The 268518-nt window shown below is 56.7% G+C and overlaps 76 protein-coding genes across 82 annotated transcripts in view; 35 read left to right on the plus strand and 41 right to left on the minus strand.

Annotated features, from left to right (window-relative positions):
- IUM83_09787 (Voltage-gated Ion Channel (VIC) Superfamily) overlaps positions 1–1036 on the minus strand; it is a gene marked incomplete at both ends in the record, with an annotated part of 33398 nt that extends 32362 nt beyond the window's left edge. Inside the window, 3 exons of the mRNA XM_067934254.1 lie at positions 1–204; positions 302–403; positions 537–1036. The exon at positions 1–204 is cut by the window's left edge and continues 951 nt beyond it. Coding sequence (XP_067799400.1) covers positions 1–204; positions 302–403; positions 537–1036 — 806 coding nt within the window. The remainder of the gene's footprint in view (positions 205–301; positions 404–536) is intronic.
- A 359-nt stretch (positions 1037–1395) lies between these two features.
- IUM83_09788 (uncharacterized protein) lies at positions 1396–9606 on the minus strand (the record flags this gene model as incomplete). Its single annotated transcript, XM_067934255.1, has 2 exons — positions 1396–2160; positions 9577–9606. The coding sequence occupies 2 exons, from the start codon at positions 9604–9606 to the stop codon at positions 1396–1398; spliced, it is 795 nt and encodes a 264-aa protein (XP_067799365.1).
- A 12655-nt stretch (positions 9607–22261) lies between these two features.
- IUM83_09789 (Demethylmenaquinone methyltransferase) lies at positions 22262–23445 on the plus strand (the record flags this gene model as incomplete). Its single annotated transcript, XM_067934256.1, has 2 exons — positions 22262–23294; positions 23372–23445. The coding sequence occupies 2 exons, from the start codon at positions 22262–22264 to the stop codon at positions 23443–23445; spliced, it is 1107 nt and encodes a 368-aa protein (XP_067799366.1).
- Positions 23446–23614: 169 nt separating this feature from the next.
- On the plus strand, positions 23615–24133 carry IUM83_09790 (RNA binding protein; the record flags this gene model as incomplete). Its single annotated transcript, XM_067934257.1, has 1 exon — positions 23615–24133. The coding sequence occupies one exon, from the start codon at positions 23615–23617 to the stop codon at positions 24131–24133; it is 519 nt and encodes a 172-aa protein (XP_067799249.1).
- A 79-nt stretch (positions 24134–24212) lies between these two features.
- Positions 24213–28648, minus strand: IUM83_09791 (Sodium channel protein type 4 subunit alpha B; the record flags this gene model as incomplete). The annotated part of the gene is made up of 6 exons (XM_067934258.1): positions 24213–24470; positions 24549–24631; positions 24707–27398; positions 27478–27618; positions 27682–27759; positions 27827–28648. The coding sequence occupies 6 exons, from the start codon at positions 28646–28648 to the stop codon at positions 24213–24215; spliced, it is 4074 nt and encodes a 1357-aa protein (XP_067799378.1).
- Positions 28649–30743: 2095 nt separating this feature from the next.
- IUM83_09792 (mechanosensitive ion channel protein) lies at positions 30744–32693 on the plus strand (the record flags this gene model as incomplete). The annotated part of the gene is made up of 1 exon (XM_067934259.1): positions 30744–32693. The coding sequence occupies one exon, from the start codon at positions 30744–30746 to the stop codon at positions 32691–32693; it is 1950 nt and encodes a 649-aa protein (XP_067799380.1).
- A 206-nt stretch (positions 32694–32899) lies between these two features.
- IUM83_09793 (Huntingtin-interacting protein K) lies at positions 32900–33295 on the minus strand (the record flags this gene model as incomplete). Its single annotated transcript, XM_067934260.1, has 1 exon — positions 32900–33295. The coding sequence occupies one exon, from the start codon at positions 33293–33295 to the stop codon at positions 32900–32902; it is 396 nt and encodes a 131-aa protein (XP_067799379.1).
- A 356-nt stretch (positions 33296–33651) lies between these two features.
- IUM83_09794 (Nucleoside diphosphate kinase B) lies at positions 33652–34332 on the plus strand (the record flags this gene model as incomplete). Its single annotated transcript, XM_067934261.1, has 1 exon — positions 33652–34332. One exon carries the CDS (start codon positions 33652–33654, stop codon positions 34330–34332), a length of 681 nt encoding a protein of 226 aa, XP_067799377.1.
- Positions 34333–34806: 474 nt separating this feature from the next.
- IUM83_09795 (putative tubulin-tyrosine ligase family) lies at positions 34807–36463 on the plus strand (the record flags this gene model as incomplete). Its single annotated transcript, XM_067934262.1, has 4 exons — positions 34807–35924; positions 36012–36117; positions 36192–36339; positions 36399–36463. The coding sequence occupies 4 exons, from the start codon at positions 34807–34809 to the stop codon at positions 36461–36463; spliced, it is 1437 nt and encodes a 478-aa protein (XP_067799376.1).
- Positions 36464–36570: 107 nt separating this feature from the next.
- IUM83_09796 (tubulin-tyrosine ligase family) lies at positions 36571–37974 on the minus strand (the record flags this gene model as incomplete). The annotated part of the gene is made up of 1 exon (XM_067934263.1): positions 36571–37974. One exon carries the CDS (start codon positions 37972–37974, stop codon positions 36571–36573), a length of 1404 nt encoding a protein of 467 aa, XP_067799248.1.
- A 220-nt stretch (positions 37975–38194) lies between these two features.
- On the minus strand, positions 38195–39460 carry IUM83_09797 (Myb-like DNA-binding protein; the record flags this gene model as incomplete). The annotated part of the gene is made up of 3 exons (XM_067934264.1): positions 38195–38617; positions 38692–38737; positions 38892–39460. 3 exons carry the CDS (start codon positions 39458–39460, stop codon positions 38195–38197), a joined length of 1038 nt encoding a protein of 345 aa, XP_067799247.1.
- Positions 39461–39664: 204 nt separating this feature from the next.
- Positions 39665–41864, plus strand: IUM83_09798 (uncharacterized protein; the record flags this gene model as incomplete). Its single annotated transcript, XM_067934265.1, has 3 exons — positions 39665–39714; positions 39821–40025; positions 40119–41864. The coding sequence occupies 3 exons, from the start codon at positions 39665–39667 to the stop codon at positions 41862–41864; spliced, it is 2001 nt and encodes a 666-aa protein (XP_067799251.1).
- Positions 41865–42041: 177 nt separating this feature from the next.
- On the plus strand, positions 42042–43552 carry IUM83_09799 (chloride channel family; the record flags this gene model as incomplete). Its single annotated transcript, XM_067934266.1, has 3 exons — positions 42042–42498; positions 42572–42599; positions 42670–43552. The coding sequence occupies 3 exons, from the start codon at positions 42042–42044 to the stop codon at positions 43550–43552; spliced, it is 1368 nt and encodes a 455-aa protein (XP_067799250.1).
- A 436-nt stretch (positions 43553–43988) lies between these two features.
- IUM83_09800 (Chloride Channel (ClC) Family) lies at positions 43989–46671 on the minus strand (the record flags this gene model as incomplete). The annotated part of the gene is made up of 8 exons (XM_067934267.1): positions 43989–44153; positions 44250–44291; positions 44363–44512; positions 44585–44650; positions 45268–45591; positions 45663–46326; positions 46401–46584; positions 46647–46671. 8 exons carry the CDS (start codon positions 46669–46671, stop codon positions 43989–43991), a joined length of 1620 nt encoding a protein of 539 aa, XP_067799391.1.
- A 563-nt stretch (positions 46672–47234) lies between these two features.
- IUM83_09801 (Leucine-rich repeat, ribonuclease inhibitor subtype) lies at positions 47235–48462 on the minus strand (the record flags this gene model as incomplete). The annotated part of the gene is made up of 2 exons (XM_067934268.1): positions 47235–48270; positions 48341–48462. 2 exons carry the CDS (start codon positions 48460–48462, stop codon positions 47235–47237), a joined length of 1158 nt encoding a protein of 385 aa, XP_067799388.1.
- A 1653-nt stretch (positions 48463–50115) lies between these two features.
- IUM83_09802 (putative myblike DNAbinding protein) lies at positions 50116–51532 on the plus strand (the record flags this gene model as incomplete). The annotated part of the gene is made up of 2 exons (XM_067934269.1): positions 50116–50256; positions 50324–51532. The coding sequence occupies 2 exons, from the start codon at positions 50116–50118 to the stop codon at positions 51530–51532; spliced, it is 1350 nt and encodes a 449-aa protein (XP_067799403.1).
- A 4101-nt stretch (positions 51533–55633) lies between these two features.
- Positions 55634–56893, minus strand: IUM83_09803 (PDZ domain; the record flags this gene model as incomplete). The annotated part of the gene is made up of 2 exons (XM_067934270.1): positions 55634–56774; positions 56871–56893. 2 exons carry the CDS (start codon positions 56891–56893, stop codon positions 55634–55636), a joined length of 1164 nt encoding a protein of 387 aa, XP_067799361.1.
- A 1360-nt stretch (positions 56894–58253) lies between these two features.
- On the minus strand, positions 58254–58490 carry IUM83_09804 (uncharacterized protein; the record flags this gene model as incomplete). Its single annotated transcript, XM_067934271.1, has 1 exon — positions 58254–58490. The coding sequence occupies one exon, from the start codon at positions 58488–58490 to the stop codon at positions 58254–58256; it is 237 nt and encodes a 78-aa protein (XP_067799402.1).
- A 224-nt stretch (positions 58491–58714) lies between these two features.
- On the plus strand, positions 58715–59245 carry IUM83_09805 (uncharacterized protein; the record flags this gene model as incomplete). The annotated part of the gene is made up of 1 exon (XM_067934272.1): positions 58715–59245. One exon carries the CDS (start codon positions 58715–58717, stop codon positions 59243–59245), a length of 531 nt encoding a protein of 176 aa, XP_067799359.1.
- Positions 59246–59529: 284 nt separating this feature from the next.
- On the minus strand, positions 59530–60712 carry IUM83_09806 (Protein phosphatase 2C; the record flags this gene model as incomplete). 2 transcript variants are annotated; one of them, XM_067934273.1, is made up of 4 exons in its annotated part: positions 59530–59563; positions 59634–60142; positions 60212–60314; positions 60387–60712. In XM_067934273.1, 4 exons carry the CDS (start codon positions 60710–60712, stop codon positions 59530–59532), a joined length of 972 nt encoding a protein of 323 aa, XP_067799382.1. The 2 variants fall into 2 exon arrangements, with proteins under 2 accessions (XP_067799382.1, XP_067799381.1); XM_067934274.1 differs by lacking the exon at positions 59530–59563 and having other exon boundaries at positions 59630–60133.
- A 413-nt stretch (positions 60713–61125) lies between these two features.
- IUM83_09807 (uncharacterized protein) lies at positions 61126–61615 on the minus strand (the record flags this gene model as incomplete). Its single annotated transcript, XM_067934275.1, has 2 exons — positions 61126–61482; positions 61550–61615. 2 exons carry the CDS (start codon positions 61613–61615, stop codon positions 61126–61128), a joined length of 423 nt encoding a protein of 140 aa, XP_067799360.1.
- An 823-nt stretch (positions 61616–62438) lies between these two features.
- On the minus strand, positions 62439–63497 carry IUM83_09808 (Tubulin-tyrosine ligase family; the record flags this gene model as incomplete). Of its 2 annotated transcripts, none has more annotated exons than XM_067934277.1 (1): positions 62439–63497. In XM_067934277.1, one exon carries the CDS (start codon positions 63495–63497, stop codon positions 62439–62441), a length of 1059 nt encoding a protein of 352 aa, XP_067799363.1. The 2 variants fall into 2 exon arrangements, with proteins under 2 accessions (XP_067799363.1, XP_067799364.1); XM_067934276.1 differs by having other exon boundaries at positions 62439–62834.
- A 185-nt stretch (positions 63498–63682) lies between these two features.
- On the minus strand, positions 63683–64735 carry IUM83_09809 (Purine nucleoside phosphorylase I, inosine and guanosine-specific; the record flags this gene model as incomplete). The annotated part of the gene is made up of 1 exon (XM_067934278.1): positions 63683–64735. One exon carries the CDS (start codon positions 64733–64735, stop codon positions 63683–63685), a length of 1053 nt encoding a protein of 350 aa, XP_067799362.1.
- A 953-nt stretch (positions 64736–65688) lies between these two features.
- Positions 65689–69588, plus strand: IUM83_09810 (Mitochondrial Carrier (MC) Family; the record flags this gene model as incomplete). 3 transcript variants are annotated; one of them, XM_067934279.1, is made up of 1 exon in its annotated part: positions 65689–69588. In XM_067934279.1, the coding sequence occupies one exon, from the start codon at positions 65689–65691 to the stop codon at positions 69586–69588; it is 3900 nt and encodes a 1299-aa protein (XP_067799257.1). The 3 variants fall into 3 exon arrangements, with proteins under 3 accessions (XP_067799257.1, XP_067799258.1, XP_067799256.1); XM_067934280.1 differs by having other exon boundaries at positions 65947–69588; XM_067934281.1 differs by having other exon boundaries at positions 69127–69588.
- Positions 69589–69725: 137 nt separating this feature from the next.
- IUM83_09811 (uncharacterized protein) lies at positions 69726–70280 on the minus strand (the record flags this gene model as incomplete). The annotated part of the gene is made up of 2 exons (XM_067934282.1): positions 69726–69777; positions 69847–70280. 2 exons carry the CDS (start codon positions 70278–70280, stop codon positions 69726–69728), a joined length of 486 nt encoding a protein of 161 aa, XP_067799259.1.
- Positions 70281–70433: 153 nt separating this feature from the next.
- IUM83_09812 (Spindle associated) lies at positions 70434–70679 on the minus strand (the record flags this gene model as incomplete). The annotated part of the gene is made up of 1 exon (XM_067934283.1): positions 70434–70679. The coding sequence occupies one exon, from the start codon at positions 70677–70679 to the stop codon at positions 70434–70436; it is 246 nt and encodes an 81-aa protein (XP_067799254.1).
- Positions 70680–70971: 292 nt separating this feature from the next.
- Positions 70972–74670, minus strand: IUM83_09813 (Spindle associated; the record flags this gene model as incomplete). Its single annotated transcript, XM_067934284.1, has 1 exon — positions 70972–74670. One exon carries the CDS (start codon positions 74668–74670, stop codon positions 70972–70974), a length of 3699 nt encoding a protein of 1232 aa, XP_067799255.1.
- Positions 74671–75801: 1131 nt separating this feature from the next.
- On the plus strand, positions 75802–76378 carry IUM83_09814 (long-chain-fatty-acid-CoA ligase; the record flags this gene model as incomplete). Its single annotated transcript, XM_067934285.1, has 4 exons — positions 75802–75913; positions 75988–76035; positions 76119–76157; positions 76230–76378. 4 exons carry the CDS (start codon positions 75802–75804, stop codon positions 76376–76378), a joined length of 348 nt encoding a protein of 115 aa, XP_067799284.1.
- Positions 76379–76676: 298 nt separating this feature from the next.
- On the minus strand, positions 76677–78766 carry IUM83_09815 (Long-chain-fatty-acid-CoA ligase; the record flags this gene model as incomplete). Its single annotated transcript, XM_067934286.1, has 3 exons — positions 76677–78450; positions 78525–78673; positions 78749–78766. The coding sequence occupies 3 exons, from the start codon at positions 78764–78766 to the stop codon at positions 76677–76679; spliced, it is 1941 nt and encodes a 646-aa protein (XP_067799262.1).
- A 1994-nt stretch (positions 78767–80760) lies between these two features.
- On the plus strand, positions 80761–82036 carry IUM83_09816 (UDP-N-acetylglucosamine/UDP-glucose/GDP-mannose transporter-like; the record flags this gene model as incomplete). Its single annotated transcript, XM_067934287.1, has 4 exons — positions 80761–81134; positions 81224–81290; positions 81364–81397; positions 81510–82036. The coding sequence occupies 4 exons, from the start codon at positions 80761–80763 to the stop codon at positions 82034–82036; spliced, it is 1002 nt and encodes a 333-aa protein (XP_067799260.1).
- A 96-nt stretch (positions 82037–82132) lies between these two features.
- IUM83_09817 (P-loop containing nucleoside triphosphate hydrolase) lies at positions 82133–84424 on the minus strand (the record flags this gene model as incomplete). The annotated part of the gene is made up of 3 exons (XM_067934288.1): positions 82133–82209; positions 82276–83140; positions 83255–84424. 3 exons carry the CDS (start codon positions 84422–84424, stop codon positions 82133–82135), a joined length of 2112 nt encoding a protein of 703 aa, XP_067799261.1.
- A 910-nt stretch (positions 84425–85334) lies between these two features.
- IUM83_09818 (Membrane trafficking and cell signaling protein HRS) lies at positions 85335–87605 on the plus strand (the record flags this gene model as incomplete). The annotated part of the gene is made up of 1 exon (XM_067934289.1): positions 85335–87605. The coding sequence occupies one exon, from the start codon at positions 85335–85337 to the stop codon at positions 87603–87605; it is 2271 nt and encodes a 756-aa protein (XP_067799252.1).
- A 1456-nt stretch (positions 87606–89061) lies between these two features.
- Positions 89062–89670, minus strand: IUM83_09819 (uncharacterized protein; the record flags this gene model as incomplete). Its single annotated transcript, XM_067934290.1, has 1 exon — positions 89062–89670. The coding sequence occupies one exon, from the start codon at positions 89668–89670 to the stop codon at positions 89062–89064; it is 609 nt and encodes a 202-aa protein (XP_067799253.1).
- On the plus strand, positions 89604–90683 carry IUM83_09820 (sugar phosphate isomerase/epimerase; the record flags this gene model as incomplete). Its single annotated transcript, XM_067934291.1, has 2 exons — positions 89604–89640; positions 89716–90683. The coding sequence occupies 2 exons, from the start codon at positions 89604–89606 to the stop codon at positions 90681–90683; spliced, it is 1005 nt and encodes a 334-aa protein (XP_067799353.1).
- A 1954-nt stretch (positions 90684–92637) lies between these two features.
- On the minus strand, positions 92638–94267 carry IUM83_09821 (Vacuolar sorting protein/ubiquitin receptor VPS23; the record flags this gene model as incomplete). Its single annotated transcript, XM_067934292.1, has 7 exons — positions 92638–92652; positions 92717–92761; positions 92938–93043; positions 93118–93283; positions 93389–93991; positions 94059–94137; positions 94208–94267. 7 exons carry the CDS (start codon positions 94265–94267, stop codon positions 92638–92640), a joined length of 1074 nt encoding a protein of 357 aa, XP_067799352.1.
- A 154-nt stretch (positions 94268–94421) lies between these two features.
- On the minus strand, positions 94422–97184 carry IUM83_09822 (Vacuolar sorting protein/ubiquitin receptor VPS23; the record flags this gene model as incomplete). 2 transcript variants are annotated; one of them, XM_067934294.1, is made up of 1 exon in its annotated part: positions 94422–97184. In XM_067934294.1, the coding sequence occupies one exon, from the start codon at positions 97182–97184 to the stop codon at positions 94422–94424; it is 2763 nt and encodes a 920-aa protein (XP_067799305.1). The 2 variants fall into 2 exon arrangements, with proteins under 2 accessions (XP_067799305.1, XP_067799306.1); XM_067934293.1 differs by having other exon boundaries at positions 94422–94826.
- Positions 97185–97615: 431 nt separating this feature from the next.
- Positions 97616–100519, minus strand: IUM83_09823 (Chloride Channel (ClC) Family; the record flags this gene model as incomplete). The annotated part of the gene is made up of 1 exon (XM_067934295.1): positions 97616–100519. One exon carries the CDS (start codon positions 100517–100519, stop codon positions 97616–97618), a length of 2904 nt encoding a protein of 967 aa, XP_067799351.1.
- Positions 100520–104362: 3843 nt separating this feature from the next.
- IUM83_09824 (Complement control module protein) lies at positions 104363–105184 on the plus strand (the record flags this gene model as incomplete). Its single annotated transcript, XM_067934296.1, has 1 exon — positions 104363–105184. One exon carries the CDS (start codon positions 104363–104365, stop codon positions 105182–105184), a length of 822 nt encoding a protein of 273 aa, XP_067799307.1.
- Positions 105185–105654: 470 nt separating this feature from the next.
- IUM83_09825 (Lysophospholipid acyltransferase) lies at positions 105655–106658 on the plus strand (the record flags this gene model as incomplete). Its single annotated transcript, XM_067934297.1, has 3 exons — positions 105655–106086; positions 106214–106274; positions 106414–106658. 3 exons carry the CDS (start codon positions 105655–105657, stop codon positions 106656–106658), a joined length of 738 nt encoding a protein of 245 aa, XP_067799354.1.
- A 2337-nt stretch (positions 106659–108995) lies between these two features.
- IUM83_09826 (Lysophospholipid acyltransferase) lies at positions 108996–111841 on the minus strand (the record flags this gene model as incomplete). Its single annotated transcript, XM_067934298.1, has 5 exons — positions 108996–109655; positions 111192–111257; positions 111334–111439; positions 111505–111695; positions 111776–111841. 5 exons carry the CDS (start codon positions 111839–111841, stop codon positions 108996–108998), a joined length of 1089 nt encoding a protein of 362 aa, XP_067799407.1.
- Positions 111842–112859: 1018 nt separating this feature from the next.
- On the plus strand, positions 112860–114292 carry IUM83_09827 (chloride channel family; the record flags this gene model as incomplete). The annotated part of the gene is made up of 3 exons (XM_067934299.1): positions 112860–113286; positions 113363–113390; positions 113455–114292. The coding sequence occupies 3 exons, from the start codon at positions 112860–112862 to the stop codon at positions 114290–114292; spliced, it is 1293 nt and encodes a 430-aa protein (XP_067799406.1).
- Positions 114293–114634: 342 nt separating this feature from the next.
- Positions 114635–115372, minus strand: IUM83_09828 (uncharacterized protein; the record flags this gene model as incomplete). The annotated part of the gene is made up of 1 exon (XM_067934300.1): positions 114635–115372. One exon carries the CDS (start codon positions 115370–115372, stop codon positions 114635–114637), a length of 738 nt encoding a protein of 245 aa, XP_067799308.1.
- A 2733-nt stretch (positions 115373–118105) lies between these two features.
- On the plus strand, positions 118106–120318 carry IUM83_09829 (serine/threonine protein kinase; the record flags this gene model as incomplete). The annotated part of the gene is made up of 7 exons (XM_067934301.1): positions 118106–118741; positions 118823–118917; positions 118991–119144; positions 119222–119452; positions 119528–119650; positions 119722–119802; positions 119872–120318. 7 exons carry the CDS (start codon positions 118106–118108, stop codon positions 120316–120318), a joined length of 1767 nt encoding a protein of 588 aa, XP_067799355.1.
- A 308-nt stretch (positions 120319–120626) lies between these two features.
- On the minus strand, positions 120627–121753 carry IUM83_09830 (pseudouridine synthase; the record flags this gene model as incomplete). The annotated part of the gene is made up of 3 exons (XM_067934302.1): positions 120627–120638; positions 120710–120893; positions 120972–121753. The coding sequence occupies 3 exons, from the start codon at positions 121751–121753 to the stop codon at positions 120627–120629; spliced, it is 978 nt and encodes a 325-aa protein (XP_067799347.1).
- Positions 121754–123866: 2113 nt separating this feature from the next.
- On the plus strand, positions 123867–124526 carry IUM83_09831 (Serine/threonine-protein phosphatase 6 regulatory ankyrin repeat subunit C; the record flags this gene model as incomplete). The annotated part of the gene is made up of 1 exon (XM_067934303.1): positions 123867–124526. One exon carries the CDS (start codon positions 123867–123869, stop codon positions 124524–124526), a length of 660 nt encoding a protein of 219 aa, XP_067799238.1.
- Positions 124527–125134: 608 nt separating this feature from the next.
- IUM83_09832 (uncharacterized protein) lies at positions 125135–126857 on the minus strand (the record flags this gene model as incomplete). The annotated part of the gene is made up of 3 exons (XM_067934304.1): positions 125135–125218; positions 125298–125409; positions 126223–126857. 3 exons carry the CDS (start codon positions 126855–126857, stop codon positions 125135–125137), a joined length of 831 nt encoding a protein of 276 aa, XP_067799348.1.
- Positions 126858–128643: 1786 nt separating this feature from the next.
- IUM83_09833 (Serine/threonine-protein phosphatase 6 regulatory ankyrin repeat subunit C) lies at positions 128644–129303 on the minus strand (the record flags this gene model as incomplete). Its single annotated transcript, XM_067934305.1, has 1 exon — positions 128644–129303. One exon carries the CDS (start codon positions 129301–129303, stop codon positions 128644–128646), a length of 660 nt encoding a protein of 219 aa, XP_067799239.1.
- A 2327-nt stretch (positions 129304–131630) lies between these two features.
- IUM83_09834 (uncharacterized protein) lies at positions 131631–132660 on the minus strand (the record flags this gene model as incomplete). Its single annotated transcript, XM_067934306.1, has 2 exons — positions 131631–132499; positions 132570–132660. 2 exons carry the CDS (start codon positions 132658–132660, stop codon positions 131631–131633), a joined length of 960 nt encoding a protein of 319 aa, XP_067799240.1.
- Positions 132661–133168: 508 nt separating this feature from the next.
- On the plus strand, positions 133169–133939 carry IUM83_09835 (uncharacterized protein; the record flags this gene model as incomplete). The annotated part of the gene is made up of 2 exons (XM_067934307.1): positions 133169–133408; positions 133493–133939. The coding sequence occupies 2 exons, from the start codon at positions 133169–133171 to the stop codon at positions 133937–133939; spliced, it is 687 nt and encodes a 228-aa protein (XP_067799349.1).
- A 95-nt stretch (positions 133940–134034) lies between these two features.
- IUM83_09836 (Phosphatidylethanolamine binding protein) lies at positions 134035–134859 on the minus strand (the record flags this gene model as incomplete). The annotated part of the gene is made up of 2 exons (XM_067934308.1): positions 134035–134427; positions 134503–134859. The coding sequence occupies 2 exons, from the start codon at positions 134857–134859 to the stop codon at positions 134035–134037; spliced, it is 750 nt and encodes a 249-aa protein (XP_067799241.1).
- A 70-nt stretch (positions 134860–134929) lies between these two features.
- IUM83_09837 (MOTHER of FT and TF 1 protein) lies at positions 134930–136264 on the minus strand (the record flags this gene model as incomplete). The annotated part of the gene is made up of 1 exon (XM_067934309.1): positions 134930–136264. The coding sequence occupies one exon, from the start codon at positions 136262–136264 to the stop codon at positions 134930–134932; it is 1335 nt and encodes a 444-aa protein (XP_067799350.1).
- A 1060-nt stretch (positions 136265–137324) lies between these two features.
- IUM83_09838 (Molecular chaperone (DnaJ superfamily)) lies at positions 137325–139013 on the plus strand (the record flags this gene model as incomplete). Its single annotated transcript, XM_067934310.1, has 3 exons — positions 137325–138710; positions 138788–138848; positions 138922–139013. 3 exons carry the CDS (start codon positions 137325–137327, stop codon positions 139011–139013), a joined length of 1539 nt encoding a protein of 512 aa, XP_067799242.1.
- Positions 139014–139160: 147 nt separating this feature from the next.
- IUM83_09839 (ADP-sugar pyrophosphatase) lies at positions 139161–139979 on the plus strand (the record flags this gene model as incomplete). Its single annotated transcript, XM_067934311.1, has 1 exon — positions 139161–139979. The coding sequence occupies one exon, from the start codon at positions 139161–139163 to the stop codon at positions 139977–139979; it is 819 nt and encodes a 272-aa protein (XP_067799243.1).
- Positions 139980–140068: 89 nt separating this feature from the next.
- On the minus strand, positions 140069–140786 carry IUM83_09840 (chaperone protein; the record flags this gene model as incomplete). The annotated part of the gene is made up of 3 exons (XM_067934312.1): positions 140069–140571; positions 140630–140673; positions 140746–140786. The coding sequence occupies 3 exons, from the start codon at positions 140784–140786 to the stop codon at positions 140069–140071; spliced, it is 588 nt and encodes a 195-aa protein (XP_067799246.1).
- Positions 140787–141031: 245 nt separating this feature from the next.
- On the minus strand, positions 141032–143263 carry IUM83_09841 (translation elongation factor G; the record flags this gene model as incomplete). Of its 2 annotated transcripts, none has more annotated exons than XM_067934314.1 (1): positions 141032–143263. In XM_067934314.1, one exon carries the CDS (start codon positions 143261–143263, stop codon positions 141032–141034), a length of 2232 nt encoding a protein of 743 aa, XP_067799245.1. The 2 variants fall into 2 exon arrangements, with proteins under 2 accessions (XP_067799245.1, XP_067799244.1); XM_067934313.1 differs by having other exon boundaries at positions 141032–143014.
- Positions 143264–143673: 410 nt separating this feature from the next.
- Positions 143674–144021, plus strand: IUM83_09842 (uncharacterized protein; the record flags this gene model as incomplete). Its single annotated transcript, XM_067934315.1, has 1 exon — positions 143674–144021. The coding sequence occupies one exon, from the start codon at positions 143674–143676 to the stop codon at positions 144019–144021; it is 348 nt and encodes a 115-aa protein (XP_067799383.1).
- Positions 144022–144294: 273 nt separating this feature from the next.
- IUM83_09843 (Mitochondrial Carrier (MC) Family) lies at positions 144295–145397 on the plus strand (the record flags this gene model as incomplete). The annotated part of the gene is made up of 2 exons (XM_067934316.1): positions 144295–144370; positions 144457–145397. The coding sequence occupies 2 exons, from the start codon at positions 144295–144297 to the stop codon at positions 145395–145397; spliced, it is 1017 nt and encodes a 338-aa protein (XP_067799386.1).
- A 356-nt stretch (positions 145398–145753) lies between these two features.
- On the minus strand, positions 145754–147038 carry IUM83_09844 (Pyruvate kinase; the record flags this gene model as incomplete). Its single annotated transcript, XM_067934317.1, has 3 exons — positions 145754–145903; positions 145976–146698; positions 146802–147038. 3 exons carry the CDS (start codon positions 147036–147038, stop codon positions 145754–145756), a joined length of 1110 nt encoding a protein of 369 aa, XP_067799237.1.
- Positions 147039–148207: 1169 nt separating this feature from the next.
- Positions 148208–149009, plus strand: IUM83_09845 (uncharacterized protein; the record flags this gene model as incomplete). Its single annotated transcript, XM_067934318.1, has 2 exons — positions 148208–148265; positions 148348–149009. The coding sequence occupies 2 exons, from the start codon at positions 148208–148210 to the stop codon at positions 149007–149009; spliced, it is 720 nt and encodes a 239-aa protein (XP_067799387.1).
- Positions 149010–149451: 442 nt separating this feature from the next.
- Positions 149452–150135, plus strand: IUM83_09846 (Histone mRNA stem-loop binding protein; the record flags this gene model as incomplete). The annotated part of the gene is made up of 1 exon (XM_067934319.1): positions 149452–150135. One exon carries the CDS (start codon positions 149452–149454, stop codon positions 150133–150135), a length of 684 nt encoding a protein of 227 aa, XP_067799389.1.
- Positions 150136–150264: 129 nt separating this feature from the next.
- Positions 150265–150775, minus strand: IUM83_09847 (CST complex subunit TEN1; the record flags this gene model as incomplete). Its single annotated transcript, XM_067934320.1, has 3 exons — positions 150265–150384; positions 150454–150607; positions 150681–150775. 3 exons carry the CDS (start codon positions 150773–150775, stop codon positions 150265–150267), a joined length of 369 nt encoding a protein of 122 aa, XP_067799384.1.
- Positions 150776–150932: 157 nt separating this feature from the next.
- On the plus strand, positions 150933–151479 carry IUM83_09848 (Coiled-coil domain-containing protein 86; the record flags this gene model as incomplete). Its single annotated transcript, XM_067934321.1, has 2 exons — positions 150933–151268; positions 151366–151479. The coding sequence occupies 2 exons, from the start codon at positions 150933–150935 to the stop codon at positions 151477–151479; spliced, it is 450 nt and encodes a 149-aa protein (XP_067799385.1).
- Positions 151480–154087: 2608 nt separating this feature from the next.
- IUM83_09849 (uncharacterized protein) lies at positions 154088–155332 on the minus strand (the record flags this gene model as incomplete). The annotated part of the gene is made up of 1 exon (XM_067934322.1): positions 154088–155332. One exon carries the CDS (start codon positions 155330–155332, stop codon positions 154088–154090), a length of 1245 nt encoding a protein of 414 aa, XP_067799390.1.
- Positions 155333–155729: 397 nt separating this feature from the next.
- On the plus strand, positions 155730–156416 carry IUM83_09850 (ankyrin repeat domain-containing protein; the record flags this gene model as incomplete). The annotated part of the gene is made up of 1 exon (XM_067934323.1): positions 155730–156416. The coding sequence occupies one exon, from the start codon at positions 155730–155732 to the stop codon at positions 156414–156416; it is 687 nt and encodes a 228-aa protein (XP_067799276.1).
- A 183-nt stretch (positions 156417–156599) lies between these two features.
- IUM83_09851 (Armadillo repeat protein VAC8) lies at positions 156600–157869 on the plus strand (the record flags this gene model as incomplete). Its single annotated transcript, XM_067934324.1, has 7 exons — positions 156600–156666; positions 156735–156854; positions 156926–157048; positions 157144–157266; positions 157352–157474; positions 157547–157669; positions 157736–157869. The coding sequence occupies 7 exons, from the start codon at positions 156600–156602 to the stop codon at positions 157867–157869; spliced, it is 813 nt and encodes a 270-aa protein (XP_067799269.1).
- A 247-nt stretch (positions 157870–158116) lies between these two features.
- IUM83_09852 (hook domain-containing protein) lies at positions 158117–159008 on the minus strand (the record flags this gene model as incomplete). The annotated part of the gene is made up of 3 exons (XM_067934325.1): positions 158117–158242; positions 158314–158607; positions 158697–159008. 3 exons carry the CDS (start codon positions 159006–159008, stop codon positions 158117–158119), a joined length of 732 nt encoding a protein of 243 aa, XP_067799268.1.
- Positions 159009–159217: 209 nt separating this feature from the next.
- On the minus strand, positions 159218–160957 carry IUM83_09853 (Hook domain-containing protein; the record flags this gene model as incomplete). Its single annotated transcript, XM_067934326.1, has 4 exons — positions 159218–159225; positions 159293–160533; positions 160643–160740; positions 160922–160957. The coding sequence occupies 4 exons, from the start codon at positions 160955–160957 to the stop codon at positions 159218–159220; spliced, it is 1383 nt and encodes a 460-aa protein (XP_067799274.1).
- A 246-nt stretch (positions 160958–161203) lies between these two features.
- IUM83_09854 (putative extended synaptotagmin) lies at positions 161204–163891 on the plus strand (the record flags this gene model as incomplete). Its single annotated transcript, XM_067934327.1, has 8 exons — positions 161204–161487; positions 161600–161708; positions 162777–162869; positions 162949–163013; positions 163081–163111; positions 163189–163535; positions 163633–163704; positions 163780–163891. The coding sequence occupies 8 exons, from the start codon at positions 161204–161206 to the stop codon at positions 163889–163891; spliced, it is 1113 nt and encodes a 370-aa protein (XP_067799404.1).
- A 152-nt stretch (positions 163892–164043) lies between these two features.
- Positions 164044–165090, plus strand: IUM83_09855 (iron-sulfur cluster scaffold protein nfu-like protein; the record flags this gene model as incomplete). The annotated part of the gene is made up of 4 exons (XM_067934328.1): positions 164044–164301; positions 164369–164503; positions 164593–164676; positions 164749–165090. The coding sequence occupies 4 exons, from the start codon at positions 164044–164046 to the stop codon at positions 165088–165090; spliced, it is 819 nt and encodes a 272-aa protein (XP_067799273.1).
- A 638-nt stretch (positions 165091–165728) lies between these two features.
- IUM83_09856 (putative myb-like DNA-binding protein) lies at positions 165729–168326 on the plus strand (the record flags this gene model as incomplete). The annotated part of the gene is made up of 4 exons (XM_067934329.1): positions 165729–165754; positions 165828–166069; positions 166141–166317; positions 167173–168326. The coding sequence occupies 4 exons, from the start codon at positions 165729–165731 to the stop codon at positions 168324–168326; spliced, it is 1599 nt and encodes a 532-aa protein (XP_067799401.1).
- A 193-nt stretch (positions 168327–168519) lies between these two features.
- IUM83_09857 (Rab9 effector protein) lies at positions 168520–170646 on the minus strand (the record flags this gene model as incomplete). Its single annotated transcript, XM_067934330.1, has 6 exons — positions 168520–169139; positions 169215–169258; positions 169352–169688; positions 169785–170342; positions 170425–170535; positions 170625–170646. The coding sequence occupies 6 exons, from the start codon at positions 170644–170646 to the stop codon at positions 168520–168522; spliced, it is 1692 nt and encodes a 563-aa protein (XP_067799275.1).
- Positions 170647–170753: 107 nt separating this feature from the next.
- On the plus strand, positions 170754–171556 carry IUM83_09858 (WW domain binding protein WBP-2, contains GRAM domain; the record flags this gene model as incomplete). The annotated part of the gene is made up of 4 exons (XM_067934331.1): positions 170754–170863; positions 170941–171110; positions 171190–171272; positions 171344–171556. The coding sequence occupies 4 exons, from the start codon at positions 170754–170756 to the stop codon at positions 171554–171556; spliced, it is 576 nt and encodes a 191-aa protein (XP_067799271.1).
- Positions 171557–202804: 31248 nt separating this feature from the next.
- IUM83_09859 (ABC Superfamily) lies at positions 202805–203491 on the minus strand (the record flags this gene model as incomplete). The annotated part of the gene is made up of 1 exon (XM_067934332.1): positions 202805–203491. One exon carries the CDS (start codon positions 203489–203491, stop codon positions 202805–202807), a length of 687 nt encoding a protein of 228 aa, XP_067799272.1.
- A 39266-nt stretch (positions 203492–242757) lies between these two features.
- Positions 242758–243552, plus strand: IUM83_09860 (uncharacterized protein; the record flags this gene model as incomplete). Its single annotated transcript, XM_067934333.1, has 1 exon — positions 242758–243552. One exon carries the CDS (start codon positions 242758–242760, stop codon positions 243550–243552), a length of 795 nt encoding a protein of 264 aa, XP_067799375.1.
- Positions 243553–244284: 732 nt separating this feature from the next.
- IUM83_09861 (uncharacterized protein) lies at positions 244285–244530 on the plus strand (the record flags this gene model as incomplete). Its single annotated transcript, XM_067934334.1, has 1 exon — positions 244285–244530. The coding sequence occupies one exon, from the start codon at positions 244285–244287 to the stop codon at positions 244528–244530; it is 246 nt and encodes an 81-aa protein (XP_067799337.1).
- An 8681-nt stretch (positions 244531–253211) lies between these two features.
- On the minus strand, positions 253212–254316 carry IUM83_09862 (uncharacterized protein; the record flags this gene model as incomplete). Its single annotated transcript, XM_067934335.1, has 3 exons — positions 253212–253416; positions 253492–254144; positions 254203–254316. 3 exons carry the CDS (start codon positions 254314–254316, stop codon positions 253212–253214), a joined length of 972 nt encoding a protein of 323 aa, XP_067799395.1.
- Between the last annotated feature and the right edge of the window lie 14202 nt (positions 254317–268518).

The raw sequence follows: 268518 nt of genomic DNA on the forward strand, positions 1-268518 counted from the left end.
TGAGAGGTCGCCTTCTCGCGGCGGCGGCGCTGCTGGACACTGACCTGGCGCTCTTGCTTCCGCTCGACGTCTTGTCTTTGGACGTCGTCACGTTCCCGGTGTTGCCGTCGGAGCCGCTCGGCTTCCGCCGAGAGGTCGCCTTCCTCGCGGCGGCGGCGCTGCTGGACACTGACTTGGCGCTCTTGCTTCCGCTCGACGTCTTGTCTTTCGACGTTGTCACGTTCCCGGTGTTGCCGTCGAGTCGCTCGGCTTCCGCTGAGAGGTCGCCTTCCTCGCGGCGGCGGCGCTGCTGGACACTGACCTGGCGCTCTTGCTTCCGCTCGACGTCTTGTCTTTGGACGTCGTCACGTTCCCGGTGTTGCCGTCGGAGTCGCTCTCGGCGGCGGCGCTGCTGGACACCGACCTGGCGCTCTTGCTTCCGCTCGACGTCTTGTCTTTGGACGTCGTCACGTTCTCAGTGTTGCCGTCGGAGTCGCTCGGCGGCTTCCCGCTGAGAGGTCGCCTTCCTCGCGGCGGCGGCGCTGCTGGACACTGACCTGGCGCTCTTGCTTCCGCTCGACGTCTTGTCTTTGGACGTCGTCACGTTCCCCGTGTTGCCGTCAGGTCGCTCTCCGGCCGCCGCCTGAGAGGTCGCCTTCCTCGCGGCGGCGCTGCTGGACACTGACCTGGCGCTCTTGCTTCCGCTCGACGTCTTGTCTTTGGACGTCGTCACGTTCCCGGTGTTGCCGTCGGAGTCGCTCTCGGCTTCCCGCTGAGAGGTCGCCTTCCTCGCGGCGGCGGCGCTGCTGGACACTGACCTGGCGCTCTTGCTTCCGCTCGACGTCTTGTCTTTGGACGTCGTCACGTTCCCGGTGTTGCCGTCGGAGTCGCTCTCGGCGTCCCGCTGAGAGGTCGCCTTCCTCGCGGCGGCGGCGCTGCTGGACACCGACCTGGCGCTCTTGCTTCCGCTCGACGTCTTGTCTTTCGACGTCGTCCACGTTCCCCGGTGTTGCCGTCGAGGTCGCTCTCGGCTTCCCCGCTGAGAGGTCGCCTTCATCGCGGCGGCGGCGCTGCTGGACACTGACCTGGCGCTCTTGCTTCCCGCTCGACGTCTTGTCTTTGGACGTCGTCACGTTCCCGGTGTTGCCGTCGGAGTCGCTCTCGGCGTCCCGCTGAGAGGTCGCCTTCCTCGCGGCGGCGGCGCTGCTGGACACCGACCTGGCGCTCTTGCTTCCGCTCGACGTCTTGTCTTTGGACGTCGTCACGTTCCCGGTGTTGCCGTCGGAGTCGCTCTCGGCGTCCCGCTGAGAGGTCGCCTTCTTCGCGGCGGCGCTGCTGGACACCTGGCGCTCTTGTTTCCGCCGACCTGGCGCTCGGTGTTGCCGCTTCACGCTCGACGTCTTGTCTTCGACGTCGTCACGTTCCCGGTGTTGCCGTCGGAGTCGCTCTCGGCGTCCGCTGAGAGGTCGCCTTCCTCGCGGCGGCGGCGCTGCTGGACACCGACCTGGCGCTCTTGCTTCCGCTCGACGTCTTGTCTTTCGACGTCGTCACGTTCCCGGTGTTGCCGTCGGAGTCGCTCTCGGCTTCCCGCTGAGAGGTCGCCTTCCTCGCGGCGGCGGCGCTGTTGGACACCGACCTGGCGCTCTTGCTTCCGCTCGACGTCTTGTCTTTGGACGTCGTCACGTTCCCGGTGTTGCCGTCGGAGTCGCTCTCGGCCGCCGCCTGAGTCGTCTTCGCCTTCCTCGCGGCGGCGCTGCTGGACACCGACCTGGCGCTCTTGCTTCCGCTCGACGTCTTGTCTTTGGACGTCGTCACGTTCCCGGTGTTGCCGTCGGAGTCGCTCTCGGCGTCCCGCTGAGAGGTCGCCTTCTTCGCGGCGGCGCTGCTGGACACCGACCTGGCGCTCTTGCTTCCGCTCGACGTCTTGTCTTTGGACGTCGTCACGTTCCCGGTGTTGCCGTCGGAGTCGCTCTCGGCGTCCCGCTGAGAGGTCGCCTTCCTCGCGGCGGCGGCGCTGCTGGACACCGACCTGGCGCTCTTGCTTCCGCTCGACGTCTTGTCTTTGGACGTCGTCACGTTCCCGGTGTTGCCGTCGGAGTCGCTCTCGGCGTCCCGCTGAGAGGTCGCCGTCCTCGTGGCGGCGGCGCTGCTGGACACCGACCTGGCGCTCTTGCTTCCGCTCTACGTCTTGTCTTTGGACGTCATCACGTTCCCGGTGTTGCCGTCGGAGTCGCTCCCGGCCGCCGCCTGAGACGTCGCCTTCCTCGCGGCGGCGGCGCTGCTGGACACCGACCTGGCGTTCTCGCTTCTGCTCGACGTCTTGTCAGGTAGCCGTCGTGGCGATGCTAGACATCGCCGCGGACCAACAAAAAACGCGAACATCCAGTAGGTGCGGGGCGCCCTACTGGTAATGCAGTCGCGCGTGCCGACATCGGGCACGCGACACTGAGGACTGCAGCCCCCCAGTGAGACTAGCTTTCGCTGCAAGAAGCAAGATGACAGGCCGAACCTAGTCATCTTGAAGGTTTACTCGAAGAGAGCGAGTGACTCTCTTCGAGCATTGGTAGATTCAGGCGCGTCGAACAACTTTGTTCGACTACGGAGCCTGCCGAGTCTTGACTTCGAGGAGGTAAATGTACCTCGAAGTCTTCTGGAGGTACGACTGGCGACAGGTGCCATCGTAAAAACCGAGAAGCGCGTCGTGAACGTGCGCTTCTCGTACAAACAACGAGTGTTTGTCGAACACTTTATCGTCCTGGACCTGGACGATAAGTTCGACGTGGTAATGGGCATGCCGTGGCTTGCACGGCATGATCCGGTGATAGACTGGAAGAAGCGCACGCTCGTGTGCTTCGGACGCGACAGCGGAACAGAGAGCAATGGCCCTGTTACCGCAGCGCACGCACCAGCAGGTGCGCGCGGCTCACTAGTCGAGACAGCGCTAAATGCTGCTGTCCCGGAGTGCCCAAGAAGTGCGCGAGGGCGCGCACAAGTGAGACCAACGTCGGCAATGCTGCCGACGTCAGAAGAAAAAGATGTACTGGTTCCAGGAGCCAACACTCACATTCAGGCGTGCAAGGGACAGTCCCTGACCCGAAGAGGTCAGGTCGACGACGACGCGTCGGCTCCGGGAGCCGACGCACCCTCGGTGATGAGGGGCTCCGCCAATGAATGGCGTCGAGGTGACGAAGGCGTGTCAACTCCGGGAGTTGACGCTGCAAACAGTGCGGACGGTTGCAAACGTACCGCACTGACGCAATTTGCATGCTGTCGTGCAGCCGGGCTGCATGACGAAGCGCCATGCGATCAAGCCGGGCTTGATATCGTGCGCCCGCAGACAGGGTCTGCCGGCGAAGGGACATATTACCGTGCAGCCGGGCTGCACGAAGGAACATGCGGTCAAGCCGGGCTTGATACCGCGCGCCCGCGGACAGGGTCCGCCGGCGAACAACTGTCCACGGTCGGGCCTGGACCAGAAGAACAACTGTGCGGAGCCGGGCTCCGCACAACAAAGAACGGCGCAAGCGGAAAACGCTGCGCAAGTCTCGGTCCGGGACCGAGACGCAACAAAACAGTCTGCTGGGCAGACTGCGGCGGTGACGCCGAATGTCAAGACGCTAAGCGTCTTGACGCGCACCGATACTGGATTCCAGTATCGTGAGATGGAACTCGCTAGTCCTCCGACGATGGCGTCGGAGTTGACTTCGCTTCCAGCCATGAGCTGGAAGCGCTTCACGCGCGACTTGCACGATGGACGCATCGAGCAAGTGTGCGTTCTTTCGGACAGCGAAAGAACGGAGAGCGAGAGCGAAGAGCTGAGCAGCTCTTCATGGGAAGTACCACTGAGAGTGAAGACACTCTCAGTGCGAAGACGAAGCGAGAGCGCTTCGAGGAACAAGGTTGGGACTCGCTGAAGTCGAGTCCCTATTACGAGTATTGAGGAAGTACAAAGACGTACTCCCGGAAGAAATTCCTGCGGAGCTTCCGCAGGATAAGGGCATTCAGCACGAGATTGATCTCGTGCCGGGCACAAAGTACTGTGTCACGCGGCAGTGGCCACTGCCGCGAGAACAAGTAAAAGCAATCGACGACTTCTTTGAAAGTCGTCGCAAAGCAGAGACAAGTGCGGGAATCAAAGTCCCCGCACAGTGCTCCGACGTTCTGTGTCAAAAGCCACAGGGCGGATGGCGCATCGTTCATGCCTACAACAAGCTGAACGATGCGACGGTACCGGCGCGAACGCCGATACCGCGAAAAGATGTCATCATCGATTCGATGGCCGGGAGCACCGTTTACAGTGCTCTCGACATGCGAGACGGATTTTATCAAATCCTAATGTGTGAGAGCGATATCCCTCTCACGGCAGTGAGCACGCCAAGCGGCATGCTCTGGGAATGGCTAGTAATGCCACAGGGGCTGAAGAACGCCCCTGCGACTTTCAACAGGTGCGTGACGCACTTGTTGCGCTCGGTGCGCGACTTCGCACCGAGCTACTTCGATGATGTGTTCATCCACAGCCGGGCTGTGGACGGGAAGACCGACGTAGAGATGCACAGGGTGCATCTCCGGAGATACTTGAGCTTATGCGAAAGCATAAGCTCTACGCGAACCTGAAGAAGTGTATCTTCGGGGCGAGCGAGATACCCGTCCTCGGGTGTCTCGTAGGGAAAAAGGGTGTTCGCCCTGACCCGGAAAAGGTCAGAGTGATCAATGAATGGCCAACGCCTTCAAGTGTCAAGGAACTGAGGCGGTTCCTTGGCCCATGCATACTTGTGCAAGTACGTGGAGGACTATGCGGGCAAGATCCGCCCGCTGTCACAGCTTCCCAAGAAGGAAGCTGTGTGGAATTGAAACCCGATTGCCAAAGGCATTCGATGCAGTCAAGCGGGGCTTGACTGAGGCGCCGATCTTGGCAGTGGCTGACCAAGATCGCCCATTTCACGTAGTGTGTGACGCATCCGATTTCGCGATCGGATGCGCGTTGATGCAGCACGATCACGAGGGCCGTGATCGTGTCGTCTACTACCAATCGCGTCAGCTGAAGCCAGCTGAGCGCAACTATCCGGTGCATGACAAGGAACTCCTTGCCATGAAGTATGCACTCGCAAAGTTCCGAGTGTATTTGCTTGGGAGTAGACCATTTGTGGTCTACACCGATCATGCATCACTGCGCACCGCAGTGAAGTCGCCACACATATCACAAAGAATGGCGAGATGGCTCTCATTCTTTGCGGAGTATAACTTCCGGGTCGAATACAAACCCGGAAGATTGAATGTAGTGGCCGACGCGTTATCACGTCGGCCGGACTACGCAGAAGCTGCTGACGTCAATGCCATTGACGTCATGCGATCAAGCAAACCCACATCGTCTCTGTTGGACGATTTGAAGGCCGCGTACGCGCACGACGCGGACGCGAAGCTCTTGCTGGCCTATGGCGCAGCGCCTTCTGACAGGTCCCGTCAGAAGCTGCTCAAGCACCTCCGTGCGCGTGCACACCGATATCGGGTGCACGACGGACTGCTTCTTTATAATCCAGTCGACGACAACGCGGATCGCGTTGTCGTGCCAAATGATCATGACCTGCGACTCAGGATCATGTACGAGTATCATGATGCCCCGACTGCGGGACATCTCGGACGTGAGAAAACATACGCCCTTCTCACGCGCGACTTCTACTGGCACCACCAGTATAAGTGGGTGCGCAAGTACATCCGTGCTTGCGTGGTATGCCAACGCGTAAAGCCTGCGCCATTCGCGCAGGCTCCACTGCGATCACTACCGACTCCGTCGGAGTGCTGGAAGTCCATGTCTTTGGAGTTCATCTTTGGTCTTCCCCCGGACAGCGGAGGAATACCGGTGTTGTGGTCTTCGTCGACCGCTTCAGCAAGATGGTACATCTTGCTGCGGTGCTAACAGAGGTGACTGCGAAGCAGACGGCCCGTCTGTCCGTCGACATGGTGTTCAAACACCATGGTATTCCGACCGACATCGTGTCGGACAGAGACCCGCGCTTCACAGCGCACCTGTGGCAAGAAGTGTTTACACTTCTTGGGAGCCAGCTTTCCATATCGACTGCGGATCATCCGCAGACGGACGGTCAAACCGAGCGCGTGAATCGCGTGCTCGTCGATATGTTGAAGAGCTACGCTCACTCATTCCAATACTAGAGCGAGTGCTTATCGATGGCAGAGTTTGCCATCAACAACTCAGTGCATGCCTCGACCGGGCATACACCGTTCTACGTGAATGCCATGCGGCATCCACGCCTACCGAGTTTACTCGGGTGATAGCTCCCACTTTAAGTGGGGAGAATCTACGACTGCAATACAGCAGCCGCAGAAACCGCTGACACTTGCACGGTGTCAGCTGCAACAATGGACAAACCACATGAGTCTGCGCAGGGCGCGAACTCCCCTAACTAACAAGGCCGACGACCACGGGTCTGCGCAGGGCGCAGACTCCGCAAAGAACCACGCAGAGGCCGGGCCTCTAGCGGAGAGCGAGCTGAATGACTTCAGCTCGGATGCAATAAACTTCATCACCAAAAGACAAGCCGTGATTCGGTTTGTCCAAGCCTAATAGCAGCTTCTGTTGATCAACAGAAGCTGAACGCAAACAATGCGGGCAGAGGCAACACAAATGAATTTAAAGTTGGTTCATTAGTTTTGTTAGCTACGCAAAACGTGCCTAAACAAGCGGTTTCGGACTTCGGAGCAAGCAAGCTTGCTCCACGCTTCATCGGGCCGTTCACTGTGTTGGCACGGCACGGCAACGCTTATACGCTAGACATACCGTCTAGCATGCGCCTCCATCCGACCTTTTACGTCGGACGGCTGAAGCCATACCTGCAGCACGAGTCATCTAGCTCGGCTGACCCGAAGCCTCGGCAGGAGCCGAGGAAGAAGCGGAAGCCTTGGCCTCGGCAACGAGCAGCCTCTCCTCCAGCGCGCGGACGCGCTGGAGCAACCCCTTCATCTGGGTCCCCAACTCGACCTGGATATTCGAGGCGGTCTGCGAGACCGCCGCGACTTGGGCCTTCTGGTTCGCCAGCTCCTGTTTCAGGGCGGCGAACTCAGCGCCTGCAAACGCTCCACAAAAGGCGGTCACCCGGTCGTGGAGAGGCGCATACTGATCAGCCGGGGCTGATCATACCCGGGCGTGTTCCCACCCCGCCACCGCCGATCCGTGACGCCCGCGGCTCAACCCGCTGGATTGTTGAGCGGATTGTTGACCATAGTATCCCGAAAACGAACCCTCAAGGGGCTCGTTTTCGTATTCGTGGAGAGGGTTTCCTCCCCATCGAGATACATGGGAGCCGCGGAACGTCTTGCTGGAGGACGTTCCGGAAATGGTGAGGGCGTACGAGGAGCAGTACGCGCTGGCACAGCGGAAGTAACACGAGCGCTGCGATCATCGCTAGCGCCCGAACCCTCACGTGCTAAGAATTTAGCACAGAGCTCTTTGAGACTCTCGGGCGCACGGAACGACTTGTACCCGTTCAGGTCGCGGTCGCTCAAGCGGACCGCGCCTGGGAAGCACTTCGTGCACTGAAAGCCCTCGGGCACAACACATGGCTCATCAGCCTCCTCCGCAGCAACGTGGAGTTGCTCCAACTTTCCACGCTTCGAGTACGTCTCGAAGCGATCACGCGCTTGCTTAATCCGATCACGATAAGCACTCGGCTTCGTGTTGAAGTTCTCAACAAAGGCGTTCCAACTTTGACAAGGTGCCTGCCATTCGGGCACTTTGCTGCGAGAAGAGGTCTTCTTGCTTTGAAACCATCGGAGCTCATGAAAAAGTCCGATGTAGTAATCGCGCCTTTGATGCGTTTCCGCATCAAAGTGCAGCTCGGCAGCCACGGTGTCATCTTTGATGGCGCTGCATACGTACAGCGGCACCTCATTCGGAGGTACCGAGTTCCCATACCGGTCCGCGATCTCGGATGCGGACGGCATCCATTGATCGCGCGCTGCAGGTGCAGCGCGCGGAGAGCCTTGAGCTTTGACATCACGCGCTGCAGCTGCAGCGCGCGGAGTACTGAGAGCCCCAGCAAAAGCGAGTGGGGTATCGCTCTCAGTACGCGAACGCTTCGAACTCGAAGCGTCCGATTCGTCCCCTTCACGTGGGCGAATGTTCTTGGCATGAGGGTCGAGCGATTCGCTCGACACTGAGTCTTTGCGCTTAGAGGGCGAGTCCTCTTCGCCCTCCATATCTTCATCGTCGTCGTCGAAGTCGACGACGTCGCCTTCTGACGCTCGAAGTAGTCGTCGATGGAGAGATGACTCCCCACCGACTTCGAGGTCTTCTTCTGTGGCGTGCTCATCGTTGAATGAGCGCGGATTTCTTCTCCAAACGCGGAGAATTGACGAATGGTCAATTCCGAAGGTTGACGTGCGGAGACCCCGCGCGTCTAACCTTAAGGGGGGGATGGTGTAACGGGGTTACACGCACAAGCGGCTGCAAGCCACTTGTGAATTTAACAGATAGGTTATCTGTTAAAAGTTTTAGATACTTCCTCACCTTGGTGTAAGACACACCAGTGGATACATTGAAGTGGGCCACCACAATGAGTGGTCCACACCTGCTCAAAGATCCTATTGGTAGAAAGCAGCATCTTTCTATCAATTAGAGACATGCATATTAGCGGGGCCCTGACAGCCAGCCGCTGCCAACCCCTTTCATAGATGATAAACAGTTTTTAGCAGATTTTAGAGGAAGATCAATTTACAAACAATACAGTTCTCATTTTACCTAATCTAAGTCACTTGGAGTCTTATCTGATTTAACTTATATTTGTGTATTCAAATATAATTAACTCAAGTACTTACTAAGTACTGACGCTTCCTCATACACGTAGCGCAACGTGTAAGCAAAAGTAGTGAGTCAAGTTAGACCCACAACAACAGCCGATGACTTTGAACCGTCTCTGAGTTGGTGGTGCGGCAGGGGGTGAGGTGGAGCAGACGATCTCGTGGTGATGAGAGCACCAAGTTGGCGCTCCAGCTGAGCTTGGTAAAGCCCATAACAAGGTCATTATTTCTCTAAAACCTCTTGACCGATCCGGGCCGCAGCTTGTAATCACGACGCCATAGTCACGCTGCGAAATTTTTACAGCTTAGAATTGATCCAAAAAAACGAGGATGACACACGCAGCGGTGGCCGGACGCGACAGAATAGATAGCTGCTCGGTGAATGTTGGACCCGCACGAATGAATGCGCACACATTGTCGTTGTAAAACCCTTCAGAAAACTGTAGTAAAAGCTGGAAGGCAGATGCGATGACCGTGATATTTGTTGCGGGAGCTGCCGGCTGCAGCGCATTGGTTTGCCTAAATTCACTGCATTCGCTGGTGACGTTTGTTCAGGTTCCTGGATGAACCGCCGGGTGTGCATCAGTGATAGGCCGCGACGTCCTAAACTGAAGTCGTAAGCTAGTCAGACAACCGCGGGAGAGGCCAAAAACTTGGTTCGAGAGCCTAGTTGAACAGATTCGATACCAGCTTGTGCGTTCTTACCTATCAGAGATGGATGCGCGAGCGCGGTGTGAACAAACCGCTCCGTCGAAGATGGTCGAAACGACGAGGCTTGTGCCTCACCAGTTGCTGCGAGCACAGGAACGTCAGCATCGCCAGGTAGTAGAAGATCTGGGTTCGCTATATCATCCGCTCGAGTGCGTTTTCTGAGCGGGCAATGCTAGGAACTGACTGCGTTGATGTCGACCTGATCACTTGCTGGACCCTCCGTCTTCTCTTCATCGTCTGAGTCACTGTACGCGAAATTCACATCGTTAGAACGCGATAAATCCGTAGTAGGTTCAACCTGTAGTGTTATGGTAGATGGGGTAACCGGATCGACGAAGACATCAATCGATCTACCAGACCGGTTATTAAGTTCGCAGTTCACAATGTGTTGGCGTCGGACAGACACACTTGAGAGTGTGTAAGGGCGGATAAGAGAAATGCGCTCGATCGGGTCGAACGGAACGCTGAGCATCGTTGACACGACGCTAGCAGGAAGGCCAGGTCTATCTAGTAGCTCGTGAGCGTTGTGCACCATCGTGTTGACAGTAGCCCCAGTCTTGATCGCGTAATTGATCCGGCCTGCGCCGATTATCGTTGACGTACTTAACAGTCTAATTCGAAGTGCTTGCTTCTCGAAGAGGACGTGCAGGCCGGTATTGCCGCTCCGCATACTATAGCCCGTCACTAGGCCTTACGCCCACTGGTCGCTGCTTTCACCAGTCGATTGAACAAAGACAATTGGATGACCTACGTACGATCCCGGCCACAACTCAGCTTCCTCAGCTTCCACGAATCGATGGTGGAGTATCGCTTTTTCACATCGAATGTAGTGGGTCTAACTTGACTCACTACTTTAGCTTACACGTTGCGCAACGTGTATGAGGAAGCGTAAGTACTTAGTAATTACTTAGGTTAATTATATTTGAATACACAAATATAAGTTAAGTAAGAAAGGATTCCAAGTGACTTAGATTAGGTAAAATGAGAACTGTATTGTTTGTAAATTGATCTTCCTCTAAAATCTGCTAAAGACTGTTTATCATCTATGAAAGGGTTGGCAGCGGCTGGCTGTCAGAGCCCCGCTAATATGCATGTCTCTGATTGGTAGAAAGATGCTGCTTTCTACCAATAGGATCTTTTTGGGTATGTGTGGACCACTCACTGTGGTGGTCCACTTCAATGTATCCACTGGTGTGTCTTACACCAAGGTGAGGAAGTATCTAAAACTTTTAACAGATAACCTATCTGTTAAATTCACAAGTGGCTTGCAGCCGCTTGTGCGTGTAACCCCGTTACACCATCCCCCCCTTAAGGTTAGACGCGCGGGGTCTCCGCACGTCAACCTTCGGAATTGACCATTCGTCAATTCTCCGCGTTTGGAGAAGAAATCCGCGCTCATTCAACGATGAGCACGCCACAGAAGAAGACCTCGAAGTCGGTGGGGAGTCATCTCTCCATCGACGACTACTTCGAGCGTCAGAAGGCGACGTCGTCGACTTCGACGACGACGATGAAGATATGGAGGGCGAAGAGGACTCGCCCTCTAAGCGCAAAGACTCAGTGTCGAGCGAATCGCTCGACCCTCATGCCAAGAACATTCGCCCACGTGAAGGGGACGAATCGGACGCTTCGAGTTCGAAGCGTTCGCGTACTGAAAGTGATACCCCACTTGCTTCCGCTGGGGCTCTCAGTACTCCGCGCGCTGCACCTGCAGCGCGCGATCAATGGATGCCGTCCGCATCCGAGATCGCGGACCGGTATGGGAACTCGGTACCTCCGAATGAGGTGCCGCTGTACGTATGCAGCGCCATCAAAGATGACGCTGTGGCTGCCGAGCTGCACTTTGATGCGGAAACGCATCAAAGGCGCGATTATTACATCGGACTCTTCCATGAGCTCCGATGGTTTCAAAGCAAGAAGACCTCTTCTCGCAGCAAAGTGCCCGAATGGCAGGCACCTTGTCAAAGTTGGAACGCCTTTGTTGAGAACTTCAACACGAAGCCGAGTGCTTATCGTGATCGGATTAAGCAAGCGCGTGATCGCTTCGAGACGTACTCGAAGCGTGGAAAGTTGGAGCAACTCCACGTTGCTGCGGAGGAGGCTGATGAGCCATGTGTTGTGCCCGAGGGCTTTCAGTGCACGAAGTGCTTCCCAGGCGCGGTCCGCTTGAGCGACCGCGACCTGAACGGGTACAAGTCGTTCCGTGTGCCCGAGAGTCTCAAAGAGCTCTGTGCTAAATTCTTAGCACGTGAGGGTTCGGGCGCTAGCGATGATCGCAGCGCTCGTGTTACTTCCGCTGTGCCAGCGCGTACTGCTCCTCGTACGCCCTCACCATTTCCGGAACGTCCTCCAGCAAGACGTTCCGCGGCTCCCATGTATCTCGATGGGGAGGAAACCCTCTCCAACGAATACGAAAACGAGCCCCTTGAGGGTTCGTTTTCGGGATACTATGGTCAACAATCCGCTCAACAATCCAGCGGGTTGAGCCGCGGGCGTCACGGATCGGCGGTGGCGGGGGTGGGAACACGCCCCGGGTATGATCAGCCCCGGGCTGATCAGTATGCGCCTCTCCACGACCGGGTGACCGCCGTGGAGCGTTTGCAGGGCGCTGAGTTCGCCGCCCTGAAACAGGAGCTGGCGAACCAGAAGGCCCAAGTCGCGGCGGTCTCGCAGACCGCCTCGAATATCCAGGTCGAGTTGGGGACCCAGATGAAGGGGTTGCTCCAGCGCGTCCGCGCGCGGGAGGAGAGGCTGCTCGTTGCCGAGGCCAAGTCCTCCGCTTCTTCCTCGGCTCCTGCGGAGGCTTCGGGTCAGCCGAGCTAGATGACTCGTGCTGCAGGTATGGCTTCAGCCGTCCGACGTAAAAGGTCGGATGGAGGCGCATGCTAGACGGTATGTCTAGCGTATAAGCGTTGCCATGCCGTGCCAACACAGTGAACGGCCCGATGAAGCGTGGAGCAAGCTTGCTTGCTCCGAAGTCCGAAACCGCTTGTTTAGGCACGTTTTGCGTAGCTAACAAAACTAATGAACCAACTTTAAATTCATTTGTGTTGCCTCTGCCCGCATTGTCTGCGTTCAGCTTCTGTTGATCAACAGAAGCTGCTATTGTGGCTTGGACAAACCGAATCACGGCTTGTCTTTTGGTGATGAAGTTTATTGCATCCGAGCTGAAGTCATTCAGCTCGCTCTCCGCTAGAGGCCCGGCCTCTGCGTGGTTCTTTGCGGAGTCTGCGCCCTGCGCAGACCCGTGGTCGTCGGCCTTGTTGTTGGGGGAGTCTGCGCCCTGCGCAGACTCATGTGGTTTGTCCATTGTTGCAGCTGACACTGTGCAAGTGTCAGCGGTTTTCTGCGGCTGCTGTATTGCAGTCGTAGATTCTCCCCCACTTAAAGTGGGAGCTATCACTCCGAGTAAACTCGGTAGGCGTGGATGCCGCATGGCATTCACGTAGAACGGTGTATGCCCGGTCGAGGCATGCACTGAGTTGTTGATGGCAAACTCTGCCATCGATAAGCACTCGCTCTAGTATTGGAATGAGTGAGCGTAGCTCTTCAACATATCGACGAGCACGCGATTCACGCGCTCGGTTTGACCGTCCGTCTGCGGATGATCCGCAGTCGATATGGAAAGCTGGCTCCCAAGAAGTGTAAACACTTCTTGCCACAGGTGCGCTGTGAAGCGCGGGTCTCTGTCCGACACGATGTCGGTCGGAATACCATGGTGTTTGAACACCATGTCGACGGACAGACGGGCCGTCTGCTTCGCAGTCACCTCTGCCAGCACCGCAGCAAGATGTACCATCTTGCTGAAGCGGTCGACGAAGACCACAACACCGGTATTCCCTCCGCTGTCCGGGGGAAGACCAAAGATGAACTCCAAAGACATGGACTTCCAGCACTCCGACGGAGTCGGTAGTGATCGCAGTGGAGCCTGCGCGAATGGTGCAGGCTTTACGCGTTGGCATACCTCGCAAGCACGGATGTACTTGCGCACCCACTTATACTGGTGGTGCCAGTAGAAGTCGCGCGTGAGAAGGGCGTATGTTTTCTCACGTCCGAGATGTCCCGCAGTCGGGGCATCATGATACTCGTACATGATCCTGAGTCGCAGGTCATGATCATTTGGCACGACAACGCGATCCGCGTTGTCGTCGACTGGATTATAAAGAAGCAGTCCGTCGTGCACCCAATATCGGTGTGCACGCGCACGAAGGTGCTTGAGCAGCTTCTGACGGGACCTGTCAGAAGGCGCTGTGCCATAGGCCAGCAAGAGCTTCGCGTCCGCGTCGTGCGCGTACGCGGCCTTCAAATCGTCCAACAGAGACGATGTGGGTTTGCTTGATCGCATGACGTCAATGGCATTGACGTCAGCAGCTTCTGCGTAGTCCGGCCGACGTGATAACGCGTCGGCCACTACATTCAATCTTCCGGGTTTGTATTCGACCCGGAAGTTATACTCCGCAAAGAATGAGAGCCATCTCGCCATTCTTTGTGATATGTGTGGCGACTTCACTGCGGTGCGCAGTGATGCATGATCGGTGTAGACCACAAATGGTCTACTCCCAAGCAAATACACTCGGAACTTTGCGAGTGCATACTTCATGGCAAGGAGTTCCTTGTCATGCACCGGATAGTTGCGCTCAGCTGGCTTCAGCTGACGCGATTGGTAGTAGACGACACGATCACGGCCCTCGTGATCGTGCTGCATCAACGCGCATCCGATCGCGAAATCGGATGCGTCACACACTACGTGAAATGGGCGATCTTGGTCAGCCACTGCCAAGATCGGCGCCTCAGTCAAGCCCCGCTTGACTGCATCGAATGCCTTTTGGCAATCGGGTTTCCAATTCCACACAGCTTCCTTCTTGGGAAGCTGTGACAGCGGGCGGATCTTGCCCGCATAGTCCTCCACGTACTTGCACAAGTACGTGGCCAAGCCAAGGAACTGCCTCAGTTCCTTGACACTTGAAGGCGTTGGCCATTCATTGATCACTCTGACCTTTTCCGGGTCAGGGCGAACACCCTTTTTCCCTACGAGACACCCGAGGACGGGTATCTCGCTCGCCCCGAAGATACACTTCTTCAGGTTCGCGTAGAGCTTATGCTTTCGCATAAGCTCAAGTAACTTCCGGAGATGCACCCTGTGCATCTCTACGTCGGTCTTCCCGTCCACAGCCCGGCTGTGGATGAACACATCATCGAAGTAGCTCGGTGCGAAGTCGCGCACCGAGCGCAACAAGTGCGTCACGCACCTGTTGAAAGTCGCAGGGGCGTTCTTAAGCCCCTGTGGCATTACTAGCCATTCCCAGAGCATGCCGCTTGGCGTGCTCACTGCCGTGAGAGGGATATCGCTCTCACACATTAGGATTTGATAAAATCCGTCTCGCATGTCGAGAGCACTGTAAACGGTGCTCCCGGCCATCGAATCGATGATGACATCTTTTCGCGGTATCGGCGTCTGCGCCGGTACCGTCGCATCGTTCAGCTTGTTGTAGGCATGAACGATGCGCCATCCGCCCTGTGGCTTTTTGACACAGAACGTCGGAGCACTGTGCGGGGACTTTGATTCCCGCACTTGTCCTGCTTTGCGACGACTTTCAAAGAAGTCGTCGATTGCTTTTACTTGTTCTCGCGGCAGTGGCCACTGCCGCGTGACACAGTACTTTGTGCCCGGCACGAGATCAATCTCGTGCTGAAAGCCCTTATCCTGCGGAAGCTCCGCAGGAATCTCTTCCAGGAGTACGTCTTTGTACTTCCTCAATAATTCGTAATAGGGACTCGACTTCAGCGAGTCCCAACCTTGTTCCTCGAAGCGCTCTCGCTTCGTCTTCGCACTGAGAGTGTCTTCACTCTCAGTGGTGCTTCCCATGAAGAGCTGCCTCAGCTCTTCGCTCTCGCTCTCCGTTCTTTCGCTGTCCGAAAGAACGCACACTTGCTCGATGCGTCCATCGTGCAAGTCGCGCGTGAAGCGCTTCCAGCCATGAGCTGGAAGCGAAGTCAACTCCGACGCCATCGTCGGAGGACTAGCGAGTTCCATCTCACGATACTGGAATCCAGTATCGGTGCGCGTCAAGACGCTTAGCGTCTTGACATTCGGCGTCACCGCCGCAGTCTGCCCAGCAGACTGCTCTTGTTGCGTCTCGGTCCCGGACATAGACTTGCGTAGCGTTTTCCGCTTGCGCCGTCTTCTTGTTGTGCGGAGCTCGGCTCCGCACAGTTGTTCTTCTGGTCCAGGCCCGGCCGTGGACAGTTGTTCGCCGGCAGACCCTGTCTGCGGGCGCACGATATCAAGCCCGGCTTGATCGCATGGCGCTTCGTCATGCAGCCCGGCTGCACGACAGCATGCAAATTGCGTCAGTGCGGTACGTTTGCAACCGTCCGCACTGTTTGCAGCGTCAACTCCCGGAGTTGACACGCCTTCGTCACCTCGACGCCATTCATTGGCGGATCCCCTCATGACCGAGGGTGCGTCGGCTCCCGGAGCCGACGCGTCGTCGTCGACCTGACCGCTTCGGGTCAGGGACTGTCCCTTACACGCTTGAACGTGGGTGTTGGTTCCCGGAACCAACACATCTTTTTCTTCCGACGTCGGCAGCATTGCCGACGTGGGTCTCGCTTGTGTGCGCCCTCGCGCACTTCTTGGGCACTCCGGGACAGCAGCATTAAGCGCTGTCTCGACTGGTGAGCCGCGGTAACAGGGCCATCGCTCTCTGTTCCGCTGTCGCGTCCGAAGCACACGAGCGTGCGCTTCTTCCAGTCTATCACCGGATCATGCCGTGCAAGCCACGGCATGCCCATTACCACGTCGAACTTATCGTCCAGGTCCAGGACGATAAAGTGTTCGACAAACACTCGTTGTTTGTACGAGAAGCGCACGTTCACGACGCGCTTCTCGGTTTTTACGATGGCACCTGTCGCCAGTCGTACCTCCAGAAGACTTCGAGGTACATTTACCTCCTCGAAGTCAAGACTTGGCAGGCTCCGTAGTCGAACAAAGTTGTTCGACGCGCCTGAATCTACCAATGCTCGACGAGAGTCACTCGCTCTCTTCGAGTAAACCTTCAAGATGACTAGGTTCGGCTTGTCATCTTGCTTCTTGCAGCGAAAGCTAGTCTCACTGGGGGGCTGCAGTCCTCAGTGTCGCGTGCCCGATGTCGGCACGCGCGACTGCATTACCAGTAGGGCGCCCCGCGCCTACTGGATGTTCGCGTTTTTTGTTGGTCCGCGGCGATGCCTAGCATCACCACGACGGCTACCTCTAGGGGGCATGGGAGCTGTGCACTCCCGTGCAAAGTGACCGATCCTTCCGCAACGGAAGCATCGCACGTTACCTCCCTGCTGCTGGTAACCAGCAGTTGTTGCGTTCGAGAGGTCCATTGGTTCCGGACCTCCCGTCCTCGCTACCGGGCGCGGTTGCGGCCTCGGTACGTTTATATGGAGTTTAGCCTGCCGCAGGCTAAACTCTTCTTGCATGGCAAGAGTGATTGCAGCTTCGAGAGTACTCGGGTACTCTCGGAAGAGATAGGTCTTCACGGGCCCATCTCTAAGTCCTTTCATGAATGTGACGACCTTGGTCGCCTCGTCAATCGGGTTAGTCACGATATTTGATACCAAATATCGTGCGCGCTGCGCGTAAGCATGGACGTCATGCTTACCCTGCTGAAGGTCGAGGAACTCCGCCCTCGACCGGAACTCGTTTTGCGGGGGCTCAAACGCTTGTTTGAGCTCCTCTTTGAACACTTCGTACGTGCTGAAGCACGTAGGATCGGAGAGTCGGCGTCCATACGCCCAACTCCTTGCGCGTCCGCCAAGACATGACATGGCGAACGCAACCTTCGACAGCGGGTCGACGATGCGACGAGCCGCTATGGCTGTGTCGAGCTCGACAAGCCACCGGAGGAGAGGCTCGCCCTCTCTTCCCACGTAATTGCTTACGCTCAATTTCAATGATTGAGCACGCGGTGTCGTCCCTGACGACGCCGTCACTGAGGAAGCAGCATCACGCTGCTCCTTCATGATGAAGCCCAGAGCAACACCATGTTGCTCCGTCGGCGATAGCGTACGCAGCATCGTGGCTATCACCGCTTCTCCAATGACTGTTGACAGTCGTTGGAGGGCCTCCCACTCTGGGTCAGACAGGTGGGGGCAGTCTGCGCGTGCAACATGCGTTGCAGGCGTGTTGGAGCTCTCCATGGGCACCTCCGTGCTCATGTGGTTCTCGGCTCCGCGTTCGTACACCGCGTACGAACGTCAAGCAGTCGGTCGTTGGACGGACTACTAAGTGCTACCAGGTGTAGTGGGTCTAACTTGACTCACTACTTTAGCTTACACGTTGCGCAACGTGTATGAGGAAGCGTAAGTACTTAGTAATTACTTAGGTTAATTATATTTGAATACACAAATATAAGTTAAGTAAGAAAGGATTCCAAGTGACTTAGATTAGGTAAAATGAGAACTGTATTGTTTGTAAATTGATCTTCCTCTAAAATCTGCTAAAGACTGTTTATCATCTATGAAAGGGTTGGCAGCGGCTGGCTGTCAGAGCCCCGCTAATATGCATGTCTCTGATTGGTAGAAAGATGCTGCTTTCTACCAATAGGATCTTTTTGGGTATGTGTGGACCACTCACTGTGGTGGTCCACTTCAATGTATCCATCGGTGTGTCTTACACCAATGTGAGGAAGTATCCAAAACTTTTAACAGATAACCTATCTGTTAAATTCACAAGTGGCTTGTAGCCACTTGTACGTGTAACCCCGTTACATCGAAGACAGGACCCGATTCATCAGAATCCGGGCCTGTTCACCGGACAGTTGTCGAGGACCCTTGAACGTTAACCACTTCCAAATACGTGAAACCTTCGAGTGTCGGGATCTGTGTTGGGCCAACGAACGCGATCGCTCCGATGGTTACGGGTGAGTTGGGCATCGCGATGCTGGCGCTGTTGCTTGTCGGTTGTGTTGCTGAAGCGTGGAATTCTCGAAAGTGAGCTTCTCCAGTACACGAGCCCACTAGCAGCAGCTCGTCCTGCCTATCTGAGCGCTAAGAATACAAGTAGTTACAAAACGCCTTGCTGTGTATCCGGAACCGGAACATCCTCCGGAAGTTCACCATATATCATAATATTCGAACTTCACTTTATCTCGGAGTGTTGGTCTGCAGATAGCGGATCGCAGCGGCCGTGTTCGCCACTCCAGTTAGCGCGTAGAGGAACCCGGTGCACGAGTCCGGTTGGCGAATTACTAACTCAACAAAGGAAAATAGGAATCACGCCCCATCGACGCGTTTCCTCAAGTGTTTTTTTCGTGCTTCTTTTGCAAGCGCTTCCATCGTGCCGCTTTGCGTCTGCACAAGTAGCTCGGAATCGAATGAAAGCTCGCACTTTTCGGGTAGTGCACACACATGATCAGGCGGACCAAGCTATCCCCACGCCCCGTTCGTGTTAGCATGCCGTGCAATGATATTGCATGAAGCATGACTTTTCAACGAAGAGCACTCTCCCTTTAAAAAAAGCATAACTTAACAAAGAGAGGTTCTCTTTTGTAAAACAAAATCTTAACAAAGAGCCTCTATTTAGCGAGGATTCGAACGGTAAGCCGCGCTTGCGGTGCCGTGTAACATGGTCATCCAGACGCTGAAACCCGTACTCTAATCGCAAACTCGTGTTTTGCGACGCTATCGGATATGCAAATTGCGTTGGTATGCGAGTGAAACACGAAGTATGCGCATACTTCGTGTTTCCTGTCTGCAAGAATGTATACCCAGTCTTGCAAACAGGCGGACTCAAGAACGTGCCATAGATCCTTCTGCATCCTGAAGAAACTGGTTTGCTTACGTCCGCCAATATACCGTACCTCACAAATGAAATGGTTTGGCGACATCATGGATTGCATTTTTCTTAACGTTAAGAGGTGCTCTCATCCTGCAAATATGATTTCTTCCTGTTAAGATTCAGCTACATAATTTCAAATGTAAATGTGCAGATACCCTCCTTACTCGAACGATTTAGCCGTTTATACGGTGTAGCAGAACACACAAATACCGTCAGATGTGGATCTCCAGCACAAACCACAACAATCGCCGAGTTAGGTCGGCGCTTGTTGGCCTGCGCAGGGGTTGTCCCCTCGCGGTTCGGCCCAACCGGGACAGCGGGTGTCTCGCCTCTCGCCGACACCTGCCAACCAAGGTCCACTCTTCCGGAGATCCGCCGAGCTAGCGGACTCCGTTCACAAACTCCTGTGCCCTCCATCAAAGGATGGACGGCGGCGCGCGAGCGCTTTTACTGGCCGCCGGGGCAGAAGCAACCCAACTTGAAGAGTAACAGCACCCGGGCTGTCCGGCGTACCGGCGTACCGGCTCGCTGAGTTAGCGAGACTTTTCCTTCGCACTTGGCGAGTATCCAACGCCCATCCCGGTCCGACCTAATCTCTTGGCGCTGCCAGTCGAGTAACCTACAAGCTGTGCCTCTCGGGTACCGACGGCAGGCATAATCCGACCCCGTGCAGGGACTTACCGGAAAGTGTACGCTTGTTTTGGACTAGAGAATTCTGCTCTGTTTGTTTTTAAGTATTCCGGGTGCCCTGAAAGGGCGCCACCACTATTCCTAAGGTCCTATACAAATATCGAGTGAAATGGAGTGGTTTCGGATCTCGGCCGACCCTTCACCCTCTCAGCGACGCTTCGATCTCGGCGGAGCTGGATAAGCTGTCCGGATAACTCGACAGACTCGGCGGAGCTAGTATCCGGATGGTACATTGTACCCCTTGGCTACCCTTGCCTTATCCGGACGGTACATGGTACCGTTAGCCGAGTTCGGCGACTGAAACCCGTCTTGGTCTCGGCTGAGCTCCCTCCTGGACTCAGCTGTGGGCTTCGCGCGCGTCTTCTGACCGCCGCTAGTTAGCCTTTGGTTCTTGGTGGTCTCTCTCGGCCTCGTAGCTGAGTTGGCGGGTCCCCTGGTTTATTTTGGTCCGATGAACTCGGCTGGGTGGTACCCTGTACCGTCCATCCGAGTAGTACCGTCAATTCCACATTGTAGGCGACGTTGGTACGCTGTACCACTTCGATCTTGGGTGTTCCCACGAAACTTGCCGTTTCCTACACCACATTTGATTCTAGAGAAAAGACCTGTATGCTACGCTTTTGTCGTGTTGGAACACGCGCTAATTTATATAAGGCACACTTTCCCCACCAAGTCACCGAAGACTCAATTGGCTTGTTAGGGTTAGAACCAGAAGGACCAGGAACTTTCCCTTGCACCGGGTTGGTGTTTCCTCTGTGTACCGGACTTCCGCTAGTCGACCGACGGAAGACTCAGCGTCACTAGCCACGAGCATAGGCTAGCACGCTCTCACACACAAAATATACCTCGCAGGCCCTCAGAAGGAAGGGTCCCGGCCTGTTACGGCGTGATACGAGGGTGCCGGAGCTATACTCCGGCGGGAAGAAAATAAATGGTGTGCGCTCTCGCTCCTCCAGTTCCTGGCGACGACTCGTCGCTACCAATACACCGGCCACTACTCTCTTGGCCCTGCCAGGGATGAACACACGCTACACTAGTAGATGTGCCCACCGACAGTCATAATCCTACCTACCAGGTTTACCTTTGAGCTGCAGCTTGACGACTCTTCGGCCCATTCTCTGCGACGTGACGGCGCTACCGACGACTCAAACGGCCGCTGAAACGCCACCGGCGACTGGGGACAGGCGCCGACGACTCATAAGTTCGGATCTTGAAAGTAGGTTCGCATCGTACTTAATGGGATGCAATCGCCCGTACTTGACTTGGGACCGTCGACGAGTCATCGTCACCGACCATTTTAAGCCAATCAGCGACCGGGGCGTTTGGTCCAATGACTGGCGATGGGTTGTGACTTGCCAGTTGGCGCCGGCGCCTCGAGTCTTCTTCGCCCCTTGTCTCGGCATTGGGTTTTGGCTTCGGCTTCATTTCCCGATACCACACTTTCTTGTAGTTGGCTCAGCTGTTCTTGGAAGAGTTCATTGCTTGCTGACGAGGATCTTGTCTGAGTTTATTAGACCACTTTGAGAATGTTGCGTAGTGAACACCAAACACGCAACAGGTGACTTCTGCGTCCATATTCCCAAGCAAAGGGTGAAAGTAGTAGAAAATAGCAGCTGAGTGCTCCTTCCAGGCGAAAGCATGGTGATATTTGGCGGTAGCACGAGGTGGTCGAGATGGCTTTCCATAGTCGACATTTATCGTCGCGAGAACAACATCAATAACATCCTTGACATCGCCCACAGCCGGTAAAGCTTTTTCCGATTGATCCTGGCTTCTGCTGCTTTGAAATCAATGTTATATAGCGATTTCCGCGATAGCTCTGGAAATTCTTGGCGTCAACTCTGATCATTTAAAGTGTTCTTCTTGGCGCGTGCTTCTTGCACCCATGATCCAGCTCGCGTTCGAGCCATCTTGCAACAGGAACTTCCTTCATCGTGACCTCGAAATGAGGAAGTAAGCTTGTAGTGGCGTACAAAACCTATTGTTAGACTGGTTTCAAACCGCTTTCTTGGAGTTAAGAAATAGCATTTTTTTCAGAAAGAATTGGGCCGATTTGGCGAAATGGCAATTTAGTTGTTAAGCATTTCATTAAATGATGTGAGGTACGGTATAAGTTTGTGCGCAGTGCATAAAGTTAGCGTAAGCTTGCGTAAAGTTTCTGAAAAACAATATTTGGTTTTGCTGACGCGTCAGAAAAAATCGCGTCACGCCCGTAAAATACCGCGGCCTTCCTGAATAAGCATGGGGCGGAAGCCGAGCAACGTGTACGACTACTACATCCGGCTGGAGCCCGAGAACGGCAAGGGCCTGGTGCGCTACCAGTGCAAGAAGTGCGACAAGCAGTATGCCAGCAACGCCACGCGTCTCGCCGAGCACCTGCGCATGGTGTGCGTGCCGGGCTTCGTGAACAACCAGGCCAAGCACCCGCGCAAGAAGTCCCGCCCCGCGTCCGTCAACATGCCCGTGCGCCCGCCGCAGACCAGCGCGCACAGCGACCCGGACGAGGACGAGGACGAGACGGAGGACGCCGACGACTCGATGGCCGCGACGGTGGCGTCCCTGGCCGTGCCGTACGCTGCGGAGCCGGCGCAGGCTCTGGCGCTCAAGCGCGCGGACCAGCAGCTGCTGCGGAACATGTTGGAGGCAGAGAACGACCCACCCCAGGACATGACCGAGGTGCTGCTGCGCCTGGCCAAGCTGTCCACGTGCGTTATCGCCGACGCCATGACGGAGCTCAAGATCCACGGTCACTTGGTGGACGTGAACCTGGTGCGAGGCTACGACGCCCCGTTGGCCATGAACATCTGCGGCCCTGCGCTCACGGTCAAGATGATGCCGACCACGGGCGCCGCGGTTGCCGGTAGCTCGTACGACTACATGGACACGGCGGAAATGGGCCAGGTGGTGGTGATCAGTGCCCCCGCCGGCAGCACCAAGGCGGTGTTCGGCGGCCTGCTGGCGACGGCGTCCAAGACGAGGAACGTGGCGGGAGTCGTCACGGACGGCCGCGTTCGGGACGTGCAGGAGCTGTGCACGATGAACTTCCCGGCCTTCGCGACGGGGACGTCGGTGCACGGTAACGCGGGGTCGTCAACGATCGCCGAGGTGAACACCCCCATCCTGGTTGCGGGCTGCGTCGTGCGCCACAACGACGTCATCCGCGGCGACATAAACGGCGTGGTCGTGATCCCGGCTGAGCGCGCGGAGGAGGTCGCTGCCCGCGCGGAGATGGTCGAGGAGCAGGACAACAAGATCGTCGAAGCTCTGCACGAAGGTGAACCTCTGCAACGCTGTTTACACCGCTTCGGCTCAACGAGAGATGTGTAACCCCGCCATTCACCCGTGTTGCAGCTAAGCCAGTCACGACAACTTCATCATCGCTGACCTCCGTCAGCTCTCCTGCTTCCTCGGAAGTATTTAACTAGCCGAAGCAACAAAGACAGCATTCCTTACGCCTTGCGTTCACTTCAAGCATCCAAAAGTGGCTACATGTACATGTCATTTGTTATGTATCCATCGCCACTAAACCTCGGATTCGCACTTAGTGCGAGGAGGTCCATTAAGCCATCTTCGCAGACATCGACCAAGGCAGCAATGGCGGACGAGGTGGACTATGAGAGCGACACGGCCATGGCCGTGGAGGAGGAGGAGGACAAGCCGCAGCAGGCCAGGCGCGACGACAGCAAGCGCGTGGTGAAAGGCCGCGGCTCCGGCTCGGCGGCCATGGACGCGGCGCGCTACCCGGCGGAGAGCGGCGTGTTCGAGAAGCTCAAGCCTTCGTCGGCCTCGTCCAGGGACCACGCGGCCGCGCTTCGCTCCGTGGAGGGCTGGATCCTGTTCGTGACGGGCGTGCACGAGGAGGCGCAGGAGGAGGACGTGATGGACGCCTTCGGGGAGGACGCGCAGGTCAAGGACCTGCACCTGAACCTGGACCGGCGCTCGGGCTTCGTCAAGGGCTACGCGCTCGTGGAGTTCGAGCACTTCGAGGACGCCAAGGCGGCCATGGAGCGCCTGGACGGCCAGGAGATCCTGGGCAGCACCATCCACGTGGACTGGGCCTTCCGGAAGGAGGCGGCCGACCGGCGCGGCGGGCGCAGAGCCAATCGGCGGTAGACTAGACGGCAATGGCGGAGGAGACGAACGACCGAACGACCGAGCAATGCTGTATTGTGCTGTGGCATCCTATTCTAGCCTAGCCTATGGTGAACACACGCGCGTCGCGCTGCTTCTTGGGGCGGCCGCTGGGTTTCTTGATCTTGTTCTTGTACTCCTCCATGTACTCCTTCTCGAGCTGCCGCTTGATGCGCAGCCAAGCGGCCACTTGGCGCTGGATGCGGCGGGCGCCGAAGTACTGGTGCGCCATGAACTCAATGCGTCGCTTGGCGCCGGGTACGCCGGAGTTGCCTGGGTCTTGGTCTGGCGGCATGTCGGAGATGGTGCCGGCGTTGAGCTGCGTCGAGTGAAAGAAAGAGGATGAGTCAGTAACGAGATGCAGGTTTGTTTTGCCTTTTCTTTATGGGGAACGTACTTTGACCATCTCGCGTGTCATCGCGAGCAGTACGTCCCGGAAATGGACGTACTCCTCTTCGTACAACGGGAGCTGGAGTTGACCTGCAGCGTGACAAGGACACAGTTAGTATGTCAAAGCTAATTAACTGTACAGTGTTCACAGCAAACAAAACTTACACATGTACTTGAAGAAGTGGGCCATGTGGAAGGGCAAACCAAATTTGCCCAGAGGTGGCTTGAGCAGGTTCACTAGCAGGAGCATCTTGTCCACCTTGACGAACCCAGTCGCTTTGGGATCGATGTCAGCCCACTTGGTCTGAAACTCTTCAAGAAGCTCCGGTTCGAACAGTGGCTCCTCATCCTCATGAGAGAGCGAGAAACCCTCCAAAATCACGGCGATAGTGAGATTGAGCATGACATAAGTGACCAACAACGTAAACGAGCAGAAGAACGCAAAGGCAATGGGGTTTCCACAGCCATTCAATGGTGTGCACCCGTCGAAATCGTTGAACCCGCACATGGATGGATCGTAGGGAGGATCGTTGACGCAACCTGGCGTATTTGATGCCAAGTCGTGCATACAACTATTCCAAGCTTCCCCGGTTGCAGCGCGCAGCAGAAAGAGGAAGCCCCTGCCAAAGTCCTGGAAGTTGGCGTGGCTGTCGATGTTATCCGACAAAGCGACCTTAGCGAAGATCTGCACCCCCATCGTCGAATAGATGAAGAGCATCAGGAACAGGATGGACGTAATGTTGCTGAGTCCGGGAAGAGCGATGTACAAAGTCAGCAGAATTTGCCGGATGCTTTTGGATGCTTTGACGAGGCGAAGGATTCGCGTGACGCGGAATACGCGCACCAGCATTGCGAGCGACCGGACTGACGCCCCGGTAAAAAGTTCAATAACAACGCTGAGAAGAGTGCCGAGCACGACAAAGAAGTCGAACTGGTTCCACTGGTCTTCGAAGTACTCCCAACCAAACGCTGTTAGCTTCATCACTGCCTCCATCGTGAATATAACAGCAAATACTTCGTTCACAACGTTGGTAATAGAGGCTTGTAAAGTTGACTCGCCGAAGAACTGAGTAGCCATCAGAAATGTGTTGACGATGATACAAATCATGATGAACCATTCGAACCGCTGCGTTTTGACGAGGTCGAACAGATAATGTCGCCAGATTTGCCTTGGGGGCTTCAGAATACGCACGGGGCCAACCCGAGACGCTGCTTTTTGAGCCTCTATCCACTTCTTCTGCTCGGGCGTGAGCATAAAATCACCTCCCAGTGCGGCTTTCATGCGGTTGAAGTTGTCGATAATAACACCGACCACCAGGTTCACAACCAAAAAGCTGCCCACCATCATGAAAAGCACGAAGAAAAGTGCCCACACCATATTATTGTCACGGATCGGTTGCATGCCGATGCCGTTTGAGTCAATCGCCGCCATCATAACGTCTGCCCAGCCTTCCGTGGTGGAAATCTCAAAAAACGTAAGCATAGCGGTGCCGACGTTGTTGAAATTCTCTGGTAAGACCGGTCCCCAGTCGGCCCCCCAGCACAAACAGACATACTCAGATGTCAAGTTGGAGCTTGTAGTGTATGGGAATGTGGCTTCGCACTCCGTACCGTCGAACCAACCGCGTTGGAGATCTGACGATGCAGTGTACGTTGTAGGTGCCACGAGAAAAGCTACTTGGTCATCGAATAACGCGCCAAATACGTCCCCGCTGCATTCATTGAACGTGCCTTTCAGGTAGTTCACTGCCACAATACTGAAGATGAGGAAAATCATCATGCAGACAAAAAGCACGTTGACAACTTGTGGAATGGCCTCAAATAATGCGTTCACCACCAATTTCAGACCAGGACGCCGACTGATCATGCGCAATGGACGAAATGTTCTCAAGCCTCTCAACGATCGGAGAGACTTCAGATTTTTCCCTTGCCCAGACGATTCGGCCACGAGCATGATTAAAGACGAAATCACGATGACACCATCGATGATGTTCCAGCTGTTGCGCAGATACGATCCTTTGTGTAAGATAAGGCCCATTGCGACAATTTTGATCACCATTTCAATCGCGAACACAATAGCAAGCGATTTGTCCAATCCTTTCAGGAATGTAGCGAGGCCCGATGTGGGGTCGGCGAGTGGGTTGTCCACGGCCAGAGCGATGGACGAGACAACGATAAGACCAAATACGGTAGAGTCGAAGTACGGATGTCCAGATAGATAGCAGGCCAAACGGCGAATCTTGGAATTCTGGGCAAATAGGAACAGTGATCTCTCCGAGCTAACAGGTTGTTCTGGTTCTGATGGATTCGCGTCATCCGCCCCCTCTACTGTTTCGGCCGATGGCTGAACTCCAGTACTCATTATTGCAGACACAACACTCGCCCGCGAGCTGGCAATTATGCTATTTCGTGCAGCTTCCAACAGGTTGCGCAATGACCTTCTTCTGATGTTACCTTGCTTGACAGTCGTTTTCGTCAAAGCAAGACCTGGCGGTTCGACGTAGACTGTTTTGGCCAGAGGCACACTTGGTGTGAGTTCGTCTGCGAATTTCTCCATATTTACCACTCGGACATCTTCCTCTTCTCCCTCCTCGTCCATTTCAAGTATAGACTGTCGACGAGAACCCATCGTAAAAGTTGTTGATACCATCAAGAAACTTCCTCTCGTGGCCATTGCCCGTTCGTTCTCTGACGTGATGGGAACCACTTTCATACTCATGTTCATGACAGACATCTTCTGGGCAAGCTTTTTGGTGTCTTCTTGTTTCTCCTGGGCTTGTTCCTCGTCATTGTCTCCGAAGTTGTCGAGCAACAGAGCCAAGAAGAGGTTCATGAGTACGAAGTCTCCTAGAATCACCTGGGTAACATGCAATCAGCTTCATCGTAAGGATATAAAGTTTAATGTACTATGCCTAATCACAAACACATTTACTTACCAGAGATATGAAGTAGACGCAAGAAAACATGCCGTTTCCAAGAATGGCGTAGTACATGATGTTATTCCAGTTCTCACCCGTAATGATCTGGAAAACAGTGACAGCAGCCCATAATAGGGTATCGAAGTTGTTGCGCGGGACCTATTAATCCAGAAGGTATGTAAGTTATCAGTTTTGCATAGCTTCAAAGTACATATTGCTTACTGTTCCGTTCCAGAATCCTTCCAGCGTAAATGGCGTTGGGTACCCTTCATCGTCGAAGCGCATGGTGTTGCCGAAAAACTGAGGTCGCAAGAAATCACTGTTAGCTATGAGCGTCCTAATATCAGGCAGCGGTTTCCATTATTACCTGTACGCCCACCAACGCGTAGATGTAGATAAAAAGGAATAGTAGCACACCAAAGTTGGTGATACTAGCGACAGCTCGTCCAATCATCTCGAGCAACTCACGCAATGATTTCCAATCTCGCGCAAGTTTAAACACGCGGAAAAGCCGAAATGACCGTAATGCGGAAACTGCACCTTTCTTGGGAGGGTTGCTCGACATAAACGACGGAGGTGATGCTATAGTCTCAAGAATCCCCATGAACACGATGAATGCATCGAAGAGATTAAACTTGTCGCGCGAGTATTGACGTAACCCAAGACCAAACATTTTCATCACCATCTCCACCACGAAGACGCATGAAAGAGCGAAATTAACGATTTCGAGGTCTTCGTCCATAGTCGTGGGCATTGGGTAGTGATCAAGCGCTAAAACCACGGTGTTTGCCATAATAACAGCCATAATAAACCCAGCAAATAGTTTGTGCGACACAACAGCATTAAGCCAGTGTTCACGAGCCTGCTTCTCCGCGTTTTCTCTTTCCAGCTTTGCTCTTGTCTCCTCCTCTCGCTTCTGTGCAGCAGTTTTTCCAGGTTTCTGGTCAAGATTGAACTCTTCTGAGATGACTGCCAGAGTCAAGTTCATCACGAAAAATGACGCGAAGATAATGAGAACTACGAAGAAAATTGCCCCGATAATCGGTTGAGATGAATCCATCACCATGTACATGATGCCCGTCCAACCTTCTTGAGTAATTGACTGGAAAATGGTGAAAAATGCTCGCCCGATGTTGTCAAATGTCGTGAGTCCCCAGTCTAGGCTAGGAAGATACAATGCGTAATCCATTGCTTTGTGGTGGTTAAACCGGGGATTGCCAAATGTATCGTAGTCAGAACCACAGGTCATTCCGTCGTTGCATTCATGGTTTCCAGGTTGCCCTATGCCCGCGCATAGCAATTCGTCGTCTGTGTCAACTGGCCAAAAGCAGTCTTGAGTGGTATTCCAAGGGGAGGATTCTTTCGTGTACTCAGCATCACTATTATCGTCGTAATCGAGCAAAGGGCCGTCGATGCATTGATATGCTGATAGATTTACCTTGGCCAACTCGATATAGTCATCAGAAACTGGCCAGATGGTCTCATTTGCGTCATCGAGTGGCAGCTTGATCGGAAGTGGTGTCACTCGGCATCGGCGATTCATGGTTCCACCAAAAAGTTGAATACCCAGAATCCCGAAAATAAAGAACACGAAAATCTGAAGAATTACAACATTTCCGAGCGCGGGTAAAGCCTTCAATAGTGCCGCGATAAGACGTCTCATTCCAGGGATGACTGAGAGTGACCGCAGCGGTCTAAGAACTCGAATTGTTCGGATGGCTGACACGTTCGGCATTCCTGGTAGGGATGCAACGAGACTAGGCAAACAATAAAGTGTAAGCACAAACATATTTCGCCCAGCAAAAGCTATCGTAAGCACCCGTACCTGGAAACAACCACGAAAAAGTCGAGGATATTCCACGCATCTTGTTCATATGAGCCTTTGCCCTGGAGCCCCATCGCGATGATTTTAAGCACGCACTCCGTCGTGAAGATGATTGTAAACGGCAGCTCGGATACCTCGACGACATGGTTCTGTAGTGAGTATGCGTCAACAAGGACTCCATCCTGGTACTTTATGCCTGAACTTGCAGGATTTAATGAGCTGTCCACCACCGAAAAGTCCGACAATCCAAGTATTACTGAGTTCGCAATAATGACCACAATAATGAAGCGGTCGAAGTACTTGTGGGTTACCACGCGAGCACACCACTGACGCATCCAGTTGTCCCGCGGCAAGAACCGACAGACAACATAGTCCGCTCCAAATCTCTGAACAATCGTGCAATCAGTTAGTGCAAGTGCAACTCACCCTTGGCTAGCTTAGACTAGATACTTACTTTTGGTGGTTCGACGACTCCACGTCGCCTCTTTATATCTGTAGCATGTTGTGTCGTGCCATTCATCGGCTGTTGTGTTGGTGGCGGGGCTCCTGCTTCTGGTGGAGGAGTCATGGTCGTGCGGGGGATGTCGGGAATCAACGCAAACGCATCCTTTTCCAAGGAGCCACCAGAAGCTGTCGGCGCGACCGCAAACCCACGCTTAATTCTGCCTGATAGATGTCTTAGCACGTGCGGGATGGACGAACTCTCGATGGTCCCGGGCGTTGAACTGCTGCACGAAATGCGTTCACGCGGGACGTGGTCAATGATTTGGCACAACTAGGCTGAACAAGCAGTTACATGTTGCCGCAGGCCTCTCGAGCGAGCAAGCCAGGAATAGGCTTGCGGTCGATCCAAACGTGGACAGGTTCAGTGACTAAATGTGGCCCCAATTCACTTCGAGGCGTCCGTTAGCTTAGTAACTCGCGAATGACTCCAAATTAATTCTGTGGTCCAAGAACTTAAGGCGAGTCCCTCACCGCAAAGTTGCAGCAGTGAAGATTGAGCGAAGCAATTTCCACTACGGCTGTGGCGTACAGTGAACTGCCGTGGTGTCATGTTTATGCAATCTACTACACGATACCATGGCCCATTACATGTATCTCGTTTTGTAGCTACAAATCGTAGATTTGCCGTTGTAGGAGCATACTCCGTTATCCGCTCACTCAGCCCACTTTTCCACAATTCCTGTCTCGTGGTAAATCCCGAGGTCGTAAACAGGATTTGCCAGAGTACTCCAGTGTGTGCGCCAAATCATGTTGGTAAAGTTTTGTCTGGAAGCTATCGACAAGGTTTAACTCAACCTTTAAGCGAGTGCTCTGCGCCCGATAATTATGGTTATCCTGGAACAAGTCGAAAATAGAGTGCATGAGGGAAAACATCTATCAATACGACCGCAACCACTGCGTGCGTGTCACCGAGTTTCCAGCAAGGCGCCTTCATGCCGTGTGGTGATTCTGGAGCATGGGAGGTGTTTGCTGTACCCAAGGCAAGAGATGCGTGGAGGTCCGGAGGGTATTCGAGGGAAGTTTGTTTCTCCAGCTCATCGGCGCAGACAGCACTCAGACGATTATTCAGCACGCACAAGTGCGTAAAGTTGAGGCGGAACCAAGCCGCCGCACGCCAATTCCAGCTCTGACCAAACAGCTTGCTGTGATTTTTGACGGGTCTGTGAGCCTCTTCGACGCGAACGGCAGGAACACTCTCAACATTCGTGCGTTTATGCCTCTTGGACGTAGTAGTGCTCGGATAGTGGTGCCTCATACTCCTGACATCGCGTACTCGCTGGACCCGAAATTCGAAGGCGAGGTGATACTCACCTCAGAAATATTTCTCTTTTGGAAGTCTGAGAAGGAAATCGTGTGTCGATACGTGATTGAAGGTGCAGGAGATGAGGTTGTGCTGCAGTCGACCATGTGCGCTCGCGTTGAGTTGCAAAATCATTCGCAATATTTGCTTCTTCCCCCGCATTCTCTGCCCGATCCTACGGAACGTCAAAAGGACTCATCGCTCAACGCACTCACCAATGCTGATTTCATCGGACTTCTTGGTATCATCCCCTTCTTCGCGAATTTGCCAAATGACAAGCTCTCCATGCTGACCGAAATGTCAACTATCCGCGTGTATCCAAGCAACAGTGTCATTTTCCGCGAAGACGAGGGCATCAGCACTCAAATGTTCGTGACTCTCGCTGGATCAGTTGAAGTGACGAGCTCTAGAGCAACTGCCCCCTTGGCAAAACTGGAGGCAGGTTCCTTCTTCGGAGAAATGTCGCTTCTCATTAACATTCCGCGCGCAGCAACCGTCAAGGCGCTTGAGAGCTGTATGCTGATGAGCATCGAAAAGAAAGCATTCCACACCTTGCTGGATCAATGTCCCGATGTGAGAATAAGCGTCAGCAAGCTTCTCAAAGAGAGGTTATTGTTGAAAGCGATTGTGAGTGGAGTGTTGCCCTTCTTCGAGTCCATACCTAGCGAACGGATGATACGCTTTAGCCACACGCTTGACATTGAAGACCAGGTTCACAAAAATGATGTTGTACTGCGTCAACAAGACGAGCACGACACACACGAGCCAAAGTTCGTCTTCTTGGTGTATGGCGCGCTTGAAATCACGGCCAAGCATCGAAAACCTAGCAAGTTTGGGCAGGACAACACCGTCTTCCTCACACCAGGGTGTTATCTGGGCCCGTTCACGTTTGAGCGGCTGAACTTGCGTAAGGGGAAAGTGCTTGCTCGGTCGGCTGCAGTGCTGATGACCTGCCCTTTTCACAAGGTTTTGGACCTTTTCGAGGAATACCCTGCTGCAGGGGCAGCAGCAAACATAGCCTGGTTCGGCGAGCGATGTGACTTTGCCAGCGTGTTGCGGCACGGCGTCATGACCCAACGATTCCAAGCGTTTCTCGAGGCGGAGCATAGCGACGAGAACTTTTTGTTCTTCTTGGACATTGAGAAGTTCCGCGTCACGGAGGATGGTGTAGAGCGGCGGGAGCTGTCCAAGCATATTCGAACACAATACATCCAGCCAGACGCCCCCAAAGAAGTCAATCTCCCCTCCGGGATTCGAGACGGTCTCCTGGAGAAAATGGACAAACTGGCACCAACAGACGTCGTTGAGGCCGCGTTCTTCGACGAAGCCTGCGACGAGATCATGCGGCTCATGGTGAAAGACAGCTTCCCGCGGTTCAAGAAGAGTATGCACTTCCAGAACATCGTGGACACTCTGGACCCTCACACGAACCGCAAAGGCTCTCGGCTTGTGGCCGCATGTCACCACTTCCGCGACTCGCTGCAGGTGCTGCGCCCCGGTCACGTCGACATGAAGCACATGCAGCTCGAGCGCATGATGAGTACGATCCAGAAATCCCACGCGCGGAGAAAGATCTCCTCGGGTCTGGCCATCTCTCAACAGTAGTCATCGGATCGTTCGTTGTGCGTGGGGTGGGTGTGACGACAGCAGCAGCAAGTGTAAAATAGTACAACCAGCATCAGCAATATACAAAAATCCCTAGCAACAACAAAAAACGGCGTACAGTCTATTAACCCTCCAGCAACCCCAGAAGCAGCAGCAACAGCTATAGGTAGCTGTAGCTGTACCACTGCTGCAGAGAAAGCAGCCGCTTAGGCGGCGATGAGCGTCTGCAGGCACTTGACGACGTCGCCGCCGGCCTCGCGCAGCTTGCGGTCCGCCTGCTGCGAGGACAACTCCATCTCGCTGGCCACGAGGGCCACGTCGTCCTTGCTGACCTTGACGGCCGCCAGCTTCTTCTCCAGCAGGCGCTCGGCCTCCTTGTCCGCCTCCTCCTGCTTGAGCAGCGCCTGGAAGGCCTGCTTCATCTTGTTCTCGTCCATGGCCTTCTCCTCCTCGCGGTCCGTGAGCTTGTCCATGGCGCTGCTCTCGTCCTGCTTGCTCTTCGCCTGCTGCGGCTCCTCCTCGTCGTCCGAGCCGCCCGCCTGGGCCTGGGCCTCCGCCTCGGCCTCCTGCGCCGCCTGCTGCTTCTTGTCCTCCGCGCTCATCTTTTCGGTCACTGAAGGACCAGCCGATCTCCGCGGTGGATACCGGTATACCGACCACCGAGTCTGAGAGGCTTTCGCCCTATTTTAATCAACCGGTTTTCTACCGGTGAATTAACAGTACGCAGTGTCACAGGTGCAGCTCCATACAAACGCGATCATACGACTCGTCGCGACGGTTTCAGCATCAGGTCTGCCAGGCTTTCCGACGGGCGTGATGCAACGACGGGACGACAAGATCCTGCTTGACGGACGCGATCCAACGGCCGAGGATTTGCGACCACAGACTCGAGCTCGGCTCACTCGCGCTTCCGCTTCCCCCGCCGCACGTTCCTCCCCGCCTCCTCCTAGCCCAGACCATGTTCTCCCGCGTGTCCCGCCGCGTCGCCTCCGCCGCCAAGCGCAGCGCCAGCCGCACCTTCGCCACGCAGGCGCGCGCCGCCTCGGCCGTCAAGACGCCCGCCGCTCTGGCCGTGGCCGCTGCCGCCGGCGTGACGGCCTTCGCGCTGGCCGCCGCCCCCGTGGCCGAGAACAAGCCCGCCGCCAAGGCCGCGACGCCCCTGGCCGGCGTGCCCGGCACGTCCAAGGAGCGCACGTTCATCGCCATCAAGCCCGACGGCGTGCAGCGCGGCCTCATCAGCGAGGTGATCGCCCGCTTCGAGAAGAAGGGCTACAAGCTCGTGGCGCTCAAGCTCATGACGGCCACCGAGGAGCGCGCCAAGGCCCACTACGCCGACCTGTCGGAGCGCCCCTTCTTCCCGGGCCTCGTCAAGTACTTCACCTCGGGCCCCATCGTGTGCATGGTGTGGGAGGGCACGGACGTGATCCTCACGGGCCGCAAGATCCTGGGCGCCACCAACCCCAACCAGGCGGCCCCCGGCACCCTGCGCGGCGACAACTGCATCTCCACGGGCCGCAACCTTGTGCACGGCTCGGACGGCCCCGACTCGGCCAAGCACGAGATCACCATGTGGTTCAAGCCCGAGGAGGTCAGCAACTACGAGCGCGCCCTCGACTCGTGGATCGTCTCGGACAACTAGGCGAAGTCTTCGGAGCCGAGTTACTGGCGGAATGCAGACTCATGCAGCGATCCTGTAGCTTACCGTCTTGATCAAACAATAAAAATGATGCCGAACAGCAATTTTCAAGTCTGTCTTGTTCTTGGCATGAAAAAGCTCTCAATTCAAGGTTATTACATGTACGCGCTACTGTAGTATTATAGTAGTTGTCCCAAAGCACGCTTCTGTAGTATTAATAGCAACGAGCTAATTGCCCTCAAGAAAATAATCATTTTGAGTGAAGTGTTGGCCGTTTGGAGCTGAAACCAGCAGGTGAAGCGGTAAGGCGAAAGTGCTAAAGTGATTGACTTGAATACCAGAAAATATTAAAAGACTTTCTTTTTATGCCAAAATAAAATATGAACAGTTAGTACTATTTCGAGAAAAAAATATTTCTCACCAAAATATATTGCTTTGAATATTTATTTTTCGGGATTTTGATTGCGCCCCTTTGTCATGGCGCAGCTCTTCGCCGCGGACGACAAGTTCCCGGACGTGGTTGCGGCGCTGCAGGCGCGAGGGTGGAGGCGCCTGCCGTTCGTGGGCTGTCCCAAGTTCGACCTCAAGTGGACCAACTACGCCAAGATCGCGTGGCGCCGCGTGACGCCGGCGCAGGTCGTCAACCACCTGCAGCATTCCGTCCTCTTCTCGCAGAAGGACCATTTCGCAGACCTACTGTACGCCCACGCATCTGGACAGCGAGACACAGGAGGACAGTCTCAAGTGGACAACTGTTTTCCGCGCACGTTCGACGGCAGCCGACCACGAGACCGAATTCTATTGCGACGCTGGTTCGTCTACAGCCAGGCGGTCGCTGAGCTCAAGCAGAGCCTCTGCATTGGCTCTACGGCTCAATGTGGGGCTGCATTGAGGCTGGCCAAGGCAGTTCTTAGTAAGGATTCGTTCTTTGAGAGGTGGAGGGAGGACGAGGTTGGTTTTGAGGTTTTGGAGTGGTTGGAGGGGTCGAGAGGGGAGGAAGTCTCGGCCGAGTGCTGTAGCCAGGAGGTCAAAGAGGTTTTGAGCGAGTTGGAGCGGCGAGACCCGCAGTTTAATGCTGTGGGAATTGGCAGGGGCGATGTGTGGATCTGCAAGCCGTCGAACCTGTCGCAAGGACGAGGGATTACGATGTGTAGCTCGCTAGAGGAGCTGGAGGAGATTCTGTCGGAAGATGAACAAAGAGAGCAGGAGAAGTCAGAGGCTAGGCTGGAAAGGAAGGCGGTTAACAAGTGGGTTGTGCAGAAGTACATCGAACGACCGCTCCTGCTGCAGAATGGCCGCAAGTTTGATATTCGCCAGTGGGTGCTGGTGACTGAGCTCGAGCCGAAGCCGATTGCGTTTTGGTTCTACAAAAGCTACTTACGCTTTTGTGCCCGGAGGTTTCAACTGTCACGGCTGCAGGATCGGTTTACTCACCTAAGTAATTACTCCGTTCAGCAGCACTTTGTACCAATTGAAACATCAGACGGGATCGAAGCGGGCCGAGACAAAGATGCTGCGGATGGTAACGCGCAGGAAGAGAAGATGGACATGTTTGAGCCCATGTGGTCGTCGGAACAGTTTCGGGACATTCTCAGGTGGGCGTTGCCCTTTATTGAATTGTCTTAAACTGCTGCACTCGACTTGGCACTTATTCCTCGTGGTACTCATGAATGCTATCGTAGGCAAAATCACGGAAGAGATCTGTGGATGGAGATAATTCTGCCCCAAATGCAGAGCACTGCTCGGCTTGCGCTGGGTGCCATACTGCCAAAGTTGAAAGCTGTCGGTGTAAGTTGTTGCGTTTGCAGGCAAATTGAAATCTTCCTCTTTTGACAAGGTTGCTGGTTTTGTGGCAAATTCAGAGAGGCTTCGAATGGCTTGGCTTCGACTTTCTAGTGGACGAAAACAACCATGTGTGGTTGCTTGAGGTGAATGTCAGTCCTGATGTCAGCCACAGCACCAACATCACAGCGGAGTTAGCATCCAAGGCTACGGTTGACGCGCTAAACGGTGTGTTATGAGTTTGTCGATCAATATTTACTGTGCAATCCGACTTACTGTTTTTGCAGTGGTGTTGGACCCGGAAGCCTCGCGAACTTCTGACAACGGGTGGTTGCCATTCGAACTCAACTAAGTTTGACAGCAGACATTTACAATCCTAGATGCACTTCATTATTGAGGCATTGGTTCGAATGGTAACCTAGCTAAGACTTCGCCAAACACAAGCTGAGGACATGTTGCTCACCGCCATTGAGCACTTGATGCTCGCTTGGCATTTTTTCCATCGGTTCTCAGTCGATTAGCCTCAAGCTGAGCAGTCTCATTGAGCAGCCACATGAAACCCGTGGTAGAGCTAAGTGTAGGAGGCGGGAGTACCGCTCGGCGCTGGTCAGGTCCAGCATCGGCTGCGATGGCCAGCTCTAAAACGTCCCGGAGTAGTCGACTCTTCATGTTGCGATCCTCTCGTGTAGTGGTCGAGAGTGATGGAGATGCATTCACTTCCACTAGCCATGGCTTGAGGTTCTCATCCACGATGATGTCGTAGCCATAGCACTCGAAGCAGTGCGGGTCGTTGATAATGACGTTCTGGACGGCTCTCAACGCGTGAAGCATGACTGCATGGATATCTCGAAGTAGTTTGTCTCCAGTACCACGACCACGCGTAGCTTCCACGTAGAGACACAGATTGGCCACGCTCCATTTGCCTCCATGGTTGCTGTTGTAGTCTTCATTGTTCTTCTGGACAGCAACATTAGTGAGGTGCATGAAGGGGTTGTCCATGTCGTCCGCCGCTGCAGAGTATTTCACGTTGCAGAATCGCGCGAAGCCTTCACGGTACACTAGCGCTTGCATGGGGCGATACGACAGCACCAGCACGTACATCCGCAAATCGAATTTCTTGCCACCGACGAGCAGAGGGTTCTCAATGTAGCGAGACACGACGTATCCTTCTTTGATTGGCATGTTGGTCCACCGTTGGTTGGCCCATTTCTTGGTTTGAGAGAGTTTGTTGATGATGAAAATGCCTTTGCCCTGCGCCTTGGAACAAGGTTTCATGATCCACATGACGTTCGGATTCCGTCGGAATTCCTCAACAAACAGCGAGTAGTCGGCTGGTAGAGTGTAAGTCGTCGGCAAAAAGTCTAACGCTTCAGCGGACCATACAGGTGGAGATGCCCCGGAAGCTGGTTCCGACATCGTATTTGCGTTACCATTCGAATTCGCGTTGGAACTCGTTGTTGTTGAGTTCGACGAGCTAGTCGCCACCGATAGCATCTCCTTCTTGTAGCGCTTGATATTCTTGACCATCAGATCTTTGCGAGTGAGTTCGTAGTGGTTGGGGAAATGGTTCACGTACTGACCATCCACTAGCCGCACACAGTTCTCTGGGTTGAACATGTTCTTGATCGTGGTCTTGTTGGCCCAGTAGACATTCCAGTCATCACCTTCGGTCTTCGTCCAGCCTCGACGCTCAAAATTCCACACCACGACGTTTTTTTCGGAGTCCACTCGCCATCGGAACTTGCCTGCTGATCCAGCACTGCTGCTCCCACCACTTAAGAAGGGTGCAACTGAGGAAGATGCGGCTGAGCCACCAGACACAGCCGAAGCTGTGTAAGACGAAGTCAAAGCCCTAGTAGTCATCGTAGAGTCTCTTCGAGAATGCAAACCCAAGACTTCGTTTTAGCGCCAAAGCTGAGCGTCCGTTCATGTGCAACGGCTGCAACGCGAATCCATGCCGCAATCCACACGGTTCAGACGTCACAATATCGGCAAAGAATTCATTCGCAAGTGCTATATACTGCTATATACTTCACATGAATTGAACACATCGTGGGTTTTCAGTTTTCGCGCTCAGATATGATCAGATATCCTCCATTGGGAGCTCGGCGGCACTCGTCTCGGACGATGCTGGTGAGCATGACAGTGAGGCAGCAAGTCCCGACTTGTCGTCCATCGATGCAAGTTCAGACGTATCAGACATGGAATCAGGCGAACGACTCTTGTTGCTACCGCTGCTGCGTAGCTGACGTCCGCGACGCCTCATGGTCGAGTAGTAGCGGTTCTTGACAGCATTGTCCGTCCGTCCAGGGAGTAAGCGCGCGATGTCAGCCCAGTGGTTCCCGATACGATCGCGCGTCTTGAAGATGAGCTCGTCCTCCTCCTCCGTCCAGGCCTCCTTGTTCACTGTCGGACTCAAGTGGTTCACCCACCGCTCTCGACACTGCTTGCCGCAACGACCCGGGAGAAGCCGTGCAATAGCCGACCAGTCATTCGCTCCTGTGGTCTGCACAGCCAGCTCGAGCGCACCATCTTCATCAGCACTCCAAGGGCGCTTGCTCAGTTTACTGTTCGGCGTACCTGGACCTGAGACCTTGGCGCGCTTGCATTGCGGCGACATGGACTCCTTCACCAGGAGCGCCGGATCGTGGGCAGGTGAGATCAGTGCCGCCGCCGTCACTTGTACGTGTCGAGCAACGGCATCTTCATCTTCAGCTGGACGTTTCATAGCAGTGGCTCTGTGTCCTGGCACGGCAGACGTCGGGCTCACCCCCACATACCCCCGAGCAGCGATCCTCGGCGATACACCGCGGTAGGCCATCTCCATCCCAGCCATCGGGGACATCTGCATCATGGGCATCGACATGGCCGTCGGGATCTGCATCTGCAGCTCGACGATGTTCATGAGCCGGAGGAGGTCTTGCTGCAGGGACAGCACGCTCGTCTTCATGTACTCTCGCTCGACCTCCCTCTCCTGCTCTCGCTCCGTCAGTTGCTGGGTCAGAAGCTCCTGCGCCGCCAACCGATCTCGCAGCTGCTGCACTTCACTTCCCGCCTCCCCGTTCTGCACCGCAACATCACCAGCAGCGCTCTCCGTGTGCCGCCCGTACTTGTGCACCAGCTCCTGCATCTTCTTGACCAGAATCGCGATGGACGACGAGGGCGACGTCGCGCTCAGCTCGTTGTTTTGCAGCACGGGCGCCTCCACGTCCACCGAGAGGGCTGTAGAGCCCCCAGGCTCCTTCATCTCCACTGCAGGAGGCTCTGAGACCCCTTTCTGAGTATTTCCGAGCTGCTCCAGGGGCTCGCACTCCGGCTGCGCTGCGCTCGGCTGCGCTTGCGTCTCCATTGTGTGGTCGCGGCACGCGATCGAGGCTTGGGCCTGCGCTGTTGGGGCCGTAACTTGCACGCGTCCGGCGTAACTGGAACTGGCGAGACGTTACAGCGCCGCTGTGCTCGCGAAGCGTCGCGAGGCAAGATACTATTTGTTTCTGGAGGTCGCCTTATTAGGTTCCGCAGGCAGGCTGCTTCCAAATCATTCCTTCTCGGAGACATGGCCGACGCCGACGCCTTCATCTTCGCGGCGCTGCAGCAGAGCGGCTGGTGCGTTTGTCGGTGGACGGAGATGCTGCTGATGCTGTTCTGTGTCCTGCGCGTGAGGTCATGCTAAAATTATTATTTTTCACGGTGCTTCATCGGAGAAATTCAGGCTGGAAGCGTCCGCGGAGGCCTCGTCCTGGACGGTGGCCGAGCTCTCGTCGGACGCGCTCATCGTCGTCGTGCTCAAGTTCCTGACGAGATTGCAGGATGCGGGCGACGGCGCGGCCTTCACTCTCCCGACCGCAGACGCCCGGGCCCCCGTGGGCGTAGCAGCGAGGCACCGCGTGGGGTCCAAGCTCGCCAATATCCTCAAGGTCTGCGCCACTTTATATTTTACCTCTGATACATGATGCATCTTACTGTTATTTTACGCCAATGTTATTTTTTGTCTTTGTATCTCGTTTTAGGAATTGGGCTATGCTGGCGACTGCGGGTACAACCACTTCCTGTACCCGAGCGAGAAGGAGACGAGGAACATTTTGTCGTGGCTGGTGGGGAAGCTGCCGGGGTCGAAGTTGGAGGAGAATGATGAACTTGACAGCAAAAGTGAGGTTTTGGTGACTGGAGGTGATGCTGCTGGGAGGCAGGACGCCGTCTTGGGGAATGAGCAACTGGGGAATATTTTCTCGAGTTGGAAGCGTGAGAAGACGCTGCATGTGCTGCCAAACCAAGATATTAAGGGGCTGAAGGGATTCCAGCGACTACCACTGCAAACTTCACCGCTTGAGTTGCCGTGGACTAGACCCGGAAAATCGACCCGCAAACTATTCGACAATTTTCCTGGGGATTCCGTCAAGTCGGCGTCACTTTTGGAGGCTCTAGCCGTGGCAAAACGCGGAGCTACCGTATTGCTTCGGGAAGAGGAAGTTGAGGAGGAAGTTGAGGCGGAGGGCGTACAACTGGGGCGGAACCAAGTTGGGGCGGCGTTGAAGAATGCTGAAAGTGGTGGAGAAAGCGGGTTCCTCGCTCCGCAGGAAGCTGAGAAGGAGGATGATCAGTTCGCTGCAATCCAACCTCAGTCGTTCTTGGCGACTGCACTTCCGGATGTCCCACTCGCGTTGAAATTGTCGGATGCGGACTCTCTTAAGTCTGGAGTGGCGGTTGAACAGAATTTATCAATGGAATCGGTTGGGTCGAGCAGCACAGATGCAAGTAAAGCTGAAGGGAGGAGCGTTGAACAGTACGAACAACGCGGGGAGCAATCACTCGAGGAGGTCCAAAAGCAGGTAGACGACACGGAGCGTCGTATTGCTGCCATGCGAAAGGTGCTGGATCGTGAACGCGGCGAGCTACAACAGGTCGAACAGCATGTCGTTAAAACACAAGCCACTGGACAGGAAATGCAGAAGCAAGTGGCAAGACAAAAACAACTTGTCGCCATGCTTCCTCAGGCTCAAGCGAACATTGCAAAGCTGGAGGCAATTTGCCAGACGAATGAGGACAAAATGGCGGAACTAACGCAGCAAATGCAGATCGCTCGTGAGCCGCTTCTGAAGGAGCACGGCGAGTTGGAAGGGCAGAAATCGAGTCGGAAAGCTCGGTGCCGACAACTAATCCGCGAAATTAAGGCCTTCCGAACGGAGATGCAAGAAATCACTGGCATCATTCACTCGAAAATGGAGAGCGTTCGAGCGCTAGAAAAAATTCAAGAACGGCAAATGGCCAAGCTCGGCAAGAAGAAAGACTCCGGTGGTGGTCTGATGACGCGCAACATGTACACCTCGCGCATCATGGATATCATCAAGCAAGTCCACAAGCAGAAACAAGATATCGTCAAGATCTTGGACGACATCAAGGGGCTTCAAAAGCAACTGAATGCGGCTTCAGAGAAATTGAAGCGGACTGAAGCTGTAGCGGAGGAAAAGCTCTACACCGCCGCAAGTAAGAGCAAAAGCTCCAGCAGTACGAGAGCTGACGCGTACGTTGAGTGCTATCGCAAGTTCGCGCAAGTGCGGGAGTTGTTCGAGGAGCTCATTTTGGTTGTCGGGGACGTCGGAAAGAAGGAGAACGCGGCGCGCGACCTGCAGAACTGGATCTCGCAGATCGAAGCACGGGACAGCAGCAGCCATTTGGATAAAGTGCTTGCCGACCTTGAAAGCGTTCGCCTCGAAAATGGCACACTCCAGCACGAGTTGCGCACCCGTGCCGCGTAGGACCCACATCGTGGGTTTAAGTAATGAGATTTCATGTTACCTTGTTAGTATTTTACTGCATCTGTTAGCCGAGTGCGGCCGTTTCCCGCCAAGGACAGTTGGAAACGAACAATATTTTCAAGCGTGCCAAAGCGTCATAGGGTCGCCGCGGTTGGCAAGCCACCTTACTGAGCGACTATGGGGTCGGAGAGGAAGCTGGAGAGGAAGTTGCGTCGGAAGGAGGAGAAGAAGGGTCTTGTCGATGGCACTGATATCTCCAGCAAGGTCGAAGTCGCACCCGGTGAGCTGGAAGACTCGACTGTCCCCGTTGATGGAACTGTTGTGCCCGATGAGCCCATGGAGTCGAGCGATCCGGGAAAACCACAACGCGTAATGCCGATAGGGGAGTTACCATCTCGACAGAAGCCTAAGACCACCAAGGCTCCGCGCAAGAAGAAGAAACGACCCGAGGAGGAGCTGGAGGCTGAGCCAGTTGAATTCCGTGTCAACGGCATTCTTGTGGACCGTGATGTCATAGGAGGCGCCAAAAAGAACTGGATGGGGGTCTACATGGTCCTCTTCCGAACTAGCACGCCGATGGGCCAGCGGGTAGCGTTTATACTGATCGCTCTTGTAACTATCAGTGTCACGGTTGGTAAGTAATTCTCGCTGTGAAGGGTGTTGGTAACGAATCCTAATGGTCAGTATGTATTGTGTCCTGAATGCAGCTGTCATGGATAGTGTCAAGGAAATTCGGTACGCAAGCTCTTATTGTGCTGCAATCTAGGCTTCTTCTAACTTGTTTACCTGTGTTCTCACACTCAAGAGACCAAATCGGAGATTATCTGTTAGCGATAGAGGTTGGATTCACGGTCCTGTTCACGATTGAATATGGACTTCGAGTCGCATGTCTTCGCAAACCGAGCAAATTCATCTTCAGCTTGCTAGGCTTCGTGGACATGTGCGCTCTTGTGCCTTCGTACGTGGGTTACATCTTTCCGGAAGCTCGTCCACTGCTTCACTTAGCAGTACTGCGAATTTTCCGTGTGATGCGCGTGTTTCGCCTGATGCGTCTAGCTCGCTTCGTGGACGCTAGCGCTGCATTGACCGAGAACATCGAGACTAATCGGCGAAACATTGCGGTCTTCTTGGTTGCATTGTTCACGATCATCTTGGTTATTGGATCGGCCATGTATCTAATCGAAGGCGACCGCCAGTTTGGAAACATTCCGGTGAGTCTGTACTGGACAGTGGTGACTATCACGACAGTGGGCTACGGAGATATCTCACCCCAAACCATCGTGGGGAGGATTCTAGCCACCATTGTAATGTTTGTTGGTTACGGAATCATCGCCAGCCCGACGCTGCTAAGCGCACCACCGTCCGCACCAGCCACGTCGGAGATACTTGATTGCCCGAAGTGCACGAAGGTGCTTGAGTGCACACGGTGCTTCCAAAAATTCCACCAGGAAAGCGCGAATTTTTGCTGCATGTGCGCTGAACCACTTCGAAAGGCGGAGGTCAAAGCCGTGAAGGCGAGTGGTGAAGAGCGCAAGCGTACGCCAAGGTCACGCGCATCAATAACCGCTGAAAATGGGTTCCCGAAAACACCCGAGAATCCTTCAGAAGTCGAGCTGAAGTCTGCAGGACCTGGTTGCTCGCCTCACGAAGAGATGAAATCCGCGGAGCCAACAACCATCATCTGCTAACAGATTGCTACGAATATTTCTTAACCAAGAAATAACTTTGCTACCGATTATTGAACAGACATTCTGTTAGAATTTGTGAGGTCCACATGGATATGTACAAAACTTGTTGAGACCGCGTCAAACAAAAAGATACTTGCGAACCTAAGTACGAATCGCGATTTAACCGAAGAACTGTGTCTTGTGCTTATTTTAAGCTGTTAGAGTTGTTTCGCTTTCTACGAGTGTTTTTAAATTTTTGATTACCGGTTATGCACGAATTTTGATTGGTCAGCTTTTTAAAGATAATCACGTTTAAAAACGTGATTATCTCAAATGGTGGTTAAGTATCTTTTTGATTGACGCTCACATGAAGTCGGCGAACATGAGGTTGGACAAAAGCAAAATGCATTCGTATGGAGCTACTGAAGTTCCTGATCAGCGCGAACCTTCGATATGGTTATGGAGCTAGCATGACTGGATCTTCTTCGGTGCGGAGCATGGTGAGAGAAGAGTCGAGGTTGATCACGCCTAGTAGCTTGCTGAGCCTTACTACGTAAACCTTCGTCCACGAGCTCATAGCCGCAATTTTGTGCACGCGATAGAGGTTCACGTCCTCGCTGACCTGTTTACATGCCAAAGTGATCCTGTTAGTCGCGAAGAAATTTGCCCACTACTTTTGGGCGAAACGTACCTGAGGCGGATAGCTTTCCACAGGCACCGACGTAAACGCATAGTCATGGAACGGAGGTCCCAACTCCAGCTGTACGATACCGTCAAACAAAATCATCAGTTTAAAGGGAGCAGCAGCTTACGTCGTGAAGAAGGTCTTACAGGGCTTGAAAGAGATGTCGCATCTTTTGGTTGAAAATCAACGAGCGAATAGTCCTCGACCATGGCACTTTTCTTCTTGTCAATGTCGAGAATCTTCGATACCAAGTGCTGGACCCTTAGCGACACATTCGGATCCTTTGCATCGGGCATCTGTAGCAGCAACGTTTGTTAGCATCATATTGTTCGCAGCTCTGACAAAAATGCCAGTGATTTGATTCTTGCCTGCTTTCGATGAGCAGCAATGAATCGTGCAACGGCAATTTCAAGATCGTAGCGTCGAACACACCCCTGTAACAGCATAGAAGCTGTGTGAGCCCTATCGATTCGTCCTTGAAGTCAACCATGTTCATACTAACGATCAATAGCTGGGTTTCAGCGCCGTCGCAGATAGGGAAATATTCCTCCTTCTTGTGGGTATCCTACAAGGGAGATCACAACTGTAAGAATCCCATATATCTCCTAGTGAACTATCGTTTAATGACACTTGCCAGAGCCTGGATGGCTTCCTCGTATGTCGTTTCCTTCGTGAAGAAGACAGACACAGGACTCATGTAATCCAGAGCGTATTTCTGACTGAGGACATGCTCGTTCAAATCATAGCAAACAGCGTGAAGACCCGCCCATCCAGCCAAGACGTCGTAGATCGAAGGTGAGATAGCACCACAAACGAAATACGATACGGTACACGCCGTCATAACGGGGACCATGTGACTCAATTGAGATGTGAGCTCGAAGAAGATCACTGCCGTCGATACTGTTTGCGTAGCTGAGGCAGCAAAACAAGCAGCCCCCACAACAGCATAAGTGGCTGGAGATTGTGTCGGGTTCCAGTATCGCATCAATGTTTCTCCATATAGCCGGCCGACAGCTGCACCAATTGTGAACAGAGGTCCAAAAACACCCACCGACATCGGCGCACCACACGGCAGGAGCGATGTCATGAATTTGAGCAAAGTGTAGACAAAGAGCGTGACTTGCGGATACTCCGAAATCTGCGTCCACTGAGGGAAGCTCAAGTTCTGGTCACGGAACACCTCGTTCACGATCGATCGATCTGAGAGGCGCATAATACCGAGAGGATACGTCAAGATGGCAGTAGCCAAGCAAATGGATACCACGTGAACTGTGCGGCGCTTTAGCGAAGGTCCATTGAGTCCAAGCTTGGCGAAAAGCTTCATTTGCGTCCACCGGAGCACCACAGCTAGCCTGCAAAAAATTCCAGCACCAATCTAAAGAGACACACTTGTTAGAAAACAGCTCCTGGCCATAATTTTCTGTTAACGAGGACTTTGGCACATACCCCAGTGACGACTCCAAGCAGTACGAACGCGAAAATCTCGTAGTCCATGTCGAAACCGGCAAACGTGGTCCGCTCGAAGAGGACGTCGCGTTTGAGAAACGTGATCACATTGAACACCAAAATGCAAATGGATGAACAAATAATGCCTTCCCACAAGCACTTGATCTCGTAGTACTTGGCTGTGACTTCAATACTGAACAGCAGTCCGCCTAGGGGTGCACCGAAATTTGCTGTAGTACCGCAGGCCACAGCTGCACGAATAAAGTTGTAGTTCTCCTGCCCAAAGTTGACCCGCCGAAACAGCGCCAGCTTGCCCATGAGATAGCCGATCATAGCCATCAGGTGGGTGAACGGCCCCGCACGTCCAACAGATAAACCGGACCCGGACGCGATCACTGTACTGAGTGACTTGGCAACAAGTGTGCGGAACGACAGCATATCGCCCGGGTTCTGGTACACGCCCGCAAAGAGCGCCCGCATGACGGGAATCCCAGAACCATCGGAAGCGGGGGAGATAAAATGTCCGCAGCAGGTCGCAAGCATGGACAGAGTGGTGCACCAGCACAACCAGCACATGAAACCAGCGAACGAGTCCGTCCCCACAGACTCGATGATGACCCGACGGAATCTGAAGAGCGTTCGGACCCAGTTGTCGACCAGCAGTCTTCACTCACCCGAACAACACAATCCACAACATCGTTAGGCGGAATATCCGATGGGTCCTGTGGACGAACGTACCCGTAGGCAGCAGCCACGGACCCCAGCAGAACCAGAAACAGCCAGGTGATAGGCGAATTCGGGAGCTGCTTGCACAGTCGAAGCGAGCGAACGCAGAGCTGGCGCATCGTCAGCTCTACGAGGGGCCGTTCGCCTCGCAGCAACTTGTCGTAGTGCTCGGGCGAGTTCGCTCGGTACCACACATCTAATGGCACAAACGTTAGCGTACACGAAGCGCGCTACGGATGAGGTCGCACTGACTCGTACCATAGTTGCCACGCGTGCTCGACATTCGTCCCTTGGCTCTCGACGACACCTCGGTGCCGATGCGAGTGCAAAACGATGGATCTAGATGCCAACTACGCTCTCCAGGAGCGAGGATCACTGACGAATTGAACGGTCGCCAGCATTTCGCCTCTTGGTGCCCGTCGTCCGTTTCAACGGGATGCCTCCATCGATATACATAGTACAGATCCCTCCTCTTTTTTCTTAACGCGTAGAAAGTGTAGAAGGTGAGCTCTTGCACGTTGTCAGGTGGCCATATCGACAAACTTTTGACACGACGAACTATCTCGCCTTGCACAACCCATTGTGAGGATATCGATTTTGGCGCTCAACGCAACTCCCGTCGTAAGATGCTTCACCCTACTGCTCTTGTAAAAGAAAAGTGGTTGCTCTATTTTCCTTATATACTACGCAGTATCTCCGAGTTATCCACTTTAATCCATAAGTTCTTATAACACGCCAAGGCATGGTAATTCTTGACATTTGAACCGAGTCCATTCAATCTAACATGCATCACCACTCTCACACCTGTACAATACACCACAAATCTAGCATATACATGCCGTGCGCCTACTGGAACGACTCGGCTGCGACACCAACAGTCAAGAGGTTGTTCATGACGTTGACAACAAGAGCGGAGCCGCGACTACCGAACTGGGTCACGAGTTCCTGCAACTGCACGTGACCTCGTTCACCGATGAAGTTCTGCGACAGATCCAGCAGAGCTAGCCTGGAATTACCAGCCATTGTGTCCCGAGGAAGAGCAATAGCATCATAGAGATCCATCACACCGTCGTCCGAGATGCAGTTGCCCACAAGTGAAAGAGTATGTAGCCGCGGGAAGTTGCTACAGGGGCCCGCCAACACGTTTGCCACTTGACTCGTCACATGATCCTTCAGTCCTTCCGAATAGCAGAAGTTCAGACTAAACACCTCTAACTTGGACAGATTGGCGTTGTTTAAAGCGCTCAGCACGCTGCGAACCAGCACGTTGCGCGAGACCAGTGTCTTCTCGTCTTGAAAATTGAACTGTTGCGCTTGCATCCTCCCCGTCAGTGCGAACTTCTCCAGATTGGGGAAACGTGCGAAGAACGACGCTCGGACAGTAGGTGCCAGCCTCGACAACGCGACTGTCGACACCTCAATGGACGTCACGAGCGCCGGAAGTTGCGAGGCAGCTTGCGTGCAAGTAGCCGCGCATTGCAGCACATCCGGGGCTGCCAGGAAGGAGCAAACATGCTGCAACAAGTCGCGATTGCCGTCGAAAAACAACGGGCTCGTGGTGGGGACCACCGCCACCTCGACGGACTCGCAGCGAGCGCGCTTGCCAGCGACAGATTCGTCGACCGCACTGCACTTGCGCTTGCGCGACGCCGCGACTTGGAAAATCTGCGCCTGCTCCATGGCAAACGCCGACTCTTCCATCACCGCCAAATTGTTCAGGTGCAGCTTCACCACCAGCGAGTGGAGTCGCCGACTGAGCGTCTGCGGGTTGCGGTACTCCCACGCCGAGAAGGCCTGGCTGTACAGCGCGAGCTCCGCGCGCCGACCGATGTACGAGATCTTGGCGTCCACTTTGCCGTACTTGGCCTTGAGCAGCATTAGTCTGTAGACGGCAATAACAACACGGTCAGCACCCTGTCTTTTGGTAGTCGCGATGCAGCTGCCAGGCTTACATGTGCAGGAGCACGGAGCGTCTGGCACTGACGTCGATGGAGGCGTGCCAGCTCCTCTTGGCGGAGGGGCGCACCGAGGACCAAGTTGAAGTGGCGGCGGACGCGAGGGTGCTGGCGCTCATAGTGTGGCGGTGGGTAGTGCGTTGGTGTAAGTACTGACGCCGGTGGCACGAGCGCAGTAAGTAAGGAGAGGACTCCGTCGGGCGCGTGGCTCGGACCGGAGTGAAGTGGAAATGACAGCAGCGGAGCCCGAGCGAGCTGCGCGTGAGTCAACGACGGGACGCGAGTTGACCAGCGCCATTTGACGCAGCGCTCTCCCACCAGCAGGTGCGCCGCCCAGAAAGCCTGGAAAGAGAGCGGATAAGCTGATCCCACGCGCTCACACGTCACAGATTTCAAATATCGAGATCCTATTGTACAGCATAGCATGATATATTGTAGATCTTGCGATAACAGCTAGTCAAGGCGAGTATGACAGTATATCATATCAAACGATATCGTAAAGGAAAGGCCCGTAAACATACATTTGTAAGTAAATACTATTTAAGGTTACAGCCAAACATTCAGTTTTTGGAGGATCATTACTATCTATCAGTTTTTGTCATTTATAGGAACCCATGCAAACCAGCTGGTCGGGTGTCATGTGGTTCAGGCGAAAAAGCGGACCCCGTCGATGTCGTTTGCTGCTTATCGGTGGGGCAATTTCACCCACGCAGCAAGCAAGAAAGAGGACTGCCAGGTTCCGCGTGGGTGAATTTGGTCACGCTGCCGACCGTTAGGCTACGGGTGGAAGGTATCACGTCCCTAGCACTTGAGAGCATCAAGTGGGTACAGCGCGCCACGTGCGCGCAAGGAGCGCTGATCATCCAGCTGAAGGATGCGGTGTTGAAGTTTACTCCTCCAAAAGCAATCTTTGGGTGGCAGGGATCATCTTCCGAACCCTCTACAGCATAGGCTCCGAACGAGGTGTAGAGCTCAACCAATGTCGACCATAGCGTTGATCGCTTCTGCCCCACGTACTCACCCGATACACGCCTTTCTTATCCCCAACATAAAGCCTTCGACAGCGACAGCTTACGGCTGGCGTGAAGATGAAGCGTAGGTCGTTGGTTTGGATAGCCGACTTGAAGCGCCTGCCGTTCGCTTGCTAAAAGCGTATAGGGGATGCTAAATAACGAACCTTCCTCGTCAAGTACTAGTAGTTGCCACAAACAGGGATGAAGCAAACGCTAACACCATGGGTTCGGCCAAGCCTTTGCTGTTGATCCTCGCGCGCAAAGTCACCGTGTGGGAGTGTTTTGGTGAGTTTATGGTACGCTCTAGGTCGCAGCTGGAAGCGATTATTTTATCCTTCGGTTGTAGTCTGGGCAAGTTGAAGTGACCCGCTTTAACGAGCAAAGCGAGTGCGAAACAGAGGTAGGAGGAAGTCACGCCAACCACCAGCCGGATGGCGTGCAAGTCAGCGCCAATTTCCTCCAGGTTTAGCCGACGTCAGCAGCCAACCGCTCGGCTATTCTCACGGCAGACGTTCTTGTGATCTTTCAACACGCAGTCGCCACTCGCACCGTCGGATGCAGCCAGCTCCACGGCCAAAACCCAGGCGCTCGGCCACCAACGCCAGCGCGAGCGAATTCAACCCATCATACCGCCCTTTTTAAAGGGCTTTAAAAAACGGGGAACGTCTGCCTTTGCCCCAATTTGAGTGCCTTTGCCCCAATTTGCGCGCTTTTGGCAAAGAAACGTCCTTTGATGTACCGTACACCACATAATTGAAAATGGCTGCGGTCGATGGGGGCGATGCAGATGGAGACGCGCACGCGTACCTGGGGCCGCTGGAGGCTGTGGACCACCGCCAGCTCTCCCTCCACCCGGACGGCCAAGTCCTGACGCTCCCGCTCGTGTACCTGCCCGACATCGTACGCTCCAGCCGCCGTCTCTAGCTCACTGAGAGGCACCCCACCCCACTGACAGTTGGCGCTTCAGGTTCTGTTCCCAGGCGACGACCTGCCGCTGCGCGTGCTCTCGGACGCGACGGCCGGCGGCATCCGCGAGCTGCTGGAGACGGAGGGCGCGCTGCTGGCCGTGCTGCCCCCGCACCAGACGGGGCCCCACTATGGCTCGACGGTGCGCGTCGAGAGGTTCAGCGTGGAGGACCACAGCGCGCGCATGACTGGCGCGGCCAGGCAGCGCTTCCGCCTGAGGCAGAGGCTGCGCGCAGAGCCGAGCGCCGCGATACTGTGGGGGGAGGTGGAGATCCTGCCGCAGGACAGAGCGCAGCCGATTCCGCTCGACAGTTTGTGCTGGCATCGCGAGGACCAGCAGGACCAGCAGGAGCAGGTGGAGCAAAACAGGAAGCGGAGCCTCCGCAGGCTGCGCGGGAGGCAGTTCCCGGCCTACTGGGGGCGCGGCACCTACGCGTTGTACGACGCCCGTGTCTTGGTGCAGAAGATCCAGAACATGCTGTTGTCCAATATCCACGGGGACTGGTTCCGCAAGCCGCAAGTGGAAGGATTAAGTGGGGACGGAGGGGGTGAAGAAGAGGGCGAGAAGGCGCCGTTGGTGCATTATTTGGCGCTGCCTAGCGACAGGCAGGACCCGAATTTGTTTGCGTACTGGGTAGCTGGGAACCTGCCGTTGGACTGGAGTCAGCGCCTGGAGTTGTTGAGTCTGAACTCCACTGTGCGGATACTGCGGCGGGAGATCGAGCTGCTTGAACAGGTCGAGGAGGACATCTTCTGCTCCATGTGCGGCTCTTTAATTGCAAACACGCGCGAGATTTTCAGCATGACGGCGCGTGGGGCGGCTGGTGGCACCTTTGTCAACCCCGGAGGCCATGTCTTCCAAGTGCTGACTCTGCGTGAGGTCGACCGTGCTCACGTGTTTGTACATATGGATCGGAGTACGCAGGACACGTGGTTTGCAGGTTACGCCTGGAGTATCACGCATTGCAACTCGTGCTACCAGCACCTGGGGTGGCGCTTCGACCGCGTGGATTCGACACGGTCGCCGGGCACGTTTTACGGATTCAGACGGGCGGCGCTTACTCGCTCCCGAGAGTCTCGCCGACTTGATCCTAGATCTCTGAGCCTAGACGGGTACGACACCGATAACTATGGGGAGTCTGTGGCATCGAGTGAGGGAAGCCCTAGCTCTGACGGAGAAGCAATGCCACTTCTGCATAATGCCGAGTGACAAGGGTCTACGCTTGCACTATATTTTCTAGGTATGCTGCATATCGTAGCAACACAGCTTCGTAGCTTTGAGCAAGCCACATATAAAAGTTTTTGCGGTGGAAGCCCGGGCAGGAGCCAAAGGAGAGAAGTGGAGACGTCACTGTTGTTGGTCGTATGCCTCCTTAGGTAAACGGAGCATCAAAATCGACGCCTGCAACAACAAACGAAAGTGTTAGTTGATCTATCAGCTGGACTAGGAATGTATCATGGAGGGAGTGTGTGTGTGGGGGGGTACCGTAATGTTTAAACCGGAGATGCAAAATATAAAAGTTCCACACGGTGAGGTGCCCTTGGATAGTGGAAAACTGTGCTTCTAGCACAAATGCTAGTTGATACAGAGGAGAAAACCCAAATTTCCGCTTTAATGCAATGACCAGACCAATGAATGCTACAAACTCGACAACTGCGAAAACCAGGTTACTTGCTACTGTCTGCTTCAGCTTCTGCTCCGTCAGTGCTTAGGTATGTGGATAACTGGTAGATGAAAGAGTGCCGATAGGTACATAGAATAAAGGACTGGTAGCATGAACTCGATATACTCAGCTAAAAGCACATATTCGGAGTGAAACAGTGTTTGCAGCGCGTCATACACAGCTTCTTCGTCAGGATTAGAATTCAGCGCCTTACAATTGTTGAAGATGAAGGTGCAAAGCTAGCGTTTGACTGTTGCTGATTCTGTGGTAATGTATCCAGATCAATCGTTTTGGTTCGCAGCAGTGATAATTGGCTTAGATGACATTCGTTGTGAAGTTTGCTTCCCGTTTCCATTATTGCGCTTGGCGGATTCAGTGTAGATGCTACGGCAATCCGGTTTCCTGTGTTTTTCGTCTCCCCAACATTCGATACCCTGACGCTTGACTTAGATGCCAGGTTAATAACGGTAGCGGGGCTAGGTTGGCGGGAAGACACTCGCGCTTTCCGCAAGTTTTCTACAAAGTCTCTACTTTCGCGAGATAATTGAAACGGGAAGGGCGAAATCGCTCGAATCCGCTGGGATGATATCGACTCTTGATAATGAATTGTTGAATAAATCGAGGAATGTAGATCTCGCAAATATTCGGTAGGCGGCTTATCGAACACTCTGCTCTCGCGTATGCCTGCTTGACCTACGGTCTGATGGTGAAAAATGTCACGGAGAGCCAACACGCCGTGAAAGCTGTCGGACGCAATGAATGTCAAAGCCGTGGTCGTCGACGTTGCCATTTGCATGCAAATAGCAACGTAAAACACGTTGGAGACGTCCACCGAGAAGACTACAATGAGGCCAACGTATTCGTGTAGACTCTTGGCTGAGCTTGCGATGATCTGTTTGGTGGTAAACTTGATCATGGCATCACAAAGACGAAAAGGGTCTGGCTGATTCCTGACAGGTGTATGAAAATGGCGTTGAAAATCGGATACGCTACAGCCACAAGTCCCTGAGCGAGCACAATAAATAAGTAGCAGAGTGAATAATTGTTTTTGTAGGACTGGTGACTTCTTTATTTCAGAAATACCAATAGAGAGAGTGGTATTTGTCGAGAAAATCGTGATGTACGGCCCGACCATAATCACCCATCCAAACGGAATGGGAAATTTTAATAGCGCTGCAACGGCAATGGGCACGACTGTATAAGCGAAACCCGAGCTCAAGCAGACGCAGAATGCCGCACCATTCGAGATGGTGTTCTTTACAACAATTCCGTTCACTTGGAAGACCAGTCCGATTGAGACAGTGGACATCGTTAAAAACAATCGAACCCAGAGCGTGTAGTTAGCCTGCCAGCCCTCTGACGGCGAACGCAACGGGATTCAGTCAATGACCAGAGCCACTGCCGTCGCAGGAATCGGTGTAAAAAAACACAGCAAATGCGCGCAAGAATGAGGTTCGCTGGATATACTCCTCCAGAGCGAGCACTCGTTCCACGGAGTAGTGACTCCGGTGGCCACTCTGGCAACGATTCCATAGCGCAGTAGCCTTGTACCATAGTGACGAAAGCGTGAAAGCTCGCATGGTTGCGCAAGCCTTCGATCTGCTGGTAAAGGTGCAGAATGAACTCGAGTCTTCATCCTGCTCAAGAGTGGCGAGTTTGTGTCGCCGATACAGTGCCTCCAGGAGTTCTGAGTTCGAAATTCGCAGTTCGTAAGAATTCGCAGTTCGTAAATAAGAACTGTGCCTGCTTCTCCTGGCGAGTTTGTCATCAAACGACGTTCAGCTACACTCGCACTACATTAGGCAACATTAGCGCTACGGCACACAAGTTGCACCCCGTAGTCGTGTTTGTCATTGTGCAACTTACTGCGAAAGCAGTAAAAGAAACGTGGACAAGTTGCAAGGCAAACAACGCTAAACAAGGAAGCAAGTTGCAAAGGCAATTAGTGCTCGGCAAGAAGGGAGCAAGTACAATCACCCGCGATAACCTGCCTAAGGAGGGTTAGCGCCACTACTCAGCGTGTCGATGGCGTGCAGACCGTGCCTAGATCCGGAGAGCGTTGAGCAAGTTGGCTGTGTGTGCGTGGCAGCCACCACAGTCTTGATCGCAAAACTACGGTTGAGCTTACCTCATGGACTTACTCAAGGCCCTCTCCGTGAGCGAACTTGCTCAAATCCGCGGACCGCGTAATTTTCAGCAAATATCTCGCAATTTACTTAAACGGTGGAGCGCACAAACTAAAGTTATCACAATACAGAAGTATATGGTAAAAAAAAAATAGAATTTCGTTTTACTCACGACTGGTGGAGAAGCTACATTCTTGCCCAATCAACTTCCAAAATACAAAAATCATCGAACTGAGAATCAAGCGGGGCCCTAAAGTCCGCGAACCAACTCAACACATTGGGGTTCACGAGCGATTCAATTGAATTCGTAGCAACGGTGCCTCCTTCAAGGATACAGACCATCGCAACCTCTTCAGCGAAGAAAACTCAAACAAGCGAGGTCAACCTACCGCCAAATCCGCGCTTGTACTGCACTCTCACTTCCTTTGGTTACAGGGCCCAAGCACGACTGCGCAACTAAAACAAAGACGACTTGGTTTGTGATCACGAAGGTCTACAGGAAAGTATCTTGGGAGGTCTTCCGAACGGTATTGCATTTTTCATGTTCCCATTCTAGCAGGTAGCAGCAGTAGTGACGAGGCGAAGCGGAATTTTAGCTGTGCTTTGTGTAGTCACCGTAACTCATGCACAGCACGAGCATTGCTTTGCTCCATTGAGCAAAATCCTGCTAACAACGACACCGCTGCACGATTACCAATTTTCTGTCAAATTATTGCTATCGTTGTAGCACTTTCGTGAGCGTGGAGTCTTCCTCCTGCTCAAATACTTCGAACTTCGAAGTATATCTATACAGTGATTTTTAAGAAATGTAGGCGTAGCACAGCTCGTCTCGCTTTTTGTATTAGTTTTCTTGTTGCCCTGCTTGTTGGAGCTCTCACTTGCGTATATCCTAGAGAAGCAGTCCGGTGCAAATTGGTGTTTGGGTTTAATACTATAGTACATGTAGTACAGTGTCCAGGCATCTGCAGCACTCGGGTGCACTGATCGCACGGATTTATTATCACTAGCAGAACTGTAACAGTTATGTTGATGCTTTTTTGCTGTAAGTAGGCTACGACTACTCCTTCAAGCTCGCTTGGCTGCATCACTGAATGCTATCGGCCGACCTTCAGTAAAAACCGAAAAATACGATGGTTACAAATCAGAAAAGAATTGGCGTGCTTGGAAACTGTTCGGCGTCTTTGAGGCTGCTCGACTGCTGATCCATAGACAGCAAGCGAAGTAATCGCTTTACTTTGGCGCCGACAATTTGAGACTAGTGTAGCGTTATTACCCAGGACTTTTTGCCCAATAGCTGTGGCAAGCACTAGCTGCAGTTTTGGTATCGGAACAAGTCAACCAGCCTTTTGCGTATTTGCATTGCCATCCGGGCGTTATTGAATTGAAAGCAATCTTGCTAACTCGACGGCATTGCTATCTCTTTCTGTCGATAGTAGTAGAACACGCTCGCCAATACAAAGCGCATAATCCTGCTTGCTTTGTTGGCCGCCACGCTGATGCTGAAGCTTCTTTACCAGTATTTCACCACGGACCGCGAGCCTTGCGTCGCTCCATCAACTGACGAGTCGACATTCGGCCAAAGCGCACAACCACAGGACGCGGTGCTTCCCGTAATCGATACAGCACGCGCGAGAGCCCAAGACCGCTCACCTCCTGCCCGTTCACCGCAAGAATAACCACGCCGCTCTGAATTTCAGGATACCGCTTCGCCTCGGACCCTTCGAAGCACTCTTTGACAATCGCAAACTGCTTGGTCTCGTCCGCGCCGAGCTTCATACCAATAGCCTGTTGCTTGAATACAATATCGAACACATTCTCCATCCCGTCCAGCGCATTCTGCGGACGCGGGATCGACGGCGACGGGACCGTGGGTACCTGTTGCACAGGACTCGACGGCGCTGGGATCCGCTGGGGTCCAGCGCCGTACTCGTTGGTGAGCGAGGAGCGCGTTGGGTACGCCGGCGCGTCCTCCACGCTGCTGTCCGAGCCCGAGTCCGAGAAACCGCTCGGGTCGTGCTCTGGAGGATACACCGGTGATGTCGCTCGTCTCGCTGCAGTGTTGTGGTTCTCTCTGGACGACGGCACGTACATGCTGCTAGCCGTGGGTCCGCGCGCGCCATTGACCCGCGCGGACGGCGCAGTGTACCGCCCATTGACCGGAGCGCTTGCTGGCTGCGGGTGGGACCGGTGGTCCTGGTCGTAGTTGCCCATGACGTAGGTGTGCAGCAGTGAGAGGAAGGTATCCTGGTCCTGCTTGTGCTTGCGCTGCGCCGCGGAAACGGGCGTGCGCTTGCCGATGAGCGTGAAGGCGTAGAGCTGCTGGAAGAAGAGCCCGTTGGACGAGTCGATCTTGTCGCCCGAGAGCTGCAGCCCGCCTGGGTACGAGCGCAGCCACGGGAACATGGCGCTGCTGTAGGACGTGTCGGGCGTCTGCAGCAGCGTGCGCGCGTCCACCACGTCCATGGGCGAGACGCTGCTGCCGATGGACGCGTCCAGGTCGATCACCTGGCGGCTCGTGCGGTTGAAGAGCACCTCCAGCTCGTCCTCGGGCGGTGTGTGCTTCTGGCCCGAGCGCTGGATGGTCTTGGCCTGCATCAGCAGCCACTTGGCGGGCTGCCGCGGGTCGCACGGGATGTCGTACGTCTGCGTGCGCACGAACAGTCTGGCGGCAGACAGCAACGCGTCAGTATCATCGTGTAGTAGCGCTTCCCTTCGAGCGACCGGACGCGAGGGGTGCGCGGGCGTCAGGCGCGCCTACCTGACGGTCAAACTCTCGCCCATGGTGTCCCTGTGCGTCGCGCTGCTGCTTCGGTCGGGCCTGCACTACGGCTCGGAATGGCAAGTGGGAGCAGCGACGCCCCGCGCGGATATAAGAGTGATTTTCGGAATGACTGCGTGTTTGTATGCGAGGGCGGAGAGAAAATCCAATTAGACATGCGCTTCGACAGGTCTGATTTGTTGGCGGCTGTATGGAGAGGCCCGCCACGAGCCCGAATTTTAGGAATGCAATATGCGCCTGGAGAGGGTCTGTGTCGCGGTGGCCGTTTCGTCCTGGCCTGAGAGACACTTTGGCGCCTCTGCTGGTGGAGCCCGCTACGCCGGGCGGCAAAACGGACGCCCCGCTAGTGGTTCACCTGAGCAGCTTGCATTGCAATGGCGACTGTCCTTGTCCGTTTGCGCGGGAGAGGTGGTGGCTGTAAGTAACCAGGAGGCACAAACGATTGTTTTGCTGTGCTCGACAAGGACGGGAATCGACTCCAACAGTAAGCCAAGTATCCAAGTTGGTGGTAATTTCAGATGCAGTTATCTTCTCGCTTTGAGATAAAGACCCAAGCTCGATGTGTGCGCATAAGTCTCTGTAGACCGGAGTAGACTCTCTGCCGACTACATCGCGCTGTGGTTTCGGTGCATCGCTCCATCAGTGTTTGCAACGGCCAGCTCGGAGCGCTAATGACGTGTGACGCACTGACTGAACCAAGCATGTCCTCCTCATGGACGGCCGCATGCCAACCTTGTCTCTTTGTGCTTTAGTCTGAATGCGTAAGATATCTCCGGTATGTCCTTGCTTGCTTGGTTCAGGTGCGGAGCACTTCAACTTGTGATCTTTCGCGTTTTGAAGTGGCCAATCAGAGCGAGCCATTTTTCGGTGTGAGCATGTGCCGCGAAGCGAAGAAGTGGTTGGTAGTGCCCGCTACGTGAAGGACCATGTAAGAGAGAGATACGAGAGAAACCACACAACTACAGTAGTGTGTACGATAATGCAATACTGATGAAAGGCAACTCATGTGATCTTTAAAAAAGACGCTGCCAGCCGCCTCAGACACTTGACTAACGATATCGGTCGGCATCACGTTCCCGTGTGGGAGTTGGAACGTAGTTTGCGAGGTAGCGCGCAAAATTAGGAGACCCTCGGTTTGGCGTGCTCGTCGGAGTACCACGTCAGTGGGATGCACGTAGCTGGGGACTGCTGGGTGCCATACCAATTTCACACTGTTTAGGGGTGGCTCGATAACAATCTTCAGCTTGTCCGTTCGAAGCTTGAACACATACAGATCTGCGACGGGCAGCACGTTGGCAGTGCCACCCGTGTGAACATCGTGTCGAATTCATGGGGGCAGCCAAGATCGCTCCGACGAATGCGTCAACTTTCTTCCTGCAGAAGATAATCGGGGCTTCCTCGCGAACTCCCTCCAGAGCTAGGATGGCACTCGAACAGGTGCATCTTGTTCTGTCGCAGTACGTCCTTTAGGGGCACTTCGTCATCACTCCCTACTAATCCAGCTACATCAATGGTCGGCTGCTTCATCTTGCTCGTGCGCTTCTTCTTGCCGCAGCCGTCCTTCTTCGCGTTCCCGCCCTCGATCTGGAGGCGGGACATGGTATCCTTGCAGCGTTCGAGCAACGGTGCCAAGGAATGAGTGCGAGAAAGTACCGTTTGATTGAAGCGACAATTGCCCTGGTTCGAACTTGAGACCTTTCGCTTTTCGAACTGCCCAATCAGAGCGAGCTGTAGTTAGCGCATAAGAACGCAGATATAAATGGCAACTTGCACGTTCCTGGGCGGAAGGCTTCATTTCTCCTCGCTGCCAATCTATCATCAGCATGTTGGGAGGCGGCGGCTCGAACATCCTACGCGGAGGTAAGCGGTCGTACGAATGCAAGACCCTCGTGGGTAATTTCGTCGAGGAGGAGTATCGCCCTGGAGCCGTGAAGGATACGCGGGATGGCGGTGCCAACTATACCAGCAACACGCGCGTTCAGATGCACCAAGGCGCGCGTGTCAAGATGCAGGAGTTTGGTGCGGGACTTCGCGACCTTAATGAGACGTCCAAGTTCAACTACCACGAACTCGTAGGTGCTGACAAAACGAGAGGTCCGTCGACGTGGCAGTCGATGTCGCAGTCGGTGTACAACAACTCGAGCCAGCCGACGGAATTTGCGGCCCCACGCGAATTAAAAGGACGGACGATGCGCGGTGAGGAGCTTCAGAGACATCGCGAACGCTGGACAAACGAGGGCGAAGCCCTCGTAAAGGTGCGCTACGTTACTGACAGCTCGGCGAACATGGACCCCGTGGTGAAGCCCCAGTTCCACAAAGAGCTATGCAAGCCTTCGCCTCCAACGTTCAAGTAAAGAACAGATTCTGTTAGGGTAACACGTCACAAAGGCTACAACACCACTGTTTTGGTGCTTCAACTTGAAGACTAATCTATTGGCATTTTTTCTTTGGTTTGGCATGCTCGGTTCATGAACGTGGTCGTCTCTTCTAAATGGAGTGAGACAATGAGAGGCGCGGCGTTCACTTGAGCTTGTCAGCGGATATGTGTATATCATGTTCGCTCGTGGTCGTTTGCATCAACACTTATCCACAACTTGCTATCTTCTCGTTCTATCACCGAGTTCACTAAGTAGTCAAATTAGGCGTCTTTTGCTGAGCACTCGTTCGTTTCCCTGGATACACATACCCACAAACAGGTTTGAATTACGCTTCATAAGCAAACCCACCAAATGCCGCACTTACTCTCTCAAATCAATGACCATGACGCAGATGTTGTCCATGCTTCCGCGCGCGTAGGCTTCTTCCATGATACGCTGTGCTGCGGTTTGAGGGTCTTCGTACTTGAGCACCAGTTGTGCAGCGTCATCGTTAGAAACCGTGTCCCACACTCCGTCGCTAGCTAGAACGACGTAACGATCCGTTTCCGTTCGCGTGAACTTCTTCACCTCAGGTTCTGCCACAACGAAGGGCTTGAGCATGCGGTCGCCAATAGCGCGCGACACTGCCAGAATGCCCTCGACGCGCCACACACCCCAGAACACCACCGATCCTCCGAGCTCTTGGATTCGACGACGTTCATCCGGCCGGTTCGGTTTGTGGTCCGACGTCAGCACCGACACCTTGCCACTGCGATGCACCAGCACGGCTCGAGAGTCGCCCGTATGTGCCACAAAGATCTCGTCGCCCTGCGTCAGCACTACAACAGCCGTCGTTCCATCCTCGGAGTTCTTGCGGTTCGCAATCTGCAAATACTGTGACATCAACAAAACAGTGCACTCAGTCCACCGCCACAAGAGTAAAATAAAACATTTGCAATCAACCTCTTGGTCGGTGCGCAGGAACCCGTTCTTCAGCGCTTCCACCGGCTCCTTGTTGATCGTCGGCTCTTTGATGACATTCTGGCACATGGCCTGCACGCAGTAACTGCAGCCCAACACCGACATTAGCATCAGCACCAGAGATACTCAACCACTGTAGCACAATTGAGATCCTCACTTTGCAGCGCCGTCGCCTCCGTGGCCGTCGAAGATGCCGTAGAAGCTCTGCTTGGGGTCGCCGTTCAGGTCCGCCATCGCCGTGTGGCGGTCCTCCATGTACGGCCGCCGCCCCTGCATCTGCGAAACGCCGTAGCGGTAGTGCACGTGCGGGTTCACGGGCGGGCACATCTGCACTTCGTAGGGCGCCAGGCCGGCGCGCCAGGACGCGGCCACGTAGCGCAGTAGCAGCACAAGCAGCAGCAGCACCAGCGCTTGGCTCAGGAAGCTGCCGCGCAGCGTCTGCGCCATGGACTGCAGACTCGCGAGGTCCAGCGATGCCGCCATGGGGCTCAGGGAGGGCTGAGAGGGCTGACGACGAGGATCGACGCGAGAGCGATCGGCGCCGGCGATGGCTGTTGGGGATGTGACTGAGGCCGCTGCTGTGTGCGTTAGTAACTCGGGGTATTGGCCAATGGCGGAATTTACAGCCGGATTTTAACCAGTACTGAGCCGGCACGACGTAATAGGTCCACCCACGGACGTAGTACCGTGTCTGTCGGGATTAAGCGCCAAACGAGCTCACCGGATTCGGCGACATGACCGCCGCGTCGTGGAGGCATGAAGCAAAACGAGGATCGATCATGCGCTTGGATTCTCTCGGTGGCGGACGCTCTATTGACTGGACGTGAAAAAAAATGCAGCGGACTGCGCTGCGACGACTCGGATGGAGCGCTCTTGAGCTCAGCTGCTGTAGCTCCTCAGCCGAGCACCCGGTCGCCGTAGGTGAGCACGAGCGCGTGCTCCTGGTCCACGAACAGCGAGCCGACGGTGAGCTTGGGCAGCAGCGTTTGCGCGCGGTCATTTAGTAGGAAGGACGAGAGGCGACCCGAGTCCGTGTCCACGGAGCACAGGATGGCCGGGTGGGCCATGCGCAGGAAGAACCGCTGCGCGTAGATGCTGTAGCCCGAGGCTGAGGCGAAGAGCCCCACGGTGGTGGGCGGGAAGAAGCTCAACACGCCGTGAAACTCGCGCACGTAGTGGACGCCCACCGGCTTGCTTTCGTTCTTGCACTGCGTCACCACCTCCACCTCCAGGTCCGGTAGAGTCCACGAGCCCTGAAGGCAGCAGCAGCATTAGACTAGGATCAGGCAAGGTCTAAGCTGATGCAGTTGCACATCACACCTGGTGGTCGATGCCGCCGTCTCGCGACTGCTGCGTCGCCTGCAGCTCACAGTTGAGCGACTGCATGAGCGTAACAACCTGCGCCTCAAACGCGAGTCCCTTCTCGCGGTTGCTGCTGGGCGTGGGGGATACGTCAAATATACTTGAGAGGCTCCTCTGCAACAGCACACTATGTCTGGATGGCTGAAGTGTCCGTGCCGGTGGGGTCTTCGCCATGAAACAGCACCGCCGCCATACTCGCGCAGCCATTGGCGATAATGAAAATGACCTCGGTCGAGTGACAGGAATAATGACGTGTCGGAGTTTGTCAGCTGGATCTGCGGTTGTAGTTGCTGCGTAACGTGAGCTGGTGTGTACCATTCAGCAAGTGTGCTTGGCTGAAGTACATGTACAATATAAGCAGGCACATGAATGCATCGAGATGGAAGCTAAAGCGACTCATGTGAACCACCGCAGGAAAATACGAGTCGTCTACCAAAAAACACGATTTGACTATGAATGACGTCCAGCCTGAGAACACTCTGCGTCGGCTTCGTCTCCATGCACCTTACTACGCTTGGCCTGCATCGTTGGTACCAGATTCTTCATCATAGTCGCTGCAGGCATCACCAGACTCACTGTCGCTAGTATTTTTGGAACCAAAATACAACAAAATACACCGCAGTACAATTCTTTTGTTACTTCGTAGGGTTTGCTTCCCTGGTGACAAGCGAATACAGCATACCTTAGATTGTCGCGCCGAGCGACGAGGTCATCCAGTTGTGTATTCAGTAAGAGTTCGAGGCGCTTGACCAGTAGGAATGCCGACACGTTCTTGGTTTGATCTTGCTGCCTGATGGGTTAAACCTTGCCTGGTTAGCTGCGGCAGGGTGGAGCAACTCCACAGTACTTACTGGTTGATGCCGGCGCTTGCAGCCACGGCCTGCCCCCGGAAATTCTCTTGATCCAGATCCGTCGTAGTTGTTGACGAAGCTGTCGTTGTCGTCACGACTTGTTCTAGCTCCATCACGGGAGCAGCTTCGCTGTTCAGTTGTGCCGTATATTCAGCGATTTGTAGACCGTCACCGTCCAGGTCTTTCTCCATGTCGAACTCTCCGTTCCCTATATCTTGAAGCTTGCTGCTCAATCGAGTGTAATCTTGCTTGAGGCTTGAAAGTTCACCACGAAGATGACAGTTCTCCGCCTCAAGGCTTTGCCGGTGCTTCTCTAGCAGTTGGAATCGCTGGTCCGCCGATCGCTGGCAAGACGTGATTGCATGCTCAAGCTTCTGGTTGTCCGTGTGCATGACCTTGACTTGAGTTTGCAAGACGGTTAACATCTCCTCGCGCACACTTGACATTGCCTTGAGCCGGTCCAATTCTTCGTCAGCCTTGCCTTTCACCATCTCCAACTGATGGACAGCCTCCTGCTCACTCTGCATCTTACCGACCAGATCACACTTGGCCTCCTTCAGCTCATGTAGCTCGGCGCTCAGCATCTCTGCGGTCTCCTTCAGCCACACCCTCTCCTCCTCCAGATCACAGATCAGGCGCGAACTCTGCTGCTGCGCCTCAGTAGCACTCTGCAGCTCGACCCGCAGCTGCTTCACGACCTCATCGTCAGTGTCCTTGCCGCCGTCGTCACCCTCACGAAGAACGTGGCAAAGCATTTCGTCCGCTTCCGCGTCGCGCTGAGCCTGCTCCACCCGTGCCTCCAGCTTTTGAAACGCTTGCACCTGCTGCATGAGGATCTCGATCGTCTGCGCCGCTTGCTCCATGTCGACGTCCTGCTCCCGCAGCAGTCGATCTCGATCTGCCAGCTCACTGCGCAACTGGGCCACTTGACTCTCGTCGAGCGGATGTTGCACCTGCTCGTCCAGCCGCGAGAGGTTGGCTTGGAAGCGCCTGTGCAGGGACGACATGCTGCTGTCGTGCGGTGTGCTGCTGCCTTCTTGATGCGGCGTCTCCATGGCGATGAACCGCTTGTGCTGCTGAGTGCGGAATGAAGAATGCGGAATCCGACTTCAAGTTGAAGTGACAATCACTCTGACTTCAGCGACTCAGTCTCCGATCGTATGTATGCTAGTCAGCGAGATTCGCGGCTCTTATTTCGTTTATTAGGCGACGCTTAGCCGAGCTATAACTTAGAAGGCTCCTACGGATCGTGCTGTTTACCTACAGCCACGATCAGGTCCCGCACGTACGTCTCGATGTCGTGCTGCGTGGCCTGCACAGCCTCGAGCACTTCGTCGTGGGAGGCCGCCTCGCGCTCTTCCCCGGGGAAGAGCGCCTTGTTGGTGATGAGCGACAGGCCGAGCACCTTCAGTCCGCAGTGCGCGGCCACGACCACCTCGGGCACTGTGCTCATGCCCACAGCATCTCCGCCCACCAGTCGGAGGAAGCGGCACTCGGTCGGCGTCTCGTACGTGGGGCCGGAGACGAAGCAGTACACGCCCTTCCGGAGCTTGGGCGCGAGGCCGAGCCTCTCCGCCACACTCACGGCCAGGTCCTGCAGCTTCTTGTCGTAGCAGTTGGAGAGCGGCGTGAACCGCGCGCCGAAGCGGGTGTCGTTCGGCCCGATGAGCGGGTGCTGGCCCGACAGCCCGGGCATGTTCAGGTGGTCGTTGAGGATCATGACGTCGCCCACGTTGAAGTCCGGGTTCAGGCCGCCCGCGGCGTTGGTCACGAGCAGGTACTTGATGCCCAGGAGGTACATGACGCGGATCGGCAGCGCCGTCTCGCGCATGGCGTAGCCCTCATAGCAGTGGAAGCGGCCGCGCATGCACACGACACGGAGGCCCTCCAGGTCGCCGAACACGAGCTCTCCGGCGTGGCCCTCGACGGTCGAGCGAGGGAACTGCGGGATGTCCTCGTACTTGATGGTCTCCGTGTTGCTCAGGCAGTTGCTGAGCCCGCCGAGGCCGGAGCCGCACACGACGCCGATGAGCGGCCGGCTCGACACGCGCTGCTGCAGGTACTCGTAGATGACGTCGATGCGCTCCTTGGGGACTGTCTCGTCGGCCATTTGACCCGTCGACACGCGGCGCGCGTGGTGCGCAGACTTGTCGCCCGTGCGGGCGAGCGTGGCCACAGAGCTGACGGTGGGGTGTCCAGCGCGCGGACTCATGCCGTCCGCGCTGTGACTCTGGCGCTGGCGAGTCACGTGCGCCGGCAACGGTGACGCGGTCTGGGGGAGGTCGTTCATCATGGTTGCTTGCGTGCGGCTGGCGCTGGGAGAAGGAGGCGCTGTGGCTCCAGGCGGCGGATTGAGAAGTGGCTCTACCAGAAGAAGCTGCAGCGGGTGATGTCAGCAGCAACTACAAGGTGCGCGTCACCCGGTTGTAAAACGAAAGACCTATCCCGCACTCGCATTCAGGGACCATTTTCCGTGGTCCAGCACTGCAGGAGAACAAGTTTCGAGTTGCAGTGTTGACCTACGGTTGCTTCCCACGTCTGTTGTCGCATCATTACGCTCTCGAGGCATTGCTTCGTTGGTCTCCATGGCGAAGTTTACAATACTACACCGGAGGCTGTTGACTCCTTCCGTTGAGCTCATTTCGGCTTCGGCTTCTCGAGTGAAGCTCGGGAGAAGAGGCGGCAGCTCAAACAGCTTGTCCGAAGCAAGACATGGTGCGTTACTGAGATGCGTGGGCGCCAGAGGGAACCCCGAGCTGGCAAGCGACGATGGCCGCACATGATCATCCGATCTGGCGCATCGATGCGCTTGGCGCCAAAATTCAAATTACGCGGCCGATCATCCTCGACGATTTTCAACTTTTCCTTGTCCACAGCTTTGCCTACTGCACACCGCAGCGGTGTCACCGCTCTAGCAGCGATGAAGAAGAACGCAGCACTCCGATTCAACAGTAAACGTACGCCAATACCGTGGGCCGCGCTGCGACGTGAGTTTCCGTCTGCGTCCTGTGCCACGATTACCAGCTCACCAAACGTATCCATGGCGCCAGCATCGAACGAATGAATCTGAGGGCCATCTCGGCGTATGCAGCGTGGTTTAACTACATGTACCCTTGCTTCTCGTCGGAGTCGAATGCAAATGTAGCCATCTTCCATCAAGACGCCCCGTCTCTGCGCTTCTTCTCGCCACCTGCCCATCTGCCACAGACTGTGTGAATAGTGAAGGAGCTCCTCGAGTCGACACCCATGGCGTCGCCCGCGGCGTCTTCCGCCTCCTCCGCCGCCGCCTCTGAGGAGGAGCGGCGCGTGCGCCAGCTGCTGCGCGACCTGCGCGTGGACTCGGGCGACGTGCTGCTGTTCGACCGCAAGTGCGCGAGCATGGGGCTCTACGGCGGCGCCATCTGCGTGTGCGCCAAGTTCTTCGGCCAGACGCAGTGGGACCACAACGGCGTGGTGGTGCGCGCGCCGTCGCTGGCGCCCGACGCGCAGAGCCCCGAGGACGAGCTGTTCCTGCTGGAGGCGGCGCTCACGGGCGTCAAGCTGCGGCCGCTCGTGGCGCGCGTGCTGCTCAGCCGCGGCCACGAGGTCGCCGTGCGCAAGCTGCAGGTGGAGCGCTCGCCGGAGCTGCAGACCAAGGCGCTGCAGTTCGCGCTCGGCAGCCTCAACGCGCCCTACGAGGACAATCCGGCGCGGTTCTTCAACGCCGGCGTGTCGGTGCCCACGCGCATCGCGCGCGAGCGGATCTTCGCGGCGCTCGTGGCCACCAAGAAGGAGCTGGCCAGGCTGGACGCGGAGCTGGCGCACCGCGACAAGATGCCGGCGTTCGAGCGCAAGGCGCTGCTGCAGGAGCGCGAGGCGGTCAACGAACGGTACCACGCCCTGGGCGCGGAGCTCAGGGGCAGGGAGCGCTCCGTGTTCGAGAACGCCGTGGTGGACGGCGACGAGGTCAAGACGACCAAGATGTTCTGCTCGCAGCTGGTGGCCGGCATGTACCAGCACTTGGGGCTGCTGCTGCCCTACCCGTCGGCGAATTCCTATCTGCCCAAGCACTTCAGTGCGCGCGATGGTGGGGACTTTCTGAAGCTACAGCAAGGAGCGAGCTTCCTGCCCGAGATTTCGCTGCGTCAGGAGCTGGAGAAGGAGACGGATAAGTATGCGACGCGCGTGCAGGAGGCCAAGGAGAGGGGCCCACGCGCCGGTAGCGAGACGGCTGCCATCGTGCACTGCTTACGTCGCCACCAGCTTTTCCACACGATGAGTGAACCGGAGCTTTTGGCCACAGCGTCGCAATTTCGGCGACGGGTGCTGGGCAAGGGCGAGGTGGTGTTCTATCAGGGAGCGCCGGGTGACTGCTTCTACATTATCGAGCGCGGAGATTGTGACGTATTCGTCGATTATGACCATTTATTGAAGACGCAGACAGCGCTGCATGCAGCAGATTCCGACAATGCTCCAAACCCGGAGCTGCATAAGCGCATGTTATTAAGAAAGCGCAAGACCATTGCCCTGCCTGAGTTCAAGTCGTCGTCGAGCCTTGTTGGCAAGAACGAGCGCGTTCACGTGGCTACAAACGGCCCTGGTAACGCCTTCGGAGAATCTGCGCTGATCTACGACACCCCTCGCCGTGCTACAATTCAAGCTAGCACCTCTAACCCGGGCGAAGACGACGAAGCCGTCGTATTGTGGCAACTCGATAAGCCTACGTTCCGAAAGATTTTGGCATGTCATCCAGGTAGCCAGCAATCCTTAGAAGAGCGGCGATTTTTGCTGGATGCACTGGAGGATCACCCGCTATTCGCTGAGCTGGATGATCGCGCTAAGGCGTTAGCTGTACGCAAGTGTTTCCCTCTCAGTGTGCGGGCAGGTACGACTATCCTTCGACAAGGTGATCCGGGAGACTACTTTTATATGGTGGAGAGTGGTCGATGTGAGGTATCACGTCGCAAACCCAAGGCGACAAAACCTTTTGTAGATCGGGTCATTGGACCTGGTGCTAGTTTTGGAGAGGCAGCGTTGCTGTACAACAGTCGCCGCGGTGCCTCGGTGAATGCGCTTGAGAACGCCAAGATTTGGTGCATGGATCGCGCAAGCTTTCTCACAATCACACGTAGCGGATCGACAGCGCTGCACAAACTATTCCGAAAAGTGGGCACCACAGTCGTGTCGGGCTCCAATGAGAGTTTTGCTACGGAACGCGACTTGCGCCGTATGCTCACAGACCCGCAGCAGATGCAGTTGGTGAGGCATAGTGCGAACGAAGACGAAGACGTGGATGAGGGAATCGGGCAATTGGCACCACACCCTGCACCATTGCCATCGCCTCAGGCCTACGATCGCGCGGTGCAACTTGCTCTATCGCTTTTACTCAACGATTCTTCAGGTCTCGTAAACTTTTCGCAGTTTGCACACTTCCACATCGCGCTGGGTGCCTCCAACATCGACCAACTCCTTCCGGAGGCTGCATTCCGTGTGCTAAAATCGGTGACAGACGCATATGACGGCGGTAACACCCGTATTCCGACCCCATCAGCCTCGCTGTTTGATCAGGATGACGCTGACCAGGCTGCGATCAAACTGAACGACCTTCCTCGTGCAATTCGTCAGTGGGTTTCCACAAGCGAAGCTGCAGGAGCCGCTGTTGATAATGCAGAAACACCAGTTCAGGTGACGCCCGGACGCTTAGCGTTTTATGAGCGCTTGTTTGATTTGCCTGTGCACCAGCTCGGCGATCAGTATGTCACCCACGATGATCTTGTCCGTGGAATTGCAGCGTTCGAAGTGGAGGGCGCTCGATCTGGGAGCGAGCAAGATGATGATCATCCTCAATCTGAAGACGTAATAGCAGCTAAACAGGAATTCAGAGCATTTCTGGTGGCTCTAAAGGCCGACATTGACTCGCTGCGTACGATCTGGAGAGCAGCCGAGCTGCAGGCACACGGAGGTGATCGCGCCGATATGGAGAATGACCAGAGAAGGCTAACTTTTGACGCCAATCTCAAGTCCGGCTGGATCTCGGCCTTGCGGCAGAACCCTACGGGTGGTGATTGGGAGTACTTGCAACCGGAAATGGAAGATAGCAGTCGAAACAGCAAGGCTTTCAACCAAATCAGCGCGACACTCCGAAGACAGCAACTAATGGCGCAAGTGACATCGTTTGCTGCTGCCATTTCGGCTGGTGCTCTTGCACGCACTGTGTGCGCACCATTGGAGAGATTGAAAATGTTGATGCAGCTCTCTACTCCGAAGCCGACAGCATCTGCGGCAGCTACAGCTACGAAGCTCTTATCTGGCTCGGCCCCGTACACATCATTGACAAGAGGCTTCTGGAACATGGTGAATCTCAGCGGTCCGCGCAGCTTGTTCAGTGGAAATCTCGCACACTGCATCTGGGTGGTGCCGTCAGTGCCGACCAAGTTTGTCCTGTGTCACTTCTATCAAGAGCAGCTTGCGCGTATGCTCCCCGAGTCTTCATCGCCTTTTGGTGTGCTTGGTGTGGGCAGTCCGCGGGTGTCCGCCAGTATGGCCAATCTTGCGGTCGGTGGTCTTGCCGGCCTCACGCTCAACTGTCTGTTCTACCCGCTGGATGTTGTCCGTGGACGTCTGACTGTGCAGCAATACTATAACGCGAACCGCCCTTCGACTGGCATTCTGGACTGCGCACGGTCGATTCGTGATAAGGAAGGTTTGCGTGGTTTCTACCGAGGCTTTGTGCCTGCCAGCCTTGGTGTCTTCACGTACATCGGCTGCAACTTCGCCCTCTACGAGTCGTTGCGGCCGGTATTCGTGCTCTACGACACGGAGGACACAAGCAACCAGCTTGGCCACCCAAGCGTGCCGGGTCAGATCCTGTGCGCCACCACAGCCTCGATGGGTTCGCAGTTCATTTCGTACCCGTTCGACGTCATTCGGCGGCGCGTGCAGCTGCAAGGCGCGAAGTGGCATCCAGAGCTCGCGTTCCCGACCTACGAAAGCGCGTGGGACTGCGTGCGGTCGTCTATACAGGAGGATGGAGGCGGTGTGCGAGGCTTGCGCTCACTGTACCGGGGGCTGTTTGTGAACGCTGTCAAGGCGCTACCTTCTACCGTCATCTCATTCCTCAGCTACGAAAAACTGCGCGAAATGAAGCACAACGCGGACGACGCATAGTTGCTGTCTAGAGAAGCTGTTGATTTTGTTAGATCCTACAACTTGAATGCAAAAGGGTTGCAACGATCAATATTTTGCCAGCGGACGTACAGCGGAGTACCGAAGCTGATAGTTTCGTGGCACGCCCATGCCTTCAGTTAATCCTCGACTCTGAAGGAAGACGCTTTCAATCTCTCCCTGCTCAACTCACTGGAAATCACCGCAAAAACCTGTTAGTCCTTTCCAAGACCTTGGAAGCTGTTTAAGCACCAATCTCACCTTCGCAAAGCAGCGATCTCCTCTCTCAAGAACTCGTTTTGCTTCAAAAGTTGAGTCTGGTCGTTCGTCCAGTCGCTTTCCAGCCTTGCGTAGTCTCCCTGGTAGCTGGCATGTAGTCGCTTTTCTTGCTCCCCAAGATGCTTGGCCTCTTCGCTGAGCCTTTTGAGTCTGGAGATGTACTCGTTGCCCTGCTGCCGCTTTTGCTGATGAGCTTCCTCCAAAAGCTCCCGCGATCGCGCCAACATCTCGTCCTTAGAGTTGTTCATGTCCCTCAAATGCCCCACCTCGTTTAAAGCCTTTACGCCCTCCCTCTTCACGTACTCGAGCGTTTGCTGGTAGATCTGCTTCCACTGCTCCGAGTTGCACACGTCTCGCTGGTGGAAGTACCGAGACTTCTGCAACTCAAACTGCAGCGCATCTACTTCCGCTTCCAACTCGCAGACTCTGCGTTGAGCTGCTCGAACAGCTTTCTGCTCCACAGCTTCGACATGATCTTGCCCACCTTGTGGTAGATTTGTCTGGGCCACTCGAAGCTGCTGTGTCAACATGTCAACGGCTTGGTTGCCTCGCATCATCGCAGCGTGTTTCTAGGTCAGTTGATGATCGCGCTCGTCCAGCGCTTTGCGCAACCGGATGACCTCGGCCTCCAGCTCTTCACTGGCGAATGTCATCACGCCGCCCCCGAGACGCAGTAACTTGTCCTCCAGATAACTGACACGCATCTTCAGGTTGAAGTTCTCGTGCTGTAGCCCTGCAAACTTGGACTCTTGCTCGCGCAGAGTCCTGGGGATGACTCGGGTAGAGTTGTCGCTGCTGTCCTGCTGGGAGTTCATGGCGGAAGGCTAGAGCTGTAGTGGTATGGTGGCGGACTTTCTAGTTGTGAGTGATGATTTAACTTCAACATACTGACCATCAATCTTACGATCATTGGAAGTGAATTGAGCAAAGCGACGTTGTGTGAGTGTGTGTGTGTGTGGGGGGGGGGGGTTCGCTTGTTGATTAATATGGTTGACTACTGAGTACATTTCTTCTTCGTCGAGCGCCACTCGCGAACATCACTATAATATACGGCTACCCGGGTTGGCCTCGGAGCAGCACGACTCTAGCAGGCTATTCAGACGTTTCTTAGTCGCGGGCATTCCGAATATCCCTCTCCAAATCTTGCACCTTCATGCCCACGCGACCAAGCGAGGACAATGAACTGCGGTACAACGCGTTTACGCTGCGCTGAGCTGATGTTGAAGCTTTTGAATTGCGACGCGGCGCATCAAAGCCATTCTGAACATGGGACTTGACCGGGCTTTCGAACTGAGGCTGGCTTGCACTTCGAGACCGAGGTGAGCCGTTGCGCTCATCAAAGAACTCGGCATCAAGAGGAGACCACTTTGTAGGCGCGTCTTCTCGCCGCTTCACCGAGGCGTTGTTGTCCACAGCGATGACACGCTCCTTCTCGAGACGCTTCTTCTCGTCACGCTCTTTCTGGAGCACACCAGCAATGTTGCTGACCACTTCACTCATCGCCTCTGATACGCGCACTGCTTCGGCAAGAAGACGAGAGCATTTCCGCTCAACATCCTCCACCCAGCGCGGTTGGTCATTTTTGCGATCAAATCCACGAGAAGCGGATTTCCAAGCATCACCGTAACGCCGCTGCAGTTCTTGAGACTGGGCCATGAACTCACCCCAGCGCTCCGATACTAGGTGCATCCGCCCAATGTACTCATCCAGCTGTAGAATAGCCGCTTCGTAGCTCTCCATCCAGCCAGCAGCATTCACTACGGGGCCCCGAACGATTGGGCTGTCTTCCCAGCGCTTGTACGTCTCGGTTATCATGTACTGGGTCTGTTCCAGCTGCTCCAGCAACGTTTGCTTCACCTCGCCGAACTCTACGCGTCGCTGCAGCTGCTGGGTGTGCTTCAGCACCGCCGATTTGTACTTCTCAATGTCCTTGTCGCGGCCAGCGATTGCGTCCTTGTACATTTCAATAGCCTTCAATAGTTCCTTATTCTCCCGGACCGCTTGCATGTACTGCTTCCTAGCGTGTTCGGCAGATCGTCGGCGCTCTTGCACCTCTTCGTACAACAGGCGATTGCTTTCCTTGAGACCGTGGTAATCTTGCTGCGATGTCTCACGTGAGCCCTTTCGATCCCTCTTCATAACCTGAAGTTCATTAGTCACCCGAGAGAGAGCCTCTTCCGCGTCTGTTGCCTTGGCTTGGAAGAAGTTAATTTCCTCTTCAAGGACCTGGAGCTCTCGCTGGGTCTCCTCACGAGAACCCTTTTGGTCTCTCTTCAGAGTCTGAAGTTCGCTTGTTACTCGGGAAAGCGCCTCCTCTGCATCTGCTGCCTTGGTTCGGAAGAAAATAATTTCTTCTTCGAGTGCCTGGTAGTCTCGCTGTGGTGCTTCACGCGAACCCTTTTGATCCCTCTTCAGCGCCTGAAGTTCACCTCTTGTCCGAGATAGAGCCTCCTTCGCATCCGCGGCCTTGGCTTGGAAATATTTGACTTCCTCCACAAGTGCCTGGTAGTCGCGCTGTGATGACCCGTGCGAGGCCTTTTGGTCTCTCTTCAATGTATGAAGTTCGCTTGTAGCCAGAGAAAGAGCTGACTCTGCGTCTGCTGCCTTGGTTTGGAAGTAATTAATCTCCTCTTCTAGTGTCCGCCGCTCATTCTCTTTTTCCAAGCGCAGCTCCTCATATCGGACAGACCACGTCTTCTCCAAAGACTGTTTTGTGTCCTTCGTGTGAAGAGAAGAGCGTTGGAGGACTTCCAGTTTGCCTTGGCTTGAGCGCAATTGAGTGGATAGCCGGTCAAGTTTGGTGGTCATCAGGGATGTTTCCTGTTTCCAGCGCGTCTGAATAGCTGCCGCCTCTTCTTTAAACTCATTCTTTAAAGTAGAGATAGCCTCCCTAGCGAGGCCCGTCACTGTCTGGTTTCGACCGTCGCTATAAGCACGGCTCCGACCGACCAAAATCGAACGAAGCTCCATTTCCACAGCCTCGAGCTCCCTTTGCGCTGAAGTTCTTTCAGTTTTGAGTGAAGATGCTGCTCGCTCCACCTCGTTCGCGCGTTGACGCTCCTCATCCAGCTGTCGTAACAACGCACTCTTTTCCATAGCAAACTGGTTTTGCCATTCCATTTGCTGCTGTCGAGCTGCCGTACTCGTCGACGTGTTGGTTGACACCACCTCTGCTAATTGTCGCTCAAGTTCCTGCAGACGAGTTGCCCGGCGAGCTAGTTCGTCTTCACAACCAGCAAGTTGCTTCTGGTACTCCTGCACTTGAGCCGATTGCCTATCCAGCTCTTCCTCATACGCCGATAAATGCTGTCGCTGCTCTTGCGCATTCGCCGCCTCATTCGAAAACCTCTCCTCGCTGTCCTGGAACTTCCGCTCCATTGCCTCCAAATCAAACTGGAATCCCGACAGCTCGGCTCGAAGGCGCCGGTTATCCTCTTCCATAGCCTGGCGGTCTTTCTCCAAGGCCAGCAATCGTTCGTTCGACGTCTGCTGGCAGCGGGATTCGGCCAAATCGCACTGTTCCTTCATCCTGCGAGCCTCGGTCTCAGCGTGCTCCAGCCGACTCTCCACCGTTTTCAGCGTCAACTCATGCTCATGTTCGAGCTTCCGCCGCTGGTGCAGCTCCGACTCGAGCTGGTGGATCGTATCCATTGCAGCTTCGCGGTCGGCCTTGTAGCTGTCCAGCGACTTGGTCTGTTCTTCACAAGCGGCTGTCAGCTTGACGTTCTGCAGCCGCAGCCTCTCCGTCTCAGCAGCGAACTGCTGTCTCTCCTTGGTCATGCGCTCGATCTCGGCCTGCAGCCTGGCGCGCTCCTGCTTGATGCTCTCGTTCTCCATGGCCAGGCGCTCCTTGTCGAAGTGCGTCTTCTCGCGGTCCGTGAGCAGGCGCGTGTGCTCCGCGCGGTAGTTGTCGCTCTCGCGCTGCAGCTGCTCCATCTGGTGCTGGACCTGCTCCTCCATGCGCTTGAGCTTGGCCTGGTAGCGCGCGTCCTGCGTCTGTTTCTCCTGCCTCACGGTCTCCGCCTGCAGCTGCAGCGCCGCGAGCTGCTCCTCGCGCTGCTTGCTCAGCGCCTTCCAGTGCTCGGCCTCGGCCAGCGCCTTGACGTTGGCCATCTCGACCTGCTGCATGTTCTGCTGCTCTCTCTGGCTGCGGAGCTCGGCGTCCCGCTGGTCTCTGGCGCGCGCGTCCTGCGCGTCCTGCAGCTGCGTCGTGAGCGTGTTCGCGGCCTCGCGCTGGCGCTGCAGCTCCTGCTCCAGCTCCTGCAGCCGCCGCTGGCTCTGCTGCTCGCTGCCGACGGCGGCCTCGAGCTCCAGGCGCCAGCGCTCGGCCGTCTCGGCGTCCACGCCGCCGCGCTCCTCCAGGTGCTGGTGCAGCTGCGCCTCGGCCTCGCGCTGCGCCTCCTCCCTCGCGCGCGCGGCCGCCGCCTGCGCCTCGTGCAGCTGCGCGTGCAGCATGTCGATGGCCTCGGTGGCGCGGATCATGCTAAAGTTGCGCTGGCGCAGCTCGTGCTCGCGCTCCTCCAGCGTCAGGCGCAGCTGCGCCAGCTCGCTCTCCAGGTCCTCGCTGCAGAAGTCCGTGCCCTGCTTCATGCGCAGCAGCCGCTCCTCCAGGAAGTTGATGCGCAGCGCCTGGTTGAAATTGTCCATGCGCAGGCGCTCGCGCTCCGCCTCCTGCTCGCGCAGCAGCGTCGAGTTGTCGCGCGAGGGCGTGGGCGTCGCCTGCAGCGTCCCGACGCCGACGCCGACGCCGACGCCGCCGCTGTCGCCGCCCGCTCCGCGGTCGCGGTCGCGCTGCGGGGTCTGCATGCCGGGGAGAGAGCGACGATCTCCGCTAATACTGAAGTCTGCCTCTTGACGATTTCTGCTATTTGCAGCTCTGTGGGTTTCGCGCGCGATTTTGTATGGCCGTTTGTATGGGACACTCGGTTGGGGTGGACCACAGCGGCTGGGGTGGACCACAGACGGCGCGGGCAGGACATGGCATCAAGATCTGTGGCGCCGCAACCTATCATTCATTGGTCTATTCAAACGCCTAGCTGGTCTATTACGTTGCTGGTGCGTTCGTGAGAGGCTAGTTTGGCAGCGTCATCGCCTTCTGAGTGCAGACCTCTAATGAGGAAGGCCCCTAGTTCAGCAGTGATAGTGTCCGTCGTGACGATCGTTTGCACCCGTGAGTTCATTTCCATATCGGATTACAGACCCGATTCTTCCGGATATGCCACTCCTCAGGTTGATATCCGCCCGCATGCTTCATCGTCGTCGTCCTCGTGTATTTGAAAGAGCACTGAGGCCTTCAAAATGGTCCATTGCCAAATAAGCAACACCACAAATCAAACGGATTTTGACCAAGCACCACCATATGAGGTAGCTTTGGGGTCTCCACGTTCCTTTAGAGAAGCTACACTTCAATACGGTCCTAGACACAAGCCGGGTGCACTAGGTCACTGCGCCAGACCTCGAGTGTGCGCCACCAGAACTGCATGGAGCGCGACCAGGACTTGTAGACTGCGGCGGTCTTCGTGCATTTGCATCAACTCCACCTTCATCTCGGCGATGTCGGTGTGGAGCAACTCACCCGCGCGGCTGTTGTGCCGGCGTTGCTCGTCGTCGTCTGGATGGTTGGTCGTGTCCTCGTTGTGGAACTGCAAGCCTCGGTTGATGCACCTTGGCGGTCAGCTGCTCCAAGTGCAGCAGCATGAGCTCCGAGAGCGCAGTGCTCAGGAGCGAGCTGGTCGTCAGCAAGTCCAGCAGAAGCCTTTGCGCGGAGTGGGTCGGCGGCTGCATCGCTGGCGAATGACGCTGGCCGTGGTTGCAGGCTGCAGAAGAGCGCAAGTTGAAGTGACAATCACTCTGGTTTTCATTGTCACTGAAACGGGGTTGCGTCACTCCGATGGGGAAGTGGGCCTTTCACTGAGAAGCTCACGCGAAGAAGCCAAGATGATCCTGAACCTGAGCGCCCTGCAGCTGCTGCTGCTGCCGCCCACGCTGCTGCTGGTGTCGGGGATAGCGCTCTTCAACTTCCAGAACGTCTTCCGCTTCCTCACCATGAGTGCGACGGCCGCGTATCCTCTGCGTGTCATCTGGGCTGAGTCAGCCTAACGTCTGGTGTCCTCGCATCCGCAGACCTCAAGAGCTACATGACGATCCCCGCCGTGCAGACGCTCAAGCCCTGTGCGTTTACGACTATAGGGTCTGCTTACTTCCGTCGCTACTGGTGTGCTGACGGCTTGTTGTGCTGCTGACCCGCTCTGCAGACGCCGACAAGCTCCGCTACGCTCTGGAACAAGTGCTTGGTACGATAAGGAGGTCGTTTCTTGGGCGTGTAGGAGGGCTGACGGTTGTGCTGCTTTGTGCGCTACTTGCAGGCAAGGCGTCGTCGTTCAAGTTCAATGTGTCGCACGTGCTCATGATGGCGGTGGTGATCATGCTGGTCGCCATCTACGAGGCCATCCAGAGGAACAACGAGCTGCAGGAGCAGCAGCTCAGGCTGCGTCAGAAGAGCAAGCGCGCGTAGATCCTCCCAAGAGGAAACAACGTAGCGCTGTGTAACAAGACGAGCACGAAAGTTTTGAAACTTACTACTCCCTTTTACTTAGCTGTGAGCACAAGCGAGCTACCTAGAAAATGAAATCCACATGCAGCTAAGGAGGCGCGCGTGTGCGCCGTCGGTCGATTCACCAGTCCTCGCGCAGAAACTTAAACTCGCGCTGATACTGACGCAACGCAGTGCCCTCGAAGACATTAATACGCTCTTGCTCGCCGACGTATCGCTCCGGAAGTGGCCATACTCTATGGCACGAATATGACAGTACTTACGCGTACATGCCCTCGATAACCGACTCGTACTTCTCGTACACAACCTTGCGCTTCAGCTTGAGCGTAGGCGTCAACTCGTTGCCGTTGATGGAGAAGTCGTGGTCCAGCACGGTGTACTTGCCAATGTTCTGCGCACGCGACGTGGCGCGGCCGTTGGCGCGCTTCAGACCTTCGTCCAGGTACGCCTTCACCTTCTCGTCAGCGCGGGCCTCCGACACCGTCGTGGCCGAGCTGCCGATCTCCTTCATGATGCTAAGCGCCTTCTCGTCGAGGGCATCCGTGGGGTGGCCCTCCTTGTCAACCTTCACGCGCAGCGTGAAGAGCGCCGACAGGAACTTGCGGCGGTCGCCAATGGCCACAACGTTCGACAGCAGAGGGAGCTCCTCCTTGATAGTGTCCTCAATAATGACAGGCGGGACGTTCTCGCCACCAGCAGTGATAATCAGCTCCTTGATACGGCCCGTGATCGTCATGAAACCATCCTCATCGATCTTACCGCAGTCACCCGAGTGAAGCCAGCCGTCCTCGTCAATCGTATCCTTGGTTTGCTGCTCGCCCTTCAGATAGCCCATCATAATGTTACGGCCGCCGAAGATAAGCTCCTCCGTGCCGGGCATCACATTGGTCTCCGAGCCGTCAATAGTACGGCCGCACGTGCTGATCTTCCAGTTGCCCTGCATACTGCACGTCTGCGGGCCACACGCCTCACTCTGGCCGAAGAACTCGTACACAGGCAAGTCCAGCGAACCGAAGTACTCCACAACCTCGCGACTGATGGGGGCAGCACCGCTGAAACTGGCAATGCACTGGTCCAGGCCAAGCGCCTCCTTCACGCGCATGAGCACAACCGCGTTGGCGACACCGAAACCGCACGGAGCACCTCCGGAGTTGCCGTACTGCGCAAGCTCCGTCTTCTGCGCGGCCTTGTCCTTCGCCCAGGTCGCAATGCGCTTCTTGATGCCGGTGGTCTGGGCCGAGATGGACCACATCTTCTCGGCAATCTTCTCCCACACACGGGGCACGCCGAAGAAGAACGTAGGGCGCGTCTCCTTCAGGGTCACACCGAGCGAGCCCTTGAGAGCGTCCGGCTGAGCGAAGTAGATCTGCAGGCCGCCGCAAATGGGCAGCCAGATGTCAATCAGCTGCGCGGCAACGTGCGACATCGGCAGGTAGCTGACGAGACGGTCACCGTTGTGCATCTGGTGGTTGAAGTTGCGCTTGATCATGCCGATGACGCTCATGATGGTCCACACCACGTTGTCGTGCGAGATCATGACGGCCTTCGGGTCGCCAGTCGTGCCGGACGTGTAGATGAGCGTGCAGCAGTTGCCGGGCTTCTGCGAGTCCATGATCTCCTTGAGCGTTTCGTCCTTGACGTCCTTGCCGAGCTGCATGAAGTCTTCGAACGAGTACACGGGCACAGTGCTCTGGATGCCCTCCGGGACCACGTCATTCCAGACCACGAGGGCCTTGAGCTTTGGGAGGTTCTTCTCAATGGCCAGGAACTTCTCCAGCTGCTTCATGCCGTCGCAGACGACGACGCCCGAGTCCGAGTGCTTGGCGATGAACTCGCAGGCCTTGGGGTTGTTGGTCGTGTAGATACCCGCGGCCACGCCACCGGCGAAGATGGCGCCGACGTCGGCGATGGCCCACTCGGGAGAGTTGAAGCCGATGATGCTCACGCCCTGGTAGCGCTCGAGGCCGACGTGCAGCAGCGACTTGGCGAACTGGCAGCATTTGTCGTAGTACGTCTGGAACGAGTACGACGTCCTGCAGGGGAGCGATCCAGAACGTGTTAAACAGCTGCGGACTCCTCGCCCCTTCCCCCATCGACCGCTACGTACCACTCGCCGTCCTGCTTGAAGTGCAGCGCGTTGGCCGAGCCGTACTTAGCCAGCGTGTTGTGGAAGGCCTGCGGGGCCGTGATGGCGGGGCGCGCGCCGGCGCCGGACTCCGTCACGCGGATCTTCACCTCCTCGTCGATCTTCCACGTCTGCACACACGAGTCTCGTCAGTCAGTCGCTCGCTCGCTCGAGCGAGGGCGTGGGGCGGCGTCGCCGCAGCGTACCGTGTAGTTGGTGGCCATGGTGGCTGCTGTGTTGGTCCAGGGCGAGGGCGCTTTCTCTTCTGCGGGGGCTTCTGCGTTCGCTGTCGCAAATTCCGCACTGGCGTCGGTCGACGAGAGCCGCCGTCTGGGCGGCAGCCATACTGAAACCGAGAGAGCGCTCGATCAGGCCCCCCTCTCTTGAAGTTTGTATGGGGTGCAACTTCTGGGGAAACCCCAAGTCGCTTTTGCGCCAATCAGCGGCGCCGCGCGTGCGTGGCCGGGCGTTTCGGTCTCCGATCCGAGCGGCGCAAAGCCCCGCGGGGCGCTCATGCTCGCTCGCCGCATCGACATGAAGCAATGGCCCCAGCACCCAGCTTAGTAAGCTGCTTACGGCACAGACTAAGCCATGATCATGGCGGCAGCGAATTTCCAGTCGCTTCCGCCAGCGGCAGCCTGCTGCAGACATCCATCTAAAGGGAGAAAATTATGACCGTCGTCAACCGCGCGCCCAAGCGTGCTTGTCACCCGCCGGACTGGAGCCCGGCGAGAGTGGGAGATCCAGCGACCTGCCCTCGGAGGGAGCCGAAGTGCCTGGCTTGTGCAACACAAGTTGTGTTGAAGGCCCCGGCGTGGCCGGGCCAACGTCCGGTTCAAGGCGCGACAGCAGTGGCACGCCACGAACGGCGGGCCGTGCTGGCTGGGCGCGCCGGCGTCGAGACTCGCAGCCGCTACGTTGGCCATGCTGGCAGGCAGCTCGATGGTGTTAAACCGCGCAGCAACGCCGAAGCGCGGCGAATGCTGACCGCCAGTGACGACAATGACAACCAGCTGGCGGCGACAACATTCGCCGTGCTTACGCTCCCTGTTGTAAATTATACCCCGCTATTTAAGCACGGTTCTTCAAGAGACTTCCGATACAATTTGTATTCGGCGAAACCTGTGATAGAGCCTTTAATTGCACTGATTGCGCGCCCTGGCCGACGCATCCCCCTTCACTTCAACTTGGTTGGACCCTCATATCCAGCGCCCCCGCTTTGCAGTTGTGGCTCTGCAGACGAACAGCGCCGTCAAGGTAGCGCTGAGCGGGTCATTTGAGCTTCACCGCGCGGACGAAGAATTCCTCGGCAGACCTGCTCCGCCTTGATTCGGCGGTGTTTGTTGGCGCAACGGGCTGACATGCATCCACGGCGCAGCCCGGCGTGATTTCAGTCGTGGGCCGTTCGTGTCCATGGCACTTCGAGCGACGAGACCGCCACAAAGACCGCCGGCGAGGGAAACTTGAGTCAGCTCAGCTTGACCGTTTTGACTGCCGGAGTCATCACAGTCGGTGTTTGGTGCGCTTCAAGGAGTTGCCGTTGTCCACTGACATGTCAGTCGCAGGGTACTGCCGCGGGACCGCATAGTATTCCGCTGGCCGCCGAGCATTGCTTTGCATCTCGTGCATTGATCATTCGGTCTCTCCCTGGCGCTTGCTTCTGTCGCGCTCGGCATCGTCAGTATCAGCCGAGCAAAGCAGTCGAACCTACGCACGAGGAGAGAGAATCTATAGCGTAATAACAGTGCAAGCATGGTGGCAAATAGGTCGTGCGCCTGATTGGCGGGACAGTGTTACCCTGAGCAGCCTGGCGAGGTTCAGAGGAAGGCGTGGTGTGTCCAAGTAGGTTCCTGCGCTGTTTGTTTTTTTTGCGTTGCCAGAGGGGTATTTTTGGTCCATGCAGGCTTCGGACAAGGGTCACATGTATGCGCGTAGCATGCTTACAAGTAGCATCCCGACGAAGCTGGTCACGAAGGCGGACATTACTCATTACATGCACTAGAGATTCGCGAGGCGCTTTACGATGGGAAGCACGATGGGTCCATTTCGATGGAGCTTTCGCTGGCTCATCGAATCTGCGTGCTCGCTGATTGGTCGCCAATTTAAACTACAGTACAACGTTATTTCTGTCACTCAAATCGCGGCAAGTTGTGTCCGCGACACGATCGCCGCACTTGAAAGTGTCCCACCAGTCGACCAAACATAGACACGCCTGACAATGGAGAAGGCGTCTCGGAGCAGCGTGGCGGCGCTGCTGGCGGCGCTGTGGCCGTGCGCCTTCTACTTCCTGTGCTCGCTGACCATGAACCTGCTGACGAAGACGCTGGTGACGACGTTCCAGTGGCGGTCCGTGTACACGCTGGGCGCCGTCCAGAGCGTCTTCACGCTCGCGAGTCTCGCGCTGCTGTCGACGGCGCAGCGCGTCTACGCGCTCGTGGCGGGGGCCAAGCAGCAGCCCAGCGTCGGCAGGTCCGTCGAGACCAAGCACAGGGGTGGAGTCTACATGCTGCGCGTGCTGCTGCCGCTGATGGCGCTGCACCTGAGCAACATGCTGCTGGGCTTCGCGAGTCTGCGGGTGGTCAACTTGCCCATGTGCGTCGCCGAGTGTATTGTAGACGGGCTCTAGCGCTCGCTGCATGACTGTTTGGGGGCTAACGTTGTGCTCTGTCCTGCTGGTGCAGGTACCTGGTTTTGCGTCGGTTGACAACCATCACGGTCATGCTGATCGAGTGGCTTGTGCTGCGCAAGGTGCGCTGATGTCCAGCAGCTCGGTTGCTTTATTGGGCCAAGCTAACGGGCGTGGTGGTCGTTGTCATTTTAGGCCATTTCCGGGTCGATCAAGGTGGCGATTCTCGGTACGATGTGGAGTGATGTCATCCCGGCGTATTTTATGCGTGCAGACACGCATGCGTGACGACAATAGCTAGCTAACTCGTGGACGCCGTTGCATTCATGTACGCTCTGTAGTGAGCTCTGCGGGCAGCTTGATTGCAGGCAGCACGGATGTAATGTCCGATGTGCGTGGTGGATACACGCTAGTGTTGCTGCAGAACTTGTGCACTGCGATGTCGCTTGCGTTCTCCAAGGAGAGTACGTTGACTCCGAGCCAGCTCGTGATCATCAACAGTACAGCTGGCGCGGTGTGCTGTTCTGTGCTCGGGTTCATTTTTGAACGCGACGAAGTGATGGCATTCCCCTACTTGAGTGACTCGAGGTTCATCTTGGGGATGGTAGTCATGTGCAGCATGTGCGTGTTGTACCAATTCTCGGTGCAGCTCTGTACGCTACGCACTTCTGCGCTCACAACATCAGTGACGGGCAACATCAAGGACCTGTTCGCCACGATCGGTGGCTATCTGCTGTTCCCAGATGCACCGAGCTACGCTGCCAACTTCGTCGGAGTCGCGCTATCCTTCATTGGCGCGTACTCGTTTTCGTACATTCGCTACCGCGCCATGGTGGGGCCATTGCCATCACACCAGAAGCAGCCGTAACCGTGCAGTTCAAGCCGCACAGATAGATGATATTGATGATGATAGAACTTCGGCAATTTTGGTTTATCTCATAAGTTTGTATCAATAAATCATCGTTCATTCCATAGAGCTCTGCGAGCTGACCTCGAAGTGACTGTCGGTGTCCGCGAAGCTGTGTTCCAAGGGTGATACACCTGTATAATATTGAGTTAGTACACGATAGAGTACACGTAGATCCACCATTTTGCTAAAGTACTTACCTCCATCACGAGGAGACGACGTCTGCGATACATGGTCCATATCTTCATTTGCATCCGCCATTGACACGCTGTCGAAGTCAAAGTCCAAGCTGCTGGAGCTATCCTGCAGTTGCTCCGAAGGCAAAGACTGCACCCTTCGAGCAACCGCCTTTGTCCGCCTTCCGATAGGTGGTAGTTGGTGAGTCACGGGAAGCACTTGCTGCTGCTGAAGCTGTTGCTGCGTTCGATGCATTTGCAGCTGAGCTTCTCCCTCAACACGTTGGCTTTCTACAAATGCCTTGAACTGCCGCGAGGCGCTTGGAGGCGGAGTTCGGCTTGTACCCATCTGAGCAGCAAGACTTTTCGGTGCGTCTGCGGGCTGATCTCCAGCCATCCACGACTTGCGGCGCTCCTCAAAGTTCCAAGTAGGTCGCTTTCCCTTCTCAACAGCCACCGCAAACCCCGGCATATTCTCCATTACATCCGAAAAAGTCACTTCAGGGCTGGGCGGTGGAACATGCGACTCCCAATCTGTGTAGTCTGTCAAAGGTTGGCTAGCACGCCAGACTGCAGCTTGGCGAATTGCCTGCGAAAGCGAGCGCATTAGCGTAGCATTGTCACTTGTGCCAGCCGCGTGCTCCTCAATCTCGTCCAAAAACATTCGTCTCTGAGCAGCCACACGAGTTGGTGTCGCTTGTCCCTGAGGAAGCATTGGTGATGCTTGACCTGCAGTGGACGAATGGTCCCGCGTGTTTGTGCCGCTGAGCAGACTTCCCACGACCGTGGTCTGCTCATCGTCGTCATCTTCGTCAGCATTCCTTTCATCATCTGCTTCTCGACCAGTATCGTCATCGTATTCTTCTTCACTACTGGACGAGTCCTCCCCCTGGTGAGGATCCGGCACCCCAAAGGTATCCATAGTCTGCTCTGCAAGTAGCCGGCGTAGCAATAGTCGTTTAGCCACCTTTTGCTTGAGCAGAGGGCGCATTGCTTTCCGCACGCCTTTACTTGACCAGGCCTTCTTGATGGAATTCTCGTGCTCACGCGAGAGCATTACAAACTTGCCGATTTTTTCGTCCACGAGCTTCTCTCCGCGGTCCAACTTTCGCAGAACACGCACCAATGTGCTCTGGATTGTGGCGATACTGCGATCCACGTTGGTGTTATCAATCTTCGGAATGAGACACCGATCCGCATGCTTACAGAGGTGACGCTGGATGATGCGGATATTGTCGAAGTGCTTGATGTACTTGTTCTCCTGCGGGTCAATAGTCATGTGGCGTGCGCGCACCGCGAACCTTTCGCGGTGTTTGTTCTCGTTGCTGATGTAAATCACAAACGGCACGCACGTCGGGTGCTTCTTCACCAGGGTGAGCAGGTCGTCCGTATTCAGATGCACGCCCTCCACCACAAGCGACTGCTTGCGCTCCTCGAACATCGTTAGCACGCGATCCAGCTTCTCCAGCACGAGATCCGACTGCATCTTGTACCCTTTCAGCACCATCTTCTTGTGCAGCCTCGCAGCCGACATGTCTTCTCGGTCTCCCTGGATCGCCGCCACCATCTTGGGCGACAGGGCGTCTCCGGCCTGGTACGTGGACACGAACGCGCACGGGTTCTCCTCCTTGGACGTGAAGGACCTCAGCACGTGGCGCACCGAGTCCGTGGGCAGCACGGTCGTGAGCCGCAGCCTGGCCGCCAGCAGCGACGCCAGCGTGGACTTGCCCGTGCCCGACGTGCCTCCGAGCAGCACGGCGAAGGACTGGTTCCTCTGCGTGATCTCCTTGGCCACCTCGAAGTCCAGCAGGTGGTGCGGCTTGACGTAGTCTAGCCTTGCCAGCGACGAGTAGATGCACTGGTGCAGCAGATGCCAGGGCAGCGCCACCGGCAGCTTCTTCTGTTCCAACTGCTGCTGCTGCTTCTCGCACTCCTCGTCGCTGTTGTTGCCGAACGAGGCCCCGACGCTGCCGTTGCTGTCGCTGGCCACGTGCTTGGCGAACACGGCGAAGACCTCCTGCGTGACGGTGACGGCGTCCTTGGGCCTGCAGCCCATGAGCATCAGCGTCTCCTGCAGGCGGTAGCGCGTGAAGCTCTCGCGCAGGCCCTGGCGCCGCACGTGCAGCAGCTCCATGGGGTCGGAGCCGTCGGCCTCCGTCTCCACGGCGTCCATAGCGACGGGCGACGGTGACGGGTGCACGGGCGCGTACTGGGCTGCGGGGACGGGGGCGTGGCCGGCCACCGTGGTGGTGCTGGGGTGCGTCGAGTCGTTTCCTGGAATGGAAATGGTTAAACACGTGACCCTGGGGGTCCCGCCTAAGTGCGAGAGCCTGAGCAATCCTTTCCACGGGAGCTGCGACGACAGATTCGACGCCGCGCAGAGAAAGGAGCTGCGGTGACCGCCAGTCCGCCCAAGCGATCGCGGCGGGGCTTGCAGCAATGCCTCGCCGTCAGTGGTGGCGCAATTGATGCGCGCAGCTGAGCCTGTAGCGACGCGGAGGGGCGTAGATGATACTGTATCACTTCGGCTTTGATCTCCGATGGACCCCCCACTTTTGTCAATGACTGCCAACTGCCGCCGCCGGCTCCCGGGCCGACGAGCACCGCCATGCCTCGACGCGCACGCTCTGTACGGACATGTACTTACATGTACGGCGGAGCGCGTGCGAGCAGCATCTCACTCCGAGGACACAGATCCGGAGCAGCGCCCGTGCTTACTACGCGTTCCGCACCTGTAGGTACAGAACAGTACTATTTTTCGGTAGTACTCTCCGAACGTACTATCTCACGTTCGATAGTAATCTCCTACATCTGCGTGAGAATGCAAAGCCTTCATGAATCATCAACAGCCGGCCGTTCTTCCTAATCGCAGTACTATAGTACTTTTCCCCGACGCAGACTACTATCCTTTAAGTACTATTTTGGCGGCCCACTTCAGCCCCCTTCCTCCATAGTAAGCGCTGCCTCGTGGCGTCGTCCGCACGTGAGTCGTCGAGGCCTCCGCCCCGCTACCCGCCGCTCCAGACACAGGATCTCCGCCGCCAGCACCGAGCGACCGAGTGACCGACCGACCGCACGCCGCCATGGCCAGCAAGCGCCTGGACGCCGTCAAGCTGGCCAAGTCGTCGCGCTGGGAGGAGCTGCGGCGCCTCGTGGACGCCGAGCCGGCCACGGCGCAGCAGCTGGACTCGTACGGCATGCTGCCGCTGCACTGGGCCTGCACGGAGCCGCAGTCCATCGGCGAGGGCGTGCTGCTGGCGCTGCTCAAGGCCTTCCCGCAGGGCGCGCGCTCGCCCAACACGGCCGAGATGCTGCCGCTGCAGATCGCCATCAAGGCGCAGGCGCGCATCGAGTGGCTGCAGGCGCTGCTGGCCTCGTACCCGGACGCCGTGCTCAAGAAGGCGCCCTCGGGCGAGAACGCCGTGCAGCTCGCGCGCAAGGCCGGCCTGCCCAGCCGCAGCGTCAAGCTGCTCGAGGAGATGTACCACCACGTGTGCGCCAAGGAGGGGCTGCCCGACCAGCTGGCCATCGAGGAGCAGGAGGCCGCCAGGCTGCAGCACGAGACCCAGCAGCAGCAAGAAGACGAGGGCCAGCTCCGGCCCTCCGAGAGGTTCCAGGCCATCGCCGGAGACCTCCCCGTGCCGCAGCGCGTCAGCGCCGTGCAGTATGGCAATCGCCAGCGCCGGCTCAGCAGCACGGCCTCGCTCAAGATGCGATCTTTCTCGGACAACGACTTCTACACGCAGCAGGTGAGCGTGACGCTGGGGGGCAACGCCCCGCCCGGACCCAGCCCCTGGTCCCCGCGCAAAACCACCGAGAGCATCAGACCGCAGTCCCTCGCGCAGAGACCGTCGACCACCAACCGCAACACGGTGTCGCTGCCGCCGCGCTGGATGAACGCGCCCAGCTGCAGCATCTGCGCGCAGAAGTTCGGCACCTTCAAGAAGCGCCACCACTGCCGGAATTGCGGCCAGTCCATCTGCCGAGACCACTCCGCGCGCGAGCGGATGAAGCTGCCCCACTACGGACTCAGCGACCGTCACCGCGTCTGCGTCGTGTGCCACGACATGCTGCGCAATGCGAGTCGCCAGGCGCGGCAGCAGCAGGTCACGATGCAGCCTACACAGCGCGTGGCCCCGCAGACGCGACTGAGCCAAGCTAGGGGTGGTGACGCACGTCGCTCGGATGAGGCGCAGCGTTCGCCACCGAACATGCTCGAGCGTCACGTGTCGGCGCCTGCTCGCGCCTCAAACTCCAGCGCCGGGCCGTACAGAGTTGGGAACGATGCCGCAATTAACGAGCAGGTTGCGAATCTGCAGAAGCAGGTCTCGCAGCTTATGGAGGAAAAGCAGCAAGCTGAAATGCAGCTACGCGTGCAGGCCGAGATGCTCAACGATCCTGACCGACTCACGAACGTTTCCCGCAGCAGCAATACAAGTGGAGGCAGCGCAGGCGGCATGCCGGCGTCCCGGGACCGCCAAAACTCTATACCCATGCAAATGCGCGCAGGTTCCACAACTGCAACCCCACCGAGCAACCCAGGCCCGGTTCCGAACCCCGGCATTGCGATGTATCGCTCTACGGGTCAACTGCTGAGCAGGACGCAGAGCGCGGGTAACTTCCGACCCACACGCGAGGTTGATATCGATAGCCCCAACTTTGGCAATGATCAGCTGCTGCTGCAGCAACCTCAGCAGCAGCCATCGCGATCCAACTCGACGGCGGTAAATCCTGCACTGCAACGGACTACACGCCTGCAAGATGCATTAAACACAATCGCTGCTGTCGAGTCCACTTACGACGATATCGAAGGATCGGACTCCGAATCCGACATTGAGGGCCGTGAGACGGATATTGGAGATCTCCACGATGCTGAGGCAGATGCTCTTGACGACGTTGCGCGGGAGTACCTGGTCGACGAAGAAGAAGAGGATGAGGATGATGACGACGATGAAGAAGCGGTCGTGGAGGCAGCCAAGGCTGCGAATGCAAACGTAGTAGACGAAATTGAAGATGTGAGTGGAGACGAAGTGGGCGGGGACACGTTGCCAGAAGTGGACGTGTTGGTGAACTTGGGCCATGTTATGATGGAGAAGGGTAGTGTGAGTGCGGCGGTGCAGGCTTTCACGCGTGCCGTGGAGATTCGACCGGATGACCCCGCCCTTCATTCGCTGCTTGGCCGTGCCTACTACGCCGACGAGAACCTGGACGCCGCTGTAGCCTCAATCGCGCGGTCTCTGGAGTTGGAGCCGTCGGCCACGAACTCCACCCTGTTGGGCAAGATCCTCTTTGAGAAGGGCGACCACGAGAAGGCCATTGCGGCCTACCAGCGATCCCTAGACATGCAGAAGTAATGACCGCGAAGTGATGAGTAGGTTTTAGGTAGATGTGTTGGTGTATGCTCGCAGCCGGGAGCACAACCAAACGCAGTAACAGATTCAGACCGATAGATGATGCCGTAGAGCAGTTGTGAGTGCTTCTTTCTAGTCATCGCGGTGAAGTGTGAGTAAAGAACGCTATCCGTGTTCATGTTCACGTTGCAACAAACTAAAAAGTAGAATCATAGCTCTTCACAGAGCAGCTAAGTCGATTTTGTTGCTCGGCACTCCGTAGTTTTGCAGTTTGATTCCTGTACTGGGCCTCCATCGCTCTCGCCTGGTACTGCGCGACCTTCGCCTTGAGCTTGAGAAGTCCAAGCCGCTTCTTCAGGGTCTGGGGGCTTTCGAATTCCTCGACTCGAATACCTGAAGTTTGCGCGGCGGGTGTTGAAGACACGATAGCAACCCCGGTGATCGGAGCTCTGTCACCTACATTCACCGTCGTGCGGCTTGGTTGACTTGGTAGCCCCTGCCACCGCTGCTTCGCTGGTTTCGGTTTGCCACAGATCACTTTGTGACAGTACTTGCATGCTGCGGTGAGGTCAGCCTTGAGGTTTCTTCGAGGCAGAATCTCTTTGAAATGCGCCCATACTGCACCCTTCGCCCAGGGCGTGAAGCTCTCGTCCAGACTGCCATTTCGTGTTGCTGGATAGATGAACTTGACCCCGCCGTTTGGTTAATTGTCTTCTTAAGCTTAGGACGGGGAGCTAAACCCTCAACACTACGTCGTTCCCATGCCAGCCCTGGTCGATCATAGCGACGGTAGGTTGGCGTCGATCTCGCTATCCGAGACCCCGAGGCTTTGCAGCTTGATGCGAGCAGCGAAGCTTTCTGTGACGAACCGAGCCTCCACTGCCTTTGCCTGGGACTCGGTGACCTTGGCCTTGAGTCGCAGGAGCTCGAGCTGCTGCAACTGGGCTGCACTGTAAGCCCTCGGCGTGTAAGGCAAAGGCACCAGCTCTAGGTCTTCCGACGCCAGCTCGGTATGGTCTGACCATATCTAGAGAAGCCTCCGGAGATGCTGGGGATGAGTGGCGTCACGCTCGACAATAGCGTGACGATGGCCAAGACCGCCGAGTCTTCTTACCACTGCTGCGCTACGGAGGACGGCGCGGCCGGGTACTTCCGCAGGTGCGGGATCATGAAGCTCTTGGGACCCTTTCGCCGCAGTAATTGCACTTGGCCGTCGGGTGCGACTTGGAGTTCGCCCGCGGTTCGATCTCCTCGGAGCACGCCCACACGGGCCTGGCATCGTCAATCGATTTACTGCCGCGAGTGAGGAACTCCGGGTCAATCGGAATATAGCCTGGGGACCCTGGCTTCAAGGTGCGGAGGTCATCAAGGACATTCGCTGCGTGTGATTTCAATTAGTGGCGGCGTTGCACCTGCGGACGTAGGATGGAGACGTTGGTTGTTAGATGCTTCCCTAGAGTTACAGAGAGGGCAGACATGAATCGATGTCGCTCTCGGACACCCCGCGCGTCTGCAGCTTGACGCGAGCAGCGAAAGTCTCGGCGGCGAAGTGGGCCTCCATCGCTTTGGCCTTGTACGCCTGTGCTCTGGCCTGGTACTTGGCAACCCTCGCGCGGAGCCTCAGCATCTTGAGGCGCTGCAGCTGCAGCGTCTGCGAGCTGTCTGTAGTGAGCTCCCGCTCCGTCTCAATTGCCTCAGGCTCGGACTCGGACAGCTCCGACTCCGTATCCGATGCTTCGCTCGACGCCAGACTACCTGACGTCGCAGCCTTGCGTGGTGGCTTGCTTGGCGCCTCGGTTGCTGCACCGTTGATGTTTGCCTTCACCTTCTTGCTCGGCGCCTCGCCTGCAGTTGTCGACTGCGAGCTGCCATTCGTTTGCTTGGGCTTCTTGTTGGTTGACGCTGCCTTCTCGGTCGCTTGACGAGCCTTACGTTTGCCGCCGCTGTTCTTGACGCACCATTGGCACATGCTATAGCTGTCGTCCATGCAGCACGCGTGCACTGCACTGCCGCACTCCGGGCACGTCTCCGTGGTCAGGTACGGCATTCCGCAGGGGCAGTCGCTCATCGTGGGACCTTAGTCAATTGAGAAGTGGTGCACGTTCCCACACAGACGGAAGGATCCGATCCTCGACCATGGCTCTGCGGGGTCTCCGCTGTTTCCGGTCGCTGTGGGGCTCGCCGAGTGCCTTGAAGCTCGCGAGCGCCAGCACTGCAGGGTCGGCGTCTGGGTCGTACGCGTCACAATTGCTGGCACATATCCGACGTCAAGGGTTCGACGGCATTGAGGCGAGTCTCGGGGATCTGGAAGCTCTGGGCGGGGCGGACGCGGTGCTGCCACTGCTGGCGGAGAACGACCTGGAACTTATCGTGGGGGTCTACTCGGGCTGGGTGGACTACGAGTCGCAGAACCTGCACCAGCAGTTTGAGGGGGTGGAGAGCCACGTCAAGCGCTTTCGAGAGCAGCTCGAGGCGGTCGCCAGCTTCAGCCAACGCCCCGTTCGCATCAACGCCCACTCCGGCAGTGATCACTGGTGCCCCAATGAGAAGAGGGAGTTCCTCAGTCGCGCGCACGACATCGAGCGGCAGGTCCGAGTCGACGGCATTCTGGCGCACGAGACCCATCGTGGGCGCATGTTCTACTCGCCGTGGGCGACGCTGGCTCTGCTCGAGGAGTTCCCGAGCTTGAAGCTCACGTTGGACTTCAGCCACTGGTGCGTGGTGACGGAACGACTGCTGGACGCGCCGGAGGACAACGAGTGGCTCCTGAAGAAGGTCGCGCCGCGAGTTCGCCACGTTCACGGGCGGGTGGGGACGGAGCAAGCAGCGCAGTTGCAGTATCCCCACGACGACGAGCTATCGCGTAATGAAGTGGAGCGATTCCAGCGACTGTGGAACGCGATCTGGCTGCAGCAGAAGGCTGACGGGGAAAGCTCCACGTTCACACCGGAGTACGGACCCATTCCGTACGCCCCGCGCCACCACGAGGATCAGCAATTCGAGGCGTACAACGTGGATGAACTCTGCACACAGCAGGCCAACGCCCAGCGAAGCAAGTTCGATCGCGTAGTGCGGCGCTAGAGCGACCGCGTCGACGCTCCAACTTGTTGGTCTGCTCGGCTTTACACGTCTTGATAACTAACCAAATGCATTGCTGCCCTTCACCACTTCAACCAGATCTGATTGGCTCGAGACGTTGAAGTGGGATGCGACCTCATTGCCTTGTTGCCCAGCACCTTATCCGTCCTGGAAACGCACAGAACGTAACATTTGGACATGCACCTGCTTCATTTCTTGGTGACGATCACCAGGCTGACATCAGCCCTCGCGTGTCTTCCTGTTTTCCAGAACTCACCAATTTTACCTTCCTCGACTTCGCACCAGTATTAATAGCGCCGCGTTTGAAAACTTCATCCCAAGACCAACTTGGCACCGCCTTTAACTTCTACTAGCGCAAACGCGCAGGCAAATCGGTCAATAGGCTTCGGTGGGACAAAGCTTCGCGCGAGAGTACAGCGATCGACGGCGATGGGCGGTGCCGTGTCAATCGGCAAGAGCGAATCCAACTCCACCAAATTTGTCGCTGCTGGCGTAGTTCCTACTGCTGGTGGTGCTGGAAAGAAATCGACCCCACATGGAGGAATGGGGTCCAAACGAAAGCTGACGATGCGGCACACGGTTCGCTTGGACACGGAGACAGCCCAGAAGATACAGGCGATTGTGTTGGACATGTCACGCACGGGCAGGGTGGAGCTCACATCCATGGTAGAGCGCGAAGGTTCCGGAATAACAACAGGTACACTGACCCAGCACGGCTTGCTCCCCTTAAAACACGTCCCGGAAATTGTGTTCTCGATGCCTCACCTCACCGAGCTCAATTTGGGGTGCAACGATATCTCGCAGCTACCCAAAGAAATCGACGCACTGGTGGCGCTGCAGATACTTGTCTTGTCGAAGAACAAACTCACAGAGCTGCCCGAGAACTTGACAAAGCTGACCAAGCTTCGCGTTCTGGAGGTCGCGAGCAACCAACTTACGGCGCTACCGGACGCTGTAGGCAATATGGAGTCGCTCGAGGTGATATTTGCAAACCGCAACCAGCTCGCGAAGCTTCCTGAAAGTATCGGTCGCTGCCAGAATTTGCGGATTCTCAACGTTTACAACAATGCGCTTACCGAGATTGGAAATCCTGTGAGCTTGTTGAGGGAATTAGTGGAGCTCAATGCAAGTAACAACCAGCTCATCAAACTGCCCAACGAATTGCTATTCTGGAAGAACTTACGGCGATTGCTGCTGCAAGTAAATCGGCTTCAGACTCTGCCAGCGCTGGATGCATTGAGTAACCTTGAAGTGCTGCAGTTGCAGCAGAACGAGCTGAGATTGTTGCCTAGTATGAAGAATCTCGTTCACCTGGTAAAACTCGACGCCAACAGCAACAACATCATCTCACTCCCAGTGGACGGTATATCGCACATGACGGCACTAGTTCATCTCAATTTCCGTCGCAACCAGCTCAAAGAAATCCCAACGCAGCTTGCCCGTTGCTTGGAACTGGAGATCCTGGACCTGGGTTTCAATCCGATCTCGTCGCCGATACCCCGAAGTTTTGCTGAGCTCAGCAGGTTGCGAACACTACTGCTAGATGGTTGTGAAATTGGATTACTGCCCATCGAGCTCATTGGTCTCTGCAGTGTGATTCGCGTGCACTTGGGCTCTTGTTTAAGAATGGATGACCCCGAAACCTGCGAAGTTGTGCTGGCACTTCGAGATAGCTGTGCACGAAGAGGAGGCTGGCTCAAAACCGGCGATTGGAATCCCGAGCGCCGGACCGAGAGCATATCTTCAGACTTCTGGGAGCTTTATGATGAATTAGAAGGACGGGTACCGGACGAACCTGCACTCAAGAGTAGATTTATGGCCGGTAAAGGCGCTGCCGAAAACGTTGGTGGTCGCACCTCGTTCACAAAATGTTAATAGGATCAAAAATACCAAAACCTCGCGGGTCTGCAAACCACCGCGGTGAATCGGCGTTGTTTCACATCGAGTTTCTCTGTTTACACGAAGTACGCTGTTAGAGCGCAATGGGCGATAACATTGAATAGACAGACACTCACGGCGACCAACCAACCGCTGCATTCAAATTTCGTGCGCAGTTGAAGCTATCATCGTTAGTTTCGTTCGCAATTTTTGATCTTGATGGGTTCTACGACTACGTGTTGCCGGTCTAGCTTCGTGGGCTACTATTGTACGAGGACGCCGCGAGCTCTTGCTGTTTGGCGTGTATTTTTTGCACGAGCGCCAGGCACATGAACTGCTTCCTCGAGAGTTTTCGTACCTCCTTCAGGAAAACAGCCAGTTCGATCTCGTCGTTGCTCAAGGCGCGGTCCATGTAGTAGAGCGCGTCCTCGATCGAATAATGCTCTGCCAAGGTCTTGATCATCCTGCATCGAATAAACGAAAATTAGACAACTCGAGCTTCGAGCGCTTCGAAACTAAAACCAAATGCACAACGTACTGCTTCGACAGGGCGTCGACTTCGACCAGAATCGTATCTGGATCGACTGTATCTTTTCCTTCGTTCTCCTCCAGCCACGCTGACACTTCCTTGTCCTGTGTTTCAACAACACCCTGTGCTCGGCTGACGTCGTCACGCAAGAAGCGCAGCGACTGCAGCCCGCGCTCTACATTTTCCCGTGACTGTGTGAGTTGTACTTCATGCTCAAACTGCAGGTCGATATCGTCCCGCACTCGCTTGAAGGTTTTCTCCAGCTGCATCTGGATCTTGCCTGTAATATCCGCCTTCAGCGCCGCAGCGCGTTCCTCAGGTCTCAACTCGCCGGACACCCGTCCAGACGCGGCCGACACCGACGACGCTGCTCCCACCGACTGCTGGCTGCTGCCGAACAGCGACTCCGCTTCGCGCGGCCCTCCAGACGCCGACAAGTCCTGGGCCCTCGTGAACTGCGACGAGTAGTAGGGCGACGGCTGTGGCGGGTGCGACTGCGCGTAGGACCCCTGCTGGAAGTAGTTGCCGGTGCCGCTGCTGCCGTTGGCTCTGGCCGGCGCTGGCCTGGAGTTGGCCGGCCGGCGGAACACCGGCGGCATGTTGCCGAAGATGGAGCACATGTGGGCCACCAGCTCCAGCAGCGTGAAGTCGGGCCGCCAGTCCGACGTGTAGGGGATCTTGACGTAGCCGTCGCTCGTCACGTGCGGGTGGCCCGGCTTGACCATCATGTCGGCCGTGGGGCGCACGAAGCACACGGGCGGGGCCAGCGGGTACGTCTCCACGACCCAGAACTCCACGGGGATGTTGTACTGGTTGCTGCGGTAGAAGATGGGGATGGTGCCCTCCAGGTTGAGCAGCGTGCTGGTGGTGCCGTCGTTGTGCGCTGTAGTTTGGCATAGAACCCCGTTAATATAAGCTGGGTTTAAAAAAACTGCGGGGGGAGAACCCACCGAAGGTGCCGCAATTGGGCTGCAGCGACGGGATCTGGCCCAGGAGGTTGTACACGTCGCCGCGCACGCGAGAACTTTGCTGGGAGGGAGGACAGAAAGAGAATCAGTGAGGCGCAGGCCCAGAGAGAACGGAAGAAGAACGCGCCTACCGGGTAGCACTGCAGCGACGACAGGATCTGGTCCAGGTTGCTCACGTTGTTGGCGTACATCGCTGCCGGGGGCGGGGCAGCGCCGGTCGCGCCTCTATTATGGAGCTGCTGGGCTTCTGCTTCGGGCTCCCCCTACTAACTGGATTTTCACCCCATCGGGCTTTTTCGCCAAAGAACCCATTTCGGTAGTGGCTTTTTCGCTTTTATTTCGTACTTAACGCGAATTTAGGGTGGTTGAAGTGAAGGTGGAGGCTTGCAAGATGGCTACACCTCCTGACGTGAAGAGGTGTCGGCGATTGCGCTGCCGCGTCTTGCTCTCGATGGTCTCGAGCGCCTTGCGCCGCAGGAACGGCGTGTCTCGAGGGCTGCCGACCACGATCTCGGCGTCTTGCACTTGTTCCTCGCTCTCCAGCAGCCGGTTGGACCGTGGGGCTGGCCGCGTCTTGTTGGTCTCGGCGTGGAATTCCACGGCGGCGTAGAACCGCACGAGCTCGTGGAAGAGCGCAACGCGTAATGCGCTGGAGACGTAGTAGCTCCCAGGCGGGAGATTGGGCAGACAACGTCGCAGCTCCGCCACAAGTGGCTCCGAGATGGGGGTCCCCACCACTAGCTGCAACATGACGACCAGGAACTGCTGCTGTTGTTGATGCTGCTGCTTGGGTGGTTGAAGCTTGCTGCGTGACGGGAAGCAGGGTGAGCCAGGCAGTACGTAGCCGTCCAAGGACTCGGGTGCGACGTGCGGCTCTGCTGGGGCAACCTCCACTCTTCGCTCTCGGACGGGCAGGAAGTCGGTTTGGCACCAGGCGTCTAGAGTCTCCACATCGTCGCGCGGCTTATCCTCTCGGATGGCCGAGTGGATGGTCATTGCAGCTGCTACTGCTCTCGTACGTGTATCGGGAGGTGGCAGGACTTTCGCCAATTGGTCGTGGATGGCTTCAATCTGCGTTCGGCCGCGTCCGTTGCGCTTGGCGGACGTCGACATGGCCAGGATGGCTGCACGGAGAAGCGTCTTGAGCGGCATGGCTGGGTTGTACGGCTGCGTCATGTCCTCTTCATAGTCCTGAGGCTCCATGGCTGGACCCGTGTGCTGACGCAGGGCATTGTACAGCAGTTTCAAAGACTCTTTGGCTCGCTTCAAGCGCTCGCTACGGCGTGACAGCTCCGCGTGGAATTTCGTCTGGATCAACCGCAGCAATCCTTCAACCTCCATGCGGTGACGCTCACGCTCGATCGCCTGGCGTCGTCCATACTGTTCAAGTACCAGTCGCTTGTACTCTTGTAATCCCTCGACGTATTGTTGCTTGAGATAATCAACTTCATGGGCGTACGTATCGCGCAGCGCGTCAAGCTCCGAGCGAGGGACCATATCTCCATTCGACGTAAGGGCAGTCGCATCAACAGGACTCGGCTGGATTTCACTCAGCGGCGATCGCTCTGGGTCTTCGAAGTGAGCAATGCTTTCGTCCAGGGTCGCATCGCTTTCCACCGGTGAGAGCGACGGGAAAACCGTTGCTACTACACGTTGCAGCACCCGATTAAGCTCTCGTTCGTCTCGCTCTACTTCATCGATTTCGGCATCGTTATCACTGTCCTCTGCTTCGCTATCGCTGCTCGACAGATCATCATCCTCTTCATTGATTCTTGTGGGGGTCAATGGCGCAGTGGAGGCTGGACGAGAATTTGGCTTGACCACGATCCCACCTCTCTTCCGCTTGCGAGCGTTCACTCGGGGCGTGTTCTCACGCAGCCTTAACGCGAACGTCGACACGGGAGCACTCGACGCCTCCGACTCCTTAGTGGCTTCGTCTTTGGACGGTTTGCGCTTGCGTAGTTCCCCGAAGCGAGCTTGAAGGTCTCGAATGCGCTGCATGAGTTCGGCGTTATCTGTTTCCAGTTGCTCCTTGATCCTTTCGACGGCAAGTAGAGCACCTTCTAGTTCACGGACCTTGTCTTCCATCTCCTGTATGCCCTTGGAATTGCCATCTGCGCTCAGCTTGCTCTTGCGTTTTTCCTCATGAGCTTTGGCCTTCGCTCTCCTGGCTTCGGCTTCAGCTTCTGCGAGGGCAGCAGCTTGGGCCGCCGCTTCAGCTCGACTACGAGCAGCTTCACTCTCCTTGAAGCGCTCCATTTCCTGAATTTTCGTTTGCAACACGAAGGTGTGCTTGATGATCTCCTCGCTCTGGGCACGGACCTTGGCCTCGAGTTCCTGGACTTTTGCCTCCGCTGCGGCTGCTGTCTTCGCACTCGTCTGAAATTTGTCACGCCATGATGCCGTAAGGGTATTAGCTGCTTCTGCGGCTTTCTCGTTATGTTCTTGAGTAATACGCAGCTCTTCTGCCTGCGCTCGAAGCTGTCTCTGAACCTTTGCCAGTTCTTGTGCTTGCTGTTCAGTCGCCATGCGCGACTCTTGTTGCGCTCGCAAGGCTTCTTGCAGCTGAGATGCCATCAACTCCTTCTCACGATGAAGAGCATCTATTGTACTCCTTAACTGACGCTCTCGGATGGCATGTGACGGAGGCTGGTCGTCTCCATCGTCATCGCTGTCTTCAAGCGTCGATCCATTTGCTGCCACAGAGTGCAAAGCTTGTTGGATGTTTGAGAGTCGCTGATGCCGTCGTACAGCCTGCTCCGCCGCCTCAGTAAACGCGTCCCCCACTTTCTGCGCTTCGGCCCCGATTGCTGCACTCACCTCTGGGTCGTCACCAAACTCAGCGATAATGGTACGCTCGGTGTGGGTACTCGTGCGAGCCAAAGCGCGATGCGTTGCCAGCAGGACGTCACCTACACGCCACCGAGCTGGAGTTCGCACTGCCTTATCTCCGAAAGTGTCATCTTCCTGCTCTTTGAGCTCCTCCTGCTCCGCAGCAGCTACAGCGTCATCATAACGGCGCACCAACTCCTCCACTCTCGACTGAATTTCTGCAATCTGTGGGTTAGGAATCCCTGGGAGCGCCGTTGGCGTCACCGCAGCCAGCATCGAAGCACTCGGGTACGATGAACTGTCAAGAAACCCTCGACGTGTCCCCACGGGAGGGGCATTGGCAGGAACACTGGTCGGCAGGCGCACAACGACATGCCTTCTTGGTGATGTGTACCGACCAGGTCCTTGCCCTGGAGGTGGGGGTCCAGCACTACTTCGACTAGGCATCTTGGCACTAGGACGCTGCTGGTAAATCAAACACGGACATTCAAAGGCAAGAACACGTGAACATATTTTTAGGCAAAGGCAAAGCAGAGTGAGTATGCACAAAGTCACATGATCATTGCCGAGCGGAATTTAGTGTGGTCTGTGGTCTTGGGGTCCTCCGTAAACTTGCCTTGCTGGACGAGTCTGGTCTAAGTTGTCCTTCAGGTGTGGAGAACCACCGATAGTAGCGCCCGACTAGGCTACTACCGCCGGCCACGGCTTTAAGAGTTGTCGCTGATGCTGATCAGCTTCTTCTCGACGTCCTCGAAGCGCTCCGACCCAGATCGGTCCCGGTGGAAGTAGCCCTGAATGCGCTGCTTCTCCGTCTCGCTCAGAGACTCAAGACAGAACTTCAGGTGGGCCGGAGTCAGGTCCTTCCGTGTGATCACACCACGCACCTCGTTACGTCGGTTTAATACAATGAGGTGACGCAGTCCCAGCGAGCGGAACAGACGGAAAGTACGTGGCACTGGAGTCTGCTCCTGCACAGTGTGGGGCGTCGGGTTCATGTATGGTGTGAGGTCCATCCATAGGTCCCGTTCCTCGTCGTCCAGCTGAATGTCATTGATGGACGGGTATCGCGGGTAGCTACCCTCCATGTCCCGGTAAGACAACGCGTACTGGTCATTGTACAGCAGAGTCGTATCGCTCGCAGGAGTCCGCACGAACGGCTCAGGTTTCTCAATGAAGAAATCCTTGCGCTGCAGCAGTACAGCCAGATGGTGCCGGTTGATGATACCTGCAAAGCGAGGAGACTTGCGCTTTGCACCCAGGTTTGGTCGGTGACCTCCACCTGCAGCATCCTGACTGCGCGGCACGATCACAGGGAACCCTCCGTGATTGCAGTTCTTGAGCACATCGTAGATTTCGCCAACTTTGGCAATCTGCGGCACGCACCTCGGCGGCGAGCTCATAATGTTGAGTGCGCGCAGGAACCGGGCGTAGTATGGCGGATCAAACTCGAGGAACGGAAGGTGGTTCAGGTGGATGTGAATGTCGTACAGACCCTCGTTGAAACTGTTGCCAACCCAACGCGCTGCCATCAACGACACCATAATGGGAAGACCCCACTCAATCACTCCTGTGCACTCGAGGATGATGACCGTCAGCGAAATCGTCATACGGGCCATGCCACCAAGCATACAAGCCGAGCCGATCAGAGCAAACATGCCGTCTTGAGCGCCGACGGGGAAGCCCAGGTAGTGCACAATCATGACACAGATACGGCCGTATGCAGCACCAGCCAGCAGACTGGGGACGAAAAGGCCTGAAGGCACGGCAATACCATAGGTCCAACACGCGAAGATGTAAAACACGACGAAGAACATGCACAGCGAGAATGGCGTAAAGCTGGCGTCACCCGTGAAGTGCAGCAACTGCTTCATACTTGTGGCGTAGTTCACAGTGAAAAGCGAGGCTAAGTCGTTAAACTGACCCTCCGGGCAGTAGAACCGCGATAGCGAGTCGCTGTAGTCGCCCGCCAGGTCGCGGCACTGGCCGAAGTAGTAAGACAGCCAAAACGACGCCGTGGCCATGCTAAACGCAATCAGCAGCGCCTCACCGAAACGCAGGAAGCGGTGAGTCACGTAGAGCTTGCGGAACTTGGTTAGCACCGTGTTGGCGCCGTTGAATCCAGCACCAAACAAACCGCCCACCATACCCATGAGGATGAAAATGGGCACATCCAGCACCTCGTAGGCCTTGCTTCCGACGAACTGGCCAAACGTGAAGGTTCCTGTCTGAGTGCCCAGGGTCCCGCCAATGTACACATGTCCCACGTCAGGCGTCGGACCACTTGACTCGCTCTCCTCCATGAAGGACATGAAGAAGTTAAGCACGAAAGCAGACACCATGGCACAGAAGAACGTGCGCCACGTGAGGTTCTGATGCCAGAACGAAGCGCCCTCCTCCAATGCGAACAAAACGCCACCGATGGGTGCGCCGAAAGCAGCCGCCACACCAGCAGCAGCACCGCACGAGATGAAATCGCGCTTCTCCTTGTCGTTGCGGAAACCCTTGAACTTGGTCCAGCTCGTGTCCAGTCCGAAGCTCGATGACTTGCCCTGCGACAGACCAGCACCGATGACGGAGCCACTGTGGATCATAGGTCCTTCCTTGCCGACCGGCAGTCCTCCGGACACACTGAAGAGGATGCCAAAGGCCTTGCAGAACAGCGTTTTCAGTCGGACCACGCGGTGGATCTTGATACCGTTGAGCGTGGCCTTGATCTCCGAGATTCCCGACCCGCCCGCAACGGGGCAGAGAATGGCAACGCAGTAGCTCGCAACGGCTACGAAGCCCACGCTGATCATCGAGTAGGCGAGGTATCCCGTGCCGAAGCTGCGCGTGCCGTCCATCTCTGCCGCGACCAGCGACTCCATCGTGGCGGTGCGGAAGGTGGACAGCAGGGACGTCCAGAACTCGACGAAGCACGCGACCAGCGCCGTGCCCAGCCCCACGCCGAAGGTCATGACCCAGCGCGCGATGTTGAGCGAGCGTACGGCGCTCTCCGTCTGCTCCTGGTCGTGCTGCATGTTGACGCGGCTCTCGAAGAAGTCGTAGCTGAAGGACTCTCGGTGCTGCGCCTTGGCGCGCTTCTCCTTGTCCTTCTCCTTCATCTGCTGCTTGCGGGAGGCGGCCGAGAAGGGGTTGCGGCCGCGGCCCTTGAGCCAGTCCAGCAGCGTGGTGCCGTTGCGCTGGCGCAGCGCCTCCTCTATCTCGAAGCGCGAGAAGCGTGCGCCCGAGTACAGGTCGCTCGGGAACGAGTGCGTGCGCTGCACGCCGTACGAGCTCGCGTAGGGGTCGCGCTGGTCCACGGCGCCGAACTGCGAGGGCTGCGGCTGCGGCGCGGCGTTGCGCGCGTTGGGCTTCCAGCTGGGCGAGCGCGCCTCCAGCACGAAGCGCGGCATGGGCGAGCGCAGGATGGAGGACGGCGAGCGCAGCGCCGAGGCCGTACGCGCCAGCGCCGGGAAGTGCGGCTCTGCCACGGCCACGTCCTGGCCAGAGGACAGCGTGTCGCTCTCGTTGTCGTCGTCGACGTCCAGCGCCGAGATGGACACGCGCACGGCGGAGGGCGACGGCGCCAGCAGCGCGTCCGTCTCCGAGGGCTCGCGGGGGGACGCCATCGAAGCGGCGTGGAGGTCTTGCGCGCGGGCGAGCGAATCGAGGAGTGGCTGGAAGCGGCGGCCACGCACGAGATAAGAGGAGCATCTGAGTTCGGCTGGAAGGAAAGCCAAAGGTCGCGGGAGCCAATATCTGAGACGGGAGGGGACGGGGAAAGCTGATGCCCGCTGTCGATTTGCGGCCGCCTGCGTGGCTTGGCTTTTTATCAAGGATTGGACTCACGCTTGACAGATTCGATGCTTCCTGCGTTATTTAATGTTGTGTTGAAGTGTAGCTATATTCAGTATTGCAGGATAGCCACAGCGTCACCCGTTCCCGGTTTTGTTGCGTGAAAAAAGCACGAAAAATGGTATTCTGCCTTCAAAGTATACTTTTTTGCGAGAAACAGGGCTGAGCCAGCCACCACAGTTCGAACGGGCCAATGGCCTCGAGCGCGGACCGACAGGTGGGTCTGTGACAACCTGCGCGGCGCTGGTCAGCAGCTCGTCACTTGCTTGGTCTAGCGCGGCTTTCCATTCCGAGGCGGTATTTTGCAGGAGGCAAGCAGAGACTACCTGGCGGGGCGCTCGCTGGACTCGACGTAGCTCCTCCTCTCGGCCCATAAAGCCGCACCAATGGCAGAGAAGCCAGCAGTGCAGGCGAAGCCACCGCCTTCGATCATTGCGGCGAAGCAGGTTGCTAGCTGCTAGCAGCGCGCGGCGATCCTCTGCCGTTCAACGCACCTACAGTAGCAGGCGGATACAACCGAAGTCAATATCTCGATGGTCGCAAAGGCTGGGTCACGGTTGGCTCGGGCATTTTGCGGCCACCTCACCAATTTACACTAATATTTCTGGTACATGTAGTGGACCGAGGAAGTGCGATATGTGTAGTAAGAACTTATACGGAAGGAAGAACTCACCCTTCGTTGAGTTCTTGCCGGGCGAGGAGAAAGAAGACTTTGCGGGTTGAAGCAAGGTGTTCATGTGGACCGAGACGAGAACCCAGCGATGCCGCCGTGTGCGCGGGTCATTGGCGCAGGAGCTTCCTTTTGCGACTTCTAATGCCAGACGCCGCTACAGTACAAGTCTGGTCGTCGATAATGCCGCATTATTAATGCAGGCGGTACATGTATCGTACATGTAGCGACCGACGACCTGACCGAGTGGTGGCGATTTGCTTCATCATTTTGATGGAGCGCGCGGTTGTTAGCAGACCAAGCAGTGGAAACGTTTTGTTGGTGTTTGAAGCACCGCCACTGAGACGTTACTGTGGTGACAAGTTAACATCACTGCATCGACAACACGGCGGCTAGCCCACAGCACTACTGCTTGCTTGCTCGTTCGCTGTGCTGGTTCGGGCACCGCTGGCAAACGCGCGGCCTGCACGAGTCCGACGTGCTACGTCGGAAAAGTCTCGCTGATCGTAAGGTCGCGTACCGTAAATTGAAGGGGAACTGCCTGCATCCACCCACTCGAGTGGCAGCACCAAGCAAGCACCAGAGTAGACGTACAGTGTACGCGTTGCACGACAACTCACGCGTGTGTGCGCTGGTCTGACGATAGCGGAAGTGACGATAGTCATGCCCCCGGCGCCTACCCTTCAGACAGTCGGCTTTGCCCGCAATCACCGCGCCGTCGAGCGGCGCCACGACCTGCCATTTGAAGCGTATAAGATGCCGCGGCGCATTCTTGGCAGCCTCAACGCAGCTCGGTGCGGACGATAACCACATGGCGGGGCAGGGGACACTAGCAATTAACGTTACGCTGCAGGCATGCCAGCGCAGCCACTGGAATTGGGGCTGACGCGAGGGTCCTCGACCCTGTCGTGCCCCCAGCCAGGAAACGCTCTAGCCGGCGCTGCTGTAACGCAGCGACGAATTGCTGGCGCCGAGGACGCCTGGTTTCAGCAGTTAGCTGGAGGCCGACGAACGGCGCAAGTCGCGTTTACGGCCATGGCGCGCCGCGGCAGCTCGCTCGGCTCGATCTGGTCGTGCCGGCTCTAGTGGCGGGGGACCCAACTTGGGTCCAGGCGCCAAGCGCTTGCACCCCAGCAGCTTCAACATCAGAGGTGCGGTTGCCGCGCTCGGGCCCCGATGGCGCGCTCGCGCGAGTCGCCTGCCGGCCAGCGCACGGCATCCTGCCCGCAGGCGGTGGCGCAATAAAGCCATAGCATTACAGCGTCTTCGTGTTGCACGTGGCGCGCCGCCGGCTGGCGCCACCACGCCCCATTCGTCCGCGGACTCCACCGCACCACCAGATCTCTCCGGCGCCAGCGCTGACGCACGCCCGCAGATGGACAGTCGGCGCGATGGCTCTGCTCGCCGACAATGGACCTGGCAGCGCCTCGGGGTGCATTGCTCGCCGTTCGCCATCAAGGCGCCGGCAAAGTTGGGGGGGGGGGGGGGATGGCGAGCGCCCTAGCCCTCGGTCGAAGTACGTCAGGCCCGCGCTTCAACCTGCGAGAGCCGATGGCGGCGCCCCGCGAGAGCTAATAAGATCGGGTCCGATGCGGTTGCACCTGTACGAGACCGTGCACCGGCCCGCAGTTGCCGCTCCCGGCGTCGGCGGCGGCCACCGTCGCCTCGGCGAGCTGCAATGCTATCGAGGCGCAGCTGATGGGGGTAAGCTGCGGTGGCGGCAACGGACCTTGAAGATGCGCGCGCGACTCTATGGCGGCGAAGCGCGCGGCGGAAAAAAGCATGCCTTGCATGCACGTCACCTTTCGTGTCACGAATCGTGACTCCGTCCCGCCCAGGTGGTGGGCGACCGACGGTGGCGCTGGGAGCAGCAGCCTTTGCAGAGCGGAGAGGTAGATCCCGGTGGTCAGGCTCCTCCCCGGCAGCCATGCTCGCCGCCGAGCCGCCCGTTGCCGCCGAGCGCGGTGGCGCACGTGGCGGCGGAAATTTGCTCCCTTGCTTGCGATGGCGCCCGAGCACTCTCTGGCCCGCTGCGCCGGGGGCTGGATATCACATCTGAGGCTTCGTTTACAGTGTGCGGCGGTTGCGGCGAGTTGAGCTCGGTATCCTCAATCGGGCCGCCAGAAGGGGCCGCGTTTCACCAATCTCCCCCGGGCGGGCAAATCGCGCTCGTGCCGATAGCCGGCGGCGCACGTACGCTGCACGCAGATGATACGACTGGCGTGGGCCGCGACGACAGCGCGCCGCACTAGCGGCGAGATCGAGATCGGCACGACAGCGCCGCGAAGGCGGCTTCGGCTCGCCGTTGGCGGGCCTCGCTCACCTCTGCAAGCAGGCAAGTTGCCTTTTGGGCAGATGAGCCGCCGAGCCGTTTTTTGGCGCGCGCAGCGGACACCGCCGTCCGCGCGGGCGCCGAGGGCGGGCGGCACGGGCGGCTCGGCATGTCGGTCGACAGGCCGACGGAGCCCCCGAGACGGCCGCGGCCTGCAACTTGGCGCCGCTGCGTGTCGAGCTCGCCGCCGCGCGGGTATCGCGGTGCGCAGGATCCAATATCAGCTTAGGCGGGCAGGCCCGGCTGGCGCGCGCTCGGCCCGCGGGATGGAAACGCGGCCCGCGTGGCGAGCCGGGCCGGGCGCCTTTCTTTGAACGGGCGGCAGTCATTTTTGGAACCTTGACCTTCCCCTGCAATGGCGCCACTGCGGGCGCGGGCTCGGCGCCTGGCGTCAAAGTCCATTTCGCGATTGGGGCTTGGCCGGCTCGGAGCAGTGCCGGAGCAGCGGGGGCACTCAGGTTTGGACGGACAGCCGCGCAGGCAGGAGGCGCAGCAGAGGAACTCGCAGGGGGAGTCTCTCGTGACACCCTCCCGCCGCCCACGCACAGGCCGCAGCAGAGCAGAGCAGCAGTAGCAGAAGCAGAGACGACGGAGGCTGCACCGCGTCGCGCGTCGATGACCCTCAAGTGCTGGAACGCCGCGCCGCCCCGCAAGGTGCCGGCCATCGACACCAGCGCCGGCGTCGAGTCGCTTCTGGCCGGCAACCAGGCCGGCCGCCCGCGCGCCGCCCCCAAGTCGGCGCGGTGCCGCTCGCAGTCGAGCAACTGGGACAAGGACGCCGCGGACGCCGCCGGCGACAGCGAGGACGACCACTTCGACGTGACGGCCGCCACCATCCCGGCGCCGTCGCACCAGATCCACGCCATGCCGGCGCTCTGGGTGAGCGGCCGGAGGCGGCACAGCCGCAGTCGCAGCCGGCGACGCACCGTCAGCGAGAACTACAACCACGGCCTCGGCGGCGTCAGCAGCAACGGCGCCAGCGCCGGCTACAGCAACAACAGCACGCCCACAGGCTCGTCGTCGTCGTCGCTGTCGGCGACGCTGCCGTCCCCGCTCTCCAGCGGCGACGAGCAGCTCCGGCAGGCGGCGGCAGCTGCCGCGGCGGGTGGCAACCTCAACCAGCGACTACGCATCACAACCCCCGACGGCCCGCGGTTCGCCGGCTGGGTACGAGGCCAAGCGGCCGAGGTGCAGTGGGAGGCGCTGGACCCGAGCGTGCAGTGCGTGCGGATCGACGTGTGCAACGTGGCGTGGACCGTGCCGACCACCATCGCACACCGCGTGGCCAACGACGGCACCTTCCGCTGGCGCCGGGTGTATTGGGGCATGCCGATCGCCGAGGGCTACTATGTGAATATTTACGACGTGACGGAGCAGAAGGACCCGGCGGACTTGCTGTTGCTGGCGCAGAGTGAGCGCTTCGCCGTCATCAAGTGAGCGCAGTGACTGACAGGCAGCAACATCAGCGTAGCGACCCGGTTTCTCTTCGACGTGGATGTGGATGGCGTGTGTGTGCGCGCGGCCTGGCCAGCCGAGGACGGCGGGGCCTCCGTGGCGGCGCGCACACGCTCGGCCCAGCGACCACGCGCTGCGGCTCGTAAGGCCCGCGGAGAGGTATTTAATGAACCCAATGGCAATGGAAGTCAAGACTATAGTCGTGTTCGCGCAGCGTGCGTGCGTGCGTTAAGCTATCCACTACAACACCCCGCTCTGGCGCGTCAACCCAAGTAGCCGGCGACTAGGATAGGGACATATATCTGTGTGAGGCGAGAGCTCCATAGGCGTATAGAGAAACACGAGACCACCTCCTGCAGCTCCGCTCAGTCCCCCCACGTCCACGTGCGCACAGCTTCAAGGTGCCTCGTGCATCTGTGCCCGCCCAATAGGTGCCCTTTCAGTATTAGATCATGCGCAGCGACGCCGAGGCCATCCCGCAGCCGCAGCCGCTGCTGCTGGACGTGGAGCTCGTACGCGCCGTGCGCCGCGCGCTGGGGCGGGCGCCGCGCCCCGCCGACTACGTGGAGGCGCTGCAGGCGTTCGCGGAGCCGCTGGCCGCCATCCCGCTGCCCGTGCGGTGCGACGTGGACACGGCGCAGGCCTTCCGCGACGCCACGCGCGAGGAGATCGTGCTCAACGGCGTGCGCTTCGTGGGCGACCACCGCACCGAGGCCTTCGTGGCCGCCGTCAAGCGCATCGTGGGCGTGCACGTGGGCGGCGACGAGCACCCGGAGCTCGCGCTGCTGGTGGCCGACCGCGTCATGCGCGGCTGCAGCCGCACGCTCAGCGGCGCCGACTCGTTCTTCGCCGTGCACGAGCTCTTGGCGTCGCCCGAGCTGCTGGTGAGTCAAGCCCCCATCGGGCCGATTGGAGTTCCAGCGTCGTCGCTTATCTCTGCCGTTGTGCCTCGTGTTCCTTGTTGGCGTGCCCGCGCCGCGCTGGCGCTCTATGCTGCGCCTGCACTGCAAGATCAAGCCGCGCGCGGGCGGCTCCGTTCCGCTGGACGTGACGCTGGGACGGGATTGCACAGGTACCTCGCGCGCTGGCCCGGCGATGCGGGGCCGCCGCCTTGCCGTCACTTGCTCGCGGACCTTCTCCGGCGCACTTCAATGCCGAGAAGCAGACGGGCTCGGGACTCGTCTGACCCGCAATGTGCATGTGCTGTGCAGACCACCGCTTCAAGTGCCGCATCAAGTCCGTCAACCTCTTCGGGCTCTACGCGAACGAGGACATCGAGCTGCTGCTGCGCAGCGCCCGCCGCGAGCTGGACGCGCCGCTCGTGGCCGTCGACACTATCGTCGTCGAGCACATCGACATCTCGGCCGACAAGAGCAGCCGCCGGCTCACGATCCGCTCCCCGGACGCGAGCAAGGCGCCGACCAAGCTGGACCTCGAGGTTCGAGAACTCTTCTAGGTCCACGCGGCCGAGGACGCTGTGACTCATGTGAGACGCCGAGGAGCCTCTTAACGCCGCTGGTCCAGTGCTTCAGCGGGACTATGCGGTTGTTGTCATTTTCCGGCGTGTCCGACATCCCCGGGGTGTCCAGTGCCGCTGCGTATAACAGCCTACAGCTCATCCAACTCAAAGAAAATGATGCACGCCATAACCGGATTTGTCTGCAGCGTTGGCTGCACACAACATGCTCGGACTGAATCTTCAGCTGCGCGGCCGAAGCGCTCACGGCGTGCAGCGCTGGCTCGTTGCTTTCAAATTCGGGTTTGTTCGCTGCCAAGAGTCAAAGCTGCCTGCAGCACGACACCTTCGGTATGCAAGTGTTTAGTTTTCGACTATGATAGATCGCAATTCCTTCAAGGTGCGCTGCAGTCGATAGAGCCCGTGGGTCTATCGTTCGGATCAAGTGCAACGCATTGCAAACCTAGTTGGACGACGGCTGCTGTGGCCGGTGTTGTGTTTACTGTCGAGAGCTGCACTTGGATCGCCCCGCTTGCTAACATCGCCAACAGCGTTGGATTTGCAACCGGCATCTTTGACCCCGACCTCCGTGCATTGGAGTATGTATGGCGGCTCGTGTGTGTTTAATTCCGCCAACATCACGCCGAACGAGTACACGTTTGCCTTGTCATTGTAGTGCCCACCCGCCGTGGCCTCCGACGCCACCCAGAGCAGCGTTCTGATTCCTGCTGTCATGGTGTGGTCAACTCGCTCACGTGACACACCAACGTCCGTCAGCTTCGTCTCGCTGTGGTCTTCATTCAGCAGCACGTTCCAGAATTTGAGGTCGCGATGAGTAATGGACGGCGGCAACGAGTGCAGATATGCCAGAGCAAAGCTAACCTGTTAGGCGATATCAAGCTTAGAACGATCGAGCCTCGCCGGGTGTCCATTTGCTTCGTAGGCGTTGATGCTTTCCAAGTTCATGGCTGGTGAAGATTTGCACCGAAGTCATTCAGCGAATCCCAGGCTACACCCACGAATCTCACGATGCTGTGGTGCTTGAAGGATGCTATGATTTTGACCTCATCGAGAAAAATATTCACTTGGTCGACATCCTGCCTGGTGACTTCTAGCAGCATTTTGATCGCGACTGGTTCGTTTATAAGTTCCCCGGTAGACATCCCCGAATCCGCCGCTGCTGATACGTGGCCCCATGATAATTTGTTCGCGGGGCACTCGCGAGAATTCGATCACCGGGTCTTCCATCATTTTTATCTTCAATACCGGCAGCTCCAGCATCGCACGGCATAGTGTTGCCGCCGTTTTCGGTGTGCTTCTCCAATGGTTGGTATCGAGTGGCACTCGACTGATCGAAACTTGGTTTTCTTCGTTGGCGAAGTATGCTCGCAACGCAAGCAATACTACAACAAGAAGCACAACGGATCCAGCTATCATGCCCGCGATAACCCCGGTGCTGAGTGTTGACGCGGAGTTTTGCCCGGCCGTCAAAGAATCACTGGTGGTTCAAGTGAAGTTTGGAGCACTCCTATCATTGTTTGACGAGCTCGTAGTCGACGACAAACTGCTTGACCCCGCGGTCGAGTCACTGGACCCTGCGGATAAGCTTCCAGTTGGACATATTCACGATAGTAGCACGAGCCCCTGTAGGGCAAGGCAAGACACGCGCGCTCGGTCAAATTGCTCGTTGAAATCAAGACGGTGGATACATAATGGTTCAGCTTGGCACAAGTGCTGTTCTCGTATCTCGTGTAGGTGGCGTTGCCTCCTCCTCCAAACCCGGCGCTTGTGCCATCAGGAAGGCAATCATCATTCGCCAGGGCAATGGTGCTCCGAAGTAGATGTCACTCTAGCAAATGGCATCGTTAAAGGCGTCGGCTACGAGATAGGTTCCTCTGAGAGCGCGGACATCCAGAAATTTTCTCAAGTCGAGTTCACAAGACGTCATACTTGACACGGTGTCGTAGGTAGCTGTCTGCTCGCTCGACGTATATGCGTATGTTGTCGTTTGACTAGTGCAGGTTGTGTCCGGTTTGGCATCAATTTAGAATGGGGGTACCGGGCCGGTAGTACCGGCACATTTGTTATCCGTGAAGTAGGTTGTCGTCCGGAAGCCGCCCGCATTGGACCAGTAGTTACTCATCTCCTGGCATCCCTCGAGTCTGCAAGAATGAGCAATGGCGACCTCCAGGAGTCGTACTCACTGAAGCGAGCAACCAAAGTTTACATGGGTGCAAGTCATTTATTTGGATGGCGACCGGAGTTCTGCTGCCTCATGGCCAGTATGGGGTGCTTCGTCACAGAGCTCGCTACTCTTTTTCTCTGGTGACGACACTACTACGTTGCAAATTGTCCCAGTCGAGCGTCCACGAGTTGGACGAGAAAGTGTCTCTGCGTATTGGTGAGGGAGAAGCGCTTGGCAAAATTGTCAACGACCTCGCGCGGATCATCGTCCATGTTCAAGTAGAGCTGGCGTGTTTCCGATGGCGATAAATGAACGTCGAGGCACAAGTCCGCTTCGGTGTCTTCGATTCGTCCATGGATTTTCCGTTGTGGTGGATGCACTGTCGCCGGGATTTCTCGATCGTAGGTCGCTGGACGCAAGTCTTTCATCACGTGGTCGCGGGGTCGGTGCACTGGTTTAGTCCGCAGCTTCTTGAGATCAGTACTCAAAGCGGCCCGGATCTCCGTAGCAAATTGGAATGGATACACGACGATCCGTCCGTCCTTAGCTCTCTTGAAATGAGCCGGCAGCAGCTTTCGCTCTTTTATTTGCTCGTCTAGCGCTTTCATCTCCGTGGCGTTACGCATCGCACCGATTTTCTTGTGAAAATCTACGGGTAGTGCATTGCCTGCCAGTGCAACATGGAGATTTTCAAGTCGCTCCTCGATTGTCAGTCCGTTCACGTAGCTCGGGTGCACCTTGGACTCACGCTTCTCAAGCTCTTCTCGGTGTTGTTTGGCTTCCAAGTATTTCTCCAGCACATTGTTCTGACGCTGGAATGCATCGCTGTAAAGTCGTTCAAAAGTTGACACGGTGGCCGACGGAATACGAACCTCCTTTGGGGGTGAAGACTGACGATGTGATCGCAAAACTGTTGCCTCGGATGGCCCAGGGTTGATATGCGGGTGAAAGGTGCAACCGTCGAGCTCCTGTTTCGCCTTTGCCTCACGCATTTGGTCCAACTTCTCTTGTAACAAATGTTCTCGTTCGCTTAGGAAGTCGGTCTCGGGTACACCATTGCCTCGAATGGGCTTCCCATGCAGGGTGTAGCGGATTCGTTGCCGTCGACATGAGTTCCGTTTCTTTCCGGACGATTGGGCTCCGACCTCGACATCGTTTGGCTTGCGATCATCACTCGGTTCCGATCTGAGTTGCGTGTGCTTCCTCGTGTAGTAATTAGCACGGTACACCCGAAGCAACGTTTGTTCGTCTCGGCCCTGAAGAACTTTGTGTTCACTAGCTCGCCCACCAATAATGACTGAAAAGAGCACTCGCTCTAAAACCTTCTTTGCCAGCTTCGGGCCAGGGGATCCAGTATGATCACGTGTGAAGACTGCCCAGGAGTGCCATAGCAAGGTGATCTCGTGGCCTTGGCCACCACCAGCACTGCCATCCCAAGGAGTGTTCAAGTCCGGCACGAATCCGAAATACAAGAGTGCACATGAAAACTGGATAAAAGTCACGAAGGGTGAATCAAGTGTTTCTTCCACCTCGTGATCCAAGCCGTCAGCATTTGCAGTACGTCTGGAATCCATGCAGAGCTGCGAGAGTTCCTGTCGAATCCGTGTCTTCATTACTCGCACCGATCGACTGCTTATCTTGGGTCGATTTCGCTGGAATTCGAGGTCGTGTAGATCTTCCTGCAGCCGTTCCTGCTCTCGCTTTCTTTGCTCAATACCACGTTGGTAAAGTGATTCGCAGGCCCTCGAGGCTATAGCGGTTGCCTCTCGTTTTTGCTGTTCATACCGCTGACGTCGCTTCTTTGATCGCGAATCGTAGTCTTCGATACTGGTACGATGTTTTGCTAACCTGCTGATTCGTTCCTCCAGTGACTCGGCCCACATTCCGTTTTTGAGTAGAATACGCTGGGATCCCTTGTCGATCAGAGTGGCAGCCAACACACTCGCAGCTTCTTCTCGGTCTTGCTGCTCTCGCTCCCATTCATGCTGAAGTTTTTGGGATCTACGTTTAGAGATATCCTCCTGCATTCGCGCTGTGAAGTTCTCTTTTTGCTGTCTGGGACCCCCCTTTCGGTTATAAGAACTCTTCTTGTTGATATTTGGTCGAAACGTGAGCTCTTTGTCTTCCGGGTTGTACGCTTTACAGCGCACCCGGAGCTTTGCGGGCAGGTATTGACGGATTTGCACTCGGGGTTTCTTCGTCCCGGATGGGTGCCCAGGCTGTTTTGGCTTGGGCTCACATCGCCGCACAGGCATTTTTTCCGGGTGAAACGTGGCCCATCCTTCCAATGGTGACCCTTTCTTGTTATTGAGTTGGGTTGGCACAGAGGATACTGTAGTGTCTATTACAAGGCCTTCCGGTTCCTCAGTCACTAGCTTGGGCGCCGATGCAGGAGAACTAGTTTGCTCGCGCATCTAAAATGATTGGTAGGCAAGTCACATCGGTAAAAATGCTCCTCAGTTCCAACTGAGTGGTTCTCAACTCACTCACCTTCGACAGCAAAGACAGCATATCGATTGTCTTCGCCCACTTTATCTTGAGACTGTGTGGTAGTGCACCAATCTTGTCGTCGACTGCAACAAGAACGAGCTCCAGCCTGTATAGAGCCCCCATCAATTAAATCGAGAAATTTGCTTCGAACTGTATGATAAAAAAACGCACCTTTCTTCTTGGGTTGATGCGAACGACTTGACAAGATCGTGGCTGCTGAGGCGCTCTTCTAGAAAACAAGTAGCTTCAACTAACATATTCAATGGAAAACTTGATTTGGCATTTTGGCCTTGACAATCATAATCAGGTAGGCAAAGTCTGCTGCTGGTTTCGCTTACAAGCGACGAGAAGTCTAGTTGTGTCTGGCGGTATACGAGTTAGAACTGGCGTCATAACACTAGGATTATCCTAGTAGGGTATGGCCGACAGGGTGAACACCTACCTCAATGGCTTTCATGTACACTAGCTGCAGCATCTTCAGAGCTTCAGAGGGAATATTATTGGCCATGGCTTTTACCGCAATCTTGCGCGACAAGCAAGCATCGCCATCGTTGATCAGCGCTTCATTTTGGTTGTGCTGTTTCGAGTCAAAGTTTTCTTGCCGACAGCTATCAGGTTTCGTAGGAGGCGACAGTGTCGAATGTGCGATCGTCGTTTCGCAAAAGCTTACAAAATCAGCATCTGCATTGACAGCACTGGAAGATTCCGATCTGTTCCCTAGCTGTTCGTGCTCTTCCAGTGCCATCAAAGCCCATTCGACTTCGCACTCCTTGATACGTGAGCTCGTTTCTTTAGCCGCTGAATTATTGGTTGGTTCTGCTTTTGCCTCGGGGAATAGCTCTGCCAGCAGATCCTCGTCAGCGGAGCTTATCACTGACATTTCCTCTACAGAATTGCCTTTGATGCACTCTTCACTTCTCAGCAGCTCTGTCAGTCTGGATGAGTCATTAGTTGCAGGTGAAAACGCTACGGTATCCGCTCGACAACATTGCGACTTCTTATTTGACTCCGCACCACCCATGAGCTGCAACACGCTTGCACACTCGCCGTCAGTAAAGCTCCAGTCTACATCATCGTCCGCGTCTGACGCATCCGAGTCAAAGTCCTGGAAGACATCGCCCTCGTCGCCCATGGAAGTCTCACTATGAGTTTCGCACTTCTTCTTGTGCGAATTTAGACCGCATCGAGGAAGCCTTTTGCCGTTTCAAATGGAGGCATTTATTTTTCGCCATGGGAGCACACCTTCGTTATCCATACATGCTGTATCACAGACCAGCAATTCAGTGCAAACTCTCGGGTCAAACACACGGGCAAAATTGCTGGGATGGGATAGTCCCTATCCAAAAAGGAAACTCTGCGTTTGCCACCTCTCCCTCACTTCCAAGTTGAAGTTGGCCTCTCTCACACGATCTGATTGGTCAGGTGAGCATTGCGGTTAGTGGTCCACACTAGAATCCGGAGTCCTTTTCGCCCAATGGGCAAGTGGCTTCGTCCTCGCATTGGCACAACGCGCAAGACGTGGCGTGATGCTGTCGCACCTGAAGGAGCGCAAGGCCGAGAAGCAGAGCTATGGCCACGTGGACAGCGCCGTGGACATGAGTCCCGGGGGCTTCGTCGACGCGCGCAGTGTGGCCAAGAGCATGGAGGCGGGAACGGGCGGCGCCAAGCAGCCGGCGCAGCAGCAGCAGTCGAACGCCTCGGCCTACGACGACGAGGAGGACGAGGACGACGCCAACGCCGACACGGACGCGGCCAGGGACAAGCTGGAGGCGGAGAACTTGGCGCACGACGCGCGCTTCCGCGTGAACGGCATCGTGGTGGACCACGAGGTGAAGGGCGGCGCGCGCAAGGGCTGGGAGGGCGTGTACGAGATCATGTTCAAGAGCTCCACGCCCACGGGCCAGCGCGTGGCGCTCGTGCTGCTGGTGATGGTGTCCATGAGCGTCGTGGTCGGTGAGTTGCTGCTGCAAGTGGAGAGAGGGAGGGTCGGGGCGGTGCTGACGCAGTTGGGCGTGTTGTTCCGTTGCAGCTGTGCTGGACAGCGTGGACGACATCCGGTACGTGGTCACTGCATTGGAGGCGGTGTGGTTGATAGGAGATTCACAGTGCTGTGCTGTGCAGAGAGGACATCGGCGACTACTTGCTGGCGCTGGAGGCGTTCTTCACGGTCGTGTTCTCCGTGGAATACTTCTTGCGGCTGGTGTCACTGCGCAACCCCAGCAGGTTCGCCCTGAGCTTGATGGGCTTCGTGGATGTATGCGCGCTGGTACCGTCGTACTTGGGCTTCATCCTGCCGGACGCGAGACCGCTGCTGCATTTGGCTGTGTTGCGAATTTTCCGAGTGATGCGCGTGTTCCGGTTGCTGCGACTCGCTCGGTTCGTGGATGCAGGCGCGGCGTTGAGTGACAACATCCAGTCGAACAAGCGGCGCATCGCGGTGTTCCTGGTGGCGCTCTTCACGATGATTCTCGTAATTGGATGCGCCATGTACCTCATCGAGGGTGACCGCCATGACTTCTCCAACATCCCTATCAGCCTGTACTGGACGGTGGTGACCATGACGACTGTTGGATACGGAGATATCTCGCCGCAGACTATTGTGGGTCGCATGCTGGCCACCGTTGTGATGTTCGTGGGTTATGGCATCATCGCCTGCCCGCTGGTGCTGAACCAGGCGGGATCGCAGGACATTCTGACCGAAGTCATTGAATGCCCACGCTGCTTCCGGCGGCTACACCAAGAGGACGCCAACTTTTGCCGTGTATGCGGCACTGCACTACGTCAGCCTCGTGCGAAGAATATTAAGGCGCGTCGCGACCGGCGACTGCGCCTCGCGAAGTTGCGACTTCCGATCCCTGAGGACGGTCTGCCGCTGTCGACGACGTCCACCACTAGATCCACCGCTCGTCTGCTCTCCGAAGAACTAGATTCGACACGGACAAGTCGCTCGAGCATGTGACAGATTGACGCTTTGGCATTTTGAAGTTGTGCTTCAGCCACGCGTCTGGGTGGCAGTGATCAACATGTAGGATAACCACGCGCTCATCGGGCGTAGGAGCGCACAATAGACAGGCAATGTATGCGTTTTCCGTCAACACGAAGTGTCTGCGTCTTGTCGTAGACTGTTTCAACCGCACCAGGTTCGCCTCCGTGCATCGAAATGACAGCAGGCCAACTTCATAAGAAAAAAGATGAATTGTAATTAGGAAAGGTAGGAATCACGATCCTGAACCAGTACTTGATGACTGGTAATAAGTTATGTACACCCGGTGGCGTGGTAAACCCTTGCGTGGCGAAGTCTTCACGATGGCGGCGCGAACGAGCCAGGCATGGCCGTGCGGTAGAACCGTCGTCTAGTTTGACGTCTCGTGGCGCAGGACGACTGGAAGCTGCTGCGGCTGCCGTACAGCATGTCACTGTTGCGGTCTCGGCAGTAGGTTTCGTCGCTGCTGTAGCGCGGGTACGCACCCAGGAGCTGCGGGGTGCTGTAGTTCTGCAGCGTCTCCTGCAGCTTGACGAGGTCGTCGTGCGTCGCGGCCACCTGCACCGTGTCCCGCCAGCCGTAGCGGTTCCAGAACTTGATGTTCTTGACCCAGAGCTTCTTGGCCGCTTCGTCCGTGGCCGAGAGGATGAGCGAGTCGCTTAGCGTGCTGCTGGAGCTGCCGTCCGCCCGCAGGTGCATCTTGTACGTGTTGACCTGGAAGGAGAAGGGCAGCGACGGCTCGTTAAGCTCGTCGTCGCGGTCCAGCACCTCGATCATGAAGCCGCTGAGCTGCAGCAGGCGCTGGCGCAGGGTGGGCTCGTCCTGCGGCTCCAGCTCGTCCTCGGGCTGCCGGGGCTTGTCCTCCATCTTGTGGGCCGATGCGCGCGTGCTACAGACCTCGAGCTTGGCCATGCGCCGCGGCTCCAGCGGCGGCAGCGCGTGCTCCACCGCGTCGGCGCGGCCGGCCACGTCCAGCGAGCACACCAGGACGCCCGTGCAGATCTCCGCGAAGGCAGCGTGGCTGTTGCCCACGACCAGGAAGCCCGCGCAGGTCATGAATTCGGTGCGCTACGCGCGACTTTGATGCGATATTCAGAATGGCCCAGGCGAGATAGAGACCCCGATGAGTCGCACGATCGGTCGAATATTTCCGATCGGCGACCGCGACAAACGGTGGCAGAAACGGAGCGCGCGGACTGCGCGCACAGTCTGCGGAAGGAGGGGTGAGCAGGCCCTGCGCGCCTTGATGTGAGAACGACATCCGACCTGGGGAGGAAGGGTGCCGTCTCCGGTCTTTTGCGACGGAAACTGCGGGGTTGACTTGGGCGGAGTGACTCACCCCTTCCTGTCATGCAGACTGTACGCGTAGCGACGCCGACTAAGATTGCGCCAGGGTGCTTGACTTGCTTCCTGCGTCGACACCAAGCCAGGGCGCCAGCGCACATCAAATCTGTCTCCCGCACAGTGACGGTGGAGTCGGAGGACAAATGTAAGGGCTGTATTGAAGCCATCAGCGTAAAGCGCTGATGGCCGTGTTGGCGGACTCCAGTGCGACACCGCGACGAGATGTGCTCGCTGCTCCCCTAAGAACTTCCGCCGGATTCCATTGCAGACCGTTCTCAACTCATTCAACGGATAGGAAGCCCGCTTACCAAAGCCAATTGCTGGACCTCGGGCCGAGGCGATGCAAAATCTCCTGCTACGCTGCCAATTGCCTCCGTCGAGCAAGTGCTGGACAAATGCGCACCGTCGGTGCAAGGGAATTATCGGCTGGTTCGGAGCACACACTTTTCACAGGCCACTGAACGCCATACGACGCCAATGATACAGCCAGCTGGGCGAAGCTCCAGGAAAGGATGTCCTCGAGCCTCGGATGTGCTGTGCTGAGCTTTGAGAAAATTCACCGTCGTTGGGAAGGGGACCATCGCCAACAGATTTCGGCCCGTTGGGCAAAGAAGACTGAGTGGCAAAATGCACGCAACTCGGTCGGACTTGCCGGTGCCGCACAACGATTGTATTCTGTTCGTTCAAGCCGTGGTGCAACCCTGACGCGGAGACCGGGAGGTACCAGGATCGATCCCCGCCGAGTGCGGGACTTTCCACGGAGACCGGAGATAGGCAATATCTTGGACGATCAGCCACTCCGTGGAGTGGTCCGCCCTGCCAACCCGCACCCCGGTGTAGGATAGTTGGGTGGGCTGGAGGCCCCAAGTGCCGAAAAATGCCCCATAGTGTAATGAGGGGTATCAGAACCCGGTCCCGAAATGGGTCGGATAGCCACAGGCATCCCCACCAGAGCAAGCCTCAAGCCTGGTGTGTGGGTTCCGGTGGCTTAAATCTCAAGCCGTGGTGCAACTGAATTGTCGTGGTGCTGAATCGGTTCAACCGGATCAATTTGGCTGAATCATTGAACTTGTCAAGGCTGCAAGCATAGATACAAAAGCGAATAGACCAAAAGGATTCGGCGAGTGAAGTTGCTTACATACGTGTGAGAGAGGAAAGCAAGAAGTTCTGTCGTTTGCCCTTATTGTGACTCCGTTGTGTGCAGCCTGATAAATAAAAAATAATACATTGTCAAGCATCAGGATCGAGGAGTCATCGAGGTGGCTGGCAGTATGCTTTACGTGCAGCGGAAACCATATTCAACAGCCACTTCGCCTTTTAGCTCCAGTCGATCGCCAACGAGGTAGAACGCAGCATCTTGTCAGGCAGGAGGAATCTAAGCTTAGCACGGTTTCCTGGCGCCAAAAGTGAGGCGATCTTGACACCTTTTGGAGGACAAACGCCAGCGTCTCGGGCGACCTCTTCAGCCTGGAGCAGGAAACCGATAAAAGCTTCTGAAGCACTGTCACTTTCGATAAGCCTAGGCAAAGCTACATAGCGAGCACCACAGCGCACTCACAGGCAGCGCCTTTGATTTCTTTAGCGCTAGCTAAAGCGGCCAAGTCAACCGCGTCCACACGAGTCAACGCGGCGACTTTCTGCCGCCGTTTCAACGCCCGGCAGTCTGGTTGGGCGGTGGTACTGTCCAAACATACACATGAATCGACGAGCGCCAACTGCGCCGGGCATTGACGACGCCGCCCTGCGCCACGATCGCAGCGCGGCCACGCCCCGAAATCCACGTCTCGACCGGCAAAAACGGGAGTCCACACGGTCTCAGCGCGCAGGCGGCAGCAGCAGTGCATGGACCTGCGTCTCCCTGCTTTCCCTATTCTAGGAGCCGCGGTGGCGCACGTCTTCCCATTACGATCTCGACAAGGCAAGGGCGACGACTGGCGTTGCGGACCACGCGACGTTGGGCTTCCTCGACGCGCGTCGTGGCGCCCGAGTCCCATAGGCAAAACGCTCTGCATTGGCGAGCGGAAACCAACCAGTCGGCCCGGCGGTCGGTTGCCATCGCACGCGCGTAACGCGCTTTCCCTTTCACTCACTTGGCTACAGTATGGCGCGGCGTTGAAGTTGCCGGCCCTTCTACGGATCGCCGCGGGCGGGGCGACGTGCCGCGTTGTCTGGGCCCCAGTATGGGCGCCGCTTTTCTTCGCCCGGATCCCGTTCTCGAGGCGCACGTCCCATTCGCCGTTCCGCGCTATAAGTAGCAGAGCTCCGCCTCAGGCAGCAGCAGCAGCACGAGACGCATTGCCGAGGGCGGGAGAAACGGAGAAACGACTCGCTCCGGCGTCACTTACGCACTCGCCCCTTACCCGCAGGAGCTCCGCGGAAGCAGCCCCCAGCCCCTCAGCCCCGCCCGCACAGCCCTCAGCCAGCCCCGCCCCACCCAGCGCCACCATGTTCGGGGGCTTCAGCGCCAACAGCGGCGCCAACGACAAGGTGCAGTTCGTGGCCGGCAACTTCAGCGGCGCGGCCCACGACTCGGACGACGACATGTTCTGCGACGAGCCCAACGTGGTGCTCACGCGCTCGTCCCCCACGCCCAACCTGCTGGCCGTGGCGCCCGTGGCCCGCGTGGCCGACGTCAAGCAGGAGGCCGCGCCCTACGACGCCATGGTGGACGTCGAGTACTCGGCCACCGTCAAGACGGTCGCCGTGCCCGCGGCCGCCGCCTCCGACGCCGCGGCCGGCGGCTTCTCGTCCATCTCGGACCGCTTCCCGCTCTCCAAGGTGGGCAAGGTGAGCTGTGGCATGACCAAGCAGGTCTTCTGCACGCCGCAGGAGCCCAAGCTGCAGCCCATCCCCATGAGTCGCCTGCTCAACGCCACGCCCGAGATGACGCAGGCGGACCAGATGACGGTGCTCGTCGAGGACGGCACGGTCGACGACAACACCATCAAGGCCGAGCCCGAGGGAGGCTCCTCCTCCACCACATTCGTGGCAGGCACGAACCACGTGCAGCAGCAGCAGATGTCGCTCATGAGCGACGTGTACCGTTACCAGGCCACGGACGTCGAGGAGAACGAGATGGAGGTGCGTTGGCTTAGACGTTGCACCTAAAGTTGTGTGTGTGTGTGGACGTACAGGACTGACTGTGTGTGTCTTTTGTTGCAGCAACTGCGATGGAACATCCAGGAGCAGGTTTTCCAGAGATACTTCCAGCAGGGACAGAAGTACGAGGAGTGGGGCAAGCTCGAGGAGCAGGACACGTACGTACACCAGCGGGCAGTGCTACTGTGGAGTGGATCTTTAACAGTCGTGCGTTTTTGCTTCTTACTGCAGCCGCGTCTTCTTCATCCCAGGCGGACGACGGGAAAACATCTTGGCCGAGAAGCGGTTCCACGACAACGCCGTCCGGGACGCCATGGGGAAGGGGAATGCTACGTGGGTTAAGGAGCGACGAGCACGGTTCGAGGAAGAGATCCGCCTGTTCTACGTAAGTTGCTGTTGATCCACCCATGTTGAAGTTGACTTGACGGTCATTCTGACATTATTTCTGATTTGACTCGACAGCGTGAAGAAACACGACACAAGCAGGAGCTCATGCTTACGCGGCTCGAAAAGGTGTCTCCGTTCTCCAAGTTCCCGATTCTTGGCAACCGTTTCCTCCTGCTTCGGCTGCGAGGAAAGGGAGGCAACGGGGAGGTGTGGGATGTCGTTGACTACGCCAACTGCAAGCAACTCTGCGCGCTCAAGCTGTCCACGTCGATTCGACACGCCCAACGCGAGCACCAAACACACTCGGTATGTACACTTTTTCGTTCGACGATATGGCGGATTCGTTGCTAATACCTTTTTCTTCCTTTTTTCATTCGACAGAAACTCAACCACCCCAATATCGTCCAGGTTGGTGAGGTGCCCTTCCTCATCCGGTACCAACAGCAACAATACACCGCTTTCACCGTTGCAAGCGTCCAATCTGACTTGCAGCAGCTCATTGAGGTAAGCTGTCGCGGAGACAGGTTGTTTCGGCTGAAAGCATTGTATCCTGACTGTTGCTATTGAACTTTCAGATGTACGAGTACCTGGACGATGACTCTGCCTACAAGGTGCTCTCGCAGCTCCTGAGCGCGCTCAAGTACTTGCACGAAGATGTACGATACCCTTTTGCCACCTTTTCGACATTGACTTGATATCTGACACCTATATTTTTCTCTTCACAGATGGGTGTTGCTCACTACGACTTGAAGCCGTCCAACATTCTGATCGACCACGACGGATGTGTGAAGCTGACGGACTTTGACTTGACACGCAACGCCAAATCCGCTACGTCGAACTCGACGGTGGGCACTCTCCGCTACCTCCCTCCTGAGTGCTTCCGCCCAAACCGGGGCGATTGCGAAGCCACGGCTGAGAAGGCGGATATGTGGATGGTTGGAATCGTGTACTGCATGATGGTCACTGGAAAACATCCGATCTGCCCGGACAAGTCCACGCCAGCGGAAGTCAAGTCCACGATGGCTCAGTATACGGGTGAGCTTCGATACGCACGACCGATTTCCGACCTGTCGCGATGGATCTTACAGGGATGCCTCCACCCGGACCCACGGTGTCGGCCAACAGCCGCTCAGTTGCTGGTGGCAATGCAGAACGTGGTGCCGCAGCAGTAGAGACCTATGCGTTGAGCAGCTACGTTACAGCGGTCAGGCTGCTGTACATACCACGACGAGGCACTTGTCGTATTTTGAGCGTGTACACTAGACGCACGGGTTCGCTGTCACTCGCGGCGTGGGATACCGTGGGGATGGCCTGCCACCGTACCATACGAACAGCGATCAATTATTAACCCAAGCTAAAGCGAAGCACCAATTATTTTTCAGTACGCTCCTGTTCTTGGTTGATCCGGTCTCGATGCGCTGAATGTTTCGTCCAGTTCAAGGCGCAGAAGTGTCGGAAGCGTGCGAACTTGTTCGGTTCATCAACGAGAAAGCTTCGCCGATTACCGACTGCATCGTTAAACGCTACGCCAACCGAGTACAGGAACAATCCAATGCCACGCACCACCGCAGGCTGCTGCTCGGGGGCATCGTGCTCTGAAGCCAGCTCGTTCTCCGCACTACCGACGTCGTGATAGAGATCGTCACCTACGATCGGATGTCCGTGTCGCGCTGTGTGAATTCGAAGCTGGTGCTTGCGTCCTGTAAGTGGCCACAGATCCACAGTCGATATCCACCCGTACCGCGCACTGGAGCACACACATTACACGGAGCCAAACAGTAACTAACTCAATGTCAATGTATCGTGAACATCAAACAAAACCAACCTGCGCGTCGTGCTCACAACTCTCATAGCAGTGAGGCACTGCTTCCCGTCTATGGTGTCGTCCAGGAAAAGCAGCTCTTCTCGAATCTCAACTAATGCCTGAGGTAGCGCAACTATATCCACCACAGCGCTACTGCTAGCGACCCCTGCCATCGTATCGCTGACATTTCCCACCAAGATCGCGCGGTACTGTTTCGTGACAAAATGGTTCTCCAGCTGCGCCGACAGCTCCACTTCCATCTTCCTGGTCTTCGCCACGAGCAGCAGCCCACCCACTCGGTAGTCCAAGCGATGCACGGCATGCGGCACAGACAATTCAAAGTCTCCGTCTGCAGCAGCTCCACGTCGTTGCAGCAGCAGCGGCAGCGCCTGCTCCACGGTGCGCTTGCCCCGGCCTTTCACGTGGATCCCCACAGGCTTGACGACCACCGCCAAGGTGCCGCACTCGTACACCACCCGAAGTCCTTGCGTCCTGCAAACCTGCAGCCACGAATGCGACGCGGAGTCTTCAACATCAATTGACATTTGGGCTCGAGCGTCTGGACTGCGGTAGGCCAGCACGTCGCCCAGAGCTGCACAGGTGAGCGTGGGCACCTTCAGCTGCCCGTTCAACAGCAGCGTCCCTGCTTTCCGTGCACGCTTCGCCTTGGAGACGGTGCCCAGTTCGGGGAACACGCGCGCGGCCACCTGCACCCACTGCTGCGGTTTGTCCGGGTCCTCCTCTGCCAGGTCATGCGCCGTCACTGCGTGGTGCTGCCATGCTGCACTGCTGGACGAGGCCATCGGCGAGATTTTATGTCGGGATAATACGTCGTTGTCATAACCATCGCCCGGGCAACGCAGACCAATTCACTGGTGGACCATTTGACTATTTTCGGACCAAAATGGAGGACCAATCTGACGTGGCAACAACGGCAACAGGAACAGTTCTCGGATTCCTGTTCTGTTGATGCCTGTCGTCCTGCCCTGTTGATGATGCCTCCTGCACGTTTGTTCCCTCTCCACGCTCGACTGATGGCAACGGCGTGATAAAGCGAGAACTGTCTGCGCGCAGAGAGCGAAATGCAGTCCTCTGGCGCGTGGCCAACGCGGGGATGAGGTGGCAGTCGGTTGATCCATCGTCCGCCCTCTTTCGTAACCTGCAGACAGCGGACTCCGAGTCTGCAGTACGGACGATGTTGTCTTCAGAGACATGGCAACGATGTACGTGTTGGCGTCTGAGACCCGCCGCTTTCAACGAGCATCAGTGTCCGCAAGCAGGCAGCTGCAGTTTAGCCGTCGAGGACACAAACACACTGCTCGAGAACGCGCGGCGGTCTGCCAGCATCGCTTACTTGCAACCGGCGTTGCATCGACGCGGTGCACTTGTCGACGGTGTGGTAGACTTATCCCCGGCCTCGTGGCTGTTTTTCTCACGCTGGGCGGGACCCGAGCAAGCGCCGTCGAGCGGAGAGACGCCTATGATGTGGTTGACGTGCAGGTCGGGATTCTCGACTCGGGAGCACTGAGTGGGGGCAGCCCGCTCGCGTTTTGCTTTCGCCTCGCGCGCGACCGGTGAGGTGCCGCAGGACCAGCAGGACGTGAGCCGGTCTGTGATGCACCGCAGGCAAAATGCAACTCGACCCGAGCCCGTCCGAGCTCTGCGTTGATTGCTCAGAAGTACTGACCCAGTGTCGCAGCCAACCAGCAGGACTGGCCACTGCTGAGCACTGCTCAGTACCTGTAGTGAGCAGCGCCTCGACAAGCGCGGGCATTTCGGGGACCGAAGCCCCATCGCTAACGAAGTCTCGTCCCACACTTGCGGTTTGTGTGCCGCGCTAATCGACCCGATTGCGGTCTACAGTACATGTATAAGCAGTCTGTACAAGCAGTCTGCTGGCCTGGGGCAATCGCGCCAGCGTACATGTAGTTGCAGTTGAACCTCGCCGACGCAAGGGGCTTGCTTGCTCTTTCGAGACACCGCGGCATGGACCCCATTAAAATTTAGCGCGATTTCCGCCGCGATCGGCAAACCAGTGGACTTCATCCTCGCTGCCAGAGGTTGGTGGTGGCAGCAGCAGCAGCAGCAGCCCGAGGCGAAGCATGGGTCTAGACGAAGGCTGCGACGTGCAGTTCGGTGGCTATCGCGCGGCGCCGCGAATCCACAGCCGTTCCTGCTCTTCCCGTGTCATGAACTCTAGCCTAGGCTCCGTGCACGTCAGCGATCAGTACTCGGCTCGATGCCGAGCAAGCACGCCTGCGAGTCACCAGCAATCGAGTCTCGATTCGAGGCGTGTTCGAAGCACCAAAAGGAGCGAGCGCTCGTCAGTCAGTCAACAGGGCGTCCAGCCACCGAAATGCAGTGTACATGTACACGCCACGGTCACAGTGCAGTCGTAGTGCTCACCGATCTGTCGAGCGGGCCGCAACGAGCAACGCAAGATCCCGTCAAACAGCGGGACCGCCGACTGCTAGGATCCGCCGCCGCCGCCTCCGTCACCGCAGTGCGGTGACCGCAGAGTCTGCGGCGCAGACTGCGGGACGGCCTTCATGCGGGCAAGAGCTTCAATCACCGCTTGGTGTTGACCCGCGCCTGCGAGCTGAAGCGCAATGCCGGGCGGCATGACCAGATGCCCGCCTCCGCTTCAACTTCGAGCGTACGACCTGATAATGTCTGCGCTCACTGCAGACGCATTGAATATAGCAGTGCACGCGGCTCTAGCGAGGGGCCGCGACTTGATTTCTACGCGATCTCCGACAGAGACACATCTCCGCCGTGAGCCGCGCCACTCAGTATCACGATCCAAAGATCTTGGTGCCATCGCCTCTCGCAGGAGAGCGCCGTGTCAAACAGCGCGTAACAGCCCGCGTCACTCGAGAACAGCAGCCGCCGGCCCCACATCCTCGCGCCGCGATCATGACGAGCCACGAGCAGCAGCAGCACGAGCCTCACCAAGTGGGCGTGGACGAGCTGCACGAGGAGCTGGACAGCACGCCCGTGCACGCGGCGGCGCGCGAGGGCCGCGTCGAGGACCTGCGTTCCATCCTGCTGGCGGACGCGGCGCAGGCCGTTGCGCTGGACAAGTACGGCCTCACGCCGCTGCACTGGGCCTGCGACCGCGGCCAGAGCGCGGCGGCCAGGCTGCTGCTGCAGCACGGCGCGGACGTGGACGCCGTGGAGAAGCGCATGTTCAAGCGGCGGCCGCTGCACTTCGCCGTGCTGGCGAGCTCGGACGCCACAGTACGCGAGCTGCTGGCGCGCCACGCCGACGTGCTGGTCGTGGACTACCGCGGCTGGGCGCCGATCCACGGCGCGGCCTACAGCGGGGACGTGGCCTCGCTGGCGGCGCTGCTGGACGCCGGGGCCAGCGCCACCACGCAGCTGACGGCGCGACGCGAGACGGCGCTGCACGTGGCCGTCAGCAGGGGGCACGCGGACGCCGCTCGCCTGCTGCTGAAGCGGAGCCCGGGTGACGAGGGCCTGCTGGAGCTGGAGGACGACGAGGGCTCCACAGCGGCGCAGGTGGCGGCTCGCGGTGGGCACGAGAGCATTGCGTGTCTGCTAGGACAGCACTGAAGCGGGGCGCGGCTCCGGCTGGCGCCTGCAAAGCCCTAGCCTAGAGCCCTTGGATCAAGTGAAGTGGACGCGGATGGACAACGTATCACCGCTGACAAAGCGTAGCGGTGAGGTTGGCCTGGTCCACTTTGGTCCACGTCCAGTGATCGAGAAGCGCCATCATCGACTCACCGGCGCTTATTATAGTGTTTTGGTGCTTCCGACGCTGCATGCGGTAGGACCACTGCTGGCTATTACATGATGCATGGTGTTGCACACTGCTTCAAGCGGGGCTCGGGGACAGGTGTCCGCTGTCCTGCTGGTGGTGGGAGCCAAGCTTGGCAGCAGCGCAAGTGCTGGTGTACTTTGGAAAAGAGCACGTCGGGTTTCGTCGACGAGCTAGCTGTAGCTGTAGCTGTAGCTGTATGTAATGAGCCAAACACGACAATAAAACGGAGAACATGAGACGAAGAGAAGAGCTGCCGCTGCTGTGCGCGGTGTTGTGCAGCACGGCGTGCTCCCAATCGCCGCAACAGCAACTTGCTGTCAGCGAACTGCGGGCGGGACGACTGCTCCAGACCAATGGGTACTGTAGATTCAACGAGGAACGACAACAGCGGGGCTGAGCTTTACGCGGACGCCTCGTCGACGCCGGCGAGTCCGCCGTGGTGGACTGCTATTGTTGCTGCACTGGCGATGCCAGCAGAGATTCCCTGTTACAGCAAACAAGAGGTCTCAGCAGCCTTGAACTTTCAAGTTGAATGGTATCCGCTGCACCGCTGGAAGACGCACATTATGTTGGCCTGCGCGATCGCGTTCGGTTCGCAGAGAAAAGCAGTGCCTGCCGAACTGGGGCGAAGCCGGCCGGCTGGCTATCTGTAGACGACTGCCAGCGCCCTTCAACCTGATCAGCACAGCGTGCTTCCCAGGGCAAACCGGTGGCTCGGAGGCCACCGCCGCAACTTCCACAACCCCAACTTGGGCCCGGCAAAGCGCTGCTCGCCGAGGCGCACCTTTCTGTCAGAAACTTCAAGCAGCCACCGCTGGCGCCAATGCTCGTCGCTCGCGCGCGAAACCGCACCTGCCGGCCGGCATCCAGCCGAGGTGGCGGTGCAGTGTTGTTGCCTGCAGAGCTGGCCAGCTCGTGCCTGGACGCTCGGAGGACAGGCCTTGCCCAAAGGCCGCCAAAAGATCGAGGTTGAACTTGCCTGCTTGAAGAAGGCCCCGAGGAAAAGCCCTGCTCGCGCAGATGGCGGCGGCCGCGCTCGGCGAGCACAGCTTGAAGCACTGCTTCCACGCTGGCAATGCTCGGGCACGCAGGAGAATCCAGCCAGCGCCAGCAGCGCCACGAACACACGACCAGCTCAATCAAGAAGGAACAGAGATCTTGGAGAGAAAGCTTCTTTGGTTTGGAGCGTTACCATGTTCTAATAAATAGTGTATAGAAGCCGGCGAACTACAGCGGCGCTTCCGGAATAATGAATAGGCTACGATGGTGGCTGGCACGAGTCGTGCGAGCGAGCGACGGCTGTCCTGGGAAGTCATCGCGGCGTTGCGGTGGGCCAAGGCGACGGCAGCAGCCGGACGCCGCCCGAGATGCGAGCGCGCAGCAGCTACTGCCACGCAGGGCAGGTGGCTGGGTCTTGGTGCTCGTGATGCACCGCTCTAATTTGGAGGGGGGTTGTGGAGGAGACGGGTTCCTCGACGCACTGCTCACCGCTTGGGCGAGATGGACAGCATGATGAAGGCGGACATGTCGAAGGGCTGGGCCTGACGCTTGTCGAGCGGGTCGATGCACCTGGACTCGCGCGGAAAGCACAGGCCGCGCAAGATGCGGGGCTCGGGTGTCTCGGGCGTCTCCATAAGCACCATGGGCCGCGGCTTGGCCATCAGCGGCGTCGGGTGGTGCACCATGTCCTCGTCGTGGATGCCGAAGTCGCTGAAGCTGCTGGTGATCTCGGCGATGCGCTGCTTCTTCTTCCTGAGCAGCATGTTCTCGCGCGAGTTGCGCCGCAGAGGCAGACTGTCGTCGTCAAGCACGCAAGAGCGCGTCGGGGCGGAGGAGCTCAGCGTCACCTCGGCGCTGAGACACTCGAGGTCGTTCATCTCCAGCATGAACTGCAGCGAGTGGCGCTCCTGCAGCTCCTGGTCGTCGGCCTCGTCGCCGCTGCTGACGGGGCTGTCCACGGCGGCGCGCGAGCGCTTAAACCGGTGCGCGGGGCCCTCCACGAAGGAAGACCCCCAGGCGTCCACGCCGCGTCGTAACGCGCTGCTGCTGACGCACCCACTGTTCGTCGCGGAGGCGTCGGCGGCCAGCGCCACTAGGTCGTCGCAAGCGCGGGATCGCTTCATGGCATACAGCGCCGGGTTCCTGTGTCTGTAGTTGTTGTCGCTATCGAGCGTTATCCGTTCCTGCCGCGGACAGCCGTGCGCCTGGCAGAGGAGAAAAGCGGAAATGAGCGAGTTCGCTCGGCCACCGCTTGCATAAAGAAATCAAGGCAAGCGCGGCGCGCAGACGGGCGCGCGCCCGGCGCTGCGCGGAGCCGAGTTATGAGGATCGCCCAATCAGCGCGTCGCCCTAGCCCGCGCGAATTTCAACCACAGCAAGTTGAACCTGCGATCTGAAACGGCTGACCTGCGAGACCCGATGCATGCGGTAAACGACGCAAGCTGCCCAACACGGCGCCCCTTTAGGCGACCTGCCATCACGCATGCCCAAACGTCAAATCTTTGCCGCGCTGCTTCAAGCTGCGAGAAACACGCGCTGGCATGGGCAATACAGGGTGGCGGCCTGGGTCCGAGGCGAGGCCTGGTTTACCCAGCTCCGCGCGACGCCGCTGGTCGCCGCAAACCCATGGTCGAGCTGCGTGCGACGCAGAGCGAGCTTTTTTTTCGCCGGCGTTTCTCGCTGAGCAGCAACTTCAAGCGGCCAACTTGGGACCGAGGCGCTCCGGCGATACGGTGGGCCGATTAAAGCCGCGTTTTAGCTAACTCCCCGATCCCGGCGCTAATTCGCCGCTAATTTTCACCGATCTTCCGAAACGCATGTTGAAGTTCCGGTGCGACGCATAATCGGGCCAGCACGTATTATTACCGACGAAATCCAAGGCCCGTCGTCTACAGCGCGTTTGACGTCGACCAATTCCTGGCCCTTGTCTTGCCCCGTTCAAGCCGAACGTCTGCTGCGCAAGCAAACTGCGCATGCCGACGGGCGGCCGTCTTGCTTGGGCGTCGACGTGCCGGATGTCGACGCCTTGGACCAGCTGCGCCGAACATCTTGCGGCTACCTATAGCAAACGCAATGCGCGCACCCACGTCGCCACTGGGAGTCGCAGCGGTGTCGTCGACATGTCAAACAGCAGCAGACCCCTGCAGATTTTTTAACGCTGCTCCGCGTTTAACTTCTTGTCGCTGCTATTGTTTGCTCTGCCTTGCCCGGCTCGCAACGCCGCAGTGCAGCACAGCAGTCCGCCGCCAGTCAACGAGATAGGGCCAGCGGACTCGCTGGCGTCGACGAGGCGTCCGCGTAAAGCTCAGCCCCGCTGTTGTCGTTCCTCGTTGAATCTACAGTACCCATTGGTCTGGAGCAGTCGTCCCGCCCGCAGTTCGCTGACAGCAAGTTGCTGTTGCGGCGATTGGGAGCACGCCGTGCTGCACAACACCGCGCACAGCAGTGGCAGCTCTTCTCTTCGTCTCATGTTCTCCGTTTTATTGTCGTGTTTGGCTCATTACATACAGCTACAGCTACAGCTACAGCTAGCTCGTCGACGAAACCCGACGTGCTCTTTTTCAAAGTACACCAGCACTTGCGCTGCTGCCAAGCTTGGCTCCCACCACCAGCAGGACAGCGGACACCTGTCCCCGAGCCCCGCTTGAAGCAGTGTGCAACACCATGCATCATGTAATAGCCAGCAGTGGTCCTACCGCATGCAGCGTCGGAAGCACCAAAACACTATAATAAGCGCCGGTGAGTCGATGATGGCGCTTCTCGATCACTGGACGTGGACCAAAGTGGACCAGGCCAACCTCACCGCTACGCTTTGTCAGCGGTGATACGTTGTCCATCCGCGTCCACTTCACTTGATCCAAGGGCTCTAGGCTAGGGCTTTGCAGGCGCCAGCCGGAGCCGCGCCCCGCTTCAGTGCTGTCCTAGCAGACACGCAATGCTCTCGTGCCCACCGCGAGCCGCCACCTGCGCCGCTGTGGAGCCCTCGTCGTCCTCCAGCTCCAGCAGGCCCTCGTCACCCGGGCTCCGCTTCAGCAGCAGGCGAGCGGCGTCCGCGTGCCCCCTGCTGACGGCCACGTGCAGCGCCGTCTCGCGTCGCGCCGTCAGCTGCGTGGTGGCGCTGGCCCCGGCGTCCAGCAGCGCCGCCAGCGAGGCCACGTCCCCGCTGTAGGCCGCGCCGTGGATCGGCGCCCAGCCGCGGTAGTCCACGACCAGCACGTCGGCGTGGCGCGCCAGCAGCTCGCGTACTGTGGCGTCCGAGCTCGCCAGCACGGCGAAGTGCAGCGGCCGCCGCTTGAACATGCGCTTCTCCACGGCGTCCACGTCCGCGCCGTGCTGCAGCAGCAGCCTGGCCGCCGCGCTCTGGCCGCGGTCGCAGGCCCAGTGCAGCGGCGTGAGGCCGTACTTGTCCAGCGCAACGGCCTGCGCCGCGTCCGCCAGCAGGATGGAACGCAGGTCCTCGACGCGGCCCTCGCGCGCCGCCGCGTGCACGGGCGTGCTGTCCAGCTCCTCGTGCAGCTCGTCCACGCCCACTTGGTGAGGCTCGTGCTGCTGCTGCTCGTGGCTCGTCATGATCGCGGCGCGAGGATGTGGGGCCGGCGGCTGCTGTTCTCGAGTGACGCGGGCTGTTACGCGCTGTTTGACACGGCGCTCTCCTGCGAGAGGCGATGGCACCAAGATCTTTGGATCGTGATACTGAGTGGCGCGGCTCACGGCGGAGATGTGTCTCTGTCGGAGATCGCGTAGAAATCAAGTCGCGGCCCCTCGCTAGAGCCGCGTGCACTGCTATATTCAATGCGTCTGCAGTGAGCGCAGACATTATCAGGTCGTACGCTCGAAGTTGAAGCGGAGGCGGGCATCTGGTCATGCCGCCCGGCATTGCGCTTCAGCTCGCAGGCGCGGGTCAACACCAAGCGGTGATTGAAGCTCTTGCCCGCATGAAGGCCGTCCCGCAGTCTGCGCCGCAGACTCTGCGGTCACCGCACTGCGGTGACGGAGGCGGCGGCGGCGGATCCTAGCAGTCGGCGGTCCCGCTGTTTGACGGGATCTTGCGTTGCTCGTTGCGGCCCGCTCGACAGATCGGTGAGCACTACGACTGCACTGTGACCGTGGCGTGTACATGTACACTGCATTTCGGTGGCTGGACGCCCTGTTGACTGACTGACGAGCGCTCGCTCCTTTTGGTGCTTCGAACACGCCTCGAATCGAGACTCGATTGCTGGTGACTCGCAGGCGTGCTTGCTCGGCATCGAGCCGAGTACTGATCGCTGACGTGCACGGAGCCTAGGCTAGAGTTCATGACACGGGAAGAGCAGGAACGGCTGTGGATTCGCGGCGCCGCGCGATAGCCACCGAACTGCACGTCGCAGCCTTCGTCTAGACCCATGCTTCGCCTCGGGCTGCTGCTGCTGCTGCTGCCACCACCAACCTCTGGCAGCGAGGATGAAGTCCACTGGTTTGCCGATCGCGGCGGAAATCGCGCTAAATTTTAATGGGGTCCATGCCGCGGTGTCTCGAAAGAGCAAGCAAGCCCCTTGCGTCGGCGAGGTTCAACTGCAACTACATGTACGCTGGCGCGATTGCCCCAGGCCAGCAGACTGCTTGTACAGACTGCTTATACATGTACTGTAGACCGCAATCGGGTCGATTAGCGCGGCACACAAACCGCAAGTGTGGGACGAGACTTCGTTAGCGATGGGGCTTCGGTCCCCGAAATGCCCGCGCTTGTCGAGGCGCTGCTCACTACAGGTACTGAGCAGTGCTCAGCAGTGGCCAGTCCTGCTGGTTGGCTGCGACACTGGGTCAGTACTTCTGAGCAATCAACGCAGAGCTCGGACGGGCTCGGGTCGAGTTGCATTTTGCCTGCGGTGCATCACAGACCGGCTCACGTCCTGCTGGTCCTGCGGCACCTCACCGGTCGCGCGCGAGGCGAAAGCAAAACGCGAGCGGGCTGCCCCCACTCAGTGCTCCCGAGTCGAGAATCCCGACCTGCACGTCAACCACATCATAGGCGTCTCTCCGCTCGACGGCGCTTGCTCGGGTCCCGCCCAGCGTGAGAAAAACAGCCACGAGGCCGGGGATAAGTCTACCACACCGTCGACAAGTGCACCGCGTCGATGCAACGCCGGTTGCAAGTAAGCGATGCTGGCAGACCGCCGCGCGTTCTCGAGCAGTGTGTTTGTGTCCTCGACGGCTAAACTGCAGCTGCCTGCTTGCGGACACTGATGCTCGTTGAAAGCGGCGGGTCTCAGACGCCAACACGTACATCGTTGCCATGTCTCTGAAGACAACATCGTCCGTACTGCAGACTCGGAGTCCGCTGTCTGCAGGTTACGAAAGAGGGCGGACGATGGATCAACCGACTGCCACCTCATCCCCGCGTTGGCCACGCGCCAGAGGACTGCATTTCGCTCTCTGCGCGCAGACAGTTCTCGCTTTATCACGCCGTTGCCATCAGTCGAGCGTGGAGAGGGAACAAACGTGCAGGAGGCATCATCAACAGGGCAGGACGACAGGCATCAACAGAACAGGAATCCGAGACCTGTTCCTGTTGCCGTTGTTGCCACGTCAGATTGGTCCTCCATTTTGGTCCGAAAATAGTCAAATGGTCCACCAGTGAATTGGTTTGCGTTGCCCGGGCGATGGTTGTGACAACGACGTATTATCCCGACATAAAATCTCGCCGATGGCCTCGTCCAGCAGTGCAGCATGGCAGCACCACGCAGTGACGGCGCATGACCTGGCGGGGGCAGGAACAGACCCGTGCAGGTGGCGGCAGCGTACTAAGTAATGCTACGTTGTGACTATTAGTACGAAGAACGGAATTGCAGTGTGTATTCCCTCGCCCTGCAGCTACGCTACTCTCACGCTGAACGTTGGGCCTGGCAGAAACACCGTGTTCACCCCAGCGACCACTGGCATTGGCCCCCTGGGGGCTGTCGGCGACTCGAAGTAGCCGACGACGCGGTTGAGGACGCCGTTGAGAGTCCGGCGCGAGAGAATGATGCACCCGCTGGGTAACCTGGCCCCGGTACCTGCGGTTGGGCTGGGTACTGCTGCTGCTGCTGGTAAGGCTGGTGCATGTAGCCGCTGCTCCGAGTGCTGCTGGCTGTGCCCAGGCGCTGGTAGTCCGCGCCTGGAGTTGGTGGTGGGTGCTGTTGCTGCTGCTGTGCATGCTGGTGCATGAACTTGGAGAGCGGGGACGGAGGATTGATACTGTCGTCCAGCATCCCAGCGCCAGTCGGGCCACTACTCCAGTTTGAAGAGGAAGTGGAAGGACGGTCGCCGTAGCTGCTTCCGCTGCTGCTGTTCTTACGCGCTAGCCAGAGCCGCCGCTTCTTCTCCCAGTTCTGGTCCCGCTTGGAGGATGTGAGCGGTGGCTGAGAGCCCCAGGAGCTTGAACTCGAGCTCGAGCGCGTGCTGGAACGAGAGCTTGGAGTGGAAGACGGAGGACGGCCGCCTTGAAACGCGTTGTTGCTATGCACATAGGCTGGATTGGAGAAGCTGTTGTTACCGTAGTTGTAGCCGCCCTGGTTGCTGGGGTTGGACGGCGTTTGGTACTGGTACAATTGCTGCGACGGAGCGTACTTATTGTACGGGGCTGGGTCAGGCTGCTGCGTGGAGTAGTTCGGGTAGCCGCCCGACGCGTTGTTGTTGCCCAAAGTGGTCGTCGAAGGCGCGTATCGACCGCTGCTCGGTCGCGAGTACGCCGGTTCGTCCTTGCTGGGAGCTTCCTCTGCTGGCTCAGCGGTACCAAGACCACCGCAGCCTAGAACGAGGCACAGGAGATCAATTGAAAGTAACACAAGGGCAAGACAAAATAATCTTGAACAACGAACCGAAAGAGAGGCTGGAGGCCCCACCAGGAGGTGCATGGAGGCGGGTGGAGCTGCGTTTTACGTGCAATTGTGCAGACGTGAGAGTCGACATTGCCTCACGGGTTTTCAGGTGCTGTGCTGGTTTGCTTGCTTCGCCGTAATGGAGTGTCGGCGGGGTTGCTTCTCCATTCGAGACGGCGGCCATATTTTTATCGTGGCAAGAATAGCGTGCGATCGGCAGTGAGTCGATCGATCTGCAGCGAAACCTGAGCTTCTAGTTCCGCTTGCGCGAATGTTGTGAAGTCCCTGCCCCCAGTATGGCAAGTTTGTTTGACATTGCCGCAGGACTAAGCCAATATGAAGATGACGAGGCCAGCAAAGCGAAGACTCCGGCAATACACCCGCAATCTGCGCTGGGCATCCTGGATGAGACTTTCGAGAATATCTACGGCGCTAGGCAGTATCAAACAGAGCGGAAACATCTGCCCCTAGTACGTTCAACCAGTATGGTTCAGCTTCAGCCAACTCGACTTGCGGAGTCAAAGAGTGCCGGGGCGTTGGATGCTCGTTTGAATCGGCTGGCGAGCTTCAGGTCATCTTCAACAACAGCTTATAGACGAATGGCTCCTGCCATTGCTGTGGCTGGTCTGATCATCCCGCCCCCGCCAGCAGTGCCTCCACTTCCTGGGAGCTCTCGCAAGTCGAATAATGTCGACAAAGACCCGGACATTTCAGCGAAAGCCGTCCTGCGCGAAGTTACTACTGAAATTGACCAGCTACTGGCGGCTAGCATTAGCTCGGTCGAAGAAGATGAATCGCTGCTTCGTATGCTCTCGGATAAGTACATTCACGCGCGACTTGTAAGGATGCCATTCTTGAAAGCAATATTTGGGTAGTATCCCCTAGCTCACTGGCGTAATTTGTTGTTTCTGGTAATGACGCAGGCTAAGCTGCCCGGAACACCGTTCGTGCAGCTAGTGCGCAAGAAGGTAGCTCAGAAGCTCGACCAGCTCGAGCTACACCTTCGCTCCCGTAGAAGCATCAGCGACCCAGTTTCTATGGAGGATAATGACGGCAGCAGCAACAACAACGATAATAGCAGTGTGACCACATCAGGAATCCCTTCGGGCGGCGTGGCCGCGCAGAAGGCATTGCAAATGCTAACTCCGGAGCAACACCAAACGCTACAGAACCTGCTTAAGCTGCCGGAGAAGCACCTACTCCGGCTGCCAAAAGCCCAACTTGAGCTCGTACAGTTTGCTAAACGATATGAGAAACTTGCGAAGGCCACACCCGATCAGTTGCGGCATCTCCCGATCGAGCATCAGCACCTCGTGCGGAGTGTGCAGCGACAGCAAAAACAGCTTACCAGAGCCGACGGTCGTCGTTAGCATCACAATTAAATGTTCAACTAAGCTTCAGAATACCACTCAGCCTTGTAAGAAAGTAAAAAAATGCTGGAAAGTCTGCATCTGGCCCAGTTCTCTTAGGCATCTTGAGTGGCTGGATGCGAGTGGAAGCTGCTAGTGGTAACGAGCTCCAGCTTGTGCGTCTTGACGAACCCGGCAACGTCAAAGTTGGAGCGTTTGGCCGCTAGCTCTGCATCCGGTGCATCCGGTCCACTGTCTTGCTGGCGGAAGAGCAGCGAAATGTAGCGGTGTTCACCGATGGGTGGGGTCACCGGGTAGTACGGCACGACCACCACTTCCTGTTGCTGGTCCAGGGCTCCAGCCGTTAAGCCCGCCAGAATGTAGTGCAGGAACGGCGCGTGCGTCGGGGCCTTGGGATCCGGAGCGTCAATGTCGACTAGTATATACGTGTAGCGCTGGGAGCCATCATCTGCACCGCCTTCAACCGAGACGCTCGGTGCTTCTTGAGCCTACACGATCAGCACGGCAACGTCATACGTGAGACTTGCGCGGCTACACCTAAAGTATCTTCAAGTATATCATACCTCGCTCATTGGCACGTACTGCCCCGACGTGACGGGGCTGTCTGAGTTGAAAGCGATGCTGAGCTGGACAGCCCCATCGCTCTCCGCGTTGTCGCTTAGCTGGAGGTTCCACTGCTGCAGAATCTGCGTCGAGTCCGTGTCCAGCTCGACGGCCGCGAGGCGAAGCGTCGTCAAAGATTGGTGGGCGATCCGGAGCTGGTTGGGCGCGATGCCGTCCACACCCACGGACTGCATGACCGCCGCCATGAACACCATGCTCACGAGGAACGCAGTGGCGACGAGGTAGCCCGCCCCACGCAGAGAGAACGAGGCAGGCGCCAGCAGCGACGGGGGCAGCCTGGAGCCGTAGGAGGACATCTTGGGATCTGACAGAAAAAACGGGTAACACTCCCAACAGACGTGTATTGACCACTACCGGTACATTCAACTATGTTTGTTTGTTGGCTCGGGCGTCGATGACTTCGAGCCATCGCTGGGTGGCCATCGTCCTGGGCGTGCTCTTCTCCGTGCGCCGTTGGCGTTTCTCCACGAACGCCCTGGCGGCCAGGCGGCTTTCGGGTGACATGATGTCCTCCCAGGTACGAGTTCGGCCCGTGGCTCTTGTAGGAGGATCGATGATCTCCATGTCCAGTTGGGGTGGAGAGTGACGTTCCGATTCGTGACCAATGCTCGAATCGTCGATGGAGATGATCTCCTCGGGCAGGAGCTTACGTGTTGAAGTGGTCGGTGCAACCGGGTAGCTCTTGGCATTATCGCTTTCAATCTGGTTGGAGTGGCCACGGTATGCTAGGGAATGACGAGCAGGCTTTTCGAATGGTGGATGGTCGTTGTGGCCGGGATGTCGCGTCGGAGAGGGCGCTCGCATCTCGTAGGTAGACTGGTTGCTATAGTCCTGCCGATTCTTCCAGGTGTAGCGTTGGTTTAGGAAGTAATCCTGTCGGTGGATCTGGTGATCCGAGGTGTTGCTAGAGGGTGCGAATCTAGGAGATGGAAACGTGCTCTTGGTCTCGCGGCAATGACGAGTGGTAAAATCGTCGTCGAAGTGGTCTGGGTAATCGAAATCTTGTTTGCGGTGACCTCGCAGTGTCGGCGAGTGTCTTGGGCTAGGCACGGCACGAATTGGGCTTCTGGTCATGGATCTGCCCTTGGTGGTGGGCACCGACGTATACTCGGAGCGACGCCATGGAGAAACCGCAGCGCGAGTTTGACTTGGTTGTCGGCTCATGTAGCCTCCTCGGGGAGGTGAATCGTAACGCGGTTGCTGCTGCTGTTCACGGACACGATGATGAGTGTGTTGTCGTCGGCGGTGGTCCCGAGAGTGTTGTTGCTGCTGCTGCTCAGGACGGGGAGGCAGGTCGTACACATTCGTATCGCGATATTGCTCGCGAGGGTAGCGGGAGTAACGCTGGCGGTTGTGATCACCGTGACTGTTACCGCTAGCCCCATATGAAGCCGAAGACGCGTAGTATCTGTCGTCGACAAGGTATGCCGACGGATCAATGTGCGTGTGCAAACGAATGGGGTAGGTGGGCTGCGTCGAGCTGCTGCGCCGAGAGGTAGATCCACGAGCACCGGTGTTCATGAGGGCGTCTTCATCGTCGGCGCCGCGGACGGAGACATCGTACGCGGTAACGTCCACGGGCTGCCGGGCCAGTCGGCCCGAGTCGCCCTCGTAGTCGTCGTCCAAGTCGTATCCGGGTCGTCGGCACACCATCTTCGCCCGCAGCCGCTCTTGGATCAGCGCCTTGAGCGGAGTCGACATGGTACAGAAGGAGCGCACTGGAGTCAGTAATAAAACAGCGGATGACGACTGCCCGGGAGAACGGAGAATGGAACTTCAAACCACCCGAGTTCTCCTTCTTGCGCTCGGATGCCAACCTGGGACTGCGCGCTGCGACTATCTTAAGCGCTGACACAGCCATGTTTAGGCGGTGGTTTTGGCGACAAGAAACGTTGAGGCCATAAAAAGCTTTGGTGCGGGCTATTCGAGGCGCACCTATGTGCGATCCTAGCACTTGCGCGAGGACTAATTAACTGACGGTTGGTTTCGAGTTCGTATGATGCAGCTCTCGTTCTCAGTCGTTTTGCTGCTGAACGTATATCCGCCGCGGCGCAGGTTGGCGGAGGGATTATTCCAGGCCCACCTGTGAGACACTGAGCCCAAACAATGTAAGAAGCGAAGCGCAGTAAGAGGTGACGACAACGCACAAGGACTTCGGCGCTAAAGTTAGTGCCGGCATCCATAGATCGATTTACGCTTGAGATTGCGTTCGCGAGGAAGCTCTTACCCTTGATGAAGTTGGTTGGACACTGCCATTATCTCTCGCAAGGTCGTGAGTGGTATTATGATAGCTGGTAAGCGAATCGTGGCTGCTCCAGCACTCGTAATATCGCTTTCGGAAAGAAAGCAGAGCTCGCTCCATGAGAACGGAACACACTGACGCAGTCTGAGCTCTTCTACGACGGAGTCACCTCGGAAGACGAGTACCGTTTACAGCACGATACTCATGGCATTCAGTCAATTGATGACTCGAAGCCGCAGTGTGAGGCGCTAATAAAAAGGCTTTCGCGTACGGTACATGTAGTATATACCTTCCTAATATAGCGTCTGTCTTGTTTTCAGTTCAATGGCGTGGACGCCAGTCAGAACAAGAACAAGGCTGTCCTAATGCTGGAAAAGTGTGTTACATGTATCTCTCACAACTTGCGTGCAAGCAAAAAACGACAACTTCAACATTGCCCAAGGCGTCACTATTATCTCCCCCGTCGCAGTGACACCTAACGGTCGTGTGTACGTGGCGGCCCATAGCCAAGCAGGGACCATGGCGGCGGAGCTGCTGTCCGAGGAGGACGGCGCCTTCTACGCGTTCGCGGGCGTCATGCTGGCGCTGTACGTGGTGCCCGCCGCGCTCTTCACGCTGTACCGCGTCGTGCGCACGCCGCAGAAGCTGCGCTCGCGCGGGTTCGCGCTGCACCTGGCGCTGCTGGCCGTGGCCTGCGGCCTGCTGTGGCGCTGCCTGGCGGCGCTGCAGAGCGTTGACACGTCGGGCGTGTTCGACCCGTACGAGATCCTGGGCCTGAGCGACTCGGCGTCCTTGCGCCAGATCAAGAAGGCCTTCCGCGCGCTCGGCAGGCAGCTGCACCCGGACAAGAACCTGCACAACCCGCGCGCGGCCGCGCAGTTCGCGCGCGTCACCAAGGCGTACGAGGCGCTCACGGACCCGCAGAGCATGGCCAACTACCGCAAGTTCGGCCACCCGGACGGCCCGCAGTCCATGCTCATGAACATCGCGTTCGCCTCGGCGTTCAGCGGCACCAGCGGCAGCACCGGCTCCGTGTTCGTGCTGCTGTACTTCGGCGCCATCTTCGCCGGCCTCGCGTACCTCGTGTACTGGCTGCAGAAGACCGCGGGGCGCCGCGACCGCACGCAGGTGTCGCGGAAGACGCGCGAGAGCTTCGTTGACGCCCTCACGGACAAGATGAGTGTGCACGACGTGGTGGAGCTGCTGCTGTCGTGCGACGAGATGGCTGGCCCTGCGGCGGGCATCCTGGACGAGGCCAAGAACGAGGCCGGTCTCCGCGCGAAGACCCACGACAAGCTGGCCAAGAAGATGGAGGCGGCTAAGGCCCTGCCGAGTGAAGTCATCGGGCGCATCCGCAAGCACCCGAACCCCGTGGCTCGGGAAAACATGCTGGCGCTGTACCAGTTCCTGCGTCGCGACAAGCTGCGCGGCGTGTCACGCCCGTCGTGGGTGGACCAGCGGTTCCAGAAGGTGCTCCTGGAGCTGCCGTTCTTGGTGGACATCTTCGCGACGATGGCTGCGGAGCAACTGGTGAAGCGCCCGTACCCGGCCATCCCGCTGCTGCGCGCGCTGTCGCTGCTGTCTAGCATTGCGCAGGGCAGTTTCGTGCCCGATGAGGTGGCTCTGCGCGACCAAAACGAGCGCATCGCTGAGGTGGGTGGGCATCTCCCGAAGCTGCACCTGGAAGGCACGACGCTTGCTGTCCTGGACGAGCTCAACATCCAGCCCGGAGACTGGCTCACTCTGCAGACTACCCTTCAACGCCAACACCTGGGGGCCGGTGAGATGGCACCGCTGGCTGCTACTTTCTACGACCACGTCGACCCGAAGAGCCCATTCCGCAAAGAGCACGTGTGGTTCCTTGTCATGGACAAGGGTACTGGACGACTGTACGCAGCTTGGAAGGTAGGCGGCGTTTTCCGTTGCCACTTCAGATTTGCTCGCTCTTGTTCTAATGATGTTTTATTATTTTGTTGCTACAGTGTCTGGAATTAGCGCAGCAAGTGGCTCAGAAGGCAGGCTTCTTGGGACCGGAGGCGCCAGGTACGCGATTTCGTGAATATGAAATCAGCACGCTGGTGCTTCATTCTAACCGCGTTTTGGTTCGCCTTTTCAGGCAAGTACGAGTTCGAGGTGCGCGTGGTGTGTCCGGCGTATCTGGACGTGCAGACCAAGGCCATTTTGCCGGTCGTCGTGGAGAACCGCTAGGCTCTTCGACTAGAGTTGGGCGCGCATAGAGAAACTAGAGGCTCGCAGCATGTTCGTCTTCAACAACGATTGACTTTCACTATTGCTCCTTACCCTAGCCGCCGAATCGCCAAGTTTGGTGTGCGGTCCACAACGACAGTTGTGCTCATGGAGGTCATGCTGCTGCTGGGCCGACGCTCTGTGCGCCGCAGTGCCGCCGTTCGCACCCCTTCAATTGCGTCTTCAAGGCCTGCGGCTGCAGCTCCAGTGCTAACGACCACCTTCTTCTCCTCCGGACGCGACGGTCCGCAGCTGCCGCGGGTCGTCTCAGAGCAGACTCTGTTCGAGAACCCGTGGATCCGCTTGAAGCGCATTCTGTTCCTGGACGCCAAGGGCTCCGAGCGCCACTGGACGGGACTGGAGCGCACGACCACCTATCCGAAGACGCCGACTCCTGATGCTGCTGCAGGCTCAATTGAGTCGGTATCACCCCAGGAACAGGACGAGCAGGAGGTCTGTGACGCAGTGGTGGTGTTCCCGTTCCTGACCAGGCAAGGAGCTCCGACGCGCGTCGTGCTGATCCGCCAGTTCCGGCCGCCAGTGGGACAGTGGGTGCTGGAGCTGCCGGCCGGACTCATTGACGCGCAAGAAGACCCGGAGGTGGCTGCCATGCGGGAGCTCAAGGAGGAGACGGGCTACGTCGGCTCGCGCGTGCTGCACATGGGCCCGCCGATGGTCAACGACCAGGGCGTCACCAACGGGAAGTGCAGGCTTTTGCTGGTGGAGGTGCGCGACGAGGAGCAGCAGTTGCCGCTGCAGCAGCAGCTGGAGCCCGACGAGATCATCCACGTCGTGCACGCGCCGCTGGAAGGACTCGTAAACTGGCTGGAAGCTCGCAAAGTCCGTGAAAAGGACGCCATTGATGCCAGGTTGTACTCTTACGCTCTCGGACTGCAGGCGTTGCCCCCCGGGCTTGGAAGTCTGTAGGCTTTATTAGCTCCCCTTCGTTCAATAGATAGATATTCACCGCTGCGTCGTTCTCTAGTTGTCGTCAGGCAAGTCCCTAGCAGTCGACTTCAACTAATTACACAGCCGTCGCTGCCCGTGCCTTTCTCGCTCTTCTCGTCGGCCTCAGCTTGCTCTTCCTCGTGTTTCTTCAGCCTCGCCTCACGCCGCAAGAAGTAGCCGGACGTGCGGTTCAATTTGAAATGGCGCTGGCGACGACGGATGCGCTCCCGCTGCTGCTCGAGCCTCTCCTCCACCACGTTCATGCCGTAATAGCGTGGAGGCATGCCGTTGCGTCGAGCAGCCTCTGAGCCGTAGTGATGTGCAAGCCAGACCTCTTCGTTGATGCCGTACAGCGGACGTGCCCGAAGATCTGGTGCGCCCCCCGTGGCAGCGTACGGGTGATGAGTCATCCCCGATGTGTCATACGAGCGGAAGCTCTCCACTGGACGGGAGGCATCGTACTCGCGCCGTCTCTGGGGGTCCGACAGCACCGAGTGGGCCTCACTCACGTGCTTGAAGCGCTCCGCCTTGGTCTCATCGTTGCCGGTCACGTCGGGATGCAGAGACTTGGCTGCGATAGACTCCGGTTAGTTGCCTCGACGAATGAGGTGGTCGGTCACCACACGCACCGAGCTTGAAGTAGGCGGCCTTGATCTCCTTGGCTGACGCAGTTCTGAGCCACGTGCGCACACAGGGTGAGCTGCAGCACCAATAGGCTGCAGTAGGGGGCACGGGGGAGCACTACCTGGCGATGTTCAGCACGCGGTAGTAGTCTATTGACGCCATGGCAGTTGAGGAATGTGGGGCTGACAATGCCTCGTTTCGGTGCCACTTTTGCCAATAGGAGCCAGGAATGCAAGCCAGGAATGGCTAAATGAAGGAGTAATACATGTATGGGCTTGTTGCTATGTGTCGTGGTCGTAGACCGACGGTCTATCTGGTCTATTCCCTACATCTATGTAGTATCGTCCTCAGCAGTCGATGCGTCTGCCGCCGCAACCGCTGGAAGCAAAATCCGAGGGCGTCTACGTCTACTTGTTCTTGGCGGCCAGAGCCTTCTCGTACTCGGACACCAGCTTCTCCTGCATGTCGCGCATGACGACGCCGTGGGTCTTGTACTCCATCGTGAACTCGCCCTTGCCCTGCGTGGACGAACGCAGGTCCGTCGAGAATCCGAACATGTTCTGCAGCGGCACGTCGCACTTGACCACTGTGTGCATGTCGTCGGCATCGCTGCTGTTGATGAGACCGCGACGACGGTTCACCTCGGCGATAGCCGTGCCCTGGAACTCGTTGGGCACCTCCACCTCCACAGCCATCACGGGCTCAAGGATGCACGGGTCGGCCTTGAGGAACGCCTGGCGAATAGCCAGCACCATGGCCGTGCGGAAAGCAAGCTCGCTGGAATCCACCGAGTGCGACTGACCGTCGTTCACCACCACGCGCATGCGCTGCACCGGGTGGCCAATGAGCCAGCCCTTCTGGATAGCATCGTTCACACCCTTCTCACAAGCCGTGATGTACTCAGGCGGGATAGCGTTACCGATGATAGCGTTCTCGAACACAACGCCAGACGAGTTGCCCTCGTTGTCGAGCTCCTCAACCTCCTCGTCCGTAAGCGGCTCGATGTAGCCCACCACACGGGCGTACTGACCAGAACCGCCGCTCTGCTTCTTGTGTAGGTAGTTGAACTCGCTGCGCTGACGGATCGTCTCGCGGTAGTTCACCTGCGGGGCACCAGTCTCCACGTCCACGTTGTATTCACGCTTCATACGCTCCACGTAGATCTGCAGGTGTAGCTCGCCCATGCCGCTGATGATCGTCTCCTTACTGTCGTCGTCCACACGCACACGGAACGTCGGGTCCTCCTTCTGGAAACGGTTCAGCGCCTTGGAGAAGTTGCTGATCTGCTGCTTGTTCTTGGGCGTCACGGCCAGTGACATCACGGGCTCCGGCACGTGCAGACTCGTCATCGTGAACTTGCCCTGGTTGGTGTCGCTAAACGTGTCCATACTGGCGCACTCAACGCCGAACATGGCCACAACCTCACCAGCGCCAACTTCCTCCACCTCTTCCATCTCGTTCGAGTGCATCTTTACCAGACGCGGCACCTTGATGCGCTTCATGTCGCTCATGTTGTAGATGAATCCACCACGCTTGAGCGTACCCGAGTACACACGCATGTACGTGAGTTGACCGAACTTGCCCTCCTCCAGCTTGAAGGCCAAAGCCAGCAGCGGCGCCTCCGGCGAGCACGGGACGCTCACACGAGCCTCGCTGTTCGACTGGTCGAGCGCAAAGTTCTTGACCTCCGACGGGCCAGGCAGGTACGAAATGACACCATCAAGCATGGGCTGCACACCGCGGTTCTTGAAAGCCGAGCCCATCATGACGGGCACGAACTTGTGCGCAATCGTGGAACGACGGATAGCCTCCTTGAGCTGCTCGACCGTCGGCTCCTCCTCCATGAGGAACATCTCGGCGATTTCGTCATCGACATCAGCAAGGGCCTCAATCAGCTCGACGCGCTTCTCCTCGGCCAGCGCGCGGGTCTCCGCGGGGATGTCGTCGGTCTCCTCGATAACCTCTCCGCTCTCGCCCTTGTTGCGCAGAGCCTTCATGGTAAGAAGGTCCACGACACCCTCCAGGTCGTTCTCGGCGCCAATGGGCACCTGCAGCGCCCAGGCGTTGAGCTTGAGCTGCGTGCGCAGGTCGCCGATGACCTTCCAGGGGTTGGCGCCCATCCGGTCGAGCTTGTTGATGAATGCGATGCGGGGCACACCGTAGCGCTTCATCTGCTTGTCCACCGTGAGCGACTGGCTCTGCACGCCGGAGACGCCGCAGAGCACCAGCACGCCGCCGTCCAGCACGCGCAGCGCACGCTCCACTTCAATGGTGAAGTCGACGTGACCGGGCGTGTCGATGATATTGATGTTGGAGTCCTTCCAGGAGCAGTACGTGGCGGCGGACTGGATGGTGATGCCCTTCTCGCGCTCGAGCTCCATCGAGTCCATCTTGGCGCCGACGCCGTCCTTGCCGCGCACGTCGTGGATGGCGTTGATGCGGCCCGTGTAGAACAGGATGCGCTCTGTCAGCGTCGTCTTGCCGGAGTCGATGTGCGCCGAGATACCGATGTTGCGCAGGTTGTTCATGTAGCCCTCGGGCACGGGGAAGCCCGGCGCGAAGGGCGGCACGTCCGCGTCGGCCACGGCGGCGCTGAAGCGGCGCGCCGACAACAGCGACGACGTCGGGCGCAGGCGCATGGCGGCGGGGGCGCTGCGGCGCAGGCCGGCGGACGCGCGGGACAGCTGCAGCCAGCGCATGATCAGGCAGGAGGCGGGAGGCTGGGGCTTGAGCTGGAGTCGGCGAGGAGCTCAATGACTACGACGGCCCCACGTTTGAGTGGCGGACAAAGCCACCGCAGGAACGGCGCGTGGATACGCGGTTCTGGAGACTATCGCGTCTGGCAGTCTCGAGGAGGTACAACCGCGTCTGGCAGTCTCGAGGAGGTACCCCCGGACAGATATGAAGATTTTATTCCAGAGGGTATGCATTGTCCAGGGGAAGTCGCGCTCATCGGTTTAGAAAGGGTTTTACGGGCGAATGAGGACCGGTCGTTTCGCGCCGCTTCAACTTGCTGTCGACGAGCTCCCAAGCCACTTCCTTGAGCGACATGCCTTCGCCCGTCGTCAACAGCGGCGGCGTGGACGTCTGGACCGACTTGATGATCGCCTGCCTTGTGGTGTTTGTGGTGCTAGCGCCGGCGTTCTTCTTCCGGGTGCCGGAGGACGCGGAGGCGGCCGTGCAGGCGTCCACGCCCGCCCGAGCCTCCATCTACTACCACAGCCGTGGCAGCGACTCGCACGCGCAGGCCTATCGTCGGCGGGCCGAGGTGCAGCAGCGGCCGAGCGCCAGTCGAGCACCAAGCCGTGCTAAATCCACTAGCAACGGCAACAGCGACAACACCAGCAACAAGAGCGCGACGACATCGCCGACCTGCGAGAAGAAGAAGGCGCTCTGAGCATTGCACTCCTCCAACGATGGTGTGCACTTGGTGTGCAACTGATGTGGCAAATCACAACCACACAAGCCTCCGATAAGACATAATTCTATTTGACAAATATACACTATTTCAACATATTCTTTCTCGCATTTTATATTGCTCCCAAGATACTAATCAATTCAAAACCGATTGAACGTCTTCACAAGGCTATCCATCCCAACAGGCTGACACCCATCATCCATCAACACCGGCAACCAAGCGAAACGAAGCAGAAAAGAACTTGCCGCCGACATGACGAGTGGCAAGGCAGATGACAAGCGCGGCGCGTCCACCACGCAGGCCGCCTTCGCGGGCGCCGTATCCGGAGGTCCGCGCTACTTGCGCACCGATTGGCCCATGCTTCGCTGCTGTTTCTAACGCGCTCTGCGTGCATTGTATCGTCGTGCTGCTCAGGCGCCACGCGGTTGGTGGCCGCGCCGCTGGACCTCCTCAAGATCCGCTTCCAGGTGCAGCCCGCGCCCATCGCCAACGGACACGCCGAAGCCAAGTACGCCGGGCTTCTGCAGGCCGTGCGCAGCATCTACGCCGAGGAAGGTCTGCGCAGCTTCTGGCGGGGCAACCTGGCCGCCTCCGGGCTCTGGATCGGCTACTCGGCGCTGCAGTTTGCCAGCTACCGCGTGCTGACCCGGTGCTGGGAACGAAGCGGAGATAGCGCGGCAGTCCCACCGGTGGTGATCAGTGCCGCCAATGGCGCCGTGGCGGGCGTCACTGCCACCGTCGTCACGTACCCGCTGGACCTGTTCCGGACGGCGTTCGCCAGCCAGGGGATGCCCAAGCGCTTCCCGACCATGCACAACTTGGCGATGCACATGTGGACGACTCAGGGCGTACGCGGCTTCTATAGTGGGCTAGGAGCCACGATCTTCCAGATCGCACCGTACATGGGTTTGAGCTTTGGTATCTACTCGACGCTGAACGAAATGGCGGTCGAGTACCGCAGCAAGCAAGAGGAGGAGGATACGGACGCGTGGATGTCGCTGTCGAAAGCTCTCTCGTACGTCGGGAGCGGTGCCGTTGCTGGACTGGTGTCGAAACTGGCGGTGTATCCGTTGGATACAGTCAAGAAACGCATGCAGATGCGCCACGTGCCGCGCTGCCAAACGTATGGTGTGATCCCGGTGTATTCCTCCAGCTGGGCGTGCTTCTTCGACGTGCTGCGGCGCGAAGGTATCCGCGGACTGTACAAAGGCACGGTGCCTAGCCTACTCAAGTCCGTCGTTGCAGCTAGCTGCACGTTTGCAACGTACGAGCTCACGCTGGAGGTGCTGCGGCACTTGTCGATGTGTGAAGAACGAGAGGAATGGGCAGAATTGAGGGCACTTGACAGGGAGTGATAGGCACACGGAGAGTATTTATCCTGAACGCTACGATGCCATGTCATTAGGCGGCCAACAGCTCAGTGGATCATAGAGTCATGAAACGTTTTGTACCTTGCAGCACTTTATTTTACTTGTATTTCGCTCGCGTCCCTCCTTGTCACGCCGGTCTGCACAGGATTCATCACGTGTGCACGGTAAGAACGCCGCGATGCCGTAATGCGACACCACATCAACAGCACCGCAGCGACATAAAATCATTCATGACTGAACACCAAACACAGTTTGCGTTTGCTGTCATTAAATAGGCATGTAGCAAAATATCGCATCCGCTCAGCAAAGCAAGCAAAGGAATATAATAGAACGGAGTGCGGTCAAGATGTGGACATGGGTGAGGAGGAGGAAGGCGACGGCGGAGCCACGATTGTGGCGGACGGCGCAGGACCTGGTCCTTGATGACTCTGGTAGAAATCCTCTAGAAAATGTAAGCGCTGGGCATCGCCTACCAGTCGCTCCATGGACATCTGCACGAACAGATACGATCACAATGTTAGAGCCGACCAAATTAACAGCAGCGCACGAAGCAGGAGACTTACGGTTTTTACATCGTCGAGCACAAATCGGCGAATGGCTTCCGTGTTGCTCAGGATAAATACCGCCGCGCCTGATGATGTGCCCCCGGCTGACGCAGCTGCCTTGTTCCCACGGAAACTACTACTATTACTCCGGCTGAGGCTGCTTCGATTGCTTTCAAGCGAGTCCTTCCGAGACAGCGAGTGTCGAGGCGAGTCCGTCTTGTTGATGGAGATGCCGCTCATAGAGCCTGAGCGCTTGCGATGGTGCTCGACCGATTGGATGTTGCGAGCCACGAAATCTATGGAGGTTGACCGCCTGCGTGAATCTTGATCTAGCGTAGTTGTTGTTGGCGCCGCTACCACTTTGCGCTGGAAGTTCCAGAGATGGCTTTGGCGGTTTGACGAACCATTGTCGCCAGTGATGCATGCATGGGACGAAGATGTGCGTTGCATCTTGTGGCGAGTACCTTGTCGAGGTCTTTCCGCGCCACCCCCTGACCCGCCTGATGCAGTGAACCGTGTTGATACTGGTAGGGACTGACTGAAGTCGGTGCGCAGCAATGCGGGCTGCTGTAACTGCAGCTGCTGTTGCTGTTCCTCGAACCGCCGTCTGGATTCCGCCGCCGCGGCGTCATTGTTGTGCTGGAAGGCAAGCTCCAGCTGGTTGACGCGATCCTGCAGTGCGTCCTTCCAGTTCTCCTCTTCGTCGTCGTCGTCTGCCCACTCCTCCATGGACTTGCGTTGCTGCAACCAACACACACACACACAGCGCATGAGGTCAATACATACACAAGACAACGCCATCCCCCTGCTCCTGTCGCAGCAGTTTCGATCCACGCCAACGTACAGCGAACTGGAGGCCCGGCAGATCGTTGTTGTCAGCGTCTCCGTCCAGCGGCGGCTCGTCGCTCCACATGGCTTCGTCGTCGTCGTCCGCAGCCGCTCCGGCGGCGCCCGACGCGCTGCTGTCGCTCTGCTCCAGCTCGATCTTGAGCACCTCGTCGTGCCGCTGCTCGCGGTCGCCGAAGATGGAGCGGAACGTGCGGTTGGCGCCGGCTTCTCCAGTCATGGCGATGTCGGCCATCCACGGGTTTCTCTCTCTTCGATTGCGCAGAGGGGGGACGAGAGAAAGGAAGGCGCCGGTCTAGAAGCGCTGCATGCCTGTCGGGCCTGCGCGCGTCCGTGTCTGCTCTGCTCTGCTCTGCTCTGCGGTCTCGAGCCCAGGCAGCGGCGGCAGGCGATCGCTTCTCTCGTGCTCGGAGGCTTCGGTAAATGGCCGTTGCGGCCCCCCTGCCTGCCTGGACGGCGGCGAGATGGCATTTCGGCCAATGGGCGGTGGCAGCGGTTTTCGGCGAATCAGCGCGGACCCGGGGTCTAGCAGCGAAATCGCTCTGGTTGCTGTTGGTGTTAATGTTGCTGGAGCCGCACGTCGCGCTCCTCGTCATCCTGCTCTGCGGCAAGGATGGTGAGCGCCGTGGCCCCGCTGCTCTCTGCAGCCTGTCCACATCAGCGATCGCGACAGCCCGTTGTCGCAACGAAGCTCGCGGTGGCTGCGCTTTCTCCTGTAGACCGAAGCTGCTGCGAAAAAAAATCAAACGGAGCTGACCATCCGAGCGACCAGCGATCCCGCTTCAACCGGGCACAAACGGCTGGCTGCCGCCGCTCGGCGGGGATTAAGATGCCTCGTCGACCGCAGCAACGTTGACACAGCCACAGGCGGCTCTGACACTCTGCGGTATGTGCATGGTAGCTGCTGCTTTTGGAGAGACAAATCTGCGCGTTGCAGTGCTCTCGTTGCCGTGGGTCTGAGATTGGTAATGGCTGAGCCGGACTCGCTGCTCACGTGATGGTAGGCATAGAGCACTCGGTGATTAGCTGGCAGGACACTCATGTTGCTCTCCTCTACGGCATCCACGCGGCGTCATACATGTACTCTTGTGGTGCTCGGTGGCGCGACTTGACGCGCTAAGCAGCTCCGCCAACGGCTTCAACTGCCGCTGCTGCGACTAAGCCGATGGCGTCCTTCCGAGTGTGTCAGCCTCCGCTCAGTCGTTTCCTTTGTGTGCGGCACACTACGCCCGGAAAAGATCGGCCCGAGCACGAGGAGACGCATAACCGCTCGCGCCCTCCATTCGCCCTGCTCGCCTGTGCGACCGAAGTCCTCGCCGCCGAGCTGAGCCCCGCTTCCGACGCTACCTGGCTGCCGCCCACTCGTCCTATCGCACGCCGAGACGCACAAGAGAGTGGAAGACCATGTCCCGCCAGAGATACACGCCCGAAGACGTTCTCGAGCTCGAAGCGCCAACGGACTGTACGGGCCGCCACCCGTGGAGAGTTCTTTAACGTTGTAGTCTAACTGGATTCCACTGCGTTTGCCTGCCTCGTGTCTGCAGCCTTCCTGTGCCCGCTGAGCGCCAACAAGTACGGCATCGAGTTCCTGCACTTCTCCATCTCGGACTTCGAATCCAAGCGCAAGATCTTCGAGATCGGCAAGGACCGGCCGGGCAAGGCTGTGCCCAAGATGGACATCTCGCACGCGCGCGGAGAAGGCGCGTACCGCACGATCCGCTACGAGTTCTCGGAGGACGTGCTGCGACTGCCGGCCATCGCCACGGAGCTCGAGTTCTCAGTGGGGCCCCACGAGGTGCACAATCTGCGCATGATCGAGCGCCACTACTTCCGCGACGAGATCGTGAAAAGCTACGACTTCAACTTTGGCTTCTGCATCCCGTCCAGCGTCAACACGTGGGAGGCTATCTACGCCATGCCCCCGCTGGACGACGAGCTCATCAGTGACATGGTGGCGCAGCCCTACGCTACCGTGTCCGACAGCTTCTACTTCGTAGGCGACGAGCTCATCATGCACAACAAGGCCGAGTACAAGTACATTCCAGAGGACAGGGCGCAAGCCAAGAAGTCCTACTATAACAGCGACGACGAGGACGACGCCAAGAGCGGCGCAAAGGGCGGCGCCGGTCGCCCGGACGAAAAGGGATCCGGGGCTAAGGGCTCTGGAGGCGGCGCCAAGTGGTCGAAGGAGGACGATTACGACTAAGTTATTTTGCTGTAATCCCCTCGCCCCAGCCTCGTTGCTCGCAACCCAAAGCTCCCTGTTACGATACTGCATGGCAGCACATTATCTTTTCCTACGGTCCGAGTTGAAGGAGTATAAGACATCACAGCCGAGGGAACAGCGGCGCGAAAACTTGCTGGCCTCCCGCGAGCGCATCGATGTAAACCCACGCATCTTGCTCTCACCGACAAATAAAGACTACGATAAACATGTTTTGACCGAGCCCAGCTACGTAGTTATGGTAGCACACGACATAGGTTTGCAGCGCACGCAGGGTGTATATATATATATGGATAGAGTGTGAATTGCAATCGTCGAGCAGACAAAGCAGCAGCTTCAACGTGGATGTTGCAGCTAGTTTGTGCAGTTGCTCGTACTATTTGTGCTCAGCTTGTGTCAGCAGCTTCTAGCCTCCCCGCCAAAAATGCATTCGACACTTGCTGTTGGCACACAGGAGCTGGCCATGATGAAGCGTGGGGCAGATGCGATGGACGCCGGCGACGCAGGGCGGGACAGCCAGCGCGGCTGGAAGCGGCCGGACCACAAACGCGCGCGGCACGCGGACCAAGGCCGTCATCACAACGGCAACGGCAACGGCAATGGCAGCAGCAAGACTAGCGCAACAGTGCGGACACTGGCGGACGAGAGGGAGACGGACCCGCACCGGCTGGCGCAGCGCCAGAAGCAGATCGACTACGGCAAGAACACCATCGGCTACGACCGCTACTGCGCGCAGGTGCCGAGGCACCAGCGGCGGCCCGGGAGGCACCCCATGACGCCGGACAAGGCCAAGCGGATGGGCAAGAAGGTGTTCGACGGCATCGTGCGCAAGTGGAGGCAGGCGCTCCACAAGTACGACCCGCCAGAGCTGGCAGAGGCGCTCAAGACGGCGGAGGTGGAGACCCCTGAGGCTGCAACAGCAGACTCAAGGACGGCAGACGCAGATGCAATCGCAGAGCAGAGAGCAGCGCCGGTCGCGTCAGCCGAGTCCGACGCCCAGGAGAAGGTGCCGCCAGCCAGCGCGTCTACGCCACCTAGCCGCTCCATTTACGAGAACTTCGACGAGGACAATTTTGACGAGGAAGACTCGGACGACGACCTGCTGTAGCCTTTAGACAGAGGTTGCTGCGAGCAGGAGATACAAAGGACTGACTGCTTGTTGATTGACTCGAGCAGTCTGTTGACATGAATACTAGTAAGGTAGTAAATTGAGTGCGAGCTGGTGCTACAGTGGCCTTTACCCCCGAGAAGCGAGGAACTGCCGCCGCATTGCCAGTGCCTCCAGGAACAGGTCGATGTCCAAGCTGTCCACGTTGCGCCCCACTCGAGCCACCAGTCGAACCTCCGTCTGCCCTGCCTGCTCATCCGGGACATCGTCAGCGTCAATGATACCAACATCTGAGCAGCAACAACAAATGCGTGGTACCTGGTTGCTGGAGTATGTCTCGCCTAGAAACTGGTACATGGAGCCGATCTGCAGGCGCAGGTTGCCCAGCGCCATCCTCTGCGTCTCCACCGTCATGGAGACGTCCTGGAACGTCACTGTGGCCAGCTTGCGCTGCGCGTCGTACGCCGCCAGCCTGTCACGCACGAAGCGCTGGTCAGCAACACTGCAGCTGCAGCTGAAGCCCGCGCCGGCCTAGTCGCACTCACCTCCCCGTGATCCGCACCGACCGATTCTGGAGCTGCGGGTCGGCCAACACCTCCGCGATCTGGCAGATCTCGCAGCATCCAGGCGGCGCCACCATCGTGTACGGTAAATACAAGATGCATGGGACATAACGGCATCGTGGCTCCTTTTTATGGTATTTGGGTGGTCCACACGCGCTGTAACCACACCGTGAGCTCCAGTCAATAGTCGACTGAAAGGCAGCAGAGCAGGAAGCGACGTGCAAGACGGAGACCATGACGACGACCGCCACGACGACGCCCAGCAGCAAGACGGCGCCGGCCGCTGCCTCCAAGGCCGCGGAGGCCCCGCGCGGCCGCCCCGTGAGCGGGCGAGTGTGGAAGAAGGTGCAGAAGACGCGCTTCTCGTCGCAGGGCTTCAAGGGCACTAAGGTGCTGAGCACCACGTGGGAGGAGAAGATGCTCAAGCGCTCCAAGCTCAAGGAGCTCAAGGAGCTGCAGGCGGAGATCAAGGCGCGGCGACAGGCCGAGCGCGACGCCAAGCGCCAGGCGCGCGAGGAGAAGGAGAAGCGCCGGAAGGAGAACGAGCTCAAGTCGGCCTCCGTCCAAGTGGTGCGTTGCCCTCCGGTTTTCGTTTTGCTGCTGCTGGCACTGTACACATTGGTGGATGCTGATGCAATTTTGGTGTGTGTGTTGCTCGCTTGTTTAGATCTCGCGCACGCACAGACTCAAGACGATGAGCAAGAAGCAGCTGCGCAACATCAAGAAGACGATCGTGAACAAGCAGGGCGTGGTCGAGTATGTGCCGGTCTACTCCAAGTAGAGCGGCGCAAAAGACTAGATATTTGCGTCAGGTACTGGGTCGGCGACGTGGGCCTCGAGGACGCACGGAACGCAGATGCAGATTGTTATATTGAAGACTTTTTTTGACACGCAACGCTAGTAGTTTGCTTCATGCGGTTACATGTAAAATAGTTGGTGGCGTAGCGGTCTTGGCTATTCGCACATCGAGCGTGACGAGTTCGTTGTGTCATGATCGAATCGTGCTCGTCAGGCAGCTCAACGCTCACCCTTTCTTAAAAGTCTTCAAAGACTTCAGGGCATCACGCAGTTGCGTCTTGAGGACTCGAGCTGACTCGATACATACTCTACTGAAAGTGTAGACTCTACGTCATCTCAGTCAGACCCTCCCGATGCAAGTCCAGACTTTGAATTGCAGAAATCTGATGAGGTATCCGAGTTGCAAAACGTCAACATTGTATCCGATCTAGATGATGCCAACTCAGTATTGACGATTGACAGCTCAATTCATGAGCTTCTGACCACGATCCAAACTAGCAACGACGCACGCTGCGAACAAGCGTTGTTTCTCCTCCTCGAGGTTTCCATTGATGACCAATTACTTAAGTCACTGGGTGAGGAAGATGGAATTTTCTGTTTGGTGGTCGTACTTCGGGAAGCTGTGCGCGCTCAAGTGTTTAAGTTGGATATCAAGCTGATTCCCACGCCGAGAGTACGAAGAACTGCGGGAAAGTGTTCGCAGTGTCACAAGTTGTGACTCACAACACAAAAGCGCATCTCTCTAACGTGTGCTCTTACCGACGGCAACGGTGAGGACAAACTCAAGGCGATAATGTGTTGGCATGTGTTGCGACGGCAACTAATAGCGAGGAACTAGATGACTTCGGAGTTGTAGAACTGATCATTCCGTTGCTGAGGGACGACGATACAGCCATAAGCACTTGGAATTCTCGCAGAAAGAGGCGCGTTTGCAAATCATCGTGCCGGCGTTGGTGGAGTTCTTGGAGACTGGGTCGATGGCACAGAAATCACCTGCTGCATTTGCGGCGGGCTATTGGAGCGGCAACTTATTTCCCTACCTTGGCTCCACACTGCGAGCAAAAGCGAGACCCACCCGACACCATCGATGAGCAAACGCTGCAACAACTTTTTGCGGTCCCAGATTCCAACAACTCATCGTCAGCAAGTTCTTTCAGTTTGTCCACCACGTGCTGGAGTGGAAGTTGTTTGCTTGGATCAATGTTTGTCATAGATACTACCAGCTCCCACATGTCAGCCGCCATTTTCTCTGGCTGATTTGGGATGATTTCTTTCCTCACATTATCACGAACATCATCGTCACTAGAAACAGAAACGGAGGTTCACCGATAGCAGCCTCGATAATGCACACAGCGAAAGAGTAAACACCGGATGCGAACCGCGCTAGTTCGGTTGAACTCTCAAGGGTGCGCCATCGCAACGTCCCGATACCCTCGCCGAAGATGGATCCGAACGAGACGAACAGGCCCGTACAACACTCAGACCGAAGTCCGACAGCTTTGTTTGGCCATCAGTACCAATGAGGATGTTATATAGCTTTAGATTGCCGTGAACGACACCTCTCTTCTGAAGCCCGAGAGTAGCTTGATACATCAGTCGCCACAAGTGCCGTTTGTTACCCTCTCAGCGAACAAGAAACAATCCGAGATTTCTTTTGACTGCATCCTCCCACACGAGAAACAGCGGCGAGTTAACATGAGAGGCACCGGACATCTTTGTGATAGTCGGGTGGCTTTACGCATGGAGGAGGCTCGATTCGTTCTCAACCTGGCACCGAATGCGCTCATCGTTCACCATATCATCACAGAAGAGGTGCTTGACCACCACCACCGTTCCAGGGACCCACACTCCACGATGTACCGACCCAAATGATCCTTGTGCAAATGGCGTGGCATCGAACGTCACTTCATATCACGGGGTGAACCGTGGTGGTAGCTCATTTACCATTGCTTTAGAATCCGCGGTGGTTATCACCACCATCGACTTGATGCACTCCATAATCCCTGCGTCGTGCCGCGCTGCACGCTGCTGCAACTCGAAGTTGAGTGCTAGCGTCGCCTCCACGTAGGCTCGTGGGTCCGAAGAACGGTATTACGGTCTTTTGCGGAGGCAACCAGCACGTCCTTTTGCACGCGGTGTCATGCTCCCATTGCTCGGCAGTGACGACACCAAGCTCCCCCGAGAGCCCCGTGATGCCGTCACTGATCTGCTGTTGCTCCCTCACCAACTTGCCATGCTCAGCCGCTCGAAACACAAGCTGCAACACTCCGTACCGCTGCAGACAGCTCAGCAACTCGATACAATCGCCACCAACTTATCAAGCGAGTCCTCCTTAGGTGGCTGGCCACTCTCTTCTTTCCTCTGCTGCTCAACCAACTCACTCTTCCCCGACGCAGATCTCGAGAGCACCTCCGCCAAGGCGGCGCCAACGGACCCACGCCGCGGACGGCAACTTTACCATCGCTTTGATATTTCGTAGAAAACGTGCATTTGGTACACTTGAAGTGCAGGGCGAGGTACACGTTGAAGTCACTGCATCTAGGACTACATACATGTACACAGCGCAGTGTAAGTACAGCTCTCCAAGTACCTCACGCCGCAGTTGTAAACTCTAAAAGCCACTGCGCCACATCCGTGTGCCCTCGCGCCGTCGCGGTCGCTGCTAGCCCCGCTCGAGAGCGGCCGTTCTTGGACACCATGCCGTTGGAGAATAGGAACTGCAGCACCTCCAGGCGCCCGTACCACACGGCGTTCTCCTCGGCGGGGCCGTCCAGTATTCGCTGCGAATACAAGATGCGCTCCCGCCTCGCCCGCAATAGGCTCAAAGTGTCCGTGGTGCGCATCTCTGCTTCTGCGCGTCGCCGAGCAGCCGCGAGCTCTCTTGTCGTATCGACGCTGGCGTTGACGGAGCAGTACTTGGCCAGCACTTTAACGACTTCGAGGTGGCCCCAGCGTACGGCGGACGCGAAGGCGCGGCGCCGATTGCCCACCGCAATGTTCTCGTCCAGCCATCGCACGACGCCGGCGTGTCCGTTGACCGCAGCGCAATGCAGCGCCGACGCAGTGCAGCCTTCGTGGCGATTGGCGTGTAGCCACTGGAGCACCTCGAGATGGCCGTTCATGGCGGCTCCGTCCATCGCGCCGGTGGTGCATCCCTCCGTCCTGTGGGTATGCAGCCACTGTACGATCTCCAAGCTCCCTTTGCGCGCAGCGTTGTCCATGGCGTACGGCGTGCACCCTTCCGTTCTGTTCGCGGCCAGCCACTGCAGCATCGGCAGGTCCAGCGCTTCCGCTGCGCAGTCCATCACGTGCGGAGACCCGGGCGCCGACGAGTGCTCGTGCAGCCAGCGCACGATGTCGAAGTGGCCCTCGATCGCCGCCACCACCATCATCTTGGTCGTCCAGCGGAAGGTCGCGAGCTGCTGGTGGCTCCGCGCCCACTGCAACACGTCCAGGTGGCCGTGTCTCGACGCGCGCACCATGGCGTCCGTCACGTCCCAACGTCTCGACGAGTAGTGCGTCACGAGCCACTGGAACACCGCCAGATGGCCCTCCTCAGCCGCCTCGGAAGTTGCCGCGACGAAGGACGCGCGGCGAGCCAAGTCGGACGGCGGGGGGTCCCCGGCAGCCGTGGCGCGCTGCTGGTCGTGGGCGGCCACGCGCTTCACGAGCCGCAAGTCGCCGGTGGAGCTGGCGTCTTCGAGGCTCCAGAGCGCCGAGTAGTCCAGCATGGCACTGATCTCCTCCACGAGCTGCGGGATGGCCACGAGCGCCGGGAAGGCCGCGTGCACGGCGGCCGAGACGCCCGGCAGCGGCGACAAGTCCGCCGACGACATGAGCTGCTGGGAGAATTTCAAATGCGCCAATGGGAGAGAGCCATTAGCGGATGTAGCCATCTGCTGCAGCTTCAACTTGGCCTGCTGGTCATGTTTGCCACGTTCGTGTGGAGGCCCCGACCGCGAACGCCTCACGCGCGCTGGCTGTCGTTCGCCACTGCGTCTCTGGAGCGAATCGCCGCTGCCGTTGCCGGTGCTGCAAGGCGATTTCGACTCGTCGTGCGCGCCTGGGAACTGACCCCACACCCACCCGGTGTTACAGACTTAGTCTGCTGCTGCACGCGACACTGCACGTTACGCGGGCCGCTCCGTCCCGTGGGGCCTATGGCTGCATCGCGAACGAGCTTGCCTTGCGGGGTTCATTCCTGCAATTGACGAGACGAGCCAACGCAGCGCCATGGGCAACGCCCACAAGCCCATGCGGGCCGTCTCGACGGTCGAATCCGAGCTGCCGCTGGTGGATCAGGACGTCAACGCAACCAACGCGTACGGCTACACGCTACTGCTATTTGCGGCTCGAGACGGCGACGTCAAGGCCGCACGCTTCCTGCTCGAGCACCACGCCGCGGTGGACACGCGCAACGGCTACGGCGCGACAGCTCTCCACTTCGCCGCCTCGTGGGGGCAGCTCGAGGTGGCTCGACTGCTGCTAGAGCACGGTGCGTCTGTGAACGTGGTCGACAGATCTGGTAAGACGCCGCTACTTCGAGCGGCCGCCAATGGAGACGTGAAGCTCGTGCGTCTACTGCTCAAGCACGGCGCCGACATGAAGATCCGAGACGCCTTCGGGTGGAACGCGGAGCGTTTCGCCGCGAACGCGGGCCACTACAAGGTACTCGCAACACTTCGGCACTACGAGGTATGGAGCTCGTGCTCTTCTGACGACGGCCAGCGCTGGTCGCAGCGGTCCAGCGGCGTGTTGTCGGCCATCACCCAGCGATTTTCAAGCAGCAGCGACTGCGACGCCAAGAAACCCAAGGTGGACGTCCCGTTCCCGACGTCTGTGGACCAGCCCGCCAGCCAGCATGGATCGAACGCTCTCAAGCCTCTCCGGCCGCACCCCTGCCTCTATGGAGCCCGATGAAGGGCTCCACTCTACCTAATGCTACGCCTGCCGTGCCACGTACTTCCTCTCTATTGTTATAATTGCCTTTCGTTGTCCCATACAGTCTTGAGCCGTTAAACCCCCAGTAGGAATAAGTGCAGGAAGATACTTCCGCGCGCCCCTCCACTTACTTGCCACCTGCAGGAGTCTCCTCCTGCCGCCATGGGGAACGCCGGGGCCAAGGGCGCCAAGGACAGCAAGGACGAGTTCACCTTCGACGAGACGGACGGTACGGCGCGCAGCAGGCGGCGGCTGCGGTGCGTCTCGAGCCTCTCACCGATTCCCCTGTGTGTACAGATGAAGCCTTCACCGAGGCGCTGCGCGTGAACCTGCAGCGGCTGATCGTCTACGCGCGCTCGGCGGACACGGCGCTGCAGCGAGAGGTGGCCGAGAAGCTGGCCAACGAGGCCGTCAAGCGTGCGTGGTGGCCGACTGAGCTCTTGGCTTGCGCTGGCTGGCTGGCTGACCGACTGTGTTGCTTGCCGAAGCCGACCGACAGGTGCAGATCGTGGAGCTGGATGGCCTGCAGCTGCTGCTGCCGCTCACCAAGTCCAAGGACACGGAGGTGCAGCGGCTGGCCGCCCACGCACTCGCCAACCTCTCGGTCAACTGTAAGACGCGCGCTCACAATACCCATCGGGGCGTTCGAGCTCAGGCGGCTAATGGCCGCGTGCAACCTTTGTTTGTTTGTTGGTCGCTGCCGCAGCGGAGAACCAGTCCAAGATGGCGACGGAGGGAGGCATCGACATGCTCATTGACCTCCTGAGCAGCACCAACGAGCACGTGCAGCGGCAGGCGGCGAAGGCCCTCGCCAACCTCGGCGTGAACGGTGCGCTCCTTGTCTTGACGGATACGGACGCCAGAGGATGTCCGGGCTAGCTAACGTATCTGCTGCCGCTGTTGTGCGCTGGCAGTGGACAACAAGGAGCGGATCGCCAAGGCGGGAGGCATTAAACCGCTCATTGACTTGGCCAGCTCGCGCCAGATCGGTGTCGCCGTGGAGGCTATTGCTGCGCTGGCCAATCTGGCTGTCAACGGTACTGTGCAGGAGATAGAGGTTGGTATCTCTTGACTCGGCTTCTAACTTTTGGCGTTGCCGTTTGTTTCAGATGCCAACGAGGTGGAGATCGCACGCAAAGGCGGCTTGAAGCCAATCATTGACGGCGCGCACTCGGAATCTGTGGAGCTGCAGTCCCAAGTAGCACGTGCACTACGCAACCTATCGGTGAATCGTACGTCTATCTCATGTTGGTTTAACTATCGTCCGCACGAGCTAATGCTTGTGTGTATGGTTGCAGCGGAGAACAAGCAAGCGATTGTGGAGCTGGGCGGAGTGGAGGCATTGCAGTCACTAGTGCGCTCCACGAACGATCGGATATGCCAGCAGGCTACTCGTGCGCTCGTCAACCTGGGCGTCAACGTTGTCGACTAAGGCCACGTAAGAAAAATCGAACGCCACGCATGGTGGTCCAATCAAGAGCATAGCAGCAACAGCCCCACCATCAACAGCATACATGACACAAATCCCTTCATTTGTCCAGCTTTGATATATCTCCACCTCGTACAACGGCGTTCTCCCTTCTTTATCGTCAGCAGAGCACGACAGCACGCCCAGTTTTGCCTGTTATGAGTGAAATTGCGCGTGCTCGTCAGTATCAGCGAAACTGAGTCTGCTCTGCTCATGCTCCTTGTCGCCTTTTGGCGCGCTCTTCTGTCCTCTTGTTTGCAAGCCACGAGCCTGCGCCAGGGGTCCCAGCTGCAGGGCCCTGGGGCATCATGGTACGGCGTTGCATTTCCGTTCCAATCTGTCCATGCAATAACGTATCAGTCAGCACTAATACGCATCTAATAGTCCTCTCAAGCTAACGCATCGTACCTCGTAGAACGATGACATCATGAGAGCCTGCTCGCGAGAGTAAGAGGCGCGGATCTCCTTCATCTTTTTCTCCAGGAAATCCACACGCTCCTGCTTCTCGTTGATCTGATTGCGGTGTGAACTCACCGCCACCATATACTTCGTTTGCACGGCATGCAATGTCTTCTTCGTGTAATTCTCCAGCTTTGCGCGCTGCTCCGAAAGCTCGTTGATCACGGACTCCTTTTCCTTCAGACGCTTTGTAAGTTCCGTCACGGTTGCGCGCAACGAGTCCACAGCTTCTGCCTCGATCTCCTGTTGTATTCATAATGCAGATGCGCATAGCGTGTCAACGTGTCAGTAAATGAAACAAATCTACTTGCGAATCTCTGCCATTTACGCACCAGCTTTTCCAGCTTGTCTTGGTATTCTGCAATTTGAGCCGACGAAAGCGCATTGTTGCTGCTCGTTACTACAACAGCACCGGGGGTAAGAACGGGTGCCTGCATGACTCCGCCAGGCCCCATAGCAACACCAGCTTCGAGCGTGGCAGCCGTGGCGAATCCAGCAGCTCCTGCTGCCGCTGCTACTTCGCTGACAGCCATATCGTTTGAAACCTGCATCGGCTCCGGTCCATCCGGTGCGTTCTGCCACTGCTGTTGCGGCTGTAGCTGGTGCTGAGGGTTAGCCTGAGCCTGCTGGAGCTGCGACAGCATTTGCTGCTGCTGTTCGTTTTGAATCCTAGCGTTGCGCAAGTCTTCTGACAATTGGTCGTTCTGCTTCTGCATCTGAAACAGCGATACCTCGAGCGACTTCTTCGCCTTAACTGCCATATCCAGATCATTTGCCAATTCTGCTTGTCCTGCATCTGCATTTCCACTCTTTAACTCGGCGTTTTCACGCTCAAGTCGGGCAACACGCTCTCTCAAACCGCTGACAGAGTCGCGTCCAAGCAGCACGTCGGCACTCAGCCCGCCTCCATTCACCGCGCTGCTCTCACCGGCAGCCATTGCATCATCAGTGCTTTCCCGGTATTGCATGCTAGAGAGTTGCGTGCGGAGTTCCTCCACCTGTGACTCGAGGAACTCTTTACCCCCCAGCGCACTATCGAGCTCTTCTTGCAGTCTCCGAATCTTCTGTTCCTTGACGTTAAGATTGGAACTAGCCTGAACATTGGCTGTCTCGAGCTCCACGACCTGGTTCTTGTATTTCTCCACGAGGCCCTTGAGTCCGGGCATGGTCTTGATCGTGCTCTCAAGGTCCACTACCTTGTCCAAATACTGCGCGTTAAGAGTCTCCAGCTCTCGCACCTGCGCACGCAACGAGTTCATCTCTTCCAATTTCTTCTTGTACTTGGTAACGCTAGCTTCAAGTTTGTTCAGCGTGCCTAGCTTTGAACGTGAAATATCGAGTTCATCGGCCTGGCGACGGACTTCATTTTCCAGCACCATAAGGCGCTCCCCAGAATCGCGCTTTACACGGTTCAGTTCCAGGTCCTTTTCTTCCATCTGCATCTGCAATGCGTGAACCTCATTGTCGACGATCTGTTGAATTTTTTTGTTGTCGCGGGTGAGTGTGTTCTGACGCTCGTTGCGGAGCTGGTCGCGCTCGCTTTCCAGAGCCTTGTATTTGTCGGCAAGATCTCGGTGCTCCAACAACGTATGCTCGAAGCGTTCCGTCAGCTCCCGCTTCTCGCGTTCCATATCCAAGTACCTAAGCTCCATTGAGGAGCTTCGCTCCAGCGCCTGTGCAAGCTGTGCAGCGAGTGCCTCAGCAGAGCTCCCCGTTGCCAACGCAGTGACCGATGCTGACGACATGGATGACTGAGAAGCGACCTCATCAAAAGACGCACCATGGGCCATCGAGTTGCGACGGCTGGCGTTCGACGCTCCGCCAGGAGATGTGGGCTGGAAGCGGTGCATGAGGTTCTCGATCGCGTGCATCAAGCTGGCCTGCTCGGACGCGCCCATCTGCATGATGGGGTGGATGTACTCGGACTTGTTGGGGCACTGCACCGCGCAGCCCAGCAGCAGCTCCGTGAGCTTGGCCACCTCGTGCACGTCGTTCTCCTTGGCGATCAGCAGCGGGTCCACGATCTCGTCCGCATGGCAGATCTGGCCCAGCTCGTCGGTGTAAAACAGCTCCACGGCGCGCAGCAGCGTCTTGAGGTTGTTGGACTTGAGCGCCCAGTTGCCTCCGGGCTGCTCGTTGATCTGCTCCAAGTTGACGTACTCCGCGTCACTGCCAATCGCAAGGAAAAAAGTGGAAAAGTGCAGGAACGAAGGGAAAAAAATCAGTCGGTCGCCCGTCGTCAGCAGCAGCAGGAGCGGCAAGGGCCTCGGCAACGCACATGTGGTGCATGATCTTGGAGAGGAAGACGCCGTCGCACAGATCCTCCATGCTCGAGATCTGCGCGTCCGACGCCAGCTTCTCGTGGAAGCTCTGTACCTGCTCGGCCGCAGCAGCAACAGCAACGACAACAAGCCGATCGTATCGAGTTAGAGGTCACCCGTGCAGCAGGACAGTCAGTCGCCCGCTCCTCTGCAATTCAAACGTTTGAAGCCAGGGCGAGCAGGGTTCTCCTTGTCAGGCGACAAGGAGGGGGCGGCAGATGCAGGTGGGGACCTACCCATAGCAGCAGACTTCGCTGGGCCGTGTCGTCCATGCTGGCCAAGTGGGGGCAGGAGGAGGGCAGGCAGCTAAGCCACGCTCGTATCTCTCACCTTCCTTCTTCGCGTTTGTATGAGCGCCTCCCCCTCACATTTGCCATGTGGTGGTGTGCGCCACACCACGCGATTGCGCGGCTAAGTACGAGCGCACTTCAACTTGCCGCAACCGCCGCCTATATGCGGCGCAGCGTTAGCACCTGGCCTCCAGCAGTCATCACTTCACGCAGCTCTGCTCCGACCGGATGTCGCTCCCACCCTCGGCGTCTGCGGTGGAGGCCTCGGCGGCGGAGACCTCCGCTTCCTGCTGCTCGGAGGCGCCGGGCGACCCCAGCGTCGCTGCCGAGAGCGAGGACCGACCCGTGCGCATGCCCAGGACGTCGGAGAACACGTCCTCGCTCGCCCGCAACTCCATCGAAGGGTACATGGTCGTCCACCGCAAGAAGAAGCAGCGGCAGCGCTTCCTCGTGTCCAAGTCCACGCACTTTGTCGTGGCCAACACCATGAAGCACGCGCTGGAGATCTACAAGTGTGTGAGTCTCTGCTGGCAGCGGGTCGCTCTCTTGGCTCCCGTGTGTTAACAATGTCTTTGTTGTTGTTGTTATTGATGATGATGGTGATGTCGAATGGCGGTCGTGCAGTAATGAGACGCGGTCGGAGCTCGTGTATCTGCTGTCGCTGGCGGACGCGGTGCTGAGCTTCGAGTCGGACAACGCCAACATCGTCATGGAAAAATGCTTCTGCGTGGAGGTGAGGACGTGGAAGAAGAAGAGCACTCTTCGCTTGCAGCCTCAAGGGTTCATTTTTTATGAGGAGAACCAGGCTCGCATGCTGCTTTGGGTGAAATGCATCCACTTGGCGATCAAGCGAGCCACCACCTTGGATAGCGAACTGTTCCGGAGCCCTTCCACATTGTCGTCGGTTGAGCCCGTTCGTCGCTACAGTGATAGCGAGGAATCACGAACACAGACCGGAATTGAAGGCAGCCAGTGCGCGTCCACTATTGTCAGCCCGGGGTCCAGCCCCACGAACGGCTCAGCGTTCGCTGCCACTCGTGATAAACTTGCACAGCGCCTAGTGATTGATCCAGCAACCCGTATTGTTACTGCCGGGAGAACAATGCTAACACCGACTCGCTCTTCTAGTGTGAATGGAGAGCGACAGCCAATTCGCTGGCCCAGTATCTTTCCCCACCATGAAAAGCAACAACAAACACGGAGTCCAATGAGCAGTACGTCAACTGATGCGCCTTTATCACCAGCTGAAACAAATATCGCTTCGCCAAAACCAAGCTCCTGGAAACGTTTTACCAAAGCGAATACGGATGTGTCATCCGACACAACTTCCAGCAACAGTACTGAGCCATTCTCGCCGCTCCGATCTCTATCTTTTCGTGCTACCCAACTCGATTCTGCCCCAGTTGGATCGCCTGCCAAGGACGATTCTGCTGGTAACGAGCAATCAGCACCTAACGAGGTAAAACCCCTTCCTCCTCTGCATGCCAAGCCGGACACCAGTGCAACGTCCAAGTGTGAACTGGATAACTCTGCTGAGGAGATAATTGAATCCGAGTCTTCTCCAATAAGTTTGCTGGCCATAATGCTCGTCGTGGCTATCGGTGCTGGCTTCTCGGACAAATCCGTTTTCCTGCCGCTTGCACTCGTGGGGATTTTTGCGCACTTCTGCGACCAACACCAGCAATTTTTGTCCTGGACTCTGTCGTCTGTAGTCGTGTACCTGGCCAGCACCTGCAATGTGGTATTTGGCGTCGGAGCAGCGACTATTCTTATTTACATTTGGGGTTATGCGAACTTCAAGACTTGGCGACGAAGACGCATGCACCGAAGAGCTCTAGTTCACTACAGAGATCACCGGGCATGCCAAACCAGCGTTGAGCTCGACCACTTTCATGTTGGTACTAGTTTGTTATACCTACACCTCATTATTGCGATGATCTTCAATGTTGACGGCTTTGTGTTTATCGTAACAGATTCCAAATTGGATGCGGTATCCTGATGTGGATCAAGCCGAGTGGCTTAACAAGGTTTTCGTCGCGTACGTAGTACCACTTGAAGCCAGCATAAATTGAACCTCTGAGCTGATAGTCTTTATTTTTTCTCAGTGGTTGGCCATATCTCAAGAAAGCCATCGAAGTAGTGTTCTGCTGGTTGGGACTGCGAGGCTCTGGTTTTGTAAAAATAACTCTGTTTCTCATTTGTCGTACACGCAGGGTTCAGTGAAAAGTGCCATGAAGCCCGTTCTGGAAAAACAAAAGCCGGCCTTCATGAGCTCGCTGACTCTCGCTCACTTGGACTTGGGCTTGGATGCTCCGAAAATTTGCGGTGTCAAGTTCGTGTCCGCTAGTACGCTCACGGACGAAGTGACGCTGGACGTGGGGGTCCGCATTGTAGCGAACAAGAAAAGTTTTGCGGCCGATCTGAAAATGGTCTCGCACCTGGGCGCTACCGTTTACCTGTCACTGCGAGAGCTTCTGCTCGTCGGGACGTTGCGAGTTACGTTGAGCCCGTTGGCCTACTACTGGCCGTGCTTCGGTGGCCTCAACCTGTCCTTCACCGAGTGAGTTCGACTGGTGATTTGGTTGTTTGTAGTCACGACCACGAGCGACTTGCCCACGAGTGTGTGTGTGTGTTTGTATGTGCCGTGGTGGTTGCAGCCGACCGGTGCTCGACTTCTCGCTCACCGCCGCCAAGATCAACATCGCCAACGTGCCCTTCGCCTCCGAGTGGTACGAGCGTCACTCCAACAAACACTCGAATTTGTTAAACAAGACGCGACCCACTAACTTTTCGTCTCTGGCCAGGCTCCACGCGTTCCTGTACGACCTGCTGCTCGACAATTGCTTGTGGCCCAACGTGCTGGACATCCAGCTCTGGGACAAGGACGGAAACCCCGTCCAAAGCGAGCCTGCTTGAAAAATAAAGTACTTCTTGCTGCACTACTGGTATTATACACGTCCAGCATTTTGGTGGTGGGGGTCGAGGATTGGCCAAAATTCCACCCAGCATCTCGACGTCACTGATCATTCCGCAATCTGCGCCGTCAGCCGCAAGTCAAGACGCTCGCCATGTTCCCCCGCAGCCGCCAGCTCCTGCGCGCCCTGGCGCGTCGCAGCGCCGCGTCGTCAGCAGCCGCCGCCACCCGCTTCGTGCACGCGCAGCCCCCGGCCGGCCGCGCGTTCGCCGCGCGCCAGATGTCGCCCTTCCTGGCCCGCGGCGGCGCGCTGCGCTCCATGTTCATCCAGACGGAGCCGACGCCCAACCCGCTGAGCGTCAAGTTCCTGCCGGGGCGCGCCGTGCTGGACGAGCGCTTCACGACGGGCGTGGTGCGTGGCCTGCCTGCCTGTCTGCCGATGGGCTGGAATGGACCTGTGCTGATTTCTGTTGCGGTAGGACTTCACGCCCGGCTCGGAGGAGGTGCGCCGCTCGCCGCTGGCCAAGAAGCTGTTCCAGATCGAGGGCGTGACGCGCGTGTTCTTCGGCAAGGACTTCATCTCGGTCACCAAGACGGAGGACGAGGACTGGGACGTACGTGGGCGGCGCTGGCAGACGCTGGGGCTGGGAGATGGTGGAGCTGACGTGGTTTTTTGCGTTGCTGTTGCATTGCGGCCTCGCAGGCGCTCAACGCCGAGATCTTCGCGACGATCATGGACTTCTTCGCGTCCGGCGAGGAAGTCATGTCCGACGAGCCTATCATCACGGTGAGACGAGATCCTTGCTAGGCCTTGTTGGCGCAGGGGCCTGATGCTTTATGCCATTGTTGCGTGGTGTAGGACACGACGATCCTGCCGGAGGATGACGAGGTGGTGGCCATGATCAAGGAGCTGCTGGAGCAGCGCATCCGGCCGTCGGTGCAGGACGACGGAGGCGACATTTTCTACAAGGGCTTCGACGAGAAGACGGGGCTCGTGAGTGTCCAACTCGCAGGCTCGTGCGCCGGCTGCCCCAGCTCCTCGGTCACGCTGAAGCACGGCGTGGAGAACATGCTGAAGCACTACATTCCGGAGGTGCGCGGCATCGAGGAGTGGGTCGACGAGGAGCTGAATGCTGTGAACGAGAAGGAGTTCAGGACGCTCGAGGAGAAGCTGCGCTCAGTTGGTATCCCCAGCGAGTAAATATCGGGAATGTGAATAGCAGACACAGAAGCCCTGGGCCGGGACTATATCTCCAGCGCCTGAGTGTTGGAGCATCTTTGCCCCTACTGTATAGAGCACTTCCTTACACCGGGCAGGGACTTGTATCGCGCAGAAAAAGCGATGGGCGAGGAATCGCCAGCAGCAACAGGCAAAACAAACTGAAAATGAAGGTGCGATTACTTGACCAAGTCGGAACCCATGTGCAACCCTACTGTGTAGGCCGGAGCTTCCTCGTGTGAATCATGCATGAATAGGCCACCCGCTAGAGCATAGTTGCTCAAGAGCAACGGGAGTGTCGATTGTCATCGACACTCCGACAGGTTGCTGCTGGGCCAGCAATGCTGGTTGGCGGAGAATCCTATTTATGCTTCGTTGTTTTGGGAGTTGTGCGACGATGGAGAAAAGCGACAACAGCCTCCTAGCACCAAAAGCGCATTCGCAGGCGAGGAGAGCACGCGAGCTGTTCAACTCCACTTGCCGGGCGACAAAGCGAGAGGGTGCCAAGGATATGGCTGGTGGCATTCGTCGTCTTGGTGAGTTCTGCAAGTAGCTTAATATTTGTGTGCGTCCCCACGTGCCCCGCCTCCACGCACCCGCTTGCCCGCATCGCATCTACCATGCACCCACGCTCCGCTCTCAGCAGGTTTGTTGTGCCGCTATTAGCTGCTTTTCGGGGTGGGTGATCTTGGTGACTAATGCGTAAATTATGATCCTAGGCCGTCGCCCAAGAGGAGTGTGTCGTGCGCGGGCCTGGACGATCTGGAGGATCTACTTCATGGTTCTGACAACGCCCGTGCTCACCCGAATCGCAAACGCCACCAAAGTCTCAATAACGACAACAACATCGCAGCGACCAGCTTTGCGGCATCATCTTCACCGTCAGAGCGTGACTACCCACCGCCCCCAGCTTCCTATCCTGGGGCGCGGCGCCGCCCCGAACTTTCCCCATTCAACGAGAGTACGTGCATTTCTATATTTGTTTGTGAGGATGGCAATGCTTAACCTTTTGCTTAATGTTTGTCCCAATAGAGAACAGCGCGAGTGGTTCTTTCCAACTGGTACCATCGTCCGCTTCATCATTTGATCCTCGCTACCGCCAAGCATCCTCAAATCAAATTCAAGCAATTGAGCATCCTGATTCAGACGAGCAGGACAACAACTATCAAGAAGAGCATAGTCACGATTTCAACAACGAGTTTAGTGGAGGTAACGGCAGCTATGGTGGTGCTCACGAGTATAAAAGCAGTTTTTCCGCCTTATCTCAAGAGCCTCAGGATGTGTTCGAGCACAGGCTAAGACTCGACCACGATGCACTGTCAGCGAAGCGCTTTGATCACAACGTCTTTCTCCCACCATCACACCGATCAGCCAGTGAGTGCTCTCCACGCGAAGAATTTCTCGTCCAGGCCTTCGGCCCCAGTGGGTTCAAGCTGCACGGAGGTACTTCGGTGTCAAGCAATGACGAGTTGGATGGGAGCTTCAGTGACGACAGCAGCAACAATAACAGGGAACACGATTCACCAGGTCGTAGCGCTGAGCTTGCAGATGCTGATTCCGAGCTGAAGATGTCTTTTAACGAGCTTGAGGCCGATATACGTGGTGCTATGCATCAACACCCACAACAGCAGCAACAGCACGCGTCAAGGCTTCCAGAGTTAGTGGAGATACCCCAACACTCATTTCCTTCATCTTCTCATGGGCCTTTTGGGCTGAATCGCAGTGCTGGCTTTAGTCGTAGTAATCAGGACATACTCCGTGTCCCGCTATCCGATCAACCACAGGACACTCGCTCATACCTCGCCGAGGATCAAAAACAACCCAGATATTTTACTCGAGAGCAGCAGAATCACACCCCTTTGTCCCAGGACAAGTCAGCTCAACAAAGTAAAGGTAGCGGTGGGGTTCAGACGCCCACAAAATGGCTTCGCGACGAGGACGAACGGCTTCGTGTTGCAGTGGCGCGCTTTGGAGGCAAAAATTGGAAGATGATCGCAGAAACTCTGGGAAATGGGCGCACAGACGTTCAGTGCCTTCACCGTTGGAACAAGGTGCTTAAACCAGGCCTGATTAAAGGGCCTTGGACTCCTGAAGAGGATCGTATTCTAACAAGCCTCATCACACGCTATGGTGTGGGCAAAATCCGTTGGTGTGATCTTGCGCTGCATTTGCCCGGGCGCATCGGTAAGCAATGTCGTGAAAGATGGTGCAACCACCTCGACTCGCGTATTCGCAAGGGCCAGTGGACCCCCGAGGAGGATGACATGGTTTTTCGTTGGCAACAAAAGCTGGGTAATAAATGGAGCGAAATTGCGAAGTTGCTACCTGGACGCACGGAAAACGCTGTGAAGAATCGATTCAACTCGGCTGCGCGTCGCAAGTGGCTGATGAACCAGGCCAACAAGGGATCAGCTGGAGCGCAGTCTACACCGGTTGCCCACAACCCGTCCCAAGTGTCACCACACATGCAGCTTCAACAGCAGCAAAACATGTTGTTGCAGTCACCGTCAGGCCCCCAAGAGGGTAATGTCTACAACGTTGGTAGTATTCCGTATCTGGGCGGAAAAGTGACGCCGCTTCCTTCAACTGGACTATTTGTTGCGCAGCGAGAGGAGCACCACGCGCAAACGATGATCCCACCGCTTGGGCGCCAAACTCTGAGCCAGCAGTACACGCTATCACCAGGAGCGCTGACAACTGACGCGCTACTCGCCAGCGCGTCGGATGGGTCGCACTCTGCTTTACGTTCATCACTATCCGCGAGTCAAGATCATGACAAGCACCCCGAGGTCAGCAAAAGTGAATTGGTGACACCACCGACTTTCGTGCCGCCCCCACTGAACTCACTCTTTCACCCTCCCGTGATCAATGCTGCCGCTGGCACTACCCGCACTCTGCATCACTTGGCAAGCAGCAATGAGGGTGCCAACAGACCAGTATTCCCTTTACCTGCCCACCTTCCTACACTACTCCAGCACGAGTCGTCAGTCGCCGCTGACCCGCCTGCCAAGGACATGTCCGGTGACATGGCTGCCGATAAGGATGCCAACCTTGCTCTGCTCCAGATGAAAGAGGAAAAGGCCGAACGAGACGACCTCGTCCTCCAAGCCGCTGGTGATCTACCTGCTGCGTCTGACACCAGCGTACCTATGGACGACGAAAATATGAACAGCTTCCTTGATAGTGTCGCCCTCGAACTCGACGACATCATGGAGTGAACGGCTGCTTCACGCTTTTTCTGCTGCCCCCTCCTCCATTATTCGGTGATAAAAAGTAATGCTGTCGTGCATCACTACGCGCATTGCTCGTTTTTAGAAACCCAACAGCATAAGGGTAACGAAGAATCCAATCCACAATTTTCTTACAATTGTGTTACAGTTCATAGACACCCGTTGCTTTTGGTTCAGTGTTTTACGAGCTGTTGGTCTCTAGAACACTTGCTGCTGCTACGGTGCTAGCGGCTTGAACTTCACCCTCCGGTTCATTTTGTTGTGCTTCCTCTGTCTGCGAGATTGTAATTGTGCAGATATCCTTGAGCCGCTGCTCAGCGCTATTCTGGCCGCCGAAAAGGTGGACACGACCGCTTTTATCAAGTACTGCACCATGTCCAACACGCCCGCGATACGCAGCCGCAGCAACTCCCTCGTCCGCGAAAGCTACAGGCTGCCATTCCCACGCTTGAATATCCAAGAGGAAGGCGTCATCGAACACGGTTGTTGATGCGTTCTCATCATCGCGCTGCGGATCCCAACCCCCGAAAATGAGAACTTTACGGTTCTCCAACAGCGTCGCCGAGTGACCTGTGCGTGCTTGTGGGGGTACTCCAATCACCGATGGGTGAAACCACGACCACGTAGCTTCACCAGTCTTTTTCTCGCTTTTTTTGAGAACGTGAACCGCATTGAAGCTTTTAGAGGAGTCGTTACCTCCAAAGTACACAATTTGGTTGTCGCCCACAGCCACAGCACTGTGGTACGTGCGCGCACTAGGCGGCTTTCCCTGTGGGTGTGCAGCCTTCCAATTCCAGTCATCTGTATCGGACAAAAGACAATGACAATGTTAGCAGTTGATATACAAGAGCCACCAGCTAGTTTTGAGCTACTCACCAGTATCCAAGATGTGCACCGAGCTCTGCCGATTGCGTCCTCGGCTACCGCCGAACACTACCACATCGTGTCCAATAGCAGTGCAAGTGTGACCACCTCTTGCAGAGGGTGGTGGCCCACGTATTGCTGGCGGGTACCAGAGGAGGCACTCGGTGTCTAACACCGCGATGTCGGAAAGGATGTCAAGCTCGCCTTCAACCTCCGCGTTGCGCTCGCCACCAAACACAAGCACTAAATTCTTCGAAGCCAGATACACAGCATCATGCCACGTGCGCGTGATCGTTTCGCAATTAAGCGGTGTCGTCCAGCGGTGTGTCTTCATGTCGAAGACGTGCAAATCCCCTAGCGTACGCTCTTCGTCATCGGTACCTCCATATACCACTACACGTTCTTCCGAGATTTTCGTTGCTGTATGACCCCAACGTTCAGATGGGATGTTCCCCAAAGCCTCCAGCATTTCCCACTTTGCGGCAGCTGCGAAACAAATCAGCACGAAGTAAATGTCGTGGTAAACGAGTTAGCCTCCGACTGGGACACATGAAAACTCTCCTCGTTCGAAGCTAAGCGCACCTGCTGGCTTGGGCTTTGGGGGACCGGTCATCAGTTCTTTGATGGATTTAGCCGGGGAAGGCTCGGGGCGTGATTTGGGCGTTCGCATACGCTTCTTGTTGGAATCGGGCGTTGGATTGGACAGCGTCGACTGCTTTGGCTCTGGTGAGAAGAACGAATTCACCGCCCCCTTTGCAGCGGTGGTGGCCTTTTTCTTGCTCTTCTTGGTTGGTGTCTTCTTTCCCATTTTCTCTCCAGTAGTCGGTGTGGCTTCCGAAGCAGAGTCAGCTGACTGCTCGCTCTGCACATCTGTCACGACGATATTAGCCTCAGGCTCCGCCTTGGTCTTCTTCCTTTTGCCCTTCGGTTTCTGGCCGCTGTTTGAGTTCTGGGGGCCGTCCAACTGGGCGAGCAGCAAGGTCTGCTCCGCCTCGTTGAGGAAGTTCGGCCGCAGCCGCTTGGTGTCAGCTTCTTCTTCTTCGTTGTCATCGCTGGCACTCAAGTCAATGGTGCGCTTCTTGCTCGGGGACGCGACGGCCTGCGGCTTCTGCTGTTTGCGAGTCGAGGCTTCTCCTGCAGCTGCCATTTGCGGTTCAACAAGAGATCAAATGTAAGCACAGACAAGAAGATCAGGCATTAAAGGGCAGCGACTGCAGCGTACGCTTGGACAGCACGACGTCCCCCGTGAAGTTTCGGCAGTGGATCGTGAGTGACCCGGCGGTGAACTCGAAGTGGATACCCGCCAGGTCCGTGGGGAGATCCACCTCTACACCTGCAGCGACGGCAGCAGCAACAGCAACGACAAGCATACATCTTAGCGCTCTGTTCTCCGGTCAGACGCAGGCCCCGCTTACGCCGCACCTTCGTACGACAGCAGCGGCATCTCTTCGCTCCAAATCCTAAAGTGAGCTTTTGGCTTTTCGGCGCCAATCGCTGGCGGGTTAGGGCTGCGTGCTAATTGGTGCATTTTTTCTATTATTTTCTAGCCCCATGAGCATCAACGTGCAGCTCCACGACGGAGCGGTGCCGTACCTCGTGTCTCCGTACGAGAACTTCTTCTTCCTCATCCACCGCGTGAAGCTCTCGGTCGAGAGCGGCAAGTGCGTGCAGACGCTGCTGCGTGGCTGTGCAATGGCTGGCTGGGCGCCGCGCTCGACCTAACGCGGTGATGCTGCAGTGGCTATCCGGGGCAGGGCGGCTGCTTCTACGGCGGCGAAGGACACTGCTACGTCTCGCAGTACCGCCTCGTCTTCGTGTCGGATGGGGCCCAGGAGGGCGGCGCGTACCAGTCCTTCTCGCTGCCGTTCTACGGCATCCGAGACTGGAGCTTCGACGTGAGCTTCCTCGGTATGTCCTGTGGCGCAGATTGGGAGCACCAAGTGCAGATGGCCGACTCGTACAAGGTGATAACAGGTTGTTTGTGCAGGTGCGAAGAGCTGGAAGGGCCACGTCAATAGAGTCCCAGGGGGTGGACTGGTTGGAGTCGGGAGGTTTGTGCTGGAGTTCTTGGTACGTGCTGTACGTGTATAATTGACGTCGCGGAACACTGCTAATTGGTGTGTGTTTACTTGTACGGACAGAGCTTTGGCTTTGAAGAGTTCCGCAACCACGTACTTCCATTGCTGGAAAATTCGCGGGCTATGCATCAGCAATTCCGCGACTTGGCTACTCCGTCGGTGTTGTTGGTACCGGGGAAAGCAGAAGAACAAGATGGGACCCCGAAGCGCCTCGCATACTATTCTGCGGAAGATCCGATGACTTTATTCATCGTCAACAAAGCGCGTGCACACTGAAAAGGTTTACCGGGAGCAATTAGGTAAATATCGCACCATGCTCATGTGTTTACTATTAGTTGCCCTCGTTTCAGAGCAAAATCACGCTCTTGATCACGTCCAAACGAAAGTGCTGTCAAATGGCGTCATAATCAATATTCAGGGTGGAGGCTGAATTTGCCGCGCCATTTTCATCTAAAAGAATCCAGAAAAATGCTTGCACATGGAGTGAAAAAAGTGGATTTCACAGTTCGAGCGGATGGCTGTCTGAACGATGCGAACGGCCAGTGCCCTGAAGGGTTCGACTTGAAACGATAAACGATTATTATCTTGGCACCGATTAATGGTAAAAAATCAAGAAGCTAGCGGTGGGTGTGAGCACCGAGCCGAGAAATTAACTGAAGCGCGCGCGTGCGTGCGTGTGTGTAGAAATCCAATACAGGATTATAACTACACGTACAGCACAAGGTAATTGCTTTGCATGAACTTTTTTCGTAGAATACCTGTAATCTATGCCATCCTGCCATGGCACGAGTTCCATGGTGCCCTGTTTACATATCTGCCATTTCGTGATTCGCGACACACATAACGTTAGGCAAGCACCAGCAGTGCTCATATGCAGCTCGCGATGCAGATGAACGGGAGGACCATGCTTGTCAGCATAGCACTCGATATTACTGTAATCAGGGTTGCGAGATGTTTTTTTTTAATTGGGAATAAACCATTTATTCCACCCAGTCGGTTTTTTGTTGTTGGATATTCATAAAACCCTATCCACCCATTGAAGAAGGACAAAGTATCAGTTTTTGAACTGATTGTAACGCAATATTCATTCGTTGTGAAAGGATCCGCTTGACGTCTAAAAAGTTCAGTCTTAACATATCTCGACAAAACATTAACATAGTTAACTAATATCATTGCATTATAGCGTATCGAGGGTTAGGTTGTATTTATCCAAAACCCCGACCCACCCGACCGGTTTAAAAAAACCACCCTTCCCTGCATGCAACCCTGACTGTCTGAGTTTGGGTCTCGGAATAAACGAAATTGCAACTGTCCCCAGATTGCTGGAGCTGGGGATTGTGTTGCTGCTACGCATACCCTGTCAAAATCGTTTTCTAGCCTCGAGGGAGGACGCCTCTCAATTGGAAGTTTCCACTATATCGGCATGCAAACAAGTGTCATGGAGATGCTGTAGTTGCCCGCGCCGGATGCGGCTCTCCGCCTGCTGGCCTCCCCACCCCCTGCGCAACCCGCCACTGTGAGTGCCTCTTGTAACGGGGTTACACGTACAAGTGGCTGCAAGCCACTTGTGAATTTAACAGGTAGGATATCTGTTAAAAGTTTTAGATACTTCCTCACCTTGGTGTAAGACACACCAATGGATACATTGAAGTGGGCCACCACAATGAGTGGTCCACACATACCCAAAGATCCTATTGGTAGAAAGCAGCATCTTTCTACCAATCAGAGTCATGCATATTAGCGGGGCTCTGACAGTCAGCCGCTGTCAACCCTTTCATAGATGATAAACAGTTTTTAGCAGATTTGGGAGGAAGATCAATTTACAAACAATACAGTTCTCATTTTACCTAATCTAAGTCACTTGGAATCCTTTCTTACTTAACTTATATTTGTGTATTCAAATATAATTAACCTAAGTAATTACAAGTACTTACGCTTCCTCATACACGTTGCGCGACATGTAAGCTAAAGTAGTCAGTCAAGTTAGACCCACTACACCTCTGGCGACGGAGGAGGTTCTGCCCGCGAAGAAGCTCCGGCTGAGACGAAGCGCGCTACTCCCGGGTCCCCTGAGTACGTGCCACAAGCGCTGCAGCATCGTTGCCTTTGTCTTCCATGGCAACCACGCGATTGTCTGCCTCTCCGAATTGATGCCTATCTCGGAATAAAATCCTCAAACAATTCCTACCCCCTTGGAGGTGGGAATTAATGGCTTGTCTGGGGATAAACAGCCAGCCAATCAAAATCGTTCAATTTATTCCGAGACCCAGACCCAGACGGAGAAACCAGGACCTAATTGAATAAACTAACGTCCCGAATACCGAGGGGATATCTCCGGTCCCGACCGGACGCCGTCCTATAGTGAAATCCAGGCAAATCCAGACGAACCGACGCAACTGATATACTTGATTTTGCAATTCGACGAGGTTTTATATAAATAGGGTTTTTGTTTTTTGCATGCCATTTGCGAGCACAGCACAACACGGCCAAGACGTCGCCCTTACGCTGCTGGGGATCAAATGCTTGGTATCGCGCAGCAGCACTCGAAGGCAGCAGTGCAAGGACATTTGGAAGTACGGGCTCAGCTCGCAGGCGGGGTAGCCGCGAGCCTCGAGTCGCGTTGAGTCGAGTCAGAGTCTCAGTAGCTGATGGATGCCCCGTGCTACAGCGGTATCTGCAGTACGTCCTGGCGGTGGTTCTGGTCTTCTAGAAGAAGAACCCGTGGGACCAGTGGAGCTTGGTGGCGCCATTTGCCGGCAGCCTCTCGCTGTTGCTAGTCAGCTTCAGTGTGCGAGGCCGACATCAAGAAGATCGCTGAGTGCTTAACAGTGGGTGCTTGCCTGTAGGCCACTGGATCATCCGAGAAGTACACCCGCCAAGGTTCACAGACCTGGCTTGGACTGCGTCACTGTGACCGAGGGCTGGTTGTACACCGACCTGACACGGCACCGACGGACGCTTTCTTGCCACCAAGACGGCACTTCAACTAGCACGCGAGGCCACGAGAGTCCGAGTTCACGAACGTGTAGCCCACATAGCTGAACGTGAGCCTAATTCAAACGGAAAATTAACTCAATCGAATTCATATCAACTCGATCTATTTAATGCAAGGAGACTACTGCAGTGTCATGTCTTCGTGGAGCCTTTGGTGGAGCATAGCATGATACTGATCTGCCTTCGTCGCATTAAACCCGCTGCGGGTCCAGGTCGCGAGGTCATCTTCAATCTGTGTGGGCTGGCGGCTCGCAATTAAAGTTGAAATCCTGTCCATGTAGTACAAGAGATATACGCCGCAGTCAAGAGAATTCGACTGCTGCGGTTTTGTCTTGAACTCGCTAGTTATAGCTTCAAATGTTGCATCGGAATCGCCTGTCTTATCAGCCAAATAGCGAGCGAAGAACCACTTGAATACTGCGAACACGTAGTCAGAACTGTGTGCTCCCTTTAACGAATCGACGTGATACAGTTTTCCCTGCTGCCAGCTTGACGTGTGCTCCGCAATGAGAAAACTCCAATGGTTTCCGCCACAAAGAGGAACTAGAACGTACTGATACGCAGACCAATCAAACATGCTCATCGACGACTTGATCAGAGCCTTTTTCTTTGACGGAGATCGAGCAGTATACGCGAGTTCAACTTGAGCGAACAGAGCGGTACCAACAGCACAAACGATGCCGGGCTTGTTTTCCATGTATCTGTAGATGAAGTAGTCGATGGCGTTACCAGTAGTTGACGTGTTGTTCAGAAGGCTGTCTGAATCGTCCGTGAAAACATGCAGAGTGTAGTTTGTCTGTGGGTCAGTATACACAACAAGAGGGACGTAGCTGGGGTACCGAGCCCTGAAAAAGCGTCGCGTTTTCTCACTTTGCACAGGTTTTGCAGCAATGGCTGCTGCGACTCTACCCTTGAGTATACTCTGACCCCTGACTTCGACAACGTCCACCATTTCCACGTCACTGTCACTGCTGCTTCCCTTAGTTTTATCACGCTCATTTTTACTGACACCATTCGCTCCATCACCAATGCTTTCTTCACCGTCACTGCTTTCTTCACCGTCACTGCTTTCTCCACTACCGCCACTCAACGCACGGTCACCGCTCTTTTCACTCTCACGATCATCTCCACTGTTACTACCATCACTGTCATCAAAGTAGCGCACACGGGTGGATATATTGGTCATCAGGGCGGGTTCTGGTGCCAGCTTGGTGTCCAGATTTGGTCTTGGAGCGGGCTTGGTACTCAGCACATTATCGTTAGCAGACTTACCCAGATCATGATCGTTTTCTGTAGTAAGCGCGCCATCATTGTACGCATCACCTTCTCCTACTAGATCACCACTGACACGCGTTAATAGCTGCTCTGCAGCTCAGAGACCTCCCCCCCCACGCTCTGCGATCGTTTCGGTTTCTGCACCATCGGTATACTTGTCAGTTTCCAAAGCCCTATTTGTAACGGGGTTACACGCACGTACAAGTGGCTACAAGCCACTTGTGAATTTAACAGATAGGTTATCTGTTAAAAGTTTTGGATACTTCCTCACCTTGGTGTAAGACACACCAATGGATACATTGAAGTGGACCACCACGATGAGTGGTCCACACATACCCAAAGATCCTATTGGTAGAAAGCGGCATCTTTCTACCAATCAGAGTCATGCATATTAGCGGGGCTCTGACAGCCAGCCGCTGTCAACCCTTTCATAGATGATAAACAGTTTTTAGCAGATTTGGGAGGAAGATCAATTTACAAACAATACAGTTCTCATTTCACCTAATCTAAGTCACTTGGAATCCTTTCTTACTTAACTTATATTTGTGTATTCAAATATAATTAACCTAAGTAATTACAAGTACTTACGCTTCCTCATACACGTTGCGCAACGTGTAAGCTAAAGTAGTGAGTCAAGTTAGACCCACTACACCTGGTAGCACTTTGTAGTCCGTCCAACGACCGACTGCTTGACGTTCGTACGCGGTGTACGAACGCGGAGCCGAGAACCACATGAGCACGGAGGTGCCCATGGAGAGCTCCAATACGCCTGCAACGCATGTTGCACGCGCAGACTGCCCCCACCTGTCTGACCCAGAGTGGGAAGCCCTCCAACGACTGTCAACAGTCATTGGAGAAGCGGCGACTGCTACAATGCTGCGTACGCTATCGCCGACGGAGCAACATGGTGTTGCTCTGGGGTTCATCATGAAGGAGCAGCGTGACGCTGCTTCCTCAGTGACGGCGTCGTCAGGGACGACACCGCGTGCTCAACCATTAAAGTTGAGCGTAAGCAATTACGTGGGAAGAGAGGGCGAGCCTCTCCTCCGATGGCTTGTCGAGCTCGACACAGCCATAGCGGCTCGACGCATCGTCGATCCGCTGTCGAAGGTCGCGTTCGCCATGTCCTGCCTTGGCGGACGCGCAAGGAGTTGGGCGTATGGGCGCCGACTCTCCGATCCTACGTGCTTCTGCACGTACGAAGTATTCAAAGAGGAGCTCAGACAAGCGTTTGAGCCCCCGCAAAACGAGTTCCGGTCGAGGGCGGAGTTCCTCGACCTTCAGCAGGGTAAGCATAACGTCCATGCTTACGCGCAGCGCGCACGATATTTGGTCTCTAATATCGTGACCAATCCAATTGACGAGGCGACCAAGGTCGTCACGTTCATGAAGGGACTTAGAGATGGGCCCGTGAAGACCTATCTCTTCCGAGAGTACCCGAGTACTCTCGAAGCTGCAATCACCCTTGCCATGCAAGAAGAGTTTAGCCTGCGGCAGGCTAAACTCCATACAAATGTACCGAGGCCGCAACCGCGCCCGGTAGCGAGGACGGGAGGTCCGGAACCAATGGACCTATCGAACGCAACAACTGCTGGTTACCAGCAGCAGGGAGGTAACGTGCGATGCTTCCGTTGTGGAAGGATCGGTCACTTTGCACGGGAGAGCACAGCTCCCATGCCCCCTGGAGGTGGCCGTCGTGGCGATGCTAGGCATCGCCGCGGACCAACAAAAAACGCGAACATCCAGTAGGCGCGGGGCGCCCTACTGGTAATGCAGTCACGCGTGCCGACATCGGGCACTCGACACTGAGGACTGCAGCCCCCAGTGAGAGCTAGTCTCACTGCAAGAAACAAGATGACAGGCCGAATCTAGTCATCTTGAAGGTTTACTCGAAGAGAGCGAGTGACTCTCTTCGAGCTTTGGTAGATTCAGGCGCGTCGAACAACTTTGCTCAACTACGAAGCCTGCCGAGACTTGACTTCGAGGAGGTAAAGCGCTTCTCGTACAAACAACGAGTGTTTGTCGAACACTTTATCGTCCTGGACCTGGACGATAAGTTCGACGTGGTAATGGGCATGCCGTGGCTTTCACGACATGATCCGGTAATAGACTGGAAGAAGCGCACGCTCGTGCGCTTTGGCCGCGACAGCGGAACAGATAGCGATGGCCCTGTTACCGCAGCGCACGCACCTGCAGGTGCGCGCGGCTCACCAGTCGAGACAGCGCTTAATGCTGCTGTCCCGGAGTGCCCAAGGAGTGCGCGAGGGCGCGCACAAGTGACACCCGCGTCGGCAATGCTGCCGACGTCGGAAGAAAAAGATGTGTTGGTTCCGGGAACCAAAACCCACGTTCAAGCGTGTAAGGGACAGTCCCTGACCCGAAGAGGTCAGGTCGACAACGGCGCGTCGGCTCCGGGAGCTGACGCACCCTCGGTCATGAGGGGCTCCGCCAATGAATGGCGTCGAGGTGACGAAGGCGTGTCAACTCCGGGAGTTGACGCTGCAAACAGTGCGGACGGTTGCAAACGTAGCGCACTGACGCAATTACATGCTGTCGTGCAGCCGGGCTGCACGACGAAGCGCCATGATCAAGCCAGGCTTGATATCGCGCGCCCGCAGACAGGGTCTGCCGGCGAAGGACACATTACCGTGCAGCCGGGCTGCACGAAGGAAAAATGCGGTCAAGCCGGGCTTGATACCGCGCGCCCGCGGACAGGGTCCGCCGGCGAACAACTGTCCACAGCCGGGCCTGGACCAGAAGAACAACTGTGCGGAGCCCGGCTCCGCACAACAAGAAGACGGCGCAAGCGGAGAACGCTGCGCAAGTCTCGGTCCGGGACCGAGACGCAACAAGAACAGTCTGCTGGGCAGACTGCGGCGGTGACGCCGAATGTCAAGACGCTAAGCGTCTTGACGCGCACCGATACTGGATTCCAGTATCGTGAGATGGAACTCGCTAGTCCTCCGACGACGGCGTCGGAGTTGACTTCGCTTCCAGCCATGAGCTGGAAGCGCTTCACGCGCGACTTGCACGATGGACGCATCGAGCAGGTCTGCGTTCTTTCGAACAGCGAAAGAACGGAGAGCGAGAGCGAAGAGCTGAGGCAGCTCTTCATGGGAAGTACCACTGAGAGTGAAGACACTCTCAGTGCGAAGACGAAGCGAGAGCGCTTCGAGGAACAAGGTTGGGACTCGCTGAAGTCGAGTCCCTATTACGAATTATTGAGGGAGTACAAATACGTACTCCCGGAAGAGATTCCTGCGGAGCTTCTGCAGGATAAGGGCATTCAGCACGAGATTGATCTCGTGCCGGGCACGAAGTACTGTGTCACGCGGCAGTGGCCACTGCCGCGAGAGCAAGTAAAAGCGATCGACGACTTCTTTGAAAGTCGTCGTAAAGCAGGACAAGTGCGGGAATCAAAGTCCCCGCACAGTGCTCCGACGTTCTGTGTCAAAAAAGCCACAGGGCGGATGGCGCATCGTTCATGCCTACAACAAGCTGAACGATGCGACGGTACCGGTGCAGACGCCGATACCGCGAAAAGATGTTATCATCGATTCGATGGCCGGGAGCACCGTTTACAGTGCTCTCGACTTGCGAGATGGATTTTATCAAATCCTAATGCGTGAGAGCGATATCCCTCTCACGGCAGTGAGCACGCCAAGCGGCATGCTCTGGGAATGGCTAGTAATGCCACAGGGGCTTAAGAACGCCCCTGCGACTTTCAACAGGTGCGTGACGCACCTGTTGCGCTCGGTGCGCGACTTCGCGCCGAGCTACTTCGATGATGTATTCATCCACAGCCGGGCTGTGGACGGGAAGACCGACGTAGAGATGCACCGGGTGCATCTCCGGAAGCTACTTGAGCTTATGCGAAAGCATAAGCTCTACGCGAACCTGAAGAAGTGTATCTTCGGGGCGAGCGAGATACCCGTCCTCGGGTGTCTCGTAGGAAAAATGGCGTTCGCCCTGACCCGGAAAAGGTCTGAGTGATTAATGAATGGCCAACGCCTTCAAGTGTCAAGGAACTGAGACAGTTCCTTGGCTTGGCCACATACTTGTGCAAGTACGTGGAGGATTACGCGGGCAAGATCCGCCCGCTGTCACAGCTTCTTAAGAAGGAAGCTGTGTGGAATTGGACAACCGATTGCCAAAACGCATTCGATGCAGTCAAGCGGGGCTTGACTGAGGCGCCGATCTTGGCAGTGGCTGACCAAGAGCGTCCATTCCACGTCGTATGTGACGCATCCGACTTCGCGATCGGATGTGCGTTGATGCAGCACGATCACGAGGGCCGTGATCGTGTCGTCTACTACCAATCGCGTCAGCTGAAGCCAGCTGAGCGCAACTATCCGGTGCATGACAAGGAACTCCTTGCCATGAGGTATGCACTCGCAAAGTTCCGAGTGTATTTGCTTGGGAGTAGACCATTTGTGGTCTACACCGACCATGCATCACTGCGCACCGCAGTGAAGTCGCCACACATATCACAAAGAATGGCGAGATGGCTCTCATTCTTTGCGGAGTATAACTTCCGGGTCGAATACAAACGCGGAAGATTGAATGTGGTGGCCGACGCGTTATCACGTCGGCCGGACTACGCGGAAGCTGCCGACGTCAATGCCATTGACGTCATGCGATCAAGCAAACCCACATCGTCCCTGTTGGATGATGTGAAGGCCGCGTACGCGTACGACGCGGACGCGAAACTCTTGTTGGCCTATGGCACAACACCTTCTGACAAGTCTCGTCAGAAGTTGCCCAAACACCTTCGTGCGCGTGCACACCGATATCGTGTGCACGACGGACTACTGCTTTACAATGCAGTCGACGACAACGCGGATCGCGTTGTCGTGCCGAATGACCATGACCTGCGACTCAGGATCATGTACGAATATCATGATGCCCCGACTGCGGGACATCTCGGACGTGAGAAGACATACATCCTTCTCACGCGCGACTTCTACTGGCACCACCAGTATAAGTGGGTGCGCAAGTACATCCGTGCTTGCGAGGTATGCCAACGCGTAAAGCCTGCGTCATTCGCGCAGGCTCCGTTACAATCACTACCGACTCCGTCGGAGTGTTGGAAGTCCATATCTTTGGACTTCATCTTTGGTCTTCCCCCGGATAGCGGAAGGAATACCGGTGTTGTGGTCTTCGTCGACCGCTTCAGCAAGATTGTACATCTTGCTGCGGTGCCGGCAGAGGTGACCGCGAAGCAGACAGCCCGTCTGTTCGTCGACATGGTGTTCAAACACCATTGCATGCCGACCGACATCGTGTCGGACAGAGACCCACGCTTCACAGCGCACCTGTGGCAAGAAGTGTTTACACTTCTTGGGAGCCAACTTTCAATGTCGACTGCAGATCATCCGCAGACGGACGGTCAAACCGAGCGCGTGAATCGCGTGCTCGTCGATATGTTGAAGAGCTACGCTCACTCGTTCCAATACTGGAGCGAGTGCTTATCGATTGCAGAGTTTGCCATCATTAACTCAGTGCATGCCTCGACCGGGCATACACCGTTCTACGTGAATGCCATGCGGCATCCACGTCTACCGAGTTTATTCGGAGTGATGGCTCCCACTTTAAGTGGAGGAGGATCTACGACTGCAATACAGCAGCCGCAGAAAACTGCTGACACTTGCCAGTGTCAGCTGCAACAATGAACAAACCACATGAGTCTGCGCAGGGCGCAGACTCCCCCTACAACAAGGACAAAGACCACGGGTCTGCGCAGGGCGCAGACACGCGGAGAACCACGCAGAGGCAGGGCCTCTAGCGGAGAGCGAGCTGAATGACTTCAGCTCGGATGCAATAAACTTCATCACCAAAAGACAAGCCGTAATTCGGTTTGTCCAAGATGCAATAGCAGTTTCTGTTGACCAACAGAAGCTGAACGCAGACAAGGCGGGCAGATGTAACACAAATGAACTCAAAGTTAGTTCATTGGTTTTGTTAGCTACTCAAAACGTGCCTAAACATACAGTTTCGGATTTCGGAGCAAGCAAGCTTGCTCCGCGCTTCGTCGGGCCGTTCACTGTGTTGGCACGGCACGGCAACGCTTACACACTAGACATACCGTCTAGCATGCGCCTCCATCCGACCTTTTACGTCGGACGGCTGAAGCCATACCTGCAGCACGAGCCATCTAGCTCGGCTGACCCGAAGCCTCGGCAGGAGCCGAGGCAGAAGCGGAAGCCTTGGCCTCGGCAACGAACAGCCTCTCCTCCAGCGCGCGGACGCGCTGGAGCAACCCCTTCATCTGGGTCCCCAGCTCAACCTGGATATTCGAGGCGGTTTGCGAGACCGCCGCGACTTGGGCCTTCTGGTTCGCCAGCTCCTGTTTCAGGGCGGCGAACTCAGCGCCCTGCAGACGCTCCACGGCGGTCACCCGGTCGTGGAGAGGCGCATACTGATCAGCCCGGGGCTGACCAAACCCGGGGCGTGTTCCCACCCCCGCCACCGCCGATCCGTGACGCCCGCGGCTCAACCCGCTGGATTGTTGAGCGGATTGTTGACCATAGTATCCCGAAAACGAACCCTCAAGGGGCTCGTTTTCGTATTCGTTGGAGAGGATTTCCTTCCCATCGAGATACATGGGAGCCGCGGAACGTCTTGCTGGAGGACGTTCCGGAAATGGTGAGGGCGTACGATGAGCAGTACGCGCTGGCGCAGCGGAAGTAACACGAGCGCTGCGATCATCGCCAGCGCCCGAACCCTCACGTGCTAAGAACTTAGCACGGAGCTCTTTGAGACTCTCGGGCACACGGAATGACGTGTACCCGTTCCGGTCGCGGTCGCTCAAGCGGACCGCGCCTGGGAAGCACTTCGTGCCCTGAAAGCCCTCGGGCACAGCGCACGGCACATTAGCCTCCTCCGCAGCAACGTGGAGTTGCTCCAACTTTCCACGCTTCGAGTACGTCTCGAAGCGATCACGCGCTTGCTTAATCCGATCACGGTAAGCACTCGGCCTCTTGGTGAAGTTTTCAACAAAGGCGTTCCAACTTTGACAAAGCGCCTGCCATTCGGGCACTTTGCTGCGAGAAGATGTCTTCTTGCTTTGAAACCATCGGAGCTCATGAAAGAGTCCGATGTATTAATCGCGCCTTTGATGCGTTTCCGCATCAAAGTGCAGCTCGACAGCCACAGCGTCATCTTTGATGGCGCTGCATACGTACAGCGGCACCTCATTCGGAGGTACCGAGTTCCCATACCGGTCCGCGATCTCGGACGCGGACGGCATCCACGGATCGCACGCTGCAGGCGCAGCGCGCGGAGAGCCTTGAGCTTTGACATCACGCGCTGCAGCAGCAGCGCGCGGAGTACTGAGAGCCCCAGCGGAAGCGAGTGGGGTATCACTCTCAGTTCGCGAACGCTTCGAACTCGAAGCGTCCGATTCGTCCCCTTCACGCGGGCAACGTTCTTGGCGTGAGGGTCGAGCGATTCGCTCGACACTGAGTCTTTACGCTTTGAGGGCGAGTCCTTCTCGCCCTCCATATCTTCATCGTCGTCGTCGAAGTCGACGACGTCGCCGTACTTCGCCTTCTGGCGTTCGAAGTAGTCGTCGATGGAGAGATGACTCCCCACCGACTTTGTGGACTTCTTCTGAGGCGCGCTCATCGTTGAATGAGCGCGGATTTCTTCTCCAAACGCGGAGAATTGACGAATGGTCAATTCCGAAGATTGACGTGCGGAGACCCCGCGCGTCTAACCTTAAGGGGGGGATGGTGTAACGGGGTTACACGCACAAGTGGCTGCAAGCCACTTGTGAATTTAACAGATAGGTTATCTGTTAAAAGTTTTGGATACTTCCTCACCTTGGTGTAAGACACACCAATGGATACATTGAAGTGGGCCACCACAATGAGTGGTCCACACATACCCAAAGATCCTATTGGTAGAAAGCGGCATCTTTCTACCAATCAGAGTCATGCATATTAGCGGGGCTCTGACAGCCAGCCGCTGTCAACCCTTTCATAGATGATAAACAGTTTTTAGCAGATTTTAGAGGAGGATCAATTTACAAGCAATACAGTTCTCATTTTACCTAATCTAAGCCACTTGGAATCCTATCTTACTTAACTTATATTTGTGTATTCAAATATAATTAACCTAAGTAATTACAAGTACTTACGCTTCCTCATACACGTTGCGCGACGTGTAAGCTAAAGTAGTGAGTCAAGTTAGACCCACTACACTATTCAATTCACGTGTCCCCTTAACGCTGGAAGCGGTATCTTCCTCCATCGCAACCACATCGACGCCAGCACCGCCCCGTTCTTTACCGTCCCCACCTTCACTAGCTCTGTCCGCCACGCCCTTCGCATTGCGCTGCATGAACCGCTTGACCCAGTTCCGCCGATTGCTAGGCTTTCTCGCTTCGAATTCATCATGTCTGCTACAGAAGTCGAAAACTTCCGATTCGCGTTCAGTCCCCTGGGCGGCTAGATGCGACTAAAAAATCTCCAATACTTCCCACTCAAATGGTGTGATCTTGCGTTTGCGGCCACCTCTTTTCTCCCGCATGCGATCACCAGGATCCTGAATCGTGTCTAGCACGTTCCAGTACTTGATCTTCCACCCAATCAGCGTCGGCTTCTTAATCGGTTGTTTGTGGCCAAGTTCTTTTGCCGCGCGCCCTGTAGACCATTCTGGGTGGTCCCGCCATATCTTCAGCTTCGCGATGATGCCCCGGACAGACGTCTGTACCCCCATTTGCCTCCAACCCCCCAATCTTGTTCCTGGCGAAAACTGGGCCGCTTGATTTCTGAACTGGCTTCTAGAACAATCTGACCAGTCAGACTAATCTGTACAAGTGGTTACACAAAATAGACTGACCGGTCAGGCTATTGTAAAACAATCAGACCAGTCAGACTAATCTGTATAATTAGTTACACAAAATAGACTGACCGGTCAGGCTTTGCTATCTGGGACCTGTGCATACTAAAACACCGTGTGCAACGTGCCGTGTATTGGTTTACAGTTCCTGTGGTATTGAGTAAGTCTGCAGTGTTGTGCTAAACGCCCAGTATGCACCCCGGCGAGTCTGTTCTTATCTGCCGCAGCCGTTCATACTCATACCAGATACCACTATCATCTTGTCAATCCAGGCGTTCAACGACATGCCAGACTTGCTGCGTTCTAGCCCGAGCTTCTCTGCAGCGTTTTCACGGGTAATGTTATCACTAGCGGCTATAGCTGAGACTGCGTCATAATATCGCTTTCGACGTAGGTAGAATCTTGATTCGGTGGGGTTCTGCCGCCATTTAGTGCCTAGGCGCATGTCGGCTTCAGCTATTGACATCTGACCTCCTATCCCGTCAGTATACTCTCGCCACAAATCTACCACAGTTCGCACAGTTCTGCTCAATTTCACAGGTGTGCTGCTAGTTTCGCCACAGCGCGTCACACTGCTAGACGGTTGAGTATTAGTACAGATCTCAATATCCGAAGTATCACCACCCTCAATATCTTCCCAACGAACAAGAAGTGGTTTTTTAGAGGTCTCTGATCGAGCCAATTCCAGCCGCCAATGCATCAATTTTTCCGCTCAATGCTTCAAAGTTTTCTTTCAGCACCGCTGCTAGCTAAGGTACGACCGATTCCAGAGTATGAAGTTCAGGTGTAACCATTGAAGATGTTGTTGTTGTCACTTCCTTCCGAAACGAAGCATACTCCACTGAGCTAAACAGGGGATGTTACCACAAGCGATGGTTCGGATACTTTTCTTGTAAACTAACAGAGTCCTGCAGAAAAATAACCCGCATATGTCTGAGCATCTTGAGGAAAGCACCGGCGGCAATTTCAGTTTTGTCACTGGAAGCAATCAACTCCTCCGACTTTTCGAAATCAGGAAACACAAGGCGTTGTAGCTCATTGCTGGGAACGACACATGCACGGTACAGCCAATACGATCCACCTTTCGTAGGGAACCCCGCCAAAGCTCGCATTGCCTTTTTAGGCAACGACGTCAAGTAGCAGCCCTCCATGCGAGTTGCGTTCCATCCGCCAAGGCGGCGAATCTGCTCTTCACTTGCTCCGCAAGTCTCGGCTAGCTGTGCCCCCGACCCACGATTTGCATGCGTCCAAACAGTTGAATCGATACCACAACGAATGACCAAGAAAAAAATCTGCTCTGTCGCGAAGGGCATCTCCATCATTGTCCGACATCCAAAAGTCACTTAATTGATTCATATCCTCCACGTTGTAACCGTCCAAAATGGTTCCCAGACCCCGATCTACATACTGCGTGCGCTTTCGCTCTGTTTCGTTCCGCTTTAAGGTGTCAAATAAATCATGATACGTTTTACCACGCGGGTGAGGATGTGAGTTAGTTTTCAAAGACTGCCGCAGTTTGTACATATCGATCACAGCTTTGGCATACGCTTCAATACTCGCTATGCTCAGTGGCAGCCCTTGACCTATAAATACACTCAGTCTTAGATCTACCGTACTTCTGATCAATCAGCCCCCTTAGGCCAAGGACATGTTAACTGCCGTTCACTGAGCGTTTGCATACTCTCGTTAGCACACTTCCTCTGTGCAAGGTGCTCGTGTGGCCCCGTCACACTTGGTAGCACTTGTAGTCAATCCTACACCTACGCGGGCAGATTGGACTACCTGAATCCTCTGTGGTCTCAACGAATGAGCCAAGATGGATAGCAGTGAGTTTCTTCACTTGAACGACTCGCAGTTCGAGTCAGTTCGGAAAATGGCAGGCATCTTTGGAATAGATGCTCTGCGTAGCTTAGCGGCAGGGACGCCGGCTGAGCAGGTCGAGCGCATCAGCGCGTTCGACACCTGCGAGCAAGGGCTCATTGCCCATGTTCAGGGGCTGCAGGCTCCGGCAGCCGCACCGAAGCCGGTGCAACCGAAGCCGTTGAGGCTGAAGGTTCACCTCTTTGAAGGGAAGGAGGGTGAGAACCTCCACTTCTGGGTCCGAGAGGTCGAGCTCGCGATGGACGCGGCTCTCGTCTCGGACGAGCGACTACGTGTCGATTTTGCGCTGTCCAACCTTAGTGATCGCGCTAAGAGTTGGGCGTATACGCACGAAACGACAACGCCTGGATGCTTTGCATCATGGTCCCAGCTCTGTGAGCAGCTGCGGGCCACGTTCTTTCCGGCGAACTATGAGTATCGCTAGCGCTAGCGCTTCCTCTCCTGGAAGGCGCGAGCTGCACGAGTACATACAAGAAATGGGAGTACTCACAGCCTCGCTGGCGGGAACGCCCCTGCCCGAACAATTAAGGTGACCGTGTTCGTGGATGGTCTACCTGTTGGCCCAGCCCGCACGCAACTGTTCCGGGTGCAAGCAAGCACTATAGAGGAGGGGATACAGATTTCCCTCCAGGAGGAGTACAGCCACAAACAGGCTCATACCCCCGCCACGGTATGGCAAAGCAACCCTGCGCCGGGTGGTGCGCCGAATGGCGGTTCCGGCAATGGAACCTCGAATGGTCCAGTTCCCATGGATTTGGGAATGACCGAGCAGAATGGCATTCGCTGCTTCGGCTGTGGCAAGCTTGGGCACATGAAACGTGCTTGTCCTGCGCGAGGACGAAAGAAGAGTTACGCTTCGAAGCCCTTTGGGTCTAAGGGTCGCTGGCAGAAACCGCGGCCCAGGGACCAGGGGAACGTAGGGCACCAGTAGGGGCGGGGCGCCCTACTGGGGAGTTCCTAAGTCTTCATGAGGGGTGTGCGGGTGGCGCGTGCCATGGGGACTTAGCCCCTGAGAGTCTATGCACTCTCGAAGCGGAGAAGGGCAGCGGTAGACTGCTCGTAGTGCGCGCGAGTGTACCGGGATACGATCATCCCTTGAGAATCTTGATCGATTCTGGGGCGTCAAAGAATTTTGCGCGCCACCAGACAGTCACGCGCAACCGCGACAGGTATGCCGATGCTCTACGTGGCAGCAAAGGCAATGGGCTGGTCTCCGCAAGACTAGCCGGCGGTACGGTGGTAGAAGTACCTCGGGTCCAGATGGACCTGGCTGTCAAGTGCGAAGACTTTGACAGCAAGGAGCCGTTCTTGGTCCTAGACATGGACAAGTACAAGTACGACTTGATCCTTGGCATGCCCTGGTTACAGAAACACGAGCCTTGGATCGATTGGCGCGGCAAGGCCATTGGGGCAAGCCGTCCCCCGCGCGCTGACAAAGCTTTGGTGAGTCATGTTCCCACCTCTGGCAGAAGATGGAGCGCCCGTGAGGGCCGCCTGGACGCAGCAGCGTCCATAATGTTAATTGGGGTCGTCGAGACTGACGGCGACTCCGAAGGTGACCGGGCCGACCAGGTTCCGGGTGTGGGGGTGCCAGACGGCACCAACAGGTGGGTAACTTAGGTCCACATGCGGGTAACAGAGTTCCGCGGGCAGCAAGTGCTGCAAGAGAAGACGCCGTCGGCGCTGGCGTGGGTAACTTAGTTCCACGTCCGGTCACGCCGACCTTAACTGATGAAGAAGCCACCACAGGCGCTTCCTGTGTGGGTAACGTAGTTCCACTCGAGGTCGCTCAGACCACAACCGATGAGAAAGACACTATAGGTGCTTCCTGTGTGGGTAACATAGTTCCATACGAGGTCACTCAGACCATAACCGATGTGGGAGACGCTGAGAGCGCTCCTGGTGTGGGTAATTAAGTTCCACACGGCGGGGTGGGTAACATAGTTCCGCCCAAGAACAAGGCGGGTAACATAGTTCAGCACGAGATCAAGACGATCCGTAGTGCCGTCAAGTCGGCACCACCAGACGTAGACACCAGAGTGTCACGTCGTAAATCGGGCCAAGTCGCCCGTTCGGCGACGTCCTTCACCAACGAGTTGGAGCCATCAGTCTGGGCTCCAGCCGCCGAAGAATGCTATCACATCTTCGACGGCGTGACCGGTTGTCAGGTCAAGGCCGGTGCTGTTCGGCTTACGGCCCTCCCGAGGTTGCAGAGTTACTGAACCTCGAAGAACTCGCAATGGAGGACTTCTTGGCCGAGTTGCAGGCCGGGGAGATCTCAGAGTTGGTCCTCCAAAGGTCGGAGCCAACGTCAGTGGAGTTGAACTCCTCCTCTGGCATGGACAAGGACGTCCTGGAGGAGTTCCAGAGACAGCGCGTGTCGCTCATGGACTCTGAGATTCTCAAGAATCCACGGAATCCGGTGTATCCCTTAGTAAAGGAGTTTGAGGACGTAGTGTCGAAGGACCCTCCGACCTAACTCCCACTAGACAGGGGAATTAGGCACGAGATTGACCTCGTGCCGGGCACAAAGTACTGTGTCGCGAGGCAATGGCTTCTTCCCCGGGAGCAATGCGAAGTCATTGATGACTTCTTTGCCGCCAAGGCGATGGCAGGTATGGTGCGGGAGTCGAAGTCTCCGCACTCGACGCCCACCTTCTGTGTTCGTAAACCGAATGGAAAGTGGCGTCTGATTCATGCTTATAACAAGCTGAACAGCGCGACGGTGCCAACGCAGACACCGATCTCGCGGAAGGACGTGTTGCTCAACAACATGGCCGGGAACACATTGTACAGTGCACTGGATCTGGTGGATGGGTACTACCAGATCCTGATGCGCGAGAGCGACATTCCGCTCACAACTGTGAGCACGCCGAGCGGTATGCTCTGGAATGACTGGTAATGCCACAGGGGCTCTCGAATGCCCCAACAACGTTCAATCGTTTGGTCACACAACTGTTCCGACCTTTGCGTGCGTTCGCACAGACGTACTTTGACGACATATTCGTCCACAGCCGTGCCGAGGCAGGCCAGACGGTCATGGAGGTGGATCTCCAGCACCTCCGACGTGTGTTTGAAGTCATGAGGGCGAACAAGCTGTTCGCCAACATCGACAAGTGCGTGTTTGCAGCTGAGGAGATTAAGGTCCTTGGCTGCTTCGTTAGCAGCGCTGGGGTCCGTGCGGACCCGGAGAAGGTGAAAGCCATTGCGGCTTGGCCGCCACCCCGGTCACAGAAAGACCTACGCCAGTGGTTGGGCCTCGCCAACTACCTGCACAAGTACAGTGCTGGTTATGCCGGTCTGGCATGGCCGCAGTCGGATCTCCTGAAGAAGGATGCCGACTGGAGTTGGGAGCGTCGCCACCAGGATGCCTTTGACGACATCAAAGCAAGCTTACAGCGCGCCCCAGTCCTGGCCCTGCCGGACGAGACGAAGCCGTTCAGCGTCGTCTGTGATGCATCAGACTTCGCCATTGGCTGCGCGCTCCTACAGGCCGACGATAATGGCCATGAACGGGTCATCTCGTTCCAGTCAAGGCAGCTTAGAGCTGCCGAACGGAACTACCCCGTTCACGACAAGGCGCTACTCGCAATGAAGTACGCCCTTGTCACTGGGCTCTACACCCTTTGTTGTCTATACAGACCACGCGTCCTTGTGGACAGCCGTCAACACGCCGCACCTATCCCAGCGGATGGCGCGCTGGCTGTCCTTCTTCGCGGAATACAACTTCCGCGTCAAGTACAAGCCGGGCAAGCTGAATGTGCGTGCCGTCGCGCCGACCCGACTACGAGCTCGCTCATAGTAGTCGGGTCACGATGGCTCTTTACGATCGCATCCGGTTAGCGTATCGTGATGATGCCAACCTTGGGCCTCTTGCGCAGTTCTTAGCCGCTGACCCGGACGCCAAGGCTGAGTGGCTTACGCCTCGCCAGCGTGCACGACTTCACCGCTATGAGTGGGCTGATGGTCTGCTCCACTATAGGGTGGAGCCCGAGGATCCTCCCCGTATTGTCGTGCCGAACGACGAGAACCTCAAGTACGACATCCTGATGGAGGCGCACGACGCGCCGTCCAGTGGCCATCTCGGTCGTGAGAAGACGTACTCGTCAGTCTCTCAGACGTTTTGGTGGTCCCACATGTACAAGTGGGTCGCCACCTACGTCCGCACGTGTGAGACGTGTCAGCGGGTGAAGCCTGCTGGTCACGCCTCGGCTCCATTACAGAGCCTGCCGGTCCCAGCGGATTGCTGGAAGTCGATGCGATGCGTCTCGACTTTGTCTTCGGACTTCCGGTCGATGACCGCGGCAACACCGGTGTTGTACCGTCTGAGCAAGATGGTTCACTTTGCGACACTGTCACTGGCGACGAGGTAGCTCGCCTGTTCATGGATTGTGTCTTTAGACACCATGGTCTTCCCGAGACCATCGTCTCAGATAGAGACCCGCGGTTCACCGCTGCGTTTTGGCAAACGCTATTCCGCCTTCTAGGCATTCGGCTGTTGATGTCTACGGCGGATCACCCGCAGACGGACGACCAGACAGAGCGCGTCAATAGAGTGCTCGAGGACACCCTCCGCAGTGTCTGCGCGGAGAATTCCCGTTCTTGGCCTGATCGATTGCCCATGGTTGAGTTTGCTCTCAACAACGCGGTGCACGCGTCGACGGGGTTCACCCCCCTTTTACCTCAATGGGTTACGACACCCTCAGGTGCCGCTCACCTTACGAGACGATACCGGGGCTTCGGTCGTAAGTGGGGGAGAGGCTCGGAAAAACCTTTCCTCCCAGGTTTCGGACGTATGTCCAGTGTGGCGAGGCGGGTGAGCGCCTTTTGTCGCCCAGATGTATAGCACGATGCCACGGGGCCGCCCGTATGGAGAATTACTCCACCTTCCGGATTTCCCAATGGAGTCAGACTCCGAAAGCAGCACTAGGTGCTCCAAACGGAGGTGGCGTGTGACCTTGTGAATCCCTGTAGGTGTCGTTTATCTTCGATAGAACGAACTTCACCTGGTGAGTTGTCTTCACAATGATAATGTCTTGGGTGTAGAGCGCTTACGTTACTTCAAACGTAGGTCTCCACGACTGGGGTTGAGATCACAAGCAGATCCTTCCAGCCAAACCTTCAAAACCAGAGAGTTAATATGCAAATATACAAATATACAGCCGCTACTTATTCTTTGGGGGCCCCTGAGCGGGGGGCCCGTACACCGGTCTACTGGGGTTTCTTCCGGACCACCGGTCGAGTCCGAAAGCACCCTTCACTCACGCGCACCAGCTCCCGCAAGGTGATAATTAGCTCCAGGCGAAAGACTTTCCAAACGTTCAACTCCAGAAGGAGAACAACCTCCGGTCGGACAATATACAATCCTATCACACAGTAGTCAATCGATCAGATCCAGGGGTGACTACACACAACCTCCTAGAAACGCAGTTAATATGAAATGGGACCTCCGAACGAAGGACCAACAACTGGGATATGAAATAGGACAGGTCACTTCGGAGCGCGCGGCGCCCGATCACCGCCTAACTTGGTCTTAGCCTTTGGGAGCGTTGCACGGCGGTATTCGCGGTCACGACGCGTCCAAACGCAGGTCTCGTAGCTTAGGGCCGCCGACAGGGTTAATCCCTCCGGTCGAGGCTTGTTCCTCTCGCTTACTTGACAGCACACCTCGTCCCTTGGGACGGGGAAGCACTTGCGCCCTTCTTGGCAAATTGAACTCTCTCATTATCTTTTCTTAGGCTTCTGTATCTACTGTTCTCTCCGGAATCAGCTATTTTATCTTGGTTTCACTATAGTCGGGGCGTGGCGTAATCACGTCGCGCGTCGAGCAGGTTATGGATAGGGCAGGAGTCTGATCCGTGCATAACACATCATGGTCGGTCGTCTTGGTCGGTCGTTAACATCTTGGTCGGAGTATACTTGAAACTTGGAAGGTCTTTCTGGGTACAAATCAGGCTGGGACAGGGCGCTACCGGTCGCCCATCGAAGATCTTCGTCCAGAGCCTGGTGTCTGGAATCCTGCGTCCGGAGTCCGGAGTCCGGAGACCAGTGAGTCTGGAGTTTGACTTGACTTCACTATGGCGGGAGTCTGGACGACCTTGAGCAGTCTTCTTCGGCTCTCTGTCTGGACTTGCTTGAGCCTTCCTTCTTGTTTGTGCCTTCGCTCTTCTCTTGTGCTCTTCCGTCGCATGTCTTACGGGCCTGTCGCTGGCCGGGCCACTGAGCAGAGACTTGGGCAAATTTTCTGAAGCCGCTTCCTGTGTGATGTTGAGTTTTGGCTGCGAAGCGAGAGCTCCGCGCCGAGGCCCAACGGTATCGAGTATTGGCGAGAAAAGTGATCGAAGTCTCCCATTGACTACACACATTTACCGCGCCAGAGTGACAGGAGACTAGTTAGTGACTGTGGGGCACGGCGGGTCCTAATAAATTCCCGCCGAGCCCTCCAGGTAGTCATAGTGGATACCCTATTTGCCTCTTATTAGGAATCCGGACTTAAGACGAATGCTCGTCCGGTTGTAGGATCAGACCGAAAGCCCGGTCAACACTGGATATTTGTATAGACATTAGGAATTAGTTATAGTCGAGGCCTCACCGCCTCTAACTATTAAATCAGAGCAGGATATTCCCCCCAAGCCATCAGGGTCAAGTCCGTCTACGGTAAGTCTAGCTAGCTTCGCTATAGGGTCAGGATACGCTCGGCCGACGCGGGGTATGTCTGCCAGTGAGCTTAAGGTACATTGACCGAGAGTTCGCCCAGGTAAGGCCAAGAGTGGATAGTGGCCGAGTGTTGGGAGGTAGAGAGTCCTCCCTGTACGTTTGTACGTTGTCCTGGGTGCGTGGCGTGGCCCCCCAGTGTATTTGACTCTTTGGCCGAGGTTTCACCTCGGCGCCCCTGTCAAAGGCCTTGACCGGCCCGGTACCCTTCCTTTCTGAGGGACCACAGTGGGTTTAGCGCGAAAGCGTTTATATTTACGCACCCCAGCCGTTGCTCGTGGCTGGCGATGCCTGTGTGTGGGCTCTACCTACCTGACCGATACTTCAACACAAGGCATATTTCCAGCCCGGTGTAAGGGATCGGACCTGGTCTTCAGATTTAATCCCAACAATCTTCGCCGACCTTTCGAGGGAAGCGTGTGTTGTTGGTAGGACTCGTCCCATTTGTCGAGGCTGAGGGACGAGGACTAGTAAAATCGTGAATTCCTACACGACAACTGGTGCCGCGACCCGGGACTGGTGTGACCGAGTGTTTGTTGTTACGGTCTGTGTAGGTATTGCCCCTTAACGGGCATTGAGGAAAGAAGAAAGAAGAAGAGAGAAGAGAACAAGAACAAGAAGAACAAGATGGCGAACGGATCCAAGTCAGCGGTACCAGCAACGCCGGCAAAGTCGACGCGCGGACCCACCGAGTACTCGTCAACCGTCGCTAGCGACTTGACGTCTCGGTTGTCGGTGATCACCGAACGGTCGGTCAGCTTCGAAGAGTCGGTGGATGAAGACACAAAAGATGAAATGATGGACTATGATGACCTGGAAGAGAAGTCATCTGCAGCGATGCAGGAGACGGACGACCAGGAAGACGCGATGTTGTCCGCGGGACACAGCGGGGTTCCCCGCTCGCTCTCGCGAAACCTCGTCGAAGAATTTGATGAAGTGGCGGAGCCGGACCACGCCTACGACGACTATGAGGACGGCACCGAGGGCTCGAAAGCCCTGGTGCAGGTTACTAAGGGTCCTCAAGTTGTCCAAGGCAACCGACCGCCGATGAATGGCAGCACTCCAGCTGCAAACAAGGTGCTTGGACGAGTGTTCAAGCAGATGATGGAAGAAAGCGAGTGGATGCAGCAATTCTCGCCCAAGTCAGTCCGACAAGCCATCTGGGTGGAGTTGAAGGGCGAGCTGGCCTGGCCAGTTAACTCTATCAATACCACTCAGGTGGCCGAGGACACGGTCTCGCTCATTCGGGCTATGGGGTGTGAGCCTCAAACCCACCCCTCGGATGCTGCAATCCGTGACTGGCCCCCAGCCATAGCTGGCCGTGAGCTCAAGAAGTGGAAGCGCACATTGGCCTGGAAGGGCCTCAGTGGCGCAGGAGCAAGACGACCCTTCGAAAGTCCCGCTCCCACTGACGCCTCAGAAGCAATTGGCAGACTCGGTGAGACCCCAACCAACCGGTGGCGTGTTTTCGGTCCGCACCGAGGGCACGCCGTACTTCCAAGATTCGCATATGGTCGACGAGTCGTACGGAACGAGTCGCGAGCACTGAGGGTTCAAAGCCCACTCGCAGTACTCGGCGCGACTTTTCGACGAGGACTAGCCGACGGTTCTACCCTCGGTCGGATTCCTCCGATGAGGATGATGATGATGATGACTACCTGGACCACGTTGACGGCCGCGACAGTCCTAGTGATGAATTGGCCCGACAGGTCTGGGAGGTGAGCGAGATGGAGCGCTTGAGCTCAACACCAAGACTTGAGCTCGCGACCCACCGACCCCTCGCTCAGATCAATCATTTTTCCGGAGCCCGCAACAAGAGCGAAAACTCGATGCAGTGGCTCCGAGCTTTCGTCTACGAGATGAAGGGCACTCACACACCGCCCAACGAGTGGTGCATGGCGTTTGAGTTAAGCCTTCGGGACGGTGCCCTTCACTGGTACCGTCAACTTCCGAGGAAAACCAAACGCCAGTGGAAGTTGCTCAGCGACGCCTTCATTAAGTACTACTGCTCGCAATTCAAGCAGTCTGCTAAGGCTCGGTACTACTCTGCGAAGAGGGATGGTGCCGAGCACATTTGCGACTACCTAAATCGACTGAATGGCTACGATCGCAACGCTGGCCTCCAGTTCGAGAAGGGTGGTCTCGATGCGAAAGACCACGTGCACCGATTCCTCGAGTCGTGTGGGGACCGAGGCCTCGAACGGCGGCTCTGCCACATTCGAGTGAAGGACATTCACGAATTGGAAGACATGATTAACGACATCTTGAAGTTGGAAGAGCGTGGACAGTCCCGCGAGACTTCGGCTTACCCACCGGGAAGTCGTGAGAGTACTCGCCGACCGTATGGTGAGGGGTACACTCGATTGGAGTCGACCAAGTACCGAGAGTGGCAGGTGGCCGCATTTGAGGAATCTCGCGACGAGGATTTGCTCCAGCACGAGTACGAACTCTACCAGAAGTGGCTCGCCGCGCAACCACCGGCAGTTGATCGGCCGAGTTATCCAACCCCGGCCGGAATAAAACCTCGGCCGCCTGATGACTCGCCGGGCCGGACCTGTCGTTTGAGCTGCGCCGAGCGTTGGGAACGAGAAGTCGCGAGGCGCGAAGAGGTGGAGTAACTCGCCACCGGCGGCTCCCCAGTGGGTGATGATCCGGTGGCGCTCCCTACTCAGCGCGCCGAGCTTGAGTTCGCTAGTACCAAGACCACGGCGAAGGTTACGAACGAAGTCACGTTCGACCAGGCCAGCGATTATGGCTCCGACGTGAGCTCAGAACTGAGCGTGTCTACCGATGAGGCCCCAGAGGCGGTGGAATCCACTTATTACCAACGTAAGCCGGGGCTGTCTGAAGACTCGACCGAGGAGTCGGCGGGTGAAGACTCGATGGATACCCTAGAAGCGACATACCTGTCTGTAGCTACTGCGTTGGCGACGGAAGAGGGCACAGATGACGGTGTCTACCGATGGGGCCCCAGAGGCGGCGGAATCCACTTATTATCAACGTAAGCCTGGGCTGTCTGAAGGCTCGGCCGAAGAGTCGGCGGATGAAGACTCGATGGATATCCTAGAAGCGACGTACATGTCTGTAGCTACCGCGTTGGCGACGGAAAAAAGGTACACACGACGGGGGTGATTCACCCACGTCTGGGCATCGGCCCAGTGAGACCAATCTTGAAGACTGTGCTCACGAGCTAGCGTTCCTACCCGACATCACCGAGACCTTGGTGACGGAGCTCGACTACTCAGCACCGCAATTATTGTACGCTCGGTTGCCCCGTGAATACCGAGGCTTTGTACTCTCGTTCGATGGATCAGCCAAAACCGAAAAACACGGTGGCTATGGCAGTTGTGCCTGGATTTTGTGGAAACTCCCGGAATGGCATATAGTGATCGCTGCGAGTGCTTATCTCGAGACCACGACGGCAAACCTCGCCGAGTACACTGGTATGAATAATGGTGTCTCGGCAGCCCTAGAACATTGGGCCGAGGACTTAGTTATCGTCGGGGATTCGAGACTCGCAATCCAGCAATCCCTACGGGTGATCGCATGTCGGAAGGAGTCGCTAATGGCACAACTGAACAAGCACAAGGAACTCACAGCGAGACTTCGCTCGGTTAAATATCTACATGTAATACGCAAATACAATGCGGCTGCAGACTCGCTCGCGACAGAAACGTTGGAACAGAAGGTCTCAGTGGTGGTGGACAGTGACGAACGGAAGCAAGAATTGATGGAATTGAATCGAATCCTAGAAGTCATCTACAAAACCCCGGCCGACACTTCGGAAAGCTTTGTGGAAGAAACTCCACGTTTTGTCAACTCTGTGCGAGTACTTGAAACGCATGATCAAAACCGTAGACGGAATTTTTTCGACTTTGGCCGGGAATTGGTACATGTAGACGCGGTGACTGGACGTCAAGCAAAAGAACGAGAGCTCGGTGGAGCTGATGAGGACTCCGTCACGACCCCTCTGTTCAGGCCTGGGCGTCGAGTGTGGTTGTACATGGAACGCGGCAAACCTGGAGTGATAATGAGACTTGCATATCATTGGCATGGACCTTTTCGTGTCAAGAAGAAGGTAGACGAGTGTGCGTATGAGTTGGAGTTGCTTAATCGACGTGGGTACCGGTTCTACCCGGTGGCATATGCGTCGCGGCTAAAAGCTGTGATGGAATTCGGTGATCGACCGACCGATCTACATGGGTACTGGTTCTACCCGGTGACACAAGTGTCGCAATTAAAAGCTGTGATGGATTTCGGTGATCGACCAAGAGCTCGGTTGACCCCAGACGTTAGCGAGGAGTCGCAACTTGACTTTGACGAGGAGCTATTGTCATAAGATGGCTGGGAGCCTGACCGGCTCGCTGGCGAGTACGAGGTAGAGGCGATCCAAGATGATCGCGTCCCTCTCTCGAACAGCACCGAGCGCTCGGTCAGAGAGTTTCTGGTGATGTGGGCTGGTTACGACGAACCCTCAAGGGAACCGGCCGTCAACTTGTCTTGTGGCGGCCTGCTGCACGACTACTTACGTGAGAAGCGCCGTGACCAGCGGCTGCGGATGGTCGGTCCAAGTCGCTGACGAGGACTAGCTGCTACGCGTAGCCGACGATGACCTGCCGGTGGGGCGATGCAGCCCACCCAAGCAGATGAAAATTACTACAGCACCAAAATGATTGTATATTTGCATGTTATGTGGAACGAGCTTAAGTATGGATTTTTCGATTGGAGAAAGATGATGAAAAGCACGAAAATGACGAAATGATGATTAGCTTAAGCCTGGATACTAGTTACCCTGACACTACGATCCCATCGAGATTCTGAGCTAGCTACGGCTACGGACGGGAAAACCTAGAACGGAAGACCGAGGTTTTAGTGGCTCGAGTCGGAAGCGACCCGAGCGAGGACTGTGAACCGCGCCTCGTTGGGAGTGCTGCGCACGGACTTCGCGGTCGATGACTTGACGCTTGAAGCCGAAGCTGGAGTTGGAACCTTGGCGGCCGAGTCTTCAAGAACTCGGTCGTCCTCAAAGTCTTTCTTCACTTGAGTGCTCACCGGGCGGATCAGCAGCGACCTTGGGACTTGAGGCTAGGGCCGAAGCGCCGGTGCCGCTGGTGCCATTTTCGACCTCATTCCCCGAGGCCTCGGCAGTGGATTGCTTCCGAGCATCTTCGCCCGCCGAGTGTTTGTCTTCCCGCTCTGAGTCCTCGTTCTCCGAATCTTCAGCGACCAGCTCCACGATCTCCACCTCGTCGGAGTCTTCAGCTTCTTGCTCGCCGGTATCGGCAGCGTCTCCAGAAGCACGAACCCTCGCTGTAGGTGAACCGTGGAAGTCGGTGAACTCACGAACCCAGTCGGCCGAGACTTGCTGGGGATCCAACGAAGGCTCAATAGTAATCGCGGACGCGACTTGCTGCAGAGTCATCCCGCGAGGAATAAACACTGGGACGCCAGGATTGCACGGAGCGAAGGTGGTTTTGTACGGGTGCTGGGCCGGGACGTCGACCCAACACAAGTCGGCCGACTTGGGGGCCCAGAGCAGGTTATCCACAGAGTATAGCGGGACCGAAGGTTCAAACATAACCTCGGCCGAGCAGTGGATCTGACCTTGGGCATCCGGGTAACACCGGGGCCAAAGCTTGTAAGGGACCTTGAGACGGAGACGATCGCATCGCACGGCTGTTTCGGTCTGCGTGGTACTCCAACCACGCTCGGAGAACCTCTTGGTACTCGGCTGAGTCCTCGCCGAGCCTTTCAGAAAGAAATAGGAGCCATCGCTCGACAGCTGCAGGCGAAACCCAATGTGAGCGCTTGTACAAGGCGAAACCGTGGTCGTCCCGCTCAGTGGAGCCGACAGAACGAGAGTTGAACTGTCGCCAAAGGTTGACGACGAACGGTATACCATCGGCCCGGATCGAGATGCGCACGTCCGGCATGTACTTGGCCACGCTAAATAGGCAAGGCTCGGTGGGCAGGTTGGCCAAGAACTTCTGATACGGGTGGTTCGGGTCTTCCCAATTGCCAAACGCTGCAATGCCCTCGGCCGAGCACTTGACGTACACCTCTCCACCGATCGGCCGCGATACCCGAGTCTCCAAAATCTGGTGCCAGCACGACCGAGCTCCTGGGGCCGTAAAGGGCGGTTCGTAGATGTCGGTCTCGCCCGTGGATGGTTCCTTCATGGAACGGGTCGACGATTGCTTGCTTGACGCCGAGGAGTCGTCCGCACGGGTAGAAACAAATGAGCGACCTTTTGAAGACTCGGCTGTACCCCGACGAGGATTCGGTGGGACAGGTGCCGGGTGCCGCGCGCGTTTCTTGGCCGCGGCCGCCGCTGACGAGACCGCGGATTTCTTTGGCTTGGTTTGCTTCTTCGACTGTGGGAAGCGCTTGGACAGACTCTCCCTCCAGAAGTTCTTGGAAGGAGGTCCATACACGAAGCCGTCACCTGCGTCCTTGCCAGTGAGGTCCATTACCTCGGTGGCCGCACCAAAATCTCTATCGAGCCCCAGGACGGGCTCACCCGAGGCGTTCTCTCGCTCAACCGAGGACTTGGACTGGAGCGAGGCCACGGCGGAAGCTGGGCGAACCGGGCGACCATCTCGACGATGTTTGATTAGCACCGGGTTTTTGAAAGGGGAGTCGCTGTCGACAACCGCAGCGGCCTTCTCTTCGAGAACTCGGTCGCCATCCGACTCTTCACCCGAGAGTTCGGCCCCGTGCGATGGAGATGCTGGGGCCTCCGAAACTTCGAAATGAGCCGGGGAGCCAGGCAACGAATTAGTCGACGAGTTCGATGGGTGCGGTGAGGGCGGACCAGCCCCCTGAGCTCTCGGCGAAGACAGCGCCGAGTCCGAACGTGAAGTCGCCGGAGTCGGCGTATCGGCAACAACAGCCCGAGTCTCGGCAGGGACGCTCTGGCCCGCATTAGCCGGAGTTGCCGCCGAGGCTGGGGTCGCTGACACCGAGACCTCCATATTGGGTCCAGAAGCTGTTTGGGGCTCCGAACGAGGCTTGGCAGCTTGAGGAACAGGACGAGACTTGGCAGCTCGGGCGGCCGCGTTCGCTTTGAGATTCACCGACGGTCTGCCGAGACGCGACATGGGCTTGGGTTGAGGCCGCGGCTCCGGAGTGGAACTTGCTTGTGGACGTATGGGACCACGGAGTGAGATGTTGAGGCTGGGCACCGACAGGATGTCCCCGAACGGACCGAAGCCTCGGGGTTCCCCGCTGTTCGATCCAGAGACGGAAGTTGGCCCCACCGAGGTTCCGGCCGATTGCGAAGACACGGTGGTTGTTGATGCCGCGCGGGCCGCTAAGGAGGTGGCGAGTGCTTGCGGGTCGTACTGCAGCAAGGAAGGGGAATGAAGATGTCAGTGCCATGGAACAGAAGGTGCTGCAGACTCTCACAAGACTTACCGTGAGGTCTCGACCGACGTCCTCCAAGGTTATTACTGACCTGCCCCGCCGAGGACTCGACGGGCGCGACATGCCAGCGAAGGAAGAAGCGCACCACGACACTTACCACTCGGGTAGGCTCGTGTCGAGGTGGGGGCCGTTGTGATGTTGAGTTTTGGCTGCGAAGCGAGAGCTCCGCGCCGAGGCCCAACGGTATCGAGTATTGGCGAGAAAAGTGATCGAAGTCTCCCATTGACTACACACATTTACCGCGCCAGAGTGACAGGAGACTAGTTAGTGACTGTGGGGCACGGCGGGTCCTAATAAATTCCCGCCGAGCCCTCCAGGTAGTCATAGTGGATACCCTATTTGCCTCTTATTAGGAATCCGGACTTAAGACGAATGCTCGTCCGGTTGTAGGATCAGACCGAAAGCCCGGTCAACACTGGATATTTGTATAGACATTAGGAATTAGTTATAGTCGAGGCCTCACCGCCTCTAACTATTAAATCAGAGCAGGATATTCCCCCCAAGCCATCAGGGTCAAGTCCGTCTACGGTAAGTCTAGCTAGCTTCGCTATAGGGTCAGGATACGCTCGGCCGACGCGGGGTATGTCTGCCAGTGAGCTTAAGGTACATTGACCGAGAGTTCGCCCTGGTAAGGCCAAGAGTGGATGGTGGCCGAGTGTTGGGAGGTAGAGAGTCCTCCCTGTACGTTTGTACGTTGTCCTGGGTGCGTGGCGTGGCCCCCCAGTGTATTCGACTCTTTGGCCGAGGTTTCACCTCGGCGCCCCTGTCAAAGGCCTTGACCGGCCCGGTACCCTTCCTTTCTGAGGGACCACAGTGGGTTTAGCGCGAAAGCGTTTATATTTACGCACCCCAGCCGTTGCTCGTGGCTGGCGATGCCTGTGTGTGGGCTCTACCTACCTGACCGATACTTCAACACAAGGCATATTTCCAGCCCGGTGTAAGGGATCGGACCTGGTCTTCAGATTTAATCCCAACAATCTTCGCCGACCTTTCGAGGGAAGCGTGTGTTGTTGGTAGGACTCGTCCCATTTGTCGAGGCTGAGGGACGAGGACTAGTAAAATCGTGAATTCCTACACGACACGTGTCACCAGCTTCACTGCGGAAGCAATTGTTCTCGTTTGTCGAGGACAGGCTGAATATCATCAGCAGGGCTAGAGATGCAATGGCACAAGCCCAAGATAAACAAAAGGAGTACTCAGACCAAACGGGACGAGGAAACTTAAACGTGTTTAAGGTGGGGGACTTAGTTCTCCTAGATACTAGAAACCTACCACGAAACACAGTTAGCTTGGTCGAGAGCAACAAACTGAAGCACCGCTTCATTGGACCTTTCACGGTCCTCAGCCGACACGGTGCTGCGTACACCATAGCCTTGCCTAAGTCGATGACGACTCACCCGACGTTTTACGTGGGTCGTCTGAAGCGGTACCACGACCCTCAGGCTCCGGCTGCCCCGCAGGAAGCGGTGGGCGGCCATGCGATGGAGGGTGCAGCTCCTCGAAGCGGGCGTCGGCTCGCGATAAGGCGGCTAGTACGCTCGCTGGTCGTAGGACGAGGAGGCGTACATTGGGGTGGCGTAAGCAGGGCCCCCGTAAGAGCCGTGGCTGTACGGAGCCGGGTATGGGAAATGCTGTGGCGCTTGATAGGGCGCGCGGCCACAAAGTTCGGCCCAAGGCCCGCAAGACCGTCCCGCAGGGACTCGAAGTCCGACGCGTAAGCTCGACGCTCAACTCGAGCATGGAGGTCGCGAACTCCCGGAACAGCGAGTCAACAGCCGATCCACGGCGCCGGGCTGGCCAGCCTGAGAGGCAGCCTCGCCACCAAGCCCAATCCCCAACGCATCTCGAGCGAGTACACACGCTCTCGGAGAAGGCGAATCTCCTCTTGCTGAAGAGCCACTACCTGGCTCGGGGTTTCGAGCGCGGCGGCAACGCTTCCGGCGCGTAGCCATGATCGTGCGAGGCCATCGCCTGCCCTCCTTGACCGGAATGGGGAGCTGAACTTCCACGTGGAGCGGGTCCTCCAGGAGCGGCGTCTCCACGGCACGCGCCAACTTCTCGGGATGTGGAGGGGTTACTCAGCGTCAGAAAACTCGTGGGAGCCTGTTGAACAGCTCCTGGCTGACGGCCCGAAAGCTGTTGCGATCTGGGACGAGAAGCAGCGGACGTTTCGTAAGTAGTCCTTGGCTTCTTGGCCGACGTACGGGGCACGATGCAGACGGAGTCGCACCGCGCCCGTGCTCTTCACGAGCTTTGACTTTGCCTGTTGCTTGAGCTCTTCCATCATTGGGTAGAGCTTACGTTTGCTCACGAGGTGAGCGAACTCGACGCGGAGGTCGCGCTGGTCCAGTATAGCGGACAGCAAGCGGTCCTCATGGACTTCTTTATCCTTTACTCCTGGTCGGAATACCATTTGCGAGATACGTATCTCCAGAAGAGGTCTTCCACCTCAATCCAGGTCATAGCCTCGGAAGGCTTGACCCAGGGATAACCCCAAACTGGATGGAGTCCACCCTTGTCCTCCGCCTTCTTACGAAGGTTGGTGAACTCCTTCAAGGGGATCTTGTGTGGTGCTAAGAGCACACACCGAGCGACTTCAATGTCACTGACAAAGAGCGGCTCTGTCTCAACCAGAGCGCGCTCATAGGCGCCCATCGAGGTGTGGCCGCTGATAAGTCCACGAGGAGGCGTGAGCTTCTCCAGGAGCTGTAGAGTACCAGTGCCGTCATCGGGCGGGTAATAGCCCTTTGGACGCGCAGCGCCCCCGTTAGAAAGAGGGCCTACAGTAGCCGTGGCCGGCGCCGTTGCTTGTCCAGCGCGGGCGGCCGAGCCAGCGCTGTAGTACTGCGCCTGCTGCGTATCGAGGTCTTTAGAGACCTCACGGGGCTCGTCGACAGCCTCTTCTTCAGAATCGGAGTCATCGAACAGACCCCTGTTGTCGTCGCGAGGCGGCGACTTAGAGGCGGCACGCTTCTTCCCACCAGGCGCGTCGCTCTCCACAGCAGCGGTGGCCTTGGCAGCTTGGGCGCGCGCGAGGCCTTCCGCCAGGGTCAGGTTCTTGACCGGCAGAGCTGCCATGGGAGGTGCGCTCTCCGAGCAGTTGTGGCGAGGTGCGGGCCAATTCCCGGCTTTCCAGATCGAACCTGGAATAAACGTAGACCGCCGAACGTCGGACTAGAGCTCAGAAGGCTCAGAGTCTTGGGGTCTCAGCTGAAATACCTCAGCTGAGTCCAACAACGGCTCGGATGAAACTTCCCAGCTCCGGTCCTTGGTCAGGCGCGGCGTGTGCACATCCCTTGCGATCCCCTTGACGGTTCTTCCTAGGGCTACGCTTTGGGCCCAGACGTCAGCCAGCCACAGCAACCTTGCTCCCACTTCAGATGTCTCTAGTACTCTCCAAACGAAACCTGCTCCCCACTCAACAGGTCTCAGCTCGCACGTGTCCAACCCAATCTGCCCCGGGTTGTCTCCAATACAAAACACGACACTCCACACGTAACTTGTCCACCTCTTCCGAGACCTTGGACCTGCTCTCCATAGCTTCTTTAGTTCATCCGGCGGCTCCAGCTGAGAGCCGCTTCCACAGGTCTTCACTCGCCCCTCAAACCTAGAGTGGCCCCGAGAAAATTGGCTCGGTTTGAGCCTGTCCGTAGTCTGGGTTCTCGCTCTGCACCCAGGGACGCCCGCGCACCACGCTCCAAAATGAGCGAAATTCAGCAACCGCACTGAAGACTTGAGACTATCTCAGCCCCCGCGTAGTCGCTCCGCCGAAACCTCAGGAGAGTCACTTACTCCCCGAAAATACGAAATACGTGTCGGTAATGTCGTCCAGATCACGTAATAATATAAAATAGCTAATTAAGCTCCTCCTCACACCGAGGCACACCCAAAAAGACTATATGGGGTTGAGTTTTGATGGAACCAGTCCTCGGCACCCTTTTACACAAGGAAACACTCCCACTTGCGTCCTTCGGGGCAAATTCGATTCTGATTCAATTATCACACATGCAAACAAAGACCTATCAAGTGGGGGCGCACAGCGCCGTTCAGAGAGCACCCACAAAGGGTGCTAAGACCATCCTGAGAGCTGCCAGTGTGCCTAAGGCAGTCGGCGCTTCAACCTGAGTTTTAGCCAATAATAGACCGAGCTCAGCAAAATCCAGCGTGGTCAGGCATGGGTTCGGCAGATCTTCAACGAAGCTTCAGTGATGAGTAGCTGATCCCCGGTGACTCATTGGTCGAAAGTGTGTCGTACCTGGGTACAGCTGGTCCCATCCCGGCTGATATATGAGTCCGTCATCATTTGATGACGCGACCCTCCAACAGCGCGCATTCACCGTGTACCCATCGGCCACTCTGAGCCCCCATAGTCTCAGGCGAGATTCCAACTGAGACCCCCGGCATAAATGTCCACCAGTGTCCGCATCATCTGAGACCTGGGTCGCCAAACTGAGACTCCGGAGCGTCCGCTGAGCCCAAGCACATCCCGCTGAAACATCTGAGCCGAGACATACAGATTCCAGCTGTTCCGGCTGAGACCACCCAAGCTCAGAGCAGTGAGATCTGAAACCAACTGGCTTCAGCTGAGACCAGCTAGTCTCAGTGATCCAAGCTGAGACCCGGGGACTTCAGCTCTTCCAGCTGAGACTTGGAGACTTCAGCGCCTTCACCTCCAAAGCTGGCCGACTCTCAGCCGAGCCGCAGCGAGTTCAGCTGAGACCAGGTCGGCCCTGTTTGCCGCGCATCCAGCCATCAACAGGTGTCTATCCGGGACGTCTGAGCTCAGCATAGCTTAGCGGGGTGACTGCAAACTTCACAGGAGTCAAGCCAATCCATAGTCAGCTTCAGTCATCGTGGCTTCAGAGTCGCAATAGTCTCAGCGAGATAGCTAAGCCTCCCAGCTGAGACCTAGGGCTTCGGCCGAGAGTGTGTCCATGGTCTCCGAGCCAGTTCTCGTTGAAGCGGCGGTTCCTTGAAGCCAGCTCCCATCCATTAAGGGTCGTGCGTGGGACATAGGGTGCGTTGGCGGCAGGCTATTGACGGGTTCGCCGGAAAGATCTGAGCGAGCCTCGTCACAACCGTCCCTTATGAGGACCGAGTCCAAAGAGCTCAATCACGATTTGGGCTCAGCCCTCATAACCAAGCATGCCGTCAATCGCCTCGTCCCGCCATCGTCGGATCCTGCCGAACCTGTGGTCTGTCTTACCAGGCCATTTAGCAAATTCCAACATCGAGCGAGCGCGACGCCTCCGCCGCCTCCGCTTCGCACAACCGCAGATGCTGGGCAGTATTACAGGGGGTCACTCGCCTCTGGCGCCCTCTTCAAGCACGGGGGGAGACTGTGGGGGGCAGCAGGGCACTCCTGCGGCTCCTGCGACCACCGCGTACCTTCAAGCAACCTCCACAACCACACAAGCGACATCCGGCAGTATTACAACGGGTGGCAGCCACGGCAGAAGCATTCTCGCGCCCGACGGCGACCCGGCAGCAGCTCCACCGCGCTCCCGACCACCGCGACAACAACTGCAAGCCTCGCGACGACAACCAGCGCGACGGCGGCACCTGCAGGTGCCTCTGCGGTGTCCCACGAGCTGCCGGAGGTCACCAGTACGCCACTGGCGGCTCCTGGGGAGCCCCAGGCGCCTGCAGGCGCTTCTTCGACGGGTCCGCGGCCAGGATCGGGCGGTGGAGAGTCGCGAGCGTCGCTCCCATCGTCCGACGCGTTGAATGAGGCGTCTGCTCTCGTTATGCAGTTCACGACGGCGGCAGCAAGCGGCTACGCGCGCACCGGGCCGTCATTCATCCGGCCAGACCCCTCCGTCGCCAGCAGTACCGCAATTTCCAGCCCAGTAGCCACAACGACGACGGTATCCGCGTCGATACAAGATATAAATCGCGGTAGTGTCCTCGCGGGCACCGTCGATGGTCTTTCGCGAGTGGTCCCGCTCCCTCGGCTTACGGACACGGAGCTCGTGCGGTTGAGTTCTCTGCTCGGCAGTGACGCGGTCACTGAAGTGCTGCGCCCCGAACCGAGGCGTCCGGCAAATCTCACGGACTTCAGAGTCCAGATGGCATTGCAGCGTGAAGCTTTCGCGCTCGCTGAGGTCTACGGGGTCGAAGAACTTGCGGCTCGGACGGTGAACACGACTCGGCACTTACAGGCCGTGGTCCAGCGCTTGCTGACCGTGGAGCAGGAGAGCTCAGCGCCGGACGCCTCGGCTCAGACCGCCCGTCTAAGGGCTGAGTGCGACCGCTTGACTGCCAAGCTCGCTAAGCAGAACGCCGATCATGCTGCCAGTGTGGCGGCTTTGGAAGCTGCTCACGATGAGCAAATTCTGAACTTCCCAGACTCGGCCTCGGGCTCTTCCACGCCGGACAAGTTCCAAGCTGAGATCGACGCGGTCCGAGCTGTCGCTGGGCACCTCAGTATCGAGAAGTCCGACTTGCAGGATCGGCTAGTGACGTCGACTTCCGAGGTGGCCGAGCTCCAACGTGTGCAAGACCTCCGGGACAAGCAGATTGCTGAGCTTGAAGCCCGGCTCGCGGCTGCGAAGCCACTCTCAGCTGATAGCGTGATGGATTTCTTGGCTGACAACGCCAACCTCAGCGGCCACTGGAAGCGGTTGCTCGAGTTGCTTCGTATTTACCAGCGAGGACACACTGTCCCAGCTCAGTACCGGACGATGCTCCAGGTCTCAGCTCGTGACGAAGACTCCGACGACTGTGGCCCCTACATGCCTCAAGAAAGCAAGGCTGCGGTGCCCAAGTCGGCTCAGTCGAGCAGCACATCGCCTCCGCAAGCTAAAGCTGGATCCGAGCGGACACCTCCCGGCAGGTCTCATCCAGCGACGACCTCGTCCGGCAAAGCAAGTCGCAAGCTACCAAGGTTGCCGTTGTCTGGGGCCCCATCTCCACCGGGGTCTCAGAAAGCTGACACTTCGATGGGCCAAGGAGCTGACTCAGCGGGCCGCTCAACCATTGACCTGACCCACTCAGCGCCAAGCACTCCAAGCTCTACTCGTGTGGTGCTGTACGTCGACCGGGTCAAGCTGGACCAGCGGCCGAAGATGTTCAAGTCTCAGAAGGTTCGGGCGCTGAAGAAGTCTCCGTCGCGGGTCACTGAGGCCAAGGCCCTCAGCCGTACCAATGGGGGGGACCTGCGTGCCGACGCTCGAGAGCTGATGCTCAACGGGCTCACGTTCTGGGATGCCGTCGCTGGGGTCCGCAAGCGCCAAATGCTCCACGACCAGTTCGGCAAGCGTGCTCTGGTGGGCATGTTGGTCTCGGACATTTACTGGGAGGGCCTGGACCGGACACCGTGGACTTCGTACGTCCCAGGCGGCTACTACGAGGCGGCGTTGAAGCAGATCCTGGATCCCGCGCTGGACCACGTCCCTGAAAGCTGGGGCTCCCTGCCTGTGCACCCAAGTCCGGGGTCTCCGCCCAACCAAGACGACTCCATCTTCGAGTTCCTCTTCTCGGACTCTGAGGACGATCCCAAGACCGACAAAACTTTCCAGGGCAAGGCCGCTAAGGGCCCCAGCGCAGTACAGACTCGCGGGCAGCAGCCTTCGTCTGGTGGCAAGCGTTCTCGCGGCTCAGCAGGGTCCAGCAGCGGTTCAGGCAAGGCAGCCAAGGGTTCGGCTCAGAGCTCAGCCGGGCAAACCAGCCGAGCTAAGTTAAACATCCCTGAGCCCGCGGAGGACGACGGGGTCATTGAGCGGCCTCGGCGCGGTAGCTGGTTCCACTACGGTATCAAGGTCCAAGAGCTGCTCCAGCAGACCTTCCGCTTTCCGCGGTACATGCCCGTCAAGTCCATGATGAAGCACCTGCACCTCCGCTGGAGGGCGCTCGACTACTGGAGGCTCCTGCTGACTTCTCCCTGGGACGAGATGTGGAAGGGTCGGGTTCGCTCGCTTGTCTTTTCCAGTATGACGACATGCAGCCCGGCATGGTTCAAGCGCTGACGGTCATCGCCAATTTCATGAGTCGCTGGAGACGCGAATATTGGGAGCGGCTCCACTGGGTTACGATGGATCCCAGTCACGACTACCAGGCCTCAGCTGAGATGTGTGGCATCCCTGGCCTGACTGAGATGTACCGAGATCGCAAGGAGCGGGGTTCCGAGTTCGACGCCAACCGGAAGGAGTTGATGACCAGCCTGGAGAAGATCGACGGTTACGACGAGAAGATCTGGTACGAGCCGGGTCTCTGGGTGGTTCCCCGAGACCCCTGCTACTGGATCACGCGAGATCCCAAGCTCGGCTTTTCGCTCTCCTCTCAGCTGGACACGGTCGATGACCTCGAGTGCGCTCGGACCCAGTGGGCAACGCGTCGTGCTGACAACGCCTTCATGAATCTGGCGCCGGACGAGCTGGTGAATCAATTTCTCAGCGACGAGGAGCGCTCCGAGAACCCTATCAAGCCGGATCTAGCTTTCAACCACGACAGGCTCGAAGATGTGCTTTCGGCCATCCGCTGAGCTTCCGGCCAAGTTTCTGTGCATGTGATTAGTGAGTTTTGAAGTCGTTAATTATTTACAACTCCATGTAGTTTCACCACTTGCTCAGAGCCTTAGCTTTTCATCTTCTGAGACTCCACTGCGCATTCCAAAGTCCTTCCCGGGTCGGCAGTCTCTCTCCAATCGAAATATCATTCTCCACTATCCATAGTCAAATCGTAGAACAAATCAAAGCTTGAGTTTTCACACAAAGACGTCACGCACATGCACTGCGCAGCTGAGACTAGCCTATTGAGCGTCAGACTCAGGCAGCTCGTCTCCAGCTTGCATAGCTCTGAACCGTGCTTGTGCTTTTGCGCCCTTGTTAAACTCATAGAGAAGCGCTCCACAATTCAACTGAGACACGGGGAGCCATTCTAGCTCAGAGTAGCCCTTCCACTTCACCAGGTACTCCCGCACCCGTCTAGAGGTCCGGGTTCGTTTCACCCAGCGAACATCTCGGATGCGCTCAACTTCGTATTCATTCTGAGCTTCATCTGGACCATCCACATCTTCAGGTAGGATTGCAGCGTCAAAGTCATCTTCCTCAGTGACTTCCACATCTTCGGTCGGACGATCGGGGAACAGCGCTCTAGGCTTTAACCGGCTTATATGAACCCAGGGGTACAGCTTGTAGCCTGAGCCCTCGATCTTAAGCTTGCAGCGGAAGTCGTCCGAGGTCTCCATGACTCTGAACGGACCATGCCACAGATGAGCGAATTTCTTCGTCAATCCAGGTTGGACTCGGGCCAGGTATAACCAAACCGCGTCCCCGACCTCAAATCCTTTCTTGAGCCTCTCGGACAATTCCCGCTAAACTTTCGTTTGAGCCTCTGAGCGTTTCGCCTTAGCCTGAGCTTGTAGATCCTTAGCCCAAGTCCGAGCGTACTCGTACTGCCTCTGAACTCCTTGACGCCACTCGTAAGCAGTTTTCTGGTCAAGCCCGACTGGCTGAGGTCCAAGCATGGCTGATACGGTACTCTGAGGGTCCCAGCCATGCACTAAATAGAATGGAGTGTCCAGACGAGTAGCATCAAAGGATGTGTTCAAAGCCTACATCAACTTTTCAACTTGTCACTCTGATCTGGCTCAACCACGTAAGCTCGGACAGCTCGGATCACAGTCTGAACGGACCGTTCCAGTTGGCCGTTAGCCTGAGGCCTGTACGCCAGCGTAGCTCTCTGTCGGCTTCCCAACATGTCTCTGAACCTCGCAAAAACCTCGTCCATTAATCTAGGGTCTCGGTCATGGCGTATCATCGCACTAGCACCAAATCGCTGAAACACCCGATCCATGTAGGCTTCAGCCACTTCTTGAGCTGTGGTAGAACCCATTCGCTTACAGATCACATAACCCGAGAACAGACACTGGAATAGCAATAAAAACGTATTGCCGCGATCAGACCTTGGTAGATTCGTAACAAAGTCCATGGAGACCACCTCAAACGGCCGAGTCGCCAGGATATTTCCTGGTGACGGCCCAGGGTTGGGTGGAGCTCCTTTGGCTGTGACGCAATCCACGCATTCTTTGACAAAGCGCTCTACATCAGCGTACATTCCAGGCCAGTAATACTCTTGGCGCAACCGCTCAAACGTCCGGGTAATTCCCTGATGAGCACCCTGAAAGTCTTCATGACTCAGGTGTAGCAGGTCAGTCCGGAGCGAACTTGGCACCACTAGTCTCAGGTTATTCACCGCATTCCGTGGGCGTCTTGGCGTAGCTCTGCACAGGTAATACAAGGCTCCAGAGTCCAGCACAAATTGATTAGCAATTTTGGCCACATCTTCAGCTTCAGCGGAGGACAGTTCCGTCAGATCCCCACTCAAGTAGTTTCGAAGCCTGTTGATCCACGGCTCAGCTTCCTGCTGGGCTAATATTCGCCGCCACCTCTCGGCAATCGCTAAAGTTGGTGTCGTAGCCTCGGGCGAAAAGCGGTTAGAAGATTCCTCGGCTCCCATCCGAGAATTGCCTTCGGCATTTGAGTCCGGATCACCCCTTTTGGCTTCAGCTGAAGTTTCTTCAACCCGGGCACGGCTTCTTGCGGCAACAAATATCCTAGCTTCAGGCGACAAAGGTTCAGCTGCTTCAGCCAGTGTCGTAGGCTCCACTACCATATCCAGCTTGACTCCGGATCCTTGCTCGAGACCTGGCTCGAGCTGTTCAGCCTCAGACTTCTGTTCTTTGACCAACTTCTCAGGAATACGATTCAGCTGTTTCAGCTGAGCCAATTCGACCGAGTCATCAATTGTTACAGATTGTCGAGCAGCTAAAGCCTTCGCCGTTAGGTAATCTGCTGCCGCATTGAACTCGCGCTTAACATGAACCAGCTTGACCGATCTGAACTTTGGGCGCAGATTCTCAAATTCGCTGAGCAACATCTGAAGTCTCGGATTCAGACACTGGATGACATCCTGAGCCTGTTGTATTGCAATCCGAGAATCACCAACAACGACCAACTCTGAGATCCCTCTAGCCAAGGCCATCTTCACGCCTTCGATCAACCCATGGTACTCAGCCTCATTCACCGTAGCATCCTCAAAATGAAAACCGCAAGCTTCGACCACATCCCAAGACGGTAATTTCCAGAGAATACATCCTGCTGAGCCTCGACGATCTGATAGCTTGGCCGCTCCATCAAAGCTGAGCAACCAGCCTTCCAGTTCCTGCTGAGCCTGCTGAGACGTTTTTTCACCTCCGTTCACCCTGATAGACTCCATGTCGGGTTTGGAACCTTCGCCAAATGAGACACCTTCAGTCCGGCCGACCTCAGACCGAGAGCCTTGAGCTTCCTCGGCATTTACTGGCAGACCGGGTGACACTGTTGATGGGTGTCGTGGTGGCTTTGACAACATACGTCCCTGCCTCGGCTGAACTGGCGGGTTGGTATTTACCATGAACACCCCAGCGTCAAGCTCAGACTTAGCGGTACATGTGTTGTTCTGATCTGAGGGCTTCTTCCTCAGGAGTAGCTTCTTCGGCCATTGGTAAGTTGGCTTCTCGACGGCAGGAGGTCCAACAAGCTCAGCCTGCCTCGCAACCATCTCTTCCAGCTTCAGATATTCCGGGGAGGGCTCAGCTTCATAAATCAATGTGCTCCATTCCCGGTACTTCTGAGCTTTGGCCCGGACAAAACGATCTCCCCGAGGTAAATGTCCCTTCTCAACCAGGCATGCAACCACAGTGTGCTGAGTCATGCGCGCCACCTGGTCTGAGATGTTGACCACCTTGACAGCCTTGGGTCTCCTGTCAGCGCCATAGATGAACTGAGTCACCCATTGATCACCACGCCCAGCCCACTCAGTAACCTTGTCGGGCTCAGCTTGGTGATATTTGACCGGAAGAACCATGGACCGTCCCGGCTGAAGTCGTACAGTCTCAGCTAAGGATACACAGACCTCAAGCCCAACGCGATCGAACTCAGGTCCACCAACCAAGTACAAAGACTCTTCATCTGGGAGTCGGACAACACCTTCGCGAGGACAAAGTCGGACACCGGCAGCAATCATGAAGTCCATCCCTAAGAGACAGTCTATGCCTGCGCCGATATTGCCAACCCAGATATCCATAACGTAAACAACCCGTACACCGAGCGTCAACTTAATTTTAGCCTGAGCTGTAGCGTATGTCGGAACATCTCCAAACCCGGTAACCCGGAGCCTGTAACCACGTCTGAGCTTCAGCCTCAACCTGCGTGCAAGGTCTAAGCTCATAATGCTCGTTGTAGCTCCAGTATCCATCAGTATTTGTATCCGACGGTTGAAAATTGCTCCATGCACCATAGCCATATCACGTCTGTCACCAACCAAGACATGGTCACTCCACCAGCCATATCGTTCTCCATAAGACAGAGCGAACTCGAGATGGTTCTCAAACTCAAGCTCTGAACTCGGATCATCGATCTCAGCTAAACCAGAATAAACTCGGGCTTGGTCAGATGAATTGGTGCATTTGGGGTTATTACTGCGCCAACATGGAAGGGATGGACCCACATATGCAAATGCGCAGTATGCGTGGGACTTAGGCTCGTCACGCACTGGTTCCCGAACCAGCGAGGCTAGTGGTTTAACGGCGTCTCAGGGTCTGAGCTATCCAGCAATAGCTGAACAGTCTCAGGGTCAAGGCCCTCAACTGAGCCTCCGGCGCGGATTGCCTCTTGCACCGCCTTGAGTGCCGACCACATGTCACACAAACCCCGGCGATGGTAATCGCCACACTTAGAGCACGGCTGACGTCTGCAGTACTGGGTCGGATGACCTTCGTCATGGCAGCGTCCACAGATGAGCTTACTCCAGCAATTCTCAGTCTTGTGGCGTTTGCTTCCACATTCGTTGCACAGTATTTCTTCACGCTGAAGTACTCCAGTTCCATACGGTTGGTTGTCCGGGCTTGGCTTCCAGGCCAAACGCTCAGCAACTCGAAAAATCTCCTCATCCGTCACAGCGGCCAAATGTCTGGGCTCAGCTGAAGCAGATATCGCTGAACTCGGTTGAGACTCTGCGACATCAGTTTTCGGCGCGGAAAACTTCAGCTCAGCTTCATTGTTGGTGTCACAGTCTTGGACGACTTCATCTTCGAAATGAGCCTGACGGCCAGGCTCAGATGTTGACCCCAAACCTTCAGCTATAAAGGCCCGACCTTCAGCTCATCGCTGCTGAGGCTTAAATCGGCCGAACTGCAAGTTCTGAGCTGGGCGTCTCTTTTGCTGATAGTCTCGATCCTTCCGATGATCTTCCTGCTGCAAAGCTTCGATACGCTTCAGCGTTTCCTCCAATTCGCTCAGAGTATAAAACCGCTGACCTTGTAAAGTGGTCCGCAGCCGAGAATCTCCTAGCGCCTTGATGAACCGGCGAATATGGGCTTCGCGATCAGTGATCAGTTGTTGGCTTCTCAAAAGCAATTCCAGCCTTTTTGGCAGCTCGGTTGAGTCGATACAAAAACATCCGAGGGGTCTCAGAGTCACGCATCTCCATAGTGTAATACCGCTCAGCCTTAGAACCAATACTGCGGCACCTCTTCCAGTCTGAGCGGGTCGAGTCCGGGAGCTGAGTGCACCAATCCTTCAGAGAACCTGAGAGTCACATCCTCAGCTGGACCATCCGAGTCTTCTCATCCCATGGCGCCATAGTCGCATAGTACATAAAACGTTCCCACCAATTGACGCGATCACCCAAAGATGCACGTTCATCAAATTTCTCCAGTGCGTCGTGGGAACCATGGCTTGCACTACCACTCGGGCCTCAGACCCAGTACCAGCACTCTTAGGTTGGGCAGCGGCTCCGAACTGACCTTCGAGTTCATCTTGCGACGAATCGCTGGAACTCGAATCATCTGAGCCCCAGTCATCATCACCAGGCATTTTGGACTTGGTTGCACGGACTTTCCCGCTTCGCTTCGACGCTGAGGTCGATGTTCGCGATATTGACTTGGTCCGCGCACCTTGAGCTGAACTCTGAGACTTTTCTGTCGTACTACCCACCGTCGTCGGCTCCGACTTAGCTTGGTTCGCCTGGACTAGCTGCTGTATAACGTCCGTTAGCCGAGCGAGCTGAGCTAGGACTGGATCGCTTGGCGGAGGAGACCTTGGCGTCCCAGCTGAGACGCGGGTCTGAGCTGAGGGTAGAGCCGAGCCCGTCACTCTAGCATTTGAATTAGCATGAGTGTTCAACTGCTCTGAGCCATCTGGAACCTTTGGATCTTCTCCTCTTGTTCATCAATTGCTCGCTTGTGTTCAGCTTGGGCTTGGGCATGCTTCTTCAGTTTCAGCAATTCCACTTCATACTTAGCTCGGACCTTCGAGGCACGATCTTCATGAGCCTTCTGCAGTTCAGCTTGTCTGGCTCTGGCTTCAGCTTCTTGAAGTTCCTTCAGCACACCCAGGAGATACAGAGCCCGAGCTTCGTCTGCCTTGCGTTTCTCAGCTTCTTCGGCAGCACGTTGCTCAGCTATTTTCTCCAAGGCTGCCAACTGCCTTCGCTGTTCTGTCCGAGCCCTTTGCTGAGTTTCGGACATCTGGGCATTTGCAACTTGCAACTTCTGATATTCCTCACGAAGTCTCAGCTGCTCAGCTTGGTTATCAGCTAAAGCGGCGTTCAGCCGAGCTTCTAGCATGCGTCTCTGATCCCGCTCAGCATTAATGCGAGTCCACGCAACAGCGTCGTGCTTAGCTAAGTCCCGCTGAAACTGTTCCTCCATCATCAATGCTCCCGCTGAGACTCTCGTATCGTTGGATGGGGGTCCAAAGTTAGAGGCGGCAGGTCCAGGGACCTGCTGATCACTAAAACCAGTATGTCTCGCGTGAGCCAGTATCCTCGACTCGGGAGTACCAGGTAACGGTATCTGGGCTGGGTTCTCAAGTCTGAGCGTCCCGGTCTCAGTTCCAGCTGAAGCTGAGATAGCTCGGGGAGGCTGAGACGTGACCGATATCACCACCCCAGGGTAGGAACATCTCGGCATAGTCGTTGTTGATCCTCGCATCACCGCAGCACTTGACATTGGCGTATGCGCCCCAGTCCCAACCATATAGTCGGTCACAGACATTAGGGACGACCCTGAGGAACTTAATCCAGACAGGTTCGCACCATCATCCGTGACCATCATAGATAGGCCGGAACCAGCACCTGCACCGACCATGCTAGGCACGGGATCGTTTCTGGCACCACGAGTCGCTCCAGAAGTGGCTTCACTTGAACTATGCCAGCTCGGAATCGAAATCCCAGCCTCAGACCTTGTCAGCAATGGTCGCTTTCGCGACGGCTCACCTTCGTCACTTGATCCTGGACTCCTAGGCCTGAGGCCAGTCAGCTGAAGTCGCATCTCCACCTCAGGACCCAAGAACAGCTGGGTGGCTTCATCCATAATGGCATCGCCGTCCCTGTCCAGCTGAACACCAACTTGAGCTTCAGCAGTCTGGGCTGAAGCCAATAGCAGCGAATCTGAGACCGGTCGAACATAGTACGGGGTAGACCCAACTGCAATCTTCCAGGCGGTCCGCTCAGCTCCAATAAATCGTCCGATTCGCTCGATCTCAAGTCGGATCTGTGTCTCCGGCACTCCAGCCACCTCAGATAGAGTGTGCCACACAGGGACTTGGTTCAGAAATTCATAACCAGCCTCATGCAGCATAGTCTGAAGTAAGGCGACACATGCGATAGGCGGCATCACTCTGAGCGAGACTTGGATGGCTTTCAGATCAGACACCACAGGGATCCGTCGACGCTCAGCGTGGAAAACATTCAGCCATCTCGCCGAGGGTGACCGAGTCACCGACATTAGGTGTCTGGCCGTAGCACTAGCAGCTCGGATGAACCCCCAAAGGTCATAACCTTTATGACGCGGTGTATACGCCACATCAACAGGGTGCACGACTTCAGGAGGCACCGACATCCACATCTCCAGCTGAGATCGGTCATACGCGATCATCTCAGCCTCCGTCATCTCAGCCTCCGTCATCTCAGGCAGCTGAGCCAAGCGCAGCGTTCCAGCTTCTGCACCATCGGGGACTCCACTCAGCCGTTGAAAGGGGCGTTGCTCCGGCCAAAGAGAACTTGACCAAGCTCCACCACCTCCTGAGCCAAAGAAACCAGTTCCAGACGCATAACTGAACCGATCTGGTCCCGTCCCAGCCTCCGCTGAGCCTTGCGACCTCAAAGACACCTCACGGCTTCCCAGCAAGCTCAGCGCACCACCCTCGACTTGGCTACTGCGACGAGTCGCAGCAGTTGGCTCCGGATGAGCACTTGGCAGCTTAGAATCCTTGGCCTGCGCCTTCGATTCACTCTAGGAAGCTTCAGTTTTGCTCTCCGCGGGTACACCTTGACTCAGACCTTCATCAACACGAGCGCTCGGCTGAGTGCCCGCTCCACCACCTTGATCCGTCCTAGACCTCTTCGTCTCAGGCGAATCCGGCGGCGGCACAACATTTTCCGGTTTCAGTGGGTCTCGGATTCAGCGCTTGGCTCAGCTTCACTTGACGCTTCCGCTTCAGCGCTGAGGGCCGGGACTTCAAAAGTCGATCGTTTCGACTTGGACTTCTCAGCCTCCTGCGGCACCACCTCAGCCGGTAATCCAGCAACGCTCAGACTCCGCCTCAGCGAAGTCTCGCTCTTCTCGCCACTTGTGTTGGAGACACTTGAACTAGCTTCAGTCGACATAGCTGACGTTCGTCCGTCCAAAGTCGTTTCCTGATCGGGGCACGCGCACCAGTTGTGGCGAGGTGCGGACAAATTCCCGGCTTTCCAGATCGAACCTTGAATAAATGTAGACCGCCGAACGTCGGACTAGAGCTCAGAAGGCTCAGAGTCTTGGGGTCTCAGCTGAAATACCTCAGCTGAGTCCAACAACGGCTCGGGTGAAACTTCCCAGCTCCGGTCCTTGGTCAGGCACGGCGTGTGCACATCCCTTGCGATCCCCTTGACGGTTCTTCCTAGGGCTACGCTTTGGGCCCAGACGTCAGCCAGCCATAGCAACCTTGCTCCCACTTCAGATGTCTCTAGTACTCTCCAAACGAAACCTGCTCCCCACTCAACAGGTCTCAGCTCGCACGTGTCCAACCCAATCTGCCCCGGGTTGTCTCCAATACAAAACACGACACTCCACACGTAACTTGTCCACCTCTTCCGAGACCTTGGACCTGCTCTCCATAGCTTCTTTAGTTCATCCGGCGGCTCCAGCTGAGAGCCGCTTCCACAGGTCTTCACTCGCCCCTCAAACCTAGAGTGGCCCCGAGAAAATTGGCTCGGTTTGAGCCTGTCCGTAGTCTGGGTTCTCGCTCTGCACCCAGGGACGCCCGCGCACCACGCTCCAAAATGAGCGAAATTCAGCAACCGCACTGAAGACTTGAGACTATCTCAGCCCCCGCGTAGTCGCTCCGCCGAAACCTCAGGAGAGTCACTTACTCCCCGAAAATACGAAATACGTGTCGGTAATGTCGTCCAGATCACGTAATAATATAAAATAGCTAATTAAGCTCCTCCTCACACCGAGGCACACCCAAAAAGACTATATGAGGTTGAGTTTTGATGGAACCAGTCCTCGGCACCCTTTTACACAAGGAAACACTCCCACTTGCGTCCTTCGGGGCAAATTCGATTCTGATTCAATTATCACACATGCAAACAAAGACCTATCAAGTGGGGGCGCACAGCGCCGTTCAGAGAGCACCCACAAAGGGTGCTAAGACCATCCTGAGAGCTGCCAGTGTGCCTAAGGCAGTCGGCGCTTCAACCTGAGTTTTAGCCAATAATAGACCGAGCTCAGCAAAATCCAGCGTGGTCAGGCATGGGTTCGGCAGATCTTCAACGAAGCTTCAGTGATGAGTAGCTGATCCCCGGTGACTCATTGGTCGAAAGTGTGTCGTACCTGGGTACAGCTGGTCCCATCCCGGCTGATATATGAGTCCGTCATCATTTGATGACGCGACCCTCCAACAGCGCGCATTCACCGTGTACCCATCGGCCACTCTGAGCCCCCATAGTCTCAGGCGAGATTCCAACTGAGACCCCCGGCATAAATGTCCACCAGTGTCCGCATCATCTGAGACCTGGGTCGCCAAACTGAGACTCCGGAGCGTCCGCTGAGCCCAAGCACATCCCGCTGAAACATCTGAGCCGAGACATACAGATTCCAGCTGTTCCGGCTGAGACCACCCAAGCTCAGAGCAGTGAGATCTGAAACCAACTGGCTTCAGCTGAGACCAGCTAGTCTCAGTGATCCAAGCTGAGACCCGGGGACTTCAGCTCTTCCAGCTGAGACTTGGAGACTTCAGCGCCTTCACCTCCAAAGCTGGCCGACTCTCAGCCGAGCCGCAGCGAGTTCAGCTGAGACCAGGTCGGCCCTGTTTGCCGCGCATCCAGCCATCAACAGGTGTCTATCCGGGACGTCTGAGCTCAGCACAGCTTAGCGGGGTGACTGCAATCCAAACTTCACAGGAGTCAAGCCAATCCATAGTCAGCTTCAGTCATCGTGGCTTCAGAGTCGCAATAGTCTCAGCGAGATAGCTAAGCCTCCCAGCTGAGACCTGGGGCTTCGGCCGAGAGTGTGTCCATGGTCTCCGAGCCAGTTCTCGTTGAAGCGGCGGTTCCTTGAAGCCAGCTGCCCTCTCCCATCCATTAAGGGTCGTGCGTGGGACATAGAGTGCGTTGGCGGCAGGCTATTGACGGGTTCGCCGGAAAGATCTGAGCGAGCCTCGTCACGATTTCCTCCCCATCAAGATACATGGGAGCCGCGGAACGTCTTGCTGGAGGACGTTCCGGAAATGGTGAGGGCGTACGAGGAGCAGTACGCGCTGGTGCAGCGGAAGTATTACGAGCGCTGCGATCATCGCTAGCGCCCGAACCCTCACGTGCTAAGAACTTAGCACGGAGCTCTTTGAGACTCTCGGGCACACGGAACGACGTGTACCCGTTCAGGTCGCGGTCGCTCAAGCAGACCGCGCCTGGGAAGCACTTCGCGCACTGAAAGCCCTCGGGCACAGCGCACGGCACATTAGCCTCCTCCGCAGCAACGTGGAGTTGCTCCAACTTTCCACGCTTCGAGAACGTCTCGAAGCGATCACGCGCTCGCTTAGTCCGATCACGGTAAGCACTCGGCTTCTTGTTGAAGTTCTCAACAAAAGCATTCCAACTTTGACAAATTGTCTGCCACTCGGGCACTTTGCTGAGAGAAAATGTCTTCTTGCTTTGGAACCATCGGAGCTCATGGAAGAGTCCGATGAAATAATCACGCCTTTGATACGTTTCCGCGTCAAAGTGCAGTTCGGCAGCCACGGCGTCATCTTTGATGGCGCTGCATGCGTATAACGGCACCTCATTCGGAGGTGCCGAGTTCCCATACCGGTCCGAGATCTCGGACGCGGACGGCATCCACGGACAGCCTTGAGCTTTGGAATCACGCGCTGCAGCTGCAGCGCGCGGAGTACTGAGAGCCCCAGCGGAAGCGAGTGGAGTATCACTCTCAGTTCGCGAACGCTTCGAACTCAAAGTGTCCGATTCGTCCCCTTCACGCTGGCGAATGATCTTGGCGTGGGGGACGAGCGATTCGCTCGACACTGAGTCCTTGCGCTTTGAGGACGAGTCCTTCTCGTCTTCCATGTCTTCATCGTCGTCGTCGAAGTCGACGACGTCGCCATACTTCGCCTTCTGGCGCTCGAAGTAGTCGTTGATGGAGAGATGACTCTCCACCGCCTTCGGGTTCTTCTGCTCTTGGGGCGTGCTCATCGTTGAATGAGCGCGGGTTTCTTCTCCAATCGCGGAGAATTGACGAGTGGTCAATTCAGAAGATTGACGTGCGGGGACCCCGCGCGTCTAACCTTGAGGGGGGATGGTGTATCGGGGGTACACGCACAAGTGGCTACAAGCCACTTGTGATTTTAGCAGATAAAATATCTGTTAAAAGTTTTTTTTAGATACTTCCTCACCTTGGTGTAAGACACACCAATGGATACATTGAAGTGGGCCACCACAATTAGTGGTCCACACATACCCAAAGATCCTATTGGTAGAAAGCAGCATCTTTCTACCAATTAGAGACGTGCATATTGGCGGGGCTCTGACAGCCAACCGCTGCCAACCCCGTTCATAGATGCTAAATAGTTTTAGCAGATTTAGGAGGAAGATCAATTTACAAACAATACAGTTCTCATTTTACCTAATCTAAGTCACTTGGAGTCTTATCTGATTTAAATTATATTTGCGTATTCAAATATAATTAACTCAAGTAATTACTAAGTACTTACGCCTCCTCATATACGTTGCGCTACGTGTAAGCTAAAGTAGTGAGTCAAGTTAGACCCACTACATAATATGTCTCATCGCGGATCTCCACACACTATTGCGTGATGGCTGTGTCGATCAGGCAGCCTACCTTACGAGCAAAGGTGGTGTCCAGAATGGACACCTCGGCTCCTGTATCAAGCAACACCACAGCGCGGCGATTGCCCAACTTCCCGTGAATCTTGGACTGTTTGTACCACTTGTGCGGCGCGTAGTGTTTCCAGTACCCGCGTCGCTCTCCTAGTTGCAAGTCTATCTTGTTCAGGGCGGCTCCGCGCGAACTCGTCATCCGTCGTACGCCGGATAGCTGAAACTCGGGGTGTGCGTTCTCGCGTGGTACGTTCCAGGTTGGATTCACATGTATTATCATTCAGGAAAGTCGGGCTCTCACTAGCCGTCTCTTGCGACTTCTTGGGCACATATGCATAGACGGAAACAGGTCACTCGTCTCGTACTGGTTTCCAAGCCAGCGAGCGACCTAGTTTAACATCTTCTCGGCTGTCGGAGGAAGCATTCCTACGTGTTTGTGCGGATCACCACTGGCGAAGCTGGTTGAAGAATTCTTTGAACGGACATTCTCCGGCGTCATGCACATCGCCGCAGGCCTTGCACACTCTCAAGCATCGGTCCGTCGGATGGTGACCTCCATATTTCTGGCACGTCAAAAGACGCCAACAATCTCCATCGTCGTGGCGACACGATCCACAGTGACGGCATCGCTGACGATCACGTCCCGAGTCTTCCTAATCGAAGTTGCGACGCGGCTGCGGCGGGAGATGCCTGACCGGTAACGAACAGTCTGGTCCGCTCTTCTTCCTCCTCGTCCTGGTCCTACAGACGTTCGTCACCGTCGTGGCTTTCGCGTCCCGAGTCATGCTCATTCGGCGCGGCTTGGATCGCATGGACCGCTCGAGCCGGTTGGGGTGACGGCGCCGGCGCCTTCTGACGGAATTTGTTCGACCCGAAAAGCGTTTTCTTCTGGTGTGCCATTCCACGTTGCCGGGCACGCAGCTTCTTTTCCAATGCGACGGAGTCTGGGACTTCCATCAGGGTGAGTCGCGAGGCGAGCTCTTGCTCCTGAGTACTCAGCGTCTTGACGAAGTGTTCGACGTGCTCTCGCTTCTCTTCCGCCGTGCCATCAGCGTACGGGATATTGGCTCGCAGACCGGCGACATTGAGCCGGTAAAAGTAGTCCAGCGGAGTCTCGTCGGGGCGCTGCATCGCGTGATAGTAACGACTCGCCATCGACACCCCATTCCCGCAATACTGGGTGTGAAATTGTTTCATCAGCTCCGACCATGACTTCTAGACCTTCTTCGGCAGCTGGAGGTACCATTGGCGCGCGGGGCCGTTCATCATATCGCTGAACAGCCCGCAAACATCTTCTCCCGTCATTCCATCGCGGCGAGCTGCAGACTTCAGACGATTAAGACATGCTCGGGCCTTCTCCTCTCTGGCGTCTCGTCCCTGGAACTCCTTCAGCTCGGAAGACGTCGAGAGACGCACTCGCGTGAGGCCCGCGCCAGCCGTCGCCGTGGAGACCGCTGCGGCATTTCCGGGCGTCCCGATGTCCAAGTCGAACAGGTCGTCGGGGTCTTCGTCCACTTCTCGCCGAGGCTCTGATCCCGACGGGGAGCGTGAACTGAAGGGTTCCATGTTGACGTCGACCGGCTCTTGTTGCCTCGTTGTCGGTGACGCGGGACGCGTTGGTGGAGGTGGCTCGGAGGGAGCCACGGGAGCTTGGGGGGTTGGCGTGCGCATCGCCATCGACCGCATGAGTCGGATGATAGCGTCTTCCAGTGTCTTGGGGATTTCCTCTCCCGAGGTCGTCGACGGTTCGGTACGCGCTGGCGCGGCAGCGAGTTGCATGACGCGCGGCGGCCGGTTCATGGGCATGCGCTTAAACGTCTCAAGGTCGGAGTCCACGCTCGACTAGTATCGAGGCGGGGGTGACGGCGTCGTCACCGACGCTGGAGCTGGGTCCGTCACGGACGGTGCGCCTTCGCGCTCAACGACTCCTGCCAGAACCGCCAGGGGTTGTAGCACGTCACGGGTCGTGCGCGTCCAGACCTCAAGATCCCAGTCGTACACCTTCTCCATCTCAAGCGCGCCCAGCACGAAGTCGGATTCGCGTAGCATCTCGGGTGCTGCACGCATGACAGTTGTGAGGCTGTCGAAGTCTGGCGCCAGGAATGGGCCCGCGAACTCGCTCATCAGCTTGGGCTTGATAATGCTCTGGATCGGATCTCGCTCCAGCAGCCGGAACAGGCCTGTGCCGACCAGCACGTGGCGCATCTCCGCGGCGGTGCACTGGCGTCCCGTGTCCTTGCCTTGCGGCTTGGACAACGATTCGTCTGCGTCCGGCGCACACAACTTCTTCGTCTTCTTCCTCTTGGGCGATTTGCGTTTGGTGACGGCGTTGGTGGGGGGTAGTTGTCGGTCTTCAGCCTTTTCAGGCTTCGGACCGGTAGGACCACGACTTGCGTCGTGGCCCTTCGTGGTTCCCTCATGGGAGCCACATTGGGAACGGCAAACTGTTCTTCGTAGCCCTCTTGATTGTCGCTGGCCCCTTGGCCTGTCGTGAAGGTTCCCTCCGAGCTCCACGACGCGTCAGGTCTCTCTGTGCTCACTTGCTGTCGGCGACCTGGCGCACCTACCTCAGATGCCTGCTTGATCGTTACCCCGTCATTCGAAGTAGTACTCCCGGGTCACGGCACCATTGTAGAGTAGCGCCCTCACAGAATTCCGTGATTTACTGTAAGTTCGTCCTCGCACAAACCCAGCACGTCCAATCTGGGGCGTGTCGGACAATTTTCCGGTCCTTTTAGCAGCGTATCTTCGGGGGGGGGGGGGGCACTTGTAGATCTTGTCGGCAACCACCTGAGTTGGGGGGGTTCCGGGTGACACCCTGCCCGGACGCAGGCGTGTCGAGTCCCTTGGGCGTGTGGCGTTATCGGGCGTGCCGGTCGACGGTATAGTTTAACGTGCCCTCCTTTTGGGCACGGGGTTGAAGGGGGTGAGACCCGAGCCAGCGAGCGTCGGGGGTCCACGTGTTCCTGGTGGATCGACTTGCCGGTGCTTGGTGGTTCCCTGAACGTAGAAGATGGGGGGTCTTTGTGGTTCAGAGAATTTTCGGGCCTTACCGTATCCTATGTCCTGTCTACTGGCTACTAGCTGTGTGACCACTCATTTTGTACCCAACCCTACATCTGGCACGCTTCCCGCAACTGATCTTCAACCTGATTCGTGGCCCGTAATCACGGGTCCTGTGTGACGGGTCCGTGCGACGGGGTCCGAGTGACGGGCTTTGAGTGACGGAGTTGCACATAGCCGGGCGCCGAGTCCGACGCCAGATCAGCCCTGATACCGCGGAGGGATCAACCTCAGGTGTCATATCGCATCCCCGCTCCGTGTACCTTCTCGTCGGAGTCGCCCGCGTCACACTCCTTCCATCGTGTCGCCTTGCCTCATCGGCAGCAACTTCTGCGTTTCCCCGGGGCACTCTTCCACATCACGAGGGATAGCCAACAGGACACAGATGCCAGGAACCGACCTGCCAGGACTACGAAGAAACACTGGACCACATCATATGAGGCTGTGAAAAAGCCCAGCTATCGTGGTCCCAGTGGATATCACAATGGCTCGGCCGATCCAGCACCTCAACGGAGCTGTCTAGCATCCAACCCACACTAGCACAACGGATGGCACCTCCCAAGACACCTAAAATTCAAGCGCATGCGCAGCAATGCATCGCAACCTGGACCCCCGACCACGATGAAGCGATGAACAACCTCTGGCGAATTTGGGCCACCGTGACGCCAGTCATGCTATGGCGGTTGCGCAACGCAGCCGTCTTCAAGCAGGAACTAACACCTCCAATGGAGACAGCTGCAGCAGTCTGGTCAGCAGGAATATACCAAGTAAAAACAATTTCTGAAGCCTGGAAGACAAATCCGGCGACGCGCACCAAGGCGTGGTGCCTGGGACATTGTCTGAGTATTCTGACTTCCATCGATCCCAAGACGCCGTCCCACAGGCTGGACGCCTGGCTACTTAGGATCGCCGTTAGCGCCCCGACGCAGCAGCTAGAGGGGGGTGGCTGGATCATGTACCACCAGCACAATGGACTGTGGCGAGCTATCAAAGCGGGCAGCCTTGACACCACGGCAGCCAACACTAGCCGCGAGAGGGCGCGGGGCATTCTTACACACGGGATGAGAGAACTGATTCGTATTGCCCAACCAGAGACGCTTACGTCCGCATTGAAGGGCGCATGACTGTGATCCGCAGCAGCCAAAGAACACCATCCCCAACAATTAGCATCAGCCCGGACGAGCTTGATACGCTCCTCAGCCAATTCTTCAGTGTCCAGTGGGGCAAACCTCCGCTTCCAGAACTCCAGCCAGTAGCCCACATGGCGATCTGGACAAACAAGACGTACTACCTCCGGTACATGACAGCAACGACCGCGACGAGGCCAATTCACAGCTACATCCTCCAAACAGTTCCCAGCCTATAGTCTCACTACAAAAGACCCACCGGACAGCCGGATGGATCTATCTTATCACGGCTCCTTGCATACCAGGCTACTATAGGACAAACGTAACCCCCAAATAGACAGCCCCCCCCCCCCGATGTCACTAACCCGCTAAAGCACGGAGAAGCTCTGGATTTTATCATGAAGTAAGTTCTGCTTCTAAGCTACACAGCCTCTCTGTTTCTGCCGGTGCCTCTTGTGGCGTGAATGGGCGATCCCGATGTTTGCCGTGGAGGCCTTCCCGAAGTTGGTGGTTGTTGTCGCAAACATCACAGCTGACCCCAATAGAGCTGCCTACCTTGCTCAGCAAGCGCAAAAGAGAATAAGTTTGGCTCACATTGCGCCGGGCCTCGGTGCCTATGTCAGACCACTATGAACAAAACCTGGTATGAGTGATAAGAGTGCCATCATGCTGATAAATGAAAGAAAGGCAAACAACCAGTCGATCATAGAAATGTGGTGTAGGGAACACCAGATTTCGTGGAGCACTCGAAGTTAAGGCAGAAAAGGGTACCAGGACGGCCAGGAAAACGGCGCCGACGGTACTACTCGGCTGGATGGTACACTGTGCCAGTCCGCCGAGCTCGCCGAGCTCGCAGGCTTCACGAGCGCACCGCGGCCGACTGAGTGGGAATCAAGAGCACCGGAGACCAAGGACGGGTGGCGCTACGCAAGGAGAAGACGCAAGTACAGCGGGCCGAGTGCGGGGACGCTAGGAGACGCTCGGCCGAGTTCAAGGCAGTTTCCAGACCTTGAGCTCGGCTAAACAGAGCCGCCGGCCGCCCAGACGACGCGGTGCACGGCCAGAAGGCGCACAAGAGGACTAAGCGTGAGCCCAGCGAGCCCAGCGGCACTCAGCCGAGTCGGCGAGACCTCCCCGTCGAGCTCGCCGGGTTATCCGGACAACTTATCCGGCTCCGCCGAGTTCGAAGCGTCGCTGAGAAGGTGAAGGGTCGGCCGAGATCCGAAACCACTCCATTTCACTTGATATTTGTATAGGACCTTAGGAAGAGTGGAGGCGCCCTTTCAGGGCGCCCAGGAGACTTAAGAACAAACAGAGCAGAATTTTCTAGGCCCACAACACGTGCACACTTTCCGGTAAGTCCCTGCACGGGGTCGGATTATGCCTGCCGTCGGTACCCGAGAGGCATAGCTTGTAGGGTACTCGACTGGCAGCGCCAAGAGATTAGGTCGGCCCGGGATTGGGCGTTGGGTGCTCGCTAAGTGCGAAGGAAAAGTCTCGCTAGCTCAGCGAGCCGGTACGCCGGACAGCCCGGGTGCCGTTACTCTTCAAGTCGGGTTGCTTCTGCCCCGGCGGCCTGTAAAAGCGCTAGCGCGCCGCCGTCCATCCTTTGGTGGAGGGCACAGGAGTTTGTGAACGGAGTCCGCTAGCTCGGCGGATCTCCGGAAGAGTGGACCTTGGTTGGCAGGTGTCCGCGAGAGGCGAGACACCCGCTGTCCCGGTTGGGCCGAACCGCGAGGGGACAACCCCTGCGCAGGCCAACAAGCGCCGACCTAACTCGGCGATTGTTGTGGTTTGTGCTGGAGATCCACATCTGACGATATTTGTGTGTTCTGCAACACCACAACTGGTGCCGCGACCCGGGAACAGGGGTGTGCTTGTGTTTCGTAGGTACCAGCTAACCAAGGTTTGAGAAGAGCAAGGAGAGAGAAGATGGTCAAGGGATTTGTAACGCCGAGCCTGGCGACGGCCAGAGCGAACTCGGCGGAGCTAACCAACTCGACGGACTCGACGGCGGCGATGGTTATGGACGCGACGGCGGAAGTGACGCGCTCCGTCTCGTTCGACGATGAGGAAGCCCGAGGCCATGGAAGTGATGATGAGGAAGAGTTGGAGATGAAGGCCGAGTATGACGCGGTGAAGTCGACGGCGGAACTACTCGACGAAGTCGAGGAGTTGTCGCTACAAGTTGGGCGCGTGGGAAATCCGCGCCCAGTTCAGCGAAACTTAACCGCCGAGCTCGGCGATGATGCGGACGATGATGATGACGACGTTGCTCCAGGGGACCGTCCGCCCCTAATACCGCGAGCGACGAAGAATGCGGATACGCCGAGTGCGAACAAGGTTTTGGCTCGACTCGGCGAAGAGATGAAGACGCAGAGTGATTGGATGGTGATGTTTGGGCCGGTGGCGATGGCCCAAGCGAAGTGGCCTATGCTGGGGCCGGAGCTGGCCCAGCCAGTGAATAGCACCGATGTCAACCAGTTGGCGGAGGATACGATGCTGGTTCTGAAAGCAATGGGGTATCGGTGCACGAGTCGGCCCAGCAGCTTGATGCTGGACGGATGGACCCCAAGGCGAGCCTCGCTGGAGTTGATGCGGTGGAAACGGCGACTGAGATGGGCGTTCGGACTCGAACAACCGGCGGGACCTCGGCAATCGATCGCAAAACGAACCGCCGAGCCCCAGCAACTCGGCGAAGACCCCAGCAGGATTCCGTTGCCGAAGACGCCGGAGACGAAGAAAGGCCGGCGTGAGGTGTTCCGGGCGACGGAAGGGACCCCGTACTTTGAAGACTCCCACATGAAGACTCCTGTGAGAGAGAGGTCGAGTGGGGGTCGGTACGCCGAGTTCTACGACGCGGCGGACGAAGCAGAACTCGGCGGAGACGACGACGACGAAGAAAGGGACTATCAAGACTTGGCGGAAGACTCGACGAAGGCGGTAATCAAGCGACTGAGCTTCGACGACACCGACAGCGACAGAGCCCAGTACTTGGAAGTACGTACCCACGCTTCGCTGGACAAGATCGCCGAGTTCGAGGGAAAGCGTTACCGTTCTGAAGACTCGCTCCAGTGGTTGAAGCGATTTATCTACGAGATGAAAGGCACGAGGATGGCCCAAGATGCTTGGTGCGAGCCGTTCTCGCTGAGTTTAGGGCGCGCAGCTAAAGGATGGTACCGCCAGCTGCCGAAGAAGACTCAGCGGAAGTGGAGCCTTCTCAGCGAGGCATTCCTGGACTACTACTGTTCGCAGTTCGACCAGTCAGCGCGTACGCGCTATTACTCAGCTCGACGCAAGGAGAACGAACCTGTGTGCGACTTCCTGATACGCTTGAACGGATACGCGAAGTCGGCCAAGATCCAGTATGAGTCTAAGGGGCCGGACGCCGCTGATCACGTCGAGCACTTCTTGCTGAATTGTGGAGACGACGACATCATGGACCTTCTCTATCCGCAGCAACTCGACGACATCAAGAAAGTGGAGAAGATTATCAACCAGAAGATCCTGGGAGAAAAGCGGAAGAAGCAGCGGGACCGGCTCGTAGGAGCGTACAGTCGGGATGGGAAACGGTCTGAGTCGACTCGGCGGAGTGACCTCCGCCGAGATGACCGACGAGACGAACGCCGAGATGATCGACGTGGAGATCGCCGAGACGACCGACGTGGAGATCGCCGAGATGATCGACGAGATTATCGCCGAGACGACCGGCGACTGCGCCGAGATGAAGGCCGGGACCGCCGACTTGCAGCAGCTGCAGTGCTGGAGGATGATCCGTACGAGGTGGCGGACCGGCGATGCATGGCTCGGTACGATTCCGAGAGCGACCGCAGTGATGACAGCTATCATAGCTGTTCGGACTCGGCGGGCGACTCGGAAGAAGATTTCCTAGACGCTGGGAACGTGAGCGATCGCGATCGTTGGTCTGGCGATCGCAACAACTCGGCGAAGACACCAAGGGGTGATGTTCGCCGAGTTCCGCCCGGGGCAACTGGGCGAACTGGGCGGCCCGCCGAGCGCCGAGACTATGATGGACGTCGTGACTCCCGTGAACGCCCACCGTACGGTCCCTGTGCCGCCTGTGGTGGAGCCAACCACTCCGTCCACTTCTGCCGTCGGCGATGCAAGTTCTGCAAGCAAGTTCATGATGCAGGGCAATGTGAACTTTTCCAACGCTATGAGAAGCTGGCCTCGTTTGTCAAGGCAAATGTTGACAAGTCCAAGGTGCCAGATGATCTACAAGACCTCTATACGCCGAGTGCTTTAAACTCGGCGGCCCGCCAACACTGACTGGGTTGGACACTACCGGGCTGCCACAGTCCGCCGAGTCGGCAGTAGAAGCGAACTTTGTGTTTGCTTTCGTCGGCGAAGCAAAATGGCCCGAACAACGGAGTGAGGATAGTGATGGTGCAAGTGAAAACGACGGTAATGGCAGTGAGCTCGACGGATCGGATGAAGAACGCCGAGCGATAGTGAATAGTGCAGTGGTGACTCGGCGGACGAGAGAGTCGGTGACGACCCCGAAGGTGATGAAGTTGCTCCCTGGAGAAAAATTGGGGTGGTGGTCGTCCCAGAAGTTCGACCGCCGAGTTCGGATGAGAGCGCTTGTGATGGGAGCGGTGAACGACCAGCGGACGAAGATCCTACTGGATACGGGGGCGAATGTGACAGCCATCACGGAAGCATTCGCCAAGAAGCTGCGATTGAAGCAGCGAGTCGTGAGCCACGACATGCAGATCGATGTACAAGGCATTGGGGAATACAAAATCCCAACCCAAACCAAGGCGACAGTGAAAGTGATACTCGGCTGGGAAGTAGCTTACGAGTTCGATGTGTGGATTATGAACCACCATGCAGGAGTCGACTTAATCCTAGGTACGGATTTCATGATCCCTGCGGGGATCCGACTCGACTTGTTTAACTCGACGGCCAAACTGCCCGACGAGGTGATCGTTCCGCTGCTTCGATCGAAGAATGCAGCGGAAATGCCACGGGACAGCCTGTACATCACAGACGGGCCTGCGGAGCCTATGAGCTTGCCGAGTAGGCTCCCCGCCGAGTTCAAATTGCGTAAGCAACAACCCGACGGCTCGACGCACGACTTGTGGATACGGCGCACACGAGACTGGGTTCCCACCGTGATCGTCAACCGGAGTGGCAAAGCCGTGCGCGTAGTGCTCACAAATGTGAGGGCGGTGGCTGTCTGGTGCCCAGCCCACTTCTCGGTGGTTGCGTGGGCCCCGCATGGGGTACTTCCTCCTGAGGGATATGTCCGGCTGAGCTCAGCGAAGTACAGGGACTGGCAGGTCCTGGCCTATGAAGCAGCTATCGACAAAGTGCTATTGAACAAAGAACAGCAGCTGTATGAAGGGTGGCTGGCACGACAGCCACCAGCTGTGGAACGTAGACCGTACATGGAGCCTGAGGCGGTGGTCGCTCGACCCCCCGAAGCAGGAAGCGAACCGGGACTCACGTGCGCCCAGCAATGGGAACTGCTGGCCCGGCGAGGAGACGAGCTAGCCGAGTTCGCTGGACGGACTAACCCGTCCAATCTATCAGACGCGAACGACGGCCACGTTATCAACTCGGCTAACGGCGAATGGAGCCCACAGGATGACTCCGCCGAGTCGGGAGGCGATGAGAGCGACGTTGTAGACGGAAACAACCACCTCACCTTGACACACGACCAGGATATGGCCACGTGCCCAACCGGTCAGAGCGGCCCCTCCTCGCCGAGCAACTCAGCTGAGTCAAGGGTGCAAGGACAACAGTCGACACATCTTTCGAAGTCAGTCGAGTTGATCCCGGGGGAGACCGGACCTGGCCCGCCCTCCGGACGTTCCAACAGCGAAGAAGTCGATGTCAGTGATGAATTCCTGGATGAGGACCCGGAAGAGAACCTCCGGCTACGCTACCTCCTCGCTGCACGACTCGGCGAAGAGCGGGAAACCATAGAAGACCAACAGTCCGCCGAGTTCGAGCATTCCGCAGTAGATCTGGCGTTAGAGGACTACGCTCACGAGTTGGCCTTCCTGCCTGATCTGGCAGAGGTCGTCCCGACGCAGCTCGACTACTCAGCAAGTAACGTGACGTGCGAGGCCCACTCGGCGGAGCAGTCCAAGCGGTTGGTGGACGTATTGAAGGCACACGAACACATTATGATTTCTAGTGGGAACGCGTTGCCCCCACCGGCGTATGGAGTGGTGTGCGACATCGACGTCCAGGGGCATGAGCCCATCCGGCAACGCGCCCGCCGAGTTCCGTTGAAACATCTGGGCAAGTTATATGAGCTGCTCAAGGCGCTGTTGAAGTCACGACTCATAGCGTTCTCCAACAGCCCGTGGGCCTCCCCAATAGTGATCGTCCTGAAGAAGAATGGGGTCGACATACGCCTGTGCATCGACTATAAGATGGTCAATGCCGTCACGCTGCTTATGGAATACGCCATGCCACTGGTGGATGATTTGCTCACCGAACTTGAGAGTTACCTGTGGTTCTGCTCGCTCGACGCAGCGAGTGGCTTCTGTGCGGTGATGATGACTCGGCGCGCTCGGCGGATCTCGGCGTTCGTCTGCGCACTGGGTCATTTTGAGTGGTTACGAATGCCATTTGGCCTTAAGAACGCACCCATGATATATCAACGATTGATCGACAACGCACTGTGGGGGTACGTGCAGCCGAAGGGTGGATGGTCCGCCTTCGCCGAGCGCATCCGCCGAGCTGAAGCCGAGTCGGAGGCTCAGCGGAAGACCCACTTAGTCGAGTTCGGACCCGAGTCGAGTCCGATGTCGAAGTTCGAAGCAGATCGCCGAGCCCAGGTCGAGTCCGATCCGCTTGAAGACTTTATCAACAACCGGGATGCAGATATGTTCTCGACTGGAGAACCGGATGAGTCGCAGGTGGCCCCCGTGTTTGAGCGCAGGTCGTTTGTGGACGATATTTGCTTTGGTGGAAGATGTTTCGACGACTGCCTGAACACTTTGGACAGGCTGTTGACCCGGTTCGCCGAGTGTCGAATCAGTGTGAGTTTCCCGAAGAGTATTTTCGTCCAGCCCAGAGTCGATTTCCTGTCCCATGGGGTGACCTCGGAAGGGATTCAAGCCGATCCGAAGAAGGTGTTGGCCATCGCCGAGCTCCCGTTCCCAAAAGACGAAGAAAGGAATGCAGGTGTTCCTGGGAGCGTTGAACTATTACGCCCGGTTCATCCAGAACTTGGCAGTGTATGGGGCCGTACTGTACCAACTTAAGGACACCGACTTCGAGCCAGGGGTGACCTATCCGCAGCCAAGACAGCGTTCGCCGAGTTGAGGAAGAAGGTAGCAGACGCCCCAATACTGCGGCATTTCGACTCGGCGGAAGACGTCCACGTTATGCTATTCGCGAACGACTGGGCACTGAGTAGCACACTGATGCAGATGCACGATGGTAAACTCCACCCAGTCCGGTTCTGTGGCCGAGTGCTCAAAGATAACGAACTCGGCTATCACCCCGCCGAGAAGGAAGTACTAGCCCTCCTCCAGCTCATCAAAGTGTGCCATACACTCCTCGCTGGGAAGACGATTAATGTTTACACGCGGTTCTCGACGCTCGAATGGGTTTTTAACTCGAAATCTCTCTATGGCCGAGCGGTCAGCTTTGCGGTGCTCCTGTCGCCGTATCACCTCAAGGTCAAGCGAGTCCGAGAACAAGACGTAGCTTTCGTTCAGCTGCTGCAGGCGTCGATAACCCCGGCAGTAGGACTCGACGAACTACTTGCACATGTAGCCCCACCGTCTAAGAGCTCGGCGACCGTCCGGATGGACCCAGAACTCCTCTATGCGCGTGTACCAGTAGCCTTCACGGGGCACGTACTGTCATTTGACGGCTCGGCGAAGACCGAAAAAAACGGTGGCTACGGCAGCTGCTCGTGGATCTTGTGGCGGTTGCCTGAATGGCACATTGAGATCGCTGCGAGTGCGCACCTCCAGTCGACCACGGTGAATATAGCCGAGTACACTGGCATGAACAATGGGGTGACCGCCGCTTTAGAACGCGGGGTCACTGATCTGATAATCGTAGGCGACTCTCGGCTTGCAATCCAGCAATCCATGGGGGTGATCGCGTGTAAGAAGGAAGCACTCCAAGTCGAGTTGGCACGTCACAAGAAGCTAGTCGAACAGCTGGATTCAGTTCGATATCTCCACGTAGTGCGCCTCTACAACTCGGCGGCCGACTCCCTCGCGACAGAAGCGTTAGAAGCCAAAGCTGGGAAGGTGGTGTTGAACGCCGAGCGGAAAGCCCAATTGAAAACGTTGAATCGAATCCAAGAGATGCTGTATCGAGCTAAAGACTCGACGGAGGAAGCCGAGTTAGAACCCAAAGTCGCAGCGGTGACGCGGAGCCAAGCTCGCCGAGTCCGATTCGAGGACGGCCCGGCACCAGTGGAACAAGAAAGGGGTCCACCAGACGAATTCGAGCAAAACAGCAGGCCTCCAAACGAGAGACGGGCGGTGGAAGGCGAAGCCGAGTTCGGAGGAAGACGAGGAACTCCGGTAAGCCCAGCCGAGCTCCCTGCGGAACTCGGCGAAGCCCGGGAACCAAACGCTATGGATATCGACCCAGTGCTCGTACAAGCAGAACGCCGCCAAAGAATCGCCAAAGCGCAAGATGAAGAACTGCGGTGGTCGGACCTCAAGACTATTCTGCGGGGCGACTACGCCCAGTTAACATTCCGCCGAGCTCACAATGCCGGAAAGGTCGCCGAAGAGTTCGTACTCAGTGAAGACAGCCTTCTGTATCGACAAGACAAGGCAAGAAGACCGAACGAACTCGGCGAACTGGGCTTGTCGCTAAGGTTGGTGGTTCCGACGACCATGATTGACGAGATCTTGCAAAATTGCCACAACTCCGTCGAAGGAGGGCATCAAGGAATCGTCAGGACTTACCATAGAGTGCGGGTGGATTATTACTGGATCGGGTTATATGCTGATGTGGTCAAGCATGTCCAAGCCTGTGAAGACTGTAGCACCAGCAAGAGCAAGCCCCACTTGAAAGGATACTCGCCGGGCAACGTGGTCTCAGATAGACCGTTCCACATCGTGTCCATAGATTTCGTGATCCCACTGCCAAAGACTCGGCGGGGAAACACGGCTTTACTGCTATTCCAAGACCATTTCACTGGATTCGTGATCGCGAAGGCTATGAGCGAGACAGGGGCACTTGAGGTCGCCAAGGCGTTTGAGGAGTGCGTGTTCCGGAGGTTCGGAGCCCTGTCACTGATTCGACACGACCGAGACCCAAGGTTCATGAGTGAAGTCTTCCAGAAGTTCTCAGATATGATGCAGTCGAGATCAAGAGCAACGCTGAGTTACAGGCCACAGGCGAACGGCCAGCAAGAGCGGTCAGTGAAGACCATGATACAGACGGTCCGCGTCTACGTGGAAGATCCACTCCAAGCCGACTGGGACGACGTAGCCGAGAAGCTGGTCCATGCTATCAACAACTCAAGAGATTCGACTCGGCGGGAAACACCGTTCTACTTGGTACACGGCTGGGACGCTAGGTCTACACTCAAGGCTATGACGGAGTCCGTCCGCCAGGGTGGAGGCAACTCGGCGGACTCGGCGGGAGCTGTGGAGTGGCGCCGAGAAGCCAACCGACAGAGAGAAGTAGCATTACGACTGGCCGCCGAGTTCCAACTAAGGGAGAAAGCCCGGCGAGCGAGGGAACACAACGAAGCACTCAGCCGAGTCGAAAGGAGAGCTGTCCCTACTAGTGCTCGAGGTGAAACCCAGCGGTGCGATCCAGAAACCGAGTCAGAACAACTCGGCGGAGAAGACAACTCAGCCGGGCGGACAAAAATAGACGGAGGCATTGCATCCGCCGAGTCCGCCGAGCTCGATGAACCCAGGAAGTCGTTGTTCAAAGAAGGTGACCAAGTGTGGTTCATGGAAAGAGTCAAGCCGGGTCTGACCAAGAAGCTCGCCCATCGATGGCATGGACCGTTCAGAGTAAGAAGAAGGTTGAAGAGTTCGCTTACGAGCTAGAACTTCCTGACAAGAGCGGATACCGGTTCTATCCTGTCGTCCACGTCTCCAGGCTGAAAGCCGTTACTGGACCCGGCGAGAGACCGTCAACTCGGCTGGTAGCCGAGCTCGCCGAGTCGGACCGACTCGACTTCGATGAGGAACTGCTCCCGGAAGACAGCTGGGAACCGGACGAGGACGCTGACAAGTACGAAGTCGAGGCGATTTTAGAAGACGAGTTACCGCTATCCACAAGTACGGCCCGGACGCAGAGGATGTTCAGAGTGAAGTGGGTCGGCTACGATGAGCCAACGTGGGAACCACTGTCAAACCTCTCGTGCGGAGGACTTCTCTTTGACTATCTGCAGCAAAAGAAACGTGAAAACCGTCTGCAAATGGTGCAAGTTGCAGATGAGGCTTAAAAGCTATTGCACCAAAATTGATGATCCACCGACTCGGCGAAGACCAGCAGGCCGAGACGAGTTGAAGAAAGCTACTGCGTCAAACTACATGTATTGCATGAATTACGAAATGGAAGTTATGGAGAAAGGAAATCACAAGGAGCCGAGCTGGCACATCAAAGCTGAACATCACGGTGTGCTGACGATGTAGTCGAGCCCGCAAGCGAAGCAGCCGCGGCCAATAAATTCATGGAACCACTCGCTGAGCTCGCTATGGTTGCCGAGCTAGCAGGAGCAGCCGAGCTGGCAGCCATCGCCGAGTTCGCTACCCTCGCCGAGCTCGCCGCCATCACTGGACTTGCTGCCGCAGCCGAGCTTGCCGCTGTAGTCGAGCTCACTGGGCCGTCCGAACCGGGAGCGGCCGACGCGGAGACACCAGCCGAGCCGGGAGGCAGCACAGACTGACTCGTCGAGTCGAGAGGCCCTTCGGGCGACGCCGGCCCGAAGACGGAATACACCGGCAACGGCCCACACAGGTTGGGTGAGCTGAGCAGGGATCCAGAAGGCGGATCGAGGTCCTCCGCCGACCAGCCGAGTTCTCCGGTTTCACACCCTTGGAAGATGTGAATGCCTGACCGGTTGGATGGGACTGGGGCACTCGACGACATCTGGGGCGGGTCCGCCTCATCCAAGTCCACGTCTTCGCCGACCGAGTCCTCCACCAGACGAGGGTCAACCCCCTTCGACGTGAACACCAAGAACTCGACGTTCCGGGATCTGAAGCACGTGTTGAAAGGGTGGGCCGCCGGATCCGTCAACCACCAAGCTCGCCAAGGCTCGCTGCAATCAATTGATTTCGATGCCTGACACCAATCCTTGTCCGAGGGCACCCAGGAGAGATTCACCAGTGGGTATAACGGAACGGAAGGCTCGAAGAAAAGCTCGGCGTCCACCTCTGGAGCTGCCAATCCGCCGAGTTCCTTCATCACCGCCGAATGTAGCTCGTCGGGCAGGATAGTCATCAAGCTCCGAAGGGCGTCGCTGCGGCGCTTCCGAGCAGCCTTGTACAAGAGCCAGAGCCCGTACGACTCGGCGATCTCCTCGTAGGTCGAGCCGACATTCTGAGACGGGTGAAGACCCATCAGGATACTCGACTCGACGAGCCAGTGATTCCGCTCATACAGCGCCACGAAGTACCGGGTTGGATTGTCGACGACCGAACGCTTGCTGCCAACCGGAGCCGGAATCTCACCGCGAATCTTCACCCAGAGATCACCCAGTCGCTCCATCAAGTTACTCGGCCTAGCCGAGCTAGCGAGTCGAGATCGCGCCTCCTCGAACACCCGCGGAGAGAAGAGAAAAGGGGTGTCAGGAAGGAGGCGGCGGATGCATTGCGCCGGGTGGCCAGGATCGAAGACGTCCGCGAAAGCTCGGATGCCAGCTGGAGAACACTTGGTGGGAGGCACCCGGGGTTTGCCGGTCGAAGTATCCACGGCAATCTGCCCAGTTTGGTGACCGAGGATCGCGTTCCAACACCGGGCAGATCCAAAGTGCAGGAACCGCAGCTCTTTGAGTTGAGCCAACTGCGGAGAGATCCGAGAGCCCCGCGAGACTGCCTGCGCGGCACGAGTCTGCAACACAGTATACGAAATCCGCAGAGCCAGGGGCAACACCAGGTTGGGGTGCACACCAGTGTCCCCCGCTGTGATCCGGGTCCCTGCTGAGCGAGCTGGAGCCAGCCGGAGACGACCAGCCGAGCTAGCAGACCCAGGAAAACTCGGCGGAGCTGGACGGGAATGACTAGCCGAGCTAGCCGACCCAGGGGAACTCGGCGGAGCCGATTTTTTGCTCCGCTTAGCTGACCGAGAGTCATCCGCCGAGTCGAGAGAAGCTCGACGTTTTGATTTCGTCGACTTGGATCGATGCTTCGACTCGTGCTTGGACTTGCGTTCGTGCTTGTGCCGGTGCCGGTGCTTGTGCTTGTGAACGCGCTTCTTCTTAGACCGTGTGTTTGTTTTCTTGGGATGGGCCGAGTCCGAGTCATCCGACTCGGCGGAGGAGCCCAGTAAGGTCCGACGGGCCGCGCGATACGACTGAGCTTTGCCTGTAGGAGGAGGCAGGGTCTTGGAAACAAGGGAACGGAGCGGGATGTCGTCGGAGTCCGGTGAATCCTGACTCCGCGCTTCCTTCTCCTCTGCATCAGCTTCAGCTTTCTCCTCCCACTCGTCGCTAGCAGCCGAGCTCGACCTAGGAACGACTCCGCCGAGTCCATCGCTCCCACCTCCACCATCATCGGAATCCGAAGACCCGTCCGAGATACTCAGCGGGTGAGCCGACGTCCCAGTGGGGTCAACGGAGTTACCGCTGGACGAGTCCTGGGAGTGCAGTCGACCGAGGACGACGTCGTCGGGAGTGTCCAGTTCATGCAGGAGGTGCGCACTGAGGACCCGAGCAGTGGCCGCCTTAACTCGGGCTGGCCGACCGGAGGGTGAAGTCAGCGCGGCGGAACCAGCAAGCACGGCAGGCCGAGTGGAACTCGACGGAGTACTTGGAGCTTGAGTCAGTACGGTCGACGAAATCGAACTGGATCGGTCGGCCCCACGCACACGAAACCGCGGCGATGACCGGGGAATCGAACAAGATAATAGCCGGCGTGTCGCCGAAGCTAAAGCCGAAGCAGCAGCCGAGCGACCCGTGCTCCCAACCACGGAAGGGCTCGCCGAGCTGGAAGCGGTCATAGAGACCACCGGAGCCGAGGGGCCGACGCGCGTTGGAGTCGCCGAGCTCGGGACTGGAGCGGAGCTCACCGACAAGGCAGCCGCCGTTGCAGGTGGAACCACCTGTCCAGCCGACGGGGTACCAGCATCGGAACCAACCGCCGGTGAAAGTGATGGAGAACCCGAGTATGGAACAAGAGGAACCACTGGCTCGGTGAGATCCGGCTCGTCGAAGTCGATAGCGGAGTCGTTGGCTGAACCAGCTTCACCAAGGTCGCCGGCTCGGACGTCCGCCGAGCTCGAGGAAGAGACACTCGGCAGACCAAGCTCTTGGGTAACTTCGTCGAGCAAGGCAACAGCCTCCTCGTGCCCAGGCTCGCCAGGAAGGAGGCAGGCGTAAGGCTGAGGAGGCGGTACGTGCTCTTTCCGCCGGGGCCCCGCAGCAGTCAGCGACTTGGGATTCGCGAGTCGGCGAAGCCGCTCAGCTGGCGTCAAAGTGTCCAGCCGAGCTCGATGAAGCTGATCCACCGACTTACTCCGCCGGAGCCTCGACGAGCGGGTCGACTGAGCTGACCCTGCGGCCGATGCAGATGCAGGCGCCACGGAGGAACTCGGCGGACACACTGGAGAAGATGGGCGAGTCGAGACGCCAAGAAACGACGAGCTCGACGAAACCACCGAAGTCGGCGGAGTCGCTGACGACCCATCTTGGCGAGGATGAATGATCAACTCGACCGATCGAGTCTCTCCGGCGGGGATGTCCATCACCTCCGGGAACCTCGCCGCTAACACCCTACACAAGCGCGCATTCAGCTGCAGCTCGGCGGGGTCGAGCCCTGGTACATCCAGACCGGCACCAGCAGCTGCAGCCATGTGAGGGTCGTGCATGGGCAGAAACCCCTGGCGGGCGATGATCCTCTTCTGGTTCAGGATGACCCGGCGCTGGTCGGCGATGGTGGCCTGAGCGTGACGGAGAGGCTGAGAGTCCCCAGACGAGAGGAGCCGAGCTGACTCGGTGAGCTGCTCGAAGTGTTTTGCCGCCACCCCTTGCAAGGTAGCGTACTCAGCGTCCCGCGCCGAGATGGCGTTAATGAGACGCGCGATCTCGGCGTCGCGCTCTCTGACTTGTGCCCGGAAGGCCTCGGCGTGGGCAAAAGCAGCAGCCACCTTCTTTGATTGGTCCTCGCGGGCAGTCTTGAGGGAGGCCTCGGTCGCAGCCAGAGACTTACGGAGGGAAGTCATAAATGGAGCCAACTTCTTAGCCTCCCGCTCCCAAAGAGCACGTTCGCGCTCGGCGACCTCCAGCTTGTCCCGGAGCTCGGCGTTCTCCACAGCCAGTGAGTCTAAACGCCGAGATAAATGGGTGTTGACGGACTCGGCGGTGCTCAGCTCGACCCGGAGAGCGGCCACGTCGTTCGCGGAACTCGGCGTAGGTTGCTGGTCCTGAAGAACGTCCGTGACCTCGGCAAGAGAAGAAGCGGAGAGGAGAGCACGTCGCCCCGCCGGGTCTATGGCAGGAGGAGGCCGAGTCGAGATGAACGCCAGGAGTCGGGCGAGAGCAGCGTTCTCCTCCTGACGGTTAGCCGACTCGGCCCGCACCAGCGCCTCAAGGGAGCTTAGGCTCGCTTGCTCCGCCGAGTTCGACCGGCCAACACCGGCGGCGCCCGAAGTGGTGTCGCCATGCGAACTCGGCGGACGAGGGGGAGAGGTGCGAGAAGCCGGACCAGACTCCCGGTCGAACTCCAGGGAGTTGGTCAGATCGATGAGCGAGCCATCTCGCTCACCGCTGACCCCTGAAGCCCGGGACGGCCGACCAAGCGACTCGGCGGACCTCACCACACCTAGAGGCGGTCGTGGATTTGGAACACTTGGTGATGAAGCCTGGAGAAAGAGGGAGCAAGCTGGTCAGTACTGGAGAACCGCCAAGTACTAAACGAGGAAGCAACTTACCGAGGAGGCAGTGGGCTCGTCGCGACTCGGCATGACGATGGATGAATGACGAGACCGTTGGGTTTGGAGCCGAAGAGAAAGGTTGACCCAGAGTGATGATCAAGTCCCTCACCACCTCGGCTCGGAACGTGACCGGGGCAGTTGTGGTGTAGGGAACACCAGATTTCGTGGAGCACTCGAAGTTAAGGCAGAAAAGGGTACCAGGACGGCCAGGAAAACGGCGCCGACGGTACTACTCGGCTGGATGGTACACTGTGCCAGTCCGCCGAGCTCGCAGTACCAAGACGGCCAGGAAAGCGGCGCTGACGGTACTACTCGGCTGGATGGTACACTGTACCAGTCCGCCGAGCTCGCCGAGCTCGCAGGCTTCACGAGCGCACCGCGGCCGACTGAGTGGGAATCAAGAGCACCGGAGACCAAGGACGGGTGGCGCTACGCAAGGAGAAGACGCAAGTACAGCGGGCCGAGTGCGGGGACGCTAGGAGACGCTCAGCCGAGTTCAAGGCAGTTTCCAGACCTTGAGCTCGGCTAAACAGAGCCGCCGGCCGCCCAGACGACGCGGTGCACGGCCAGAAGGCGCACAAGAGGACTAAGCGTGAGCCCGGCGAGCCCAGCGGCACTCAGCCGAGTCGGCGAGACCTCCCCGTCGAGCTCGCCGGGTTATCCGGACAACTTATCCGGCTCCGCCGAGTTCGAAGCGTCGCTGAGAAGGTGAAGGGTCGGCCGAGATCCGAAACCACTCCATTTCACTTGATATTTGTATAGGACCTTAGGAATAGTGGAGGCGCCCTTTCAGGGCGCCCAGGAGACTTAAGAACAAACAGAGCAGAATTTTCTAGGCCCACAACACGTGCACACTTTCCGGTAAGTCCCTGCACGGGGTCGGATTATGCCTGCCGTCGGTACCCGAGAGGCATAGCTTGTAGGGTACTCGACTGGCAGCGCCAAGAGATTAGGTCGGCCCGGGATTGGGCGTTGGGTGCTCGCTAAGTGCGAAGGAAAAGTCTCGCTAGCTCAGCGAGCCGGTACGCCGGACAGCCCGGGTGCCGTTACTCTTCAAGTCGGGTTGCTTCTGCCCCGGCGGCCTGTAAAAGCGCTAGCGCGCCGCCGTCCATCCTTTGGTGGAGGGCACAGGAGTTTGTGAACGGAGTCCGCTAGCTCGGCGGATCTCCGGAAGAGTGGACCTTGGTTGGCAGGTGTCGGCGAGAGGCGAGACACCCGCTGTCCCGGTTGGGCCGAACCGCGAGGGGACAACTCCTGCGCAGGCCAACAAGCGCCGACCTAACTCGGCGATTGTTGTGGTTTGTGCTGGAGATCCACATCTGACGATGTTTGTGTGTTCTGCAACACCACAGAAACTTCGCTGTAAGTATGCTACCGCGCTTGCACTGCGGTGCGCAAGGTCAACTGTATTCATCGACTAGGATACTGTACACCCTGTTTAGTAGCTGGTCACTGTGGTGTAGCGGGATCCGCGAAATCTGGGAGATCGCTAGATCCAACTTCCCAACAGCGCCCGGACACCGACTAACGGAGAGGGTCCTCCGATGATCCGTGATCTGTGCTGAACTTCTCACCATGTGTACCCGTCGGTAGGGCTGGATCTTGCTCTTCTGGTAACTTCCGAAGAGTCCAAGCGGTAGAGAAGGACTGTCTTGGTGAGACACGGGGATCCGGGTGGAACAGTGTGGAAATCCTCACTCTGCTCGCGGTATATACTCCAGATCGAATACCCGTGTACTTGGATCTGGTGGCCTGGATCTGGATCCGGCCGTAGGGGTGCCCTGTATGTGTTGTGGCGCCTTTCCTTGCCTTCGTAGGTCTTCCTTTGTCGTACTTGCCGTCTCCTATGACGGGATCTTGGGTTGATAGAGCCGAAGGGATCCACCAAGTCGAGAGCTCCGGTGAGTCTGGGGAGTAGGCTTAGGATGGATCACTAGGAGGTTGGATCTGGCCAATATATTATCCAGAATTAATAACCAACACTAGATCTCCTACCGTTAACCTCTCTACGCCGTGTAGGGCCAATGTAGTTCCCGGGTCCAGGCGAGGGAAGAAGGTCTTGCGGTGTCCAAAGCAATGCGGTTCTGATTTACCGTTAAGTCCGGACCTATCCCAAAGTCCAATCATTCCTATGGATCCTATCATCCCATCACTGTCTACTGACTCTACGTGGTCTGTTTATTTTCCTTGTGTGTCTCTTGATTACCTCCGCCAGGCCACTGTCTCAGATGCAAAGCATATCTCCAGATCCAGGAATCAGGTTGGATCCAGGAATCAGATCCCTCCAACCTTTGGATCTAGCATCCTCGTGCCCTGCATCGTCTTCGGGGTCCCTTGAATATTATTTTCACACACTCCATGCATCTCGCAAAGCTTTCCATAGCCCAGATCCACCGCTAGTAATAATCCACCGGTAATGATCTGCCTCCATTTCCAGGGTCGGGATCCAGGTCCGTCAGTCTTGCGGATTTATGCCACAGTCTGGATCTATCACTTCCTTCTCTCCAAAACCTGAAATTCACTTCACCACAGCCGCCTCCTGCTCGTAGTCGTTGCAGCCCAACGGCATCACTACGTGCACATCTTCTCCTTCCGCCCGCCTGGCGTCATGTCGGATCCCCCGCACACCCACCTCAGGGTCCTTCCACTCACAGCCCCAGGCTGGATCTGGGCCACACTCGCTCGGCATCGGTGCCCGGTGCGGCCCCGAGCCGAGATCAGCTGACGACGGATCTGCGAGCTGCCGTGGTTACGCGTGATGTAGCAAACCAAGAGCAACAAGAGGTCGCCGCGTTATTACTTCGCCAGACGCAGGATCTCCGCCGAGCCGAGGAGCACCTCCAAGAGCAGGCCGCCGAGCTACAGCGCCTCCATGCCGAGATTGACCACATTCGTCACTCAGCACCGGGGAGAACGACCGGATCCAGGGACTCCAGATCCAAGTTGCCCACCAAGCACGCGACATCCAAGACCTCGAGCGACATCCAAGACCTCGAGCGACACCTTGATCGGGCTGCACGTACCCGGGCCCACCTGGAAGAAAATAACGAGCGTCTCCTTTCCGAGGTGGATCTGGCCGAAGCCGAGATCCAAGATCTCCAGGAACAGCGCGAGGCAGTGGAACAGGACAGGACCGACCTCTTCTACAACCTGGACATCGTCGAGGGCAGCTTGGATCGTGCCCAAGGGGCTCTGCGCCAGGCGTATGCAGAGCTGGGGTCCATGGAGCAGGACCCACCGGCCCACCATCAGCACGACCTCGAGAAGGAGAAGGATCGCGCCCTAGCGACCGCTGACGAGGCGGTTCGGCGAGCGGATCGGCTGCAAGACGACCTCCAGGCGAATCAACGGATGCACCGCGAAGCCAGATCCGAGCTAAATACTTTGCGGGGGGGGGGGGGGGTACACCGGGGCACTATGGCGGACTTGGATCGGGCGATCCAGGCTAGGGACGCCTCCGACCAAGAGGTGGATTTGCTTTCGTGCCGAGTTCGCGGAGCTCGAAACCACGGCTAGCGGTTTTGAACGCTTTGGGACAGCGGATCCGGGGTATCGAGAGCCAACGTCGTGTCCTAGCGCAGGATCTCACGGTCTCGAGTCAAGAGCACGACGATCTGCGGCGAGAACATGAAATTGCACGCCGGCAGCTGGCCATGGTATCCGCGGTAGCCGGTACGTGCCCCGCTGCAGTCGAGGAGACGCTGGATCCAGCGTATTTGTTTAGCTTGCTTCGCAACGCTCCTCTCACGCCTGCCAGCCAACAATCAGCAGGTGAAACGCCCGATCCACACCGCCCAGATCCAGAGTCTCGGATCGGGACCTCGGGGTTCTCGTCGTCACACGTGGAGACCGCCCCTTCGGATCCGGATCTGGAGAAAGAGGGTGGATCCCGAAGACGAGCTGACCTCGCAGCTTCCAAGCGCGCCCGCGGTGAGGGTGTTTCCTCCGATCCAGGCCCAAGTCCACCTGCCAAGCGTCGCGTCTTCCCCACCGCGCCTGAACGCGACGACGCCGGTATTGGGGACGAGGATCCCGACGAGGATCCTGGCGAAGAGAAACAGGCGCGTGGGGATTCTGCCACCAGTGTCGAGGAGGAGGACGAAGTGACGGCGGCAGTGATGAGCGAACTCTTCGAGGCGCAGACCCTGGAAGCGTTGTCCCAGTCACGCTCGGCTGAGAGACGCCGCCAGCACGATTCTCCTCTTCGCAGACCCACGGCTGGCGGATCCGGCGGACCCCCAGGCGGGGATGACGACCCAGATCCACGCCGAGATCCATATCCGCACCTACGGGGAACTCCAGATCCAAGTGGCCGGGATCCGGATCCGCGCCCGCGAGGAACTCCAGATCCACGTGGTCGGGGCCCAGATCCACGTCCGCGAAGAACTTCAGATCCAGCCCGCCAACCACCGGCGTTCAATCCACTGGCTCCCGCTGCGCGTTTCGGCCCCGGAGAGCGATGCATCCCCGGTCGGGAGCGCCCCCAGTTTCTGATTATCGCCGAATCTTACCCGTGGTTGGTAGCCCGCTTGAGCGAATTGACTATGGCCGCCATGCCGATCGGCGTGCTGTTTCTCGTGCTGCCCACATCCCCCGGCTGGTTATTCCCGTTCTTGGATCCAGGCAATCGCCGTTCGTACGGATCCAATGGTTACTTCTCCGAGTTAATCACTGAGGACAATGGGGAGACGCTTTACACCTCGACGCCGTGGGAGATCCTGGAGAGTACTGGTGATTCACTTTCCTTTACGGCGGGCGTGGGCGGTCGACTGGGTGGGTTACTCGAGACTAACAGGATCTACGAGGAAAACCACCTGATGTCTTACTGGGAATCCACCCACAACTTCCCGGTTACGGATGCGATGATCTCGGCGTATCCATGGCTCGCCGCATTCCTCAAGGAGCGTAACAACCGGAGATCCCATGCAGGCCGGGCTTGGAAACAGATCCTGGAGCAGCTAATAATTGTCATGTGGGAAACTTGGATCTTTTGCTGGATCCATATTTTCTGCACTTCCCAAGCGCACCGAGACGGTGACCTGGTACCCTGGCCTGCAGGCCCGCCTGGCAGATCCAAATTTACATCGGCCTGAGCCCACTGACCTTCTCGAGACTTCGGATGAGTGCAATGCCGAAGATCCATGGCGCAACACATACCGCGACACACCCCAGTACCATCCGGCGCGCCAAATCGTACGCATTCCCGCCAAGTTCTACAACGGCTACGCCATCACCGAAGTGTAAGGGCTAAATCAAAAGGCACCAGCCCGGGTGAAGTCGGGATCTACGCCTCACATCGTGTAACCGGGTGCGGGGTAACCTGAGTCGTCGTGTCGTAGCGTAACTTCTTGAATCCACCCCTTTCGTTATCACCTTGTCATCATTATCTCCATTTCATTAGTTCCGTTCGTCATGAGGTGTAATTCCATCAGTAAAACCCAGTTCACGCACTCGTCCCAGATCCAGAGCCCATTCCTTCAGATCCAAACTCGCACGACCTCGGTCGGAAACGGTGGATCTGGGCTCAGACCATTCCATAGTTCACCTTCCTTTGCTCCATTCTGATGTCCAAAGCACCGGATCCGTCATCAAAAATATAAAATACAAAATACACAGTTCCCCGTCCATCGATCTACGGCCTCCCCGCAGATCCATCACCATACCCTCCACTCAAAGTGACCAACTCACTTTGGTGGATCAGGGCCCTGCTACTCATCGTGGGTTTGCATCACACCGAACCGGTTCCGGCTCGTGCGATCCCGCAAGAACTCATACAGTATAGTAATTTTCTCACTTCGTACTCGTTTTCATCCAGATCCTGGATCCAGAAATTCATAACCAGCCTCATGCAGCATAGTCTGAAATAAGGCGACACATGCGATAGGCGGCATCACTCTGAGCGAGACGTGGATGGCTTTCAGATCAGACACCACAGGGATCCGTCGACGCTCAGCGTGGAAAACATTCAGCCATCTCGCCGAGGGTGACCGAGTCACCGACATTAGGTGTCTGGCCGTAGCACTAGCAGCTCGGATGAACCCCCAAAGGTCATAACCTTTATGACGCGGTGTATACGCCACATCAACAGGGTGCACGACTTCAGGAGGCACCGACATCCACATCTCCAGCTGAGATCGGTCATACGCGATCATCTCAGCCTCCGTCATCTCAGCCTCCGTCATCTCAGGCAGCTGAGCCAAGCGCAGCGTTCCAGCTTCTGCACCATCGGGGACTCCACTCAGCCGTTGAAAGGGGCGTTGCTCCGGCCAAAGAGAACTTGACCAAGCTCCACCACCTCCTGAGCCAAAGAAACCAGTTCCAGATGCATAACTGAACCGAGCTGGTCCCGTCCCAGCCTCCGCTGAGCCTTGCGACCTCAAAGACACCTCACGGCTTCCCAGCAAGCTCAGCGCACCACCCTCGACTTGGCTACTGCGACGAGTCGCAGCAGTTGGCTCCGGATGAGCACTTGTCAGCTGAGAATCCTTGGTCTGAGCCTTCGATTCACTCTGAGAAGCTTCAGTTTTGCTCTCCGCGGGCACTCCTTCACTCAGACCTTCATCAACACGAGCGCTCGGCTGAGTGCCCGCTCCACCACCTTGATCCGTCCTAGACCTCTTCGTCTCAGGCGAATCCGGCGGCGGCACAACATTTTCCGGTTTCAGTGGGTCTCGGATTCAGCGCTTGGCTCAGCTTCACTTGACGCTTCCGCTTCAGCGCTGAGGGCCGGGACTTCAAAAGTCGATCGTTTCGACTTGGACTTCTCAGCCTCCTGCGGCACCACCTCAGCCGGCAATCCAGCAACGCTCAGACTCCGCCTCAGCGAAGTCTCGCTCTTCTCACCACTTGTGTTGGAGACACTTGAACTAGCTTCAGTCGACATAGCTGACGTTCGTCCGTCCAAAGTCGTTTCCTGATCGGGGCACGCGCACCAGTTGTGGCGAGGTGCGGACAAATTCCCGGCTTTCCAGATCGAACCTTGAATAAATGTAGACCGCCGAACGTCGGACTAGAGCTCAGAAGGCTCAGAGTCTTGGGGTCTCAGCTGAAATACCTCAGCTGAGTCCAACAACGGCTCGGGTGAAACTTCCCAGCTCCGGTCCTTGGTCAGGCACGGCGTGTGCACATCCCTTGCGATCCCCTTGACGGTTCTTCCTAGGGCTACGCTTTGGGCCCAGACGTCAGCCAGCCACAGCAACCTTGCTCCCACTTCAGATGTCTCCAGTACTCTCCAAACGAAACCTGCTCCCCACTCAACAGGTCTCAGCTCGCACGTGTCCAACCCAATCTGCCCCGGGTTGTCTCCAATACAAAACACGACACTCCACACGTAACTTGTCCACCTCTTCCGAGACCTTGGACCTGCTCTCCATAGCTTCTTTAGTTCATCCGGCGGCTCCAGCTGAGAGCCGCTTCCACAGGTCTTCACTCGCCCCTCAAACCTAGAGTGGCCCCGAGAAAATTGGCTCGGTTTGAGCCTGTCCGTAGTCTGGGTTCTCGCTCTGCACCCAGGGACGCCCGCGCACCACGCTCCAAAATGAGCGAAACGCAGCAACTGCACTGAAGACTTGAGCCTATCTCATCCCCCGCGTAGTCGCTCCGCCGAAACCTCAGGAGAATCACTTACTCCCCGAAAATACGAAATACGTGTCGGTAATGTCGTCCAGATCACGTAATAATATAAAATAGCTAATTAAGCTCCTCCTCACACCGAGGCACACCCAAAAAGACTATATGGGGTTGAGTTTTGATGGAACCAGTCCTCGGCACCCTTTTACACAAGGAAACACTCCCACTTGCGTCCTTCGGGGAAAATTCGATTCTGATTCAATTATCACACATGCAAACAAAGACCTATCAAGTGGGGGCGCACAGCGCCGTTCAGAGAGCACCCACAAAGGGTGCTAAGACCATCCTGAGAGCTGCCAGTGTGCCTAAGGCAGTCGGCGCTTCAACCTGAGTTTTAGCCAATAATAGACCGAGCTCAGCAAAATCCAGCGTGGTCAGGCATGGGTTCGGCAGATCTTCAACGAAGCTTCAGTGATGAGTAGCTGATCCCCGGTGACTCATTGGTCGAAAGTGTGTCGTACCTGGGTACAGCTGGTCCCATCCCGGCTGATATATGAGTCCGTCATCATTTGATGACGCGACCCTCCAACAGCGCGCATTCACCGTGTACCCATCGGCCACTCTGAGCCCCCATAGTCTCAGGCGAGATTCCAACTGAGACCCCCGGCATAAATGTCCACCAGTGTCCGCATCATCTGAGACCTGGGTCGCCAAACTGAGACTCCGGAGCGTCCGCTGAGCCCAAGCACATCCCGCTGAAACATCTGAGCCGAGACATACAGATTCCAGCTGTTCCAGCTGAGACCACCCAAGCTCAGAGTAGTGAGATCTGAAACCAACTGGCTTCAGCTGAGACCCGGGGACTTCAGTTCTTCCAGCTGAGACTTGGAGACTTCAGCACCTTCACCACCCAAGTTGACCGACTCTCAGCCGAGCCGCAGCGAGTGCGGCTGAGACCAGATCGGCTCAGTTTGCCACGCATCCAGCCACCAACAGGTGTCTATCCGGGTCGACTGAGCTCAACGTAGCTCAGCGGGGTGACCGCAATCCAGACTTCAGAGGAGTCAAGCCAATCCATAGTCAACTTCAGTCATCATGGCTTCAGAGCCACAGCAGTCTCAGCGAAGTAGCTGAGCCTTCCAGCTGAGACCTGGGGCTTCGGCTGAGTGTGTCCATGTTCTCCGAGCCAGTTCTTGTTGAAGTGACGGTTCCTTGAAGCCAGCTGCCCCTCCCATCCATTAAGGGTCGTGCGTGGGACATAGAGCGCGTTGGCGGTAGGCTATTGACGGGTTCACCGGAAAGATCCGAGCGAGCCTCGTCACATGTGCGGCTGTGGGTAATGGCTTTGCAGCGCGTGACAGTTGTGACGAGGTCCCAGCCAATTCTAGGCTAGGACCCATCAGTCAGAAGCCCAAACCCTACCACGTACCGGCCACATGTCACTTGAAACGTGGATATTTGTTTATCCAAGTCTGGTCTTTGTACAGACTTCAAGTTGGACTGGCTACATTTGGAAACTGGGCTCTGTGGGCGTCAAGATGCTGCGACCTCGGACCCCAGGTCTGATATTTGAATTCGGTCTGGGGGCAGAGGTCTGAGATTCGCTCTAGAGGCCACAGATCTGGGGTTCCAGGCCTTGAATCGGACCCTGGGCAGAGAACTGAGTTTTGGCCTTTTGGATCTGTGATTCGGAGTCACATGGTTGCTTAAGTCTCAGATCCCAGATTTCTGATTGGCGACCTAACAGTTTGGAGTGCCAGGGGTTCTCGGACCTGAGGGTGATGTCAAAAGTCTGAGACTTTGCGGTTTGGAGTTCGGTTTGAGGTTTGTCTGTGCACCAGACCCTGAGATGTTCAGTCTGGGGTCTGGGAAGAGAGCGTGGCGTGCGGCGTCTGATTTCATCTCGGCTCTGGGGTGTCACAGCTGGGATATGGAATCAGTATCGTAATTTTGCCCCCAGCTCAGATTCCCAGCCTCAGAGACCCAGAATCCGAGCCAAAACTGAGACACGGCAAATTGATGCCACCGCTGGGATATGGGTTCAGTATTGTATTTTTGCCCCCAGCTCAGGTTTCTGGCCTGGCAGTCCCCGAATTGGAGTCAAAACTGAGACTCGGCAAATCGGTGTTACAGGTGGGATATGGAATCAGTACCGTAATTTTGCCCCCAGCTCAGGTTTTCGAACTTGGGCCAAACTGAGATTCAGCCATTGTCGGCCCAAGTTGGGATCTGGATACACGGAGTTTGGGAGGTTAAGTGGAGACTGGTGAAAGACAGCTGCTGCTCCGAGCCTAGGACGTGACTGCGAGTCTGCGGCGTGCCTGCAGGACCTGGGATGCGACTTCATGGCCTCGTATATGAAGTGACTACATGGAGATGGCTACATTGCCGGTCTGGGATCTGCGGTAGTTGCTCTTTGAAGTTGGCGGTTGCCGTTTGGAGGGTCGCTGTGAAGGGTCGCCCCATTGTGGCTTTTCGGCACCTGGTGTCTGGCACACAAGATTCGGCCTGACCAGCCGCCTTTGGAATGGGCCAATTGGAGCCACAGGATCTTGGCGTCATCTGGATTACACCTTATTTGTACCCAGAGTAATCAGTGTAATCAAGTGATGACAGACCCAGACAGACCAATGAAAGGACGCCAAAGCAATGACGCGAATTCACGAACGCCGCCAAGTCAGTAGCTTAGTGGTATTTCGCCCTTGTTCAAGGTGTACCCAGGAGATGTCTGCACCCTTACTTGATAGGCCCTTTGTATGTGCATGTGCATGATAATAATCAGAGTTTGTTTTGCCCCGAAGACCGCAAGCTGCGGAGTTCGTCTTGCGCCGACGGGCGTGTTGCTTCACAGGGACCAAGTCCCTGTCCCCGGCGGCGCGCGCAAGGTCAAGTGGAGTCGCTACGAGTGTTCTACGGTCAAGCTCAGCTAACTCCAAATAAATTCAAGTTCAACAACCAAGCCTTTTCGTGTTTCGGCCCGGTTTGCCTTCGTTGTTGTATTTCCACACGCGGGACATTGTTTTTGCTGGTTTTTCGTGCCGGTTGGCTGGTTTCCTGGCGGTGCTTCATATTTTCGGACGGAAGGCGCTCCGCTCTGAGGTCTCGGCAGAACAACACCTGGGATAGTGGTTTCTGGGGTTGCTAGTGGTATCCGCGTGGCGCGAATAGTCTGAGATAGTGGTTCCCAGCTTTGCTGTGTCGCCTACATCAAGGCGTGGTGCGCGGAAGTCCCAGGGTGCAGAGCGAGAACCCTGGATCAAGACAGGATCAAGCCGATCCAACTCTCGGGGCCACTCTGGTCTGAGGGGCGAGTGAAGACCGTTGTGCGGCTCTCAGTCTGAGCCGCCGGAGGAAGTGTCGTGACTGGAAGCGACTCGAAGCCGGAGTCGCTGAGCAAGGAGGAGGCTGTTAAGGCCCAGAGTCCAAGGGCCTGAGAAGAGAAGTGAACTAAGTGTGTGTGAAGTGGACGTGTTTACATTAAAGAAAACGGGGCACAGCGGACTTCGCACCGTGCGTACAAGGGCCTTCCAAGCAAGGAGCAAACTTCGTCTGGGGGGCCACCTGGGAACGTTCGAGTTCGGTGGAAGCTGGTGTGGCCGACGCAAGTCTGGGCCCACAGTGTATCCTTAGGAAGAACTAAGACAAGGGGTTGCAAGAGTGAGGAATACACGCCTCACCCAGCTTGGAATCTGAGACCTGATCTCAGATTCTGAGTTGAGTGGTCTGAGATCAAGGTCTAGCCGCGAGGCTATTCCCTGATTTTGGAGCCCGCATCGCCCCACAGTCCGTCAGGCATCGGAGGAGCCACCCCACCGAGAAAGGAGATCCGACCAGTCATTGTGCTCTCCATCCGCATGTTCAATCACGTAGAGTGGCCCTGCGAGCACGAGTGCCCAACGTTGAAGACGCCCACGAGTGTGGCTCTTCAACTCAACCGAAGGATCAAAATGTAAATCAAATTCTTATGATCACAAAATAGGCGAAAACCGAGGCGTCGAAGCAGTAGGTAGGTCAGGTGCATACAGGCCCACATGATAGGGAACACTTCCATGTCAATGATTCTTCAATTCGTGGCAGACCCGGAGAAAATCCCGCTCTTACAAACGAGCAACTGGTGAGCTTGCTCCCATGGCGCGAGATCATCAGTCCAATGCTGGCTGGACTCGAGTGACAACGAGACCCCAACTAACCTCCGAGGCATCGGTAAACACGCACACCGCTAGGAAATGCTAGAGGCTGTGACGATGCAATCAGCTGCTCGATGGCGTCAAAATCAATGCGCTCATCGTTATTCCAATCCATAGTGACCCCAGCCGCGAGGCGGCGAGTGCGACCGACAGTCGACGGCACCGACTCCAGTATGTCATGCAAAGGCTTGGATACTCGACCATAGACCATGAGAGTGTCGCACAGCCATCCTGAAGCGCAGAGGAACTGTTGCAAGTCAGCTCCAGTCACTGGGAGAGGAAGGTCCACGAGCGCCTTCAAGCGCGCTGGGTCATGTGCAATGCCTGCACCACTGACCATACGCCCGCGCCACTTAACTTCCTTCTTAAACAAACAACTTTTAATTGCGCTCAGGCGCAATCCGTACGAACGCACACGTTCGAAGAAACACTGCAGCGTGTCCAAGAGTGCTTGGGCAGACTTGGCATGCACGAGAATGTCGTCGATCCATAAGAGAAGACTAGCGTACAGCATGTCAACAAAGATCTTCTGCATCTGGTTCTGGAAATGCAGTGACGAATCAATACCACCCTGACACCCTTGTAGGCGAGTAGACAGTACCCTCGGATACGAAATTCATCAGTTCTTGGCTCGATTCATGCAGCAGGAACTGAAAAAATCCGTTCGGCAAGTCGAACGCCGAGAACCCATAAGCTCCAGCAAGAGACAGAGTTGCAGTTGTCAATGTTGGGTACAGCACCTGCTATAGGCACCGTTTGTCTGTTGACGGGCCGATAATCGATGGTCAGGCGAAACTCCATTGGGTTGCCAGGCTTGGCAACGGGAACAGCAGCACAAGCCCAGCCACTGTGGTTATTTTTTCGGATGTACCCCAGATCTTCCAGGCGCTTAAGCTCACGCCGTAGGAATTCACGTTGCGCAGGGGCATACTTGCATGATTTCGCCCTGAACGGGACAGCGTCAGGCTTCAGCGTGATCTTCAGCGGCTCAACCTTCGCAGGGGTCTTGACCAATATCAAGAGCAAAGACATCACTGTACTCGAGCACCGACTGGCGCAACTTACCAAACAGGTCGGGATCAAATCCCTCACGCTTGGCGTCGGCGAGCATTGCGTCTAGCTGATGTTGCACGATTCCATTGGTTGTAGTTTCCTCGATCTTGAAAGGGTCCTCGTCCGCCATCAGGTATCCACTTGTCAATTGCTCTAGCTGCCGATCCACGTCGATGCCGAGTGACTTCAGCGTGTCGTCACCTAGCAAAAACTCCACTCATTACCTAACATGGGACATGTGAGACACGCATCGTGCCAGCAGCCGTCTGTAGTTGCAAATGGACTTCGACCTCATGCGTGCCGGCCACTCGCCCTCCACCCGCCACCGTCACCATCATTGTCTCGGCCAACGGCTTCAGTTTGACATCACCGCCCATCCACTAGGGCTTTGGGGATGACGCTGCTATCGGACCCCGAGTCCGCGCAGTAGGGGGCAGTCACCATCCCATTCACCAGCACTTCACCAATCTTAGCGCGCTGCTGGTTGTCAGCGCGCACCGCCTTCGAGCGCACCCGGGCCCCTTCGCGTTGAGCGCGCAGCTTCTCTAGGGCTCTGCGCCGGTCTTCCTCACTGGCAGATGGGCACTCACACAGCCAGTGAGCACCTCCGCAATGCAAGCAGCCATCCGTTGGAGCAGTGGAGCACCTGCTGCGTACGGCTTGTGGGTTGTCGTTCATCCTCAGCTTCTCGCGGGCACTGCCTTCGTGCTGCTCGCGGTTCTTGCGAGGCGTGGCGTCCTTGGCGTCCTTGACCGGGACTTTCTTGTCACCACTCATTTCCGTTTTCTGCTTGTACGCCAAGCTCAAAACGTGGTACTTATGCTGGGTCCTTGCGCGTTCCTTGATGATACGAAACAGCTCGAAGTCGTTCTTCCTCGCTGAACGGCACTCATACTTGACATACTGTTGAACATCATCGCGCAACGCCTGCGCTTCCAGGTTGTCCAGAAGGATTTTGCAGCGGCGTTTCATGCGATCCTCGAACTGGGCGTCAGTTGGAAGCCCCACAGAGAGCAACCGACCAAAACCATGCTGCTCAATCAGCTCGGAAAAGTCGCGATAGTACTTTAGGACTCGGGCGTCGAAATCGACCTCTCGCAGGTCCATTTTCAGGTTCTTGCTAAAGAACCCATCCAGATCCGGGACGAACTCGTTCGTCACGTTCTGGGTGCGATCATAGATCAGCTCAACCAACTGATCCTCCGTTACATCCTCCACCGTCGATTGTAGCTCATACAGGCTCACAACCTTCAGCAGCTTCACGTCGAACGAATCCTTCACAGAGGCGAGCGCCACTATCTACGCAACGTTGGCGCACACGGGACTCATACTGGGTCCGTGCCTTGCGCCACTTGACGATTGCCGATTGGCTCCAGTCCTCGAGCTTCGGGGCCTTGATGAACTCGAACACGGGTTGTCCTACGGACATGACGAAGTCGCCGTCGGCGTCGCGTTGAGTCGAGCCAGACATAGCGGTCTTGGCGATGCTAAAGTTAACTTTGTAGTCAGTACCGCTTTCAAAGCAAAAGTGACATTCGAACGTTAGCTGGAAACTAAAAACCTTCGCTGGAGCTTCCTGTTCTCCTGGCCAACGCTTCAGCCATTGCGCAAACAACGGTTTGTGCATTCGCGTGTCCGACGGCGGCAAACAATCGACGAGTCCGGTCCTGCCAGGGCGCTTGCACTCTTGTCCAAAGTACGAGATCGGCATCCGATCATCGTTTACAACTACCGTCGCACACCAACGGGAAAGGCGATCACAATGGCGGTGGTTCCGGGTGGCCTAGCACCGTACCTTCAAGCAGGTGATGTGGGCATCTATAAATCCTTTAAAGATCACATTTCCACGAGTGGAAGCGCTCAGATCAAGTGAGTTACACACGCGCCAGAAATCCGCGACCCCCATCAATTGAGACGGTCGTGGTGTGGTTGACCACGGCCTGGTGGTGGGTTCCAGGTTGGCAAGTGCGTCTTCTCTGAAGACTCCGAGGACTGGTTCATTGCCAAATATGGCATGTATGGCCGATTCTGTTAAGTCTAGGATGCGCGGGCTGCTGACAATGGCACAGTCGTTGACAACGCCACCAGCGAACGTACGGATTAGCTGCTCGAGACTCTCGATGAAGTCTGGGTCGAATAGCAGCTTCGAGATGGTAACAATTAATTGGCATTGGTGGTTGAAATCGTGTTGACTTGAATGAAATATAACATGATCTTAATTGAACGCTTATCGTGTAATTCGGTGTTATACTATAACCCCCTCCCTTGCACTGACGGGCGGTCTATAACAATAGACCGCCGTGTACTATTCAGTATTCTGCGTTACAAGTTACAGTATCAAAAAAAACGAAGGAACACCAGTATAGATTGTGTGGTTGGAGCTGGTCGAAGCGTCTTATCGGTGTTGTACGTGTTTCTGTAGCGTACAACGCGTCGTTGGTGCTGCATGTACATAAGATGACTTGGATGAGATGGCAGTGTGCCCCACGCAAAATGCTTCCAAAATAAAACTTTGGCTACTAGCACGATTCCAGCCAGGTAAGAAATGAAATAAGATTGGATTTTTCATGACCAGGGAAATTCGTCCCTCTTTTACTGACGGGTGGGATATCAAAATTTCTAACCTGGATCAAGTGAGTGCAATATTGAAAGACTCGAGGAGTATGGACAAAATCAACAAGTCGATGAAAGATTTGCCAACGACATGGCCAATGGCACTATGTAGGGACCTTGAAACAGGAGGTAGCAGTGTGGAGGAGCTTGGCCCCTTTCGCATGTTCAGCCGGATTCTCACAGCAAATGCTGACATGGCTGATGCACCTTTCTGCCGGCGCAGGGTAGCGCCAAAACTGCCACTGGGGAAAACTGGAAAGCAGAACCTCGACGGCAAGACTCAATGGGGATCTTCCGCCTGCTGAGCGACTTCGAACTACTGACAATGTCAACCTGCCCGTTCCTCTTCGAGGTGAAAGCATGGGTGAGCTATCTTGTTGGTGAGCGAAGCAGCCTCGGTCGTCTTTTGTCAGATCCTACACTCCTCGCCCTTTCACGACTTCTCGGTCAGCGGTTACTGGCAAAGTTTACTTAAAAGGTCCCGAGTTCCAAGCTGTTAGGCTGATCAAGAACTACGTAAGAGCGCCATAGGACCAACTGTCATTCATCATCTTGGAGTCCCTGTTGGGTCGAAACGAACTAAATTGGCGGTGATGCTGGATGTTGGTGTGGTGATGCAGAACACACAAATATCGTCAAATGTGGATCTCCAGTACAAACCACAACAATCGCCGAGTTAGGTCGGCGCTTGGTGGCCTGCGCAGGGGTTGTCCCCTCGCGGTTCGGCCCAACCGGGACAGCGGGTGTCTCGCCTCTCGCCGACACCTGCCAACCAAGGTCCACTCTTCCGGAGATCCGCCGAGCTAGCGGACTCCGTTCACAAACTCCTGTGCCATCCACCAAAGGATGGACGGCGGCGCGCTAGCGCTTTTACAGGCCGCCGGGGCAGAAGCAACCCGACTTGAAGAGTAACGGCACCCGGGCTGTCCGGCGTACCGGCTCGCTGAGTTAGCGAGACTTTTTCTTCGCACTTGGCGAGCACCCAACGCCCAATCCCGGGCCGACCTGATCTCTTGGCGCTGCCAGTCGAGTACCCTACAAGCTATGACTCTCGGGTACCGACGGCAGGCATAATCCGACCCCGTGCAGGGACTTGCCGGAAAGTGTGCACGTGTTGTGGGCCTAGAAAATTCTGCTCTGTTTGTTCTTAAGTCTCCTGGGCGCCCTGAAAGGGCGCCTCTACTATTCTAAGGTCCTATACAAATATCAAGTGAAATGGAGTGGTTTCGGATCTCAACCGACCCTTCACCCTCGCTACAACGCCTCGAACTCGGCGGAGCCGGATAAGTTGTCCGGATAACCCGGTGAGCTCGACGGGGAGGTCTCGCCGACTCAGCTGAGCGCTGCTGGGGTCGCCGGGCTCACGCTTAGTCCCCTTGTGCGGTTTCCGGCTATGCCTCGCGTCGTCTGGGCGGCCGGCGGCTCTGTTTAGCCGAGCTCAAGGCTTGGAAACTGCCTTGAACTCGGCTGAGCGTCTCCTAGCGTCCCCGCACTTGGCCCGTCGTACGTGCGTCATCTCCTTGCGTGGCGCCACCCGTCCTTGGTCTCCGGTGCTCTTGATTCCCATTCAGTCGGCCGCAGTGCGCTCGTGAAGCCTGCGAGCTCGGCGGACTGGCACAGTGTACCATCCAGCCGAGTAGTACCGTCGGTGCTGCTTTCCTGGCCGTCTTGGTACCTTGTTCCGCCTTGACTTCGAGTGCTCCACGAAATCTGGTGTTCCCTACACCACAACTGCCCCGGTCACGTTCCGAGCCGAGGTAGTGAGGGACTTGATCATCACTCAGGGTCAACCATTCTCTTCGGCTCCAAACCCAACGGCCTCGTCATTCTTCCATCGTCATGCCGAGTCACGACGAGCCCCCTCGGTAAGTTTCTTCCTCATTTAGTACTTGGCGGCTCTCAGGTACTGACCAGCTTGCTCCCTCTTTCTCCAGGCTTCATCACTATGTGAGATTGGGTTTTGACTGCGGAGTGGAGCCACCGGACCGAGGTCTAACGGCGTCGAGAGTTTGAGAGGAGACGACCGAGGTCTCCTATTGGCTACTCACATTCACCGCGTCAGAGTGACAGAAAGCTAGTTAGTGACTGCGAGGCTCGGCGGGCCCTAATAAATTCTCGCCGAGCTCTCCAGATAGTCATAGTGGATACACCTTTTGCCTCCTATTAAGAATCCGGACTTAAGACGAATGCTCGTCCGGTTGTAGGATCAGACCGAAGGCTCGGTCTATATTAGATATTTGTATAGACATTAGGGATTAGTTATAGTCGAGGCCTCACCGCCTCTAACTATTAAATCAGAGCAGAATATTCCCCCCAAGCCATCAGGGTCAAGTCCGTCTACGGTAAATCTAGCTAGCTTCGCTGTAGGGTCAGGATACGCTCGGCCGACGCGGGGTATGTCTGCCGGTGAGCTTAAGGTACATTGACCGAGAGTTCGCCCTGGTAAGGCCAAGAATGGATAGTGGCCGAGTGTTGGGAGGTAGAGAGTCCTCCCTGTAAGTGTGTACGTTAACCTGGGTGCGTGGCGTGGCCCCCCAGTGTATTTGACTCTTTGGCCGAGGTTTCACCTTGGCGCCCCTGTCAAAGGCCTTGACCGGCCCGGTACCCTTCCTTTCTGAGGGACCACAGTGGGTTTAGCGCAAAAGCGTTTATATTTACGCACCTCAGCCGTTGGTCGTGACTGGCGGTGCCTGTGTGTGGGCTCTACCTACCTGACCGATACTTCAACACAAGGCATATTTCCAGCCCGGTGTAAGGGATCGGACCTGGTCTTCAGGTTTAATCCCAACAATCTTCGCCGACCTTTCGAGGGAAGCGTGTGTTGTTGGTAGGACTCGTCCCATTTGTCGAGGCTGAGGGACGAGGACTCGTAAAATCGTGTATTCCTACACGACAACTGGTGCCGCGACCCGGGACTGGTGTGACCGAGTGTTTGTTGTTACGGTCTGTGTAGGTATTGCCCCTTAACGAGCATTGAGGAGAGAAGGAAGAAGAAGAGAGAAAGAGAACAAGAGAACAAGAACAAGAAGAACAAGATGGCGAACGGATCCAAGTCAGCGGTACCAGCAACGCCGGCAAAGGCGACGCGCGGACCCACCGAATACTCGTCAACCGTCGCTAGCGACTTGACGTCTCGGTTGTCGGTGATCACCGAACGGTCGGTCAGCTTCGAAGAGTCGGTGGATGAAGACACAAAAGATGAAATGATGGACTATGATGACCTGGAAGAGAAGTCATCTGCAGCGATGCAGGAGACGGACGACCAGGAAGACGCGATGTTGTCCGCGGGACACAGCGGGGTTCCCCGCTCGCTCTCGCGAAACCTCGTCGAAGAATTTGATGAAGTGGCGGAGCCGGACCACGCCTACGACGACTATGAGGACGGCACCGAGGGCTCGAAAGCCCTGGTGCAGGTTACTAAGGGTCCTCAAGTTGTCCAAGGCAACCGACCGCCGATGAATGGCAGCACTCCAGCTGCAAACAAGGTGCTTGGACGAGTGTTCAAGCAGATGATGGAAGAAAGCGAGTGGATGCAGCAATTCTCGCCCAAGTCAATCCGACAAGCCATTTGGGTGGAGTTGAAGGGCGAGCTGGCCTGGCCAGTAAACTCTATCAATACCACTCAGGTGGCCGAGGACACGGTCTCGCTCATTCGGGCTATGGGGTGTGAGCCGCAAACTCACCCCTCGGATGCTGCAATCCGTGACTGGCCCCCTGCCATAGCGGGCCGTGAGCTCCAGAAGTGGAAGCGCAAGCTCCGTCTGAGCTTTGGCACCACAGACATCGGCCTGGCTGGCCAAACCAAGGCCTCGGCGGAGCAGGAGGAGGACGACCCGTCGAAAGTCCCACTCCCACAGACGCATCAGAAGAAACCAGAGAGTTCGGCCAGACGGCAGACTACTGATGGTGTGTTTTCGGTCCGTACCGAGGGTACGCCGTACTTCCAAGGTTCGCACATGGTGACTCCGCGGTCGACAAGCCGCGCGGAACGCATTTCGCGCACCGAGGGGTCGAAGCCCACTCGCAGTACACAACGCGGGAAAACAAACTGACGGTTCGCCCCTCGGTCGGCCTCCTCTGACGAGGATGATGATGATGATGACTACCTGGACCATGTTGACGGCCGCGACAGTCCTAGTGACGAATTGGCCCGCCAGGTCCGGGGGGTGAGCGAGATGGAGCGCTTGAGCTCGACGCCGAGACTTGAGCTCGCGACCCACCGACCCCTCGCTCAGATCAATCATTTTTCCGGAGCCCGCAACAAGAGCGAAAACTCGATGCAGTGGCTCTGAGCTTTCGTCTACGAGATGAAGGGCACTCACACACCGCCCAACGAGTGGTGCATGGCGTTTGAGTTAAGCCTTCGGGACGGTGCCCTTCACTGGTACCGTCAACTTCCGAGGAAAACCAAACGCCAGTGGAAGTTGCTCAGCGACGCCTTCATTAAGTACTACTGCTCGCAATTCAAGCAGTCTGCTAAGGCTCGGTACTACTCGGCGAAGAGGGATGGGGCCGAGCACATTTGCGACTACCTAAACCGACTGAATGGCTACGCTCGCAACGCTGGCCTCCAGTTCGATAAGGGTGGTCTCGATGCGAAAGACCATGTGCACCGATTCCTCGAGTCGGGTGGGGACCGAGGGCTCGAACGGCGGCTCTGCCACGTTCGAGTGAAGGACATTCACGAGTTGGAAGACATGATTAATGACATCTTGAAGTTGGAAGAGCGTGGACAGTCCCGCGAGACTTCGGCTTACCCACCGAGAAGCCGTGAGAGTACTCGTCGACGCGATGACAAACGCCCCGAGGCTTCGCGGGACAGTCACCGACGCGATGACCGACGCACCGACTCTTCGCGTGACGGTTACCGTCGCGACCGATACGATCGTCGGGACCGAGACTTTGACCGCCGTCGCGATGACTCGCGCCATGTGCCGCGAATCTCGCTGGCAGAGGCTTCGCTCGCCGACATGATGACCGAACTCCAAGTCCGAGGGTCTAGGGGTGGCCGGACCGAGCGTTCGTCACCACGCCGACACTCGTACAGCGGTAGCGAGAGCGAAGCTGGCAACAGCCTCTACTCTGAGGACGACCAAAGTGGTGGCGACTATAGCGATGGCTACAACTCCGAAGATGAAGGTGGGCAAGTAGCCGCGGCGAACGATCATGAAAGACGTGCAGCAGCAGACGGGACCTAAGCCCGCTCCGACCACCGTCAGCGCAAGAGTGGCGACTTCGGTCGACACCTCGACCGAGGAAATCGAAACCTCGGCCGCGATAACCGCGAGGGTCGCCCCCGTCAACATGGACCGTGCGCTGCATGCGGAGGGCTCGGTCACTCGGCCCACTACTGCTACCGTCGCTGCAAGCTATGTCAGCAAGTGCATGATGTCGGAAAATGTGAAGCTCTGCAAGCGCTCACTTCTCTCCTTCGAACGAAGGTTGAGAAGAAGGACCTCACCCCCGAGCTCCAAGGCCTAGTCTTCGGTGGCCATTTAAACTAGGCAGCCCGCCAACTGAAACTGGGTTGGTCCCAATCGGGCTGCCACAGTTAGCCGAACCCGCGATCGACGCAGACTGTGTCTACGCGTTCGTGGGGAAGTGCAAATGGCCGAACCATGACAAGGAATGTATGAACCCGATGGAAAATGAAAAGGAGAGAGGTGGAAACCTCTGTGGAGGTGAAATGAGCGACGCGAATGATGAAGATGAAGATGGAAGTGGCACAGAGGCTTGGGTTTCAAGCGCGGTGCCGGTAGGACGCACCAGCCCAAAGCTCGGTGGAGTGCTGAAGTTACTCCCGGGCGAGAGGCTGGGGTGGTGGTCCGCGTGGAAATTCGACCAGAGGGCTCGGATGAGAGCTCTGGCCCGAGGCGCGGTAAATGATGTGCGCACCCGAGTCCTTTTGGACACAGGAGCGAATGTGAGTGTGATCTCGGAGAGATTTGCAAAGAAGTTGCGGCTGCGTGAAATTCAGGGTCACGGCCGCTGTATGGAAATACAAGGGTTTACCAAAGGAACGATGGCTACAGAGTGCCGAGCCTTGGTCAAAGTGACGCTCGGCTGGGAACGAGTGTACGAGTTTGAATTGTGGATTATGGATCATGGCGCCGGTGTGGACGTAGTCCTCGGCACCGACTTTATGATTCCGGCTGGTGTGCGCCTGGACATGTTCCACGCAACTGCCAAATTGCCGGGCGAGGTGAGCATTCTGCTCATCAAGACGAAGAACATGCTTGATGAACGAAGTCTCGGTCCGCACATCAACAGCGGACCCGCCGAGGATTTACTTATCCCCGGTCACGAGTGGGTTGACTATCGACCACCGAGGCGTCAACCCTCGGAGGAGACCCACGATCTGTGGATACGCCGGACCGGGACGTTGGTACCCACGGTGAAAGCGTTTAAACGGGGCAAGGTCTGTCGAGTACGAGTGACCAATGTGAGCGACCGGCTGTTGTCTTGCCGAGCTCACACGCCTCTGCTTCTGTGGGTCCCAATTGGGGACCTCCCGTATGATGAGGGGTACACTCGATTGGAGTCGACCAAGTACCGAGAGTGGCAGGTGGCCACATTTGAGGAATCTCGCGACGAGGGTTTGCTCCAGCACGAGTACGAACTCTACCAGAAGTGGCTCGCCGCGCTACCACTGGCAGTTGATCGGCCGAGTTATCCAACCCCGGCCGGAATAAAACCTCGGCCGCCTGATAACTCGCCGGGCCAGGCGTGCCGTTTAAGCTGCGCCGAGCGTTGGGAACGAGAACTCGCGAGGCGCGAAGAGATGGAGCAACTTGCCGCCGACGGCTCACCAGTGGGTGATGATCCGGCGGCGCTCCCTACCCAGCGCGCCGAGCTTGAGTACACTAGTACCGAGACCTCGGCGAAAGTTACGAACGAAGTCACGTTCGACCAGGCCAGCGACGATGGCTCCGACATGGGCTCAGAACTAAGCGTGTCTACCGATGAGGCCCCAGAGGCGGTGGAATCCACTTATTACCAACGTAAGCCTGGGCTGTCTGAAGACTCGGCCGAGGAGTCGGCGGGTGAAGACTCGATGGATACCCTAGAATCGACGTACCTGTCTGTAGCTACTGCGTTGGCGACGGAAGAGGGCACAGATGACGGGGGTGATCAACCCTCGTCGGAGCACATGTCCAATGAAATCAAATTAGAGGACTACGCTCACGAACTGGCGTTCCTTCCCGACCTAACGGAGACCTCGGTGACAGACCTCGACTACTCGGCGCCGAATGTACGTCTCCCAGGGATGAGTGCGGAACGCCAAGGTCGCGTTGTGGAAGTGCTCAAGAAGCACGAGAAGATCATGATCTCTAGTGGAAATGCTTTGCCTCCGCCCGCTTATGGGGTGGTGTGTGATATCGAGGTGAACGAACACTCGCCCATCCAACAGAGAGCTCGGCGGGTGCCCCTTCGGCACCTACGGAAGTTGTACGAACTACTACAAGGCCTGCTCAAGGCAGGCCTGATACCGTTTTTGAACAGCCCGTGGGCTTCGCCAATCGTGATTGTGTTGAAAAAGAACGGCGAGGACATCCGGCTGTGCATTGATTACAAGATGGTGAATGCAATCACCGCAATCATGGAATATGCAATGCCTCTGGTCGATGACTTTCTCACCGACCTCGAGAAGTATCTGTGGTACTGCTCGTTGGATGCGGCAAGTGGATTTTGGGCGAATATGATGACAACGAGGGCTCGCCAAATATCGGCCTTCGTGTGTGCCCTCGGTCACTTTGAGTGGCTCAGGATGCCTTTTGGATTAAAGAATGCACCGATGATTTACCAACGCATGCTCGATAATGCACTGTGGGGGGTTGTACAACCGAAAGGTGGATGGAAACACTACGCAGAATTAATGCGGTGTGCGGAGGGGAGTGACCGAGACCTTGGTCGAACCTCGGACGGACCCTGGCTGAACCGTCGGACGATCCGTCACCTGACCCAAACCAAACACCCACGAAGTTTGAAGCAAGCTGCGACAGCACTCGGGCCGAAGACTCGGTCGTGGAACTCATTAATAGCCCGGCGGCCAACATGTTCGCAACTGGAGAACCCGACGAGTCCTCGCTAGTCCCGGTGTTCGGGCGCCGATCATTTGTGGATGATATTTGCTTCGGGGTGAGTCGTTTGACGACTGCCTCGAGACTTTGGACCGACTGCTCGCCTGCTTCGAAGAGTGCCGTATTAGCGTGAACTTCACTAAGAGCATCTTTGTGCAGCCCAAGGTTGATTTTTTGTCGCATGAGGTGACGCGAGAAGGCATTAGAGCTGACCCCAAAAGCTCAAAGCAGTAGCCGAGCTTTCATTTCCTCGGTCGAAAAAGGGGGTACAAGCATTCCTCGGTGCGCTAAATTACTACAGCCGGTTCATCCAAGACTTTGCAGTATATGGAGCGACATGAAGGACGAAGATTTCACAGACGGGGGTGACCTCAGTGCCGCCAAGCGAAGCTTTGCTGCGTTACAACGAAAGGTCGGTGAGGCACCGATCCTCCGACACTTCTACCGTGACCGAGCAGTCCACGTAACACTCTTTGCCAACGAGTGGGCGCTCAGTACAACGCTGATGCAAGAGCACGGTGGAAAAATGCACCCGGTACGATTCTGCGGCCGAGTCCTCAAGGACGCAGAGATTAATTATCACCCGGCCGAAAAGGAGGTCCTGGCCCTGCTCCAAATGTTGAAGGTGTGTTACATCCAACTCGCAGGTCGGACCATCCATGTCTACACGCGATTTTCAACACTCGACTGGGTCCACAAGTCGAAGACTCTGTTTGGACGAGCTACCCAATTTGCGGTATCCGTGGCACCTGGTGGTGCAGCGAGTTAAGGAGAAAGATTGCGCTTTTGTGCAACTCTTGCAGTCGACCATTACTAGTTTCGTCGACCTCGAAGACTCGCTGGCCCCGGTAACCCCACCGACACGTGGTTCCCCGATTGTTCGTATGGACCCCCAGTTGCTATATGCGCGACTACCCCGTGCACACCGACGTTTTGTACTCTCGTTCGATGGATCAGCAAAAACCGACAAACACGGTGGCTATGGCAGTTGTGCATGGATTTTGTGGCAACTCCCGGAATGGAATATAGTGATCGCTGCGAGTGCTTTTCTCGAGACCGCGACGGTAAACCTCGCCGAGTACACCGGCATGAATATTGGCGTCTCGGCGGCCCTAGAACATGGGGCCGAGGACTTAGTTATCGTGGGAGACTCGAGACTCGCAATCCAGCAATCCCTAGGGGTGATCGCTTGTCGTGAGGAGTCGTTAATGGCACAACTGAACAAGCACAAGGAACTCACGGCGAGACTTCGCTCGGTGAAATACCTGCATGCAATACGTGAATTTAATGCGGCCGCTGATTCGCTCGCGAGCGAAACATTGGAAAAGGAGGCCTCGGTAGTAGTGGACAGCGATGAAAGGAAGCAACAATTGAGGGAGTTGAATCGAATCCGAGAAGTTATCTACGAAGGCTCGGCGGACGCTTCGGAAAACTCGGCGGAAGAGACTACACGTTCTGTCAACTCAGTTCAAGTACTGACACCGCACGACCAAAACCGTAGTCGAACTTTTTTCGATTTTGTACGGGAATCAGGATATGTAGCCGCGGTGACCAGACGCCAAGCAAAAGAGCGGCGAAAACACGTCCGCTTTGCGAAGGAAGTCTCGGCGATCGATCCAAGCCGCGTAGAACACGCGTCAGGTCCAACTGGGGCCAACACCGAGGGTTTAAACGACGAACAGGCCCAACCGAGGCTTGATGCAACAGCGGTGCACGAACCGAGTGCTGACGACATTGATCCCACAGTGGTACAGGAAGAGCGCCGCCGACGCATAAACGCCGCCCAAGATGAAGAATTACGCTGGTCGAACCTAAAGACGGTGCTGAAAGGAGAAGAGGCAAAGCTTAGTTACAAAGCCGCTCGCGAAGCCGGGAAAATGGCCGACAAGTTTGCACTGAGTGAAGATGGATTGCTCTATTTCCTCGGAGTGAACCGTTGGTGGGGAAAGGAACGGACCGACGAGACTACATTTAGGATGGTGGTGCCGACAACGATGGTCCAGGGGGTCCTACAGAGCTGCCATGACTCACTGGAGGGCGGACATCAAGGTATCGTCCGCACCTACCACCGAGTTAAGGCGGACTATTACTGGATCGGCCTGTTCGCTGACGTGGCAGTCCCCAACATCCTGGCCGAGCGCCCGATCCAAATTGTATCGATGGACTTCGTTATACCTCTGCCGAGGACTCGGCGAGGGAACACCGCACTGTTGCTATTTCAGTGCGCATTCACGGGTTTTGTCATGGGTAAAGCCATGGCCGACACTTCAGCCCTCTGTGTGGCACAAGCGTTCGAGGAATGCGTCTACCGAAGGGTCGGTGCACCGTTGTTGATACGTCACGACCGTGACCCTCGTTTCATGAGTGAGGTCTTCCAAGCATTCACCGAGATGATGCAATCGAGGTCTCGGGCTACACTAAACTACCGACCACAAGCAAATGGCCAGCAGGAACGCTCGGTTAAGACCGTAATGCAGTCTGTGCGGGTGTATGCGGAGGACCCGCTCCAGCATGATTGGGATGAGATTGTGGAAAAGCTCATCTTCGCTATCAACAATTCGCATGGTGCTACAAGGAAGGACACCCCATTCTATCTCGTGCATGGTTGGGACGCTCGGTCGAGCCTTCGAGCGATGTCTTTGTCTCTTAAGCGAGGGCTCGGCCGGCAGTCCGACGCCTTAGCGTGGCGACGTGAAGTCAACCGACAACAAGATATCGCCCTGGCTATGGCTAAAGAGTATCGGGCGACCGAGAAGGCTCGGCGTGCTGAGAAGCATAACGCCACGCTGAGTGGACTGGAGAGGGCAGCCATGCCTAGGTCAGTACAAGACGACGTTTCCGACGGTGAACGAGGAGTCGGCGGAACTGATGGAGCCGACGAAGAGTCGGTGGCGAACTCTCTGTTCAAACCTGGAGATCGAGTGTGGCTATACATGGAACGTGTGAAACCTGGGCTGACAAAGAAACTTGCACATCGCTGGCATGGACCTTTCCGTGTCAAGAAAAAGGTCGACGAGTGTGCATATGAGTTGGAGCTGCCTGATCGAAGTGGATACCGGTTCTACCCGGTGGTGTTACGTGTCGCGATTAAAAGCAGTCACCGAGGGATCGAGACTTGACTTTGACGAGGAGCTGCTGCCCGAGGACAGCTGGGAGTTGCGACCAGCCTTGGTGAGTACGAGGTGGAGGCGATCTAGACGATCGAGTTCCACTTTCGAAACGCACCGAGCGCTCGGTCAGAGAGTTTCTGGTGAAGTGGGCCGGTTACGACGAGCCCTCGTGGGAGCCAGCCGCCAACTTGTCTTGCGGCGGCTTGCATGACTACTTTGCGCGAGAAACGCCGCGACCGACGGCTGCAAATGGCCCAAGTCGCTGACGAGGACTAGCTGCAACCGTCGCGAATGATGAACTGTCGGTGGGGCGATGCAGCCCATCCAAGCAGACGAAAACAACTACGAAGACTCCTGTGGAGTCCTCAAGCAGGGTCCCTTCCGTCGCCCGAAACACCTCACGCCGTCCTTTCTTCGTCTCCGGCGTCTTCGGCAATGGAATCATGCTGGTGTGGCGAGGCGGGCTCTTTGCCGCCCAGGTGTATAGCACGATGCCACGGGGCCGCCCGTCCGGAGAATTATCCTCCTTACGGACCCTAATGCAGACTGATAGCAGCACAGATGCTCCCAACGGAGGTGGCGTGTGACCTTGTGAATCCTCAGGTGTCGTTTATCTTCGATAGAACGAACTTCACTTGTGAGTTGTCTTCACAATGATAAGGTCTTGGTAGAGCGCTTACGTTACTTCAAACGTAGGTCTCCACGACTGGGGTTGAGATCACAAGCAGATCCTTCCAGCCAAACCTTCAAAATCAGAGAGTTAATATGCAAATATACAAATATACAGCCGCCACTTATTCTTTGGGAGGCCCTGAGCGGGGGGCCACGGTCCCTCTGGGGTTTCTTCCGGACCACCGGTCGAGTCCGAAAGCACCCTTCACTCACGCGCACCAGCTCCTGCAAGGAGATAATTATCCAGGCGGAAGACTTTCCAAATGTTCAACTCCGAAAAGGAGAACAACCTCCGGTCAGACAATATACAATCCTATCACACAGTAGTCAATCAATCGGATCTAGGGGTGACTACACAACCTCCTCAGAAACGCAGTTAATATGAAATGGGACCTCCGAATGGAGGACCAACAACTGGAATATGAAATAGGACAGGTCACCTCGGAGCGCGTCGCCCGATCACCGCCTAACTTGGTCTTAGCCTTTGGGGAGTTCCACGGCGGTATTCGCGGTCGAGCGTCCAAACGCAGGTCTTGTAGCTTAGGGCCGCCGGCAGGGTTAATCCCTCCGGTCGAGGCTTGTTCCTCTCGCTTACTTGACAGCCTTTGGGGGAGTTCCACGGCGGTATTCGCGGTCACGACGCGTCCAAACGCAGGTCTTGTAGCTTAGGGCCGCCGGCAGGGTTAATCCTCCGGTCGAGGCTTGTTCCTCTCGCTTACTTGACAGCACACCTCGTCCCTGGGGACGGGGAAGCACTTGCGCCCTTCTTGGCAAATTGAACTCTGATATCTTTTCTTAGGCTTCTGTATCCACTGTTCTCTGGAATCAGATCTTTATCTTGGTTTTACATAGTCGGGGCGTGGCGTAATCACGTCGCATGTCGAGCAGGTCATGGATAGGGCAGGAGTCTGGTCGGTGCATAACATATCATGGTCGTCTTGGTCGGTCGTTAACATCTTGGTCGGAGTATACTTGAAACTTGGAACCGGGTACAAATCAGGCTGGATAGGGCGCGACTGGTCGCCCGTCGAAGATCCTCGTCCGGAGCCTGGTTCTGGAATCCTGCGTCCGGGGTCCGGAGACCAATGAGTCTGGAGTTTGACTTGACTTCACTATGGCGGGAGTTCTGACGATCTTGAGCAATCTTCTTCGGCCTCTGTCTGGACTGTTTGAGCCTTTTCTCGCTTGTCTTCGCTC

Source organism: Phytophthora cinnamomi (genome assembly GCF_018691715.1).
Source record: "Phytophthora cinnamomi strain GKB4 chromosome Unknown Contig5, whole genome shotgun sequence".
NCBI lineage: Eukaryota > Oomycota > Peronosporomycetes > Peronosporales > Peronosporaceae > Phytophthora > Phytophthora cinnamomi.